Genomic DNA, 259,799 nt, shown 5'->3' with positions numbered 1-259,799 from the left:
AATTTTCCCTATTCCGATTCAATTACATTGAATTTAATTTTTGTCTATTTTTTTGTATTGAAATTTTTCTAAATATATATATAGAATTCTAAATCCTAAAACTAATAAAATTCCTTACTCCTCCAAACAAAATTGTATTAGCTTTTTGTTTGCAAGTGTAGATTTTGAGTTTTTTAATTTTAGTTTGGATAAATTAGACAAAATTTTTATACAAATCCAAATTCAAGACCTCTCATAAACATAGGATAAGTATTTTCAAATTTTACATATATATATATATATATATATATATATACATATATATATAACTATCTAAGGTTCAAATTCGACGTTCTCAAACATGCATAGTGTAAGAATCAGCAAAAATCAATACTGTTATGTCATAAATATATCAGCTTATAAAAGGAAGTCCAATCCTGACAATCATTACCCAAATCAAATGTTCTGGTAGGGGACATTAGCTCTAACCAAATAATGAAGGGAAAGATCTATGCTGGCGCCTTAAACCTTCGGAGTGATCCACGCCCCTCGTGTCATAATGATGGATCACCCAAAGGGTCAAACCTCGCCACTATAAAGAAGGATAATGTCAACAAGCAGAGGTAACTCACTCTGAATCCAACCTTACTATTGCATTCAACCTCTTTGAAGCGTTCCCTTCCCATAGGCATTGGAGTGATCCTTCGGAGTACACCTCAAGTCTTCTAAGTTTATTTTGTTTTCATCCTTTTCAGGTCATCAGAAGTCGGAGAGACAGGTCATCCCCATTTTTATCCCGCAACAAATACGAAGAAGCTCAAACAACATATTATACATTGCCCCTCAATATATATACATATTTTAATTTTATAATTTTTACATCTGCAATGTACTCTTTGCTCTTAATTATTCAACTACCGTACGTAAACTTATTCTCCCATATCTGGTTGACCGATTAATGGTTGACCAATTAAAATGCATGCATCACTCTTAAAAATATAATCACACCAGCAACTCCTCCATGCATTCACTTATGCCATCCACTCACGATGAGTGCCTCACATTCAACTCAACAGTATGTTATCTAATTTTGATTGGAAGCAAACATTTTGAATATTGTATTTAAATATGTATGAGTTTAGGTAAAATTTAATACAATTTTCAACTAAATTTATACATTAAGTTTCCAAATCAATACAAGACGAATTAAAGCCCCAAAAAGGAAGAGGAAGAAGTAGGGTTGGAAGAGTTGAAACCTTAAAAAAAAAATAAAAAAATCAAGAGAAACCCAGCGCGCACAGACATACATAAACATATATATAACGTATATTTGTACACTAAGAGTATATATGTGTATATATACACGCACGTACACGTACAGCGGACTGGCCATGCAGTTGGGATCAGTGACCAACACCGGGGCTTGGAATATCACCATGCGTTTTGTAGAAATCATAATCTTCTCGTGTGCCCACTTTATCTCCATCTCCATCTGAATCCACACCCAAATCATCCGGTGGCTTCCCGGCGCCGGACGGTGCCGTCGACTCTCCAACAAAGTAACCCCCAGCAGAAGCAGTAGTACTGCTACTGCGGTTGTTAAGCCTGCGTGCGCCCAGTGCCGATCTCCATTGAAATGCGAAGGACAAGATCATCACCAGAGTAAGAACAACGCTCACCTTCTTCATCACCCTCATCATCGTCTCTGCAACCGATATTAATTAATATTGAAGCTAGCTGCAGGGATAATCAATTTTAAAGTAAAGTGTGCTTCTGCAACTAATGATAATTGTTGTTCCCATATATAATATATGGATCACAGGCCACGTTAATTGGTAGTCATCATGTAGTAGGGATAAAATAGGATTAATGAATAAAAAAAAACGATGATGGGATGGGGAAGGGCCATGTTTTAGTAATGATAGTAAGTTAAAGTAGATGGCTAGGAATGAACTTTTTGGTCATGGGATGCTATTGTCATTGCCATCACCGCCCCAAACACTTGTGCTGAGTCCCAGTAAGTCTGCTGTCCTTTATATGACTTTCAAGCTCTGGCCACGCTCCCCCTCCAGTCCACACCACAAGATATTACTTAATTTATTTATAGTTAGGGAGCATCTTCTTCAATTCGTGCATTAACAACTATTGGGATTGTGATATGACCTAGCTCCTCTTTTTTTCTTCTTTTTACCATATGCAACATTTGTGTGATATGAGCTATATATTACGTTTATAAAGCGTCACTCAAGTTGCTACAACATGCTAAGATTCTCTCTCTCTCTCTCTATTTTTTACTGTTTGCTTTCAGTTTAACTCATGGTTCTAAAGATATTAATTGTAATACAATTAATATTTTATTTTATTTGGGTTGAAGGATAAAGTTATAATTATAATTAAAAAAAATTGTGCAGAATGAGATTAAAAGCCAAGAAATAATCATAAGAAGCAACACATTATTGGAAATTTTGTGACTTGTATGTTGACTCATGTCAGAAACTACTGAGTGGAGGATGAGTAGTGTATATAAATGGTTGGACTAAATGCCTAATGATTTAAATTTTCTGGGTCACGTTAGTACTCAATCACTTAGGTATATAATGTTGTATGTGGAGTCTAACTGCTAATACATGAAGTATGCATAAATAGTATTCCGAGTGTAACTTTTGTTTACAACTTCAGTGGGGAGTCCGAGGGAGGTGCACAATCCCCTCAGCATTGATCGCTCTATTTTCTATGGAGAGTAATACTTATGTAATTTTGTATTTTATGAAGGTTGTCATATATCCTCATATAAAATGTATTATTCTCGATTTGAGTGAAACTATTAAACACTAGGAGAGTGAGGGAAAGGAGAACTTAGGTCATTTTACTTGTACTTATTGCCAAATAGTGGAATCAATGATCTACATAGGCAAATTACTAGTCGCGCCTCGTAAATCTTGTATTTTTTATGTTGTGTTTTTTTTTTTTTTATTTCTTGTTTTTTTTGGTTTACTGATTTATTACTATTTTTCGCAATTTATTAAGCATATGTGAAAGACTTCCCCATGTTAAGATTAATGGTTCCCACACAAGTTTCTTTCACATCAAAATATTGAATATTAGATCAGGTGGAACGATGTAAATAAAATACTCCAATTTAATTCATAATCATAAAGATGAATATTTTCTTTTAAATCAAAACATCACGTGATCATAAAAATTAATGAGTCCTACAAGGTTGAATGGATTTTTAATTTGCAAGACTCCATGACACTTTTATAACCAAATGATATAGTGATTCAATGAAATATTGCACATTCTTGTTCTATAACAAATATATCCAATAATTTATCTTATAAATTATTAAAACTTGATATACATTATTGGCTCACAATCTAATAGCTTAAACTTTTTGGTAAAATGGTAATCTAACATGGTATCAGAGCTGTGATTATGAGGATGTCTTGGATTCTAATCTTGTCGTCCGCTTTTATTTTGTGTTAAAATTTCATTTTTAGTGTACAAAAGAAGAATCATTCACTTACCTTTTATGTCTATCAAACACAATCTTATAAGTATTGATTGATCAATCGTGAAGAGAAATTATGCAAGAGATCTTCCCTTCCACATATCTATGCGTCTGTTTACCAAATTCTACACAAATTAAAAATTCGTCCCTCTCTTTGCATGTTTGATATTAATGAATATACGACCAATTTGCCACAAGTTTATCATCTAAAATACAGACACTCTGACACGTGAAGGGGAGGTCTTCTGTATAATTTTTGAATGGGTTGAATATGTGAAAAATAGGTAAAATTTTTCGTTTTCTTGCTAGATTTGACTAGCAATTTAGATTTTTTTTTCTTTGAAATACATTATAATTAGATCGTCCATTAATTAATACACTAAATGATTTGATTATAAAGTCATTTTTTTGTTTGAAATATATTATAATTAGATTGTCCATTAATTAATATACTAAATGATTTGATTATATATAAAGTCATTAAGTGGCCTTAACTTCTCTTCCAGGCATGATTATTAGCAAGCCAAGCTGTCCAATGAGCCTACTGGGAAAAAAAGAGAGTTGAGGGAACTAGAAAATGGATCAATCTCATGGTTTCACACACCTTTTTGGATAAAACCAGAATTGTTCAATGATTATGTTTTCCTTTTCCCTCTTAAAATTTTAATTAATAAATTTAAGAGTGATAGTGCCCCGATAAACCTACTCTCTCTGTCTTTTCACCCCTCTTTTGTTTGTTCATAGATCAATCTTGCTTCATTCAATCCAAATGGAATTCATTCTTTATCTGTCAAAGTTAAACTAGTAGGTCAAATGAAATGATCAACCCATTTCATAAAGTCTTACTATATAATAATATACATATAAAATCTCCAACACCTAATCCCTCCTTGTAGCTAAACTACACTGTTTAAGAATGCCGAATCGTTTGGATCGATGCTGAAGTAAGGAGAATGTTGTTTATTAAATTGCTAGTTTTGAAATTCTTTTACGAATGTGCATATTAAGACTTCCATTGATCCCTGCATGTTTATAATGAATGAGAAAAGGAAGTTATTCATGTTGTTGATCGGCTTGTTTTTAATTAAAATAGAATTAGCTTTAAATGTTTGGACATGAAGGATTTCTCCGGTAAGAGTTTCTGATCAATTTAAAAAATGCTATAAATTTGTTGAAATGTGTTAAACAGTAGAAACACGAACAATTTTAAGTTTGGAAACAAAGCAAAAAGAAGAATTAGAGAACTTTTTTAAGGTTTTTGGAGCCTAAGGTTTTGATTAACTTTTGAAAGCTCTCCAAAAGGAAAAAAAAAAAAAAAAAGATTCAAAATCAACTTTTTAAAAGCTCAAAATAATTTCTCTAATGCTTTGAATATGACTGGCTATTGCCTTTTTTAAAATAAGATAAGTTAAAATAGGATAAGTTACATTGAAAAACAAGGTCAGATGCTAAGTAAGCTCAAGTTTATATATATAACACAAGCCACGTGTCATGTAATATATACCTTAAAGAAAAAAACCTTATTTATGTTTCATAATAAAATCATTAAGTTATTGAAAGTGGTCTAATATTAACACTATTATATTTCCATCTAGACCAGGTCAAGCAAATTGGTTTGGATTGAATACATAATACATGCTAGATTAAGCAGATAATTAGATGAACAAAGTACAGTCCACATATGATTTAATAAAATGACAGCTCGGATCAAATATTTCATGTCCTAAGAAGTAATTTATTTTATGACATATAATAATTGAATTTCTGTTTAAATTTTGTAACTTGATAAATTGTAAAACATTTAATACCCAATCACAAAATTTAAAACAATTCTAATACTCTACTCATTTTTTAATTGTGCATACTGCAAGAAAAACCTTAGGAGTAAATTTCTTTTAAAACCCCAAATTTATTTTAAAACCCCAAATTTAAATACAAAAATAAATATTATTAAAACTATTCACAGACACTAAACAACTAACCATCTAAATTAAAATATAAAATACAATTATTATCTAAATGTAATTATCAAAATAATGACAAAAACCCACAATTCAAAACACAATTTTCATATAAATTTAAATATAAAGGCGACACTATTGTAAAAATTGATTCTTAAACAAATTAACCAATGAATCATTCTCAATAACTTTCAAATCATGTGCAAGAAGTCTCTTTAGTCTCGTCATATCATAGCATTGCATCTTACAGGACAAACCAGATTGAATAATTCATGGAAGATCATACACATAATCAAATGTGTGAATTACAATTCATAGCTAACTCGTTTAGCACGTGATCTAATTCGATTTGGTTTGAGTAAACAGAGTTCTATCCACTTTAGCAAATTGTTGGGCTCTGTCAAGCGCAAAATTGACTTTTAAATTACATAACAAGGCCCAAGTTACACATGTAATTGTCTTCGGCGCATCAGTACTAAAACCCCCGAGAAAGTAAATAGAAATTGCAGTAATTAATAATTAAATAAAATAGAAGAAAGTCGTGGGTCCATAGGCAAGACTTTGTCATTCCTTAAAATTCAAGGAACTTCTCTTAATTTGGTGGAGAAATTTGATGAAGATTAAGAGACACACATGTTGGGTTGTCCCCTGGAGAGCTTTGCCCCCCCTCTAGACCTAGAAATTGCTTTTGAATCTTTTGATAGATGCGTCCGAGACATACTGTCGTGTAGATCTTGTACGCTTTCCCAAGTAGTATGCAGTGAAATCATAATTGATCAGGAGAGGGTTTCGTTAACATCAATTTCATTCAGCAACAACAATAATAATAATAATGGACACATGGATGCAGAGACATAGCAGGCAGCAGGGGGTTTAAAGGGAGTGTCCTCTGCTTAATTAATTTATCAGTCTGTTCTGATCGATGGAGAGAGTCAGTGGGGAGGTTTCTTCCTTCTTCTTTCAGAATTTCTCATTCACGAGCCACAGAAAATGAGTGTAGTCGGATAAAATAATTAATGTCAATCCTCTTACTAGATCTTTTTGTTAGGGCTATAATTAAAGTTGAGTCAACAAAGTGGAATCTATGAATTGAGAACTGGGAATTGGTTCACAGTTCAATTTTCTCTTGGCGTTTGGATGTTTAGTTTCTAATTAGAAATGAGGGTTAATCCTCTGACAATATCTTTTTGTTGGAGCTACAATTAAAGTTGAGGGGAATCTATGAATTGAGATTTGGGAATTGGTTTATGCTTCAATTTTCTCTTGGTGTTTGGATGTTTAGTTTTTATTTAGGAACGAGAGTAGCTGGATAAATTATTTAATGTCAACTCTATTATTTGAGTTATGTTGTACTATGTTTAATAATTAAAAGAAAAAAAAAAGAATGAAAATAATTTTTTTTTTTTTAAGAAAAAAGGACGAGTAAAAATAAATTGGTGATGACTATAGACAAAATAGTTTTAAGAAATATATTATGTGTTAGATAATTAATGTTTTTCCATTATGTCACACACATATATATTATATTATGCTATAATTCAACCTATTGGTGATTGGTCCCAATATCGGTCACCAATTTAGGTTTAAATTAGCTGCCAAATGGGCCTTTAGCAGGCTCATCAAACATACACAATCTCATAAATTAAGGCATCTAATAATCTACTTTAAGAAATAACCATTAATCAAACTATGCAACACTTTAGAAACTTTTTCATGTGATTTACTCTGTAAATATTGTTGATTAATTTTAAACATTCAAATCTTGAAATTGGACGTTGAACACCTCGTGATGATGTCGAATTCAACTATAGTATAAAACATATATAATCGATTCTCTTTCAGCCTTTGACTCTATTATTTGATTGTAATTTCTATTTATATTAAATTAATTTGGATTCACATGGTGTTAGTTCTTAAAAATTAATTAATTATAAAAAAAATTATGTTTTTTATCATCAAACAAACAATAAAGCCAGCCTTACCTCTCTAGTACACAAAAAAAAAAAAAAAAAAAAGCAAGCAATAACTCTTCTTGAACATGTCTATATCTTTCATATAACATATTAGATAAATTAATAAATAATATATATAAAATAACTATTACCTTTATTCTCAAATTTGTCATTATATTCAATTTTAAAAAATAAATATTATGCGAAATGTTAGCATAATTAATGTTATGCGAAAATTTCACATCATATGTCTCTAGTTTTAACTACTAAGGGTAGAAGGTAAAATTTTAGCCGTGGTAAGTGACAAGTTTTAAAATGGCTAAACTATACTTCAGTGTTCTTTATTTTAAAAGTTAATTCCTATAATATTTAGATTTTATTTAAATGTGCTTGAACCTTTGTTATCCCAATTGAATATCATGGAACACCTTTCCTTTTCCAATTCGATGTCATGGATTCCCTTTAGTTTTGTCCGGTTGTTACATTATTAATTTTTGAACAGGTTATGTCTCTTCAACTTCATTTTGAAATGATGGATTTGTTTCTTTCAATTATAAATTGATTTGGGCAAGTGACTAATGCATAAACTATTAACATTAACATTATGTTAGAATCAGTAATTAGTACGAAAATGAATCTAATGTTTGTAGTTTATGTGTAATAAGGAAACGAGTAAATGAGTCCACAAATGATAGTCATTTCTTGAGACATGGTGGGCTGGACCGGTCTGCACATAACAATTGCAAAGGCTGAGTATAATGGGCCTGTTTTAAAGGAAAGGGGAGCTGGTGACATTTTGATACGGACACGCTGAACTCTAAAACACAGAGTCTGCAAGAGATGATGATAGGCCATTGGACCGCAGCACACGAGAGACCAACGTGAGGGAAGGGTGTTCAAGTCATCGGTGCCATTGATCCAAGGAGGTTCTTTCACCAATATGTGTTGAAGGAGGAGACAAGATGGTTGCAGGAAAATGGTAAAGACCATCACGGGTTGTACCAGTGAGGAGGGTTCTCCCAGTTGCATTGTCCTTCACACAAAAATGAGTGGAGTGAAATTCAAAAAAGCACGAGTTATCAATGTAGAATTGAAGAACTGAAACTAAATTTTTTGTGATGGAAGGGACATGCAGGATATTTTTGAGAAGGAAAGTACGTAAATGAGTTGAAGGAGAGAGAGGTATCACCAGAGTTTTCAATCGGAAGACCATTGCCATCACCTACTCGAAGAGTCTCACCACCTGCATATGCTTCGGATGATAGATTTAGGTTAGAGAAATCATTGATGAGATGATGTGTGGCAGCAGAATCAGAGTACCAAGATATTTCAGAGGACTGGGTCGGCTGTGTCTGAGCTGTGCAATTGGCCGAGAACTTGCTGGGAGCTTCAAATTGATATGAATGGTTGAATCAATGGCGGCATTGAAGGGCGACATGGCCAGCTCTGTTGCAGGCTTGGCAGGTTGGGCGGAGAGCATTGTAGTGCTGAGAGGAGTTTGAGGGGTAGGACGATTGGCCTCCACGACCAATGAAGGGGTATCGGCCCCTATTACGCCCCTGTCGCCCACCACGATTAGGTACACGACCACGCTGGTCTCGAGCAGATGCTGCATAATGTGCAGATGGTTCCAGAGTGGAATTTGTGGTTCGGTGTGTAAGGGTGAGGCGAGATTCATGAATAAGCAGAAGCTGGTAGAGTTCATGGGAAGAAACAAGGGTGGTCTTGGTGGTAATGGGGGTGACGAATAGCTCGTATGAAGGTCCAAGGGCATTTAACAGATAGGTGACAAGATCCTTATCTGATAAAGGGCTACCTGTTGCAGCAAGAGAATCAGCAAGGAGACGAACCTTGCCGAGATAATCAGAAATGGATAGGTCTTCTCGGGTAAGATTGGTGAGCTGAAAACGAGTTTGAAATTCCTTGGCATGGGATTGAGAGGAGGAGAACATGGACGAGAGGGAGGTCCATAGCTGGTGAGCAGTGGAGGAGGAGAGTACATGACCTCGAATGGAGTCCGAAAGGGAAGAGAAGAGGATACTAAGAACAAGTTGGTCGATGCGCCACCAGGAATGAAAATAAGGGTTGGGTTTTGGGTTCGACTGGGAGGAATCGGGAAGAAATTATAATGGAGGAGTGGAAGCGCCATCGACGAAGGAGAAGAGATCTTGCCCACGTAGATAGGCAGAAATTGGGACCTTCCACAAGAGATAATTGTCAGCGGAGAGCTTTGTGGTTACCATGTGAAAGAAGGAAGGAGCAGCAGACGAGTGAGGAGGAATGGAAGAAAACTGGTTTTCTGCCATTGCTGTAGGATCGGTGGGACTGTTAGATACCATGTTGAAGATACTGAACGGCTGAAATTCTTCTCACTATTCTCATTGAATGATGTACAAATATTTATACAGAAAAAAGGGAATATAAAAACAGAATAAAATTGTTACAGGTTGGTTTTATGAAAACAGAAAAAGGAATAACTGAATACAAATGGAATAACAGATTAGGAGGTTCTAGATTCCTGCATGGAATAACAGATTAGGAGGTTCTATGCACACCAGCCGTTTGTGAAAACGTCTCCCCAAGTGCAACTGGGTAGTGTAGCTTAATATTTGGGGAAAGAAGAGAGAAACAGGTAATTAAGAAAGAGAGTTGACGTGTTTGATAATTTTAATTGTAAATTAACTTTTCTGATAATTTAATATTTTAATAGTCAATTTATTTTTTAAAATAAATATTTTACTGATGGTATGAGGTTGGACTAATGGGCCTAGGCTCGATCTGCTCTACATGGTTTTTGGAAGGAGTGCTCTTGGGCTTTGGAGGGCAAGATATTTAATAAATTTAATTTATTTAAATTAAATAAATTCAGTTAAGTGATTAACCAATTTAATAATTAATTAAATTTAAAATATAAATTAATATATGTTAAATAATTAAGTTTCACCAAAATTCAGTTTTTAATAATTAGTTTTAAATAATTTCGGTTAAATTCGGTTAACCGAATTACCCAAACAGGTAATTTGGTCGGGCGAGATTCGGTTAATACCCCTTATTCGGTCAGTTCAGTTAATGCAAATGATTAACTGAAATTTTTGGTTAATTCGGTTAATAAAATTTCAGTTAATTAATCGAATTTCACCGAGCTGACCGTTTGTTCACCCCTAATTGCCATAGGCAACCTAACCACCTCATATATATTCCAATAATTCACTCCCTAAATGCTTAGTCGGCATGTTTATACTTTTATAATTACACTTACATTGAGATGGCTAATTCTTATTTTTAGTTCGGAGCTCGGTGTTTTTAACTGTATACATTTAAATAAAATGTGATAAAACACATTCCACACATTTATGCTTCTTGTTGACATCTTTTTTGTTCGGAGTCAATTTAACCAACTTTTGGATTAATTCAGAATTAATTAAGAACTCAAGGGTGAGTTTGACTCCAAAATAGTCAATTAGAGTCTTGCTCCCTCTTCCGGTGAAACACTTTGGAGCCTAAATTTCGTCAGTTAAAATTAGGTGCTATCCTGACTTTAATTGGGTTTTCTATTAAGAATAAGGAGATAGGAATGCCCAAATACTCATTTAGGAAAGGCAAGGCAAGGGAGTCTTTGTTACTCCTAAAGGCGTTCTAGGAAAATAGATGTATTGAAGTTCTCGCCTTAACTCCCATTCGAGAGTACTTAAAAAAAAGTATTTAAAGCACTTATCACTTAAAATAAGCACTTTAACAAACAAACAAACAAAAAATGACGTTTGAATTGCACTACAACAAGTACTTATTGCAATAAGTGCTTTTCTAAAATCACTTTTTTTTTTTAGAACCATTTAAGTGAAATTTGAGAAGCAATCCAACATACCTTTCGACCACTTATAAGTGATATAGTTCATGGACGGTGTCAATTTTGTAAATATAAGAAACTTTAGTAACTATTTTGTAATTTAAAAAACACATTATAAGATAATCATATATTATTTTACTATACATTCATAATTAAATTTTTAAATAAATATGAAAAAGCATCTATTAGTTTAAATTAATATTAAAAATTAAAAATAATCATCTAATTAATAATATTATTTTAATATAAAGGAATATGATAATCATATATTATAAGTATATATTAAGAATAAGATTATTATTAATCAAAAAATAATATTTTTTACTTAATAAAAATATTTGAATGTTAATTACAAATAATTTTTAATTAAAAAATAATCATATATTATTTTATCATGCATTATAACCTATTAATTATTAATAAAATATAATTGAATTCTACAATGAATAAAAAGAACCATCTATAAATTTAAACTAATATTAAATAAATTAAATTTATAGTAGAGGAAATTTAAATTTGGAGGGCAAGGACGTGTTTGAGAATATTATATACTGGTAGAGGAGCACACTATTATACAGGATCTACCATTGTAATAATCATAGTAAATCTTCACGTCTCGTAAATTAACTTTTCTGATAATTTAATATTTTAATTTTTAAATAAATATTTTAATATGCATTTGAAATCATTACTGCAAAGAATATGCATGAGTTTATAATTTGTATTGGATTGATATTTCAAGTAATTTTTAATTCTTTGTAGTATGTAATAATTTATTTTTTCAGTGACTAAGATATGTCCCTCATCATTTGTACTAATCTTAGATGTAAAATATCTTGATAATGAGTTTCATGCTTTCATATTTATTAATATTTAATATATAAGAAGTTAACAATAAGGAGGAACCGGGTTTCGTATGCTTTTCCCTTGATTCCGTACAATGCCATCTTGGACTGTGAGGTTAGATTAGGACATTGGACTGGCCCTTGTGTTAAGGCAAGAGTGGGGATGAACTTTACTGATGGTATGAGGTTGGACTAATGGGCCTAGGCTCGATCTGCTCTACATGGTTTTTGGAAGGAGTGCTCTTGGGCTTTGGAGGGCAAAGGCCCCAAGCTGCTCTGCTGGGGGCCTTATAACTAATAATAAATGATTAAACATATTTTAGATGAAATTTTATTTTTATAAATTTGTAAAAGTTTCACATTATTATTTGATTTATAATATCAACGTAATTGTTGCAACGTTCTAGATAAAGGTCTGAAATGGTAAGGAATAATAATATTTAAAGTTTGATGGAGTCGCCACAAACCTATTATTTTTTTAGGTACGGTTAGTCTCTGTCTTAATTACTACTTGTTGATTGGTCTTTAGACAAATCCTAAATTCAATGAATCAATAGTATTTGTCTCTATTTATCAGAGTTGGAATCGGAGGAGTTTAATTATGTGAGAAAAAAATATTAGAACCTACTATACACTCATTTTACGAATGGTACCTAAAACATGCATTTAAAGTAATCACTACAAAAGACAACATAAGATTTATTTTAAAAAATCCAACCTAACCAACAACTAAAAAAAAAATAAAGAATATTTATTTTACAAAACGGACACGAAAACTAAAAGGACAACCAAAAACATCAATAGTTATTGATTTTCCACGTGCACCAACTAGTAATATAAAACAAAGATAGGAAATGAGTTGTGAATTTCTATATAATTTGTTCTCCAATTTAAATTTGAATAATGAATTTATGTAGGGAGGATGTGATGAGTTTAACTAGATGAGTTAACTCTTCAATCTGAAAATTTATATATAAAACCTATTCCTTCATGTGATGTAAAAGATGTCATAAAGAGTTTCATATTTATTAGTATCGGAGAAGTGAAACTGTTGTGCACATATTTTACAGCTAAAAGAATAGGCATGCGCACAATATGGAGGAGGAACCGGTTCCGTATAATTTTCCCTTGATTCCCGGAGAATGTCATCTTTGGACTGTGATTTGATTGGATTAGGAAGTTGGACGGGACCTCATGTGGAGGCTAGAGTGGGGATGAAACTTAACTGATAATATGAGGTTGGACTGAACAATGGGCCGAGGCCCCATCTCCTCTATGCGGCTATTGGGCTTCGGAGGGCAAAGGCCCCAAGCTGCTCTGCTGGGGGCCTCTTTTTTTACAACTAATATTGAATGATTAAATATATTTAAAATAAAATTTAAAAATAATTATATATATATATATATACTTTATTTTTATGAATTTTTAAAAATTTTCACATTATTATTTGATTTATAATATCAACATAATTTTTCGCAAAATTAATCTGTTTTGAAAAATAAATATTTGGCCAACTAATCCTAAATAATCAAACCTGTAGAATTTGAGCATCCTTCCCGGCACCCACCCACAAGACCGTCCGACGACTTCGTGTAGAAATGTGAAAATACGTACCTACTTCATAATACTACTGCCGGACAAGTTGGGGCTCATCTCCTTAGCAGCCCACCTGAGATTTTCAGAGTCACCTACCATGCCACTTCCAAGTTCCACCTTTTCTGCTTAACATCTGCGACCTTAATTTCCGTTTACTTCGCAAGCATTTTGATTCTTTCTTCTTTATATATTAGGGTTTACTTGACCAGCAAAAAGCCCTGGCAGGTTCAAAGCCTGTGGAGGACCGCTACTGCCCCTTCCACCAGGTCAGGCTTCCCCATCGTAAACTTATTTTTTCTTGCCTTTTTTCCCCTAACATTCACATGGATTTGACTAATCCACGCACTGACATCCTAGTCCCAGATGTGAACTCACCTGGGCCCGGTTTGCTACCATTTATTGGCCCTCCCACGCTGACCATTTTGTTTGCGCTCAGCACCACCGCCAACCATAGGTCTCCTTAATTGGGTCAAATTCTCAAATCCACTCTCTTAAATCCATATCAACTTAATTCTCTACTCAACTTCAATTTACTTGAGTTCATTGCAGGTCTAATTAAATCTAATGAAACTTTTTAATCATATTATTATTATTATTATTATTATATTTTGTACGTCTTATCTACCCATTTCAACATCTCCAAAATGTACATATAATTACTCATAAAAATTTCAAAAAAGCTTCTTTAACTATCCATAAATATTCTAAAATATGTCTCTATAAATACCCATAAAATTTTTTTAAAAAAAATCCCTATGCTATACCCATGTATATTTTATAAATATTCCTATAGTTATCCATAAAATAACAATAACAAAACCAAGCCTTAGTCCCACTAAGTGAGATCTGGTATATGAATCATTTTCCGTCAATTTATGTGATCGTAAACCATTTCTTTTTAATAGATTCAAGAATATTAAATTCTTACTCACTATCTCCTCTCAAGTTATTTTAGATCTCTCCCTACCCCTTCTACTGCCCCCTGTAGTAACTAATTAGTCACTCTTCCTCATAGGTGCACTATAAGACCTACGTTGCAAGTGTCCATACCATTTGAGTCGTCTCTCCCTTATCTTATCTTCTATAGGAGTTACACCTAACTTACCACGAATATGTTCGTTCCTTAATTTATCTTTCAATGTTATACCACTCATCCATCTTAGCATTCTCATCTCAGCAACTTTTACTTTTTGGATATTATGTTTCTACGTCGCCCAATATTCTGATTCATATCGCATAATTGGTCTTATAACTTTCCTATAAAACTTTTATTTCAATTTTAAGGGTATTCTATAATCACATAGTACACTATAAGCACTTCTCCATTTCACCCTGTCACGACGTCCCGGACCCTGCCAGAGCCCACTCTGGCAAAAGGATGCGGTTACTGACCGGTGCAAACTGCAAGTGCACAGTATCGTAGTTTTATAATATAATGATTAGGGGTGAGCAAACGGTCGGTTCGGCCATATTCGGTTAATTAACCGAATTAACCGAAATTTTCGGTTAAAGAAAACTGTTAACCGAACCGACCGAACCGTTTGGCTGAACCGAATCGAACCGACCGAATTTATTTTTCGGGTAATTCGGTTAACCGAATTTAACCGAGAAGTGAGGGAAGGGGGGAAGCCGGGAAGGTGTATCCGAGAAGTGAGGGCAGGGGGGAAGCTTCCCGAGAAGTGAAGGAAGGGGACTCGGGGGTGGTTCTCACTTCTCAGTGAACTGGTATGTGCACGAGAGAAGAGAAATGAGAATGAGAGGGAGCTTGTCAGCTTGTGTGCTGGTGACGATGGACGGCAACGACGATGGCAATGGCGGTGCGGAGCAGTGAGCTCGGATGAGTGGGAGAGAGGCAGTGACTCGGTGATGGCCTTCCGATTTCAGAGAGCAATGACTGTGTAGTCTGTGTTGCCGTGTTGGTGACGATGGCGGCGATGGCGAGTCGGCGACGGCGATGGACACATACGACGGCATCGCGTGAAGATGGAGTCTGGTGGACCGGTGGTGTCTGGTGTGGACTGCGAATGAGCGAGCTCAGGTGAGCGAGAGAGAGGCAGTGACTCATTGCCAGTGAGGGAGGGTCTTCTGCGTTCTAGCTGAGTGTGAGACTGAGCCTGAGAGTTTGAGAGAATACCAGAAAAATAATAACCAGATTTTAATGTACTAATTTATATTTAAATTTAATTAATTATTAATTCGGTTAATCGGTTAACCGAATTAACATTCTCCATTAACCGAACCGAAACCCGATTCACCGAAATGTTGGAAAGCATAACCGAACCGACCGAACATAATTTTTTAACCGAACCGAACCGACCAATTTCGGTCGGTTAATTCGGTTAATTCAGTTTTCCCCGAATTATGCTCACCCCTAATAATGATGTGTAGAGTATCGTCCTCAGGGATTGATGTCTTAATTTTACCAAGTACCGAAATTTTACTAACCTTGATTTTATTTAGAAAAATTAACAATTTTAGACTGCAAAATTTAAACAAAGCTACTTTAAATAAACTATTCAGGAGAATTTAAAACTGATTACCGTGTGTCAAATTGATGATGGTGAAAACTTCTAGGAAACCGATTTCACCTAGTTTCTCACTATGCTTTACTCATTTAGCTAATTTAACTTCGTTTTCTTTGTTTGTTAGCAAATCGCCAATTTTTCCAAAAGCCTCTTTCGATAGTCAATCGGAACCTATTCTTGTTTATTATTTAACATAAGAGTATGCAAATTAATAACGCAAGAACGCAGTAAGACCCTCGATTTTTTATGCTACGTAGGTTATACAAGTCTTTCGATCTCTATATTTACCTACGCTGAATTATCCAAGATCTATCCTATAATCCCCCATTTCGGTAGCAAATCACAAGACTAAAATCATTTAATTAATGGCCAGTTAATTAAAAGCATTAGGCACAGAATAACTCAAACAAACATTAATGAAAACTATTTCAGATTAGCATCAAAGAGCAAGCATAGTTCGAAACTGGCTACATCGTTTTCCTAGAATTCAAAAATTTAGTTCATTCCGAAAATAAAATCCAACATAACAGATTTCACCATATTTTCTTCAATTTGGAGCGTACGGAAAAGATCAACACTCGCCGCACCGCCGTCGCGCGTCACGAACACTCCGAACACCGCCGTTGTTCGCCGCTTTTCGATTCTGAAAAGATAGTATTTTTGCGTGCTTCCAACTCTCCTTTGCTAGCTGTGTATGTATCTTCACAGCACCCCCAAAAGAAAACCACAAGAAAGCTCTCCAAAAAATAATTTTTCCAAGAAACCCTATGTGCTTTGGCCTCCCTTCTCTTTCTCCCCAAGAAAAATCCTTTTTTTTCTTCCTATGGTGCGGCCTCTCCTCCAGCCCAGCGCACGCTGCCCCCTCTTCCTTTCCTCTTGCACATGGCTCCCTCATGGAAACCCCTCCTCTTTGACTTTTCCTTACTTTCCTTTTATCCTTTCTTTCTTTGCTTTTCTTTCCTTTCTTTTTCTACTTTCCATTCTTTTGTCTTTCCTTTGTATGTACCCAGCGCACACTCTCCCTTCTGAGATGACCCGGCTGCATGGCTGGGTCACATCTTATTTTTTGATTTTTTGATTTTTTTTTTTTTTCAAAGGTACATGAACTGCCCTCCTCTTTCAAGCCCACTTTGGACCCTCTTACAGCTCGTAACTCTCAAAGCTTAAAACACAAAAGATGTAGAGCTCTTTTTCATATTTTCCTAGAATTTTGAATCATCTCGATCGGAGCTCGTATGAGAAAGTTACTCCAAGATTACGAAGAATTGTCGAAAAAATCCATAAAACAGCGTATGCTAACTTCACGTCTGATTTCGGCCTTGATGCTGCCAGTATTTTGCAAAACACAAAACACGAAAATTGTAGATTGTTTTCTTATCTTTCTACAGCATCTTGAATCATCTGAATCATAGGTTGGATGAGAGAGTTATGCATAGATTGCAAAGTAATAGAACACAATGTTAGAATATTGAGGGTAATTAGGCATTTAAATACAAAATATCATTCGCAATGCATGAATTAAAGCACCTAATTAGGCAATTTAAGCGCGTAATCAGCTACGAACTGGGAAAAATGGATGTGTGATTTTGAAAAAATATTTTTTGTAGAAAAACAATGTGTGATGGAGTCGCCACTAACCTTTTGAAGTGCGGTTAGAACACTAGATTGCTACTCTGTTAGAGGTAGGATCAGTCTGCGTTACCAGAGTCGGGTTTGAAAGTACGGTTACGCAAGAGGAAGGTATTAACACCTCTTACACTCCCGTTCTAATGAACGGTACCAGATTAATCGAAAATTATCCCAAAACAAATTTAATAAGCCTTTCAAAATTACTCCCTTTCAAAAATCAAAAGAATAAAAATATTATATAGGTATTCTCTCATTGTTGGGGCAATCAAATATTCCGAAGAGTCTATGCCCTTTGTTGCAATCATTGAGAAGGAAAATTGAGAAAATAAGGTACAAAATACACTCCCGGAGGGTTTTGAAATCTGTAAGTTTTTCTAAGTAGGAAAATACCATTTCGGGAGGTTTTTGAAATTAGTTCAGGATGAAAACAAATTTCTGAGTCTAACAAACATTTTTGTGATTTTTTCTAAGTCTGAAAATATTTTTTGTGATTTTTCAATATTTTTACCAAACTTCAAAATAGCACAAATAAAAACCATGGAAATCAAAGTATGAAAATATTTTTGGGATTTTTTGAGAATTTTGTGATTTTTTGTAAATTTTATGGAAAATAATAAACAAGTGAGATAAAGAAAACCGAAGTAAACTAGTTTGGGGAAGGGGCCAGTCAAGCACTAACCGGTCTAGGGAAAAACCAGTTTAAGGTCTTGATCGAGATCAATGGGTTCAAAATATGTATATGGACATGAGCATGGATGTTGAGCTCATGGATGTGTGCGCATGTACATGAGATGTGGGCATGTGCGCGAACTATGCGCATGGATGTGAATGTGGGTACATGCGTGGATGAGCACATGCATGAATGCATGGTCATTGGTTTGCGTGAACATAGATGCATGTATGAACTTATGTATGCATGTGCATGAGTATGTGAATGTGTTGTGTACGGATGAATGTATGTATGCATGTAACATGAGTGTGAGTGTGTGAGTTTTGCATTAATGTATGTATGCATGTATCATGAGCATGTGTGTTTAAGAGTGAATGTGTGCGTATGAAGGTGTTTGAGTGTATGCATGTAACATGAGTGTGAGTGAGTGTGTTATGTACATGCATGTATGTATCTGAATGTGTAACTATGTGAGTATATGGATGAAAAGTGTACGTGTGTGGGGGTGTGCGTGCATGTGCATGCATGTGTGATTTAGAATGCATGCATGGACAGAAATGTACCTGTGTGAGTGCATAAATACAAGTGTATGTATGAGGGTGTGAGAGCATGAGGGTGAGAGTGGTTGTAGATGAACATGTGTGAGGGAATTATTTTCAAAATGACTTAAAATATTTTTTTGGGAATTTTCTCTTATTTTTCTAGATTTTTTTGCCATTTTTCCTGAATTTTTATGAGTTAAAGGAGTTTATTTAAAAATTAAAATAAAAGAAAACCGGACTGAACCGATTTAGGGGAGGGGGAGGATCGGTCAGACTTTGATCGGTCTAGAGAGAAATCGGTTTTAAGGCCTAGTCAAGGCCAAAAGCGCCACGTGGCGAGGCTAGATTGGTGCTAGGCACACGGGTGAGACCGATGACATAGTGTCATTGTGGCCATTCATGAGGTGTGAATCCAACGGCGAGTATGTGGCACAATGGGCACGGGTTGTTGAAGTGGCGCCATCCCGAGTGTCCACATAGGCGATGATTCGACAGTTCGTGCCAAGCCATTGTGCATTAATGGGAGAAGGGACAAAGGTGCCACATGGCGATAGGCGAGCAAGCTATGTTGAATGCTTCTGATAGACCTCGAGGAGACGCGTCATGACCGCGCGTGTAGGGAAACAGGTCACCAAGTGGCGTCAGGTGAGAGGAGAAGCGGCTTGACATGAGGAGAATCCTAGCCATAGATGCACTGTCAAGATCCGACGATGGGATTTTGGCCGATGCGGATCTATGTTGTGGCGTGATTTCGTCCACGTGCTAGTTAAACAAAAGTGCTTTAGTTAGCGTCGCACGACCCTTTCACAACAGTGTGGAAATAGTCGGACCGTGACATCGGGTGCTGACATGGCACGTCACTTCGAGGCAACGACGTAGCCCACCCTCGCCCACTTTTTGCTACACTCGGGTGGTTCAAGTGCAACACGTCGCTCGTAAGGGACACCCCAACAAATATTCGGTAAGGATTCATATCATAATGATTTGACAAATTTTACGCTAAATGTCAGTTACCTAACGCAACCTTCTTCCTTAACCTGAGCTTAGGACCGGTTATGTGTAAAAAAAAACTAGAACATTAAGTGCATAATCGGTGGAGTCTATAGCTATCCATTAGCATTTTAAAAAATGCCCCTAATCACCCATAATTTTCCTTAATTACTATTTAATTTATAAGATATTTTTTTTTATAAATATTTTATTATAATTATCACTCAAAACTTAGGAAGCATGCGCATGATGTGTGCCCAACTTGTAGTTTATAAATGTATTTAATATTTATTTATAATTAAGTCAAATTTAATTAAAGTTAACTTGTCTTTTAAAAACTTGCAATCAAATTGAATTTGAAGTTTAACATTTTTAAAATCGTTTTAAACTTCAACACTTTTTAAATCAAGTTCAAACATTTTATTATGTCAAGTCAGCTCAACATAAACATACATGTGAACCTCTTAATCCCGCCCATTTTAGGAACTCCGGCCCAACGGGCCCAATTCCAACAAAGTCCAACCGACTGCAGCCTACAACCGCCCGTCAAGTCGAAGTTGTCAACAGTGTTTCCCTCTCCTTCGCAATTTTCCAGCTAACGTGGCGTGCATAACGTGCGAGACCAGCCTCCTCACCTCGTCGTAACTCGTAAGAGCATTAGGAATCGTTTTTATCGTATTTAGAATTTAGTATTTACCTACGTACGCGGGAAATACGAGGTCAAAGTCTGACGTGTAGTCCTCGCCGGAAAACCTTCCCCCTCCTACTCTCTGCGCTCACCCGTGTCCCCCACCGTCTCCAGCACTCGTCACTTCCCGACAAGGTGGATCCCACACTCCGATCGTGTCAAAGCGACAGCCGAGATGGCCGGACGTGTTGGTCCACCTGATCAGCGGCTGACTCACGCCTATTTGTCAACACACACAACTAACACAACTCGGAGGTCAGCGCCGGAGCAAAGCGCGTGAGTTTTGTCTTGCTCCCCCAGGCAGTTGACTGTCAAACATTTGACAATGTCCGCTGAATCGAACCCCAGCAGCTTCTTGGTCTCTTCTTCCCCCCTCACTGTTCTCTTCTCCACTTTTCTCTATAAAACCCGCTCTAAGCCCCTCCAATCAATGTAAACATAAATCAATTTATCTTGTTCAAACTCCCCAGCACAAAAAGCTTCATCACTTTCTCCGACCTCTCTCATGGCCATACAACGCGAGATTAGCCGTCACCTAGCTACGACGGCGGTTCTCTTCCTGGTGATAATCTTGGGCCTGTTCTCACAGTCAGAGTCTGCTAGAATCTTCGATGACGTTTTTTTCCGGGGCACCTTGGAGGCCGCCGCAGAACCGTCCTTGAACTTAGCGCTTCCGATCGACGGCAGCGAAACGGGAGCTGCTTCTCACAAACGTCGCGCTATGCCGTGCGAAATAGAGTACACTGGTGATAAGATTAATGATAATACAGGCATGGAAATGACGTCGAGGGGTCAGGACCCGACGAGCGGTGGGCATGGGCGGCGCGCCGCCTTGATTCTGCAAATGCTGCCGAAGGGGCCCGTGCCGCCGTCAGGACCCAGCAAAAGAAACAACGGCATCAACAATTAGTTAGCTACCACGGTCTAGCCTGCTGGGTTCGACGTGTCTCTCGATCGCTTCATTAGTATTTTATTCTTTCTTTTTGGATTAAATTTGATACATTATACAATCAATAGAATATAGATTGTTTAATTAAGTACAGCAATAATAATTAAGTAGTCTGGCTATACAAGTGCATATAGCCTCATCAAATTTGTAATTAGGCTGCTTAATACTAAGTCAAGTCAATACACAATATTAATAATTAATTCGTTGTCAGTTTTTTTTTTTTTATAATTTTATCCAGCTTAATTTGGCTAATTTAAGGTTACATAACTGGATTAATGTTTGATCAGCGAGCAATAACAAATTAAATTTATCTGGTTTTGAAAATTTTAATCCAATTGATTTGATCAATATTCTTCGTGCCATTTGAAAGCAAGCATGCATGCATCTTATATTCACTACAGTGTTGGAATGCATTGAATCAATATAATGGAACTTTGATTTCGTTTCTGGATATATATAAGATAATGAATTCTTTATATTGCCTCTGTTTTTTGATAACCAAATCTGTTCATGAATATTTTAAAATCAAATGAAGGATTTGCTCAGCACCTTATGAAAAGTAATTTTAATTTTAAATTTTATGTTTTTAGAAAAATCATTTATCTTTTAATGTCCATGCAATTTATACAATGTAACAATCTTCCATTAAGGGTATGAACTTTGTTTTATTTCTTCTTGAATATGAAATATTATATGAGGGATTTCAATAAAAAAAAAAGACAGTGAATGAACATTTTTTTTTCTTTTTTATCATTCCTTATAAATAAAATTTGAAATCTGAAACTTTCAACATGTAAGTCTCAAGTTTAGTCATTGGATGAATTTTAATTTTGTATTAAAAAATATTTCTTATATTAATTAATAAACTATATATATATATATATATATATATATATATATATATACTCCAATTCATTACAACATATCATTTAGACTGATTGACAAAATTTGAGAAGGATTTAGGAATTTTTATTTAATCGAAAAAAAATTTGACAAAAATTTTGTGACTTATAATTTCATACATTCATGCGTACAAAACTAAATATGGTAATTTTTAAAATAAATAAATAAATAAAACACTTTATTGATTACTACATATGGATTTATATAAAAAAATTATGTGCCTTTAATTTTATTTTGTTAGTTATTATTTGAAAGCATGTGTAATTTAAGAGGTGTTTAGGTTTTTTAATTTGGAGATACCATTAAATAAGAAAGATGATTAAAAACGGCTGCGGATTTATTTAGCTAATGATATAAATAGATATCAGCTTATTCCTTAAATTATTTTTCTTTAAAATTTTCATCTTCACTCAATCCCACAAGTTTGAATGGTGGAAGATTCATTTACCTCTATCGTACTAGACAGACATGACATCTCACGTCTGCTCCTATTCTCCAGTTGACCTAATTCCTCTACCTTTAATGCTTTCCTTACACACCTCCACGAATTAACTTTTTTTTCTTTTTAAAAAAATTTTCTTGTTCTAGAAAACATTCAAGAAAGAAGAGAAAAGTTAAAAGGTCGGTTTTTCAAAAATAAAAGGAATATATATTAAATTAACTGACAAATATTTAATTTTGTATCATTAATATTTATAATAATTTTTTATTTTTAACATTATTTACTATAACTCTATAAACAAAATTCATCATCCAAATATATTTTTAATGATTGCATTTTAACTTTATAAGAAAAATGAATCCTAAATAACACAGTAAGGAAGTTAGGAATTGGTTTTGTGTACTTTCTAAGTACACACATATGTAGAGAAATTAATTAATCTTAACACAATTTAACAAATTGAAGAGATGAAATATTATTAATTTGACTTTTATGTTAAAAAATTTTAGGACTCATTTAATTGTGAATGTAATTTTTAAAATTTTACAAAAAAAATTAATTTATCTTTTATGTTTAGAACATTTAAATGAAAAATATAAACAACAGTAAATAGTTTTGGCACTATTTGCTAATGATAAATAGTTTTATTCCTCATTCCTAAATTTTTAAATAATTACAAAAATGACACCTTGATTTTCAATTTTTCAATTTTATATAGAAAAGTTAGAAAACATGTTTTTATTTTTTTTTCTAAATTTCTAATTCACACTTTTTATATGAGAGAACAAAATTAAGATCTTAAACTTTAATTTATATTAATTTAATATAAACTTTTTTTAAAATTTACAAAAATCCAAATTCAAACTCCAAACTTCCTAATTCAAAACATTGTCTTATTTAAATTTTAAAAAATTGAAAAACAAGTTGTCTCATTGTTTTAAAATCTAAAAATAAAAAAGTGAAAATTTGTTTTACATATTTAAAGATAAAAATTATTTTACATATTTAAAAATACTCTTTATTTTCTATATTTTTAATATGAATTTTGAAGCTAAAATTTATATATATATATATATATTTAAATTAATATTTAAAAAATGAATTATATTTTTCATAACTAAACAGACCCTTAGTATTAAAAATAGAATGTTATTTTAAAAAATTAGAATTATCAAAAAATAAAATAAAAAAGTGAGTATTTTGTGAAGATTTTTTTAACTCGTCACTTATATTATTGTAATAAACTAAATGCGGACATCAAATTAGAATAACACTATTAGGCATTGTTAATTATGTCATAATTAAATAAATGCATTGCTATAAAAACTTGTCATACAATGAGATACTGGTTAGACACCTTCTCGCATTAACTAAACATTTGGGCGGTCTTTTGGTTTTAACATAAAAAATAGGTTTTATTTTAATTCTAAGTTTTTTTAATTTCTGTATAAACTTTAAAAATTTTTTAAATAAGGTGATAATCTTTATAATATTTTAATATGCATAATTAAAGTAAACAATAAAATTCACATAAAATGGAATTATAATTTTTTTAGCAATGTTTAACGTCTCAGAATGTGCAAGTCGAATGGGGTCTTGGCTAAACCTATATATAGACCATAGCCATTAATTTATTTAACTAATCAGAATATTTAAATGTGAATTTTAGAATATTAATCATTTCTATTTTTTGATTCATATATGCATAATTTCTTTGAAAATAAGACCGAAGGTAATTCTAAAGTAAGGGCGGGTGATGGTTCAAGATTTTTTCTCAAATATTTTAATTCAGAATGATCATGAGTTGGAAAATTACTTTAAAATAATTTAAACCAGTTAAAAGAAATTTTCATAAAAGTGTATGTCACGCCCCGAACCCCGAAATGGGACCTAGGGGTGAAAATCTAACCTAACATGTTCCTGTATCATACATATCATCACAGATATAGTACAAAGGATGAGTGTCCAACCCCGTGGGGTTCCCAGACACCCTAAACACATCCAAATACAATCATATATGCAGCGGAAAAACCATACATACATATGCAGTACCATATCAAAGTCTATACAAAAGTAGACAAAATGCTCTATCAAAACATACAAACAGGTGCCCAACACATCCCAAAATGGCAACCCACCAAAATTACAGTCCTAGCACTTACCTAACACTAAACGCGGTACACTAGCCACTACGCTCCCTACACCAAGACGCTAGTTCCGATTACCCGAAGGACCTGTAAAAATGTACGTACAGCAGGGGTGAGACACCTCTTAGTAAGGAAGAACACAGGTTATATTGGTATGTGGCATTTGAGTATTATTATGATACACTAACATGCATGAATCAATGATCAAAACAATCACAATAGTTCCAGTATTTTCACAAACCGAGCAATACAATTTGGTGTTGGCACACCCTTCGGCTCGAAAGTCGGCCAATCTAGTAGTATTGCGCACTCTTCGACAAAAGCCGAATTTTCAACCTAGAACAATTCGGAACCTCGTTCCTATTTCACAAAGTTACAACATATGCATGCTCATATAACCAAATAAACCACACCCATTTGGTAATCTAAATCATAATTTTTCAAACAAATACAGTTTAAACAAGTCAAGGCACGGTCATCCCAATATCACAGTATAAATCAACATATACCCACGATTTTCAACAAAACCCAGGATGCAGCCCGTCGCCCCTTTTTTTCCCAAAATTGTAATAATGAAAAACCCATAGTTTTCCCCTGTTAGATTCCCCCCAAATGAGTAGTCAAAACACACACAAAATCGTGGACCACAATTCCACGTAGTCCGATTTAAAAAATAACCAATATAAACATAGTTCCCCTTACCTTTTCCCCGAATAAAGAATCCCGAACTCCAAGACCCCTAAACAGCGAATTGAGTTCTAAAACGTACAAATCACAGTACGTAATATGTTCACAAGACCATTACCTACAAAACAACGAGATCAAAATTGAAAACCGAGCCTTACCTCGATTTTTCGCCGAAACCCAAAAATCTCCAAAACGAGATTTCGATCCATAGAAATTGTAGAGAATCATTCCACGATCCTCGTGGTAACTTCAGATTTTCAATTCCATCAATAATCGGCGAAGAAATCTAGAGAGAAGGAGTGTAGGGAGAGTTTTAGAGAGAGAGAGATATCTTTGAAGTTACTTAGTGAAGAAGTAATGAAAGTTTCCTTTTATAGCCCTTTGACCCGGGAGAATTCGTCGACGAAATGATGCCTTCGTCGACGAATCTTTCACTGACTTCGTCGACGAATCTAATAAATTAGCACAATATTTATATAATTGATCAATGTACAATGATGATTACTTTGTCTATCCAAAATTATGTTCTTAATTAACAATCTAATGATAAATTGTCTTGGCTTTAGCCTTTAAATAAATTTATTTTGCTTGATTTAATTTAGCTTACTAACGTAGTTTAGGACCTCACACCCACAACATCAGGCTCAACATATATCAGGGCTCTAGCTGGCACCAAATTCTGTAGATTGACCAAATCCAAACTCAAAATTTTTTCTTGACAAACTGACGTGTAGTTGACCAAAGTTTGGCCAAGGCCCTCAAAACTACTGTTTTTTTCAAGCATTTTAATTACTAATCACTTTAAAGAACATTAAATTTTTCTAAAGCCTAGGGATGCCTTAAACTTGAAATTGAGTTAGACATTCCAAATTTTAAGTTTGCTTTTGAAAGGAAATTTTCTATACCTGGCATAGCATCAGCGTTAAACCGATGCAAATCTGGTGTTAGCACACCCTTTGGCTCGAAAGCTGACCAATCTAGTGGTATTGCGCACTCTTCGGCAAAAGCCGGATTTTCAACCTAAAACAATTCGGAACCTCGTTCCTATTTCACAAAGTTACAACATATACATGCTCATATAACCAAACAAATCACACGTATTTGGTAATCTAAATCATGGTTTTTCAAACAAATAAAGTTTAAACAAGTCAAGACACAACCATCCCAATATCACAGTATAAATCAACATATACCCACGATTTTCAACAAAACCCGGGATGCAACCCGTCGCCCCTTTTTTTCCCAAAACTGTAATAATGAAAAACCCATAGCTGTTCCCCGTTAGATTCCCCCCAAATGAGTAGCCAAAACACGCACAAGACCCTGGCCACAGTTCCACGGAGTCCGATTTCAAAAATAACCAATATAAACATAGTTCCCCTTACATTTTCCTCGAATAACAAATCCCGAACTCCAAGGCCCCTAAATAGTGAATTGAGTTCCAAAATGTACAAATCACAGTACATAATATGTACACAAGACCATTACCTACAAAACAACCAGATCAAAATTGAAAACCGAACCTTACCTCGATTTTTTGCCAAAGCTCGAAAATCTCCAAAATGAGATTCCGATTCGTAGAAATTGTAGAGAATCCTTCCACGATCCTCGTGGTAACTTCAGATTTTCGATTCCATCAATGATCGATGAAGAAATCTAGAGAGAAGGAGTGTAGGGAGAGTTTTAGAGAGAAAGAGATATATCTTTAAAGTTACTTAGTGAAGAAGTAATGAAAGTTTTCTTTTATAGACCTTTGACCCAAGAGAATTTGTCGACGAAATGATGCCTTCGTCGACAAATCTGAGACCGCCGATTTTTCCGACACTCATCGGCTTCTCCTCGTCGACGAGTCTCTGAATTTCGTCGACGAGAAGAACAAAGGCCTCGTCGACGAAATCTGGCTTCGTCGACAAAATTCAGAGATTCGTCGACGAGGCCAAATTTCTTCGACGATGCCTATGTTCTTCTCGTCAACGAAATTCAAAGATTCGTTGACGGGGAGAAGCCGAGTGGTCTCGGAAAAACCAGTGATCTTAGATTCTTCGACGAGGCCACCGATTTGTCGACGAAGTTAGTGAAAGATTCGTCAACGAAGGTAGCATTTCGTCAACGAATTCCCCCGGGTCAAGGGGCTATAAAAGGAAATTCTCTTTTCTTCTTCATTAAGTTTCTCAAATATCTCTCCCTCTCTTACTAAACCTCTCCCTACTCTCTCTCTCTCTAGATTTCTTCGCCAATCATTGATAGAATCAGGAAATGGAAGTTACCATAAGAATCGTGGAAAGATTCTCTATAACTTCTACCGATCGGAATCTCGTTTCGGAAGTTTTCGGGTTTTGGCAAAAAATCGAGGTAAGACTCGGTTTTTCATTTCTGATTTGGTAGTTTTGTAGAGGATGGTATTGTGAGTATATTTTGTACTGTGATTTGTAGGTTTTGGAACTCGGTTCGCTGTTTAGGAGCCTTGGAGTTCAGGTTTTGTTATACAGGGTTAAGGTAAGGGGAAGTATGTTTATATTGGTTCTTTTCGAAATCGGACTCGATGGAATTGTGGTCCACGGTCCTGTGTGTGTTTTGGCTACTCATTTGAGGAGATCTAACAGGAAAAACTATGAGTTTTTCATTATTGCAGTTTTGGAAAAAAGTGGGCGACGGGCTGAATCCCGGGTTTTGTTGAAAACCGAGTATATGTGTGATTTATACTATGATATTGGGATAGTCGTGCCTTGACTTTGTTTAAACTGTATTTGCTTGGAAAACCATGATTTAGATTACCAAATGAGTGTGGTTTGTTTGGTTATATGAGCATGCATGTGTGTGTGATATGCGGAATTGCTGATAGGATCGCGATTCCAAAATGAATCCAGGGACTAAGAGTGACCGGATCTATATCCGAGGGTGTGTGTTTATCGCCTGCCACGTAGGCAAGAGTGTTCGACTCTATATCCAAGGGCATGAGCCTATTCCAGCAGATCAGGTCGAAGGGTGTGGATCCACCATTTAGCGCTGGTACGATGCCATCGGAGTCAAGGATTAGCCATGTTCTGGTGGCGCCATGCTTCAGTGGTTGGCTACGGGCCAACGCTGGAATGCCGGACCGGCTTCGGGCCAAAGGGTGTGACGACACCAGGATTGCTGATCATGTGTTGCGTGCGCGTGTATGCACTGTGTAAATTAGTACTGGATTTGCATTTAACTGCGTGTATGTTGCATCACGATAACACTCAAATGCCATACACCGATATAACCTGTGTTCTTCCTTACTGAGAGGTGTCTCACCTCTGCTGTATGTACATTTTTACAGTTCCTTCGAGTAACCGGAACTAGCGTCCTGGTGTAGGGAGGGTAGTGGCCAGTGTATTGCGTTAGCGTTTGGGTAAGTGCTAGGACTATAGTTTTGTTGGTTGCCATTTTGAGTTGTATTTGGGCACCTAGTTTGTACGGTTAGATAAAGCTGTGTTTGGCTCGTATATAGACTTTGGTATGGTACTGCATATATTGATATAGAATGACTTTTTCCACTACGTATATGATTGTAGTTGGATATGTTTAGGGTGCCTGGGAACCCTACGGGTTCAGGCTCTCATCCATTGTACTGTATCTGTGATGATTTGTATGATATATGGACATGTTAAGTTACATTTTCACTCCTAGATCCCATTTCAGGGTTTGGGGGCGTGACAACCAATTTCCCAATTTGCTCATCTCTTATTTATTTAAACCCAGTTTTCACGGTTCGGTTCTTCCGGTGTATGATTCAATTATGTAAAAATAAAAGTGTAATATGTGAATGACAAATATAGATCTTTAATTTTAACTATTTTTATTTGTGATATTTCTAAGACTTACCTTAAACTTTTACAAATATTGCCACGGTGACACAATGATCAGGAGGATTAATTTCATCCACCGATATAAAAGCAGGAAGCAGAACTGCCAACTGATCGACGTATCAAAGACTTTCTGATCCATCACCAGGTAATTTCTCCTCAATTATCGCTCAACGCGCCACACACACAGCTCGAGAGAGATGGGTAATAATTACAGGTTCACGTTATCGGAGATGATGCCTATGGCCTGGTTCTACAAGCTGAAGGAGACCACGCGGACGAGCAGAGCCAAGAATTCCAATTCCAACGCGTCTCCCTCCTCCTCCAACAAGAAAAAATCATCCAGACCCACTCCTATTCCCACTCCCAATTCCAATTACCAGTACTCACCCCCCAATGGATTCCACAATTCCACCGCAAGCCACCGAATCAGAACACCCACTCCCGCAGACCCCCCAAGAAGATCTTCCTACTCCAAAACCCTTCGCAGGACCTCCAGACGCCCCCCTGTCTCTGATCCTGCCTGCTCCATTAGCACTACGAATGCTGACCTTACTCCTGATCAGGATCATCCTCAATGTTCTGAACTGCGTGAATCACAATTCCATCATGGACAGGCCAGCACCTTTAGTTTTACTACTTCTTCAAAACCTGATCACGCACTAATGATCTCAGAAAGCATAGACCTCACCCCAATTTCAGCCAAAATCAGAGAAAACCACAAACTCACTGAGCCAATTATCACGAGTTCCTCAATTCCCAAGGCTCCCCGGAAAAAGAGTTGTCCTGCAAATGCCGGCGCCTCTGTTACTGCTGAAGATGATGAACGGGGCTTCAAGAAGAAGGTTGACGGAGAAAGGAATAAGATCATGGCTGCTTCGGGAGTGAAGCTCCGGCCAAACTCCCCCAGATTTGCCAACAGAAAGATCAATCAGGCCTTGGGTGGGCGCCGGAAGAGTACGAGTACTGCATTAGTGATGACTCCGACCAGTTCGAGACTAGCAATGCAAAGGAAGCACCGGGGGGCTGATGATGAGATGAGATTCATGGCAATTACGAAGGCGTCGGAGGACCCACAAAGAGATTTTATGGAATCAATGGCGGCGATGATTGGGGAGTACAACATAAGGGCGGCCAATGATTTGGAAGAGCTGCTGGCCTGGTACCTCTCTTTGAACTCCGATGAGTTTCATGACCTCATTGTCAAGGCGTTTCAGGGAATCTGGTTCGCTTTGAGTGAAATTCACGATTCACGACAGCAGTAAATTACGTGTTAATCTTAATTAGCTAGTTAAATTAGTCATGTGTTTCAATTTTGAATTTCTCAGAGATGTGTTGAAGCAAATTAAATGAAGCTAGTGTCTCTAAGATTGCAACAGTGATTACATCCATCTCTATGAAATGTTTCGTACTGTATAAATCTCATAGAATCAAATAAATAAATAAGTACATGAGATTTCATGACCGATAATTTTTAGAGACAAATATGACATACAAATTAAGATCTAGTATCATTTCCATGCAATTATTCAAATTGACATGATTTATTACAAGGGTTTATTGTTATTTCTAATGAAGATTGATAGGTATACGTACACACTGTACACTTAAATTAATAATCTCATCTCAATCCCATTAGATTTCACAAATTTTAAGCACAAACTTAATTAATAATAAAACACTCAATTAGAACAATATCATCTCAATGACAATTTTGTTACCCTAAATTGTAAGTTTGAATTTTGAGCTTTGAATTTAAATTTAAGAAATTTGAATAAATCTCAATGCAATTTATATTACATTTTATTTAAATTCAATACAAATTCACATATAAAGACTCTCCAAACATGGATTTAGTATACTAAACATTTCACTATACTAATATTCTGTGCTAACCAAAAATGCATGAAAGTCAAAAAATTAACAAAACATCATTAGAATTAGTTTTTTATTTTTGTTTTTTTGCCTGTTTTATAAGCATTAGAATTCAGCAGTTGCAAAGAAGGCAAATGCCTCACTAGTTAAATCACGTGCATTAAATAAAAACAATAATATGATTTAATTAAATCACATGTAGGTGGAGAAGGGGAGGGGGTGGAAATGAAAATAGTAGAAGTAAGAAGGTAGTTGAGAAAACTTTTTTGGACCCAATTGGAATTAATGCAAAGGAGATTTGTCGGCAGATTTCTACATAATTATTTAGAAATTACTTTGATGTGTTGTTAATTACCAAATTTGCTTTAACGAAGAAAAGGGAACCCACACCACTCGCCATCTCATTAAACATCACTCCTCACTTCAGTCTCTATCTAAGTTATATTTTTCTTTTTGTCTTCATGTGTTTTTTTTTTTTTAAAAGAAAAGAAAAAATAGCCCTCATGGTGCAAGCCTCAAAGCACTATTAATTTGTATATATGTGCTACAGCCAGCTAGGCTAGGGTCTAATTACACTACGCATGGAACCCAGCCCCCTAATATATAAATGTCATCTCATTCATGATTAATTAAATAGGCTTAAAAAAATAATATTATTAATTAGTATTGCATATTAAATATACCCAAGCATCCTCCGTGTGCGCGCACATTATATGAGTATATATTTTTCATTGTATAAATCAATCATAATAATATTATTAAGTCTAACCATATATCGAAGTATAACTCATATTCAAAGGATGATTTGCATATTTAAGTTTTTAAGTATTGATAGGATTTTGTGTAGAGGGTCAAGTCCTTGAAGGGTCTGACAGAAAATGATAATATATGATATTTTGAGTTAAGACATTGTGTCTCAATGTTGCTATGTAATCATATTTTGAAACTATAAATTACAAGAGAATTATGTATATATGTAATGCCCTGAACCTATAGGTAGGTCCCAGGTGTGAATTTAAGTAATCTAATTTGTCTCTGTATTAATTTAAACATACATGATACAATACATAAAGAGGTCCAACCCTGTGGGGTAAACGGGTGCCCACATACATACACGCAATCATCCATACTCATCCATAATACGCAGCGGAATACGATCTGTTATACACAACCAGTATCATACCAGAGTCTATATAAACTAGGATAACATACCCACAATACAAAACATACCCAGGTGTCTACAAAACTATCCCGACAACCTGGATACCAAAACTCGTACCTAAAAGGTACTAGCAGTAGCTACGACACCCCTGCTCTTAGACGCTAGGATGCTACTTACCGCTACCTGAAGGACCTAAAAAACATTGTACGTACATTCGGGGTGAGACACCTCTCAGTAAGGAAGAAAACAGTTTATATCAGTATGTGGCATACCAGTGTCATTTTACATACATAACACTATACATACGATACAGTTTGAAACAATTCGTACAGTTTCATACAATTCCATACAGTTCCAGTATTTTCAGAAAACCATTCAAGTTCATACGATAGCCAACATACATACATACATACGGTCAATGTCGTCACACTAGTTCGCAACTACACCAGGTCACCTCGTCTCACAGCGATTATGTAATGACCTGCTTAGTAAACTGAGTTTTTTTTTTTTTTTCTGCACTAATATTCTACATGCTCTGATACCATGTTGGAGGTAAACACAACCATAAATCTAAGCAGCAAGAAGCAGAAACTAAATAAACATAACCATAAACCATCATATATACAATACAAAACGAATACCAGAGTACTATCATGTTCCTCAAAATATACACATATATATGTTTTTTCCAAAAACTCCTTCAACTATACTGGGATATACAAAAACACTTCCCAAAAATGTACTCACTCTCTGACAGGGCACTACAAACACCCCTCTATTTGCGAGTCTGGTCTGCTCACCTACCTGGATCACCTGAAAAATATTTCAGTACTGGGATAAGCCAACGCTCAATAAGAAGAAATATGCTATTACTAGTGTGTGGCAAATGAGCTACTATATATCATGAAATTTATTTTCATACAAATATGAATAATTGAGTACAAAAGTACAGTACAAATAATAAAACACACCACCCTTTTTCCCTATTGTTTAACATAACAGCATTATGGTTATAATTCAAAGTACTTCTAGTGTACATAAGTATGGTCCCTATTTCTATAAATCCGTACGTATGTAATAGTAACTGAAATTGTTCCCTGTGGCTATCTGTGTGTCATGACTTGCCTCCTTATGACAAGGTTGTGCGGCCTGTAGGCTGGATTTACCCTGGCTGGCCAACTAGGAATAAATCACTGAACTCCGTCAGTCAACCTGTCCACCTCAACCCATATCTGGATGGGGAGCCTAACCTCTTTAAGGGCCTAGGTAGTCAATCTTACCACGTATTATCTGAATAGGTGGTTGCACTCATAAAGTAACATAATATCTGTAACTGCAAGTCCAACAGGGTCTGATATCATATAATATATATATATATATATATATATATATATATATGATTTACCATGATTTTGAAGTACTGAAATAACCATGATGCTACATAAACTGTAACTGTAGTTCATACATAATACCGAGAACTGCATAATCATAATACTGAAGCTGTATAATCATAATACTAATATTCATGTAATCATGGTACTGAGATCTGTATAATCATGGTACTAAAATCCATAAAATCATGGTACTGAAATTCACATAAACATAATACTGAAATTCATTAAATCATGAAACTAAATTCGGAAAACATATCCCCGCACCATATTCATATTCACAAGCCACACCATACTAAATACATAATTTTCGTAATTAAATAAGTTGTATAGTATTTTAAGAAATACTTAACATAACATATTTCCCTTACCTGACTACTGGAAAGCCCCTATCGAATACTAGCCTAACTCCCGCAGGGCCTCCTACAAAATACTCTGAAAACAATATTTGCCAGAACATAATATCAGTATTTTTTTGCCTATATCATTTCCTATAACTATCATAAGGCCAAAAAGGGACTAAAATGTCTTACCCTGAATTTGGGATGAATTCTAACTTTGTTTTCCTGACGATTTGCTCGGCAGACTTGCAGAGAAATCCGTAAAGAGCGTCGTGGTAGCTTCGGATCGTCGATCCAGCGACTGGTGGGGCCGAAATCTAAGAGAGAAGGGAGAGGGAGACATAGAGAGAGAGAGAGGAGAGAGAGAGGTGCGGTGAAAATGATAAAATATCCCGGTTTACCTCTATTTATATTTCCAGATTTGTTGACGAGACATGTCACCTCGTTGACGAGTTTTTTAGTAAATTCGTCGACAAGTCCCTGTATTCGTCGACGAAATTCAGAGCAGCCCGGATTCGTCTCTTGGCATTTTCTCATCAATGAAGTCCTGTATTCGTCAACAAAATTATTTAAACCTTTATCAACGAAACCCTGTGTTCGTTGACGAAACCCTGAAAATTTTCTGAAATTTTTATTTCCCTCAAAATGTAATATCGTCAACGAACACAGATCGTTCGTTGACGAAGCCTATGGCCTCCTTCTATTTCTGTATCTATTTTCTCTTTCCCTTATTATTATTAAAATGCTATTATTCTTCGGGTCACTATAGATTACATTGCTACATACGCAGCTACGTTGCGACGATCAAGACCCAATGGTGAATTCATTGCCTCATACGCAACTACACAAGGTCACCCAGTCTCACAGCGATTACATTACTACGTATGCAACTACGAAGATCTACGACTCAGGCCCAATAGTGAATCCATTGCTACATATACAACTACACAAGGTCACCTAGTCTCACCCCGATTACATTGCCACATGTGCAACTACGCTGCGACGACCTAGGCCCACTGTGAATGCATTGCTACATACGGTGTAGAACACACCCTTCGGTGACCAGCCGAAACATACTGGTGATATTTCACACCCCGGATATAGAGCCGGCCACTCTCGCCCACGGTAGTTAACCAATAAATGACTGTTTTACAAACTCCTGGAATCATTTTGGAACTCACATTCTTTTACATTTCAGCGTACGGTAATTAGCCGCCACATAACTGTTTCACAAATATCTGGAACAAAATACATACATACAAACATAACACACTTATTTGGTTTACGGCAAATCATATCAATTATAATTTCAAGTATACAGTTTATGCAAATATGAATTACAGTCACCTCAATAATACAGTTTCAACGTAACAAACAGTTTTCCAATCAAAGTAGAGATGATACCCGAAATCTCCAATTTTCCTGAAAACTGTAACCTGAAAATCCCGCATTTTTACCCGATAGATTTCCCCAAATAAGTAGCCAAAACATACATATGATCATAACTTACAGACTTACCGATCCTGATTTAAAAAATGGACTGATATAAACAGAATCCTCTTACCTTAACCCGAAATCCAACTACGAACTCTACGGTCCTCAAAACTACGAACCAAGACTCTGAAATCTACAAACCATAGTACAAAACATACTTACAATCCGTACTACTATACATATACTGAATCATAAATGAAAACCGAGCCTTACCTCGATTTTGGCCTGAAACCCGAAATCTTTCGAAACGAGATTCCGATCGAGTAGAAATGTAGAGAAACCTTCACTGATCCTCGCTGTATCATTGGATTTACGAATTCGGCAACAAATGACAAGGAAAACTAGAGAGAGAGAGAGTGTAGGGAGAGTTTTAGAGAGAGAGAGCTTTTGGGAAAACTTAGTCCCAAAGTAATCCGAAAATATCCTTATAAAGACCCTTGACCTGAGAGGCTTCGTCGATAAATTGGTCTCCTCGTCGACGAGATTTTCAGGGATTTCGTTGACGAGGCAGCAATTTTGTCGACGAACCCTGATATTTAAATTTCCCTAAATCCCTCGACTTTTTCTCATCGACGAGAATAACAAAGGCCTCGTCGATGAAATCCAACTTTGCCGACGAACCTGTTCTTTTACCAAAATTTCCCTCTCTTTATATATATTAACCCATTATCAGAGTTTAGGTTCTTACAATATATATATATATATATATATATATATATATATATATATTGTCAATTGTTGAAATTTAAAGTCATTCCATTGATAACATGGTGGAGATATTTATAATAGCTTTGTGAATTAATATGGTCACGATGTAAAACTATATAAAATTATTAGGCTTTCTTTTATTTTATTTATATATGCATAATCTTACAAATTGCATTAATAGTAGTATATGCGTGGTTCATTGAGATGTTGAACATATTTTGAATACTTTTGTGAAAAGTATGAAATTTACATTTATTGCACATTTCATATGCAAAAAAAAAATTTAATTTGTCTATTCAAATTTTCTTTGCTATTACATTCCATTTTGAAAAATCATTATATGGCTTTAGATTTAAAAGAATTGCACGCAAATTTAAATTTTTTAAAAATACATTATTTTTCACTTAAAATTAGGGAAAAACAAAAGAAGATGGGTGGTGGAGATAAAGTGTTTTTATTTTTTTAAAATTTTTTAATAAAAAAGCAGTGAATGAAGAAGCCCGCCAACACTTACGATCAAATCAACCAAAACCCTCTTATTAATTAATATTTTACAAAAGAAAAAAAATAGAAAAATAAAGAAAAAAGTTGATGTGTGTCCCGGAGTAATTGACAACTCAACCAAAATGTAAGTTGGTTTTCACGAAAATTTCAAATCAATCTACTAATTGTTTGTTTTGTTTTGTTTGTTTGGTACCTTTCAATTCGTAATTAAAAAAATAAAGCAAGCAAATAATTTGTTTTTTGAGAAAAAAATAAATAAATAAAGCTCCATGAATAAAATAATTGCCCCAAAAGTCATCAAAAGAGGCACCAAAAAGTAGATGTTTCGAATTTGTTTTATGTTCCCCAAGAAGATATGGTCCATCCTTCATACTTTTCAAACACATGCGCTTATATTTTACATATAATTGGTACAGTGCCTTGTGGTAAATTGGAATTTCCATGCATTCATTAATCATTCCAACCATTGAATATTGACAATTTTTTTCTATCATACATACAACATTGGCTGAGGTAATTCTTTAATTTTTCAAGGTTAAGTGAGATATCCTATCTTGCAAATGAAATGCACAGGCCATTACTTTGACTTAAATACCAATGAAATGTGATATCATTTTTTTATATTAATCGATAGAGTTTCATCGGACTTAACTACTCAATGAAAGATGTATCATTCCAACCATTGTTTGATTGGAATATTGACCATTTTTACAACATTGATTGAGGTAATTCTTTAATTATTCAAGGATTAAGTGAGATATCCCTATCTTGCAAATGAAATGCACGGCTGTTATTTTGACTCAAATACCAATCAAATGTTCTCTCATTTTTTTTTTATATTGATGCTCAATGAGAGATGTATTTTCTCTTGATTTAATGCGATTTTCTACTCCTTATAAATCATAAAATTGACTTATGCAACATTCTCAAGTATGGACTTTAAACCTTAAATTTTAATTTGAGTATGTTTAAATAAATTTTAATATAATTTCATATTACATTTTTTTTTTTCAAATTCAATACAAATTTAAATTCAAATCTCTCCACACAGATATAAAAACCTAGTCACTTAAAAAAGAAATCGCTACATATTACAAGAAATAAAAAACTACTTTAAATATCAAGCTAATTAGAAGGGCAATTAGAAACACGAGCTCAGTATCTCTAGCTCCTTGTTCAATTGGAAATGTTCTTTTTTTATATACTAATCAACATATTAGTTTAATAAGAAACACTCCTATTACGTGTATTACATTAATAAGAATTTTTAGGTAACTAAATGATTAATTCAAAAGTTCCCTATTATATAAGAAAGAGTCATGAAAGAACATTTAATCAATAGAGAAATATAAAATTTAAGTTTGATCATTTTGACTTTGAAAAAAAAATTTTCTTTGCAATTAGGTGTTCAAATAAAGTTAGAAAGTTTGATAGTAATATCTCCTTTTTTTTTTCTATCTCTTTTTTCCTCCTCAAGTGGAGGTGCTTTAGCGGCCAATGCCATTGCCCACGTAGTTACTTTTTAAACCCAATACTCTGCAACAAAATTAATGAAATTTACAAAATTAAAAAAAGAGTTAAAATAACAATTTTAGGTTAAAATAGTATTTTTTAAAATATAATATATAATTTATTTATTGTTAGTATAATAATAATAATAATAATAATAATAATAATAATAATAATAATAAAACTCTTAAATTTGATTCTCATAATCTTTTAAACATTATAACATTTGAGTAAATAAATTTAAAATGTCAAACCAATATGAAAAATGTCATTGATGACAATTACTAACACATGTGATGTATTTAAAAAAAAAGACACAACCTCACCCTGCAATAACATAAGAGAAAAATAAACAATAAAATTAATAGTCAAAATCAAATATATAAAATGATGTTCTGAGATAATTTTTCAATAAAAAAAAAAGTTTATAGGCAATTGACTTGCCACCATATATGCGTTAATACATGAAATTATAGAAAATGAAAAGATAATCACTAAATTTTGAATATATTCCTCCCAAACATTATTTTTACGGGTTACAACTTTTTAAATTTATTTTAATTTTCAAAAAACATATTTTACATATAAATGTTGCAATACAAAATCATTAAAACTACAATAGTTTAAGGTAAATCAAAGCCACCTCATTTGACAATGAGTAAGAAAATTTGCCTCCATCAAAAGAGACAAAGCACTAATACCAATAAAAAAATAATGTGAAAGAGAAAGTAATATTACAAAATCTTTCAATACTCGCAAATTTAAATTGTAAACATATATTGAAGCAAAAACATGCACACCACAGGTAAAAACAAATTAAAAAAAAAAAAAAAGAATTGTGGAAATCACTTGATAATTAAATTATTAGGAAAGGTAAAATAAATGTAGATGTAAAGACCTTCTATGACTACCACAATTAGGGGTGAGCACACGGTCGGTTCGATTAAATTCGGGAATTAACCGAATTAACCGAAAAATTCGGTTAATATCAACCATTAACCGAACAGACCGAATTGACGAAAGACACCGAACCGACCCCGACCGAATTGCCCATTCGGGTAATTCGGTTAACCGATTTTAACCGAAATCATTTAAAATTAATTGTTAGAAATATAATACAATTATAAATTTTTTTTAAAATCAAATCCAACTTAATTAAATACCTTATTTATTAATTTTATTAATGAAAATAATATTTTACCATAGAACAAAGAATCCAAATAGGTTAATTAAACTCCTTAACGTACTTACATAAGCAAAATTTATATTCATAAATTATATTTAAAATCTAATTAATTAGTAATTCGGTTAATTCGGTTAACCGAAATTTTTTTTACCCTTAACCGAACCGAAACCGATTAACCGAAATTTTGTAGAATTATAACTGAACCGACCGAACCGGGATTTTTTCCCAAACCGAACCGACCAATTTCGGCCAGTTAATTTGGTTAATTTGATTTTCACCGAATTTTGCTCACCCCTAACCACAATGGTGAATTATACACAGGAGTGTGCTCGTCTGTCAATATAATCTTATTGAGCACTTGAACTATTTTCTTCATTATCTATTTCTCTCTCATTCCCAAACACCCAAATGACAAATGTTAGGTACATTTCGTACTAACTATTAATTCTGACATAATGTTAATGCTCAATAATTTGTACATTAGTTATTTGATCAAATCAATTTATAGTTGAATGAAACAAATATATTATTTCAGAAATGAAAATGAAGAGATAAAACCTATTCAAAAATTAATAATGTCACGATCAAACAAAACTAAAAGATTTCTTAGCATTTGATTGGAAGAAGAAATGTGTTTTATGTTATTAGATAAAATCTAATATGCTTGGACATACTTAAATTAACTTTTAAAATAAATTTTTTTTTTTAACCATTGTGCAATGCAACATCAATTAGAAGTTTCCAGACTCGCCCGAAAATGAAACAACATCGCGAGAGTGAGGACTAAAGACAAAATTGTTAATCCCTAGTCCAACAAGCGGGCCGAGCAACTAAGCAAGGCCCTCCTATAAAGAAATGGGCCTAAATTTTAGCGAACAGTGAGCCCAGCAAAACTAAGCCCATTAATTTAAACCAGCAGTAGACGATCGATGTGGGGGCATTGCTGTCCGTGAATCATTTGAAATTAATGGTAGGGCAAGCCCTTATTTAATAAAAAAAATAATATTATTTTTATTTTAGCTTCCATGGCAAGTCATGTTGTATTCTCTCATTTCCTTTTTAGTTTTTATTACGTAAAGTTTTGAAGTAAGTCATAGTCATGCCTGAAAGGATTAATGGATAAAGCTGGTTTTGATTTTGCATTTAATCCTTTTGACTGTTCAGCAGAAGCGCCGAGAGACGGAGAGAGTGAGAGAGAGAAGCACGCAAGAACAATGGCGAAGGCGAAGGCGAAGGCGAAGAGCATGCTGTTTACATGTATTTTGATTCTAGCTCCTTTACTGATTGTCGCAGCACCATCGGTGGTATCATCAAGCAACATTTTTGATACTTCCAAGTATGGTTTGCTCCAACTCGACAACGGCTTGGGTCTAACTCCTCAGATGGGGTAAATCCTTTCTTCTTCTCCTTCTTCTCCTCTTCTTCTGAATTTTTTTTAATAATATGCATGTAGATTTCTCTCTTCTTCAATTTCGTTTCTTCTTGCTCTCACTTGAATGATTTTAGTGGGTTAGGTTTTTAATCCCTGAAAATACAAGAATGAAGAAATCATCCCTTGTTATTTGAAAGATCAAACGTTGTTCCTTTCGGGCATTACTAGGTTCTGTTTTAGAAAGAAATGGTTGACTTAAAAATTATATTTAACGAAAAATGTATATTAGCAGTTTTTCAGTTCTCCAATTCCATAGCAACACAGCAATTTATTAACATCAACAACTCAGCAGTCTTGGTTTTAATTTCAGATTACCAGCACGCACAACAGATTATCAACAAGCAGCAGTTATATATTAGTTACAGCAGAATTTTCTTAGTTATAAATTTTATTCTTCCGTTGTACAAATTCAGTTACGATTATATGTATAAAAAGACATTATGTAATGTTTTTCATTAATTGAATCAGAGGAGAATTCTTCATTCCAGTTTTAATATGGTATCAGAGCAATTCTAAACTTCCTCTGTATTCTCTGCAATTTTTTTTCGAAGCTTTATTGTTGTTTTCATGGCATCTTCGTCTACCTCTAATTCATCCATAGTTGATGATTTTACTAATCCATATTTCTTACATCATGGGGATAATCCAGGCATAGCTCTTGTCACTACACCTCTCAATGAAACAAATTATCACACTTGGCATCGTTCCATGATCACTTCCCTTCATGCCAAAAATAAACGTTCCTTTATTGATGGTTCTCTTCCACAGCCAGATGTTAATGATCCTCTTCGATCTGTTTGGGGACGCTGCAACTCCATGGTTGTCACATGGATTACAAACTCATTATCAAAAGACATTGTTTCTAGTGTCTTATTCTCTGACAATGCAAGAAGCATATGGTTGGATCTGCAACAGAGATTTTCAAGAAGCAGTGCTCCGCGTGTCTATCAGTTAAAGAAATCGATATCAATTACTCAATATTTGGAATTGTATAGATTATTCTAGTGATTAAGTTCGCTCTCAAAGTTGCTTTACAAATTTTTTTTCCAGGCAGTCATTTTCCGTCGGAGATTATTTGTTTCTATTTCATTTTTTCTCTCACCAAATTAACAGGGCGGGGCTTTAAATTTGAATATGCTTGTATGGAATTTGATCTTCTCTACCAGTTTACTCAGACAAATTAGCTTGTATTTGCACGGATAAAAAAAGCTTACGGTTGCCTGCAACTGCTTAGGTGCATATGGGTTTCTTTTTACAAATTTCTGTTTGTTCTTTATATGACTTGATCTGTTTTGATTTGAACATAACCCGAGGGCAGATGGAATAGCTGGAATTTCTTCGCTTGCAACATCAATGAAACAGTTATTAAGGAAACTGGTATGCTTTTGTGCAATTGTTCCTTTGTTCATATGGATGTGGCTTGGCCAAGTTGATTTGCTTCGATGTTTAGGCTGTAAATTGCTTGTATTTGGAAACCTTTAGTAATATGGGATGAAACTGAACTGCTAGTCACATAGTGAAGCAGCTGATTGCTGGTCACCAAATTCTCAATAAAGTTAGGAAAAAGAACTACGATTAGGTTCCAATGGTGGAAAATATGTTATTTTCTATTTTGAAGTTTACTATAAATTTTATTTTTTCTATTTTAAAGTTGATTTGAATTTTTTTTTTAATTTTAAAATATTTTGAATGGTTCGGATTGCATGCTTGAGTACAAATTGACAAATTGCTTGATAAATCAAGATCTATTTTAAATTTTGAAAATTGTGTATTAGGTTCAAAAAATTGCCTTGCAGATGATGATTCTTTTGTCATATTTAGTTGGAGTGGGGTGGAATGGAGTAAAATAAAACCTTAAACGGAGAATATTAAGAAATAAAGTGAAAAATTCGATTTCATTCCATGTGATTTTATTCCATTCTTATGTATCAAACATGTACTTAACGGAATGAAATAACAATTTTATAGGGATATAATAATTTATTGAAATGTTACATTTGCAAAGGTTTGTATTATTCCCGTGCTACCTATTGAGTACATTATCCCTGCCTCCTGCGTTAGGTGTAAATTTCCCTACTCGCCCCAACCCATTGCCCTACATTATTTTTATTTATATATTTATTTATTTTTTTATAAAACCTTCGTATTTAATATAACATCAATTCCAATGATAGTAGCTTATAGAAAATTTGGAAAGCATTTTGAAGATACTTGGTATAATCGGAATAGGATTGAGCCGTGATGTAGTTGTACCTGACTTACCGTGATTCACCCTGCTGCTTTGTGCTACCACCTATGGCTGTGTCCTGACCCCTCCTTTTTAGGTGTGGGACAGAGTGGAACTCTTTGCTGGAAATTGACATTCCTAATGTCAGTCTTATATTTTTCCTAATTGACACACACCTCATGTATCCTTTTCTTCCTTTTAAAAATATTTTGCTGAGTAGCTTATATTCACTCCTTTTGCTTGAATGGCCTCCCTCTTAATAAGTGCTAACATATACTCTTTTGATTGACAGCTGATGCACTTATCACAACCGGTTTGGCCAATTTAGGTTATGTTTATGTCAACATAGGTATTCTTTTTCATTACTTATATGCTTGGTTCCATGTTAAATTTTGGTTCTCCTTCAGGCTTATTTTAATTTTGACAAATGCAGATGATTGCTGGTCATCTCACACTCGAGATTCAAAGGTGAATCTGAATCCTATTATTCTGGTCACACTTCTCATCTTGAAGAAAACACCATCACTGTACTACCAAATAATAAGAATAACTATAATTTATTTTAGCTTGTTTAATGGTGTAGTTTGCTAGACCTTAGTTCCATTGTTGAACTTGTTTCTTCTAACGGGTTGGGTTGAAATTGTTTCACCGTGATAAACTTGTGCTTTCATTGTTTTATTGTATATCAGTTGTCTGGCTTTTAAGTAAATGAACAAATTAATTGTATGAATATGTGCATGCATTTTACAGGAGCGCGCGTGTGTGTGTGAATATGGAGAAATATTGTCTTCATGCTTTTAAAAATTGAATATTTTATGTTGGATTTCCTTTTTAACTATGTTGTGCAGGGTCAATTGGTCCCTGATCCTAAAACGTTTCCATTGGGAATTAAAGCTCTTGCTGATTATATACATGGGAAGGGCCTCAAGCTTGGTATTTATTCTGATGCTGGGTACGATAAACTTTCCACTCGCATCAGAAGATAAGTTAGATAATAAGGATTTAATGATTTTCTTTTCCTTGGAGTTTGTATTACTCCTCTCCTGTAACCTTGTTCTCTATTCTGATTCAATCAATTGAAATTTTTTAGGATCTTTACGTGTCAAGTTCGACCTGGGTCGCTTTATCATGAATCTGATGATGCAGAGTTCTTTGCTTCTTGGGTTAGTTTATCATATTGATTATAGATTTCAAAATTTCATTTTTTTTTTGTGTTGTATAATGGTGATCATGTAAGAGGCTTGTTTTGTTTTGTTTTAAAATTTTTGTTTTTATTTTTATTTTTGTTTTGCATTGAACATTTTTTTTTTCCAGAGCATTATACAGTCAAAATTAATCCTTCATAACGTAGTACTAGACATATGAGCAAACATGAAAAAGCAAATGATATCATTCTTCGGAATGATCTTGTACATATTATTAAATAAAATCATCTGAATTTCACTGATCACTGAAAATAAAATGAACACATTTGTAGTGTCAAGTTAAAAAATTTAGATGCTTTCCTTTGGCCCCTTTTGGTACAAAAGGAAAGATATGGTATTCATAGTTTCAAATATAGTTTATCCTTATGTATGCCATGTGTTGTGTTATTCAGGGTGTGGATTACTTGAAGTATGACAACTGTTATAATCTGGGCATCAAACCAAAGCAACGGTTTTTCCTCGTCTCAGTCTCATTTAGGTTGTTTAAGGTGTTGTATAAGTAGATTCAACTTAATTATGTGGCTACATGATTTCCAGATATCCTCCAATGCGTAAAGCTCTTAATGCTACTGGGCGTTCAATTTTCTATTCAATTTGTGAATGGTAATTTAGCTGCTTTTTTCTTTTCCTCAATTTTGTGAATTCATAAGGTTAACCCCAAAGGTCTTTTTTTTTCCTAAATTGATTTCAACAGGGGTATAGATGACCCTGCCCTATGGGCAGGTCAGGTTGGTAATAGTTGGCGAACAACGGATGATATCAATGATTCATGGGCCAGGTTAAGATTCTGGATCTTTGATTCTTAGACCGTATATTTATTTATCAAATATTGTTTCAGTTATGTTTGGAAAGGCAGATTTTATGCCAAACAAGCAAACACAGGTTACTTAAAAGCTATGGGAAATATATTTTTTATTTTTCTTAGAAATTATGAATGCAAGTCCCTTTCTATCTGAGGCCTCAAAGTGATTAACAATTCAAAATAGGTCTATATCTTGAATTATTTTCAAGGTTAGTGGTGGGCGCTTCCTAATTGAAATGCCAGAAATTCAGAAATCAGATGGAATGATCTGGGACAAACACACTTGCACAAGAACTTTTGGGCTGACCAATTAGCTCAAAATGCTTAAGCCAAGTTGCTCAGTAGTAGGCTTTTCCAAATTTATAAACCACACAAACATTCACTTGACAACTAATGTGGGATTGGAAATAGGTTTGCATTAGATGTGTGGAATGAAGTGGAACTTGAAAATTTTGGGTTGAGTGCAGATACTTTTATATCTTTGTTTCCAACTTGATGATTTTTTTGAGGTACATTTTTCTCCAGGAAAATATTGGCATGGAAAAGTATTTGATGGATTTGTTGGCGAGTATCCCTTCCGGTTTTGGTTTTTCTCTGGGTTTTAAGATATATAATGCATGATTTATAATCTTTGCTCCAATGGGATTGTATATGGGAAATTGGGCATTTTTTTTTTGGTTTCTTGCCAGCATGAATATGTGCATGTAGATGTTCATGCGCAGTTTATGTTCACTTTCGGTAAGCTTAAGATCCTTAATGCATAAGATGCCAAACTGATTGTCTCTTGTTTGTTTTTCATTAAGCATGACCACTATTGCTGATCTGAATGACAAATGGGCGGCCTATGCAGGACCAGGTGGATGGAATGGTAAGAACTTTATCTTCTTTGAGTTTTAATGAAGATGTGGCTATCAGCATTCCTGTTACATGTATTTTCACCCTATTGATTTTATTGGCAGATCCCGATATGCTGGAAGTTGGTAATGGGGGCATGACTTACCAGGAGTATCATGCACATTTTAGCATTTGGGCTTTGATGAAGGTACCCTTTCAACTTCTCAATAATCACTTTATTTCCCAGCTTTTCTGCTCTGGAATATTAAGTGGAGTTCGTTTATAATTTTGTATGTTATATTTATATATATATATATATATATATTCTTTGATTTCTGGAAGGAGATTGTGTGATAGAGAATGATTTTATTTGTTCATCTCATCTAAAAAACAGTATTTTTCTAGGGGAAGGTAAGAGAATATTAAGCACAATAGGGAAGAATACAAGGAGGGCTTAGATAGCTAAGAAAATAACATCAAATCAGTTACAAAAGAACCTATTATAAAAAAAATTCCCTTCGCTTCTCTCCTACCCTGCAAACAATCGAGGTATGTCCTTGTTGGCAACATTTAGAGCAGAAAAAACCCATATTTTCATATTTGGCCTCTTGCCAAATACATTGTTTCAAAGATAAAACAAGAGGAAATCCCTTAACCGGCTCCATCGTCAGGTTGACTTCCATGCAAATATGTGCCCCCGAGGCTCTCGTACGGCTAATTGTTGCATTATCGGTCCCGAGATAACGACCAAAACGAGTCGCTATAATTTGAAGAAAATCCGCTCGGTAAAGATGCATTGGTAATCCCGATAAGAAAATCCATTAAGGAGCCAATGAAGATTCTTTTTTGACATCAAAATCCTTCATCCACTTAAATAGTCAAAATGAATTGCCTTCCATCGTTCTACCTTCCCTTGCCCACCCATGCACAAAATCACGTTCATTTTTCATGTGTATAAATACATGGTAATCATCCATAACACTGATCATTGGAATTTCCGTCAAGTCCCATGTCTTCACAATTGATAACCGAATTTTATCAATAGATGGCCGACTCCTCAAAAATTTCATCACTAATGCAAAACGAAACTCTTCCTCAGCCTTAACCATCTCCGCTTCTGAGAAAATAAATCCCAATTCACCATTGATATTAACTGACGTTCTCATAGGAATTTTGAACAAAGGTATCTCCACTTTTTTATTCACGGCTTGCGCATACGATTGCATTCCAGAAGCAACTTGGACGGCCTTGCCCGCCGACGGTGAGGCCATCGGAGGGGGAACAAACCTTCCCAACCACGCAAGTCGCCGGCGAGCCGATGCCGACCAGGTTGGGCTACAATATATGAAGATTAGAATTAGAGTTTTCTAGATAGGAAAGAGGCTGAATTGCATTTGTAAGTGTTGTTTGGTCCTCCTCCTTGGAGGCACGCAAGAACTCGCCATTCGGAGCATGGTTCAAAATCGCGGTCACGGGTAACGTCGCGAAACGGTCGCGGGTGTCACGGGTCGCGGGAGACGTGGGTGTTACGTAACGGGAAGCGGGCGTAACGGTCGTGAATTTTTTTCACGCATGCACAACCATGCCAAAATTAAAAAATAAGCATGAAATCCATTAATACATGATTTTTAATGAATTTTGAAGGCTTTCATTCAACCTACAAATGCTTTTTAATCGGCATTATGATTTTTATATTAATTTTAGTGCGCTGTTTACAAAAAAAAACATATTTTTTTATAGTTTACATTACTTTTATGAGTAAAAATATGTAGAAATGTAAGAATCAATTAATTAAAGTCATAAAGTTACTAAAAATGAATCAATACTCAATAGACTTAATACTCAATATGCACATTACACATACATGAATTTAAAAAGTGATTAATATCTAATATCAATAAATAGTTGAAAATACATGAATACAATATTACAAATTTATAACATAACACATGTCACCACCAAAAAGAATGACGTGGAGGGTCTTCATAATTTGCATCTGTATCTTGAGATTGGGATGGGAAATTATCTCCCCATCCTTGTGGAAATACATAGTTGAATGAACCCAAGTTTGCGTCATTTTGTTGTTGCGCTTGAAAATGTACTGATGATGAAAATTCTCCTGAATAATGTCTATAAGTTGGGGAAGGGGCTGGCTCTGGGTAGTGTGTAGAAGAAGACTCACTAGATCCTGAGATTCCTGATCCATTGGGATAAAAATGTGAGTCATGAGATGCATAATGTGGATATGCTGGATGAGATCCATATGGTTGTGATGATGAACCATCTAAACCAAAGTCGCCAAAATTACGAACTACACCATATGAATCTTCAGTAGAATCGCTAAGGTCACCACGAACACTTCTTCTCCTGGGTTGTGAAGATTGGTTCCCTGGAGGAATACCCAAGTCATAATTTTAGATATGTCATGTAGTCCATAAGGATTAGAAGGATATATATCCCTTCCAAATGATGTTCCTATATCATATCTATAATTATATTCTACACCGCCGCCTCCACCACCACCACTGCCACCCCCCCACCCTAGCTCTAGCACCACTATTACCATCATCATCACTTGGTGGGCTCAAACCAAGATTGTCATCACTTTGTGTACGTTCAGGGCTTGAACTTGAATCATCATGCGCGTTTATTGGTGGTTGATCATCTCCTTCTGTAGTACCACCAACCTCTTTTTTTAACCAATTTGAATTGTCCTGACCGTCGAGTAGTGGTGTCTCTCTCTCCTCTAACCATTGACTTAAAGGATCATCTTCTTCGAAAATGTAGTCCAAATTGATAGGATTGAAACCCTCCTCAATTTCTCGTTGGCTTCTTCTCATTGTACGTCTTAACTTTAACCTCATGTTGTAATGTACGAAAACAAGTTTTTGTAGTCTCATGTACTTCAATCTATTTCTTGTTTTCGTATGGATGAGGCTAAAGGTGCTCCAATTACGCTCACAGTTCGAAGCTGATGTGGTTTGGCTAAGAATTCTAATTGCTATTCTTTGGAGCTCAGGAGCACACAAGCCATAATGAATCCACCATTCAGCTGCATGAATAATTAAAAAGAGTTTTATGTTAGTATAGCGTATTTCAAAAGTCAAATTTGAACACAAAGAGAGAAAATAGAGTCATTCTCCATTATTTAGTTATATAGCCATATTTACCAGGATTTGTTTGTTTCACTGCCCTTTGAGCCAACGGGGTTCCAAAAGTCTCTTGCTTATCTCGATATAGCAACAACTAAAAAAGGATGATTGTGAAATATAATTAATTAATTAGATGTATTAATAATTATTCTTGAAAGTATTACAGAATACTAGAACAATTCATTATTCAATTTAATGGAAACAATACTTACTTGATTAATAGCCCGAATTTAAGTATCTATATCGGGTACCAACTTGGTTATCACTTTTTTAACTCCATCCATGACTTCTCTAGCAACTTCAGGAGAGGGTGAGGCACCATAAAGAAATTGTGGGTTCAAAAAATACCCTACAATTAAATTTAGAAACATATTAATCAATAGTTTTCTAATGCAACTATGCATAATTTAAAAGTTAAAATAATAAGAAATTGTATTTGATTTACACTTACCAGCAGCGTGCAAATCTTGGTGCAACTGAAAACTCTATCGGTTAATAATTTTCCAATAGTCTTTGTAAAACCGGCAATCTTTTTGAATGACCAACTTCGCCCTATCAATTGCCTCGTATATGAAGCCCATGGTTGGTTTTTCATCACCATCAACCAATTTAAGAACTTTCACCAAGGGTTCTCGCACTTTAATTATATCAGAGGCCTTTTGCCAAAACTCTTTACCTAAGATAATTTTCTTTGAATCATATGCTGGGCCTGATTTTGCCATTCCAAACCTTGAGTTTTTCCAAGCATCAGATGTAAACATTTCCCTTAGTGCTTGTTTATGCCTGACAATAGTCTCCAAAGCAATGAAATTTGTGGCAAATCGAGTGATGATAGGGCGAAGTAACTCTCTATTATTTGTGAATTTTTTCATGAAATTCACTGTCCATGTGTGGTTGTAAATAAATGAGGTTATTGTTCTTGCATCTTCTAAGACCTTCTTCACATTACTTTTCTTACCAATATCTTCAAGAATAAGGTCTATGCAATGAGTTGCACATGCTGTCCAATAGAGATTGGGTCTCTTCTGCATTAATAATTTTCCTCTTGCCTTCATTGCAGCTTTATTATCAGTCACTACTTGGACAACATTCTCCTCTCCAATTTCTTCAACCACCTCGTCCATTAATCTGAAATGAATAATTACTACTATTTAATTAAAAACATGCAAGTCCATAATACTATTTGTATATACAATTAAAATTAGAAAATTACCTGAAATAATATTCAACTGTTCTGCTTGGCACATCAGAGGCATCAACTGATTTATGAAACACGGTGCCTCTATCGCAATAACTTAAAAAGTTTATAATGTGTTTTCTAGTTGGTCCTGACCAACCATCACACATAAGTGTTACACCTCTCTCCTTCCAAATTCCAGCAAAAGAAGCTATATAATTTTTCATTTCTTGATACTCTTGCTCCAAATAAATTTCAGATATCTCATAAGGTGATGGACCCTTCACCCCCTTTCCAACGTCTGCAGCAATATCAAGCATAGGTTACATAAATGGAGAGTCGGCTACATAAATGGAGAGTTAGCTACATTCGCTGGAATCCGATTATAAATTAAGAATTTTCCAACCGCTTTTCCTAATTTATTTCTTAAATCTTTCAGTAACTTTGTGTTGATTTTTGGTTGTTTCGCACTATTGCTTCTTTCTAAAATAAGATCCATTGCCTTTAGTCTAACTTCAGGGGCATCAGGATTGATCCATTGTCGTCCACTACCTCTAACTTCTCGACTACTATAAGATCGAGCTCTTGCTCTATTGAAACCACTGGTAGCACCACTGCCAGAACCACCTCTCTCTTCATAAATATTACCCCTTCCAGTTGTTTTTGCTCGAAATCTTTGTTTCTCTTCCCATTGTTGTTGTGATCGCATGCTTTCTTGTCGAACAAATCTCATACTTTCTTCTTCCAAGTCTTCTTCATCGCTCAAATTCTCAAAATCTCCTCTAATTTGGGCTTCTGCTTCTTCTTGCCTTTTTTGTTTATCTCTTTTCTTCTCAGCATACTGTTGTAGATGTTTCATCATTTGTTCTCTTATTTGTGTGGTCACATTTGAGCATCCAGCTAATTGACCCTTTTTATGTGCCAAGTGTTGTTTCAAGCGTGTAATGCCCCATTTGATTATCTTCCCACATAACTTACACATAATAACATGTTTATTACCGTCCACCGCAGTACCAAAATGCCATCCAATATCCTCACTAGGTAAGTTTTCATTTCCTTTATCACGTGACATATTGATAGACTTAATTTGATGATCTCTACACAAAACATAAAGAAAATACAAAGTTACAACCTTCCTACAATGACAGGAATAATATAATTAGTAATTTAGTAAATATTAAATAATAAGTACTAAATAGTCCTAATTTTAAATACTTATTACGTAAAAATAAAGTATAATATTTGATTAAAAATAATAAGTAATGTTTATTATTTTTATATTTAAATAAACAAAATTATAAAATATTAGATATTTTATTGCAAAAAAAATATATTCCTTTATCTTTAAAAAGATATTTTCATTATTTTTTATAACTTGATTTTATTTTCATTTATAACTATAAGAAATTAACATTGTAATTTTAAAGGTGAAAAAGATTTTTGCTCTACTTTCATATACATCACAGCATCACAAATAGAGATCCATACATTACAAATTGACTATTTAATTTTTTAAGCATTTTCTCAGTATATGGATTAAAATTAAATTTTTCTACAAATTCTAGTAGTAATTAGTAAAAATCAGATTTATTAATGTATTAACTATTAGGTTAATTTTTTTATTTATTAAGTTATCAATTTTTACTTTATTTGATAACTAAAAACAAAAAATAGATGTAAACATTTATTTTACTTAATTTTAAATTTAAGGTCAAAATGATGTTTTAAAACTTAAAAAATATTAATAAACAGGGTCACCCTACTCAAGAAATGGCAAGTAGATACACATGTAACATAAAATGGGTGACAGATGTTATTTAATTTTTTTTATTTTATAATATGAATATTATTAAATATTTTTTCAATAGATGGGAGTGAATATGATATCTTCTTTATCAAAATGACCACTTTGTCCTGCTGACATAAATAGTATGTTAGCCAATTGGTGCCATGAATTAATTTTATTTCTATAAGTTTGGCAAATCCTAAGACTAAATATTATAATAATTGTGCAGAGTATTCCTTGGAATTCTTTAAGAATGGTGAAAAATAGAGCTCAATTAAGCCTAGATAATATAAAATGCCATCACATGGATGTCTTGTGTACATACATTATTTTAATGCTTTGTTTAGATGGTGAATGCAGTAGTGGATAATTGGATATTCAAATATTATTATAAAAAAGGCTTCAATTATTATTGGTAAATATTAATTATTTACTAACCTTAAAAAATATTAATTATATACTATTAATAATTGCTTGCTATGTCATGGAATTAATTTTCATAATTATCTTTCAAAAAATATAATACAATTAAAATATTTATAAATTAAGAAAATTTTATTTTACATAATTATAAATGATTTCTAATTTTTAAAAATATAATACAATTAAAATATTTATAAATTAAGAAAATTTTATGATTTCTAATTTTTTACTCTATTAAATTATTTTTTTTATAATTCAATTAACAAACCTATTTTACAACAAAATATAATTTAAAAAAAAATAACATAATGATAAGTGCTGTGGGTGTTGAGTGTTGACTGTTGAGAGTTAGAGTGTCTCATATGCTGGGGCTGGAAGTCGAGACTCGAGTCAGACCGAGAGAGGGGAGGGATTCGAGGGAACTCGGAGGAGCCTTGAAGGAGTGAAGGCTGCGAAGCACAAAGCAGCGATGACTCCAAGCTCTGAAGCTGAAATCGAGAGGCTGGCTGGTGGCGACTGCGACGACTGGCGGGGGAAGGCGCTGACGGACTATCGGCGACTCACAGGGGTGGCGGAGTTGTTGCAGACCTGTCGTCGGTGACTCGCCAAGCTGCTGCAACAGCAAGTTTGCAATTCCTGAGTCCTGGAAGGCTGCGAAGTGCGAAGATGAGTAGATCTGCTCGGTGTGCTCACTCTCAGGCTTCGAAGCCTTCTTATTGCTTCGGCCAACAAATTTTCAAGGTCAGTTTGTAACTTTTCATTTTACCCTTTGAATGGCAGATGGGTGTGGGGACTGGGGAGAGGGGGAAAGCAGCGCTGCTGCCTGCAGCAGAAAGCCTTCAGCGAATCTGCGACCTGTTGGCCATGTAATGGTCCGTAACGGACCATTACGACGGGTAACGTTGGGGTATCGGCCGTAACGGCCGTTACGGAGACCGTGAATTTTTTCCGAATCGCATTATCGGCCCGTATCGGTTTCGGGGCCTCCGATTTCAGTTACGTATCGGCCGTTACGCTACGTAACGGCCGTTATTTAAAACCATGGTTCGGAGATAAGAAAAACTTGTGTGCAGCATGCGGTGGCGTCTGATTAGGACTTGTTGCGATGGCGACGGTCTCCTGATTCAGAACTGCTGCGACGGTGACGGTCTCCTTCTTCGGTGGCGTGCAGCGACGGAGGTGGTCTCCTTTTAGCGTGCGATGATGACAATCTCCGGCGGCATGCACCGAGTCGCGACGACGCTGGTGGGAAGCCCTAAACTTGCTGTCAAGACTACGTATTTGGCTCAACAGAGGCTTAGTGTAAACCCAAATTCTGACTTAGTTCACTTCTAGCGCCAACCTTGTGGAACGACGGCGTATTTAAGGAGGAACCGGTAGGACTCTCCCCGAAGAGGAGCTCCCCGTCCCAGGAGCTGGAGCTAGTGAACTGGCCGTCGGAGGAGAGGATGGTGTGAGTGACGAAGTGGACGACGACGACGACGGTTTCCTTCTGGCGTTCGGCGATGGCAGTCTTCGGCGGCGTGCAGCGAGCTGCGACGATGCTGGAGAGAAGCCCTAGGGAAGCTTTCGATTCTTCTACTTAATCCCCAGATCACTCTACTTAAGATAAGAGGCTTGCAGACATGTTCCCATTTGATTTTTCAATCATTGCCATTCCAAAGAAAAGCTTTAAATGTTTTTTCAACATCTCTAACCACTCTTTGAGGCAAAAGGAGAGCTGAACACCAGTAACTTTGAATACTAAAAGGGACTGGTTTAAGGTGCTGAACTACTGAAGCCTCCTAGCATAAGAAAGATGTGAGCGGAATTCAATTTCAATATTTCTTGAATTCTTAAAATATGTACATCCCAATCTTACAATATATAATACAAACAAAGACTCTAAACAAGGAAACAATCTCCCTACAAAATAATACACAATCTTCTACATTTACTCACTTTCCTAATGTACTCAATATTGTCAAGGATACTCGGGATTTCAACATTCCCTCTCAAGTTGGATCATAGATATTAATCATATCCAACTTGCCAATGAAATCGTCAAAGTTCTGTCGTGCTAACCCTTTAGTAAAGATATCTGTAGTTTGTTCCTTGGAAGGTACATAAGTCATATAGATGATTCCTTCTTCAACATTCTCTTTGATAAAATGTCGGTCCACTTCCACATGTTTAGTCCTATCATGTTGAACTGGATTGAGGGAGATACTGATGGCTGCTTTGTTGTCACAATAGAGTTTGATAGGAAATTTCACCGGAATCTGTAGCTCTTCCAAGAGTTTTCGTAACCATAGTCCTTTACATATCCCCTGTGCAATTGCTTGAATTCAGCTTGAGCACTACTTCGAGCCACCACATTCTGTTTTTTACTTCTCCAAGTTACCAAATTTCCCCATACAAAGGTGCAATATCCAGTGGTTGACCTTCTGCCTTCTGTCGATCCTGCCCAATCCACATTTGTGAAGATTTCCACTTCCTTGCTTTCACATTTTTTAAAGAAGAGTCCCTTGCCTGGAGAACCCTTGAGGTACCCGAGGATCTTATACACAACATCTAGATGAGTCTTTTTTCGGTGAATGCATGTGTTGACTTACAACACTTACTGCAAATGCAATGTCAGGTCTGGTGTGTGATAAGTAAATTAGTTTACCAACTAATCTCTGATACCTTTCTCTTTCAACTGGTATTCCACATTCTTCGACCCTATTTACTGCTTCAATTGGGGTTGCACTAGGTTGCATCCAAGCATGCTAGTTTCGGTTAGAAGATCAATGATATAGTTTCGCTGAGAGACGCTGATACCTTTCTTTAGCAATTTCCATTCCCAAGAAGTATCGCATTTGTCTCAGGTCTTTAACTTCAAATTTAGCAGCTAGGACTTTCTTTAATCTTTCCATCTCCACTGTATTATCTCCAGTTAGAATTATATCATCAATATATACTATCAGAATTGTTTTCTTACCATTTTCAGACTGTTTGAAGAACAGTGTGATTTGATTGCCCTTGTCGATATCCCTGATTTTTAATTACCTTTGCAAATCTGTCAAACCATGCTCTGGGGGATTGCTTGAGTCCATACAAGGACTTCTTGAGTTTGCATACTCTGTTTTCTTCACCTTTCTTACCGAATCTTAGTAGTATAGTCATGTAGACTTCTTCTTCTAGCTTACCATTTTGAAATGCATTCTTAATGTGTGGTGACCAATCTAAGTTAGCTGCTAATGACAGGAGTACCCGAACTGTGTTTAGTTTTGCCACTGGTGCAAATGTCTCCATGTAGTTAATGCCGTAAGTCTGTGTAAATCCTTTTGCAACGAGTCTGGCTTTATATCGTTCAACTGTCCCATTAGTTTTATATTTCACTGTGAAAACCCATTTGCAGCCAACTGGTTTTTTTCTACTCGGCAAGTTCATAACATTCCAAGTTTCATTTTTTTCGAGAGCCCACATTTCTTCCATAACGGCTTCCCTCCATTCAGGACTTTCCAGAGCTTCCTGAATATCTTTTGGAATTTTTATCCTGTCAAGGTTAGAGGTAAAAGTACGATACTCTGTAGACAGAGTTTAATAGGACTTGTATTTTGACCAGGGATATAGAGTACATGACCTAGTTTGTTTTCTGACTGCAATGGGTAAATTTATGTCATCAGGTGTAAACTTATCAGAAGAAAGCTCATGATCATTGATTACCTAATCAGGACTGGGCGTCGACTTAGGTATGAGATTCTCCCTGAGCTTTGTTTTTGGCTTTCTGGAGTAAACAAGTATTTCCTTTTGTTTTTCTGCATCTCCCCTTGAGTTTAAGTGATCATTTGTATATGGTAGGCCAGGACATGCAATGGGAGACGCAATAGATGGGTCAGGGAATGAAGCAATGAGAGACTCATTAGATGGCACAGATTCAGTAGTAAAGAAATCAAAGAGCTGATCTTCACTCCACTTCTCCCCCTGAAGAGAGGGCTTCTAGAAATAAGGAGTGGTTTAAAAAAAAGTGACATCAAGGCTAACAAATATTTTTTTGGAGACTGGATCATAACATTTGTAGCCTTTTTGGGTAGGAGAGTAACCAATAAAGACGCATTTAACGACACGAGGTTCCAATTTATCTTGGTTGTGAGCATGAACATAGAACAAATGCAATACATCCAAAGATTTTTAGAGGAAACCTGGAGTGGAGTTGAGAGGTAGGAAAATATTCCTGGAATTTTTGGAGAGGAGTTGTAAAGGAAAGAAGTCAACTCGGCATTCGATTAATGAGATGTGTAGCTGTTAAGATAGCATCGCCCCAAAAATAGTTCTTCATATTTGTAGTGAGCATCAATGCCCGATCTACTTCAAGTATATGTCTGTTTTTTCGTTCAACGACCCCATTTTGTTTAGGGGTATCCACACAAGAACTCTGATGCACAATTCCATTTTCTTGAAGATAATTTCCCATAATATCATTAAAATATTCTGTACCATTATCAGTATGTAGAATTTGAATGTGAGTTTGAAAATGTGTTTGAATCATGGAGTGAAAACTAACAAAAATAGACTGGACTTCAGTTTTATCTTTCAACAAGTAGACCCAACAAATACGAGTATGATCATCAATAAAGGTAACAAACTATTTTGTATGAGTGCGATTGGCCATTGTCGGGTTTTCCAGAAGAGGTTGACCCTCTGCTAGTGCTACTGGCCATCGTTAGCTAAGGTTAAGAAACCCTAACTCTGATATCATGTGAGCGGAATTCAATTTCAATATTTCTCGAATTCTTAAAATATGTACATGCGAATCTTACAATATATAATACAAAGAAAGACTCTAAACAAGGAAACAATCTCCCTATAGAATAAGACACAATTTTCTACATTTACTCACTTTCCTAATTTAATCAATATCGTCAAGGATACTCGGGATTTCAACAAAAGAAATTTGTGGGAGTCCAACAATGTATCCTAGAAGTTATCTTTTCAGTCAAATGATTTGAGTCTTACTTGTTTACTGTCTTTGTGACTAGGGGCAAGCCAAGATACTTGACAGGTAGATGACCTTCTGGAACACCCAATAATTGCAAAATATCTTGTTTGATGACAATGGGAATATTGGAGCAGAAAATCTCAGATTCTGCGGGGTTAGATTCCAATCCAGATAAGGGAGAAGAGAGTTCAAGAATTTTTTTATTCTTTGGGATGTCTTAGTATCCCCATGCCCAAAAATAAGTATGTCGCCAGAAAAGCAAAGGTCTTCTTCTTCTGATTTTTAGTAAAGTTTCCTTTTGTTCAAAAAAAAAAAAAAGATAAGCAAAGTCTTTATGCCAAGTTTACCAAAATTCTTTTGAAAAGAGAGATCCTCTTGATGAGCCATTTATTGGTGCTGGGTTTTTCTCTTGTCAGGAGCACCGAGCACAACTTATGATAAAATATGTCTTGTTTATCTTGAGGAAATGGGCGGAGTTACTATTCTTGTGCCAATAATATTCATTATGTGCAGGCATGAGTGGTTTTGTTGCATAATTGATCAATACTTTTTGGAATAATTACCCGCCAAAAAAATCTCCTTTTTTTTTTCAGTAAAAATAGTATATATTAAGTGGGCATCAAGGGATGCCAACCTGAAGTACAAGAAATCAATCACCCTAAAGGGTGTCACAAAAATAAAAAATTACATTGAACTCATTTGCTAAAAGTCAACTATGCCAACTAGTAACCACAGTAAGCCACTGCTCTTTGCTGAACTGCAGTGTTGATATTGAATTTTTAAATACTCTTATGTTCATCTCATTCCAAACACACCAGAAATTTGTGAGAGGAATGAGAGACAAAGCTTTCCTCTTTTCTTTTGTTATCTAGAATCCCTCTCCAGGCCTAGAACTCCCCTCCAACTGATCTAGTGGTGACCCACTGTTGTCTGATTAGAGTCAGAGCTAGGGGCAATAAAGAAGAATGTGGTCTACTGATTCTGCCTTAAGCCATGCAAAGGGTGCATCTGTTGGCAATGGAAAACCACCTTCTATGCAAGTTGTCCAGGGTCAAGATCTTACCATAAGCTGCTTCCTAGGAGAAAAAAGGCAGCCTTTGTAGGGGCAGCTGTCCTCCATATTTGAGACCAAGGGGATTGAATGTTGTTTGACTCCTGGAGAAAAAGTTTCCTGTTGAAGAATCTGACAGTGAATACCCCCTTCTTGTCCAAGGATCAAACAGGAAGGTCTAGAGTGTTTTGAAACTGAAACTTGTATAGATAACTGTAGAAATAGGTGAGCTGGCAGAGTTCCCAATCTTCCACATTTCTATGAAAGGGGTTATTCCAGAAAAATCCCTGATTTGATTTTTGAAGGTGTTGACTTATGCAGGCATCTTGATCACAAACCATGTTGTAGATGGCTGGAAATGAGACGCTAAGAGCCTCTAGACTACTCCGCAACCACACAGCATGCGAAAAAAAAAAAAAATGTTGTCACCATTCCCAACTTGGAATCTAATAAAAGAGAAAAAGTCAATCCAGCCTTTTCTAATGTGTTTCCACACCCTTATGCTCTGTGGTCCTCTGCCAGCTTGGGAGATCCACTCATTGTGCTCAAGCCCACATTTCATGGCAATGATTTCCTGCCAAAGGTGATCTTTCTCAATCATGAATCTCCACAACTATTTTCCAAGAAGTGCTTTATTGAAGATGTGAAGGGACTTTAAACCCTAGCCTCCTGAGCTAATTGCCTGTTTCACCAAGCCCCATTTGACCAGGTGGAATTTGAAATCTGCCCCCAAGCCCCCCCATAGGAACCTCCATTGAATCCCTTCCAGTCTTTTGGCAACAGAAATTGGGAACCCAGTCTTTGGCACCAAAAATCTCTTTGAATCCCAAAACACAAACTACTTGTTTAATGGCAATTGGAATGATATTAATTTGATGAATCTTTGACGGAACTATCGTATCCTTGAAAAAACCTTCAATTGTGCCATTAATAGAAACAAGAGAAACAAAAAGTTGTTAGACATTCCCTAACCCCGCTAATAGAGATGTATGGGTGCCAATAACTTCCTAGATAGTAAGAATGAAATTCCAATCTATAGAGTCAAAAACTTTGGTGTGGTCAACTTTCATAGCAAAGCCTAGAGGACCAGAATTTAAGTGGTAGCTATGAAGTGGTTCTTAAGCTAGCAAGACATTGTCTTGAATGCACCCTATCTTGAAAAAGCCGATTGCTTTGGGTTCACAAATAATCCCAAGCAGCATTGGAGAAATTGGAGACTATTAGCTAAAATTTTAGTAATGCACTTGTAAAGGATGTTGCAGCAGGATATTCGTCTAAAATCAGAAGGATAGGATGGGTTCTTTAACTTGGGAACAGAAGTAATGAGTGACATTCACCTGCTTGAGAAGCATGGAGTCTGAAAAGAAAGATAGAAATGGCAACCACCACATCAGATGCAATAATAGGCTGGCAACACTTGAAGAATTTAGCGTTAAAACCCATCCACATCACGAGCTTTATCATCAGAAAATGAGTAAAAAAAGCCTTCTAAGTCTCATCCTTATGTTTTCCTAAAGGAAGCTTTTCGGCATCTGATCAATAGAAGCTCAATAGATATTTTAAGAAATGGGAATTACAAGACAACAGTCTGATGCTTTGAGTGCCAAGAAGACCAGAGTATAAATTGAAGAGTTCCCCTTTAATATCTTCAAAAGAAGTTAAACGTCTGCTCACTACTCAAAAAAGATGTTATTGAGTTTAACTCTCCTTTTATCGATTGCAAAAGAGAAGAATTTTTATTATTGTGATCTCCCAACTGAAGCAGGAGATTCTGGATTTCTGCTTTAAATAATTCTCCTCTAATCTTAAAAGCTTTGTGTAAAACCCTTGCTTTGTTGCTTGGCTTTGCTCTGGGCTTGCAGCATAGGCTTTGTTGATTATATCCCTTTGATTAGAAAATTGTTGTTTGTGGAACATATTAAGCTTTTCAGTCAAGGAATATAAGCTTCTGGCAAAGAATGCCCATGGGAGTGGCTCTGCAAGTGGAGTAATCCCAGGCTTCCTTGATTGTATCCTTGAACTTTGGATGACCAACACAACAATGTAGAACTTTGAACAGGAAAGTTAGAGCCCTTGGAAAAGTCAGGATTCAGATGAAGGACAGCAGCACTATGATCAGAAGTCCTGGGGAAATAAACTCCACCGAGAAAGAAGGGATTGGTGGCTACAAATGGAGGATTGGAGAGTCCTGTTCACTTTCCTTGAAGTAAGCCCAATTGACCTTTATTAGGCCATGTGAATAAGGGACTAGTGTAAGAACAGTCATCTACACAGGAATCCAAGAGGAAGGTTCTAAACATGTCCACTCCAGCAAGGCGAGCATTACTCTCAGAATGATCTTTAATAGTGTGTCAAAGTTTCCAAGAACAAATCAGGCCATATTCTAAATATTACTAGAAAAAGATAAGACTTCAACAAAATCTAATAACTCATCTCTGACACCAATCTCAAGTTCATAAGAGATGAAAGAGGATAATTTAAAGCAGTTTTTTCCTCATTATGGGGTTATGGAACCAATCATATGGTTGAATTGAAAGCGATTATTATAGGGATTAATCTGTGCAAAGATCTCGGATTTGATCAAGTGGAGATTGCCCGTGACTTTGCTTTGTTGGTTCAATGGATTAATTCTGGGAAGTGTTTGGCTCGGAACTTATGGGAATTGTGGGAAGAGCTTGTATTAGCATTGAGAGACATACATTACAAAGTGGAACATGTTTACAAGGAGGCGAATCAAAGTGTGAATTTTTTTGCCAAGCAGGGTGAATCTGGTATATCTCGATCATATAGTTGCTAGGATGAGCTTCCATAGCAAGTCAGGGGAATGATTCGATTGGATTTGTTGGGATTTCCTTCATTGTGCTCGTGATGCTTTGTGTTGGTTTTTGTGAAGGTTGGAGTGGTTGGTTTATTCCTCGAGATCTTCTGGATTTTTGTTTGTTTTCCACTTTTAGTTGTTTAGTTCTTATTTATTAGTTTGGTTGTTGGTCATTGGTTTCTTGGTTTTGAATAAGTTGGTTAAGTCAGTTTTAGATTCTTGGGGTTTGATTTTGTTTTCCCCAAGTCTCAAGGTGAGTTCATCTATTTTGTGTATGAATCAAGTCTTAAAGGAGAACTTACAGCACTAGGTATGCAGCTAAGGGCCTGCAGGAATTCAGTAGACAAAGTGAACATGATGAACTTCTCCCAAATTGGAATTCTTTCTATTTGAATGATTCTTGTTAGCGGGAGGATCCCAGGCAGATAGGAATAGAGCATTTTCCTATTAACTGCAGTCCATTGTCCAAAATCCAGTCTCATTCATTCATATTACTAAATTTGAAAATATAAGCACCATTCAAGAGTGAAAAAAATCTCAATGTTATCTTCCTTTCCAGATTTTATCCACAATGTTCTTAGTGCATGAGTAGGGAGGATATTTGCTGCAGAATCAGCCAACAAATGCATTTCTCACTTAACAGTACCAACTTGAAAAACATCCATTGAAGTTTTAATCAGAACTCCACCATCAAGGCTTTAACTTTATAAGGTTTAGTGAATTTTAATTCATCAGCAATAGAATTCAGGTTGAGCAAATCAGATTAGTTCTTCTTTCCATCCACAAATTTCTTTGAAGAATCTGCAGAAATCTTGTCAATGATGCCATTAGTTTTACGACTAGTTGATGGATCATCCATTGAGAGATTCTTAGAGGACTGAACTTTTGGATGATTCTTGAGAAGAAGGCTGTCAACTTTGCAACCAGTTGTCTGCTCCAGAACTGAAATAGATTTGCTAAACGCTACTTCCAGTGTCAAAGAAGAAATCAAGATAAAAAAATGAGAAATTATCTGAAAAATAATATTAATCTGGCTTGTTCATATTTTTTTCTTACCTGTTACTTTGTTATGTTGTTATTTATAAAGCTTTGCTTGAAATTACAAAATCTAGATGTTAACTTGGTAAATTATTAGATTAAGCAGCTTTCTATTAGGTGCATTGGTCAGTTTTGTACACTTGCACTTGTGGGCATCCGTTCAGCTCTCAGGCCTCAGCTTGAAGGAGTGAGCATCTTTCATTCATTCTAAGCCTGGCAAAGGGGGAAAATATGAAATATATATTTTTTATGACTTAGAGGAGGTAAATTTTAGTGAATTTGAGGAGTTGAAGCTAATGACAGTTTAAATGGGTTAGGCAAGGTGACTGATTCAAAATTTTTCATAGTTTGGTTTCTGGTAGGAGGAGAAATATGCTTACGAAATTGGAATTGAGGGGAGGAGAGGTTACTACTGATCCTTCTTTGATCACTGAGATTGCTGATTTTATTTTGCTAAATTTGTTTATCAAGGAGGATATTTGTAGGCCTATGTTTGAGAGGTCGGAGCAAGTCCTATTTGTAGTGATCAGATGAGGTAGTTGGAACGACCGGTCTTTTGAGTAAATTGAGGTCAAGGCAGTTGTGTTTAAGATGGATGGAGGTAAATTGAAGATAAAACTCTCTCAAAAGTTCTCCAAATCTTTGATACAGTCAACCTACACCTTTGGCTCTCCTCTCTGGAAGGGCTCCATGTCATACTATCAATGGGCCTTGGATAAGGAATTCAAGACATGCACAAGTGGGATTAGAGCTGGTTCAATTTGGACCCCTGTGGTAGTGCACATGTTCTTGCAGATGTTGACTTCGTGGAAGAGGAGTGTTGGATCTTGCAAATGCTAATCCCATAGATGAATTAAATCCCATGGTATCGGCCCCTTCCCATGGTCAACAATGGGAATAATATCCTCCCTGTTTTTATTGGGGGCCTGCGCATGGAGGCAATGGAGTCCCACAGCTTCATCAGCTCGGCCCAGGTGGATTCAACGTACCATTCCTTAGCACCAGCATACTTTTGAACTTATCAATTGTATTGAATCCCTTCTTTGTGAGGGTTCTTCTCATTATATAGCAACGTTTGAGCTAATTACATGGCAGTTACAACTATAATACAAGAATCATGCATAAATAGATAGGCTAATCATAGGCTTATTATGGCTTGATATAATCTGACTGACATTACTCGCAATATGTCCTTAATAACCGTCTATATCCTCTTTTTTTTACCATATTCTAATTTTACTTCTTCATGGTCTAAAAACTTGTGAACTTGAATGTGCAGGCTCCTCTTTTGATTGGTTGTGATGTGAGAAACGTGACTGCAGAAACTATGGAGATTTTAAGCAATAAGGAGGTTATTGCTGTAAATCAAGGTTAAATTTTCTCTTCTCTCTCCCCATGAATCTTCTTCTTCTTATAATAATTATAATAATAATTTTTCATTTTTTTGCGGAAAAGTGTCATAAGTTTTTGACTCCTGAATTCATACCAATAATGGCGACCAAGTAATCATCCTCCACTCAAACATTTTGCAAGCCAGTGGCTGCAGTGTCTTTTAGCTTTAGCTTTTTGTTGTATCCACATTTTTCACTTTAATAGCCACTAAAAGGATTGGAGAAGGTTGATATGATGTTGCCTTCATATTTACTAGTACTCCTAGTGTCCCAGTACCTGATTTTCATCCTCCTCATAGAACATATCCTGGAATTTAACTCCACCTCCTTTTAGGAGGGCGAAGCCCTCTTACAATTATTGCGAACCATGAAAACAAACTGAGAGCCAATCAGAAAGACGAATGCTTAGTAGGACATCAACAGACTCCTGTGATTGAGGTGCAGAGAAAGATAACTAAGATGATTATATCCCAAACTTTTTATATTGGATTCAAAACCAGGCATTCCTTTCTAATCAAATAACCAACTTTACCAAACTTTACGGGTTTTCTCCAAAACCTCATAAAATAATTTCTGAATATAGGAAATCTCCAATGAAACCACTAAGGTAATACAGCCATTGAGAGGCCAATAAATATTTCCCACAAAGAGAACAGAAAACAAGGCTGTCCAAAAAAAATGTTCGTCAATTTGCCGTATTTTTTGACATAGTGCACATCTCTATTTTTGCAATATGTTGTAATTCTTTTTTCCAATGCTGCTTGTGATGCACTTAATGTCCTAATATTTTCACACACAGCCGGTCCTGAGCTCGGGTAAAGGAGAATGATTGTGTTAGGTAGCTGACAGCCAGCGTAAAATTTGTTAAATCACTATGACATGAATCCTTACCGAAAATTTATTGAGGCGTCCCTTGCGCACTTGTACCACCCGGGTGTAGCGAAAAGTTAGTGAGGGTGGGCCAGGTCGTCTCTCCGAAGCTACGTGCCGTGTCGGTGCCCGAGTATGGTGTCATATATGCGAGGGTTGCTACATCACTCTGGATGTGGGCAGGTAAAGAAGTTTGTTCAGGAGATTAGGATTAGATTAGCAACTTGGAATATAGGGACACTAACGGGTAAAAACATGAAAATTGTGGACACAATAATTAGAAAAAAAATTAATATAATTAGCCTTCAAGAAACTAAGTGGGTGGGGGAGAAAGCTAAAGAGATTGATAAATCAAGATTTAAACTTTGGTACACTAGAAAAGAAAAACATAAGAATGGGGTAGGGATTATTATAAATAAAAACTTAATAGATAGCGTTGTAGATGTAAATAGAGTAGAAGATAGAATTATAAAAATCAAGATGGTCTTAGGCTAAGAGTAATAAATATCATTAGTGCTTATGCTCCTCAAGCAAGTTTAGCAGAAAATCTAAAGAGACAATTTTGGGAAGATATGGATAGTATTCTACAAGGAATATCAGGGATTGAGAAAATATTCATAAGAGGAGATCTGAATGGACATGTTGGAAAGGATAATAAAAGTCATGAGAGGATACTTGGAGGATATGGATATGAAGACAAAAATGAGTCTAGGGAGATGATCTTAGACTTCGCTATGTCATATGATTTTATTACAATGAATACTTGCTTTAAGAAGAGAGAAGAACACTTAATAACATTTAAATGTGGACAAAATAAAAGTTAAATAGATTTTTTCTTAACTAGGAGGGTAGATTGTTTATTATGTAAGGATTGTAAAGTTATTCCAGGTGAAAGCTTAAGCGCACAACATAGAGTCTTAGTGTTATTAGATATATGTATTAAAAAAATGGAAGAAAAAAGATAAAATAAACTAGTATAAGAGAACTAGGTAGTGGAACCTAAAAGGAGAAAATATAATAAAATTTAAAGATAAAATGATCAAAATGGTGATTGGACTATAGATGATGAGATAGATACAAATACTCTTTAGAGTAGGACTCTATTAAAAAGATAGCAAAAAAAATTTTAGGTGAATTAAGAGAAATATTCTCGAGTAGCAAAGAAAGTTGGTGGTGAGATAAAGATGTCCAAAAAGTTGTAAAGGCAAAAAGAATGTGGTATAAAACGTGGCAAAAATGTAGAAACATGAATAACTTTGAAAAGTATAAAGAGGCGAAAAAAAATATAAAAAAGGTTGTTAGTGAAGCTAAACATAGTTTATTTAGTAATTTGTATGATAGATTAGATACAAAAGAAGGGGAAAGAAATGTATTTAAACTTGCTAGAGTTAGAGAAAGAAAGAGTAAGACTTAGATGATGTAAAATGTTAAAAAAAATGAGGATGATATTGTCTTGGTTAAGGAAGAAGACATTAAAAAAAGATGGCGAAGTTACTTTAGTAAGCTGTTTAATTAAAACCAAATAGAAGACTTAAACTTGGAATTGGTAAATGAGGAAAAGACTAAAAATATGAGATTTATTGGCAAAATTAGAGTTAACAAAGTTAAGCTTGCACTAAAAAAAATGAAAAATGAAAAAGTTAAAGGACCGGATAACATTCCAATTGAAGTTTGGAAATGCTTAGGTGATAATGGAATTATATGATTAATTAATTTATTTAACACAATTATAAAAACTAAGAAAATTCCAGATAAATGGAGGAAAAATACTTTAATACCTATATACAACAATAAAGGACATATTCAAAATTGTAACTATGGGAAAGGGTTGTTGAACAAAGATTAAAGTTAGAAACAAAGGTATCAGAAAATCAATTTGGTTTTATGCCAAGGAGATCTACTACAAAAGTTATAAACTTGTTGAGAAGATTAATGGAAAAGTCTAGGGAAAAGAAGAGACACTTGCATATGGTATTTATTGACGTATAGAAAATATAAGATAGGGTACCTAGGAAAGTTCTATGGTAGGTTTTTTAAAAAAAATGTGTATGTAGTAGGTATACTGATATCATTAAGAATATGTACGATGGAGTAATGACTAGTGCAAGGACTATAGATGGAGAGATTAGAGAATTTCCAATCACCGTAGGTGTACATCAAGGATATGCTTTGAGCCCTTATCTTTTTGCTTTATTGATGGATCAACTAACTAAGAGTATCCTAAATGAGGTTCCATGGTGTATGTTGTTTGCAGATGATATTGTATTGATTGATGAAATTAGGGGCCAAGTAGAGGCTAAGTTAGAATTATAGAGAGAAGTTTTGGAATCTAGAGGCTTTAGGACAAGTAGAAATAAGACAGAATATATGAAATGTAATTTCAGTAATAGTAGGAGGAATATTGAAGACAAAGTTAAACTTGATGATGAAAAAATAAATTACACTTGTAGATTTCAATACCTTGGATCCATTATGCAAGTTGAAGGAGAAATTGAAGAGGATGTAATGCATAGAGTGAAAGCAGGTTTGTAAAATGGATAAGTGCTTCAAGTGTGCTTTGTGATCGTAGAATATCCTTAAAATTAAAGGAGAAGTTTTATAGGATGACTATAAGATTAGCTATGCTAAATGGATTAGAATGTTGGGCGACAAAGAAACAAAATATCTAAAAAGTAAAAGTTGCCGAGAGGAGAATGCTTAGATGGATGAGTGGTATAATACTGAAAGATAAATTAAGAAATGAACACATTCGCGGTAAGTTAGGTGTAGCTCCTATAGAAGATAAGATAAGGGAGGAAAGACTCAGATGGTTTAGACACTTGCAACGTTGGCCACCTAGTGCGCTAATGAAGAAGAGTGAGTGAGTTACTGTGAGGGGCAGTAGAAGAGGTAGGGGTAGACTTAAAATAACTTGGAATGAGATAGTAAGGATTTAATAATCCCAAATTTGTCAAAAGAAATGGTTTGATTGCATGAATTGACGAAAAATGATTCATATTGACGACCCCACCTAGTGGGACTTAAGGCTTGATTTTGTTGTTATTGTTGTCGTCGTACTTTTTTCCTTGGCATATCCTACTCGGGAAACTAAATCATAATGAATTATTTTATTCATCATCTAATTTTTTAAAATATTTTTATATTTTTTGTGCAGATCCTCTTGGGGTCCAGGGAAGGAAAGTTCATGTTTCAGGAAAAGATGACTGCCGCCAGGTCTTTGTTTCACACCTTAGCATCTTCAAAACAAGTTATGTGAAACAAGCATTTCTTAGGAGAATTAAAATTTCCCATCGAATTATATTTCCCCTGTCAAAGCATGGACGCTAATCCTTCAAGGATGGTTTTAATTGCATTATTTTTTATTAAATTCTTATTCAGAACAAAATTTGTTGAACATGTGAAGAGATGGAGGTACATTCGTTTCATCAAAAATGAAAAAAGGGGGGGTGGGGGGGCCGGGGTTGACTGCCTTGAAATTGCTTAGGAACCTAGAACCCAAGTTTTCTAGATTCCAAACGTTGGAAAGTTAGTGAAGGAGGAGAGGAGAGGAGAGGAGGAGAAGAAGGGAAAAGAGAAAAAAACTGGTCAGTATTTTCCTGGAGTCTACGGGCAGCTCTAGGTCTGCCCTCTATATTATTAATAATATTTATGTCAAGACAATAATACCCCCATTAACACAATCTAAATATTAAAATGACAGATTCTCTTCTAACAATAATAATTATGTGGCTTATTTAATTGGGCAGAACAATTTTTTCGTTTGGTAGAACTGTAGTAATTATGTGCATTCAACATAGATTAATGGGAAGTACTAAATCATCTTGTTTGATTATTGCTCAAATACTTGATTGGGAAGGTTTCTTGAGACTGGTATATATCTGATAGGCTCACTGCCTTTATGTCTACTTACAACGGATATGAAATTCTGTGTTAGGTTTGGGCGGGTCCTTTATCTGGTCATCGTTTAGCTGTTGCTCTCTGGAATAGATGTTCAAAAGCTGTGACCATTACTGCTGGATGGGAATCACTTGGCCTTGAATCCACAATGAGTGTCTCTGTTAGAGATCTGTGGAAGGTAAGGAAATCCACCCGCAATGTCTCCTCTACAAAGTCTTTAAATAGGTGCATTTTTAGGATGAGCTTTGACCCCATGATAGGAATAATACTCTTTAACCTGAAAGCCACAGGTTAAAGTCACAAAACAGCCTCTCTAAATGTGTAGGCGAGGCTGCACCCATCAATGATCAAATCATTAGTAGTCACTAATATGGTGTGGATGTCTTATTCAGTGGGTGCTACATCTTTTTCTTCAACGTTTGAAGTTAAGAATTTCAGCCTCAGCTACATGATAGACCCGTCCATGCACTGATTTAAACTTAAAAACTTCTCCTGTTCTTCCCTAAGTGGTATAAGGTGCCCACCATGTGCGGTAAAACTTGGGGCATATGTTCCTATACAGAATCATTCATCTATTCCGGTTGGAGGCTTCAAATTCTCTCTCCTATTTCATTTTGTTTAAAGAAAATAATATAAGAGATTATACTTCATTCATCACACTTCAAATTTTAAATTCATGCCTCCTATATCCTCTCTTTAGTCAGTTGAATTTTAGTTAGTCTTGTTTATATCAGGCTGGCCTTGCCAAGCTTCAAGTTGGTTGGTCATTCCTGGGTTTGGGACAACATTGCAGTATCAAGTGTGGCTGACGTTTTTATTTTCCCTTTAATGAATTGTAGAAAGTTTTGTGATACATATTGTGTAAGGTTTCTGAGCTAACGCATATGGGCCTTCTTAAGTTTGTGTTTGACATTTTGAACTTTGTTTTGTGCTTATTTTGTTCTCTTTTTAACTCATGGCAGCATAAAGATGTTTCTGAAGATGTAACCGCATCATTTAGTGCCCAAGTCGATTCCCATGCTTGCGAGATGTATATTTTCACGCTGCAGATTACATTCCACTCTGAGATTTAGTTTGTACTATGTCTGGGCTCAGAAGCGGATGGGATGGCGCTATATATACACTCAGTTGGAATCCCTTCAACAGCGGGTTCAGCTCCATATTTGGTAAAAAGAGAAGAAGAGCGCAACATGTGTTATTTTGATGTGCTGGGTGCTGTTATATAGTGTCTATATTGTGGTTCTCTGAATTACCTTTTTTTTTTTTGGGGTAATATTTGTTACTGAACGGCAATTTGTGCTCGACAGCCTTTTATTTAATAAAGTCACCTAGCATGGTAAATCCTGATGAAAAAAAAAAATATTAGAGCTTTTGAAGTATGTTTCCTCCTCCATGTTCCTTCCTAGTCAATTACTTGAAGTAGTTTTGGATATTGTTAAACTTAAAGAAACAACTCTTTGGGGACGCCATTTTAAGCAACTGTTTATTTGTTGTGCCAAAACGATATAGTTTAAAAAGAATCAAAAATAGAATTATATGGAGTTACGGCTTAATCTATAGAGTTTTTTCTCAGTTTATTATTAATTTATAATAATATATTAAATAATATTTTGTCTGGGGAAAATTATTTTCAGAATGACGCTTACGATACTCTGACGCATACGATACTCTCGCTATTGGTTCAACGAGATTTACCACGTGTCAAGATCAGCTTATTTACCAGGCAAATCTGGATCAAGCAGCGAGATTAGCTTGTTACACGTTAACACTCGATTGAGCTATCATTTAAATCTTGCTTGGTCTAGCTAGATTTAAACACCAAACAGCAAGATTTAGCGTGCATTCAAAATTTTTTTTTTTTATTAATAATCATTAGTAATTTATTTTTAAAAATTTTTTTAATTGTAATTTGTAACAATGATTGTTTCAATTTTTTATGTTCTCTTTTTTTATTTATTCATAATTATAATTATAAAAAAAAGTTCAATTTTTGGAGCGAAGAATCATTTATTAATTTAAATTTTCACATAAAATAAAATAAATTTTTTTATTTAATTAAAAATATTATTTTTATCATAAATTAATATAACAGTCATACGTTATATACTAATAACAAGATTATTTTTAATTAAAAAGGGAAATCTTTATTTAGTAGAAAATATTTAATATTAATTAAAAATAATTATTATTGAAATTGTTTACTAAAAATCTTAATAATTCTAATATAAATTATATTTAAAACTAATAATAACACTTATTTAAATATAATCAAACGCTAAAAGTGAGTTTGGTTGGTTGGTGTTAACTTGTAATCACGATATTCCTCCGCCAAAAGTGAGGATTTATTAATAAATAAATGGAGGTACCGCCCTCTTTTACCAAAATAAATAAATAAATAAATAAATATAATCAAATGCCACTTATAATTTTTAGGGTTTCTTCAATCCAACACTTATTATCAATACTCATTAAATTCAATACTTCTACATGAGCATTCCAGACGATTATTTAGTTTATGTTATCTAAAGAGTTGCATTTAGATTGAAGACGATATTTGAAATTTTAGTATACAATACTCTTGAGGTTGAAAATAATTTTCGAATGAGGAGTTGGGGTAGTTGAAGAAGGGAAAAGTAAATTTACAGTTAGAAAAACCTTATAACTCCTTATAATTAAATTAAACGCACTCAACACTGAATCTCAAAAAAGTATTTGTATACTATGCCAAGGTTCTTTGTAAGGCACAAAAGGAATTCCAAGTCATTTATTTATTTTTCTTGATTGTAGTAGATTATACAATTTGTGCAAGAAGAATTCGTGGTACTTATTTGGCGTCACCGCTATGAATTCATGCAAGCATTATTTACACGTAAAGCAGGTTTGTAAAGCGGAGAAGGGCTTCAAGTGTGCTTTGTGATCGTAGAATATCCTTAAATTTAAAGGAAAAGTTTTATAGGATGACTATAAGATTAGTTATGTTATATGGATTAGAATGTTGGGCGATAAAGAAACAAAATATTCAAAAAGTAAAAGTTGCCAAGTGGAGAATGCTTAGATATATGAGTGGTACAACACTGAAAGATAAATTTTGAAATGGACACATTTGCGGTAAGTTAGGTGTAGTTCCTATAGAAGATAAGATAAGGGAGGAAAGACTCAGATGATTTAGACACTTGCAACGTAGGCCACTTAGTGCGTTGATGAGGAAGAATGAATTAGTTACTGTAGAAGAGGTAGGGGTAGACTTAAAATAACTTTGAATGAGATAGTAAGGATTTAATAATCCTGAATTTGTTAAAAGAAATGGTCTGATTGCATGAATTGACGGAAAAGCATTATTAAATTCATGTAAGCATTATTTCTAAAACGCGAGCCTGTAATAGTAGGAGACAACAAATGGATGGATTATTTTGCTTTAATATATTTTGCTTTGGTTGATCTTTAATCAAGTACAATGACTAACCTTCAATAGGAATGAGCCACATAGCAGTCATTATATGCTTTATTACACGAAAAGGCTCCAATCTCACTATCTCAGCTTGAGTGCCAAGAATTTAGAAAGATGTGTGGCCGTACCATCCTTGCAGCCTCACTTTCTTCTTTCATAACTGTCGTTTCCTTTTTCTTCTTCTTCTTCTTTCTTCTGAAGATATAATTAATTAATAGCTAGAGTGTACTAGTGAAAATCATCAGCAGTAGCTTTGATCAGAGCATTTTCTAGGTGCTTGATCCGTCTTGTTCAGGTAATTAAACGTCGACTTTGATCTTATTTTATTTGTCGTTTTTAGCATTTATATATATATGCTTCTCTTCTCCTAATTGTTTAGAAAAGCTGAAAGCTCCAACCTACCTTCAGACTATACACCTTGGAGACTATTTAATCCTAATTCAGTCACTGTGTCATCGTTGGATGTTGTGGTTTAGTGGTTATCGTGTTAAGCAATATCACTTTTCCTTCTTTTTCACCTCAATCTTTCATTTAAACCTTAAGAGGTTTAAATTACAAAAGAGATCTTTACCAAGCATAGGGATTATAATGCTGCACATGTCATATGATACCTAAAACCCCAATGGGACCTTTGTGCAGGGTGCTATGTAACTTTCGATTGATAGATCAGGGGAATTAAGGAAGCTAGCTAGTTGTCATCATATTAGTATGAAGAGCAAGTTGTTGCATCTTGCTTGATATTTCAAATTAACTTTAGGTTGACTATGAACAAATTTCTTTTTAAATTACTTAGATTTAACCCAAAATCAAAAGATTTTGAAGAAATATTTGAAAGTTTTGACCTATAGAGCAAATGGTGAAAATTCATTTGATCAAATTTTGTTTGTACATCTCTGTCCCCAAATAGAATTCATTGGATATTTGAACAGTAGGATGTAACTCCTCTTTTGTTAGGCAATTTTGTATTATGGGTTTGGCTCGATCTCCTCCATCTATTATTTTTTATCATCATAATTAAGAAGTCCAAAATCATCATTTTCTTCAAAGGTGTTGATTATGAGATATGGCAGCTGGGAAATTAGAAGAACTTCTTATTTCCCAGTGATGAGCTTACTGAGGCACTGGTCATTTCTCCACGAAGGTCGAGCACAGAACATTCATGGACCTCCTCATCAACCTCATCCACAAATCATGCATCATCAATCCTACAAAAACTACTCACTCCTCCACTAGCCGTCATCCCGCAGTCCCCTAGCTAAAGCACAGTTACAATTAGCACCCCTCCTGCTCCTACTCCCACCATCATTACTAGTGTTCATGCAATGTTTTAGCAAAACCCTTTACCACTCGCTTCAAATTCACCAGCTAGCTCTCCAAACTTTGACGACTCCTTGAAAAGATCTGATGATGACCGGTTAAGTCCGTTCAAGAGGGCTGTTGATTCAAACTGTAGTTTCCAGCATAGCCTACCGGTAATTACTTCTTCCAAGTTGGACTTGGGGAACTGGAGCAAGGATCTCGCCTATGATGCAGACGCTCAAGTTGTGGAGGAATTGGTGCAAGTTAATCCACAACTAGTCCAAAAACTTAACCAGGGGAGAAGGAGAAGAAATATAACTAATTCGTCAAGGCAGATAGAAGAGAAAGAAGAAGACAAAGAAGAAGAGAAGATGAGCAAAGAAGTAAAAGAAAAATGGATGAAGCACTATAGCGCCCATCACACTATAGCGCCCATCACATGATACTTCTGGTAGGGGAAGGAGATTTCTCATTCTCTGCTAGTTTGGCTCTGGCTTTTGGCTCCGCTACTAACATGGTCGCTGCTTCTCTTGATTCTATAGGTGAGTGAGTAAAAACTTCATATATTTCTCCGATATGATGATCTGTTAGCCCTTCTGCCTTGCCATGCCATGAGGTGTATGTGTGTGTGTGTGTGTGTGTGTGTATGTTGTATAGTGACCAGTTGTTTGCTGGTTGATTCAGAGTCTTTGAGAAGACATTATAAGGATGCATTGGGCAACATCCGCAAATTAAGAAGCAGGGGTTGCAGAGTAATGCACGGGGTTGATGCCACTCAAATGGCAAACAATAATAGGCTGCTGTTTAAAGGCAAGCAGAAGTTCGACCGAATCATCTATAATCATCTATATTTTAAGATTTGAACCTAAAATATACATTTGATTGAAAACTAAAATAAACATAATGATACTACAAAAACTACATAAAAGGCATATTCCAAAATAAAATAGATAATTCCCTTGGACATCTTCTAAAATTATTGTGAAGCAAGTGATATTACTTAATTAGATAAATAAGAATATAAAACTTAAAAAATTAATTTAGATTTGAAATTATCGACCTAGAATTACCAAATAAAATGATAATTATTAAAATTTTAGGTAGCAAGTCATAATTTAAAAATTAAAATAAAAAATTTATTAATACTCCTATAAGAAGAAATCATCTATTGACATTTTTCACAAAATAAAAAATAATGAAAGATGTACATTCATTTTTAAAATTTTAATATATATAATCATATGTAAATATATATGTTTGTACACTCCGTGTAGTAAGTGTAGCTACCAGCCAACTATTAATATATTATATAATACTTTGTTTGGGAAAAAATTTCCTTAGTATTACTATAGTGACCCGAAGGAAATATGAACAGAAGGAAGTCGTAAACTTCGTTGACGACATCACATTTTGGGAGAATATAATAATTCAAGGAATTGCCGGGACTCGTCAATGAATACAGGGTTTCGTCGACGAATAGATGAGGAAATTCGTCGATGAATACAGGGCTTCGTCGACGAGAAAATACCGAGCGAAGGTTTTGGGCTGCTTTGAATTTTGTCGACGAATACAGGGGTTCGTCGACGAATTTAATGAAGGATTCGTCGACGAAATGACGTGTCTCGTTGACGAATCTGGCCCTATAAATAGCTAAAAATCATATTTTTATTCACTTTTAACGCTTCTCTCTCTCTCTCTCTACGTCTCTCTCTCTCTCTCTCTCTCTCTCTACGTCTCTCTCTCTCTCCCTTTTCTCTTCGATTTCGACACCGAAAATAGCCGGATTGACGATCTGAAGCCTCCACGATGCTCCTGGCGAAGTTCTCTGCAAGTCTGCCCGAGCGGATCGTTGGGAAAACGAAGTTGGATTTCATCCCAAATTTAGGGTAAGACCTTTTAGCCTATTTTTGGCCTTATGATAGTTATAAGAAATGATGTAGGCGATGAAATACTGATATTATGTTCTGAAAAATATTATTTTCAGGATGTTTTGTAGGAGGCCCTGCGGGTGTTAGGCTAGTGAACCATAGGGGCTTTCCAGTAGTCAGGTAAGGAAAATATGCTATGCTAGGTATTTTTCAATTATTATACAGTTTATTAAATGATGAAAATTATGTAATAAAGTATCGTGTGGCTTGTGAATATGAATATAGTATGAAAATATGTTTTACGATATTTCAGTATTCTGATTTTACGATGTTTTAGTACCATGATTTTATGAATCTTAGTACCATGCTTATATGAATATCAATATTATGATTATGCAGTTTCAGTGTTATGATTATACAATTCTTAGTATTACGACGTATGAATTACAGTACAGTTTATGCAGCATCATGGTTATTACGATTATTTCAGAATCATGGTAAATCAGATAAGTGTATATAGAAATATATTATATAGTATCAGACCTTGTTGGACTATGCAACTACAGAGCACGGTACCGTTGCTACAGATATTATGTTACTTTATGAGTGCAACCACCTATTTAGATAATACGTGGTAAGGTCGATCACCTAAGCCCTTGAAGAGGATAGGCTCCTCATCCAGATATGGGTTGAGGTGGGCAGATCGACTGATGGAGTATAGTGATTTAACCTGTCCCTATATCATATAAATCATCACAAATACAGTACAATGGATGAGGGTCCGACCTTGTGGGGTTCCCAGACACCCTAAACACATCCACCCACAATCATATATGCAGCGGAAAAAGTCATTCTATATCAACATATGCAGTACCATACCAGAATCTATATAAGAGCAGAACATGGCTCTAACAAAACGTACAAACTGGGTGCCCAAATACAACCCAAAATGGCAACCCAACAAAACTACAGTCCTAGCACTTACCCAAGCGCTAACGCAGTACACCGGCCATTATGCTCCCTACACCAGGACGCTAATTCCAGTTACTCGAAGAACCTGTAAAAAATATACGTACAGCAGGGGTGAGACACCTCTCAGTAAGGAAGAACACATGTTATATCGGTGTGTGGCATTTGGGTGTTATCATGATGCAACATACACGCAGTTAAATGCAAATCTAGTACTAATTTACACAGTGCATACACGCACACACAACACATGATCAACAATCCTGGTGTTATCACACCCTTCGGCTCGAAGCCGGTTCGGCATTCTGGTGTTAGCCTGACAAACCTGTGAAGCACGGTGCCACCGGCGCATGGCTAGTTCCCGACTCCCATGGCATCGTACTGGCGCTAATTGGTGGATCCACACCCTTCGGCTTGATCTGCCAGGATAGGCTCACGCCCTCGGATATAGAGTCGGACACTCTTGCCTACGTGGCAGGCGATAAACACACGCCCTCGGATATAGAGCCGATCACTCTCAGTCCCTAGAATCGTGGTCCCATCAGCAATTCCGCATATCACACACACATGCATGCTCATATAATCAAACAAACCACACTCATTTGGTTCTGAATCATGGTTTTCCAAACAAATACAGTTTAAACAAAGTCAAGGCACGACTATCCCAATATCACAGTATAAATCACACAAATACTCGGCTTTCAACAAAACTTGGGATTCAGCCAGTCGCCCCCCTTTTTCCCAAAATTGCAATAATGAAAAACCCATAGTTTTCCCCCCGTTAGATTCTCCCAAATGAGTAGCCAAAACATACACAGGACCATAGACCACAGTTCCACTGAGTTCGATTTCGAAAAGAACCAATGTAAACACAGTTCCCCTTACCTTAACCCCGTATAACAAAACCCGAACTCCAAGGCTCCTAAACAGCGAACCGAGTTCCAAAACCTACAAATCACAGTTCAGAATATATTCACAAAATCATCCTCTACAAAACCACCAGATCAGAAATGAAAATTGAGCCTTACCTCGATTTTCCGCCAAAACCCGAAAATCTTCGAAACGAGATTTCGATCCATAGAAGTTGTAGAGAATCCTTCCACGATCCTCGTGGTAACTTCCGTTTCCCGATTCTAGCAACGATCGGTGAAGAAATCTAGAGAGAGAGAGAGAGAGAGAGAGAGAGAGAGAGAGAGAGTTTAGAGAGAAAGAGAGAGTTTAGAGAGAGAGAGAGAGATGAAATTGAGTTTACTTAATGAAGAAGTAATAGAAATTTTCTTTTATAGCCCTTTGACCCGGCCCAATTTCGTCAACGAAATGGTACCTTCGTCGACAAATCTTTCACTAAATTCATCAACAAATAGGTGGCCTTGTCGACGAAGTCTGATATTTCCATTTTCCCAGACTTCTCGGCTTCTCCTCATCGACGAGTCTCTGTATTTCGTCGATGAGAAAAGCACACACTTCGTCGACGAAATCTGGCTTTGTCAACGAAGCTTGTTAAATTCTAATTTTGCCCCTCTCTTAATATTTAAACCCAGTTATCACGGTTAGGGTTCTTACATAGTACGAAAATTTGTTTTGCGATATTTCAGTATTATGATTTTACGATATTTCAGTATTTTGATTTTACGATGTTTCAATATCATGATTTTATGAATCTCAGTATCATGATGATACAAATATCAGTATTATGATTATGTAATTTCATAATAAAGTTTTTGTTTTTGTTTCTTGTGTCCATAAGTCATGAGCTTACTTTATCGAAATAATATTTAATTTACCCGAATTATATGCAAAATTTTATAATTTTAATTCCTAGTTGTACCAAAAGTTAAAGGAGTGTATAAATTGTAATTCTTTAACTAAATTCTTTATAACTATTTTTTTGTGTGTATTTAACTATAACAGTTTGTTCTTTTAAAGAAACATAATATTAATTATTTGAAAAGTATTTATTAGATTATTAATTAATTTTTATTATCTATCTTTTAAAAGTTGGATTATTATTCATTTGAACGATATTGATAGTTTACAATTAACTTTTTTTTATTAAAATTCATGGTAATTTTTTTGTATCAATTTTTTCTTTCAATACCAAATACACATACACAATACCAATTATTAATGGAGTGAACTAGATACTCCTATGACATCCAAGTTTTTTTTTTTTACAAAGAAATAATTCTTTTGAATGGGGATTTGAACCAAATTGCTTATTTCATCACCCTCGAATGAAAAAGTTCGACTCCTAAGATTATATTTGCACGGATTCACTATGTAGAGATGGGGGTTTCGAAAAATTTTGATACCGTAGTTCTCTTTTTCTCTTCTCCTCTCACTAAGCAACATTGTCCGTCAAGCCAAAAGTCACAGAGAGAAATTAAAGAAAAATAAACATAATTACATCAAAAGCTAGCCTAGAAATGTTTACATCTAAAGTTATGTAGAAATGTATTAACAATCCAACAAATAACAGCACTACTAAATTACAAAACTGTAACATCATGTTTAGTACATTAAAATGGAATAGATTGAGAGTGGAATGAAATAAAAAAATTATGTTCAATTTATAAAATAGTGAAGTTGGAACCCATTTTATTTTTATCTACCATAGCATAGGTGGAGGAGGAAGAAGTATAAAGAGGAGAACCTTCAAGTTGAGATTAACGGAGATAAAGATATGTTAAAGGAGAAGAAAAGATGAATGAGAGAGGAGGGGCAGGGGAGAGAGAGATGCCATGCTAAAGGAAGAGATGAAAAGTGTTTTCTTTAGGTGCATAGGTGTTAAATAAGTGGAGCGTTGCATGCTATAATTCAAATGATAGGACAATGCTACACTTGGGCTTTTATATAGTAGTTTCCATGGAAATGCTCAATAGGTGAAGGGCATATGATTAAATTCTGAAGGCTCTTCAAGAAAAGCTAAAACGTGTTTTTGTAGTAGTGATGTGCCAATAAAAGGGCATGTGTCTGTACATAGGTTAAAAAGAAAAAACAACATATATGATAATAAAATAGAAAATAAATATAGTTTTATAATATAGTATTGATATAAATATCTTAAAATGGTATCAAATTAAGCTATGAGGCTAGAGTGACTTCAAGGTACGACCACTAACAACACTACTACTAGTCGCATTTCTTCTATAGACCTCTACTAAACAAATCTTAGGACATGTTTGATGGAATGATGGAAAAGGAATAAGAATGAAATGTAAGAGGTCAGATTAGGATCATTTGACTTTAGATATTTTCATTCCCATTTTATCATGCAAGTAAATGCAGCTTCGAGATTAAAATTAAATTTGTTGTGGGACATAAAAGAGGAGACTCTTTATGTTGTGGGTGTGATACAAAATCAGCTGGTCTCTCCCCCCGTCTTGGCTGGCAAAGGCTGAGTTGTAAGCTACTATAAGACCCTTGAGTAGCTTGACATTGCCAAGGCATATGATGTGAAAAAACCATGTGCCAAGGCAATAACTAGAGATGGCCTAGCATAGGTTGTCTTGACAATTATTGATCGGTTAAACTATGTTGTTTTAGGGTGAGTGCATGGTAGAGAAGTTGCCTACTTGACATGGTGACATGGTTGGAGCCAATTTCTTTGACAAGGTTGCTTATGGTAGTTGGTTTTGATTAACATGGTTGGATGCAATTAATATTGTCAAACTGTTAACTTGGTTACATTAAGTGTTTTAATAACATTTGCTGTTGTTGGGGCATAAATAAGTCATGATTCATGGAAACGATGCTAGATATGAGCGTTGACGTATGGGGAGTATGCAGTGTCAATGTCAATTGCTCTTAGGTTGACATGTTGACCAGAGTAGGTAGTGGTAGTTACTTGATATGGTTGGCATATAGGCTTGGTTAGTGAATAAATTCATGGGCGGACACATGACCAATTTTTTAGCCATATACTTGTAAGCAAGCATAACTTGTTTAGCCTTGTTGACAATTGTTGGTTACGTCCATCCAGTTAGGATTGTCAACTTTAGACTCTTGGTAGTTGGGGTGCCAGCTCCGTACCAAATTACTCTATTGGTTACAAGAGACATGGGATGGAGTAGTTATGTGTTTTTTCCTACTCATGTTAAGAGTATATTTTCTTGTCTTTATTGGAGGTGTTCTGTAGTGGTTGTTGTCTTGTGAATGTTTAATTGAATTGCTATACACTTGCAAGAATTAACCAAAATTGTGTGTGATGTTGGCTTAACCAAGTGTCACTTGGTGCCACACTGTCAGGTTTGTATGTTGTGGAGTAAAACGCTATGACAGTTACCCACCTGCACAATTGGTAAAGGCAAACAGAAAACTCCAACCCATCCTTCATTTGATGGATGCATGACTACATGATTGATAAAATGCAAAAACATTCCAGTAGAGAAAAATATAAATTTTTCTATTTTTTGTTTTTTAAAAATTATAAAATTTTAGCTCATTTTTTTTAGTTTGCCAAAATTCCTATTAAAAAGTTTAAAAAAAAAAGTTTGTTTAAATGTTCAATTTTTTATTTTTTATTTCTAAATTTTAAAATAATTACAAAAAATAATATTTTTAAATATTATAAAAATTATATAAAATAATGTTTGAAATCATAGATTTTAAGGATTTATTTTAGACTTATGTGCAAAGAAAATCCATACATAATCCACAATTAAAGTCCAAGATTCAAGTTCCATGCTCACAAACACAAAATAAGAGTTAGAAATCTAGAAAATAGTAACAAAAATTGTCAACTTTTCTATATGAATTTGAAAAATTAAAAATAATGCAACGTTTTTGAAATTATAAAAAAAAAAAAAAAAAAAACATTCTGCAGGTTAATAGTGCAAAATTGTTTATTTTGTTCACTTATTTCATACAAATATTGTAAAAATAAAAAATAACAACCTTTTTCGTAAATTTTTGAAAAATAAAAATAAAAAATAAAAATTATTTTCCACATCTAAATGGGTTCTTGTTGTTTAACCAGTTGCATTATATTGCCATGGTATTAGCATTAAAGAACAATTGCCTTGTTTCTCATCAATGATAAACCAAACATGGAAGGGTAAGTGTTAATATGCCAGTATAATTCAATCCCACTTGCAAAGCCCAATCTGAGAATCTAAAACACATGGTCTGCCAATGTTCATAGCATGTGCATTTGAGGCACTTTCAAGAATTAGTAAAACCAAAGTTGCATGTCCTAACATAGTCTAGCAATAATCGGATCTGTCATTCACATCCCCATTTAAATAACAGCAACTTTCAACCAAGAATGTCTGAAAGGGCAAACAAGACATCCAAAATCAGTCTTTAGAAACGCCTTCATTACAGAGAGAGAGAGAGATACAGAGGCTATAGAAAATTTCTGCTTCAAAACCTCGGAAGGCAGAGGTGTCAACAAGCAAAAAACACCAAGACTCGAGGGAAGTCAACGGGATAAAGGAGGGAAGTCCTCATTATCTTCTAGTTGGTAAACCTGCGCCAGAACACTGCATTGCGAAACCAGAAAATAGTCTATTTAGCACCTTAAAATGCATTGATCAAAGCTAGCTCACTTCTAGAGAAGAAAAATAAAAAATAAAAAAAGAACTTACGTGTCCTTGGCCATGGATAACATTTCTGGCCTCTGCATTGCCACATTTTGGACTCCTGAGACTGTGTCCACATAAACAGAACCTCCAGAAACTGGCTGCTTGCTTGCCTGCTGCAAAGGCAGTCCCACTGCAGACAGCTGAAGCCCAAATGTACCAAATTCAATATCTTCTACAGAGATAGATGTATCTTTCACCTGTGGGGGCTTCAAAGTTGGCTGAGGAGACAAGGGGATTCCTAATGGTGCAGGTTTCTTGCTCTGTGGAAGAAGTGGGAATTCTTCTAGTGACAGGTTAAGGCAGTTGCCATTTCCACCCTTGCGTGTCCCTGAGGGTTCACCCTGGTCATTATTTTGAGGATGTTCTCGCAAGAGACCATGAGATGCAGATTCTGGATTTCTTCTTCTTTGCCTTGGATGCATCTCTGTGTGAGAAAAATTAGCCTGCAAAATTTCATACTCACGAGTAATTGAGGCAAGAAGGTAAGCCACTCTGATAGCTTGTAAAGAAATAAAAGCAGTAGGATTCAAATCAAAGAATCAAGTCATGATGTGCATATTCCTTGTGATTGCAGTTTCTTCAACACTTACATCAGATAAGAGTGTCCCCATTCCTCGTGCTTTCCCTGTTCCTTCAGATCCTGTGGCAGGGATATATGTGCCTGTTCCTCGCGATTTCACCTTTGGGAAATAGGGATTCACTGCATGTGATTTTGCAATGTCTAGCGATTGGGAAATATTTGGGTGGCTGAATGGCAGTTCTGGGACAAAAACACCTGTGTTCCTCTGATAGAAGCCATTACAATCAAAATGCCCTGACTGATACTGGGCATCACATGCATTCCTGTCTCTGAACTGAGGTGATAACAATGAACTAAGATGGGCAGAAGGGGATAAGATATATTCATGATACCATGGACCATTGAGATCAGAGACTTCAAAAACTCCAGATCCAAATGGTGGAACAGGAACTTCTACATCTGCCCGTCGCCCTGTTCCATTCCTTTCCAAAGTGTTGACAAAGAACTTCTTGAGTTCCTCAATCATAGCTTCTCCTGGTAGCACAAGGATTTGCCCAAGCTTTCGAGCCCCAAAGGAAAAAGCACATCTAATTCGATAGAAATTGCCTTTTAGGGGGAGATCAGAAAGGTGAATCATTGTCAGCTAATTAATTGAGCAACAAAACATATGAGCTGAAGAGAGATGTATAGACAAACAATGGACTAATTTCAAGAAAGAAGCAAACATTCCCAACTCCACAAACTTAACAAAACTCTTGGAAATTTCTGGCTAAATTATAGATTTTTCACAAGACACAAAATTTCTCTTATAATTTGATGGGGTAAATTGCAAAGTTAATCAACTATACAATTTTTTGATTGGATCACCAAACTTCAACTTGTTTCAGTTGACGCACTAAACTAACACATTTGTTTCAAGGTCCCTTTCCTGTTGATGAATGTCAAATAAAGTAATGCAAGCACTAACATAGAGCTGACTAAGTTCTGTGGGACCACTTTTTTGCTCTTCTGCATTTCTCCCCCACCCTTTCCTCTTCCTCTTTGCTTTCCCACTACCTGCTTCATCTCTAGTTCTGGCAATCAGCAATTTACTACCCATTGCAGAGAAGGAAAGAAAGCGACCCACTCCAACCACTCTTGATTCCACCATTTTCAGAGGATAAGAAATATTATGAAAGCAGGCTAAACCAAAGAGAGGAAAAAAAAGAGGTTTTTGTAACCCATATGGGTTCTGATACTAACCATCAAGAACACACAATCTTTGCATATTTCTCAAATTTGGTGGATCAAATCAACTGAGGTTTGCAAAATTTCAGAGATTCCTTGAATATGTCATCTTCCCCATGATTTTGTTACCATAAAATCAATGAGGCTATTGGGCTTGTAGAAATTCACAGGGATGGCGGCAAATTGGATGTGGCACTACCTTGGAGGAATGAGACAGCATATTTGGCAGAATATCCAAAAGGGTACAAAAATCCAATTCAACAATAGTGATTGCCTTCTTCATGATGATTGGGCAAGGTAAGGTGATAGGAGTAACATGCAAATAGGAAAACATTAGTTTGGTAGACAGAGACTCACCTGGTTCAAGCTTTTTCCAGATATCTGCTTTTGATTTTCATGATGATTGGGCAAAGTAGGGTGGAGTCATGATGGGTTTCCCTCCTATGTGGAGAGTTGCCCACATGTGAGTGGTCTACTTGGATGTCTCGGTCTATATCCAAGTGAAATAAGATATTTATACTTGGTGGTAGCCCACTTGGTTGCCAACTTGTAATGCAATGGAATTTTTTACATTCATGGTTAGTTATGGTTGCTTGTTGTTTATGGTGGCGCTCTTATACTTAGAGTTTCTTAAACAAAGGAAGAAAAACATAAGGGCTGCACAGTAGGGACTCGTCGACGAGTGCTCTGTCCTTGTCGACTAGGAGATCTCGACCAAAAGTTCAGAGATCCTGAGATACCGAGAGCAGGAAAATGGGCTCGTCAACGAATGCCCTGTTCTCGTCGATGAGTGTCCTTCTTGTTCTCGTCGACGAACCCATCTTCTCGTCGATGAGAACGCCTGGGTTGCGAGAAGAAATTTGAATTTCGAATTTGAACATTGGGGTGGTTGTGTTATTGGAGGGTAAATCTCTGAGGGACTTCTATATATGTACTTCTGAACATATTTGTACATAGAGATCATTGTAAAACTTGTGTATTTTGGTGTTTCACATTATCGTAAATATTGAATGTCATTTGCTTTCATTCTTGTGTTATTGGTTGTTGTTCTCTCATTCATATTGGTTAAGTGTTATTGAGATTTGGAGTTTCTTTTGTTCTACATCTTCCGTTGTGTGTGTGTCCTAGACCTGAATTTTACAACAAATTGGTATCAGAGCGATTGTTGTCATGGCATCGGGATCATCTTCTGCAAGATTTGACATCGTTAAATTCGAAGGAACCGGGAACTTTGGTTTATGGCAGAGGAGAGTGAAGGACATTCTTGTGCAACAAGGAATGACTAAAGCTCTACTTGACACTCAACCGGAAGGAATGGATGAGGCAACATGGGTAGATTTGAAAGCAAATTCTGCTTATACAATACGCTTATGTTTGGCCGATGAAGTACATATTACGTGATGAAGGAGGATTCTCGAACGGCTATATGGCGAAAGTTAGAGAGCCGGTACATGTCCAAATCTCTCAATAATAAACTTTTTCTTAAGCAACGTTTGTATTGACTTAAGATGGTTGAAGGATCAAGCTTGGATCAACACACTAATGCTTTTAATCAAATCATTAGTGATTTGATTAGGGTTGATGACAAGTTTGATGAGAATGATAAGGCTTTGATGTTGTTAAATTCCTTGCCTTCGACTCATACCTATGAAAACCTTGTGAGCACTCTTATATGGGGAAAGGAGACTCTTGATCTTGAAGAGGTGACAAGTGCCTTGTTAAATTTTTCATCAAAGGTTAAAAATATGTGATGAAGGAGAAGGACTTGTGGTAAAGGGTAGTAACGATCGTGGCAAAGGAAAGTTTAAAGGTAGGATTAGTCAGAAATCCCAAAATCAATCCAAGAAGAAGAAGGAAATCCGGTGTTATAAATGCAGTAAAAAGGGGCATGTGAAACCAGAGTGTCCGGATTGGAAGAAGGGAAATTCTGAGAAACATGAAGGTGTTTCAAAATCTGCAAATGTTGTTCAAGAAGGAGATTCATCATGTAGTGATGGTGATGTTCTATCAGTTTCAGCGGGGTCAGATAATCTAACGGACTCTTGGATACTTGACTCGGCATGTTCTTATCACATGACTCTGAATAAGGAGTGGTTCAGCACTTACAGGTTAGCAAATTCTGGATTAGTTCTTATGGGTAATGATGCTTCTTGCAAAATCATTGGCATAGGAAATGTAAAGATAAAAATGTTTGATGGTGCTGTGAGAACGTTGTGTAATGTAAGACATATACCAGAGTTGAAGAAGAGTTTGATAACACTCGGTACCTTGAATTGTAATGGTTTTAATTACAAGTCCAAAGGTGGAGTCCTGAAGGTATTGAAAGGTAATCTGACTGTAATGAAAGGACAGAAATTAGATGGGAATATCTACACGTTGCAGGGAACTACCGTTGTAGGTGGAGTTGTAGCCGTGAATGCTGAATCAGATGAGACCGTCTTGTGGCATATGCGCCTTGGGCACATTGGGAAACACGACATGAAGGAACTACACAAGAAGAAACTCTTGAAGGGCTTGAAATCATGTCAACTGGAATTTTGCAAAATTTGTGTTCTTGGAAAACAAAACAGGGCAAAGTTAAGATCAGCTACTCACACAAAAGGTATACTTGACTATGTGCATTCAGATGTTTGGGGCCCAGCTAGAGTTGCATCAAAGGGTGGACATGTGTATAATGTGAGTTTCATTGATGATTACTCACGAAAAATCTGGGTTTATTTCATGCGTCACAAATTAGATACGTATGCCAAGTTTAAGATTTAGAAGGCTGAAGTGGAGAACCAGACGGGAAGGAGAATCAAATACTTGAGATCGGATAATGGGACCGAGTACGCTGATTTTCGGTTTATGGAGTTTTGTGCGGAGCGGGGCATTAAGAGGCACTTTATAGTTCGCCGGACACCTTAACAAAATGGTGTGGCAGAACGGATGAACCGGACTCTTACTGATAGGGCTTAGTGTCTCAGATTAAATACAGGACTACCGAAGAATTTCTGGGCCAAGGTAGTTAGTATGGCTTGTTTTCTGGTAAACAAATCACCGAGAGCATCACTAGAGGGTAAAATGGCGGAAGAGGTATGGATAGGAAATGCAGTAGACTATTCCGAATTGAAAGTATTCGGGTGTCCAGCCAATGTCCACATGTCTAGTGAGAAGAGGTCTAAACTTGACCCGAAGTCTCGTCGTTGCATCTTTTTGGGGTATCCAATGGGTGTAAAGGGGTACAAGCTATGGGACCCAGTGGCAAACAAGGTGATAATCAGTAGGGATGTAGTCTTTGATGAGAAGGCTATGGTGAAGCGTACTCAAGAATGTGATGAACAGAAACAGGAGCTAGAAAACTGAGGCAATAATGAACATGTCGTGCAGGTGGAGTTGGAAGCTCAGGACAACGAAAATGATTATGGTCCCGTGGTTGTAGGGAGCTCTAGCTCGGGAAACTAGTGAGTTGACGATAATCTTCCCATACGGAGATCTAGACGCACTATTAGGCCTCCGCCAAGGTATGAGTTTGAAAAGTTAGTGTCTTATGCTTTTCTAATTAGTTGTAATGATCCAACTACATTTCAAGAGGCAATACACGGCCAGGAGAAAGGTAGATGGATGGGAGCGATGATTGAGGAGATGGAGTCGCTACATAAAAATCAAACTTGGGAGTTGGTGGAACTTCTAGATGGGAAGAGACCGATTGGGTGCAAATAGGTGTACAAGAAGAAGGAGGCAATATTAGAAAAGGAAGGTGAGAAGTTCAAGGCACAGTTGGTGGCAAAAGGATACTCACATAAGAAGGGGATAGATTATGATGAGATCTTTTCTCTAGTGGTCCGACATACTTCTATCAGAATTGTGTTGGGGTTGGTAACTTATTATGATCTTTACTTGGAAGAAATGGATGTGAAGATGGCGTTTCTTCATTATGACTTGGAGGAACAAATCTATATGGTACAACCGGAGGAATTCATTGAATTGGAAAAAGAAAATTTAGTTTGCAGGTTGAAGAAATCTCTTTATGGGCTGAAACAGTCTCCAAGGCAATGGTATAAACGGTTTGATTCATAAATGATCAAAATTGGCTACAAAAGGTGTGAGTATGACTGCTGCATATATGCGAACAAACTTGATGAAGGCTCACTTATTTTCTTGTTATTGTATGTCGATAATATGTTGATAGCTGCAAAAGATTTAACTGAGGTGAATCAATTAAAAGACCTGTTGCATAAGGAATTTGACATGCACAATCTTGGTTCAACCAAGAAAATACTTGGGATGGAGAATGGAGATTTGCCGAGACAAGACTGCAAGGAGATTATGGCTATCTCAAAACAGTTATGTGCATAAGGTGTTGGAAAGGTTTAGCATGGTTGATGCAAGACCGGTAATTACACCTCTAGTGAATCATTTTAAGTTGTCTATTGCAGATTGCCCAAGTACGGATGCAGAAATCCGGGACATGTCAAAGGTCCCCTATGCTAGTGCTGTGGGGAGTTTGATGTATGTCATGGTATGTACAAAACCAGATTTGGCACATGCTGTAAGTTTGGTAAGCAAGTTTCTTTCTAATCCAGGAAGACAACATTGAGAAGCTGTAAAATGGATACTTAGATACTTGCGGGGTACATCGGATTATGACATCATGTTCGGCAAGCCACAGGGTTGTCCTTCAGTTATGGGGTTTATAGATGCAGATTATGCTGGAGATATGGATGACAGATGGTCTACAATGGGATATGTTTTTACTCTTGTAGGAGGACTAGTATCTTGGAGATTCATGGTTCAGTCTCTGGTAGCATTGTCCACGATTGAAGCGGAGTATATGGTAGTCGCAGAAGCTGCAAAGGAAGCCTTATGGCTTACCAGTTTAGTCAGAGTGCTGGGATTATAACAAGATGGAGTGGTGTTGCATTGTCATAGTCAGAGTGCCATTTACTTGACGAAAAATCAAATATACCATGATAGAACCAAACACATTGATGTGAGGTTCCATAGAGTTCGGGAATTGATTGCTTCAGGTGAACTTGTGCTAGAGAAGGTTCACACTTCTGAAAATGCAGCTGATATTCTGACGAAATCTGTTACTTCTGAAAAGTTCAAGCATTATTTGGACTTACTCCCTATCTCCCAGTGATAGGAGGGAGACAAACTCAACCTAGCGATTTTAAAGTTCGAGGTGGAGCAACTAAACATGTTTTTCGGGATTCTCCTAAGGGGCGTATAATTGCCAAGGTGGAGATTGTTGTTTATGGTGTGGCTCTTATTCTTAGAGTTTCTTAAACAAAGGAAGAAAAACATAAGAAGGGCTACACAGCAGGGACTCGTCGACGAGTGTCGTGTCCTCGTCGATGAGGAGATCCCGAGAGACCCAAAAGTTTAGAGATCTTGAGATACAAAGAGGAGGAAAATGGGCTCGTCGACGAATGCCCTGTTCTTGTTGAAGAGTGTCCTTGTTCTTGTCGACGAACCCATCTTCTCGTCGACAAGAACGCCTGGGCTGCAAGAAGAAATTTGAATTTCAAATTTGAACATTGGGGTGGTTGGGTTATTGGAGGGAAATCTCCGAGGGACTTCTATATATGTACTTCTGAACATATTTGTACATAGAAATCATTGTAAAACTTGTGTATTGTGGTGTTTCACATTGTAGTGAATATTGAATGCTAGTTGCTTTCATTCTTGTGTTATCAGTTGTTGTTCTCTCATTCATATTGGTGAAGTGTTATTGAGATTTGGAGTTTCTTTTGTTTCTACATCTTCCGCTGTGTGGGTGTCCTATACTCGAATTTTACAACGTTGCTTGAGAGGATGAATAGTCATTTTAGGAGAAGCAAAATCAATTAAATGGAAAGCAATTTCTGGCAGAAGGTTTTGGTTCGTGCATACCTTGCAAGCCAAGGAGAGTGAAGGAGAGAAGAAAATACTTTCTGAAAATTCTGGGTGAAAGGGGCCTGTGCAGTTAGCTTGATTAAAAATCAGATGGCAAACATCCGATTGAGCTGAAATTTCAATAACATGTTCATTACTTGTCCTTCTTCATTGTAGATGGGGTGATTCGAAGAGTTCTCCAGAGCTGGTTTCACGGAAGAAATAGCAGCATCAGTTTTTGGGTGAGACTGCTCAATTTTTCACTCTAGTTTGGTTCCACCTTATAGGTGATAACTTGTTTTGTTTTGGGTTTCAAGTTGTTCTTGAAGATTATAGTTGATGATTGAAAGTGGACTTCAGTCCCATGGCTTCTCCCATCACATGTCGAAGGGTTTTCCGTGTAAATATCATTGTGTATGCATGGCTGATTTGTGTTGTTAATTGCTGATTATTTCTGGTTTTTAGTAATTGACTATTTCTACTTATTGTTGATCTGAAAAAAGGGTAAGGATTTCTTGGGCTATTTTGTTTTGGTCCTTACTTGCATACCTCCTTCCCCCAACAGTAGCAAGAAATGGTGATGCCTTATGTGGAGATGATTGGTGTCTTGGTGCCGAGTAAAAGCTTACTGGAATTGGAGCGGAGATGTTAGTATTAAATACGTACAATATCCCTGAATACATTCAACATCAGTATCATTGATGCCCTATTTCCATCGCTGTACGCTACCTTGAGTGCCACCATGATGTAGGACAAGAAGCCAAACCACGGGTGACCCTTGTTAGAGATTAATGGAGAAGAATTGAACAAAGGTTTATTGTGTTTAATTAATTAGTTTATTATGTGCATATTTTGGGACTTGTTTGTAATATTTGTGCATTTAGGGATATGCAATTTCGTGTAGTTTAAGGGACATATGTTTAATTTCATGTGTTAGAGGCTTTCTTATAAGTAGTGTGTTAAAGCCATGTGAGAACGGGTCTTGGATCAACATTAAGGTAGCTCCTTCGTGACCTTGGTCACAGATTCGAATACAAGGAAACAACCTCTTTGTATAAAAGCAAAGGTAAGGCTGTGTAGTGTGTACACTATGACAACCCTCCCCCTATCCTTGCAAAATGGGGAGGCTTGTGGCCCAGGGACACCCTTTAGTGTGTGAAATCCATGTAGAAGTGGGTTCTTGAATTTGAATTTGAAAGTGAGAATGTGATTTCCACTTACATTTCCTCTCTCCTCTCATCCCTCTTCCTTCTTCATCTTCTTACCCTCTCTCTCTCCTACATTCTCCCATGGCTGCAGATTTTTTATGCTTCCCTGCATCATTTGCTATCAGAGCCCAACAATGATGTCCAATTATCCATGTTCAGTCCTCCATTTTTCTTCTAATCATTATTTTTCTTCCTTCTCCCTTCTTCTTCCTCTTTCCTTTCTCCTCTGTTCTGTAACTTCTCTCTCCCTCCCTGCTCTGCTTCTGATATGAACTTTCTCCTCTGTGTTCTGTACCTGCTGCCAGCATCCCAAATGCAGGAGAAGAAGCAAGACCTAGGGAAGATCCAAGCTGGAGACTACTTAAGAATTGGATTGATAATTGTTGGGTTAAGTTAGTAGTTTATTATGTGTGTTTAGTGTTAATTATTATAGGATTATGTGTATTTGGGGGTTGTTTGTAATATTTGTGTAAAACATGGGTTTGTTTGTAATTCATGTAGTTTTAGGGGCATGTGTGTAATTTTATGTGTTTAGGCTTTCTAATAAATAGTGTGTGAAAGCCATGATGTAGGCAGTTTTTGATGAATTTGAATTGAAGTGACTGTGAGTACACATCCCCCCCCCCCCCCCCCCCGCGGGGTATCTCCTCTCTCCCCCATTCCCCTTCCTCCTCTTTTAATTTCTCCATGGCTGCAGAACCTTGATGCTGCCCCTGCATCAATCCCCTTCTCTCTTTTCTTCTGCCCCGTTTTTCTTTCCTCTTCTTCTCTTATTCTAATTCTCACAATTCTCTTTCTATTTCTGATTTCTGAATTCTTTTTGGAACCATTTTGTCCTGCAATTTCTCCTCCTATCTTCTTCTTTGTTCTTTATCTATTTCTTAATTCTTTCCATATCTCTCTCTGTCTGGCTTCCTATCCCTGTCCTTCATCAATTACCAGTCCTATGTTTCATAAAATAAAATAAATAAATAAAAATCTGTAACTTCCAGCCGAAATTACAATCATGCCCCCAATTTCAAAACCCTAATTTCCAGACATTACCTTGCCACATCACCACCACCATCAGAATTGAGCACCACCAAAAGGCCTACCTGAAAAATGTAATCGCTGTCTGACCACGCATGTGGTCCCACGTACCACCACAAGGTTACCCAGCCACTGACCCCTCCAAAATCCAGCCTTGTTGAAGTTGCTTTGACACACCAACACCACCACCACTAGACTCATCAGCCCCTGATCTGCCATCATCTAGATTTTTAAGTCAGAGATGGCTTGGCAGCAGTGCATGCACCCCATGTGCTGGCAACCTGCAAGTGAAGAACTGCTGGAATCTTCTCCTGCTGTTAGAATAGTGAGAAATTGCTCCAGCCATGATATTTTGGGTTTTCACATTGATATTTTGACTTGCAATGATATATTTTGATTGTGGACATGATATTTTGTGAGCAAGTGTGATAATATGATTTGAAAGGCTAGAAATTTAATTGCCAACATAAAAAATCAGACCAAATTGCTGCCATTTGTAGGTTGTTTATGAGGCTTTGTTTTACTTGAAGATTGTTCTTAAGAAATTGAGAGTGAAGTTTGTGGTTTGCATGAACAGGTAGAAGATTGTTACCAAATTGTCTGAGAATCCTTGGTGATGTATAATTACAACATGGTGACCAATGCTGAATGGTCTGCAAAGGTGGAATTATTGTCCAGTAGGGTAAAAAACAAGGAGGATGATTTGGAGACTATGACCAATGCTTTGAATAGGCTAATAACTGAAGTTGCAGCCTTAGGTAAAAGCCAACAGATTTTCCTACCAAACAAGAAGGTAGTATAGCTGCTGTCCCCCATACATTGAGTTGCATGAACGCCAAAAAGACCATTTGAGTAAGGGAATTGAAGTAGGAAGTCTCAGATTTTAATGGTGATGATTCTCGTGAAGAATTCGATGATTTGTGTGAGACTCAAGCACATGAGAAGTTGAGAACACATCTTCCACTACAATGGTAAGATCATTTTGAAGCCTGCTCTACAAACCAACCAAGACAAAGAATCAGTTAGAGTTACTCAACTTGACAACCACTGCAAGCAAAGAAATTTATGTGTTTGAAGACATCTAGTCTCTCAAACATTCCTATTGTTGAGTTTGTCATCCCAAATATGTTCATTGATGCAAAACACCAGATTTCAAAGAGTCCAAGTTTTTACTTCTGATCCTCCAACACTTCAAAGTTTGAGGCTGGATTTTTTTAAATGGGGGAGATTTGACGTAGAACAAGAAGGCAAACCATAGGTTGACCTTTGTTGGATATTTTTTAATGGAGGAAAAAGTGGACAAGGGTTGTTGTGTTTAATTAATTAGTTTATTATGTGTTTAGTCTAATTAGTATAGGATTATGCGTATTTGGAGGCTTGTTTGTAATATTTGTGTATTTAGGGGTATGTTTGTAATTCCATGTGTTAGAGGCTTTCTTATAAATAGTGTGTGAAAGCCATGCAGAAGTGCTTGAATTTGAATTTGAAAGTGAACATGTGATTTCCCCTTGTATTCCCACTTCCCTCTTCCTTCTTCCCATCTGCCTCTCCTACATTCTCCCATGGCCGCAGATCTTTGATGCGCCCTGCATCACACCACTTCCCTGCAACTTCATTTCTCAATTCCATTACAACCAAGAATACATTAAATTCTAACTTAGAATATGAAACATGTTAAAAATGTATACGGTGTGCCTGTTATCCGTATTTTGGGCCATTGACGTTGCAATATGTGTTTGTGAGAGAGAGAGAGAGAGAGAGAGAGAGGCTGGTGTCAACCTTCACCAGCAATGAGTAGATTGGAGAAGGAAATAGTAGAAGCAGCAAGCGAATCACTGTTACTGCTGGTGTTCACCCCTGCAAACTGAAGAAAGAGGAGAGAGGTTGAGTGGTTGTTGCTTCCATCGCGTAGAGAGAGTGCTTTGTGAGTTTTTCCTGCAAATTCTCTGGAAGTAGATTGAAATAAGAAAGAAAGTTGAGAGAAAAAGAAGTGATGGGAGCATAACTGAAAGATTATCCATGTCACCTCTTCAATTGATTTATTGGATTTCTGTTAATGGAAAGGTGACATTCAAACAAATGTGTTAGTTTAGTGCATCTATTGAAGCAAAAATGAAGTTGGATGAGCATATCAGAATAAAGTGCAAAGTTCAGTAACTGGGCAATTTACCCTAATTTGATGAGTAAAACGTTGATGTTCTACCACTTCAAAATATATCATGACTTAATTTCATGCCATGCACCTTCCACAGGAAGTCTCTATGGTTTAAAAAAAAGAAAGCATTTGCCCAGATCTTTCCAGGAAAATTCTAGCCTAAGAGTCTAGCCTTCAAATGATGACTAGAATCAATTTTAGTAGCATTGCCAAATACCTTTGCTGACACTCCTTCCAAGGTTATTATTTAACTTTAGAGGATCTAATATGTTGAGATACTTGAGGGGAACATCATATGCTTTAGTCTCAACTACCATTGTTGGTCCCGAGAACATTTCTCTGCAGTTCTGGATAAATTCCTCACTGAGCAATAATTGATCCCCACCATTTCCTAGTGCCACTGCTGCAAAGAGCAACCAAATTAAAAGTTTCTTCAGTCAACAAGTGAAAAAGAGCAACCAAATTAAAAGTTTCTTCAGTCAACAAGTGAACCCAGATCTCTCTCTCTCTCTCTCTCTCTCTCTCTCTCTCTCTCTCTCTCTCTCTCTCTCTCTCTATTATGTGGGTGTACAAATAAGCGCACGGGTACACACACAGAGAGGTGCACACAAATTAAATGCTGCTTACTCGCAACTTCTGGAAGGGAAGATATGGGGACTGGCCCAACTATACTGGCACAGTAACTGTCCCAATTGAATGTGCTATAGTAGTCCAAGAATCTATAGAGGACCTGTTGAGAAAATGTCACAGTTAGCAACACACTCATGTATACATTTGGGGAGGTTAAAAAATGGAAATGCTGAATAAGCTACTCACAGCTAAAGGACTAAATAGTGATGTGTGAAAGAGATTTATAATAGAAAGGATCATTGTTTCCAAAGCATAAGTGGAAATCAGCCCATAGTATGCACCAAGAATTCGGCTCTCATAATAGCACCAGGCTTTGATCAATATGATACTGCGTTTGAAAAGATGATTTTTCCCAATAAGTTGGTCAACCTACAAAATAAACAGCAACAGAGATGTTAAAAAGTTAAAAGAAGAAAATCACATGGATTTTAATGTTCGTTACACATAAGAGAGAGGAGCCATTTGTTGGGGATGAGAGAAAATAGAGGAAGTAAATGTAACAGGGAAAAATTCAAGCACCTAATAGATCATAAAATGGAAACAGAAAGAATTAGAACCAAACAATTTTGGTTTAAAATACTGAAAACTGAAAAGGTTGATGTCACAAGTTTAGAGGTAAGAACACTTAGTTTAATATACTTGAAAACAAAATAGAATTTCTGTATTTCTTGAATAATTTGTACAAGCCAGTACACAATATTTATAATACAATTGTGAAATCTAAATATGGAAACAATCTCCTAAAGAAATCTCTCTCAATAATATACAATCCTCTACATATATACCTCCCTAAATTACTTCCAAGATTCTCGGGATTTCTACACTCCCCATCAAGTTCGATCATAGATATTGATCATATCCAACTTGTAGATGAAATCATCAAAGCTCTGTCAGGCTAACCCTTTGGCAAAGATGTCTTTTGTTTGTTCCTTGGTAGGTACATAAGTCATACAGATAGTTCCTTCTTCAACCTTCTCTTTGATAAAGTGTCGGTCCACTTCTACAAGCTTAGTCCTGTCATGTTGAACTGGATTGAGAGAGATACTAATGGCTGTTTTTTTGTCACAGTAGAGTTTGATAGGGAATTTCACCGAGATCTATAATTCTTCCAAGAGTTTCCGTAACCACAATCCTTCACGTATCCCTTGTGCAACTGCCCTAAATTCAGCTTCAACACTACTTCGAGCCACTACATTCTATTTTTTACTCCTCCAAGTCACCAAATTTCCCCATACAAAGGTGCAATATTCGGTGGTAGACCTTCTATCTTCCGCTGATCCTGCCCAATCTGCATCTGTGAAAATTTCTACTTCCTTGCTTTCACATTTCTTAAAGAAGAGTCCTTTGCTCGAAGAGCCTTTGAGGTATCTGAGGATCTTGTACACAATATCTAGGTGGGTCTTTTTCTGTGAATGCATGTGTTGACTTACCACACTTACCGCAAATGCAATGTTAGGCTTGGTATGTGATAGATAGATTAGTTTACCAACCAATCTCTGATACCTCTCCTTTTCAACTGGTATTCCGCAGTCTTCAACCCTATTTACTGCTTCAATTGGGGTTTCACTAGGTTTGCATCCAAGCATGCCAGTTTCGGTTAGGAGATCAAGGATATATTTCCGCTGAGAGACACTGATATCCTTTTTTGATCTAGCTACTTCCATTCCCAAGAAGTACCGCATTTGTCCTAGGTCTTTAACTTCAAACTCAGCAACTAGGACTTTCTTCAATCTTTCTATCTCCACTGTATCATATCCAGTTAGGATTATATCATCAACATACACAATCAGAATTGTTTTCTTACCACTTTCAAACTCTTGGAAGAACATAGTGTGATCTAATTGCCCCTGTCGATATCCTTGGTTCTTTATCACCTTCGCAAATCTGTCGAACCATGCTTTAGGAGATTGCTTGAGTCCATACAGGGACTTCTTGAGTTTACATACTCTGTTTTCTTCACCTTTTTTACTGAAACCTGGTGGTATCGTCATTTAGACTTCTTCTTCTAACTTGTCATTTAGAAATGCATTCTTAATGTCAAGTTATTGTAGTGGTCAATCTAAGTTGGCTGCCAAGGATAGGAGGACCCGAACTGTATTCAATATTGCCACTGGTGTAAATGTCTCTGTGTAGTCAATGTTATAGGTCTGTGTAATCCCTTTTGCAAAAGTCGAGCTTTATACCGTTCAACTGTCCCATCAGCATTATATTTCACTGTGAAGACCCATTTGTAGCCTACTAGCTTTTTTCCTCTCGACAAATTCATAACGTCCAAGTTCCTTTTTTTTCTAGGGCCCTCATTTCCTCCATGACAGCTTCCCTCCATTTAGGAATCTCTAGGGCTTATTGGATATTCTTCGTAATTTTTATCCTGTCAAGGTTAGAGGTAAAAGCACAATACCCTGTTGACCAGGGATATAGAGTACATGGCCTAGTTTGTTTTCTGACTGCAATGGCTAAATTGATGTCATCAGGTACAGACTTATCAAAAGGAAGCTCATAGCTATCTATTACCTAATCGGGATTGGGCGTGGACTCATGGCTGCTCGGACCTATCACTGGTTCCAACTCTCTTGGTATCTCAAGTATGAGATTCTCCCTGTTCTTTGTTTTTGGCTTTCTTGAGTAAACAAGTATTTCCTTGCGCATCTCCCCCTGAGTTTAAGTGATCTTTTGCACATGATAGGTCAGGAAATGATGCAATGGGAGACTCGGCACAAACTCATCAGCAGAGAAATTAAAGAACCGATCTTCACTCCACTTCTCCCCCTGAAGAGAGGGCTTCTAGAAGTAAGGAGTGGTTTCAAAGAACGAGACATCAAGGTTAACAAACAATTTTTTTGTAACAGGATCATAACATTTGTAGCCTTTCTGAGTAGGAGAGTAACCAATAAAAATGCACTTAATGGCACGAGGTTCCAATTTATCCCGATTGTGAGCATGAACATGAACAAATGCAATACATCCAAAAATTTTCAGAGAGAGATTGGAGTGGAGCCGAGAGTTGGGAATACATTCTTGGAATTTCTGGAGAGGAGTGGCAAAAGAAAGAACCCGACTAGGCTTTCAATTAATGAGATATGTAGCTGTTAAAATGGCATCGCCCCAAAAATATTTTTTCATATTTGTAGTGAACATCAATGCCCGAGCTACTTCAAGAATATGCCTATTTTTTTGTTCAGCAACCCCATTTTGTTGAGGGGTATTTACATAGGAACTTTGACAAACAATTCCATTTTATTGAAGATAATGTCCCAAGATATTATTGAAATATTTTGTACCATTATTAGTACGTAAAATTTGAATATGAGTTTGGAATTGTGTCTAAATCATGGAGTGGAAACTGAAAAAAACAGAACGGACTTCAGTTTTATGTTTCAACAAGTAAATCCAACAAATACAAGTATGATCATTAATAAAAGTAACAAACCATTCGTGTGAGTGCGATTAAGAGAGCGTGAGGGCCCCCATAAATCACTGTGAATCATAGTAAAAGGTTTAGATGGTTTGTATGAGGACTTTGGAAAGGGATTACGTTGATGTTTTGCAAGTTAACAAATCTCACATTGAAATTCAGAAGACATTTTATTTGAACAAATAGAAGGAAATAAACGTCTTAAGTATTGAAAATTTGGATGACTCATTCTAGAATGCCATAACAAAATTTCACTATTCCTAGAAACAGATGCAAAATCACAAATAGCAGTTTTATATTGTTCACTCATATTTGCCTCCTCAAAGTAGTAGAGTCCCTTGCACGCTTTAGCACTGCCAATAGTCTTCCTTGATGATAGGTCCTGGAAAACACAGTGAGAGGAAACGAATTTAGCAGAGCAATTGGAATCTTTTGTCAATTGGCTAATGGATAACAAATTGCAAGATGGCTTAGGGACATGTAGGACAGATTTTAGAATTATAGAATCATAGATTCGAATACTCCCTTTGCCTGCAACAGATGAGAGTGATCCATCTGCAATTTTAACTTTTAAATTTCTAGCACATGGTGAATAGGATGAGAATAGATGATAAGAATCAGTCATATGATCAAAGGCACCAGAATCAATTATCCATGGTGATTTGTAATGAGATATGGTATTTAAGGCGGTAAAAAAATTACCTCGGTGGGCTAAAGAACTAGAGGGAAGAGTTGTGGAAGACTGACCCGATGCTTGAATGGTAGAGAACATTTTATAGAGTTGCTTCAACTACTGTGGACTGAGTGCACCACTTGGAGTGGAATTGTTATTTTTCTCACCTTGTGGTTTCTTAGCTGAGTTATCAATAGCATCCTGGTAGCCACGATTTTTATGACTCTATCTCGGCTTCCAATCTGCACGCTTCCCATGTATTTCCTAGCAATTGTCTTTGGAATGGCTTGGCATGCGGTAGTGCTCACACCAAGGTCTCCCTTTTTGCGTCTTTTGGCTTGTACCCGCAGGAGTTCTCGAGATTAGGGCCAACATCTCAAGCCCATTAATTTTGGCCGGTGCCTTCAGCATCACCTTTCGACAACTTTCCTCACGCCTCACCTCTCCGAAGACTTCCTGAGTCGAAGGAAGGGGGCATCGGCCGAGAATCCTTCCTCACACATTGTCTAGGTCACGGTTGAGTCCAGCCAAGAATTCAAAGACTCATTCATTCTCGAGTCTCTTCTTGTAGTGGGTACTATCACCAGAGCATTCCCATTCTTCCTCGATGCTCAGGTCAAGCTCTTGCTAGAGATTCGTCATCTCCATGTAGTAGTCAGTGACGTCTCTCTCTCTCTTCTTGCCCCATCTGCCACAATCGAGTCTTTATCTCGAAGATCTGTGAGTAACTTTCAACATCGGAGTACGTCTCGCGAACAACATCCCAGACATCCTTTGCCGTCAGCAAGAACAGGTAGGTCTTGTCGATTGAAGGCTTCATGGAGTTTATGAGCCACACAGTCACCATGGAATTCTCGGACATTGGTTTTTGTATAGCTTCAACGTCGGTTGAGGTGGGCTTCTTCCTCTTGCCGTAAGGTATCCTAACCTTCCTTTGCCTTCAATCATAAGTTTGATGGACTGAGCCCATTCACAGAAATTTTTTTCTCTCCACCGAGAGTGGAAAGCACGAATTGTCTAGCCCATTCGAACCCACGATGGAGGTGGCTTCAGTCTTGCCATCGAGAGCTTCAGAGGTGCTCGACCCTCTGCTGTTGACGGCACCGTCTGCCATTGCTAGCTAAGGTTTAGAAACCCTAGCTCTGATACCATGAAAACAAGATAGAATTTCAGTATTTCTTGAATAATTTGTACAAGCCAATACACAGTATTTATAATACAATTGTGAAATCTAAATATAAAAACAATCTCCTAAAGAAATCTCTCTCAATGATATACAATCCTCTACATATATACCTCCCTAAATTACTTCCAAGATTCTCGGGATTTCTACAATACTAAAGAGGGTTGATGTTGCAAGTTTAGAGGAAAGAACATTGTTTACCTTGTTGAAATTAGGCACCCATCTCAACACGCACACTTTTGGGGTGGGGGGTGGAGAGAGAGAGAGAGAAAGAGAGGGTAATTTAATTGAGTTTAGAGATAGCAAAAGGTGTTGACCCCAAAAAACTTAGATTGAGGTAGTAAAGAAGGATTTGATGGTCCCCAAACTTTCAGGGAGATGTTGCCTCAAAAGCAGATGTACAAAGTTACATTATAGATGATCATATAGAAGTTGTTAAGAAAGCTACTCTGAAATTTCAAATCTAAAAGGAAAAATTAACTCTCTTACCTGCTCAAGAAAGCATAGGGCACAGAGCCCCGCCATTTGATTGAAAGATATATCCACTGCTATATTTTGTACAGTGCATTTCACAATTTTAACCTGCCATTACAAAATCCCATCATCAAACCAGTAAAATCAGACGTATCTCAGCTCCTTTTGTTCAGTGAAAAAATATGTAGCAGTTCCATCATAAATATAATGTGGGATATTGCAAATTTCAACACTATAAACAAAAATAGTTAGGGGATAATTAGAGGTGAGAGAATATTATATTATTTAAGGAGTAGAATTATGGTTTATTTGGAGATTTAAATGGTTTTAACCCATGCTTTATCTCAGAATGATACAATGTTTAAGCAAGGATGCCAAGAGAAAAAGATAAAGAAAGAAAATTCCATGTTTATTACATCTTTCCAAAGTACAAAGATCCATTTGAATCTTTTAGTCAATCCTACAACGTGATCATTTTAGTCTTTCTATAAACTTGTGGAACCTAATATTCTATAAATCTTTGACCTTTTACTAAAATCAGTCACAACCATCAAACGAAAAGGCCCAAGTGAACTCATGATTTGCTGCCTGGACAGCACAGTGTTATGACAGCATAACAACAACACAACAACAACACTTAAGTCGCACTAAGTGGGCTTGACCAGATTTTACAAAAAGCAGTAAAGACAAAAAGAATCTGGTATAAAACTTGGCAAAATTGTAGAAATATAGAAAACTTTTAAAAATAAAAAGAGGCTAGAAGAGAGGCAAAAAAAGCCATTAGTGAAGCTTGTTATAGCTTGGTATACATTGTTGGCACACAACCTAACAACTTAAGCTTTTAGGTAAAGTGGTAACCTAACATGGTATTAGAGTTGATGACCAGGAGGTCCTGGCTTCTAGTCTTGTTCCCCACATTTTTGTGTGGTGTTTAAAAAAAATTTTGTATTCCATGTACTGGGCGGTTTTTTTTTTTTTTTTTTTTTCTAGCTTCGATTCACACCCAAAATTGCATGCTTTATATTTTTTTAAAAATGCATCGTGTTGTTTGTGTGGTTTCTACTGATTGTATGGTGTGATTTAGAAAATTGTCTATATACAATAAGTTTGCATTAAAAAAAAAAACTCAAACGTGCACTTTGCCTGTGTAACACAAATTATCTTTGTACAGATTGCCGATCCCAAACCCAAATAAAGAAGTAAGGTTATGTTAGGTAGCTGACAGCAAGCTTAAAACTTTGTCAGATCTTATTATCATGAATCCTTATCAAATTCACCTAGGTCAAGGGAATAGATCGGGTCAATATAGAAGGGAGAGGACTAATAAGTTGGCACAAGAAACTAATATTAGATTAGGAACTTTGAATATAGGAACACTTACAGGCAAAAGCATGGAAATAGTGAAAATAATGTTTATAAGGAAAATTAATTTAATTAGCCATCAAAAGGCGAAATGGGTAGGAGAGAAAGCTAAAGAAATATAAAAATTAGGATTTAAACTTTGGTATCTTAGAAAAGAGAAACATAAAAACGGGGTAGGAATTATTGCAGAGAAAGACCTAAAAGATAATGTAGTAGATGTTAAAAGAATAGGAGATAGGATCATTAAAATCAAGATAGTTGTAGGCCTGGAAATAGTGAGCGTAATTAGCGCATATGCTCCCCAAATAGGCTTAACAAAAAATCTTAAAGGCAATTTTGGGAAGTTATGGATAGTATTTTACAAGGAATACCAATGTTTGAAAAGACATTCGCAGGAGTTGATTTGAATGGACACATTGGAAAGGATAATATAGGCTATGAGAGGATACATGGAGGCCATGGATATGGAGATAAAAATGAGGCCGGTGATACAATCTTAGATTTTTCATGTCTTATGATTTGGTTGTATTGAATACTTACTATATAAAAAGAGAATGCTTAATAACTTTCAAGAATGAGCATAATAAAAGCCATAGATTTCATCTTAACTAGGAACGGGGATCGTTTATCTTGTGAGAATTGTAAAGTCATCTCAAGTGAAATTTTGGCTACACAACATAGTCTTAATATTAGATATACATATTAAAAAATGGAAGAAAAAGAGTAACATAAATCAACACAAAAGGATTAAATGGTGGAGTTTGAAGGGGGATAATATAGTAAAATTCAAAAAAAAAATGATTAAATAGTGTGATTGGATTGTACGGGATAAGGTAGATGCAAATAATGTTTGGAATAAAATAGCTAATTCTATCGTAAGGATAGGAAAAGAAGCTTTAGGTGAGTCCAAAGGAAGATACTCGAGTAGTAAAGGAAGTTGGTGGTGGGATCAAGAAGTCAAAAAAATTATTAAGACAAGAAGAATTTGGTATAAAATATGGCAAAATTATATAAATATAGAAAATCTTGAAAAATATAAATAGGCGAGAAAAATGCAAAAAAAAAAAAAAACAATTAGTGAAGCTAAACATAGAACTTATGACATTTTATATACTAGACAAGATACAAAAGAAGGAGAAAAAAAAAATTATAAACTCACTAGAGATAGAGAAAGAAAATGCAAAGATTTAAGTGATGTAAAATGTATCAAGGACGAGAATGATAATGTCTTAACTAGAGAAGAAGACATAAAAGAGTAGTGACAAAGATACTTTGATAAGTTGTTTAATGAAAACCAAAACAAAAGATTGAACTTGAAAGTGACAAATTAGGAGAAGACTAAAAATAGGAGATTTATTTGCAAAATTAGAGTTCTTGAAATTAAGATGACATTAAAAAAGATGAAAAGCAATTTGTTTAACTAATCTGTTCAACATTATTATGAAAACCAAGACAATGCTAGAAGAATGAAGGAAAAGTACGTTAGTACCTTTATACAAAAAAGAAGGAAATATTCAAAATTGTAATAAGTAATAACTATCGTGGAATTAAGATTATGAGTCGTACAATGAAATTATAGGAAAAAGTAATTGAACATAGAACAAGACTAGAAATGAGAATTTTAGAAAATTAATTTGGTTTTGTGCCTGGGAGATCAACAACAGAAGCAATTTATCTTTTAAGAAGCTTAATGGAAGAGTTTAGGGAAAAGAAATGGGGCTTACATATGGTTTTTATTGACCTAGAGAAAGCTTATGACAAAGTACATAGGAAAGTTATTTGGTGGGTCTAAAAAAAAAAGGAGGTTTGCAGTAGATATATTGAGGTCATTAAGTATATGTATACTAGAGTAGTGACTAGCGTTAAGATTGTAGAAAAGGAATCTAGAGATTTTCCAATCACAATAGGTGTTCATCAAGGTTCCACTTTGAGTATTTATCTTTTTACTTTAGTGATTGATGAATTACTAGGAATATTCAAAATGAGATCCCTTGGTGTATGTTGTTTGCAGATGATATCGTGTTGATTGATCATTGTAGGAGCGGAGTGGAATCTAAGCTAGAACTTTGGAGAGTCATATTAGAGTCTAAAGGGTTTAGGATAAGTAGAAATTAGACAAAGTATATGAAATGTAATTTCAATCGTGTAAGAAGTAGTAGTGGAGAAAAGATTAAATTGGAAAGTCAAGAGGTCAATAGCACTAATAGATTTAGATATCTTGGATCTATTATGCAATCAGAAGGAGAAATTGAAGAAGATGTAGTACATAGAATTAGGTTGGGTAAAATGGAAGAGTGTGTCAAGTGTGTTATGTGATCATATAATACCCTTAAAATTAAAAAAAGAGTTTTATAAGACGGCTATAAGGCCAGCTACGCTTTATGGTTTAAAATGTTAGGCAACTAGAAACAACATGTACAAAAGTAAAAGTTGCTTAAATGCAAATGTTAAGGTGGATGGGTGATATAACATTAAAAATGAAGTAAAAAATAAGCTTATATACAATGATTTAGGCATAGCCAGGATCGAAGACAAGACAAGGGAGTGGAGGGTTAGATGGTTTAGGCATTTTAAATGTAGGCCTAGTAGAGCACCTATGAGAAGGAACGAGTTAGTTATTTTTTCTGGCATGTAAAGGGGTAGGGGTAGACCTAAAATAACTTGGAATGAGGCAGTGAGGAAGGATTTAATAGCCCTTAATCCAATAGAGGAAAACGCCCTCGATTGAGTAAATTGGCGAAAAAAGATCCTCACCTAGTGGGACTAAAGGCTTGTTGTTGTTGTTGTCGCTATTATTGTTGTTGTTGTCTATAATGGGTGCTATCTATCATGTGTTTCTATCCACATGTTGTCGGGTTGCACCTGTGGGGGAGCGATAAAACTTGATATACATTGTTGGCCCACAACCTAACAACTTAAGCTTTTAAGAAAAGTGGTGATCAAACAAAGCTAAACATAAAGCTTATGATAATTTATATGCTAGACTAGATACAAAAGGTGGGAAAAGAGACATATAAGCTAGCAAGAGCTAGAGATAGAAAGTGCAAAGATTTAGGCAATGTAAAATTTATAAACAATGAGAATGATAATGTATTGGTAAAAGAAGAAGACATAAAAAAGAGGTAGAACAGTGATTTTATAGTAGCATGAATAGGTTTCCCTCCAGTAACTTGAAATATCCTACTTTGATATGAAGAAGCTAAAAATAATTTTAAAAAATTTAAGGCCCAAAAGGAAAGGAAATATTCAGGGGATCTAAATAACTCCCATAAAGGCTCCATCTTTTGACCTAAACTTGATTAGCATCCAGCTGACAACCCTTGAGTTCAGGCTTCTAAAGATAGGATGTGTTCTTAAAATAGGAATGGTTATCACATCATTTTCACCACTTGCTTTGAAAAACTAGGTTGCTTAAGAGTTAAGAATGGAACCTTATGCCATTGGCAAAGGAAGGATCCTACTGCTCCAGAATATCACAGCTTTAAAATCCTTCATCCAAGTATGTTTGGTTTCATGGACTGGCAACAGATGTACAGGTTCCATTTTTATTGTCGTGTTTGTAGGTGTGCGTGCGTTTATTATTTCCAGCTGCAGCTCGACAACTAGCTATAGATTTGTGCCTCCTATGGTCGACTTAGAGAGAGAGAGAGAGAGCATATTTATTATGGGAGGAATCAAACTTTTCATCCAAATAATCAAGGACAATCAGAAAAGAAGGTGATAAACTTTGACTGATATATATATATGGACAGAAAACTTTAATTCATATATTAAAGGGTTTCCGTTAATTTTACAATTTGTAGATTGCCATCATCTACCAGTACCACCACAATTTCAGTTTCTTAATTGTATCTTTAATCTTAAAACATTTATTTATGTACCCAATCAGTTGATCATTGCATTAGGATAAGGCTTTCGTCTTGGCTAAACTGCTAGTTAAAAAATAAGCTTATTTTATTTTCTTTGAAGTAGAACTTGTTCTTCTTCTACCACTAATTTAGGTAACAGTGAAAATTTCTTGCTAGAAATACTTTTAATATTAAAATGATGATCAGCAAATCTAAAGGCCATATGTGGTCTTAAATTTTGTAATATACACCAATCATAATGTCTTTATTACGTGCACAATATGACAAAGTTGGAAAGTTACCCAATATGCTAAATAACTAATTCATCAAAGTTCTCTCCTGTTATAAACAAAATCCTAAAGATAAATTCATTTCTTGTACTTGAGAGGCTGGAAGTGCGACGTAATGGCTTATACAGTCTCGTTCCAAGCCTCAAAAATGCCTTCAATAGTTCAAACCCATTTTCTCTGGAGGAAAGTTTTCACCAATGTCATTCTCATGTTTGGCAGAATAAAAAATTGGTTGCAATAATAAGAAAATGGAAGAAAATAAAGGGGGATAAAATAGTGAGTGCAGGACTACACCTATATTAATCTATGTTACTGCGTAGTCCTTGTTTTCATTCAAAAATGTTCACATGCAAAAGTGATGTGTATATATATAAAAGAAGTGAAGAATATATTTTTTACAAAATGCCAATCTAATCATTTGCAATGATTTTGGAGAAACATTGAATAAACCATTATGTGTATGTGTGCACATGCAAAACACAGTTCTTATGGAGCAGGAAAATGAGAGAGATTATGAATATGTAGATGGAACAAGAGAAGGTAAGTCAATGGAGTCCCTTTATAAGATACATTTTAAGCAATTCACCTGCAATAAATCTAATAGAATGAAAATTTAGAGCAGGTTTTACGATGGATACAACTTAGTTGTACAATTGTCCTTGGACTGAAAATTGTGTTTCAAAATCTTAATAATTTATATTGTGATTTCACAGAATCATAAGATTCAGCAGAAATTCTAAAAAGCTGTTGTTGTATGGTACCTGTGTTATCTAAACAAAGAAAGTACATTGAAAATAAAATATATGATGAAAATTGAATGATCATGTGCCTTAAATGTCAAAACATTAAAATGTCTCCTTATCTTATCACTTCTAGCTTTAAAAAAAAACTATTATGGAGAATCAAACAAAGAGACTATGGGTTTGTCAAACTCTACAGAAAAAAGTTAATGGAACTCAACTTTTTTAAAACAATTCAAAACAGGGATAAAGGTAGAAGAATTTTTCTTATTTCGATTTAAAATGCCCTTGGAAAAGGTTTTAAGAATTTTTTGCGTTAAAAAACAGTGAATTTTTTGGATGTTTAAATAGTTGGGTTTGATGGGGAACTTGGACTTGGATCAGATGTAAATGCTTATTGAATAGTCAAAAGTAACATTTGGATCATGAACATAAGATTCAAATCAAGAATTGTAAGATTCATGGTCAGTTCAGTTACTAGACTCGAATCAATAGGGTGGTTGTGAATCGAATCAAATTGAATTTGTAAGTTCAGAAAAAGAGAACACAGTACTTTAGGTTTTATGTTGCCTCATCAAAACCATTATTCACTTTTGGAGTATCGTATTCTGCCATTGAGAAGGGCAGGACACTCATCGCCTAAGGTGGTACTCACATGTTGACGTGTCTTATGTAGCCTTCACAAAACCATTCTTCACTTTTAATTATTTCTTTTCTTGATTTCTTCCCTTAAACAAAAAAAATTCATATTTTATTAATTTTTCCTGACATCTTACTTTTTATTGTTTAGGGAAAAGCATGCACATAAAATATGATTCTTTTATTGTCCAAATTTAAAGGTATTTTACTATTTGTTAGTTGGTCACATATCAATAAATGCATGTCATTTGGAATCAATTTTGGAAACTTGTGCCGAACCTTACAATCCAGTTTGATTCTCAATTCCCAAAATTAAGATTTTGATTCATGATTAGAATCTTGATTAGTGGATTTCACAACCATGTTACTTATGCTAAAAAAATAGAACCTTTATCTACCAAATAGTCACCATTATCGCCATTATCATCAATTATCACTGTTGTTGTTATTATTATCATTAATTTAAGTTCGTTTAAAAAAAAACAATTATTCCCAAGTATGATTTACTAATGTATCACAACGATTCATTGTAATTTACTTCTTATGTTAAAAAAACATACTTTATTATAAAGAGGAAACATTTTCTATTGATTATTATCATTACCACCCAATTATTAATTAATTTTTATTGTTATTATTTTCATACATTTGAGTTATTTACTATTGAACTAAGAATATATATGTTGAAGTTTGGCACATAATCCACCAAGTGCCAACAGATTAATTTTTTCTATGGCGCATATGATTCAGGATAAGATAGGCTAAGATCAGCTTACTGCTCCACACCATGTCCACATGGTTAAGCCACGACCCAAGCTTGGTCCATGCTTGATCTCATTTCTTCTAAACAAGCTCAGTTTACGACAATACTAAAGACAGGTTGACTTCAAATCAGCCAAATTGGATACCACACAATATGGTTGTCCGATATACTAGAAAATATTTATTAAATCAACAAATTGGATCTAAAGTATGGCAGTTGAACATCTGCATCTTTATTACTAATTTTCATGGATGTGTCATACCAAGGTCAACTATTGTTTCATATAATCTGAAATAAAAGCACTATACATTACTTGTGCGTGTCAGCATGTCTGTAATATTATTTAATTATAAGCCAAGTTTTTACACATAACAAGACTCTTTTCCTCAACAAAATGCCCTAAGTAGCATAAACAACTTTAAAAATATCTTGTTTACAATAATAACAAATAATAATAATAATAATAATAATAATAATAATAATAATAATAATAATAATGTTTTCAGTAAAGTATGACGGAAAGGGGTTGAGATTTCTTCATAAGTCATGATACTTTTTTTCATTTTTTTTATTTTAAAGATTTCTCGTCCTCCTTTTCCTCATAGGTATTTCTTCTTGCTCTTAATAAATAAATTTTGTAAGGTAAAAAAAAAAAAGACTTGGAAATATATCTCCCCCCCTCCAAAAAAGAAACATCAGCATAATTTATTTCTTATCTATTTAATATTTCCAAGTAGACTAAATATTTCATATCATATATTTTTAATACTTCCAAACAGACTAAACGTTGAATATTCATACGTTTCTTTTTCCCTAGTGCAATGGGTGAGATAGCCATTGCATCACCTAATATTTTGAAGGATGTGGAAGAGAGACAAGAAAACATAGGGAATCTCATTATGGCAAGCTACTACAAGATCCAAGATTTCATTGAGAAATTTGCTTTAAAATTTTCAAGTTCTCCAATCCACTTTTTACCACTTCTCATTTCTTGATGACAGAACCTAGGGAAAATCACATTGCCACCTCAAAGCTTTGAACAAATACAGACCACATTTTGTTTTCTAAAATTGAATTACTCTTACTTTGTCTTTTTTGATCAATGAATTTCATAGACAAGGTTCACTTACTATTCTATTTCTTAAACATGCAATAATAGATGAAATAAATTATTGTATCCAGTTTGTGAAACTCACCAATGGTGTAGGATGAATATAGGAATCGCAATTGGATGGACCAATTTGACCTCTTTGGCGGTTCATTCCAAAAAGAAAAGAAAGAAAAAAGGCAAAGGCTTGTTTTGGTCCTAAACCTAAATGTGTAAGGTTTAATTTATTAATTAGGCTTAATTACTGGTTTGGGGGGGGGGGTGGAGGGGTTATTTTTAATTAGCATATCTTATGGGTGTTTTATTTTATTACACGGGGTCTGTTTGGAAATTGGAATAGTAAAGTTAATCCTGTGTGTGTGTGTGTGTGCGCGTGCGTGCACGAGAGAGAGAGAGAGAGAGAGAGAGAGAGAGAGAGAGAGAGAGAGAGAGAGAATGCCAAAAGATCCCCACGCAAGCATGGTTTGATGTATTTATAGGAAAAGACAAACAGATGTGGGTTGTCATCCTCCAATAAGAGAGTGCCATGTCAAGTCTTAAATGAAATGGTAGGTCCAATGGAATAGTGACAGATGGTTAGTGTGAGAGAATAAAAAGAGACACATGTTACAAATGACATTGAAAAACACTTGGGCAGCCAAGGAAAAGGCTAAGAGAGTGGGGACTCCTTAACAAACCTTGATTCCAGCCCACAAAGCCAAGGCTCTTTAGGTCATCCAAGGATTAAGATTGGCAAGGTTTGTCAAGTGTCTCCATGACCAATCTTGGACATGCTTGCAACCACCTCCCACAAGGGTGCAAACAGATGATAGCTTTCACAATTGTTCACATGCACATTCAAGGATTAAAATATCAATTTTGACAACAATTTCGATTTGGGTAGAACTTTGACTTCCATATAAAGCAACACTAAAAAATTTATAGAAATTAAATTGAAACTTTGAGAAATATTAATGTTAGGAGAGAATATGTTATTTTAATAATTAGGTTGTGTTAATGGGAGTGTTTTTTTCCTTAAAACTTTATTATTATAAAAATGGCTGACCCAGAGCTGTGTGTAGTCTCCAGGAAACTGCCGCTCAGTTCTTTCCTCCAGTTTTCTCTCTCCTTTTCTTCTCTTGGCCATCTCTAACTTTAAACACGGTATCAGAGCTGGTTACCAAAAGGTCCTGAGCTTTAGTCTTGTTGCCTGCATTTATTTAGTGGTATTTAAAAATTATTGTTTTCCCTATATGGGTGTTATTTATCATGTGTTTTCTCTCCACGTGCTGTCGGGCTGCACATGCAGGGGAGTGCAAACATATGACAATTAATAGTTAATTCAAAATTGTTCACATGCATGTTCAAGGATTAAAATATCAATTTGGACAAAAATTTTGATTCTGGTAGAATTTTGATTTCCATGTAAAGCAACACTAAAAACTCAATAGAAATTAAGATTGAAACTTTGAGAAATATTAATGTTAGAAGAGAATATATTATTTTAATAATCAGGTTGTGTTAATGAGAGTAATTTTGTCCTTAAGACTTTATCATTATTAATAATATATAAGAGGGGAGACCTGGAGCTGTATGTAGTCTCCAGAAACTGCCGCTCAGTTCTTTCCTCTCTTTCTCTTCTTTTTCCTCTTCTCGTCTTCTCTTCTCCATCTCTAACTTTAAAACATGGTATAAGAGGTGGTTAGCAAGAGGCTTGGGCTCTACTCTTGTTGCTCGCGTTTATTGTGTGGGTGCTTAAAAAATTATTGTGCTGCCTATTATCATGTGTTTATCTCTCCACGTGTTGTCAGGCTGCATGTGCGGGGGAGTGCAAAAATATGATAGTTAATAGTTAATAGTTAATTCATAACTGTTCATTTGTACATTCAAGGATTAAAATACAAATTTTGACAGACGTTTTGATTTGGGTAGAATTTTGATTTCCATATAAAGAAACACTTAAAACTTTTATAGAAATTAAGTTTGATACTTCAAGAAATATCAATGTTAGAAGATAATATGTTATTTTAATAATTAGGCTGTGTTAATGGAGGTATTTTTGTCATTAAGACTTTATTATTATTAATAATACATAGGGCAGACTTGGAGCTGTACATAGTCTCCAGGAAAAAGGCATTCTTTACATCCAACTGGTGTAAGGGACAGTTAGAATGTACAACTAAGGAGAGTAACACTCGGATTGAGTTTATCTTGGCCACTGGAGCAAAAGTTTCTTGATAGTCAATTCCTTATGTTTATGTAAACCCTTTTGCAACAAGTCTTGCCTTATATCTCTCTATATTGCCGTCAGCCTTGCATTTGACTGTAAACACTCACTTGCAACCTACAATTTTCTTTTTCTTTTGTAAATCAACAATTTCCCAAGTACTGTTGTTCCGTTGTGGATTCATCTCTTCAAGAACTACTAACTTCCTTTCTGGATGATCCATAGCTTCCTGAATGGTCCTTGGAACAAATAGGTGAGAAATATTGGATGTAAAGGCCTTATGATTATGAGAGTCTATGGTATGATAAATATTTGGCAATAGGGGGGTTCTAACTCTTTTCCTAATGGCTATAGGTACATCAAAGTCAGTAGATTGATCAACCGGAAGTGTAGTAGAAGGATTACCTGAGATTTCCAAATGACCAATTTTTGGAGGTGATGATTGATTCTAGTCTGAAATTGTGGGATGATCCTTAGTATCAGAACGATACCTGCCTCTAGTATAAACACGAAGCTCAGAAGAGGGATTATTCTGTAGCAATTCTTCCCCTGTTTGTGATTCCCTTATGCTTTGTACATGTAGATTGGGATTTCCATTTTTTTCACTATTTAAAATTTCATTTCATTGAATGCTTTGTAGAGGGATGTCAATGTCAAGGAAAACATTAGGCATTGGTATAGAAGCTTGCCAAAACTAATCTTCACTACTTTCTTTCTCCCCTTGAAGATAAGTTTGGCTAAAGTAAGACTGATTTTCAACAAAAACGACATCCATACTGATGTGAATTTTTTTTGTTTTTGGATTCAAACATTTATACCCTCTCTTATTGGGAGCATATCCAAGAAACACACATTTTTCAGCCCTAGGAACAAGTTTAGATCTAAGGTGAGATGGAATATGAACAAAAACAGTGCATCCATATACTTTTAGAGGCAAATCAGAAATTATCCTATTATCAGGAAAGGATTTTTTTTAGGCATGCCAAAGGAATGATATACTGCAGCACATGGGTAGGAATTCGATTAATAAGGTAACAAGCAGTTAGAATAGCATCCCCCCACAAATATTTTAGAATATGCAGTGAAAACATTATAACCGTGCAACCTCAAGTAAATGACGATTTTTTCTTTCAGCGATGCCATTTTGTTATGGGGTGTCACGACAAGTGGATTGATGTTGAATCCCTATTTCTTTCAAAAAATTTCCCAAAACTTGGTTGAAATATTCTGTACCATTGTCTGTATGAAGTATGCTTATTTTTGTGTGAAATTGATTTTCAATCATACTATAAAAATTCTTGAATAATATTTCAACTTAAGATTTTCCATTCATCAAATATACCCAACAAATCCGAGTACGATCATCTATAAAAGTCACAAACCATTTTTTTCCGAATAAGGTAGTCACCTTAGAGGGACCCCAAACATCATTTTGAAATATAAGGAACTCGATGACTTTTTGATAAATGACACACGTCACAATGAAGAGAAGTACAATTCAAATTTTAAACAGATAAGGCAACAAATATTTTAAATAAGAAAAACTAGGATGTCCTAATCTAAGATGCCAAAGCATTATTTGATCACGCACAGGGATTGAACTAGTACTACCACTTAAGCCCTAAGCTTGTTTATTGCTGAATAGGGTATCATCAAAATAATAAAGGCCATCGATCATCCTAGCACTGCCAATCATGGCCCCAGAGTTCTGGTCCTGAAATTCATAGTGAGAATCAAAGAATATGATATGACGGTTAGAATCACAGAATAATCTACTAACAGACAGAAGATTGCAAGTTTAGGAACATAAAGGACAAATTTTAATTATATTTCTCCGAAAATTCTATTTGAACCTGCTCCTGCAATGGATGAAAGACTCTCATTTGCAATCCTAACATTTTTATTACCCGCACAAGGATAATAAGATTGAAACAATTGAGATATACTAGTCATATGGTGGGATGCACCTGAATCAATAATCCATGGCGCAAAGGCTAAAGAGCTGAAAGAGGCACTCGACATATTACCTATTTGGGCCAAGGAACCAATAGAAGTACCGGATATCAGATTGGATTTCAGCAGTGGAAGAAGCTGATCCATCTGCTCTGAGCTTAGAACAAGGGTTTGGGCTTCATTTGCTCTAGGAATCACTTGGTTGTTTATAGGTCCAAGTTTACTGCTCTTCCAATTTGCTGGTTTTCCATGTAGTTTCCAATAGGTTTCTCGAGTATGGCGTGGCTTATTGGGACATGACTGCTGTACAAAGGCATTAGCAGCAGCCAAAACAGTAGGATTAGCAGCAACCAAAGCCGAGTTCTCAACTGTTCCATCAGCCTCTTTTTTCTTTAGCATAACATTATGACGACAATCTTCACATCTCACTTCAGAAAATACCTCTCCGATTGGAGGCAGAGACTGCCTACCAAGAATCCTCCCCCTGACCTCATCAAACTCATCATTGAGTCCAACCAACAATTTAAAAATTCTTGCATTTTCCACCATCTTCTTGTTGTAGTTGCAATCATCAAGGCTCTTCCATTCATAATCATTGAATAGATCCAAGTCCTACCACAGTCCCTTAAGGACATTGAAATACTTAGTCACACTATCTTCCCCTTGTTGGGTCTTGCCAATTTGTCGCTGCAATTCATAAATCTAGGAATAATTTCCAAGGTCAGAATACATCTGACTAACATTATCCCAGAGTTCTTTTGCAATAGGATAGCACATGTAATTAGCACTAATATCTTCATCCATTGCATTCACAAGCCAAGCCATAATCATGGAATTTTCAGCATCCCATATAGCATATGATGGGTCTGCTCTATTAGGGGCCTTGGTTTCACTAGTAAGGTACCCAATCTTACCTCTCCCGCGAATATACATTCGAACTGACTGCGACCATCTCAAGAAGTTGGTTTCATTGAGATGGACATTTGTGATTTGGACTGAATGGGGTTCGGTATGGGCTACCTTGGTTTCAGTTTTGGTGTTAACCGCTGTTTCAGGTTTGGCCATGGTGGAAGTTTCAGAAATTTCAAACATAATAGAGGCTGAACAGAGTTAAGGCAGTGAAGCCTAGGTTTTAGAGGCTATGACTGCCAAAAGGAAAAGAAAACCAGGCTCTGATACCATATAGAAGTGGCTAAGAATTGAAATAATATTTCTAATTATTTAAAATAAGGTACAATTTGAATGTCTTATAGACTACAAGGATAATCTAAAAGGAAAGAATAGACAAAAGGAAGGAATGACAATTGCTAACAAATCTCCTAGAATATCTCCTAAGAATATATCCTAGAATACCTCCTAAGATTATTTACATAATTACAGAAATTTCTCCTGTAATCAAGGAGAGTAGATTTACATAATTAATTTCTCCTATAATCAAGGAGAGTTGACTGGATAAATTTTGAAACTTTCCAACACAACTGAACATACGAATGCTGCCATGGCTCCAAAAAAAAACTCACAAGGAAATTAACGAAATACCACGAGTGCATGGTCGAAAAAGGTTGAATTTTTTAGCAAAAAACTGGCCTAACTGATTGATAATATAGTCTAAAGAAGGAATCAGAGCATGGCAGAAGGGGAAAAAAAAAATAGTGGCCAAAACTACTCCCATGCACCGGCGCGTGGGGTCAGCCCTTCCAGCATTTGGCCAGTGCGTGGGGGGCCCTCTGGCGATGGGGCTTTGTGGGGTGGGTCGTCGAGGGGGTCTGATTATGGGTATATGGTTGGTTTTGTGATTTAGTATGGGATAGAAGTGGATTAAGGAAGAGCAGCCGAAGGAATAGTGTTTTTCAGCGACGGCTAAGGGAAATAGGGTTTAGATAGGATCATGCTCTAATACCATGTTAAGATTGGATTAAAAATGAATTACCTAACTTGAAGATAGGTCTCTCCCTCTATTCATAGTACAAATTTAAATACATTCTAATGACAATAATACCCTTATGAACTCTCACTAATTAACATACTAACACACTCAATAATAATAATACTAAAAGACATATATAACCTCTAATAGTATCAATATTAGGAAGCAAAATATCATCCTTGGAACAAGCCTTGCTAAAGTCTCTAAAGTTCATGCATACTTGATTTATCAAAGCTTCTTTTTCGGTAGGAAGTATGTTCGCTGGAATTGGATTGGCTTAATGAATCCAACTTTGAGAAGTTTTTCCATTATCTTCTTTCTCTTTCTGTCTTTTTCATCCCTCCCGCTATTCTTGATTCCACATCATCTATATTTTTAATAGATCTTTCTTTTACTACCCCCATTGACATTGTTAAGATTTTGATTAAAATGAATGACCTAAATTCAAGATGGGTCTCTCCTTCTATTTATGATACAAATTAAGTGCATTCTAGTGACAATAATACCTAAATCTCACTAATTAACATAATAACACGCTTAATAATAATAATACTAAAAAACATAAATAACCTCTAACACTCCCCTCAAGTTGGAGCATAAATGTCATATGCTCCTAGCTTCCAAATAAATTTAACAAGAGCAACCCCTCCCCTAATGCTTTGGTAAACAAATCAGCAAGTTGCATATCCAACTTCACATAAGCAGCAGTAATGAGCTTCTGCACAAGTTTCCCCCAAACAAAGCGGCAATCAACTTCAATGTGCTTTGTCTGCTCATGAAAGGCTAGGTTGGAGGCAATATGAAGAGCATCTTGATTGTCACACATCAACTTCATAGGCTAAGAATGAGAAATACCTAATTCTTCCAACATGTTCTTCAACCAAACAAGTTTACAAGTAGTGTGAGTCATAGCTCTATATTCTGATTTAACACTTGACCTGGTCACCACAGTTTGTTCCTTACTCTCCTAAGAAACCAAATAACAACCAACCAAGATATAGTGCCCGGTTGTGGATCTCCAGGCAGAAGGCAACCCAGCCTAATCTGCATCTATAAATCCATGGATATAAGTGTGACCCTGATCATGATATAAAATTCCTTTTATGGGTGCACCTCTGAGATATCTCAAGATGCAAATTATTGTGTCCCAATGACTTATCCTTGAAGAATCTAGAAATTGACTCAACACTTGTTGCAAAAGATATATCCAATTGAGTAACTATGAGATAATTCAACTATCCAACAAGTCTTCGGTATTGTCTAGGATTAGGTAGCAAATCACCCATATTCAACACTAACTTGTTTTTAGGATCCATGGGTGTATCAACCGATTTAGATCCCAACAATCCAGTTTCATCCAACAAATCAAGAATATACTTCCTCTATGACAAAACAGTTCCCCTACAAGATCTAGATACTTCTATACCCAAGTATTTCAACGGTCCCAAATCTTTCGTTTGAAACTTAGTCTGTAGAAAAAGTTTTGAGACTCTAAATACCTTTATCATCATTATCTGTAATAACAATATGATCCACATAAACAATAAGAAGGATCCTACCAGATGAAGTATGATGATAAAACACAAAATGAACCACTACACATTGCCAAAGACCAAACTCAAGTACTACAACACTGAATCGACCAAACCGTACTCTGGGAGATTGTTTTAAACCATATAGAGCCTTTTTGAGTCAACACACTAAACCTGACTCACCTTGAGCAACAAACCCAGGTGGTTGCTCCATATAAACCTCCTTTTCAAGGTCATCATGCAAAAAGACATTTTTCACATCTAATTGATGCAAAGGCCAGTGACAAGTAGTAGCCAAGGAGATGAACAGACGAACTGGTGTAAGTTTGGCAACTAGAGAAAGAGTATCAGAATAATCCAAACCATACACTTGAGTGTATCCCAAAGCAACAAGACGAGCCTTTAAACAAGCCATAGAACCATTAGATTTGACTTTCACAGTGTAAACCCAACAATAACCAACCATAGACTTGTCAAGAGGAAGAGGTACCAAGTCCCCATTGTCATGGAAAGCATTCATCTCTTCAATCATAGCATCCCTTCACCCATAATGGGCTAAGGCTTCCAAAACAGATTTAGAAAGGGTAGTAGATGATAGAGCAGTAACAAAACAATAATAGGAGGGTGATAAGGAGTCATAACAAACATAGTTGGGAATGGGATATAGAGTACATGTGCATTTACCTTTTCGAACAACAATAGGACGATCAACATCATGGGGAGTATGATCATCGGACGAGGAAACCAAAGGCATCATAGTAGGAGCTAGAGGGGACTCTCTTCATTGGAGTTGTCGTCGTCAATACACCTACATATTGGGATGATCAAGACGATGAGAAGAATTCAAACTACATGGAGACTTAGATGGTTGGTTGGGCAATGACAACAAAGTAGAATCTGGAAGATTAGGCAAAGGAAGAGACTCATTGAGCTCAGAAGCGCTCAGTGAATAGGTGAAAGGTAACATTGGCATAAACAAAGAAGCGATGCAGCACAAGACTATAACAACGATATCTCTTTTAAGTATATAAGTAGCCCAAAAAGACACATTTTATAGCACAAGGATCCAACTTATCCACCCGAGGAGTTAGCTAATGAACAAAGGACACACACCAAAATATACAAGGAGGGAGAAAAAATAAAGGTGAATTAGAAAAGAGAATGGAGTAGGGAATTTTACCACTAAGAATAGATGATGGCATCCTATTGATCAAATAACAATCAGTAAGTACAACATCACTCCAAAACACTTTAGGTACATGCATTTGATAAAGTTAGGTGCGATTGATTTCAAGAATATGTCTATTTTTTCTCTGTTGTGGAGTGTGGGCACAAGATGATTGATGAATAATACCAATCTGAGTCATATAAGTAGTGAATTGTAAACTAAAATACTCTTTAGCATTATCACTTCGAAGTATTCAAACTGGAAAACCAAATTGCGTATTTATTTCAGAACAAAAGGCAAAAAATACATGAAATAACTCAAAACTATGTTTTAAATATAACCAAGTCATTGTTGAATAATCATCTATGAAGGTTACAAAGTACCGGAAACCAACTTGGACACAACCCTACTAGGACCCCAAACATCAAAATGAACTAACATAAAAGGGTTTGCAGCCTGTTTATTGACTCAGGAAGCGAAAGGAACATGATGGTGCTTTCCTAATTAACAAGACTCACAATCGAGACTAGACACAGAACTCAAACTAGGAACAAGACATTTTAACTTTTCCAATGAAGGATGACCAAGGCAACAATGAATTTGGAAGGGTGTGGCGGCAACAATGTAGGCAATGGAAAGAGATAGTAGCTCAAACTCATAGAGTCCACCAGCTTCACACTCTCCGCAATCGTCTTCCTCGTCTTCAAATCCTGAATAACCACATAATTAGGGAAGAATGTCACTGAACAATTCATGGATTTAGTAATTTTGCTAACAAACATAAGATTGAAAGAAAATTTGGGAATAAATAAAACCAAAAGAAGAGAAATAGATGAAGTGGGATTTATAGTCTCAATTCCCTTGACTGCAGTAGTGGATCCATCAGCAAGAGTAACATAAGGTCAATTTGCAGGATATTAAAGTGTGGAGAAGAAGCTAGGTATACCTGTGATATGATCAATGGCAGCAAAGTCTATGACCCAAGGACTAGGATGAGAAGTACTAGATGATAGGGATACTGTGGGATTAACTATTTGGGCGAGAGATGCACTAGGAAGAGAAGCTTTTTGTGACACTTGATACTGCTGGAACGTGGAATGTTCTTCCTATGACATGGATATAGCACGCTGCCCCCCACTCGGCCCCAAAGGTGGGGAGTCAATGGTGGCTGAATTGGTTGCCCCAAAGGTGTGAAAGTCGGTGGTGGTTGTATTGGCAACACGTGAAGGTCTACCGTGGAGATCCCAACACTGCTCAATAGTATGATTACTCCATCCACAATGAGTGTACTTGCGAGGAATACCTCTAGCTCGTCCATCTCTACCACCATGATCACTCGAACCACCTTGATAACTTTTGCTGTTATTTGGTAGAGAACTGGAATTACCCTGTGTAACAAAGGCTTTCCTCTCAGATCTAGATGCAAAAGCAGAAGAATGCATGCTAAAGGAAGCACGAAGGACACGAGAAGAAACATCTCAAATGATGGCAGCTCGACACTACTAAGTATTTGGGACCAGACTACCTCAAACTTGGGTCTCAAGCCTACTAGAACACGAAGGACTATTATCTACTCCCTTTGCTACTGCATCTCACGAACGCCGACAATTATAGGTTGCACAACGTTAAGCTCCTCATAATATGCTTTTTCTCTCCAAAATAATCTGCAATACGCTTATCTTCTTGTTGTAACTGAAAGTACTCATGGGATAAAATCATACATGTGTGTAATGTTACTAGAGTATAGAAGTTTGACATAATCCCAAATCTCCTTGCACGTATCTAGATGCATACACGTCCGTGCAATCTGTGACTCCATTGAATTCCATAAAAGGGAAATAATCAAGGCATTTTCTTGAACCACACAACTTTTCTCTTCTTATCAGAAGGATCAAATTTGAGCAAGTGGTTAGATTTTCCTAATCGTGCTAAATAAACCCGAACAGCTTTAGACCATTTAACATAGTTCTTTCCATTCAACTTTTCAGTTGTTATATGTGGTAGTGATGTAGAAAACAAGTTTTTAGGATTCATAGATTCCATCCCAACACTCAAAAATCAGCAGCCACACCAATGTCAAACAAGAAGAACAATTAAAACTAATCAAGACAATCATAAACTATGTGAAGCACCAACACAACCATGGATGAGGTGAACGACTCACTGATGGATATAGAACTACCACAGCCTCACAACTGAACATAAGTCTGCTATTGCTAAAAAAAACTCACAAAGAAGCCTTCACAAACCCTGAATAGAGATTAACGGAGTGCCGCGAGTGCATGGTCGAAAAAGGTTGGATTTTTTAGCAAAAAACAGGCCCAACATCTTGATAATATTGTCTAAAGAAGGAATCGGAAAATGGCAGAGGGGAAAAAAAAAAAGAAAAAAGAAAAATTGACCAGAAACTCATTCACGCTCTGGCGTGTGAGGTCGGCACTGCCGGCATTTGGCCAGCACATGGGGGCTTGTGGGAGCTCCTTTGGTAATGAAGTTTTGTGGGGTTTGGGTTTGGAGGGTTCTATTTTTGGTTATATGGTTAGTTTTGTGAAATAATGACGGGTGGAGGTGGATCTGGGAAAAACATTTGTGGGAATGGCTTTTTCGGCGATGGCTTAGGGGAATAGGGTTTTGGTTGAATCACACTCTGATACCATGCTAATATTTTGATTAAAATGAATGACCTAACTTCAAGATAGATCTCTCTCTCTATTTATAATACAAATTAAATACATTCCAATGACAATAATACCCTTCCTAACTCTCACAACTTAAAATACTAACACACTTAATAATAATAATAATAATAATATTATTATTATTATTATTATTATTATTAACCTCTAACAGTCATGAACATTGGTCATCCTCATATCCATCCCAATCAAATTACTCTTCTCATTTCTGGGATAAGAAACAAAAAATTGACAAATAGGGGACAAGAAGAAATACATCAAAGAGGAAGGAGGACTCCCCATTCAAGAACGATGACAACAAAGTGCAAAACCAGTTCTACTTCTTACCAAGAAATCTAACACACTGCCTGATTTTGACAAATCAATCCGCAGTTTAGCTGATTGTAGGACCCAAGAAAAGCTACAATCAACAGTAAAAGGCAATAATTTGACAAATGCCTGGAATAATTTTAGATTTCTTCTGTTACATTCAACTAATTTACTACTTTTCAAACATGGTAGTGAAATAATTTTGTTCGAACCCTTAATTTAAAAGCATTACGAAGAAATACATCAAAGAGGAAGGAGGACTCCCCATTCAAGAACGATGACAACAAAGTGCAAAACCAGTTCTACTTCTTACCAAGAAATCTAACACACTGCCTGATTTTGACAAATCAATCCGCAGTTTAGCTGATTGTAGGACCCAAGAAAAGCTACAATCAACAGTAAAAGGCAATAATTTGACAAATGCCTGGAATAATTTTAGATTTCTTCTGTTACATTCAACTAATTTACTACTTTTCAAACATGGTAGTGAAATAATTTTGTTCGAACCCTTAATTTAAAAGCATTACGACTAATTGAAAATTTGAGAATGCCCTTTAACCTAAAATATAATTGCTTGTTTATCAAGTGGAGAAATGGATTCTGAAAACAAAGTTTCAGGATGACCGGATATGAATCAAATGTGGAACTGCATTGATACTGCTAAGAAACATACAATGGACATTGGTGAAATACATGTCAATATAAATTAACAATTCTATTATGCCTTGAAAAAGACATCTAGAGAACTTGGAGCAAACAATCCCATTTTTTTCTCTGGATAATCTAGACATAGTCATCCAAAGGATGGGGGTCATGGAAGTTTTTTCAATAAATCAGTGATCATTAGACAATCAAAGACATGGGATCTTATGGGCAGTGGGCAGTGAGTACAGATTTACTAACATACATGGATGGAAAATGTCAAAGGGCAAAGAAGAAGAAGAAGAAGAAAATTTCCATAGCTATGCTCAAACCATGAACTGGGACTCACGTAATTAAATCACAAGAAAAAACAAAAAAGCAATATGTCATGAAGATGGACCATCCATATCATTTCCTTCCTGCAGGCTATTTAAATGGCTTTTCAAACCCTCAATCTCTCATTAATATCTTAAAGCCTAAGTAGAGAACGAGCCATCTGAGACAAGAAACTCCTCTTACCTGCCCGGACACACATATCACATTAATGACGTGGCCATATTTCTAAAAATAAGTTCCTTATCAAATACATGGCTGATGCACTATAAAATATCACACTAGGACATAGCTGTTATAATGTAAGACAGGGAAGAATCACAAAGATGCAAATATGACAAATAGGGCAAAGATTTCAAGGAGCAAGTGCAGCTATCAAGACAGGACATGGCTGTTCAATTTTCATCAACAAGCTCATTGATGGTCATTTCGAATCAGGCGTTTTTCACACCTCTATCGCGCTCTCTCTCTACACTAATTAGCTTTTTGTTTTGCCTTTTCTTTCCTTGGAATGGGGAGAGGAGGAAGGACTCTTATCGTGATTGTTCAGGGCGCACTTCATTTTCCCTCTTGATTGTTTAGTGCCTCTCATCCCATCTGATTTGATTTAGTTTTTTCCATAATTTTATCCAGAGGAACAAATCTTGCTATTTTTCTTCTTTCTACAGTTAGTGTTTCATCCATTGCCAGTAGATTTTTTCCCAAATACAACCACAAACTTAAAGAGTCTAATATCATATCTTAAATAATTTCCTTATTGTATACCTGAAAATAGGTAACAATTATAAATGCATATTCTGAAATGTTTCAAATTTAGAGGTAGTGCCATAATTGCTTTATTCTGGAATTAATAGTTTTTGAATTTAATTCCAATCCACATTTGCCAATGCACTTATATCTTGTCAGCTGTAATACAGCCAAACTCACAACAGAGACATGGTAAAATGAGACATCTGGATACGGAAACTATTCTAGATACACCAAATGTCTCTTGTTAGACCTATGAAAAGCGGAGGAAAATCACTAGTAGAAGGCAATGTTGAACCATGGGGAGGTTTTCAGGGCCTTCAGCATTACAATCGTAACGTTCTATCAAATAGAAAAATAAGATTTAAGCCTCAAAAGAAATGTGTCAAATTAGAATGTCAAAGATTTTAGGTACCAATATTAAGTCAATAGTGACATAAGTTATTCCCCCTGACATTTGATGCGATTAACTACGTAAGGGGGAAAAAAAAAACATAACAGAACTGTTGGCCAAGGTGTGGCGGCAATCAGCCTGCCTACTCGGGGTGATGGTCAACAGTTGAAACATGGCGCTTGGACTTCTGTAGTAGAAAGAATTTGGGAAGCACTCTCACTATCTATAGCTATTAGTGCGGCGAGATGTGATCAATCCTAAGAGAACTTAAGGAAAAATAAAATATTAAGATTTAAGAGAGAGGGTGAGTGGAAGAAGGATTAAGATTTAGAAGAACTAGAAAAAGATAAAAAAATATCAAATCCATACCAAACACTTATCCTTGAGTAGATCAAATCAGAGAGGACTAAGAATAGAGGCATTGACAAATTGAGCTTGGACTAAACTGAGGCTGTAAATTTCTTCCTTTTGTCAATATGAATAAAAAATTTTGCTTCATTTTCTTTTTGGGGCTTATGCTCCATTTTTTTGGTCAGGCAAAAGGTGGCATGTCACGCGGTGAGTAACCAAAACGTGGCACAGTGAACTAAGAAGTTCATTTACGTTGAGACCTAAAATGCTTTAACAAGTGGACAGCATAGGATCACAAAGGCATGATCCTGTGACATGGATCACAATTACACATGAATCCCAGCACAAAAGACCTTCCAGTGCAACTTAAGCCATAAGTTGAATTTTCTGAATTGGAAAATTCTAAGATCCTAAAACTTGGATCAGAATTTCATTAATATTATTAATTTTTTTTTTTATAAATAAAGAAATTTATTAGAAGAGAGAAGCAATAACATTATTAATAGAGGAAGAATTTTTAATCTTTTCTTTTGCCAAAGCAAGGAGGAGGAAGAAGGGTTGCAGGAAAAATTTCTGTTGACCTTTTCACTTGAGAACATGTCAGTAGAGTTGAACTGAATGCAGATGATGCCACTGAACTCAGCTGCGCTGAATAAGATGGATTTAGGGCATCATTCTTAACATTTTAACGAGGGGAAAAACTTGGGGTCAATTATTGTTATCTTAAATTTTTTTTTAGTAGATCACTGGCTTCCTTAATTTTTAGAGACATCAATAGTTTGTATTTGCAACCTTAGTTATCAAAGAAATCACGTATTATTCTAATTTTTTGCTATGTCACCCTTTCACTAATTTGAAGATTTCCATATACTACCTTAACTTTTAAACACTTTAAACATGTCACTGTATCTAAGATTTGAAGGTTAGGCAAGTACACTTGAACAAGGACCCAAAGCCAACATGCATATTCAGGGCTGAGTGTATGTGGGATACAGCCAATGCCCTTTGTATCTAAGAATACATATATAACTACAGAAGCTCTTCTTGAGCCTCTCCTGTAAACTGCCATGTGTCACAGGCCATTCTTTTCTTTTTCTATGTTTAAAATTTTTTTCCTTGTATTCTATACATTAATTTCTTGTTTTCGAAATTAAACTAAAGGAATTTAAAAAAATGGAAATAACACTGTTCCTTGTAAACTGTAATAATTTTTTCTTTCTTATCCTGGAACCAGTGTGCTATTTCCCATAAGCATAATTAACATGTCAATCTATTATTTATTTTTCTCCATTCCTGCACTCATATATAAATAGTTAGTTAACTGATGTCCTATTTCCCACAAACATGACTTCTTAATTCTCAAAATATCAATTTCTTATTTATTTCTCTTAATTTCTGCGCCCATACATAAATACATACAAATATATATATATATATATATATATATATATAAACATATGTATACATAAATAGAGAGACAGAGAGAGAGAGAGACAGGGGGGGGGGGAGTTACTGGTGTCCTATTTCCCGTAAGCCTGACTTTTCAATTCTCAAAGTATAAATTTATTGTTCTTAATTCCAGCACCGATATATATAGTTTGTTAAGCAAGATATTGATTTTTGATATTCAGGCAGATATAGTTGGGAATTGAGTGACTATGAAGATTAAGTCTTTATTCTGCAACTTTGAATGGAAATTCCATGGTGAAAAACCTGAGGCTTTGACAGAGAAGAAAAATCCTAACAAGGATACTGGCAAGAAGATGAATGCGATAACCAAAATCTAAAACAGTGTCACCTAATAAGAAAGAATTCAGAATCAGAGGGCAGCAGAAAAATATGAGGGCAATGTCTTATCAAATCAAAGTTAGTCCAAACTTAAAGGAACGGGTAGGAAGGTCCTTTAAGAAATTATGCATTTGTAATCACCCACATTGTATTTTATCTTAGTTTCTGTTTCACTGCCGTTGTTTAGATGTGCATGATATAGATATTTTTGGTAGATACTCTAAAAGAGAGGTGTTTGTACGGGTAGGTACAAGAACAGAGATTATTTGATCAACTGTGTTTGAAAAACACACAATGTTTTTGATTTCTAGTTAGTATTTGTTATCATGTCATATCATAATTTGTAAAGCCCACATGTCGTGTGGGTTATTTTCTAGTTTATACTTGAATTCTTTGCAGTAAATTCTGTCTCTTGACTATATCATTGATCAAAATTGGAGCTCGAGTTGTACACCATAGATGATAATCTTCAGTAAGGTGTAGTTATAGAGCACATTAGCCATCTATCATGTGGTCAAGCTTAAAGCAGTACACTTGCATCTATCAATTTACCACTTGGTTTTTCACTCCAGAAGTTATTGTCGTTAAACTACAGAAAGTAAAATTTTACAATTTTCCAAATAATTCAGCACACAGCCAAACGTCATGAAATCAAGAAACTTTCATGTTGCATGATGATTGTTTTAAGCCACAAATATGTTTTTAGTGTATAAATCCCTTCACAAATAGCGCCCTGGGGAAAGTAAGAATGGTGGCTGAAATGGTGGTGGCTGGGGCAACAGATGCAGTGGCAGTCCGGAGGGTTGCAGTGCGTGCGCTGGTTACAAGCTGACAATAGAGTCAAACAACCTAGAATGAGCTTCTACGAGTTGCAGTAAAACATTGAAGAGCAGGTATTGTTGTTAGTGATCCATATGCTGGGCACAAAGAGGTGTCAACTACAAACAAAGAGTCTCAGACATGTTGACTTCCCAAATCCAGACATGGAAAAAACAATTTATTTTACATGGTTCATGTTTGAAAATTTACTTAAGAAACTCATTTGCCTGCATTCAAAACTGCATCATAGTTAAAAGTGGACCAATAAGGAAAGTAATATCTATAGTTCTATACAATCATTTCCATATAGATGTCCACATGTTACTGTATGCACTCATGTTGACAAGTGCCTCACACATCAATAGCCAATTTGGAGAACTGACCTGCATATCATAACTCATATATGTCATTCTCATAACCCAAAAATAACCAGGAGTGAAGAATTTCTCTAAAGAGTATGTTATTCAGCAGATGAATAAGAGTACTTGTGAATCAAGATGGTTTAAAGCAAAGCAGGAGATCAGAAGGTAAGACAATATAGCTTTTAGTGTTTGCTTCTCCATCTGGGTTAAGAGGGAGGTAACTAAGTCATATTGGGAGCATAATAAATCAACGAAAATTAGAAAAATGATATAACAGGAAAGGAAAATCCAGTCGTTCGATTTCAAATATCATGCAGTGCAACTTAATAAATTGAAGGTGGAGTCATTAGTTGAAAGAAACAAAATTTATACATAAAGATCGAAATTCACATATAACAAAACCTGTGCACGAATATATTGGACATCCATTACTTGAAACTCTGAATTCTTCTGTGCTTCCTTTTCAAGAACATTGCAGATATCTCGCATCAAATCCTCCTCCACGTTTTCAAAGCTGAGGGTAGTCAGATCAATGTCTCCATCAGGAAGATAGGTTTTCAGAGGCACTGAACCAAATGGCAACACCTAAAATCCAAAGAGAAAAGGATTTTACACTCTTTAAGCTCAACAAAAGACTGCATAAGAGATCTTGAATGATATACACAAATTCCTTTCCAGCACAGCTTCTTCAATGGGAAATGTATAATTATGGTCAAAACTAATAAATTAAATATGCCAAGATTCTAGGTTTTCAGCATCAATTAATGTTTTTTATTTTCAGATCCATTCATCCACCCCAACATAAAAGCAAACAAAGAAATGGCAGTCACAACAAATGTTCTAGTAAAAAAAAAAAAGGCAGCCCAGTGCACAAAGCTCCCACATGTGTAGGGTCCAGGGTAGCTTACATAAAAATAAGACGCTAAGACACTCATCATATAACACCACTGCACATGTCCAAAATAAATATTTGACGGCACTGATACATATTTGAAACAAATATAACACACTTGAGAGATATTTAAGGTGAAAATAGTGTAATATGGAAACTTTAAATTATAGCCATGAGCATACAAAATCCAACAGCTTTATGTCAGATAACCTATCAGCTATCAGCCTATCACAGTGCAGCATAGGACAACAAAAATTGGAATCGACATGATTAAATTGAAAACACAAGCTAAATAAATATACTACTAAAAGGTCATGGCTTTTTTTTTGTGAAAAAAATATGCCCTGATAAAGAGAAGATGTCTAGCAATCACTATGTGGAAAAAAATAAGCCCTCTGCATAAAGAGAACCAAATGTTAAAGTAGGACACTAAGGGTGATCCCAATTCATTCCCATATTACATTCATTCAGATACATATGTTGTATTTGACTGCATGACCTGGTGTAAGATGTCTATCATCCAAATGCTAAAGAAAAAATAGAGCCATATAGTCAAGGTTTTCCGTTCTTCTAACAACTCCTCAGGGTGTAATTGGATGCATGACCTGGTGTAAGATGTCTATCATCCCATTGTTAGAAAAAAGATGGCTATATAGTCAAGGTTTTCTGGTTCTTCTAACAAATCCTCAGGGTGTAATTGGACACAGCAACAGCCTGCATGAGCTTGCACATCCAACAGGGGAATTTGCTTGATCTTATAATATATATTTAAAAAAGCAACATCTAAATATACATCCACAATCTTTCAAAAAGAACATACAAATGATCATCGCAAGCAATGAACATGTTCCTCTCTATTTGCTGCATGCACTAGCAATGTGTGATGCTTCCCATAGAAATTTCAGTCATGATCCTTGATTTATTATCATAATTGCTTTTGTTCTTTAAATAATAAGTAAAAAAATAAACAAGACATTCTCCAGGAAAATATTAAAACTAGAGCAAATATGCAAAACTAGACCCTTTGGCATTAAGGGTGAGTTCACCCCTCCCCCCTTTTTTGGCTCAACTTCTCTTTAAAAGTCACATTTTGGCATAACACATTTCGTAAGCAGATTTTTCAGCTTTTAAAAAGCCAAGTTATTGCCTTTTTTGGTGGGGAATTTTCGCAAGTTACAGATTTGAAGCTTTTAAAAGTTAAAAACTAGCCTTTTTCCCTACAAATTATTTTATTTCATGGGTTTGTCCTTAGTTTTTTTCTGATATTACAAAACTATTAATACATTAATTACATTTCCTAAAAAAACACATCCATTTTAGTCATTTGAAAATATTTTCAAGCACCTTGCAACTTGTTTACCAAACATTCGGAATCAGCTTTTACCTAACAGCACTTTTTTCGCAGGTGGCCAAATAATTTTCACAACAATGCCAATCAGGTCCTTTTCATCAATTCCTTTAAAAATTCCTTTTCGAAAGCAACAGTAGGGCCAAACTAAGCCTAAGTTGATAAAAGAAGTAAGCGTGCTCTTTTGGTAAGATGGTACGTCGTAGAATACCTTCTTCACACACTCCATAAAAAAACAAGCCTAGGAGAAGCAAATTGAATGCTGTAGACCCAGGTAGGAACTGCCAAGAAAAATTCTTCATGTACAAATTGTTGAAATAAAAAAGGGATGAAAAAATCCAGATTGATCTAATTATTGGGGTAAAAGGCAGGAAAACTCCATCAAAAGATCCCCCAAAATAAACTACCATCATATACAATACCACCACTGGACTGAAACAAGAAAATAGGGGGGAAAAGAAGTCTCACCTGAATTCCATAATAATCCTTAATTAGGCTGCAAATATAATCTATAATTTCCTTTCTCCTCTGCTCAGCAACTGCAGTTGGTTGAATAGTGCATAATATCTCTTGGATCCTTTGTTCAGCTAATAGCCAGCATTTCACACCAATGGACAATGGATGTGGGTTGAACGAAGAGGAAGAGGATGAAGAGGAGGAAAATGACACACACGCTTGAAGATCTCCCATAACAACAGGAATTAAACTTTCAGCACTCAAAACAGAAACTCAAGCCATATGCCTGTGCAGACTTCAACAACCAAAGGCAAACAAAACATCTGGAAGTTAGAATTCAATGAATAAAACACCATTTTTGTCAACACTAAAAAGGTCATTGAAGCCAGTCATCAGGACAGCCTATGAACAACTTGAAAAGCAAGATTACAACATATTCATCTAGGAGCACATTCGACCACAAGTAGGGCTTGGAGTTGTAAATAAAATCTAAAACTTAATTTAAAGCTCCAAAAAAAAATTTTTTAAAAGAACAAGTAGAGTTGGTGATTTCGGAAGAAAATCAGCTGCTTGGCTGCATTATAAGTTGTTCAAAATATGTCCACATTTGTTTCAACCTTCAAGACCTGAATACTCTTTGTTTTCTAGAGGCTTTTCACATAATTACAACACACATTCAGACAGCTTCTTCATGCTAGGAACAAGAGCTGTGAATCAATTCTAAAGAAAATAGAGACTGACTTGAAAGAGAAGGAATTATGGTTCCTTGCAGGAAAGTAAATGAGAGCAGATACGCCTTTTTGAGAACAGAAGGAACAAAGCTTCCCACTTAAGTGTAAAAATTGGCAGTAAAATTCCTTGTAACTGCAACATATGGGGCAAAAATATAAAATAAAAAAATAAAAAAAATAAAAAGAAAAAGGACAAAGTTGAGTTCTTTCCCGAACCAGAAGGTGATGCGAAAGAAAATTTTGAGTCAATCACAAGCGAAAAAGGAAATCGAATGGAAGAAATGAACAAGAGCAGGCGGACCGGACCTTGGCATTGAATATAGTCTGGTTAAGTCTAACCACCAAATCAAGAGTCTTTCACTTTTCTCGAAGTGCTGCATTTACTATCCCCACCGAGGATGATTTCTTTTTCATCAATAAGCAAATAGAGACAAAAAGACTAAGGAACTGTCAATTGAATTGTGACACTTGCCATATTTATCACATGACACAGCTAGCATTAATGACATAATTAATGAATTCTAGCTATTTACTCATTTTTTTGCTGCCCTAGTTATTACTCTAATTAATTCAAGTAATGAATATAGCTACAAATTTAATACCCACCCTCATTACTGAATCCCGTATTATCTTCTCAGCTAGTTACCAGTAATTACATTAGATTTAAAAAAAAAAATGTAGACAAACAAAGCCTTGGCTACTTGTCTACCATATTAAAATGTCAAATACAAATTACAGATGCAATTAGGTTATGACACGAACTGTTCAATAAAGTCTAGCTAGGGAGTTTGGACATCCTATAAAATCAACATGCCTTGTTTGCCCTCGGTGGCTGAATGTTGCTTGCACAAACCTGTGATTTGTCATATGAAACTGGCTTCTTATTAGAAAAATCAACAGAAGTTTCTAATAGACTTATTCCATATCCCCTGGTTTTCCTTCAATTCTGCAACAAGTGCATATTTTCTGCCCAAGAAAGCCCTGCTTACTTTGCTCCATCAAATTTATGTACTCAATTTTATTAATATCTGATTTGGGCAATGAATGAATCGCAGAAAGGAAAGGCCCACACCTATATACACTATTATTGTCTGAAAAGTTGAGGAAAATGAGGGTGAAGGCATTTTGCCTAGACGCCATAATAAGCTCAAGTGATCCTGCAAAAACACCAAATGCCTAAATCAATTTACTTCTTCACCAAGAAGTTTCAATGTAGTATAACAGTTTGACTGGATCAGAATACCCCGTGCTTCTGACAGAACCCAATTTTGCAACCAAGATGGAGATGACCAATTGCAGAATCATGCTAATGCTCAATGGGTCAGCTTTTCATGTCTTGACAAGATGGGCATTTGTTTTCCTATAGCTTGTGTAAAAGCAATTTTAGAAAAAACTGGATTGCCTCACAAATTTTAAAACAATACATGAGTAGCTATATGTCAAAAAAAAAAAGTATTAGGTGAAGCTACCATGTAAACACTTAGCAGGTAGACAAATTGTGCACACAGCAACTACAGAATGAATGGCCCTAGCCTAATCAGCTAGAAACTCTTGCTCAGGTACATGTTATATAGATATTCCTGGAAGAATTCATTCTTCTGTGAATTCAATTATTGCGGTCAAATGGGAATATTTAATGATTATTGACAGTATAAGGAGTAAGGATAGAGATTGAGAGAGTGATATGCATTAATTTTTTCCACAGGATTTCCTTATATGAGATTAAAGCAAATGAATAAGGCTATTCCGTCCACAATCCTTGTTGTTCCTGCAATCCATAGTGCAAGTGAAAGGGATTCTTTTTTAAGAGGAGTGCAAATAGCAGGAAAATAATTATTACTAGCCGACTATTTCAACACAGAGAAAAGAAATGCCCATCAACTCAACCATATCAAACCAACTGAACAGATGCTCAAAACACAAACACATTCTCAATCTTATTAATGCTGCAAATGGAACAAGCTGGTTGTCACAGGTCTAAGAGCAGATAAAGGAACTCCCAAGCCATAAGCCACTCATGAAAATGAAAAACAGCATGTACCAGGTTCAGAGGAAAAATGAATTGAAGAAGCACTAAGGTTGTCTAAAAAGTCTGAAGCTAGATCACCTAGTGGCCCTTGTACAACTGTAAATCGACTCATTTTTGTGTTCCAAATTTCCTTAAGCTTGAGATTGGGAGGGGGAGTCACCTGTTGAACTCAATAAAAATTATCAAGACCCCACGTACGCAGGAGCTTTGTGCACCGGCTTGCCCTTTTTATCCTTGACAATAATGTTATTTGTGGCTTTGAATCCATCAGAGGGCCACAATCTCTAGATTGAATATATGTTCATGCTTCAAATGAAGAAAACCCGAATAACTTTACTGGGAGACATGTACCATAATCAGATGAAGCACTTCATCTTATGAAAACTCAGGCATTTTACCCCTCAATTGGAATCACCTTCATCTTTCTAAATTGCTGAAAGGTATTGAACTTAATGATCAAATCTTTTTACCATAATCAGATGAAGCACTTCTTCATATGGAAACTCAGGCATTTTACCCCTCAATTGGAATCACTTCATCTTTCTATATAGCTGAAAGGTATTAAACTTAATGATCAAATCTTTTACACAAGGAATTGGAAACCAATCCTTAATTTGCCAGTTTAAAGCTACTTCCCTGTATCATTCAAAATAAGCAGGTGTATTGCTGTTATGATGAATTTTTCTCTCCATTCTCTGGTAACCATGTGGAAAATGATAGTTAAGATTCCTTACAATAGCAATCAGTTTCATTGATGAGATAAATTATAACACATCACGTTTAGCAAAAACCCAGCTATAAATGTTGGAGAAGTACCATAAGAGAGTGCTGCAACCGTGTGCTTCGCCATCGTTGCAACATTAGCTTCCCTACCTCACTCCAGACAATCTCGAGTTCAGGCACATCATCATCTTTCCCTCACATAGAGATGTTTTGGCAATCAGAACCCTCTGAATGCCCATTCAGACAAATTTGCAATTGAGAGACGGCAAAAATATAAATGTATTTACACGTTTCCATCTCTCTCTCTATCTCTCTGAGGCTCACACAACAGTCACGTGCGGTACCATGTCTTTGCCAATAAACCCAGGCAAGGTCATGGTAGAGCCTCAGCCTGTGTCTCCCGCCATGACATTTCTAGCAAGCAAAACCCTATCCCCCTCCTCACTACCCATAAACCCCAGCCCTAGACCACGCGTATCTCATCCAATCACAATCCTAGCCACCCACACAACCCTCAAATCCAAATACCAGGCTGAAAGAGGCCTCGAGTTCGAAACCGGAGACTCCTTCTTCCGACGCGAGAGCGCCACTGGCCGCGACCTCGGCGTCCTCGCTGCCTCTCTCCATAAGAAATCCAACGGCAGTCTTCGCGTCCTTGACGCAATGTGCGGCTGCGGAGTTCGTTCCCTACGGTACCTCGTCGAGGCAGAGGCAGATTTTGTGTTGGCAAATGACGCGAACGACGATTACAGGAGGGTTGTGCTGTCAAACTTGTCGCGGGTGGGGAGAGGCTCGGGGGACAAGCAGCGGAGATGGGCGGCGACGCATTTCGATGCTAACCGTGTTATGACGGAATGTTATCTTCAGAAAGATTTCTTCGATCTTATTGATATCGATTCGTTCGGGAGTGATTCGTCCTTCTTGAGGTCTGCATATAATGCACTGAAACTGGGTGGGCTAGTCTACATCACCTCCACCGACGGCTACTCCTCCGGCGGCCATCGACCCCAGCAGTAAGTTTTGGCGTCAACTCATTTCGTGCCGGTGTGGTTTCCGCTTCTCCTTCATTTTAAAGTTCGTTTTGATGCTTAAACTGAGTTCGTTTTTTGATTTCTTGAGAACCTGACCTTTTTCTACGAAGAGTTGCATAAATGCTGCTTTCATTTTGGGGGAGAAAACCATTGCATTAATATGAAACATTAATTAAATACAAGAAGGCTAGTAGTTCATCGTCCCCTGATCATAGGCACAGGAGCCCGAAGGATCGTCTTCTAGAACCCATATTTTCTTTTTAAAGGACATCTTATTCGTCAATCTATTTACATATATGAATTAGCTTTTCATTTAAGGACTGTCTTCTAAATTGGAAAAGAAAAAACACCATGTTAATCAAATTATCTATTGCACGAATTCAATTAGCTTCTCATAGAATCAAACTTTCTGGATTTTTGGAAAATGAGTAATTTGTGATTAGTGAAAAACATCTTTCGGGGCAGCAGTGCAGTCCTACTTAAAAAAGAGTGGGAGTTTGTGTTGTGGTGTGTAGTTCTTTAGCATCATACGGAGCCTATGTTCGCCCAATGCCGTATTCGAATGAGGTTGGTTTGCGAATGCTCATAGGGGGAGCTTTGCGAGAAGCTTGGGTGTTGGGTTACCAAGTTTCCCCACTCTTCTCCTGCTACTCTTCCCATGGACCTGTCTTTAGGGTCATGCTCCGACTAAGCCGTGGCAAGCTTCATGAACAGAGCAGGTGATCTTTGATTTTTGATTTTTTTTATTATATATATATATATATATTGAAGTTGAATATTTTATGAGTTAGTGGTGAGAGGCTGGGCGGGCAGCATTTATAGGTTGCTGTTCATGACAGCCATTACGGTTTCATAAGCTACTGCCATCAGTGTGGGCATTCTCAGGCATTTTCATGGGATCAGCTTGGTCGGGTCACCTGTCCCTGCTCCAATTCAAAGGTATGAATTTACACTCATCCATACATATTAGGCAGAAATCAAACTTAATCAGTATATATGGCGATCGTCTTAGACCTCATTGATTGTTGTTGGTATGGGGATTGGGGATCATCCGAAGGGATTTCTATTTTCTTTTTTGGAATCCCATGTATATTAGAATGATGTTCTAATTAAGTTACTGCTATTAATATCATAATGATGTTGTAATTAAGTTACAACCCTTTCTTTTTATAGGTCTCGAGTTCCCTAGTTCTCTCGGGTCCTTTGTGGACGGGGCCTCTGCATGACGCAACCTATGTTGCAGAAATGCTGGATTTGGCTGAACAATGGGGATGGGCAGGCAATGGGAGTACTACTATGAATTTGGAGAAGCTTTTGAAATTGATGATTGATGAAAGTGATCCTAAATTACCATTTGGGTACATAAAAATGGATGAGGTTCTTGTGAAAACTACTCTGTCTCCATGTGTTGTTGATTTTGTTGGATTGGATACATAAGATTTCATGTTTTCAACTAAAGTGTGTGGTTTGACAATTCATATTTTTATATGAATGTCCCAGGTTGCAAGTAGGGCAAAAGTAAACTCTCCACCCCTTCGGACCATGCTTGATGTCATACACAAGGTACTCTCCTAAATTGTGCATTTTACAATTTTTACTACATCAAGATGATTACTTTGCTTGCTATCGAATCTAAATGTGTAACGACCTACTTATTTTAATAATAACCCTGATAACATGTTAGACTGACGTAAACATAATCCAAACTTATGCCTGTAGTGTTCCCAGTTTAATACCCTGAAATTTACATTTTCCTTACAAAATTTCAGTATTATTTCACTTAAAACATTTTCCTCAATCCAGGAATACCAAATACTTTATAAAACTTAAAATAACCAATTTACCTAAATTTTGGGATGGTGCCCAAGTTGGCCTACCCAACGATCTATTCCAACAGACTTGAAGAGAATCTTTCCAAGAGTAACAAGGCAACTTCCGATCGTCGAACCAGTAAAGAACAAAGCCGAAAATCTAGAGAGAAGGTAGAGGAGACGATTTTAGAGAGAGAGAGAGAAAGAAAGAGGGATTTTGCATCAAAAATTTCGCTGAAAACTCGAGTTAAGCTTATTTATAAAATGCTACCTCATCGACGAGTCTAAGAAGGAGGTTCGTCGACGAACACTTAACCCTCATCGACGAATTTCAAGCCCTAGAATCAGCCATCTCGGTAAATTCTTGTCAACGAGATACGCGTCCACATCGACGAGCCCAAGAAGCCTATTCATCGACGAATGTTCTGCACTCGTCGACGAGACCATGCTGAGTCCTCCTTTAAAATTTCTTTTTCTCTCTTTTCTTTTATTATTTAATTACCATAATTCTTCAGGTGTCTACAAAATTTGTCAAAAATATCAATTGACATCTCATTTTTACATTTGCCATCTCTTTTATTTTTTTCCCGTGTCTAAATTTTTTATGTTTTAACATTAGTTTTATATTTTTTAAACTAAATTTAGGAATTAAGAATAGAAACAACACACCTTTTATAAAATGTAATGATTTCTTTCAATTCCCAATTCTTAAACATGATTTTTTAATTCTCAACGTGCTTATTAATATTTATTTTTTATCATGTGTAAGTTGGTGATGGTAATTTAGAAAAAGTAATAATTGTAGTAGGTTATTCCGCAAATAGGACCCACAACGGCTACTAGTTGTCACGACTCAAGAATTCTGCTCTATTTTTTATTTTATTTTTTAATAATATGGTATGTCAGCTCTGATACCAAATATAATAAACACATAATCAACCCGGACCAAAGTGGGCTACCGAGGATATACCGGTCCATAAATGCTTACTATCTGTGCAATGGAAAACATAAAAATATTCAAACCTTATATATACAATACCAAAGTGCTATAAGCTCCATACATATACAAATACATCCCCAATAATCCATGAAATACCCTAGGGATTATACAAAAACATATCTACTAGCTCAAACACTTACCCTGAAACCAAGACAGTACCACAACCTCCTCTACCTTGAAGCTCGCTCCGCCTGTCTACCTGGATCTCTTGAAATTTGGGATGAGACACATTTTAGAAAGTAGGAATAAGTTAATATCAGTATGTGACAGATGAGTTTTATATAATCAAGACATAACTATTAATTCAATTGTAACAATAAAGACATTTCAGTGTATATGCATGTATCATAACTCACACCTATTTCATTTCAAATACACACTTTCTACTTGAACATACTTTTAACTATGATAATTAATTATGCTTTCATAAATCTATGTATATATATAACTGTGAAAACTTTCCTAGATGGATAACTGTAATCATGAATTAACCCCGCATGATCGGGTTGTACAGCTCGTAAGCTGGACTTTACCATGGCTGGCTCACCAGGTTAAGTCAAACTGTATATGTATCTATAATTGTAACTGTAATTGTGAGTACGATTGGCCTACCCAGCCTAATCCAAACTCCAGGGGGATCCTCTACTCTCCTCTGGTCCAATCGACTGCCAACACTTTATCTGAAAGTATGGTTGCACCACTATAACTGTATAGCAACGGTACCGTGCTCCCTGTAAATCTCTGGTCCATCAGGGTTTTGATACTATATAATACTATTTATAAATATTACCGTGTTACCATGAATTTGTATAAACTGTAATACTATGATTCTGTATAAACTGTAATATTATAATTCTATATAAATTGTAATAATATGAATCTGTATAAAATTGTGTATCATGGTTCTGTATAAATCTGTAATATCATAGTTCTATAAAATCTGTAATACTATAGATCTGTATAAAACTATATATATTATGGTTATGTAAAATTTGTAATATCATGGTTCTGTAAAATCTGTAATACTATGAATATGTATAAAACTATAGATCATGGTTCTATATATAGTATATAAACTTTATATTTAAAACTATCATTTCTCATGCCACACAATTTGAGCAAAATTCATAATATAATAATTTGTATGAGAAAAATTGTATTTTCCCTGCTGTATGGGATAAACTATAATTCTCTATTGTAAAATAATAATATACTCATCTCTAGGGTTTATCGGAATCCCAAATACCAGACTTTTCCCAAAATACGTACATATACGTAAAACTATAATTTTCATACCCATAATTTTCATACTTTGTATTATTCAGACATTCATACTCTGTAATCCTGTAATCGCATGTTATACTTTAATTAGTATAATTTTGTAAAATAACTGACGTAACTTATTCCTTTTACTTGTTTCGTAGAGTTATGTCTACAGGGAACCCAAAACTATGTCTGTGGCACTTGCACAAACATGTATCCATATATCCTAACTCAATCAGGTCAACCCCAAAATATTTACCCTTTTAATACTCTAAAGTCCCACATATTTCAATAATTAATTAAACCTAAAAAAAAAAAAACAACCTCTTTATCTTAGGTTTGGAGTGGTGTCTGAGAAGCCTAAATAATAAAATCACTCCGACTAAACAGTGGAGAATCTTAGCAGAGATACCAAAATTAAGTTTATCCTTCCATTTGGCCTGAATCCAGGCAAAAATCGAGGAGAGAGAGTATGGAGGTCACAGCCCTAAGAGAGGGAAAGGAGAGTTTAATTTTTAACCAATAAAATAACTTGAATGTCTTATATAGACTTACTGGCAAAGACCTTTTAATCAAACAACTTCTACTATTTTACCTTTACCTGATCGCGGTAACTCAAAATCGTCGATGATTTTCTTGGACTTGACGAAACCGTCGACAATTTTGCACTTAAAATATTCTTGATAGTTGTAATCGTCAACAGTTTTCTAAGATAGTTTAGAAGTGTCAAACCAACTCCTTCCTTTCCTTTTTTATTTCATTAATTACTATAATTTGGATCTCAACACTGGCAATATTAGTGTTGCTTTAATCATTATTTAATTTGACCACGGGCATTAAATGCTGTCCAACATAAATATTATTTAATGCTCTCATTTTTAACAAATGTGCATTACACCTCAGTAGGTTTCCTCATTATTTTAATTGCTAACAATTAATACTATTGGAACAGAGGTGTTTGACAAAAAAAAAATTATCTCATGTAAGTTTAGGGAAAGTAACTATTGCAAGAAGTCATTAAGCGGACCCCACAACGGCTACTTAGTGTTGCATTAATCGTTAATTTATTTGCTCTGAGCATTAAATGTTAGCCAAGAAAGACAAAAGATAATGTCTTTTTTTCTGTTTTTTATACATGATTATTGTCATTTAATGTTGTCATTATCTGTGCATGCGTGTATATATATATTATTTATTTATTTTCTTTTGTGCTTAGCCACGGTTTATTATCTGTCAATCCAGTAACCATTCCATTTAATGAGTTAACCAAAAAAAAAAAAACATTAATTGAAAAAAGAGTTTGAAATTTTAGTATTTAATCTTGAATAGTTATTAAAAAAGAAAAACAAATTATGAGTGTTTGTTAAAAATATATATATAAAATACATGAAAATAGTTAAAATAATTATTTATTTTTAGAAAATATAATTAATGTACCAATAAATTTTAATATTTAAAAAACTAGTTTGAATTTTTTTTTAAAAAAAAAGTTCAAAAAATATAAAAAAAATGACATTTTTAATGCTCTTTACAAAATGTATATATCTTACTTTTATTTTCAAAAAGGAGAAGCTGAGGGAGAAAGAGAAGAACCTATTCTTCATCACTTTGATTTTTGATTTTTTTTGTTTTTTACTATTATTTTTCTTGTTTTTATTTTTCTAGCTTTTCTTTCAAATTTTCCCTCCAAATTCATATTTCGATTAAAAGAATTTTTTTAAATAAATAAAAAAATGATTCATAGCCACCCGGATTGATGAATTGGATCCAACTAGACGTTATTGGTATTTGGTTAAAGTAACAAATGGAGCTCACGTGCTCTTGCAAAGCAGCTTGTCGCACTCTAACTATTAGGACACTCTCCACCTAATACTCACTCTGGATTGTATTGGACATTAGTTGGAGATGGTGATGTAAGAGGAAGAGTGCGAAGGCAGCTTTGTAAGAGCTGAGCTCCGTTTGTTTTTTTAACCAAATACTAATAAGGTACAGCATGGCTGCTGGGTTGTATCGGGCACATCAATTAATGACAATGTTGTCCGCATTTGGCATTTTAAAAAGGCAGACACCAGTTAATTATTGTGGCTCAAAGCATCTGTCCACAGTTCAAATTCTTCTTACTTTTCTATTGGGGGGAAAAAAAACTCGTTAAATATATATAGTTGCATGTTTTTCGTAGATTCCATTTTATCAGGCCTTTAAATTTTCCACTGCATGTTATTGCGCTCGCAGCAACAAATTCTCAGTTGTAATCCCATAAAAGGTTATTGTGCTATTCTACTTGGATCTAGGAAAAAAAGAAAGAAAGAATGAATAAATTAATACTGTAGAATTAATGGATTCAAAGCAAAGTGGGATTGGAGATTGGTCCAATCCAACAGGTAGATGGTGGTGACGGTGGGGTTAATTTGCAGGAGGGGTATGCAGTGAGTAGGTCTCACATTGCGGCCAATGCAATTAAAACGAACTGCCCAATGTCAGATTGCATTAGGATTGCTAAGGAACTCCGACGCCAACTCTCTGCTCAAATGTAAGCTAAGCTAGCTACCAAATTCATCAACGAAGGCCTGAAGCTGAAGCTGTCTTTTAATTCCACCCTCCACATCAAATGCCAATCAATTGCAGCCTATGCATATGTATATGTATATGTATATGCCGCCGCCTCATTCCTTTTAGGATTTTTCATTCTCTTATTTCGGGATGCACAATGATTTTTGGGTTTGGGTTTGCTACCAGCACTTTCACGGCCAGCTCCGCAGGTGGTCTGTAAAACTTGGCACGTTGATTGCAAAAGAAGTCTGGAAGTATGATTTCCAAGATGAGTTGAATGCATCATAATCCCTCTACTCTGAGTTATAGTTCAACATTAAATAATAAATCAACTACTCATAATCAGACCTCTAGAACTGTGTCAAAGTAAAAAAAGGATTTGCAACATTCTAGTCAAAAAAAGGATTTGCAACATTCTAGTCATTCACATTAATTTAGTACAAGATTAATCATAGCCGCATTGGTGATCATTAAAGGATAAGCATGAAAAATTAGAACTGAAATCTTCCAACACAACAACCCAAAACCCTTCAAAATTCCTACATGTTAGAAATTGATAATAACAAAGCAAAGGTATGAAGTTGATTTTCCAGGGGCAGGTCGTGGAGCCTGACTAGTCTTCCAGTATTCCTCCTACAAAAACAATGTGAATTGGGTTCAATAAAAATTTTGATCAATAAAAGGGTAGAACTTGGATTAATGGTAAGGTTGCTCATTTGTGATTAGTTGAATATGGGTTCAAATTCAAGAAAATAGTTTCTTATAAAAGTATGTTGCTACTTGTGTTCAAGGATGCACTTTTTAAAAAAAGTGTAGAGATAGCAACAATTCAAAAATAATGAAATTGGCATCTCTCATAAAAATTAACGAAGTTGTGTTAATCAAATTGAGAAGCAGTTTTCTATCGACCACTAAAATTGCTGGGCATCGAGGGTTATTATTAGATGAACCCCTTCAAACTTGGTCATTAACTAGCTTCTCCTGAAGTTATAAAATTGATCTTAGTAACTTGAACCTTTTTTTCATATCAAATAGGGTCCTAACAAGATTTTATGTAATAATTTGCCACTTGAGTTTGTTGAATAAGAAAGGGAACTAATGTATCTTCTAATCAGCATATCATATTTTACCCTTGGGTAGTACATGAAATTTTTTGTTTCTTTATTTTCACAATTTTCAACCACAACCCTTTCATCTCAAGTTGTAATAAAAAATGACCCCCTATGTTCCAAATTGTATTCTTAAAAACCAAGTTACAAAGATGAAGAGGCTCTCTCTCCCTCTCAAGCACAGTCTCCAACTATTATTATTGTTGACATGATAAAAGTGATCAATGCATTTCATGTTCATTTAGGGAAATTATATAGGATCCCTCTCCCTATGCGTATCCATGTGTTTTAACATGTGTCAAATGGATCATATATTCATTAATATCAGATACATAAAAAATAAATTCATTTTCAATATATTTAGAATTTAGGAGAGGGAGGATTGTATATAATTTCCGTCATATAGTTGCAATTGAATTTTTAAGATAAAAGAAAATGTAGCTCAATCAAATTTCCATGTGCTTCATGAGTATCAACATCAATGAGGATAAAAGTAAACTATGATAATAAGGCGAGATTAAAGGAGAGAGCAATAAAATTATAAAATAAAAATATACATTCTCATGATTAAATTTAGAAATAATCTATTATTTTATTCAATGTTATGCATTTTTTTCTTTTATGACTATGCTAGGCCTAAAAATAGATATTTCACAAATTAAACTTAAGTTTAAGAAGTATAATTACTTCTTGTAGACACAAGCTTCTTGATTCTTGAGCATCTTTAGTAGCAGCTTGCTCAGCGATCTTCCTCGCAAGAAACCACTTGATGGCCTTATTCTGTTCAGACAAATTCCGACCTGTCGAAGTTTAATAGATTCTATTGGTTACGTTTGATCATCAAACATTTCACACAATCTTTTGTAGGTGGAAACAAATCCAAGATACCTGAGACTACGAAATGTTCATAAACCAAAATTTTCCAGAAATTTTAAAAACGGGGAATTAGAGATCTTGTTGCAGCCACTGATTCACATACTAAACCTAACCAAATTTTGAGATTTTTGATATTTGATATTAAACTGTTCCAATGGAATTTGCTGGCAGGTGGCAACGTCAGAGTGAGTTTGAATTAGTCCATAATTTATTATTTATTTGTTCAATTCAAACTTGACCCACCTTACGTAAAGTTCAAAATGTTGGCTAAATCTCGTACACCTGATGAATTAAATCCAACTCCTGCAATATTGCATAATTGAAGTTAATAAGATATGTGTTATTCTTTTACTTATTTTATATTATTATTTTATAATCAAATTAAATTTAATCAGATGAAGTTTTATATTTGAGATCTCTTCGAATCAAACTTCAACTTTAAATGCGAAGGAAGAATTCAACTGAATCTTTAGAGAAGACTGGTGCCGGGGAGGGGCGGAGTGCCCATGAAGACGCACTGAGTAGGGAGGGATATCACAGCTCCAAATAAATAAATAAAAAAAGGCAATGCTGCGTGGGGGCTGGCGTACTCATCTTTTAAATTTGGATACCAACAAGAGAAAGTTCCTTGCATGCCCTATTCCTTCATAAACACCAAGCGATTTACGTCTAAAGAAAGAATTAATAAAACATGCTTCTATTGAACAACAGAATCAGAAAGAATCCCAAATAAATAAATAAATAAATTCAAGAAAATTCTCCTCCGCGTAGATAAACAGGCACATTAACTGGGTCTCAAGCTGGATGCAGCTAAAAAACTCGAAGCACATTCAGCTCAAACAGGCAATTGTGTATGGGAGAGAACTGTCTTCCGACTCCAATCAAAGAGGTCTACAAGAGGAGAGCAACACAGCTCAAGAGTTTTCCACACAGTTGATTCAACACTCCGTCCAAAACATTTATAAAAACATACACACAAAAAAAAAAAAAGGAAAAGGATACATTACATGGATTTATTCCTCTCTAAAATCCTCTGGAGCTGCTAAGTGGTATCTCCCAAAATACAGGCGCTAGAGGATGCAGAGCTGCTTGCATGGAGGACACACTCTCATGAACTGCACTGGCGAACATGAATTTATTCCCTCTCTTAAAACAACCCAAGCTGCTTAATCAAAACACAGCTTCTTAACTGGATGGACACGCTTTCTCATAAACTTCACTCGCATACTTCCAATTGATGACACTCCATATATTCTTCAGATAATCTGGTCTCACATTCTTGTACTGTGCCGTTGGGGAAATGAAAGAAAGGAAAAAATACAAAAATACCTCAAGTTATTTACATGTGGAACATGGGATACAAAACACAACATGATTTTGAACAAAATTCAGGAAATCTTTGCAGTTAGAAATGATGAAATGCTTTCAGAGGCAATCAAGTCCAAACCTTGAGAATTTGAAATCATATGGATTAGAACAAGATACAGAGACAAGATTATGTTAAACTTTCTTGAGATTCACGACTCCAAATATAAAACTCCAACACCATGCTCCATTGCTTAAAAAGTGTAAATTCTTGGTATGTACTTTCTTTCCCAACCTATTCCTGCAATGGGGTCAATATCCCCCACTTCTCATGTACTACCCTTGAGAAGGAGTAGAGAAATCTAGAGATGCCGACAGGCTACAAGACCATAAGCAGCTTCATCATGATGAATAGAAACAGTGCTCCCTTCTTCATGCTGGCTTTGGCCTAACCAGAGCCATGATAAGCTAAAATAGTACTTGTACTTGAACAAAGGTCACCAACTCACTAGAGTCCTATCTGATTGCCAATAATCACACTTCTGTTTGCACCACATGTACATGCCTGCACGTGTAAGGACACACATTTCTGCTTCGACAACAAAAACACCACAGCTTTGCTGCTTTAAGCACAGGCAGCACATTTGGGAAGGAAGGTCCCAGTTCTAAGGGCTCCAAAATTAAGAACTAACCAATTACTCTGTCAGCAGTATATGTTTTTTAATCTGATTCTTCAGTTCATTTTAAAGGAGAAGAAAAAAACACCCCACTAACCCTGTTGTAGCCTAAAGTAAACATTTTGCAATGGAATGAGCAAATTCTGTGCATGAACAAATGAAATAGACTAGGCCAAAACAGAAAGCGATAAATTCCAATGTCTTGCATCTTTGAAGATTTTGTCAACTCGGTTAAATTTTGAAATTTAGACGCAATAAACTTGTATATAATTCCTGAGAATATAGTACATAAACTTGAGGGACAAACGCAACTTCAATTGCATCCTTCTTTTCCACCAACCTCATAAAATAAAGTCCTATGTGTTGGGCTTTTGTGGAGCCTAGTTGTGTTTTAATTTGGATGACGACCCGACCCCTATTTAATTAGAGATTTCTATCCTAAGGCGTACTCGTGGAGGTCCGTTGCCCCCGGGAAAATTTTTTGGAGCCCATTCGGAACGGAACCCTAGGCGCAACATATAAAAGGGATGCTTTCGGGTGATTAGGGCTGTGTGTGTGGTTGTATCCGCGAGAGAGCGACAGCGAGAGAATTGTATCGCCGCACTCTTTGTGCTTTCTTTCTGATAATATTGAAATCCCTGCAACTCCGTGGACGTAGGCAAAATTACCGAACCACGTAAATATTGTCTTGTGCGTTATTCTTTCTCTATTTGTTTCTCACAGGTTACGGGAATTTGTTCGTTTATTCCCAACACTATGTTCTATTGTTTAAAAAACAAAAGTAACAAACCATTGATGCTAAAAGCAATAATGATCAAATGATGGATCCTCAACAAAACATGCAGAACCATATCAAGCTATCTGCAGCATGCACACATTTATGGGACTGGAAATATTTACCTGCAAGTAGTATGCATGTTCCCAAACATCTATTCCAAGCAAGGGAACCAAATTTGGTCCTTTTGTTACCAGTGGATCCTGTGCCAACATCAATCAGATAGCATTCAATTTAAAAAAAAAAAAAAAGGCAAACAAACAAACAAACAAACAAAACAAATCAAAACACAAAACATAATGAAAGAGAATTCATTTAAGCCTCCAGAAGGTTGATACTTATGAAGATGCACAAGTCTCCAAGTTTGTTTTACAATATACGTCATGAGGATGATTCTAAACAGAGCTTATTATCACAAACCTAGGATTCTTGATTGTCATGGGGCACTAAGAGCTATTACACTTAAATGACACCAGTCTTACTGAGTCAACAAAATATTCATATGAACATTGTGAATTAGGATTTATGTAACCAACCTCATCTAGTGAGACTTAAGGCTTGGTTTGATGTTCCTATTGTTGTTGTTTTAACAAAATCCAAGTCTTTGACAATTAGTTAGAGATAGAAGGCCATAGTTGTCAAATCGAGATTCGAATAGTGAACCGAAATCCCAATTTCATGAATTGAGAATTGAATAGAATCGAATCGAATCTCTAATGACTTGCATAAATGTGAAACAAGTAAAATAGTAAGATACATTGAAATTTCAACAAACATGGATTAACCATGTTGATAATTGGAATGGTGCTTGCCTTTGAAACGAGTTTTGTAGGTCTAAGCCTCCATTTGGAATGTCTTAAAAGTTAGAGCAAAAGATACTAAACTCTCCTAAGGGGGGGAAAAAGACAAGGATATCTCCTGAGATTTCAAAAATCCTAGGGACCTCTCCTAAGACTTCAAAACTCTCTCAAATCTCCCCTAATATTGGATTCTTAGGACACTTGCGCCCCAGAAAAAGTTTGTCTTGTTGCTAAATACAAAGGGAGGTTTATATCTTTTTGCCAAACTTCAGGAGAAATCCGTGAAATTTGTCAAACCTTAGAGGAGGTTCCCAATACTTTCGAAACCTCGGGAAAGATCATTATCTTTTTGCCAAACCTCAAAGGAGGTGTCTTTTATCCTAAAAAATATACGTACTTTTTTTCATAAAGTACTTTTTTACAAGTACTTGTGTCAATAAATAGTGTTTGGTTTACATTTAAATAAGTACTTATTTCGAAAAATACTTTTCCAAACAACTTTTTTTTCTAAGAAAATAGGTATTTTCCAAAAAAATATTTTTCTAAAAAAATTGCTTATAATAAGTAATCTCATACTACTCTTAGACAAGTAATTTTTCAAAAAAGTAAGTACTCTTCTATAAGTGGTTCCAATGAGCCAAAACCTGCCATGATCTATTTAACTCAATGCATATATTGATATAAAAGGAAAACTAGCCATATAAGCAAGATATGCAATTATCTAACCATTCCACCTCCATCAAGTATCAAGTTAAGCTAGTTTCAATGAAACTATAACACTTGTTATGTGACTCAAAACTAAAGCAGTATACTAAGAGTTCAAGATACGCTAAATGACAAAAAGTAAGATAAGGACAAAATTATAAAAACTGAACTTCATGCTTATGGTGTACGTTTACATGTTTTAACTTTTAACAATAAAAAATTCACGTGCATGTTTTCTTTTTAAAAAATAAGGAGAGCAAACAAGAAAAACTTAATGAAAATTTGAACTTTATGGTTTTCAAGGGAATGAATCAATGAAAAAACAATAAAAATTTATATTTTATGGTGTTGAATAAGAAAATTCAATTTTAATGCATGGGCTTGCTCTAATAACTAAAACAAGAAGAGAAAGTAAATAAAAAACATAAACAAACTTACTAAAATATAAAAATGCATGAAAATCACATCTTTAAATCCAGAGGGGTTAAGATGGCAACGTGCCAACCAAAAGCTAGCGCACCTAGTTGACTTTGGTTTTCTTCTTAAGACAGGTTTCCTTCTCTAACTCTGGTTTACTTCTAATCTTATCCAATGGCAGAAGTAAGAACTGCAGAATGAAGTTCACCGACAGACTTTCTTACGATTCTTATGATTTGATTCAATTCACCGATTCACCTCAATTCACTGCCTTCTGCGATTCTCCCATGCAATTCAAACTGATTATGCCATTCTCGATACGAATCGCATGATCCCAATCGAGAATCAAACGATTCTTAACAACTATGCAGAAGGCTTTGATGAGAAAGAATAGTTACCTGATTTGCAGTCGTCTCAATTACAAGCTTCTTCAATTCTTTGTCCAGGCCAAGCCACTGCCAAGAAGGGTATCAGATGAATGGGGCAGAGAAAATCAGAAAAAGCAAAGAAAAACAAAAACAAGTATTGATTTGTGATATGAGAAAATAACAAGTACAATGAAGGGAAAAACGTCAGAACTATAACAAGCAGCATAACATACCACCCATCCAGAGCCCTGTAAAGCAGCACCTTCAGCATTGACTTTCTGCACCAATGCTTCCAAAGAACCAAAATCTGTGTCAATAGCCCAACCCAGGGAACCTTTTGGAGGCTCACCACCTCCTTCCTGTCCCATAGAATTTACCATGTGTTAAAAACCAGGATCAGCACATGAACATAAGAGGGGAAAAAAGTATCATATAAAAGCTAATTATTAGCAAAATAAACTAACATGAACAGGAGTGAGATTCTTCCAAAAAATTGAGTGGTTGACATGACCTGCATGAAGTAGAAGGCATCACATGCATCTTTAAAAAATCAATGACAATAAGTAAAACGAGTAACTATATTGATGATGACATCAATAAAATTATCTTTACTATTGCGAAATATTAGAAAGTCTCACTAAGTACATTACATGCCCAATATCATCAGCGAGATTTGAGAGGGAAATTAGATTAACAAAAAAAGAGTGAGGCAACAAAATAATTTGGTAGGCAAAGGACGCTTAAATAATAATTTTTCCCAACAATATAAAAATTTCAATTCAAATTTATTTTGTATCAATAATAATATGCATGCATTAATTATGCATTTCTTCCACTAATAAAAAAGAAATTAAATGAACAAACTTAATAAGAACAGGATTTGTTCATAAAGAATATATTTTGCTTGATATGTGTTAAAAAAATATGTTTTTTTTTATTTATTTATTGTGGCTTTTATCACAGCCGTTAGATTGTCCCTAAATCCAACAGTTGTGTGGTGTCATATATATGTTTGTAAGCCATGGGAAAAAGTAGGAGTTTGCTTGTCATTTGTGCAAGAAGGGCTAGAGGGGGCTTTCTCTCTAGGAAGAACTTTTCTTCGCAAGGTTGAAGGTGAAGGGGTGTACAGGGGATCAGGGATTAAGGAGAGACTGATCACACCTTGTACTGCCATCGTTTCATAGTGGATTTTTCTCCAGGTGCACACTCCATGAACGTAGGCAACCTTCCCGAACCACATAAAATCTCTCATCTCCATTTTTCTGTGAATGTTCTTTGTGTGATTTATTTTTGTTGATCAGAAGATTAAAATCATTACGCGTCAACAAGTGGTATCAAAGCATGGTTTCGATTAGATGTAGATCTGATAGATCAGATCAAATTGAAAGAAATTTTTTTTTTGTATCTAAAGTCTTTCCGTGGGAGTGCTTAAGATCATAACGGTTCGTTTAGATCGAATTGAGGTACGCGGATTCAAATTAGGTGCCGGAAAATTATTCCGAAATTTTTCAATTGAAAAATCAGATTGAGGTACGCGGATTCTGATCAGGTGCTGGAAAATTATTCCAGAATTTTTTCAATTGAAGGAGGATCATTTTTCAATTGAAGGTGCTAAAAAAAAATTCAGAAGAAAAAATTTTTTTTCACGGATGAAGAACATGATGAACAATGCTTGACATACCCGGATTCAGAATTGGATCGGGTACAGAACGCAACGGGTTGACACACAAGTCAAGAGGCTGGGTTGCGGGTTGGATCCAAGCAGAACCCGCCGAGTCAAGGCGTGAGTCAACATCCAGGTCGGTTAGAACACGTGCGGGTCGCACGTGCAGTGGATCAGCGATCCGGGTCGAGCGGAACAGGTCGGACCCAACAACCGGATCAAGGTGCAGATCCTCTCCATGGAGCGCTCACGTCACGCTGACGCAGAAGTTGACGCTGCTGACGTCATCTTGACAGGTGCCAACATCAGAGGAGAGAAGGAAAAAAGAAGGGAGAAAAAAAAATTTTAATGGCGAGTGCTTCAACGGCCAAGTTCGAGGTGGAGCCCTTTAATGGAAAAAATAATTTCAGTTTGTGGCAGAGCACTGTGAAGGATGTGTTGGTCCAACAAGGACTAATTAAGGCACTGTATGGGAAAAACAAGAAGCCAAAGACCATGTCAGCTGATCAGCGGGAGGAGCTGGAAATGAAAGCGGTAAGTACCATTCGCTTAAGTTTAGCTCCAAAAATTAAATACAGTGTGTTGAATGAAACATCACCAAGTGAGCTTTGGAAAAAATTGGAGAATATTTATATGTCCAAGTCCCTAGTTAATAGACTGTATTTGAAGAAACAGTTGTATCAGTTGAGGATGACTGAGGGCACAGAAGTTAGAGACCACCTCAATTATTCCAATAAAATAATCACGCGGTTGTTGAGTAATTGAGGAGGAAGATAAAACACTGATTTTGTTGTATTCGCTTCCCAATTCACTTGATACTTTGAAAACCACACTACTGCTAGGTAAGGAGACTCTTATAGTTGATGAGGTGACTACTGTCATTCTGGAGGGTGAGAATTCTCACAAACCAGATTATCCAGGACATAGAGAAGGGTTGGTGGTTAAGGGTGAATCTAGCCAACAACGGGTCAGGAGTTCTAGCAGGAGTAATTGGAATCGAGGGAAATCTCAATCCAAGTCTAGGGGTAAGAATGGGAACTGGAAGAGTGGTTGTTTTTATCGTGGGAAAGAAGGGCATATGAAGAAGGACTGTCTAAGAAGGAAAAGAGATTTAGAGGAAAAGAACAGGAAGAAGACTGAGCAGGCTACTGTAGTGGAGAGCAGTTCATCAGTTTTTTATGGGGATCTTTTGGTTGTTACTACAGGTTCCAGTTACTTAGTGCAAGGTGAGTTTCAGAACAGGAAAGCATACGAGCAAGGAGGTGTTGGAGTACATTCATTCAGATGTATGGGGTCCAATACAGGTACAATCTCACAATGGTGCTATTTATTTTGTCTCATTTATTGATGAATTTTCCAAGAAAGTCTGGGTGTATTTTTTGAAGCACAGGAGTGAGGCATTCAGCAAGTTCACGGAATGGAAAATTCAGGTAGAGAAACAAATAGGGAAACAGGTGAAGTTTCTAAGAAAATGGACTAGAGTACAAAAATAACTAGTTAATTGACTTCTGTAAGGAAGAGGAGATCACTATGCACTATACAGTTCCACATAGGCCACAACGGAATGGGGTGGCTGAAAGAATGAATAGAACATTACTAGAGAGGGCAAGGCGTATGAGAATTCAAGCTAATCTGCCTAAGTCATTCTAAGCAGAAGCAGTGAGTATGGCATGCTACCTGATAAACAGGTCTCCTTCTACAACTATTGACGCAAAGGTTCCTAAGAAGGTATGGACAGGTAAGCCAGTAGATTACTCTGTGTTGTAAATATTTGGTTGTCCATCGTATGTGCATGTGCAGGAACAGGACAGATCAAAGTTGGACTCTAAGTCCAAACCGTGCGTATTTCTTAGTTTCTAATAAGGAGTGAAGGGATACTGGTTGTGGGACCCTATAGCACAGAAGGTGGTCATTAGCAGGGATGTGGTCTTCTATGAAGAAGTCATATTGAAGGAGAATGCTGATAAGAAGGTGGAGTCTGATTCAGCGGGAGTACCTATTTAGGTGGAGCTGGACAGTATTCAGAATTCAGGTATGGGTAATACTCAGACTACTGTTGTTGATTCTGTTGCACAAGATACAGTGAGACAGGCTATAGTTCCTCAGGAAATTCCTCAGACAGGTGATAGACATGAGCTTACAGAGCTAACCACAGGCAGAGAAAGGAGGAATGTTAAGCCTCCGATCAGGTACGGGTTTGAGGACTTAAATGCATTTGCTCTGATTACTAGTAGTGGAGATCCTTTTGATTTTTAGGAAGCAGTTCAGAGTTCTGAACGAGATAGTTGGCTTGGAGCCATGGTTGAGGAGATGGAGTTTCTTCATAAGAATGACACTTGGGTGTTGGTTTAGAAGCCCAAGGACAGGAAGTTGATTGGTTGTAAGAGAGTTTTCAGAAAGAAAGAACCTACTTCAAAATCAGAAGGGATAAATTATAAGGTCAAGTTAATAGCAAAATGATATAAACAGAAAGAAGGCATAGATTATAATGAAATATTTTCTCTTGTTGTTAAGCATGCTTCTATTAGATCCTTGTTAGCATTGGTTGTCATAAACGATTTAGATCTGGAACAGATGGATGTAGAGACAGCTTTCATTCATGGTGAGTTGGAGGAAGATATCTTTATGGAGCAACCGGAGGGGTTTGTGAAATAAGGCAAAGAGCACCTGATATGTAAGTTGAATAGGTTTCTTTATGGTTCAAAGCAATCCCCCCTAGGCAATGGTATAAGAGGTTTGATTCTTATATGTTGAGGATTGGGTATGTTAGAAGCAGTTATGACAGTTGTGTTTACTTCAGATTGTTTAACAGTGGTGTAAAAGTGATCCTTATGCTATATGTGGATGACATGTTGATTGCCTCTAACAGTACTGATGAGTTGAATGTGTTGAAAGTCAGGTTACAGGATGAGTTTGAGATGAAGGATTTTGGTGCAGCTAAAAAGATCATTGGCATGGAAATTAGGAGGGACAAACAATAGAAGAAGTTGTGGTTGTCACAGGGTAAGTATATTGAGAAGGTATTGGAAAGGTTTAATATGGACAAGGCTAAACCGGTAAGTACACCTCTAGCTGCTTATTTTCAGTTGTCTGCTAAACTGTGTCCTTCTACTGATGAGGATAAGTTGGATATGGCTAGTGTGCCTTATGCCAGTGCAGTAGGAAGTCTGATGTATGCTATGGTATGTAGTAGACCAGACTTGTCATATGCAGTTAGTTTGGTAAGCAAATATATGGCTAATCCAGGTAGAATGCATTGGACTGCGGTGAAATGGATTTTCAGATATTTGCCTGGCACTTCTGATTATTGTATCCTGTTTGAAAGTACTGATGATTGTAATGTTCAAGGTTATGCGGACTCCAATTATGCAGGTGATTTGGACAAGAGGAGGTCTACTTTTGGCTTCATTTTTACCATGGCTAGTAGTTCCATTAGTTGGAAGGCTATGTTGCAACCTACTACAGCTTTGTCTACTAAAGAAGCTGAATACATAGCTTTGACAGAGACAGGTAAGGAGGCTTTGTGATTAATTGGACTGATTCAAGAACTTGGTGTTATGCAGGATAGGTTACACGTATTCTGTGATAGTCGGAGTGCAATCTACCTAGCAAGGAATTAGGTCTACCACTCTCGCATGAAGCATATTGACGTGCGGTACCATGCAATTAGAGGTTGGGTTGAAAGTGGTAAGTTCCAGTTATTGAAGATCCACACAAATGAAAATGCTGCAGATATGCTCACGAAGTCTGTTACATTAGCTAAGTTCAAGCGCTGTCTGGACTTGGTTAATGTCTCTAGACTTAGTTAATGTAGTCTCTTGTTGATTGTTGACAGAGTATCCCAGAGCGTGGGGATGGAATGTTATGCTTGGCTGTGATTAAAAGCCAAGGTGGAAATTGTTAAAAAAATATGTTTTTATTTATTTATTTATTGTGGTTTTTATCACAGTCATTGGATTATCTCTAAATCCAACGATTGTGTGGTGTCATATATATATTTGTAAGTCATGGAAAAAAGTAGGTATTTGCTTGTCATTTTGTGTAAGGAGGGCTAGAGGGGGCTTTCTCTCTAGGAAGAACTTTTCTTCACAAGATTGAAGGTGAAGGGGTATACAAGGGATCTGGAATCGGGGAGACACTAATCAGATCTTGCACTGCCATCGTTTCACAATATTTTTTTCTCCAAGTGCATGCTCCGTGGGCGTAGGCAACCTTAACCACGTAAAATCTCTCGTCTCCATTTTTTTGTAAATGTTGTTTGTGTGATTTTTTTTTTTTTTTATCGGAAGATTAAAATCGCTGCGCGTCAACAATATGCATTCCAATAGTTCATAATCCATCAGTATCATTTCAAAACTTATCAAAAGTGGAAAGCAGGAAAAATGAAGTAACAAAAGGTAACACAGCGAACCAAAAGTTTTAGTGATCGTTCAAAAAAAGATTTGAAATGTATAAAAAAAGGTATTCTCATACAAGAATCACACGAAATTGATCGGGTAATGACTACACAATGAGGTCGCATTTCTTCTCTACACTTCCAATGTTTTAACTGTCTTTGTTTCTCCCGTTTTGCAGACTATGTGTGTGTGTGTGTGCGTGTATAACAGAGACTAGTATGGTTAGTTCAGCCACGCGACATCGGAGAGAAAACCTCAGACACTCGGCTTTTTCCAACAACAACAACCAACAAATGGGGGGAAAATAACTAGAAAATAAAACAATTGCTATATCAAGAAATTTAACGACCACTAGCGACATAAATTAGAGAGGAGAGGGAAACACAGAGAATCAAACCTCCGCCATTGAACTTGATGGCGCTCTGCAACTGAACAACAGCGGAGGCATCGCCCTTGGTCATGGCTTGCTCGAGCTGCTCGAGGGCTTTGTTGTAGTTGTTGATGTAGGTCTGGTGGTGCTTGGCGTGATGGAGCTGCATGATCTGTCCGCTGATGGCGGGCTCGAGGGCACCATAATCGTAGGGGAGATCGGGGAGGGAGACGGTCTGCACCCCGCGGGCTTGCGGAAACCCTAACCCTAGGAGTCTCGCATCGCTCCGGAGGCCGACGGCGAGCCGTAGACCTCCTACAGCTTTTCTGCTGGCGAGCGTTCGGAGAGCCATTCCAAATTATCCAAAATGAGTACAACCCAACGCTGTGCTCTGACACTTACTAAGTTTTGGCCGATGATGATGATGATGATGATGATGATAAAGAAGGGAATGAGCGGTGATCGAATGACTCAGCCGAAGTTTTTATAATCTCTCAGTGTCACGCAGCTCACGCTAGACTAGACTAGACTAGACTAGACTCGACTAGAGGTTTTGTGAAATCAGGCAGCGGAGTTTCCACGTGCCACCGCTGTTGTGCACTTGTCACTTGCCCCATGTGGACTTTGAAAAGCTTCCAGGTGCAATGAGTTCATCCCCCATCCAACCTATATTCCAAGTGGGTTACAATAAAATGAATTTGTAACGGGATAAAGTGAAAATTATTATAACCAATATGGGTATAAAAAAAAGTTTCGGATTAATTGAGAGTAGGTAATGGATTTGACTTACACAACGGGAGGGGAGGAGGTAGTGGATCATGTTTAATTTTACATTTCTTCCCTTTGCACTCAAGATTGCATGTCTCTTTGTGATATGCATCTATTTATTTTTTTCTTAGTCTTCTTTTCTTGGTATTAGAATTCTTTGTGATATGCATATCCCATTTCTTTGTGATATGCATCTATTTATTTTCTTCGCTTTTGGTGTCTGGATTAATTTTGATAGTTTATTTATAAATCGTTTTTACATATTTATAATCATGGTATTCATCCGCTATAAGAGAAAGTTATCAATAAATTTTGGATTTTGTTAAAAAAAATCAAAAGAAAAATTAAAATAATTAAAAATTTGTTATTAGCTTGTCATATAAAAATTTAACACAAAAAGAGGAAAAGAATATGCGCAAATTATTTGTGTTCTGTGGGGCAATTTAAATTGAACCCTCCTTGAAAATATTTTTCAAAGTCTTTCTCTACCTTTAGGAGAGATCATGAATTTAAATTAATGTAAATTTTGATAAAATATAATATAAAATTATATTAAAATTTATTCAAATCACATAAATTCAAATTAAAGTTTCAAATTCATACTTTCAACACACAATGTTTAAGTAATGGTTGCAATTTTATTTTTAGTCACTTTATAATTTAGCCTATAACTTTTATTGAATTAGTTTTGCAACAGCCAAATTCTCTTCTATGGCTAGAAATTGGATAGTCCAAATCCAAATCCTTAATTCTGGAATTCAGCAAGAATCCATGGAGATCACTTTTTCAAATACACCTATAAAAGAACATGCTCCAGCTCTTTTCACCACATAATGAGTTCTTATTTTTGTACATCCTTTCTCCTTTCCAAGTTTCACCTTTGTGTTATATTATTTTGGTATTCATCCAATAGTTTTGAATGTGCATTTTGTTGCAACTTGTTCCATCAATGCTCTTATAGTAACAGTTGTTAAATTACCACTTTACCTAAAAATTTAAGTTATTAGGTTGTGAACCAACAATGTAAATCAAATTTTAACATTGCCCTGCATGTGCAGCTCGATAGCACGTGAAGAGATCAACACATGATAAACGCGGGCAACAAGACTATAACCCAGGACCTCCTGGAAACCGGCTCTGATACACATTGGTGAATATCAACTTGACCCAAAGGCTTAAACCTATTGAATATTGGGTTCAACCATATATATAAGCACATTTCATCCACTCAATTTTTTCAATGTGGCACAAGCTCACAAATGGAATTCTCAACAATCTCTCCCTCACTTGTGAGTTCCAACAGTTCCCCCTTGAACGAAACTGTCTCCCTTATAGAGTAAGTTCAATTTTCCAACCGTTGTTTAAGTGAACCTTACCACTGTGCCTTACATGCCTTAAATTGCAGTCCACGTGACTCCAAAGTAATCCTACTTTCCACGTCTTGACCCTATTCGGATCCATCTTCCGGGCCTAGATGATCCCAGCAACATAGTTCATATCATGTGTTTATTCACAATGCATTACTTACTTAACTTACATGTCATACATTTAACATATATTTGTACAAAACTTACATTTACTCATGCCACACAATTTAACAATAAAATCCATACACTGCCTGTAAAATAAGTCAACCAACATTTAATATTTATATATTGAAAATACTTTTCATTTCTTATATAATTATCCTGAAAATATTTTCCACTTTGATCAGTTCATTTTCGCATATACATATCTAATAAATAGTCTTAAACTCAAAAAAAATATATAATTTAAACGGCTAGCTTTTTACCCATACCGAAACATATACACGTATATATAACATAATTTATTTTTTCACTAAATTCATAAAAATTCTGATTTAATATATATTTTTCCCTTACCTGGTTTCTTGAACTACGCCAACAGGAATTCCGAAAAATGCCTGCGGCGTTCACCCGGATCCTGAATAAAAAATTCTAGTTCCATGTAATTAATCCTGAATAAAATATTATTTTAATATTTTCTAATCCCATAAATTCTAAGTAAATAAATATACCCTTAAATATAATCAAATTACCAAATTTCCCAAATCTCACTCTCGCTTTGGAGTAGGGCCTAGAAAACCTCAATTGGAACTTTACTTATATCAAAATGACGACGATCACGACTAGGACCCCATGGTGGTGTCTGATCGTTGATTCAACAACAAATTTAACAAGAAATTGAGAAATTAGGGAAAAGTTACCTTATCCCAGAAATGGTGCCTACGCCGCTCCCACGACAAATCCGCTCCAGTAGAAATATTAGTAGCAGAATTAGGAATCCAACTGCACCTTCCGTTTCCCAATCGATCAAATATACGTCGAGAAATGGGGGGAGAGAGAGAGGCGGAGATGGAGAGTGGATGACGAGACAAAGAGAGAACAGAGAGAGCTGCGCACTAGTTATTTCAGGAAGCTAAAAGCTTCCTGAAGATGTTTTTCTTTTTTTTTTTTCTTTACTTACTTAACTTAACTTACATATACTTATTTATATATATCTTATCCTTATATATATATATAATCACCATTTTACTTTACTTAATTAATTCAAATTAATAATGTTTAACTAATTAATTACTAGTAAATAATTTTAATTTAATTTAATTTTTTTCCTTTATTTGTTTATTTAATACATTAATTTAATAATATTTAACTGATTAACTAATCAATAATTACTCTTAATTTTAATTTTTTTTATTTAATTACTTTTTATATTTTTTTGTTATTACACGCAGTATACCGACCACTACGCTCCCAACACAAGGACGCTAGTTCCGGTTACTTGAATAACCTGAAAAACATGTAGATACAATAGGGGTGAGACACATCTCAGTAAGACAGACCCAGGTTATATCCGTGTGTGGCATATGAATGTTAACATGACATAGAAACATGCACAGTTAAAATAGATCCAATATTTTGACAACAAGCAATACAATTTAGTGTCGTCACACCCTTCGGCCGAAGCCAGACTGTTTGGTGATATTTCACACCCTTCGCAAAAGCCGATGATTTGGTGATATCTCACACCCTTCGGCAAAAGCCGGCAGTTTGGTGATATCTCACACCCTTTGGCAAAAGTCGGCAGTCTGATGATATTTCACACCCTTCGACAAAAGCCGGTGCCCTCGGTAACCTGGCACAACATCAGCTTACAGTGTTGAATCGGTGCAGATCTGGTACTTTCACACCCTTCGATAAAAATCGGCCAGTCTAGTGGTATTGCGCACTCTTCGGCAAGAGCCAAATTTCAAACCTGGAACAATTCTGAACTCCGTTCCTATTTTCTTTCAGCAAAACACAACTCATGCATGTTCACATAACAATTCAATCCACACCCATTTGGTAATCTCAACAATCATGATTTTCAAAATACAGTTTATAACAAGTCGAGGCTCGACCATCTCCATAATACAATATATATATCACAATATATTCACGGTTTCCAACAAAACCAGAGATGCAACCCAATGCCCCCTTTTCCCCAAAACTGTAACATGATAAACCCATAATTTTACCCGTTAGATTCTCCCAAATGAGTAACCAAAACACACACAGGACCGTGAACCACAATTCTACCGAGTCTGATTTAAAAAATAACCGACATAAACAGAATCCCCTTACCTTTCCCCGGAATTCCAATCTCGAACTTTACGGCTCCTAAACAGCGAACCGAGTTCTCAAAACCTATAAATCACAGTACAGAAAGTACGTACAATTTCATTACCTACAAAACTACTATAACAGAATTAAAAATCAAGCCTTACCTCGATTTTAAGCTAAAACCCGAAAATGCTCGGAATGAAGATTTGATCCACAAATCTTGAAGAGAATCCTTCCCTGATCCTCGTGGTAACGACAAATTGTCGATTCCAGTAACGTACGGTGAAGAAATCTAGAGAGAGAGTGCTCTTCGAATTTGTAGAGAGAGAGAGAGAGAGAGAGAGAGAGAGAGAGAGGGTTTTAGATTACTTAGCTTGGAAGAAAAGGAAATGGATATTTATAGCCCTTTGACTCGGCCGGCCTCGTTGACAAAATGACGTCTTCGTCGACGAGCCAATGTAGACGGTTCGTCAACAAAATGGTGGCCTCGTCGACGAGCCTGAGATTCTCGATTTTTTGAAACTTCTCGGCTTCTCCTCTTCGACGAGCACCTGAAATTCATCGTCGAATAGTAAAGGCCCTTCGTTGACGAACTCTAGCTTTGTCGACGAAACCTGCTCAATTACCATTTTACCCTTCTCTTTATTAATTTATTCCACATATCACGTTTCGGGTTCTTACAACCTCCCCTTCTTACAAAAATTTCATCCTCAAAATTTGTAATCTCTCACTCACGAACTCATTCATACAATCAAACACACACTTGTCTCTAGAAAGAACCGACGACTACTATAACGCAGTCCCATCACAATACATATACATACCCTCACTTATGGAAGAGAAATACCGTGGTTACATACATAAATCGTCTTAAGAGTTCACAATAACACACACTCCCATAGACTTACCATCTATTCCATACAAGGTAGGGTAATACACATATACTCAAAACAACTGTGGATACTTGCGGTGTGTCTCTACTTTCAGTTCCCAAGAAGCTTCCTCAACCTTATGATTTTGCCACAATACCTTCATTAGTAGTATATCCTTGGTGCGTAACTTCTGAACTTTACGGTCCAGAATCCGAACAAGTACCTCCTCATATGCCAAAGTATCATCAATTTCCTAGTCCTCATAACTAATAATATGCGAACGATCCAGCACATACCTCCTCAACATAGATACGTGAAGCACCTCGTGGATCCTCAAGAGTGCTGGGGGTAGTGCAATCCCATAGGCTACCAAACCCACTCACTCAAGAATCTCGAATGGTCCGATATACTTCGGGCTTAGCTTGCCCTTCTTCCTAAATCTCATCACCTTTTTCATCGGAGCGATTCTCAAGAATATCTTACCCCACCTCGAACTCCAACTCATGGCGGCGAATATCCACGTAACTCTTCTGCCGACTCTGAGCCGATTTAATCCTATCCCAGATCAAACACACCTTCTTAGATGCCTGCTATACGAGTTCAGGTCCTAATACCTCATCCCAATATAGAGGAGATCGACACCTCCGACCATACAGAGTCTCGAACAGTGCCATCCCGATACTAGCTTGGAAGCTATTGTTATAAGCGAATTCTACCAGTGGCATAAACTGCAACTAGCTACCACCGAAGTCTAACACACAAGCCCGTAATATATCCTCCAAGATTTGTATTGTTCTCTCCAACTGTCCATCAATCTAGGGGTGGAACGCAGTACTGAAAGTAAGTTTCGTCCCTAGTGCTTCCTGCAAGCTCTTCCAGAAACGAGAGGTAAACCTCGGGTCTCGATCAGACACAATGGACACTAGTACCCTGTGCATTCTCACTATCTCATGCACGTACAATTCCACTAGCCTACCCAAAGGATAGTTAACCTTCATCAGTAAAAAGTGAGCAGATTTCGTCAACCTGTCCACGATCTGTAACGACCTGCCTAATTTCCATTTTTTTTTATATACTGTGATACTTAACATACTCTGATACCATACGGGGTTAAACCCAATCATTAGCCTAAGCAGTGAGAAGCAGCAATCACATAGACATAACCATATGTAAATATATATACCATACAATACCATACAATACCAGAGTACTACATGTTTCCCAAAATATACACATATCACTGTTCCCAAAATATCCTTAGCTGGTGAGGGCTATACATAAATACTCCCAAAATATATTCACTTTTTACTGACAGGGCAGTACTATGGCCCCTCTATCTGCGAGCCTGGTCTGCTCACCTACCTGGATCACCTGAAAAACGTTAAAGTAATTAGGATGAGCCAACGCTCGGTAAGACGAAATATGCTATTACTAGTGTGTGGCAAATGAGTTACAATATTATGAAAATATGTTTTCATATAATCATGTATAATGGAATATGTAAATACAGTACAAGTGATAAAATCCACCACCCCTTTCCATGTTGCTTAACATAACAATATTGAAGATTACTATTCAAAATACTTCTAGTATAAGTAAGTATGTTCCCTGCTTCTATAAATCTGTACATACGTAATAGTAATTGAAAACTTTCTCTGTGGATAACTGTGTGTCATGATTTAACCCCTCATGACAGGGTTGTGCGGCTTGTAGGCGGGATCTACACTGGTTGGTCGACCAGGGTAAATCACTATACTCCATCGGTCTGATCTACCCACCTCAACTCATATCCGATGGGGAGCCTGTCCACGTCAAGGGCCTAGGTGATCGACCTACTACCACACATTATCTAAATAGGTGGTTGCACTCATAACATAACATAATATCTGTAGCAATGGTACCGTGCTCTGTAACTGCATAGTCCAACAAGGTCTGATACTATATAATATATCTCTATATACAACTATCTGATTTACCACCATGATTCTGAAATAACCATAATAACCATGATACTGCATAAACTATATTGTAATTCATACTTCATAATACTAAGAACTGTATAATCATAACACTGAAACTGCATAATCATAACACTGAAATTCGTATAATCATGGTACTGAGATTCGTATAATCATGGTACTAGAATTCGTATAATCATGGTACTGAAATTCGTAAAGCATATCTCCGCACTATATTCATATTCTCAAGCCACACCATACTTCAATACATAATATTCATAATTTAATAAACCGGATAATATTTTAAAATTACCTAGCATAGCATATTTCCCTCACCTGACTACTAAAAAGCCTCTACGGTTTACTAGCCTAACACCTGCAGGGCCTCCTACATAACACCCTGAAAATAACATTTTTCAGAATAGAATATCAATATTTCTTCGCCTACATCATTTCCTATAACTGTCATAAGGCCAAAAATTGACTAAAATGCCTTATCCTGAATTTGGGATGAAATCCAACTTCGTTTCACCAACGATCTGCTCCAGCAGACTTGTAGAGAACTTCATCCGGAGCATCATGGTGGCTTCGGATCGTCGATCGGACGATTGGCGGGGCCGAAATCAAAGAGAGAAGGGTGAGGGACCGTAGGAGAGAGAGAAGAGAGAGAGAGAGAGAGAGAGAACACTGAAATTTGTGATAAAAATTTGAGTTTTCCCTATTTATAGGGCCAGATTCGTCGACGAGACACGTCACCTCTTTGACAAGTCCTTCAGTAAATTCGTCGACGAACCTTACCCTTCGTCGACGAAATCCAGAGCAGCCCAAAACCTTCGCTCAATATTTTCTCGTCGACAAAACGGGACCTCATCAACGAAATCCTGAAGACCTTCGTAGATGAAATCCTGAAGACCTTCGTCGACGAAATCCTGCATTCATCGACGAAGCCTGGTAGTTTCCTAAAATTTTATTCTCCAAAATGTAACGTTGTCGACGAAGCCTACTGCCTTCTTCTGTTCCTGTTTCCATTTTCCTCCATCTTATTATTAAAATACTATTATTCTTTGGGTCACTACACTATCACCCAAATGGCATTTTATCTGTGAAGCGCTGATGGCAATCCAGTCACAAAGTTTATGGAAATATGCTCCCATTTCTATTCCGGAATAGCCAAAGGTTGTAACGGCCCTACCGGCCTCTGATGTTCAGCTTTCACCTACTGACCCGTCAAACACTGCTCCACAAATTGAGCAATCTGCTTCTTCATACCTATCCACTAGAAGGTCTCTCGCAAGTCTCGATACATCTTCGTGCTACCAAGATGTACTGTATATAAATAACGATGTGCTTCTTCTATTATCGTCCTTCTGATCTCGTCATCATTTGGAACACACAGCCTGGTTCCAAACCTCAACACACCTCCCTAATGTTAAAATCTGCAGCCAACCCCTGTTGCACCTTCTCCATGGTCTCAACTAACTTCGCATCACTAGTCTGCACGACTACATATGCTCCATCAAAGTCGGCTGGATCATCAAGCCAACAATGAAAGCCTAATGATCTCCGGCCATCAACTTAATTCTAAGGCTCTCCAGATCCCGTCTGATATGATGCTAAGCTACTACTACAGATACTGTCGCATTCTTTGACTTCCGACTCAACGCATCAGCCACCACATTGGCTTTCCCCAGGTGATAGTTGATGGTGCAATCGTAGTCCTTGATCAGCTCAAGCCACCGTCTCTGCCTCATATTCAACTCCTTCTATGTAAAAAAGTACTTGAGGCTTTTGTGGTCAGTGAAAATCTCGCATTGCACACCATACAAGTAGTGTGGCCAGATCTTCAGAGCATAAACTACCGCAGCTAATTCCAGATCATGCGTAGGGTAATTCTTCTCATAATCCTTAAGTTGCCAAGAAGCATATGCTATTTGTAGATACCCAAACCTTCTTAAACTAGATTCTTCGATGAAGGAACACATTCGTCGACGAAGTCCTTCAAAGCCTCATCGACGATTTGTGTGGTGGATTCGTCGACGAAGACGCCGCCTTGTCGACGAATTGGACTGGGTCAAAGGCCCTATAAATATCCCATTTGAGTTGCTTAGGAGCTAATCTTCTCCCAAAAGCTCTCTCTCTTTCTCTAACCTACGAATCTCTCTCTCTCTCTCTCTAGGATTCTTCGCCGCCCGTCGTCCATTTCCAAAAATGGAGGGTACTGCGTGGATCAGAAGAGAAAACTCTACAAGTTTAGTAGATCGGATCGTCGTTTCGGAGATTTTTGGGTTTTTCCCAAAAGTCGAGGTAGGGATCTGATCTTAGTTTTGATTAGATATTTGGATAGTAGTCGAAGTTGTAGTAAGATTTTGTTATGTGGTTTTAGGTTTTCGGGATCCCGGGTTGTTGTTTTGAACCGTGTTCGTACGAAGTTTCATTTCGAGTATAAGGTAAGGGGAATTTGATTACAACAGTCATTTTTGGAAAACTAAACCACTAAAAAGCTAGTTTATGTTATTATGTATGATTTAACTGCTTATTTGCTAAATTCTACCAAGTAGAAATGTCGATTTTACGTTTTTATGATTTTTGGTAAAAACGAGGATTTTGGCGTATGATCTCCAAATCTTGCGAAAATCATTTATTTACATTTATACTATAGTAGGAGAGGCTTGAATCTTTTACTTATTCATTTAAATGATGTTTACTTGATTTCTATCATTTAGCGGGTTTTTGGATTAAACTGGTGTGATATATGTTGAAATGGATACGTATGAATTTTATATACTATTGATATAGTTATGGGAACGAAGTTCCAATTTGTTATACTGAGAATGTGAAAACAGAGGCCGGTGATACACCGAGTTGTATTTGTAAAAAGGGGTAAACCGAGTGGATAGGCCGATTTGAACCCAATATGATTATTTGAATTTGTGAAAATACTGGAATTGCACAGGTTACTATATTTTGTTATAAATTGAATATATGTTAAATGGAACCACAAATTGCTACTAAAGGTGAAAGATACTCTAGTTAGAAGTTGAAAAAGCTTCAGTTATGGGGTTGAAATATAACCCCCAATGGCAGGGAATATTCCTCAACTAGAAGGGTACAGTACAACCACTCATGTTTAAAATCAGTGTGGGTACATAGATGGTCGGCTAGCAGGTGTAATGAAACCACTGGTGAAATAATAAACCAGATGGGGGCAGTCAGACTATATATAGATACTTGACATATGCCTGCATGAATAGGGCATTGTTGAAGATATCAGTGCACAACCCATGCCACGGGGTAAATAGGCAATACATGTATGACAAGCTGGTAGTTGTTCTAATATTCATATGCATGATTTAAATACTTGATGTGCAGATAAATGTTATACGATATAGTATTATAAACAAATGTTTCGAATGTATGAGTTCGTATGAAAATGTGAATATATACAGTCACACACTGTTGTAACTCTTTCTTCCTTACTAAGAGGTGTCTCACCCTATCTTACAACCTTTGTTTTCAAGTCCATCAGTGCGTCGGTCCTAGTAGCTAAAGGGACTGGGGAGATTATTTTGGTTAGCTTACGTAAGCATACGAATTTTGTATTAAACTTGGACGAAGTTCTTTTTTGGAGGGTTGTAATACTGAAAATTATTCTAAGTCCGAATTTATGTAAATTATGGATGTATTAGTAAGCTCTGGTATAAATCTAGTAGAAATCCTAATGGATGTTTATGTTTTTCCGCGACATTTACATCATGATTGTGTATGATTTATACCCGTATGCTGCCTGTTTAGGGCGGGTTGTTTCCATATCTTGAACAGGTATAGGTATTATGTATGAGTGAGTGACACCTAGGTCCATATAAAGGTCTGGGTCGTTACAGTTGGTATCAGATCCCGTAGCTAGTCAGAAGTATGATTTGTTTCATGCTGCCTGGTTAGGGATATGTGCTAAACTTAGAAGTTGTTAGTTATGATAGTCTAGAATATACCAGAGTATAGGACAAGGATAAGACCTTGGATTTTGCTTTGTATATCTGAAGACGAAAATTCATTGATAAACTTCTGTGTTTTTCTGGATCAGTCGAAAGGTTCAGAAAATCATGGCAATCCATTGACGATTTTGTTTCCTAGTAGAAGGGTGAAATTCGAGTTAGAATGAGGATGTCAAATCTATGGAGTATGTCGATGTTGAGAATGGGAACTTGGAGAATTGACCTTATATTGTGATAGTAGTAGTGATGGGTAGGTTATTACCTTCTAATGGATTCTCGTAATTGTTTTCAGGATGGAATCCAGGGATATCACTGCCAACAAGGGAGGCAGTAGTAGTGAAGGTGTCGGCCCTGAGGCTGGTAACGACTCTACTAGTGTCTTATGTGACTTCGCACAGTAGCTTATGGCTGAGGTAGTGCATTCGAATAGGGGGCACGATCGTCCTACAACTGAATTGGGTTGCTCCATTGAGCAGTTCACCAGATTGAAGCCCTCTGCTTTTGTGGGCAGTGCAGATCCAGTTCGTGCTGAGAATTGGATCCAGGAGATCAAGAAGGTCTTGGATGTGTTGAACTGTACTGAGAGACAGAAGGTCGCCTTCGCCACATTCAAGTTGGCAGGGGAGGCTAAGAGATGGTGGGGGTCGATAAAGCAGATGGAAGAGCAATGACCGATACCAATAGTGTTGACATGGGCCCGATTCAAAGAACTCTTCTTTGAACGATATTTTTCGGCCATGGTTAGAAACGCAAAGATGGAATAATTTATGAACCTGACACAGGGATCGTTAACAGAGCAACAGTACGCTGCCAAATTCCAGGAGCTGTCTCGATTTGCTCCATTTGTGATTCCTGATGAAGCGAAGAAGGCCTGGAAGTTTCAGAGGGGTCTGAGGAGCGAGATACGTAAGCAGACAGCGATCTTGCAGTTGCAGGACTTTGCTACGTTGGTTGATAAAGCCACGGTAGAAAAGGAGTGTTTACTAGAGGATGCAAAGGTTCAAGTTACGAAGAAGAGGCCAGAGCCTCCTAATTATTCGTCTGGGGCAAAGTAGGGTAAGTGGAAGAAGAATAGTGGTGGTACGTCTCAGAATGCTGCACGAGTTCCACATTGCTCTTTATGTGGTAGGAAACATTCGGGGCAGTGTTGGTTGTCTACTGGGGCGTGTATGCGGTGTGGTAGGCAAGGGCACCAGATGAGAGACTATCCGATGCAGGGAAATAGTGGAGCCTCGTAGTAGATATTCAGAGGGAATGCTCTGACACAGCGTGGCGGTCAGCAGGGGGGTACGGCCCAGGCTAGGGTGTATTCTCTGACTCCTGGTGACGCTAAGAACGCTAGTGACATAGTCACAGGTATCATTTACATGCTTCCTCATAAATCTGTAGTATTATTTGACTCCTAAGCAACACATTATTTTATTTCCCGAGGCTTTGTTAAATTGTGTGGATTAGAAGTGCAATTGCTAGGTGATGAACTAGTGGTGGCTACACCATCTGGATCTATGGTCAGGTGTAGTAAGGTAGTTCGGGACTTCCCGATTGAAATACAAGGGAGGATACTAGCAGTTAATTTTGTGGTGTACGACATTTATGACTTTGATATCATCTTAGGGATGGACTGGTTGTTTTCCAGTTATGCCAGTATTGATTGCCGCAAGAGGGAGGTGTTGTTTAGACTGCCAGGAAAGTAGATATTTCAGTTCCGTGGATCGTGTGTGCGTTCTACACCACGTATCCTTTAGTTATGGAAGCTAGAAGGCTACTTTATAGGGGGTGCCAAGGATATCTGGCAATTGTGAAAGACACACCACTAGGAGAATGGGAATTGAAAATGATTCCTGTGGTATGCGAATTCCCTGACGTGTTTCCAGAGGACTTACCAGGATTACCTCTGGACCGTAAGGTGGAATTTTCGATAGAATTAGCTGTGATACCCCATAGATGAAAGACTTAAAAAGATTAGATGTTACTACCCATATCAACAAGGTGCACATTTCTTTTAGGGAACTTTCCCATAAGAACTCCACGATTAAGCGTGCTTAGCTTGGAGTAATATTGGGATGGATGACCTTTTGGGAAGTTTTCTCAGGAAGTGTGTAAGTGAGAACAAAACACACTAAAAAGGACACGTGTTGATTTGTGGGGCTAGTCATTAGTCCGATAAGGCCCGCCCCTTGTTGTATGGCCTAGGTGGAGGAGGAGAGACGCAGTGCTCCCTAGCAAACCCAGGTTGGGGCGTTACAGATGGTATCAGAGACAACACCCAGCCGGAAGTGTGTTGAGATTCACATCGCCTGGGTTTGGAAATGTGGGTTCGCAATGAGGACGTTGCGTTCTATAAGTGGGGGAGAATGTGATACCCCATAGATGAAAGACTTAAAAAGATTAGATGTTACTACCCATATTAACAAGGTGCACCTTTCTTTTCAGGAGCTTTCCCATAAGAACTCCACGGTTAAGCGTGCTTGGCTTGGAGTAATATTGGGATGGGTGACCTCCTGGGAAGTTTTCTCAGGAAGTGTGTGAGTGAAGACAAAACACACTGAAAAGGACACGTGTTGATCTGTGGGGCTAGTCATTAGTCCGATAAGGCCCGCCCCCTGTTGTCTGGTTCAGGTGGAGGAGGAGAGACGCAGTGCTCCCTAGCAGACCCAGGTTGGGGCGTTACATTAGCTCCAGGTACGGTGCCGATATCGAAAGCTCCGTATCGTATGGCTCTAGTTGACTAAGAGAGTTAAAGGAACAGTTTCAGGAACTGCTTGACAAAAGTTACATTCGACCTAATGTTTCTCCTTGGGGAGCACCTGTAAAGACTCGAAAAATTTAAAATGAATAAAATAATTAGAAAAAATAAATAAATAAAATAACAGATAAATAAATAAAAGGAATGGCGTGGGAAAAGAAAAAAAAATTAAATTAAAATTAAAGAAATTAAATTAAATTAAGATGAATTAAATAATTAGTAATTAAATTAAATATTTTTACATTGGATTTAAAAAAAAATAATTGAAATGAGAGAAAGATACATATATACACTTATATAGTAAGTTAATATAATATATAAGATAAGTATAAGTTAAAATAATATATATATAAAGTAAAGTAAAAGAATGAGATAAGAAGAGAAGAAGAAAGAAGAAGAAGAAGAAGAAAGAAGAAGAACCTGGAGCAGGCAGCACGCCCCCCCCCCCTGAAAAATTTCCTGCGTGCGCGCCAACCACCTCCATCTCTCTCTCTCTTAGTTTCTTGGTGAGTTTGCGACGGATCAGGAAACGGAAGGTACCGTTGGATTCCTGGCTCCGCCATCGACATTTCTACTGGAGCAGATTTGTCATGGGGATGGCTTAGGCACTGCTCCTGGGGAAAGGGTCCGAGTGAGCGCTGTAGGTATTTTTCGGAGTCCCTATTGGCATAGTTCAAGAAACCAGGTAAGGGGGAAAATATATATTAAATCAGAATTTTTATGAATTTAATGGAAAAATAAATTGTGTTATATATGTACGTGTATATGTTTCAGTATGGGTAAAATGCCAACTATTTAAATTATATTTTTTTCGAGTTTAGGGCTGTTTATTAGATATGTATGTGTGAAAATGAACTGATGAAAGTGGAAAAATATTTTCAGAATATTTATGTAAGACATGAAAGATATTTTTAGTATATAAATATTAAATATTGGTTGGCTTATTTTACAGGCAGTGTATGAGTTTTATTGCTAAATTGTGTGACATGAGTAAAATAGAATTTTGTGTGAAATTATATTATATATACGAGAAGCAAGATATACAGAAAATGAAATGAGCATGAAAATGATATATGAAATATGCTTCATGTGAGTGTTAATACAATCATGGAAACAACCACGTCTGAAAAGATGCCAACCACGGCTAAAAGGATGCCGAAGTTAACCAATCACAGCTGAAAAGATGCTGACCACGACTGAAAGGATGCCAAAGCTAACCAATCACGACTGAAAAAATGCCGACCACGGTTGAAAGGATGCCAAAGCTAACCAACCACGACTGGAAAGATGCCGAGTATTTATAAATTAAAATAAAAATGAGTATGAAATGAAAAAGGAAATGAATGGAATGGAAATGAAATGTGAAATGAGAACAATATAAAACGGGAAAGAGTCACTTAAAGTGAAATGTAATGCAATGTTAAGCCATGAATATGAACATATGTGTATGATTGAATAATGATAGAAAGAATGATGTATTATGATATTAGAAGTATGTAGGTACGTAGAACATGTTACGATTGGGCGAGGCGTACCTTTCGCCTAAGGGCTTGCTGAGTAAGGCGAGTACACTAGTAGTTACAGATGTGGTAGTAGCCGCATAACGTACTAGGATAGAGGGAACCTACTTGTATGGGTGGATATATTTCCCTATCCTTAGGGCCTTCGCTGATAAACTTTTGTATGAACTGTGTGAGTACAAGATCAATTTAACACTTGAGGGCTTACTAAGTAAGGTGAGTGCCCTGGTATGCTCAAATTGTGACCTTCGGGTTGCTAAATGTATCAGAGCAGAGGGGTGCTACTTGTATAGGCAGGTAATCACCCCTATCCTCGGAAAATCTCGTGGGTTAAACATTTGCATATGTTTGAATAGGATCAGAGAATGATTTCAAAGATTGTGTTAATTTTGGGGAATGTAAATATTTATGTTTTATGCCTTTATGTTTTAAGGCTATTGAGTAAAGAATGATTGTGAAAATACTGAATTGTTTTGGGAGTTATGTAGATTTATGGAAATGCAGGTGATTGATGATTTATTATGGATTATAGTTAGAATTAGTAAACTCTAGTATTATATTATATGAAGATTATGATTATGTTTTCCGCTGCGTATGTTATGGATTATGATTTATCAGGATATGATCAAGTATAACGCACCGGACCCGAGTTTAAGGGTTCAGGGCATTTCAGCACCGGTATTATTTGTGAAAAAGAAGGATGGTTCAATGAGAATGTGCATCGACTATCGAGAACTGAATAAGGTAACAATAAAGAACAAGTATCCGCTACCTAGGATCGATGATTTGTTTGATCAACTTCAGGGCACGCAGATCTTCTCTAAAATTGACCTATGGTCTAGGTATCACCAGCTGAAGGTGAAAGCGGAGGATATCTCGAAAATTGCATTTCGAACCCGGTATGGCCATTTTGAATTTATGGTTATGCCTTTTGGTTTGACTAATGCACCTATAGCTTTTATGGATTTGATGAACAGGGTCTTCCACGAATATCTAGACCAATTTGTTATGGTATTTATTGATAATATCCTAGTGTATTCTAGGAGTGCTGTAGAACATGAAGTTCATTTGAGGCTAGTATTGCAAATGCTTAGGGATAATAGGTTGTATGCTAAACTGAAGAAGTGCGAGTTGTGGCTTGAACAAATTACATTTCTAGGGCGCGTGGTGTCTAAAAAAGGTGTATTAGTAGACTCGGGTAAGATAGAAGCAGTAGTGGATTGGGCGAGACTGAAAAATATGCATGAGGTTTGAAGTTTTTTGGGTCTTACAGGTTACTACCGTCAGTTTGTTGAAGGATTCTCCAGTATAGTAGGTCTTTTAACGAAACTCACGCAGAAAAACAAAAGATATAATTGGACGGATGAGTGTGAGCTGAGTTTCCAGGATCTCAAACGACGACTGGTCATTGCTCCAATTCTGACTCTTCCATCCAGTGATGGCGGTTTTGTTGTATACAGTGATGCTTCGAAAAAAGGTCTTGGTTGTGTTTTAATGCAGCAGGGCAAAGTAGTGGCTTACGCTTCTCTTCAACTCAAAGAATATGAGAAGAACTACCCGACGCATGATTTAGAATTAGCAGTAGTAGTGTTTGCACTGAAAATTTGGAGGCACTACTTATACGGTGAAAGGTGTGAGATTTTCACCGATCATAAAAGTCTTAAATACTTTTTCACCCAGAATAAGCTCAATATGAGACAGCGTAGGTGGCTTGAATTGATTAAAGACTACAACTGTGTTATTAGCTATCACCCAGGAAAAGCTAATGTGGTATCTGATGCTCTGAGTCAGAAGTCAGTTGACGCAACAGTCTTAGCAGTGCAGGTTCAGCATCAGATCTGCATGGACCTTGAGAGATTGAGTTTGGAGGTAGTGGAAGGAAACCATCAAGCTGTCCTTACTAGCTTGGTGGTACAACCGACTTTGCAGGAGAGGATTCGTGTGGCGCAGAAGGAGGATCCCAAGTTGGTTGAGATTTCGGAAGGAATCCATAAGGGGCTAAAGCCGGATTTCAGTATCTCTGGCGATGGGATATTGAGATTTCGCGGCAGGGTTTGTGTACCGAATGATGTTGTGATAAAATGGGTTATTCTAGAGGAGACACATCATTCACTTTACACTGTACATCTTGGTAGTACGAAAATGCACCGGGATTTGAGGGAATCTTTTTGGTGGTCTAATATGAAAAAATAGATCTCCCGATTTGTAGAATAGTGTTTGACATGTCAGCGGATTAAAGCAGAACATCAGAAGCCAGCAGGACCACTTCAGCCACTCGACGTCCCTAAGTGAAAGTGGGAACGTATCTCGATGGATTTTGTGAAGGGTTTACTTGCGGCGGTGCATGGGCAGAATGTCATATGGGTTATAGTAGATCGGTTGACAAAGACTGCACACTTTATTCCAATCAGAGTCAGCTGCTCTTTGAATAGACTGGCAGAATTGTATGTGCAGGAGGTGGTACGACTCCATGGTGTCCCTATTTCTATTGTTTCAGATCGGGATCCGCGTTTTACATCTCGTTTCTGGAAGAGTTTACAAGATGCCTTGGGATCGCAATTGACGTTCAGTACGTCTTTTCACCTGCAGACGGATGGACAATCAGAGAGGACTATTCAGACGTTAGAGGATATGTTGCGGTCATGTATACTAGATTTTGGTAATAGTTGGATACGATATCTACCGCTTGTTGAATTTGCATATAACAACAGTTACCAGGCGGCATAGAGATGGCACCTTATGAGGCTTTGTACGTTCGTTGGTGTCAATCTCCATTGTACTGGGATCAGGTAGGTGAGTGGCAGATACTAGGTCCAGAAATGGTTCAGCAGACGTCTGCTAAGGTCGCATTAATCAGGGAAAGAATTAAAGCAGCTCAGAGCCGACAGAAGAGTTATGCTGATATTTGTCGGTGAGGATTGAAATTTGAAGTAGGAAATATGGTATTCTTGAGAATCGCTCCGATGAAAGGGGTGATGAGATTCGGGAAGAAGGGGAAGCTAAGTCCTTGGTATGTCAGGCCTTTTGAAATCCTTGAAAGGATAGGTTCAGTGGCTTATCGAGTGGTTTTACCTCCAGCATTATCCAGAGTCCATGATGTATTTCACGTGTCTGTACTGAGGAAGTACGTACTAGATCCATCACAGGTACTGAGTTACGAACCTCTAAAGATCAGTGATACCTTATCGTATGAGGAAGTACGAGTGCATATATTGGATCGGAAAGTACAGCAGTTATGGACTAAGGAAATACCTCTCGTGAAGGTATTATGGCGTAACCATAAAGTAGAAGAAGCTTCATGAGAATTAGAATCTGAAATACGCCAGAAGCACCCACAATTATTTAATAGTACATGAATATGTAGTATATAGTATAGATTAAATGGTAAAATCCTTGGGAGAGTTTTGTCTATGTATCTTCCAATGTATCTTTTGGGTAACCACGGTATTCCTCTGCCATATGTGAGGGTATGTAATGAACTTAGGCCAAAGTCACTTTGTTGGTGACGGTCGACTCTTTTGTAAGCGAAATTATAAGAAAAGATTATGTTAATAATTAGTAGTAAATTTCGAGGACGAAATTCTTATAAGGAGGGGAGATTGTAGAGACCCAAACCTTCTTAAACTGGATTCATCGAAGAAGGATCACATTCATCGACGAAGTCCTTCAGAGCTTTGTCGACAAAATTAAGAGCCTTGTCGACGAGAGAATGCTAAGGGGTTTTGGGAGGTTCTCGGGAAATCCTCGTCGACGAAATTCAGGGCCTCGTCGACGATTTGTGTGGTGGATTCGTCGACGAAGATGCCGCCTCGTTGACGAATTGGACCGGGTCAAAGGCCCTATAAATATCCCATTTGAGTTGCTTAGGAGCTAAGCTTCTCCCAAAAGCTCTCTCTCTTTCTCTCTCTAACCTGGGAATCTCTCTCTCTCTCTAGGATTCTTCGCCGTCTATCGTCCGTTTCCAAAAATGGAGGGTACTGCGCGGATCAGAAGAGAAAACTCTACAAGTTTAGCAGATCGAATTGTCGTTTCGGAGATTTTCGGGTTTTTCTCGAAAGTTGAGGTAGAGATCTGATCTTAGTTTTGATTAGATATTTGGATAGTAGTCAAATTTGGCTTATAAAGTCTTACCTCAACTTAGGGATGATTTCCAACTTGCTTTCACCAACGATCCGCTCCGGCAGATTTGGAGAGAACTTCCCTAAGAGCATCGTGGTGACTTCGGAATGTTGAACCAGCGTAAATCCGAACCAAAATCGATGAGAGAGAGAGAGAGAGAACCGAAGAGGAGAGAGAGAGAAAAAAGTTTACTTAGTTGTGAAGTAAAGAAAATTCGGATTTTTCATATTTATAGAACTGGATTCGTTGACGAGTCATGTCATTCGTCGACGAATCCTTCCATAATTTCGTCAACGAAATTCAGTCGTGTAATAACCCGAAAAAAAAAAATAAAATAAAATAAAAAAATAATTAAAAATATTAATTAATTCATTAAAATTATTAATCAATTAATTAGTTAAACATTATTAAATTAATGTATTAAATAAACAAGTAAAAAAAATAGTATAAAAAAATTAAGAATAATTATTAATTAATTAATTAATTAATTATTAAATAAATAAAAGGAATGATGTGAAAAATAAATTGAAATAAAGATATTTAAATACATATATAAGGTTATTATATAATAAAAGTTAAAGTAGATATATAATATTAGAATAATATATATTAAATATAATAAGATGGATTGGATTTCAATTTGAAATCCATTTCCATTTTTATCTTTCTGCATCCGTTCAATCTCTCCGCATCTCTCTCTCTCTTCAGCTTCTCCCCGTCCACTTCTCCATCATCGTCCTCTCTCTCCTCAATTTCGTCAGTCTAACGAGCGTTGATTGAAAAACGGAAGGTGCCATTGGATTCTTAGTTCCGCCACCAACATTTTTACTGGAGTGGATTTATCGTGGGAATAACTTAGATACTGTTCCTGGGGAAAGGTAATTTTTCTCCATTTTCTCAATTTTGCTTTAAACCTGCTGTTAAATCGACGATCAAGCACCACCACCGGGTCCTAGTCGTCGATATTGTCATTTTGGGGTAAGTAATTTTTCAATTGGGGTTTTCTAGACCCTACTCCAAAGCGAGAGTGAGATTTGAAAATTTTGGTAATTTGACTAAATTTAAGGGTATATTTATTTATTTAGGAATTATGGCCCTAAGAAGTATTAAAATAATATTTTATTCAGAAATAATTTATTAGAGTTAGGAATTTTTAATTCAGGGTCCGGGTGAGCGCTATAGGTATTTTTGGGGATCCCTGTTGGCGTAGTTCAAGAAACCAGGTAAGGGAAAAAATATATATTAAATCAAAATTTTTTTTGAATTTAATGGAAAAATAAATTGTGTTATATATACGTGTATATGTTTCGATATGGGTAAAATGCCAACTGTAAAGATTCAAAAATTTAAAAGGATTAAAATAATTAGAAAAAAAAATAATAAATAAAATAACAAATAAATAAATAAAAGGAATGACTTGGGAAAAAGAAAAAAAATTAAATTAAAAAAATTAAAATTAAAGAAATTAAATTAAATTAAGATAAATTAAATAATTAAATAATTATTTATTAAATTAAATATTTTTACATTGGATTAAAAAAAAAAACTAATTATAATGATATATATAAGTAAGTTATTATAATATATAAAGTTACTAACAGAAGAGGATAAAAAAGAAAGAAGAAAGAAAGAAGAAAGAAGAAGAAGTATGAAGAAGAAAGAAGAAGAAAGGAGAAGATGTCAGTCGGCCACACCCCCCCCTAAAACTTTCCTGCATGCGCGCTAGCCACCTCCGTCTCCGTTTCTCTCCTTCTCTTAATTACTAGGCGAGTTTGCGATGGATCGGGAAATGGAAGGTGCCGTTGGAGTCCTGGTTTCGCCACCGACATTTCTATTAGAGCAGATTTGTCATGGGAACGGTTTAGGTACTGCTCCTGGGGAAAGGTAATTTTTTCCCATTCTCTTAATTTCGCCGTTAATATATGGTTAAATTGACGAACGGACACCACCATGGGGTCCTAGTCGTCATCATCGTCATTTTGAATTAGGTAATTTTTCAATTGGGGTTTCCTAGGCCCTACTCCAAAGCGAGAGTGGGATTTGAGAAATTTGGTAATTTGACTAAATTTAAGGGTATTATTATTTATTTAAGAATTATGGCCCGAGGAAATATTTAAATAATATTTTATTCAAGAATAATTTATTAGAACTAGGAATTTAATTTCAGGGTCCGGGTGAGCGCCGCAGGTATTTTTCGGAGTCTCTGTTGGTGTAGTTCAAGAAATCAGGTAAGGGAAAAAATATATATTAAATCAGAATTTTTATGAATTTAATGGAAAAATAAATTGTGTTATATGTACGTGTATATGTTTCAGTATAGGTAAAATGCCAATTGTTTAAATTATATTTTTTTCGAGTTTAGGGCTATTTATTATATATGTATGTGTGAAAATGAACTGATGAAAGTGGAAACATATTTTCAGAGTATTTATGTAAGAAATAAAAGGTATTTTTAGTATATAAACATTAAATGTTGGTTGACTTATTTTATAGGCAGTGTATGAGTTTAATTGCTAAATTGTGTGGCATGAGTAAAATAGAATTTTGTGTGGAATTATGTTATATATATACGATATGCAAGATATACAGAAAATGAAATGAGCATGAAAATGATATATGAAATATGCTGCATGTGAGTGTTAATATAATCATGGAAACAATCACGACTGAAAAGATGCCGACCATGACTGAAAGGATGCCGAAGCTAACCAATCACGGCTGAAAAGATGCCGACCACGACTGAAAGGATGCCGAAACTAACCAACCACAGCTGAAAAGATGCCAAAGCCAACCAAACATGGCTGAAAAATGCCGACCACGGCTGAAAAGATGCTGAAGCTAACCAATCACGGCTGAAAAGATGCCTACCACGGCTGAAAGGATGTCGAAGCTAACCAACCACGGCTGGAAAGATGCCGAATATTTATGAATTAAAATAAAAATGAGTATGAAATGAAAAGGGAAATGAATGGAATGGAAATGAAATGTGAAATGTGAACAACGTAAAATGGGAAAGAGTCACTTAAAGTGAATTACAATGCAATGTTAAGCCAAGAATATGAACAGATGTGTATGATTGAATAATAATAAAAAAGAATGATGTATTATAATATTAGAAGTATGTATATATGTAGAACATGTTACGATTGGGCGAGACGTACCTTTCACCTGAGGGCTTGTTGAGTAAGGCGAGTGCACTAGTAGCTACAGATATGGCAATAGCCGCATAACGTACTAGGGCAGAGGGAACTTACTTGTATGGGCGGGTAGATTTCCCTATCCTTAGGGCCTTTGCCGGTAAACTTTTGTATGAACTGTGTGAGTATGAGATTAATTTAACACTTGAGGGCTTACTGAGTAAGGTGAGTGCCTTGGTATTCTTAAATTGTGACCTTCGGGTTGTTAAATGTATCAAAGCAGAGGGGTGCTACTTGTATGGGCGGGTAATCACCCCTATCCTCGGGAAATCTCGTGGGTTAAACATTTGCATGTGTTTGAATAGGATCAGGGAATGATTTCGGAAATTATGTTAAGGATTTTTAAATGTTAAATATTATGTTATATATAAACTCATGTTGGCCATACACTGTTTTAATATATGGTTTCTTCCCTTACTGAGATGTGTCTCACCCGAATATGAATTTATCTTTTTTTTTTTTTTCAGGATTTCTTCAAAATCAAGCTTAGAGAGCTCGAGGTTCTATAACATTATTAGGAAATAGTAAAAGAAAATGGTATATTTTTATGTTAATTTTGGGGAATGTAAATATTTAAGTTTTATGCCTTTATATTTTAAGGCTATTAAGTAAGGAATGATTGTAAAATTACTGAAATGTTTTGGAGATATATGTAATTATGGAAATGCAGGTGATGAATGGATAATATGGATTATAGATAGATTTTAGAAAACTCTGGTATTATAATTGGGAGATTATATTTATGTTTTCCGCTGCGTATATGTTAATTATGGATTATAATTATCAGGGATATGATCAGGTATAACGCACCGGGCCCGGGTTTAAGGGTTCGGGGCATTTCACCAATTGTTTAAATTGTATTTTTTTCGACTTTATGGCTATTTATTAGATATGTATATGTGAAAATGAATAAATGAAAGTGGAAAGAATTTTCTGATGAATTAAATAAGAAATGAAGTGTATTTTGAACATATAAATATTAAATGTGGGTTGACTTATTTTATAAGAAATATGTATGAATTTTACTGTTAAATTGTGTGACATGAGATTATGTGCAAATATATGTTAAATGTATGAGATGCAGGCTAAGTAAGTAAAGCAATGAGAATAAAATATGATATGGACAATGTTGCCTGTGTATATTAAATGCAACCATGTAAAGGTACAACAGCTGAAAGCCGGGGTAGCAGATCTAGCTCATTTCTATGTGAACTAACTGATGACAGCTAAAAGGAGCTGTGTTAGATTCTAGCGCATTTTTATGTGGACTAACAAATGACGGCTAAAGAGCGGCTGTAGTACAAATGAATGAAATGAAAATGTTATGAAATGAAAGGATAAGGAATGACAATGCAATGAAATGAAATGTGAAATGTGAATAATACAAATGAAAAAGAGTCGCTTAAAGTGAAACACAAGGAAATGTTAAGTTATGAACATGAAAGAATGTGAATGATTGAATAACGATGGAAAAAATGATGTATTATGATATTAGAAGTATCTATGTACGTAGAACATGTTACGATTGGGCGAGGCATACTCTTCGCCTGAGGGCTTGCTGAGTAAGGCGAGTGCGCTAGTAACTTCAGATATAGCAGTAGCTGCATAACATACTAGGGCAGAGGGAACCTACTTGTATGGGCAGATATATTTCCCTATCTTTAGGGCCTTTGCCCGTAAGCTATTGTTGAACGGTGTGAGTACGATATTAATTCATCACTTGAGGGCTTACTGAGTAAGGTGAGTACCCTGGTATGCTTTAGTTGCGACCTTTGGGTTGCCTAAATATCAGAGCAGATGAGTGCTACTTATATGGGCGGGTAATCACCCCTATCCTCAGGTAATCTCGTAGGTTAAACATTTGCATGTGTTTGATTAGGTTCAGGGAATGATTTCAGAAATTATGTTAACGATTTTTCAAATGTTAAATAATATGTCATATAGAAACTCATGTTGGTCACACACTGTTTTAATATATTGTTTCTTCCCTTATTGAGATGTGTCTCACCCGAATATGAAATTATCTTTTTCAAGAGCTCCTCGAGACCGAGTTTAGAGAGATCGAGATTTTATAATATTTTTGGTAAATAGTAAGAGAAAATGGTATATTTTTATGTTAATTTTGATATATATATTTTATGTTTTATAATTTATGTTTTAAGTTTTATAAGATATGGATGGTTGTGAAACATACTAGTATTAGTGGATAATGTTTTGGAAACATGTATATATTTGAATACTGGTGGATGATTAATTTATTATGGTTAGTAGTTAGAATTAGTAAACTCTGGTATTATGTTATATGGAGATTATGATTATGTTTTCCGTTGCGTATGTTATGGATTATGATTTGTCAGGATATGATCAGGTTTAACGCGCCGGACTCGGTTACAAGTCGGCTCAAAACTCTCTCGGTATCTCTTCCTTGACGAAATTCAGTTTTCGTCGACCAATTTTCTTAAGCCCTCATCGACGAATCCCCTGTATTCGTCAACGAAGTCGACTTCCTCCTTCTGTTACTATTTCCATTTCCTTTCCTCTTTATTACTTAAATCTCATTATTATTCGGGTTGTCACATATGGGGTTGAAATATAACCCCCAATGGCAGGGAATATTCCTCGGCTAGAAGGGTCCAGTGCAACCACTCATGTTGAAAATCGGTGTGGGTACATAGATGGTCGGCTAGTAGGTGTAATGAAACCACTGGTGAAATAATAAACCAGATGGGCGTAGTTGGACTATATATAGATACTTGACATATGCCTGCACGAACAAGGCATTGATGGAGATATCAGTACACAACTCGTGCCACGGGGTAAATAGGCAATACATGTATGACAAGATGGTAGTTGTTCTAATATTCATATGCATGATTTAAATGCTTGATGTGTAGATAAATGTTATACGATATAGTATTATAAACAAATGTTTCGAATGTATGAGTTCGTATGAAAATGTGCATATATGCAGTCACACACTGTTGTAACTCTTTTCTTTTTTACCGAGAGGTGTCTCACCCTATCTTAAAACCTTTGTTTTCAGGTCCATCAGTGCGTTGGTCCTAGTAGCTAAAGGGACTGGGGAGATTATTTTGGTTAGCTTACGTAAGCATACGAATTTTGTATTAAACTTGGACGAAGTTCTTTTTTGGAGGGTTGTAATACTGAAAATTATTCTAAGTCTGAATTTATGTAAATTATGGATGTATTAGTAAGCTCTGGTATAAGTCTAGTAGAAATCCCAATGGATGTTTATGTTTTTTCGCGACATTTACATCATGATTATGTATGATTTATACCCATATGCTGCCTGTTTAGGGCGGGTTGTTTCTATATGTTGAACAGGTATAGGTATTATGTATGAGTGAGTGACACCTGGGTCCGTATAAAGGGTCGGGTCATTACACTATTACCTTACCCTATTGCATAAGCACACATCCCAAACCCTTCAGAGATGCATCGCTATAGATCACAAAACCGCCATCCCTCAAAGGAATGGTCAAAACCGGAGCAGTAACCAGACGGTACTTTAACTCCTGTAAGCACTGCTCACAATCATCTGTCCAATCAAACTTCACCCCTTTCTTGGTCAAACGTGTCAGAGGCCCGAACAACTTAGAGAATCCTTCCACAAATCGACGATAGTAACCTGCCAGTCCTAGAAAACTCCGAACCTCCTACATACTCTTCGGCCTCACCTAGGATAACCACAACTTCAATCTTGCTAGGATAACATGAGATACCACCTTTAGACACCACATGACCTAAAAACGCGACCTGATTCAACCAGAACTCACACTTTTTCAGTTTGGCATACAACTTCCTCTCCCGCTGAATCTGTAGTACCAACCTCAGATGGTTCTCATGCTCTTCTGAACTTCTTGAAAACACCAAAATATCGTCGATGAACACCACTACGAACTGGTCCAAGTACTCATGGAAAACCCTGTTCATTAGATCCATGAACACAGTCAGAGCATTTGTCAACTCAAAAGGCATGACTAAGAACTCATAGTGGCCGTATCTGGTTCGGAAAGCAGTCTTCGCAACATCCTCAAATCTAACCCTTACCTGATGATACCTTGACCATAGGTCGATCTTCGAAAAGACCTGCTTCCCCTGCAACTAGTCAGAGAGATCATCAATACGAGGCAAAGGGTAACGATTCTTCATCGTCACCTTGTTGATCTCATGATAATCAATGCACATACGCATCGACCCGTCCTTCTTCTTCACAAAAAAAATTAGAGCTCCCTAGGGCGAAACACCCAGTCGGATAAAGCCCTTGTCTAGTAATTCCTGCAACTACTCCTTCAACTCCTGAAGTTCCGCTTGAGCCATTCGGTACGGAGCTTTAGGGATCGGTGTCTTGTCAGGTAGCAACTCTATTGCGAACTCCACCTCATGATCCGGAGGTAAACTAGGTAGGTCTTCTGGAAACACATAAGGGAATTCACCAATCACTCGAATATCCTTGAGCCCCAACTCATCCCGCGGTGGTTCCTTCACAAAAGCTAGGTACCCCTGACATCTCTCCAAGAGTAGCCTCCTCACTTGTAATGCTGATAGAACTTGTGGCATCGAACGCACACAAGATCCCACAAACTCGTACTCCTGCTCCCCAGGAGGTCTAAATACAACCACCCTTATACGACAGTCAATTATAGCATAATTGGAGAATAACCAATCCATCCCTAGTATGACGTCAAACCCTGACATATCATTGACCATCATATTCACTAGTAGTAACTTTCCCTGAATTACCACTGGGCAGTCTTCCAACATCCTCCTACAGAATGATACACTCCTAGATGGTGTAACCATAGAAAATTCTTCATTCATGACTTGGGTCTAAACCCCACACAGTTTTACAAAGTTAGCATATATAAAGGAATGTATCGCACCCGAATCAAATAAAACCACAACTCTACTTAAAAGCAACATCAAAGTACCTGTCACCACATTCCCCGAATGCTCAGAATCCGCTGGAGTAAGCGAGTATACCCTTGTCGGAGCTATATTCACCTGATAAGTTCCCCGGGATACCTGATTACTTCCCCGATTCTGACTCAAAGCGGGCGTACCCCTTTTTGGTGCATGATAATCTCGAGCCATGTGACCTGACTGGCCACAGTTGTAGCAGTTACCTCCAAACGGCTGGCACTCACCATCATGCCACTTGTGGCACCTAATACAACGATCACGCAATTGGCTCACCTGCGAACTCTGACGCTTGGTATTCTAGCGGTAACTCGAGCCTTTACTTTTCTTCTTCCATGATCCCTGACGAGATCCCGACTGAGAACTAGAAGGTACTGTCCTCTTTTTCGATTCCTAATCCACCTTATCCTCTCGGATGCCAGTATATCACCATGGCCTTATCCACCAAAATCGAGAACTCGCGGATCTGAAGCATACCCGCTAACCTGTGGATATCCTTCCTTAAACCCTTCTGGAACCTCCGAGTCTTCTTATACTCACTCGAGATCAAACACGGCGCGAAGCGGGATAACTCTATATACCGAGCAGCATACCCCTGCACCGTCATGCTTCCTTGTGTCAGAGTAGAGAGCTTATCTGCCTTAGCATCGCATGTGGAGACCGGGAAGTATCTCTCAAAGAACACCTCTTTGAGATGGCTCTATGTCATCTTTGAAACACCGACTCTCTGCCTCTCTAGCAGACTCACCGCAGTCCACCAACACCCCGCCTCCTCAGGCAACTGGAAGGTAGCGTAGAGAACTCTCTGCTTATCTGTGTAGTGGAGGACTTCCAAAATCCTTTCGGTCTTCTTGACCCAGTCCTCGGCCATCATCGAATCGGGTCCTCTTGAAAAAGTCAAAGGATGCATACGTGTGAACCTCTCGATGGTACACTCCGCAGCAGTAGGAGAGCGTTCGCGTCTCCTAACACTCCTCCTGATTTCCCGTATAACCTGCCTCGTCAATCCTCGAGGTACAAAAAGAGACTTATCGCTTGCAGTCTCCTTGGAGTCGCTTTGCCAATTATTATCCTTGGATTCCATTCTGAAAATACGATAGAAATCTATTAGTACCCCTACAACAAGTACAGTTAACACAATTATTTACAGCTAATTATGTTAACTACTATCTCACAAGTCTAGGTCTGTCCTATCACACCAACGCAAAAGTCATCAATGGTTTACTGTGATTTTACTAAAATCGTCATTCCAGGAAAAACACTAGACACCGCCAACGAATCCCTGTCTAGCAACACAACAACCCTCAACCTACTCTACCCATTTTCCACATCTTATGCTCTGGTTTGTACACATAGCTACTCCTAACCATGTCTACGAGACCTAACAACCTGGTCAGCTCTAATACCAAGCTGTCACACCTCAAACTCGGTAATGGGACCCAGGGGTGAATTAGTAACCTAATCTGTCCCTGTATCATACAAATCACTAATGATACAATACCCAATGAATCAAGGTCCGACCTCGTGGGGTTCCCAAGCACCCTATACACATTCATAAATATGAAAAATAGGCAGCAGAGAATATTCTTCCTATACATACATCATACCATACCAGAGTCTATACAAAAGGAGACTTGGCTCCATTCAATAGAACATAAGCCCGTGTGTTGACCATAACCTCAAAATGACAACCCAAAAACAAAAGCCCTAACACTTACACAAGCGCTATCCGTAGTGCACTGGCCATTGCGCTTCCAACATAAGGACGCTAGTTCCGGTTACTTGAAGGACCTAAAAAACATATAGGTACAATAGGGGTGAGACATATCTCAGTAAAGCAGACCCAGGTTATATTGGTGTGTGGCATATGAGTGTTAACATGACATAGAAACATATACAGTTAAAACAGTTCCAGTATTTTCACAACAAGCAATACAATCTGGTGTCGTCACACCCTTCGGCCGAAGCCGGACTGTCTGGTGATATTTCACACCCTTCGGCAAAAGCCGGTGATCTGGTGATATCTCACACCCTTCGACAAAAGTCGGTAGTCTAGTGATATTTCACACCCATTGGCAAAAGCCGGTACCCTCGGTAACCTAGCATAGCATCAGCCTATAGTGTTGAACCGGTGTAGATTTGGTGCTTTCACACCCTTCAAAAAAAATCGGCCAATCTAGTGGTATTGCGCACTCTTCAGTAAGAGCCGAATTTCAAACTTGGAACAATTCAGAACCCTGTTCCTATTTTCTTTCAGTAAAACATAACTCATGCATGTTCACGTAATAATATAATCCACACCCATTTGGTAATCTTAACAATCACGGTTTTCAAAATATAGTTTATAACAAGTCAAGGCTCGACCATCTCCATAATACAAAATATATTACAATATATTCACGGTTTCTAACAAAACTAGAGATGCAACCCAATGTCCCCTTTTTCCCAAAACTGTAACATGATAAACCCATAATTTTACTCGTTAGATTCCCCTAAGTGAGTAACCAAAACACACACAGGACCGTGAACCACAGTTCTACAAAGCCCGATTTAAAAAATAACCGACATAAACAGAATCTCCTTACCTTTCCCTGAAATTCCAATTTCGAACTCTATGGAAAGTACTCACAATTCCATTCCCTACAAAACTATCGGAACATAATTGAAAACCAAGTCTTATCTCGATTTTAAGCTAAAACCTGAAAATGCTCGGAATGAAGATGCGATCCACAAATCTTGAAGAGAATCCTTCCCTGATCCTCGTGGTAACGTCGAATCGACAATTCTACCAACGTACGATGAAGAAATCTAGAGAGAGAGAGTGCTCTTCGAATTTCTAGAGAGAGAGAGAGAGGGTTTTAGATTACTTAACTTGGAAGAAAAGGAAATGGATATTTATAGTCCTTTGACTCGGCCGACCTCGTCGACGAAATGACGTCTTCGTTGACGAGCTAATGTAGACGGTTCATCAACGAAACGGTGGCCTCGTCGCGAGCTTGAGATTGCCCATTTCTCGAAACCTCTCGGCTTCTCCTTGTCAATGAACACCTAAAATTCGCCGTTGAATAGTAAAGGGCCTTCGTCGACGAACTCTGGTTTCGTTGACGAAGCCTGCTCAATTACCATTTTACCCTTCTCTTTATTAATTTATTCCACATATCACGGTTCGGGTTCTTACAACATAACCTATCATGGAGGTTAAACATGTCGTTTGTCCAATAAGGGGGTTTCTTATACGTATATATGTGAATTTTTGTAAATGGTGTTATTGATGAGGTCCTAAAATACATTATTTTAGACCCTCATTTATCTTTATTTATCCTCATTTTATTATGTATTTACTTAGAATTGGGTTTCATTAAGGGTGCCCCACTCCCCTTAAACCCTTCCTTAACTAGTTTAAGCGACACACATGACATGCGACATTTCCTTATTGTTTTCTTCTTAACTAAATGTTGTAATTAGCTGAAACTCCACATATAACCATGATCCTCCCTCATTAAATAATAATTTCATTATTAATTGACGCTATAAATACCATGCTTCTTACCTAAACTAGGGTTATTTGGCCTCTTATTTCTCACTAGAGGCTTATTTCTCCGTCTAAAACCATTATCATCTCTATGTAATCATCCTTCCACAGGATTGTCCGTTTCTAATCTTTCAGCAACTTCTACTATATTTCATTACTTGTGTTTACAATATTGAAAAAAAATTACATATTATGTTACTATTAGTTGTTAGGAGCCTAGTCTAAGAAAAAAAAAAACCAAAAAACAAAAAACAGAACCAAACAAAACCAGACTCAATAAATTGTAGTCAGAAAGTGATCATGAATTCTCAACTTCAAGCGCATAGTTACAATATAATTAAAAAATTATCTCTCTCTCTCCATGAGGCAGATGGACCTTCATTTTAATTTTTCCAATTTTTTTAGGTGATAACATTAACTAAATGAAATTAATAAGTATGAGTCCTTAATTGTGTTATAAAAAATTTAAAGACTAAAATAAATTTCAATTATTATAATAAGGACTAAACCAAGATTTCATATGATTAAAGTTACTTGAAAAGAAAAAAAATATTAAAAAAAACTAAAATACAACTCATTATTTTTGAAATCATTAAAACTAAATTACATAACAGGTATAACATCACCTTTCGTTTTTACTAATGTATGTATTGGAAAATAACAATGAGCCCATTCAAGCAGATATTTCGATCCTTTTTCCCCGGACCCCCTAAGCAGGAGCTTTGTGCACTGGGTTGCCCTTATTTTTATTTTTTATTTTTATATATTTCTTTTTATACAGACTTATCAACGCAAAATTGAACAATTTTTAAAATTTAATTTTAAAATTCATTTATAAAGAAATTGATTTAAAATAATACGGCCTGTGTAGGCTCATATTATGAGTTCATTTACTTTTTTTTTTTCATTAAGTTTGTTTATAACTTAAACTATTAAGTTATTTTATATGTTATTTTTGTTTTTAAATTTTCCTCGTCCTTTTTCTTTTTTCAGTTATAAATGAATCAGGTTTATTTAAATGCTTGGTTATTTAGGCTCAAACGGTAATTTTAAATATTTAATAAAGTTGGTTAATATATTATTTAAGTTTGAACAGGACTCGAGTAGAGTTCATTTAACCTAAACCAAAATTTCAAATATCGTTTTGCAATTTGAGAATCAAGCTAACGAATTTTGCTGCTTCTGTACTCATCATCTTTTTTCTGGCTTCTGTCAACTTCATAACCGCATGTTGAGATTCGTAGTTTGTTCTCACCGTTCCTCGAAGTTTTAGGGGCACGGCCGCCGAGAAGGTTCGTTCACCTAACACTTCTGCACATTTAGGGTTTCGAATCTGTCGTGTCCGAAGGCCTTTTGCTACAGTTCCGGGATTACGTTTTTTTTTTTTTAATCTTTTTTGGAATAATTGCGCTTTCTGCTGTAACATTATCCAATTCGAGCAGTTTTGAAGTATTACTTTAATTTTTTTTTTAGGTTGAACGAGGCATTCATTTTGGCTTCCATAGGCAGTTGATCAATGGAGAATTCATCAGATCTGTCCAACACGGAGGGCGATGGAGATGGCAGGAAGGATGCTTCTGGCACTTCTTCCACGTCTACAACCTCCAGACACCGATTATTTGATCGGCAAACGCCGATTCACCAGATTATGGTAGGAGGTAAAGGTAAGATTCCACCACCCTTGCCCGTTATTTCCAATTAAATCCAATTCAATGATATCGCTTTTTATTTTTTCCTTCCCAAGTTGATACAATCTGTTCCCGCTATCAAAGAGGCACATGTGTAATATAATTTTGTAATTATTTATGGAATTAATTGGTACTTGGCATTTTTATTTTATTATTATCTTTTTTAATGATTTAATTAAAGCGGCCTTATTTGGAAATTGGATTTGGATAAATTTTAATATAATTTTTGTTACATCTTATTCAAATCTAGCACAAATCTAAATCCAAGCCTTTCCAAATATAGGGTCAATTCTTTTTCTCTCTCATTAATATTTACTCTCCAGCCTACTATGAATTATTGGGAGTCCCTGAGCAAATATGACTAAGTAATAGCAAATTTTTTTTATTGATATTTAAAATTTATCCAGGGACATTTTAGGATGTTAAGAATTAGACAACAACAAAACAGTTATAGGTAGCTAGTTATGAGGGATTTATGTTTCATTGTAAGTGATTACGGGATACCTGATATTTTCCTATATTGTCACTCACTTTATTATTCAACCAATATTTATGCAAGGATGGTTTAGGGAATAAAAAGTGGACATCAAGTGGGAAAATTCTATTTCTATGGAATATACATATATATTAGTTCTTTGGTAACTAGTTGCTACACCCACATGGAGCAAATTTTCACCATTGTCTTGGACGGCAGGGACAAGAGTAAAACTAAAAGCAGCCAGTACTTATTTTAACAAGTGGCATGGGCTTCTTTTGGTACCATTGATAGCTTAGCTCGTCTCTAATGCATGCATACTAGCTAGAATGCAGTTCATGCATCATGGTGCAAAGTTGTCATTTTTTTAAAGGGCTACCATCACTCCATGATAGGAGTTAGCTCTGTCCTGTGCCTTTGCTGGATTGCTGCATGTGATGGTGATGTGCCTGCTTTCATTTTCAAGTCCTAAGATACTTCTTTTAGCTGTTTTCATATGTCATTTTTTTTTTTTATTCCAATTTCTCTTCTGTACATATTTGTACCACGGAGTGTTAGTTTTGATCAAGCAAGGGTGAATGTTTTTGTATTGTAAAACTTGAATTACAATAACAACAACAAACCAAACCTTAAGTCCCACTAGATGGTCTCAGCAACATGAATATTTTTCTACCAATTCACACAATCGAGGGTATTTTCCTCGGACAACTTAAGAGCTATTAATTTTGAATTAAAAACTGATTTTAGTCCCAGGGGGCGCACTCCAATGATTTGCACTTTGGGTTCCATCTTGGTGTTCCCCCAATTTTAAATCCCATTGAGATGGAAAAGTTGCAAATTTTCACAATAATTATACAGTGGAAATAAAGTTAAAGAAAACCAATTTTCTGTGTTGGAATTAATTGTTTTAACTTCTATGCCAGCTTTGATGCTTCCTTGGATTTGCATATATTTGCTGAAACCATCTTTTGAATAACTTGTTTGATTGTTACATTTCAGCAAATTAGAACTGCTATGTGAGCAAATAAAGAATGAATTTCTTTTTATATAATAGCTTGCTAGTTCAGTGGAGTTTGTAATTCTGTTGACTTCCATGTCCTGAGTGCAGCTTATTTGCTTCATTCAACTGATTTTGTTCCTTCCCATGAAGAAAATGGTGGAATCACATTCATTGACGCGAACTGAAAAACCTTACTGATTTTTTTGATAAGATATACACTTCACTGATAAGGTAGAATGGTGTTCTTGTTGTATTTTTTTTGTCTTTGAAGGCTGTTGTCCACCTTTGTCCAGATAAATGCCTCCTCTATTGAGATTGTTGGTAATAGAAAGTTGAAACATGTTCATCTTGCAATATTTAATGGGCCACTGGGCTTTATTAAATAATGGGTATTCCAAAAAATTTCATGCAAGTTCAAAGGTTTTTATAATTAATAGTGGTGTGCCTATTTTCTTTTGTGGATGGATTGGCATTCAATTTGTGATTCATGAAACCAAAGATCGGATAACTGCTCATGGAAGTTGCAATCTATAAATAAGTACATAATGGAAATAAGCAATATTTGCTTCTACCTCACCTTGGGGTAGGCTAAGTGTCACGGGTTGACTATTTCACACCTTTATGAATGGACCGTGCGGCGCTAGTTAAAACACTCTTGCTTAACTAGTCAGCCTATCGTTTACCACAATTCAATCACGAAACACTTTTATTATCATTAAATCAAATATTAGCGGAAGCAGTAAGCAATTATGAAAGCAGTGGCAAGTTAGCAGTAAACATGGAAGCAACACACTTCATTAATAGCAGCTTCGTTAACATTGTCTGTTTAGCGAGGGAGGCAAGTAAGCTAAACATGTTGACAATAGCTAGTGAGTTTTACAAGATTAATGAACACTCACCCTCCCTTAAAGAGCTTTATATGCAATTCTCATCCTGACACTAGGAAACATCAAAGTGACTGAGGAGTCATATTGCCTTATTTGGCTTAGGGAGAAGTTACTACTAGAAAATAAATCTACACTAGTATTTACATGATGGAAACTTATCCCAAACGCATGAGACAAGCGGTCACAGGCAAGCATAATGCCTTGAACAAACTTGGCTCGTGACGCTCCCCCATTTATGCGGTCGACGTTCTTGTAGACTTTGACGCTAGGTACACTTCTACTTTGTCTACGAACGGTTGCATATCTTTTGCAGAAATCTAGCTGATTTCTTCATCACCAAGGCCTTTCCACTTCACTAAGGACTCCCGTTGCTTCTTCCTTGAGGATATGAATTCTCTGTCTTCAAGGATATCTTCAACTTCAAGTCTATCAAGTTGCACTGTCTTCAATTCTGCTCTGGTTGGCTGACTTCTGCTTGAATCTTCAGTGTTGGCGTTGAACGGCTTAAGGCAGATGACGTGAAACACATGATGCACTTTCATCCAAGTCGGAGGGTCGATTCTGTAAGAGGCCTTCCCGACTTTGGCCAAGATGGGGACTGGTCCTTTATATTTGTGAAGTAGTCTCTTATCTTGTCCTCTAGTGACCTGATTTGTTCAGGATTGAGCTTAACAAGCATCAAGTCACCTACGTTGAAGTGCTGCGGTCTTCTCCCCTGATTTGCCCATTTCTTCATCCGCTTAGAAGCTTTCTCTAGGTAGGCTCGGGCAATCTTTGCATTCTTTCTCCATTCTTTGATGAAGATGTATGCCCTGAGACTCTTTCCTTTGTACGACTCATCCACTGTGTGAGGTAATAGCGGTTGCTGACCTGTAACAAGTTAAAAAAGGCTCTTGTTTGTTGTTAAGCTCCTTTGGGCATTGAAACAGAACTGAGCCACATAAAATAGTTGCACCCAATTCTTCTGGTTGACATTGACGAAATGGCACAAGTACTCTTCTAGTAGCCCATTGAATCTGTTCGTCTATTTGTGGATGGTAACTCGAAGAGATTTCAAGTTGTGTACCGAGGATTTTGAAAAATTTTGTCCAGAAGTTGCCGGTGAATCTTGAGTCTTGGTCACTAACAGTGTCTTGGGGAACACCCTAATATTTTACAATATTCTTAAAGAATAATTGTGTCGTCTCCTTTGTCGAACAGTACTTTGGTGCGGGTATAAATGTACCATACTTCGAAAACTTGTCTATAACCACAAGTATAGACACTGCATCTCTCACTCTGCACCAGTTGGTGATAAAGTCTAGTGAGACACTTTCCCATGGTTTCGATGGTATTGGTAGGGGCTCCAGCAGCTCTGCAATCTTCCTTCGCTCCACCTTGTCTTGTTGGCAAGTGAGACAAATTCGGGTTTAGTCAACCATATCATCATGCATGTGTGGTCAATAATACCTTTGCTTCAATAAGGCCAAAGTGCGCTACCATCTTGGATGTCTGACCCACATAGTATCATGAGACTCTCAATAGTGTCTTCCTCAGATCACTAGCTCGTGGCACAAAGAGCCGGCTACCATGGGTCATCAAAAATCCGTCTTCCATCCAGAATTGATGTGCTTTCCCTTCTTTGGTCAGCTTCATTAGGTTTTGCGCAATTGGATCTTTGACTAAGTTCTCTTTTATGCGCTCCCGCATCGTCGTGGTAACAGTACTCACAGTCAAGTGTGCTACCATCTGCAAGGCTGTCAGCTCGGTCTTCCTACTCAGTGCATCCACGACTTGGTTCAAGCGCCCCGTCTTGTGCTCAAAGGAGAAATCAAATTCTGCCAAGAATTCCTGCCATCGCCCTTGCTTTGGTGTCAACTTCAGTTGTGTGAAGAAATGGCTAACACCTGAGTTATTTGTTTTCACCACAAACTTTGACCCAAGTAGGGAATGCCTCCATATGCGGAGACAATGTATCACCGCTAGCATCTCCTTCTCTTGAGCTATGTATTTTCGCTCTACTTCACTAAGCTTACGACTCTTGTACGCAAGAAGATGTCCTTCTTGAAACAAGACTCCTCCAAGGGCGAAGTCTGATGCATCTGTTTGCACCTTGAAAGGTTTCATGACATCCAGAAGAGCAAGTATTGGATCTCTCATCATGACATCAAGTCATCAAAGGCTCCCTGACACTTCTCAGTCTAGTTCCACCCATGACCCTTCTTCAGTAGTTCTGTCATAGGAGCCGTTCTCTGTGAATAACCCTCTTTACGAATTCCTTGTAATAATTGGTAAAGCCAAGAAAGGAACGCAACTCCTTCATTGTTGTTGGGATCTTCCAATCTTGAATCGCCCTTACCTTCTCCAAATCCATCTGGATATGACCTTGCTCAATCACATTACCAAGGAATTTGATGCTCCGCTGAGCGGAAGTGCACTTCTCTTTCTTCACATATAGACAGTTCCCCCTTAGCCTCTTGAACACCTTATGTAGATGCTCTTCATGTTCCTCCATAATGGAACTATATACAACAATATCATCTAGGTATACCACAACAAACTTGTCTAGGTACTCATGAAATACTTGGTTCATCAAGGTGTCGAATGTTGCAGGCGCATTCGTCAACCCGAATGGATTGACCTAGAATTCATATGCCCCATATCGCGTCACACAAGTAGTCTTCAGCTCATCCCCATTTGCAATCCTTACTTGATAGTAGCTTGACCTCAAGTGAAGTTTAGTGAAGTACTTGGCATGACTCAACTGATCTAATAAATCAGCAATCAATGGAATAAGATACTTGTTGTGCACTGTCACCTTGTTGAGCGCGTGGTAGTCTACACGCATCCACTTGCTCCCATCATGTTTCTTTTGAAACAACACTGGTGCTCCGAACGGTGCTTTGGAAGGGCGAACATATCCTGCTTCCAACAGCTCATCAAGTTCTTTCCTTAGCTTTGCTAGCTCTGGAGGCGCCATCCGATATGACCCCTTAGTAGGTGGTTTCAGTCCTGACAACAACTCGATCTTATGCTCCACGTCTCGTTGCGGAGGCAAGTTATGAGGCAGCTTGTTCGGCATCACCTCCTTATACTCATCCAACACAGTTTGGATGGTCGTAGGCACTAGCTCTTAGCATACTTCTTCATCTACCACCATCGTGGCTAGATATGTCTGCTCACCATTTCTCAATTCCTTCTTGAGTTGCATGGCTGAAAGGAACTTCCCATCGTCTCCTTTCGTCGCAAGGACTTGCATCATGCACGAGTGATCTCCCATCAAACCCAGGGAACCAACAGAAGGCATCAACACTGCCTTCGTCCCCCTCAAAACTCCATTCCCAAAATGACTGGAAAGTCATCCAATGGCACTGCTGTGAAATTTGCATGACCTTTCCACCGTCCAAGCTTCACAGTCACTTGCTTGGCTACTCTCAGAGTAGGTTGGGCTACAAAATTCACTGCTTTCATCCGTTCTGTATCCTTATCCAAGGATAAGTTGAGTCTCCATGCTTTTGGTTGCGAAACAAAATAATGAGTAGCCCCGTTATCCACCATAGTGCAGGTACTCTTCCCATTGATCCTTAAGTTCACAATCATCAGTCCTTTTGCTTGTGTAACCTTCGGTGCTTTTGCCTGCTTTTTCAATGTGTTCACCCGCCGCATTGCACCCATCCTCGGGGTATCCTCCTCTTCCCCATCACTTTCCACTACCTGCTCTGCAGTGGAAGCCTATAAGGCATTAAGTGTTGCTTTGTGAGGACACTCAAAAACTCTGTGAGGGCCTTGACATAAGTAACACGAAATTTTACTCTTTCCATTGGGTGTGTTTAACCCTCGAGATAATGAAGCTTCTTTTGAAGTTGATGCTTTGTAGTCGGCTCCCCCACTTTTGGGTTTGCCTTTCTTAAAAGACTTTTCGTTGTTTCCCCCTATGCCAAACTCTTTGGACCACCAGCATAGTCAACCAAGCATTATGCTGCAGCTTGTGTAGTAGACAAGTCTTGAACTCTTTGCCTATGAAGTTCAGTTCTTACGCACGGTTTCAACCGCTTCATAAAATAAAACAACTTGTCCTTCTTCGATATGTCCCTGATATCCAACATCAAAGCAGAAAATTGTTATACGTATTCCCTTTTGACCCAGTATGCTTGAGGTCTCTCAGTTTTTTCCTAGCATTGTACTCAACATTCTCAGAAAAGAATTGGGCCTTGAGCTCTCTCTTCAAGTCTACCAAACTATCCACTACACAATGTCCATTTTCAATTTCATTGTACTTAGTACGCCACCACAGTTTGGCATCACCAACCATGTACATGGTCGCAATATCCAATTTCATCTATTTTGAGGCCTTCCTCATAGCGCGAAAGTATTGCTCCATATCAAACAAGAAGTTCTACAACTCCTTGGCATCATGGCCACTCCTATACATACTGGGTTCTGGTACCTTGGTCTTGCTAAACCCCGGAGTGTTAGTTTCCCATAGCAAGAACCATCAGATTCATCTTTGCATCTAGATCAACTATTTGAGATTGCAAAGTTTCCACAGCATGGTGAAAGTCCTCTGATATTTCACCTATCAAACTTGCTTGATGCTTTTGTGACCCCATCACTTCATCAACAAGTTTCTCAATTGGGCCATCTCCATGGCCACATTGTTGGCTGTTGTCTCAGCTTGTGCTTCCAGCACACTGATTCTCTCAGCATTGGTTAGCGCTATGGTCATTTTTCCAAAGCTTTCCTAATCTCACAACAAAGGCAACTGAATTCACATAGCAACTAACCGAGCTCTAATATCAGGTGTCACGGGCCGACGATTTCACACCTTTGTGAATGGACTGTGCGGCGCTAGCTAAAGCACTTTTGCTTAACTAGCCAACCTATCGTTTACCACAATTCATCTACGAAACACTTTAATTATCATTCAATCAAATATCAGCTGAAGCAGTAAGTAATTATGAAAGCAGTGGCAAGTAAGGAGTAAACATTGAAGCAATGCAATTCATTAACATTGTGTGTTTAGCGAGGGAGGCAAGTAGGCTAAACACGTTGACATAGCTAGTGAGTTTTACAAGATTGATGAACACTCACCCTCCCCTAATGTGCTTTATATGCAATTCTCACCCTGGCACTAGTAAACATCAAAGTGACCGAGGAGTCATTTTGCCTTATTTGACTTAGGGAGAAACCACTACTAGAAAATAAACCTAAACTAGTATTTACATGATGGAAACCCATCCCAAACGCACGAGACAAGTGGTCACAGGCAAGCATAATGCCCTGAACAAGCTCGACTCGTGACGAGGCATGCACAAATAACATGGCTAACCTTCCCTCTCTTGTGCAAAGAGCGTGGTGGCAGAACTAGTGCACAAGTGGATTGAAGGGATTTGGGACCTTGGAGGCATTGTTGGATTATTTGATAGTGTGAGGAAGAGGGAGAGGGATAGGGAAGGAGATGCCTTCTAAGATTGGATAGCTTGGGTTTTGTTTCATTTAGCCCTGTGAAGTCCTGCTTCTTGTGTGTGCATTTAATGGTTACATTCTAGTTACATGATGTCAAAAGGAGCATGAAACATGATAGAAAAATATTTACACTTTCCCCACCCACGATTTTTGGTCTAATTTCACTTGCCCTACTGTGACTTTTTATACAGTCTACCTGCATGTAATTATTCAAATGGATAAAAGAGACTTAATGGTGTTGAACCAAGCTGACCTTGAGCAGTAGTGCAATGCTTTAAAATTTTAAACCACAAGTGGCAAGTGGAGCCAAATTTGAGGTGGGTGAAGTATATTTATCCCTCCCCCCCCCCCCCTCTCCCCCAATACCCCCTTCTCCTAACAAAAAATAGAAGAAAGAAAAAACATAGGCGAACATGTTATGTCTTTAATATTTACAATATTATCTCACTTTTTATGCTCTTTTTTAAGTTTTGATTTCTATAGTCACAGCTATTCTATTACTTATTGAGGATTTCCTTTTTCCTTAGCTGCTGATGTGTTGTTGTGGAAGCGGCGGCATGTTTCATTTGGCGTCATTGTTGTTGCTACTGTTGCATGGCTTGTATTTGAACACTCTGGATTGTCATTCTTGTCAATATGTTCCAATGTCTTGCTGATTTTGATTGTATTGTTGTTTCTTCGAGCCAACTAAGCAGTCTTCAGAAATAAGTACGGCTATTCTACCCTCTATGTGCATTTGGTTGATAATTTTACGTTGTTCCTGTGCTGAACCCATCATCTCTCGTATGAGCAGACAATGGCATACTTTGCCAGAACTGGAATTGTCAGAGGAAATGGTCAATAATGCTGCGGCATGATTTCGTGTTAAAATTAACTATATGCTGCTTATGGCTCATGATATAACTCTTGGCAAAGATTTTAGACTCTTTTTCAAGGTCAGTTTGAATTATTGTTCGGAATGCAATTTTTTCATTCTGATATTTGTAATTTTGTATCAAAACATCATGAATCTATTTAGGCATCAATCAGGCGTTAATATATATTTGCTTTAAAATATATTATTAAATTTTTAGCGTAGAAATTCAAAAATTTTGAGAATGGAAGAACTTCTATATAAGATCAAAATGTCAATGAATTCGCCCCAAAACAAGTTAATTCCATGAGATAGAGAGAGATGATTGGTTTTGAGAAGCCCCTTGCTAATACTTTAAACCTATCGTATACTAAGGGCACACCTGAAACACAAACCCATCTCTCAGTTGAGCCTGTGACAAGGTTTCTAGGAAACCATTGTGAGCTTGCATGTAGGATAGCTGATTTACAATGTGCTTACCATTGAAACCATAATGTTCTTTCTTTGAATTTTGATACTTCTTATCTAACTTATTTTGATGAAGAAAATATATCACCACTTTATTTTCCATTTGACAGGTGGTGGTTTGTCTATGGCTTTTGTCCGTCATTGGTGGCTTCTTCTCTTTCTTCACGCTTACTTATATTGGTATGTTTTTCGTTCTCATCCTGTCAAACTGTTCATCACATGCATTATACTATTATAGGGTAAAACTGTCTCTTGCTTCTCTCTCCTCTCCTCTGGCCCCTAAGGGTTGGCAATCATGATCTTGTCATTCATATTCTCCCTTGGAAATCTATTCACATGGTACTGTAGATTGGGTTGTTTGGACATCTCTGTTTTGGAAATTCGACCTGCTCATTGTATGTATTAAGCATGAAACTCTGTATATTTGTGTGTATGCGCCTCTTCTTCTTTCCCCAAAGATTCTTGGATAGCATTTTAGATTGGGGTCGTTGGGACATTCGTGGGGTATTCAACCAGCCAATCATCTACATTAAAAAATTGAGGGTAAAAACACCCTTGTCCTTGCATAGCCCTGAAGGTAGTTAATATGGAGACGTGATTAATTACCAGATAAAATAGACTTTTAAGTGCTTTTGAAAAAATGCAGTCATTTTGTGTTCATTGTAAAACAAATGCTCCATTCTCTCTGCTTGGGCCCTAAGAGGAACTCTCTGGGGACAAGGAAACCCCAGTAGGATGCTTCAGAAATGAGAAAGCAGAGATGCTTGCACTTTATATATATGCGCACTCGATACCTGTTTCCAAAGCGCAAGCAATATACACTATGATTATTATTGCTATTATTGTCATTATTTTGAGCTAATTTATTAGGGCATTGCTCTCAGGTGCATATTGGTTGAAATTTTTTTATCATCGTCCTGGCTTGCTTTGAAATCTGAATCATGTTATACTAGGTGTGACAAAGAAATCACTTAGGAATGAGCATTTCCTTGCACTTTTGCATGGATTGTGTATGGAAACCACTGTGTCAATCAATGTAATTTTTCTTAACATGTCAATCACTTCCTGCCGTGTACAGCAAATATGGGGAGTATATTGATAGATGCTGTGGATTGATTCATCGAAAATTTTCAAAGCACTACAGAATAGTTGATGAAAGTTTTATTAGCCGGCTTCCGCGGAGCTTATCCAAGGAAAAAGAGACTTGAATTAGACACATCTGACAATGATCTGAAGTTGGTAAACTGCGGATGGCACGGATTGCAGACTTCTCCATTTTGCGTTGACATCAGTACATTCACTGTTTCCGTTTTTATTAGATAACGTTTTGAGTCTTTTGACTTACGGCACGTTTAGGTGAATGGTTGTGATTTGTTTTCTTTCTTTTGTGAGAATGGTAGAGCATGGAATGTCGATGTTTTTTGTACGGATCTTTTTGGAATAACCTTTGTTTACTATTGTAAGCATCAAAGCTAGATGTTCCATGAATTTTTGCAGAAATACTTTGTTGAGGTTGGCATAGATACGAGGGATGAAATAGTTTTCTTTCATAATTTCATCCTTGGTTTAGTAGTGCAGAAGTAATTTGAAGCACAATATTTTTGATGTTTTAAGCCCCAAATCCATTAATTTTTGTGCTTGAAAATTGGCAGTAATTGATGATAAGAGGTTAACTGGGAATGAAAATTTTAGCCGACATCAAATGGCTTGAAATGTTATGTTGCAGATTGGTTTCATTTAACAGATAAAATCGGTAGCACAGTAACATTTCTTTCCAAGACAACTCTTTTGAAGTTCCCTGCGTTTGCTAACGCATTAGTGCTAAGGTTTCCAAAATCTTTTGAACAAAGTATTCCATCAGATGTTGGAATAGCTGAGTAAGGATGTGATGGTTTTCATCTCCATGATATTAATGTGCATGAAATGTAACTAAGAAAAAAAACACTTGATTTAAGCCTCAAATCGCGACCAATGGTTGAAGCTGGCAATAAATGATTATTTGGAAATGAAAAATTAAAGCTGTAATTGTGCAGATTGATACATTACTCAACAGATACAATCCCTAGTACAATACCACTCTTAACAAAACAAGACTCCATACACAGACAATTTCCAGGGTCACACTTTTGTGTTTTTTTTCATTTTTCCCAGAAAACAGATCCCAACTGGAAAAGGATAAAACCCCTGTTCCTTGGTAACTTTATGCATAATTCTGTAGGATATGAGATATCCTGTGCATAATAATATATTATGCATGAGATTGGAGTATCCTGTGCATTCTGCATCTTCAATTCTTCAGTATTTCCTTAGCTTTTTCCACCCAAGCATTGTAAATCTCATCCAAAAACAAAACAAAATGCACCTGCAAAATAACTTTTGACGTAAATGCTGCCAAATTTGCACGAACACTTTACAAACCAAACCCTAAATAGTAATATTGGTTCCATTTAACCTCCCCTTGGGGGAAAAAAAAATTGAAAACAGAAAATGCAAAACTCATTTGCAAAAATTGCAAATGAAAAATGTTTAAAAAATAGGGGCCAAAAATAAAAGAATTAAGTATAGAAATAGAAGTAACATGAACCAGAGCCTACAAATGCAAACCTCGTTGAACTCATTTGCTAACTCAGTAACTGAAGATACGGCTACCCTGGCAGCTTCATCAAAAGGATACCTAATACAACATGACATGAGAAGGGAAAAAAAATTGTCTCATAAAAAACAACAAAAATTTAGATCCACTTTTGGAGTCATTTCTAATTAATTTGTTCTCAGAAAGCTGTCATCGTCCTCGACAAAATTTGAATCAAACAAAAATCAGTAATCATAATCAGTACCAAATGAAAAAGAAATATTACATGAAGGTGCTGTTTGTTTTCTTATGGGGGGAAAAAAACAAAAGCAGAGGAAACCAAGACATTGGTTGATTCATGGTCATATAGAATGGTGAAACTCCTCATTAAGAAGCAATCCTACAAAGCTACATCATTGACAATGCATTTGATAAAAGCTACATTTTGAAGATTTTGCACAGAGCAATATTGAAGAGTTTGCACAACACAAGCCAAATGAAGATTGTAATGCAAAGCTAAAACAAAAACGAAAGCAGTTTTTCTATCTTGAATAAATTATAACTAGGCTGCAGACGAAATGAGCTGCTCAAGAGCTACTTGGCGCTTGGCTTGATAATAGCTCACTCGAACTCATTTATTACGCTAAACAAGTGGAGCTCAAATGCACATTTCGAGATGGTTAGTTGAACAAGCCGAGTTCGAGCCGAGTCATACTTGGCATGATAGGCTCACAAGCTTGTTGAACCAGCTTGCAAGTGAGCTCTTTCGCCAGCTCGTGAATTGGCTTGATATTAGGCTCATTACATAATTTTCTAAAAAAATTTAAATATATTTCACTTCAAATATTGTCAATTATCATGATTCTCTATTTGCAAGCCGGTTCAACAAGCTTGCACACAAGTCTTTTTATTATTTTCTAAGGTGCCTGCTCCTGTGACCATGGTAGTAATGAGTGTTTTGAATTAATTCAAGGATCACTTTTTTTTTTTTTTTTCCTTTTTTTTTCCCTTCAGTCCCATTAAAACGTGTAATGTAGATAGAGTGTCCTTGACCATTTTGATTTTGTAGTGATTATCACTGTCTGGAGTTATAAAACAAAATAAAGATAATATATTTTGTAGTGATTATGGCTGTCTTGATCTAATGAATGTGGACTTATAACATAATAATCAAGTAAAATCCCATAAATTTTTCTTTTGATAATGACAAAGAACAAAATCATTAAAAATAAACTACATTGCAGTGTTTAGCATTAAGAATACTTACCGATGATGACCACAAGAGATGGCAGGAAAAGCAATGTATTGAATATTATTCTCTTTAGCCACCCTTAAGCTGTTCCTGTAACCAATTTGTGTGCAAGACAAAAGTAACAGATTTACTTAGGATGATGAACAGAATTAGTAAGAAAAATAATAGGAAGAAACAACATACCTGTATGCATTTTTCAGAGAAGCTTCAGGGTTACTGTCCATGTCATAAATGGGCCCAACCGTATGAATTACATGGGATGCAGGCAATTTAAAACCACTGCAAATTGTAAACATGTTAGCAAACTGATTATGTGCTTGGTGCTTTTTAAGATATAAAACTGGATGATACAATCCCAATAGTGGAATTAACTATAATAACCCACGGGGTAATCCTTGCTTCTCCGGTAGGGCAGCGAATTCCAGGTTGCTGTTCCGGGACATTGTAGCAAGCAGCATAAAGTTCTGGACCAGCAGCTCTATGTATGGCTGAAAAAAACACAATCAAATTATGATAATTACTCTTTTCTTTCCCTATCTTTGCAACGTAGAATAATTCATTATATAAGCGCACACAAGATCATTCTCAAATCAACAAAAACCTTTATGGTTACCATAATTTCACTTAATAACATTTTTAATAGAGGGTTAAGGTATATTACCCCCATCTGCACCACCACCTCCAAGCATTCGCACATTTGCTGGATTAACCTGCATAAAATATTTTTAATCGGGGATTAAAATGCATCAAACGATCATTTCAGTAGCAATACATATTCAATATCATCCCAACCACGTTGAGTAATTTAAAAAATCCCGTGTTTTAAAATCATGAAATGATGAAATTGTAAAAATTACCCGCGATGCAGTGCATTCAAAAACCCAATTCCGATTTTATTCGCAGATAATTTCACGCAACAAAATCATGATATTAAATCGGGCCATTACATAATTTTCCTCCGCATTAAACAACAAAAAATTCATGGTAAAAGCTAACAAAGCCATCGAAGCTCTTCGTACCAATACGAAATAACCGTGCAATAATGAAATGATTATTCCCATAAGGATTAACAGAGAGAGAGAGAGAGAGAGAGAGAGAGAGAGAGGGAGGCGTACGATAGCATCAGAAGAGCCGTCGACGAACCACTTGGTGATGTCTCCTTTCTGGATTTTGAGAGCAGAGGAGGGAGACAACGCGAAGGAAACGAGTGGAGCGGGATCATCAGGGCAAACAGTAGATAGCGAGGAAACCGTAGTGCCGGCGGCGTCGGCCCTTCTAGAGGAAGAGAAGAGAAGCGATGCGATGGGGATAGGCAAGCGATGAAGTGTGTGATTAGGGTTCGAGCGCGGAAGGAGAGAGATCTTGGAGTTGGGTTCGGGTTGGAGGGAGGTCTAAGAAGTGGAGCCATTCCACCAGCAGCGGCAGCAGCGAGTCGTTTACCCACTTCAAATTTGTTCTTTTGCGGGCAGGGGAAAAAAGAAAGGAATGATCGTTTGGATAATTTGAAGGGTAAAAAATGATTAACATTATTTTATTAAATTATTATTATTTTTTAATGTTTGCAAACTTCTTTAGGAATGTTCTTGCCCTTAGGGTTGCATAGGAGTCAAACCAAGTCGAGCTTCAACATTGTCGACATCCTAATTTTAACTAGGTCACTCAAAGCAAACCTAACAAAATAGGATTTAGCTTTGAAACTTAAAGGACCCGAAATTTGGCAACGTACTGCTGAATTGTCAACTGCCCTTGTTTCAGACTCATAAATTCCTCTATCTTGGCATTTCTGACCGTGGCCGAAAAATACCGTTCAAAGAATAATTCCTTGAACCTATCCCACGTCATAATCATGGGAATAGGTCAATGCTCTTCAAGCATCTTTACAGATTTCCACCATCTCTTCGTTTCGCCTGACAACTTGAATGTTGCAAAGGCTACTCTTTGCTTCTCGGTGCAGTTTAGGACGTCCAGAATCTTTTCAATCTCCCTGATCCAATTTTCTGCTTGAATCGGGTTTTCACTTCCCATGAAAACAGGAGGCTTCAGTCACGTGAACTGATCAATAGAACAACCCAACTCAGTCGCAGGACGATTTTGCCCCCTACTCGTTCGAACCACCTCAGCCATTAACTGCTGAGCGAAGTCCCGTAGAACATTCGTGGAATCACTACCAGCCTCAGGGCCAACTCCCTCACTGCTACTGCCTCCAACATTGACAATATTATCTTTGGATTCCATCTTAAAAAACAATTGAGGAAAGCAATTAGAAGCTTAACCAACTAATACTGCAACACTATAAACTTACTTCCTATAAGAACAGTCCTAATACTGACGTACCCTAATGACATATTCATTTTGACTCGAGTTCTGCCCTTCCACGTAGAAATAAAACCTCCAATAGATTGCCGTGATTTTCTGAACCTTTCGAATGATCTAGAAAAGCACACAAGTCTGTCAATGGATTTCTGTCTCTAGGTATACAAAATTGCACTCGCTAATCTTATTCACATCTTAAACTCTGGTATATTCTAAACTACAAAACCTAGTAACCTAAGCTCTGAGTATACCCCTAACCAATTAGTATGAATCGAATCACACTTCTGGCTGGTTAAGGGCTCAGATACCATGCTGTAACGCCCATGTCCTTTATATGAACCCAGAGTGCTATTACACATACGAAATACCTGTATCTAATAAACATACATAAACAACCCGCCCTAATTAGGGACAAACAGGCGTATCTCATACATATCTGTAATCATGCATAGTGGAAAACATAAACATTCTCATTCGAGGTTCTATTAGACATATACCAGAGTTCTATATGTATTTTTAAATATATAAGATCCATGTTTAAAACATAAACATTGTAACGCCCCGAACCCTTAAACCCGGGTCCCGCGCGTTATACCTGATAAAATCTCTGATAATCCATAATTCATAATATATGCAGCGGAAAACATAACCATAATCTCCATATAACATAATACCAGAGTTTACTAATTCTAACTACCGACCATAATAAATTAATCATCCACCAGTATTTAAATATATACATGTCTCCAAAACATTATCCACAAATACTAGTATGTTTCACAACTATCGTTTCATAATTGAGTTAAAACATAAAGACATAAAACATAAAATATACATATCAAAATTAACATAAAAATACACCATTTTTTTCTTTCTATTTACCAAAAACGCTATAAAATCTCGAGCTCTCTAAGCTCGATCTCAAGGAAATCTTGAAAAAGATAATTTCATATTTTGGTGAGACACATCTCAGTAAGGGAAGAAACAATATATTAAAACAGTGTGTGACCAACATGAGTTTATATATGACATATTATTTAACATTTGAAAATCGTTAACATAATTTCTAAAATCATTCCCTGAACCTAATCAAATACATGCAAATGTTTAACCCACGAGATTACCCGAGGATGGGGTGATTACCCGCCCATACAAGTAACACCCCTCTGCTCTAATACCTAGGCAACCCAAAGGGTGCAATTAAAGTATACCAGGGCACTCACCTTACTTAGTAAGCCCTCAAGTGATAAAGTAATCTCGTACTCACACCGTTCAATAATAGCTCATCGGTAAAGGCTTTAAGGATAAGGAAATCTACCTGCCCATATAAGTAGGTTCTGTAACACCCCGACCCCGAAGTGTCTGGGATATTAACTTTTTACTATTGATTTACAGTGGAAGCAAATAAACTTAATTATTGTTAAACCAGAGCACTAATTATCCATATTACAATCATTTATTTCAAAAAAAAAGAAAAAATACACAAACATAAATATCTGGCATCATACTAATATTTATAATCAATCTTTATTTTTCTATCCCCACCTGCATGTTTGCTAAGCTTGATTTCCGATATGCTCTTCAGAATCATCTAAAATAAAAATATGATTGAAGTGAAACGACGCTCAGTAAGTAAATAAGATTATTATTAGTGTGTGGTCAAATGAGTTTTTTTTAAAAATTTCGTAAAATAATATTTAATACTATAACTTCAATTTTTTAAAAAAAATAAATATAAATCTAAAAATTTCTGTATAAAACTTTTACCATCAACTATTACAGTAAAATTTAATAACCATATATTATGACCGTTAAATTAAACTTTTAACTTTAAAACTATATAAATATTTAACTATTTACATACATATACTTTTTCTTATACGTTTTCCTTAGATCGTCATTAAGTACCAAAATGATCATTTTCACGTAAACTTACACTTTTCCTTCAAATCATCACTAACTTTGTATACATAATTAAATATGTATAAACATATATTATAAAAACCACCCTTAGACCTATTTACCGTAAGTCATGTTTACCCCCATGGTTGGGTTGTGTGGTTTGAAGACTGGACTTAGCTGGCTCGCCGACCAAACTAAATCAACGTACGTAAACTTTATGTGAGATTTTCCTTATTAAGTCCTGGTCCGGAATCAGGTGTGCACTCAGGAGAAATCCACTAACATAAATAATCACTCTGCAAACAGTATGGGTGCACTCTGATCCGTTTAAACTTTAAGTTGCGGTACTGAGTATTTGTAACTTTGAACTTTCGTTGCCATAATAGGTTTTAAAATCATCTTATTATAATTTATGCAATTTAAAATAATATCGTGAAAATCTCATCTTTACTCATATTTTCATAAAAATGCAACGTAAAAATAACTCATGCCACACAATTTTTGTGTTAAAAATATATATAATTTTATTTTTGAATGGAAAGAAATGCTGAAAATTTACCTGAGGGGATTAGAACATTTCTTAACCCAAAAATAAATGCAAGTATATTAAAGATAGAACTGGTCTAATTAAATATGCGTAAAAATAAACTCATGAAAATTTTGTGTAACTAATTAACATAATTGAAATTTACTTATAAAATAAACTCGGGTATGAATTTTAAATAAGAAAAACTAATATAATCAAAATTTACTTACCTTCTTCCTTACTAACACTGTAATTATCTCTAAAAAATGAGATCGGAAAGAGTGGGTGATTGAGAACTTATTCAAAAATTCTCTCTCCACCACAAATTCTTTCACTCACTAATCCATATCTTTCTTGGAAAATTATTGTGAAAAATGAAGGTTAAGAGCTCCCTATTTATAGGAAAATTTTGGGGAAGAAATGAAATTTATAAAAGTGTGGGGAGATGGGTGAAATTATAATTTTTAAAAATTAAAAAATGGGCAAGAGATGGGTAAGGTATGGGTTGAGTATGGGATGGGGATGGAGGCCATGTGGGAGTGCTTGCTACCATTCCCATTAAATAAATTTTTAATTAATCACTTACCTAATTAATTAATCAATTAGTTAATTAATTATTTTATTATTTTATTATCTTTCTTAATCAATATTATCATTATTATTATCATTGTTATTACTTTTAAACTCTTTTTAGTATTTATTTATTTTTGAATAAGAATTAAATTTAAATTTTGAAAACTCATGTGGACCCCACATGGTCTTGTGGGTCCCATACAACTTCGAGACCCAAATGGATCCTATGTAACTCCAATAATTCTCATACGATTTTATGAGCCCTACACAGTTTCGAGACAAGTGTAAATCTCCACACGGCTTCGGGACTCATGTGGGCCCCACACAGTTTTGTGGGCCCCGCATATGATACTTATATTATTATTATTTTATCATATATTTCTACAAATTATGTCAGTCAAAACATTATTTTATGTACTTATTTACGTATATAAACAGTGTCTACTCTGTTTTATCCTATGAAATTCTATTTTGATTAGGCCGACCTCCAGGGAGCGACTGAACTGCAATGGTCTCTAAGCACTTGCTTAGATAAGGTCTTTCTTGAGCATCAAACATGGAATCAAGGATCCTAACAGAAAAATACTTCTGTATTGATATTAACTTAATGACCATTTTTATTATTTTATTATTATTGTACTTTAATCGTATATATATTTTTGGGTCATCATAGGTTCCCTCTGCCCTAGTACGTTATGCGGCTACTGCCACATCTGTAGCTGTTAGTGCACTCGCCTTACTCAGCAAGCCCTCAGGTGAAAGGTACGCCTCGCCCAATCGTAACATGTTCTACGCACATAGATACTTCTAATATCATAATACATCATTCTTTTCTGTCATTATACATTCATGCACATTCATTCATGTTCATAACTTAACTTGACATTTCGTTTCACTTTAAGTGACTCTTTCCCATTTACATCATTTACCTTTGTCATTTCATTTCATTGCATAACATTTCATTTCATTATTTCGTACTACAGCTGGTCTTTAGCCATCACCAGTTAGTCTACGTAGAAACGTGCTAGATTTGCTAACATAACTCCTTTTAGCTGTCATCAGTTAGTCTACACAAAAGTGTGCCACATCTGCTAACATGGGTGTCTTTCAGATGTCTTACATTTACATGGTTGCATTTAACATACACAGGCAACATTGTCCATATCATATTTTATTTTCATTATTTTACTTACTTAACCTGTATCTCATACATTTATATTTGCACACAACATTCTATTTACTCATGCCACACAATTTAATAATAAAATTTATACACTGCCTGTAAAATAAGTCAATCAACATTTAATGTTTATATATTAAAAATACCTTTCATGTCTTACATAAATATTCTGAAAATATTTTTTCACTTTCATCAGTTCATTTTCACATATACATATCTAATAAACAGCCCTAAACTCGAAGGAAATATAATTTAAATGGTTGACATTTTACCCATACTGAAACATATATACGTACATATAACATAATTTATTTTTTCATTAAATTCATAAAAATTCTGATTTAATATATATTTTTCCCCTTACCTGGTTTCTTGAACTACGCTAACAGGGACTCCGAAAAACACCTGCAGCACTAACCCCGACCTTGAATCAAAAATTCCTAATTTCGATAAATTATTCCTGAATAAAATATTATTTAAATATTTCCTAGGGCCATAATTCCCGAATAAATAAATATACTCTTAAATTTAGCCAAATTGTCAAATTTCTCAAATCTCACTCTCGCGTTGGAATAGGGCATAGAAAACCCCAATTGAAAAATTACCTACGCCAAAATGATGACAATGACGATTAGGACCCGGTAGTGGTGCCTGATCGTCGATTTAATAGCAGATTTAACCAGAAATTGAAAAATTAAGAAAAATATACCTTTTCCCAGGAGCGGTGCCTACGCCACTCCCATGACAAATTCGCTCAAGTAGAAATGTTGGTGGCAGAGTTAGGAACCCAATGACACCTTTTGTTTCCTAATCGGTTGAGTATTCGTCGAGAAATGAGGGGAGAGAGAGAGAGGTGGAGACGGAGGAATGGATGGACGAGCAGGAGACAGAGAAGAAGAAAATCAAAGAGTCTGAAATCCTGAGGCGTGAACAGGTAAGGTTTGTAATTGAATTGGATTTCAAATTGAAATTCAATTCATTTAATTTTATCTTTACATTATTTTATATTTTATATATATATATATATATATATATATATATATATATATATACACTTATAACTTCAACAATATATATACCTTATCCTTATATATATATATATATATACTCATCATATAATTTACTTAATTAATTCAATTTAATATTAATTAATTAATTAATTACTAATTATTATTTAATTAATTATTTTATTTTATTTTCACGTTATTTTTTTATTTTTTTATTTAATACCTTAATTTAATAGTGTTTAACCACTTAATTAATAATTTTAATTAATTATTTTTTTTCTGGGTTATTACAAACATATTACATCCACTTACATTCTACTAGGCTAATTGAAATTAGGAATAGCTTCCTAAGAGGGGGGGTGAATTGAACTTTTAAAAATTTCTTTTAATTTCTTTTTAAGATACCTTAAACTTGTTTTATTCTTTTAATCAATTTGTAACTTGTTTGTTTAATTTGTTAAGCACTCAAGAACTTAGTTTCTTTATTTAATCCTTAACCATACAAACATCAAATCATTCAACCAAACAAATCAACTATAATTAGAAAGCAAACAACCAAGCCAATACACAACACTTATGTAATATAAAAACTCAATATGGTTGTTTGTTGATAATAGCCAAATTTGAATCAAGCCCTGTAGTAAATGAGAATTTATGCTCGATGTAAAGCCCTGTATAAATGAATCCAATTACTCTTTCCAATTATTTAGAACTCAAATAAACTCTTGGTAAATATATCTTTGGGATGTTAACCAAGTAACGTACTCTCATATGGTTTCCGCAAGATATGGTGTAACCAACGTACTTCCTTTTAGTTTTCGCAACCCAAATCAAAATTAGACTTTAAGTTTACTTGATTTCCAAATATATGTAGTATATATAAATTAGATATTTAAAACATCCATGCAGTTGTATATGAACTGAAAATAAAGAATAGGGAAAGAGAAAGTGAGACGAGGATTTTTACGACGTTTGGCTTCAACACAGCCTACGTCCTCGCCTTTGGAAAAACCACCAAAGGATTCACTAAACCTGTTCCGTTGATGAGTGGAACAAACCTTCACAACACTCCTTGGTTAAGGCTAGAGCCCGCCTTCTCCAAACGATATCCCCTCGTCCGGTCACTCCTTACATAAGCTAGAGCCCGCCTCTCTAAGTAATATCCCCTTGCTTAGCCAACGATCCAAACAACCCTTGGAATCGTCAATCTACAAGATACAAATCAAATATTTGTGTACAAGAACTTGCTCACACAAAGAACTTATTAGTACAACAATTTAGAAACTAATATACTTCAAAATAAATAACAATATGGAATTTAACTTGAAGCTCAATGAAGTATATCACCAATTAAGTCTTTCAACGATTGAAAGATTTAGAATTTGTAGCACAAAATTGGTGAAAGAAGATTAGTAAAGCTCGGTTGAATTTGTACACAATATGTGAGCTTGAGAGCAAGAGAGAGACTTGAGAGTTTGAGAGCAATTTAAGAGAGATGCTAAATTTTTGCTGAATTTTTAATTCTTGGTGTGTGATTCAATAATATTTGAGGCTTATTATAGACTTTAAAAGGTAGGTAACTCGATTCCCAAGTGTGTTGAAATATCCCCCAAGTTTCCATAAATTTTGAGCCACAAACATCCTCATTTAAAAATTTGATCGTTATGAGAAAAATCAAAACAGCCACATGGCAGTCGTCTGCCCCAATCCTCCAGTTGTCTGCCATATTATTTTTAAAGGAACAGCAGGGGCAGTATCCTGGCAGTCGTTTGCCAAAACTAAGCCAGTCGCCTGGCATGACCAGCCAGGCGCCTGTCCTGGTTTAGGCAATCTACTGGTTGCACACATGTTGCTGTCAGCTTCAAGCACCCTTATGTTTTTTGGTAATAACTTTTTTTGTATAACTCAAAATTTGATGGACTTTGTGTCAAATGAAAGATAAGAGAAAATACTACAACTTTAATGTTGAACACTTTTTAAAACAAAGAGTTTTTAATAGATAAAAATACACCTCAATGCATATGTAGAAAAATTAACAACATTTTGAAAATCCTCTTTTTGGTATTTTTCATTCCAAAAATGATTCTAACATTTTTGAAATAGTTTTTGACCTTATAAAAATATTTTCCAAGTATGTTCAAAGGTATTTAGGTCCAAGACATTAACCTAAGAGTTTCATGTTTTCATATTGAAATTATTTGAAATACTAATTTCAATCCTTGAGTTCCTTGAGGTCTTTATGCTTGCTTTATCTTTCTTTGAGCTTTCCATGTTGATCACTTGGGCTTTTATTCTTGAAGTTTTTTCTTTAATATCAATGCTCTCATGATCTTCAGGCTTTAAACTTTAAATCCATTTTTGAATCCATGCTTTAAGTTTCATATTGAATTCATTCTTTGAAGTACAAGCTTTCATGAATTCTTTAATGCTCTATCCTTGAGTCCTGAAAATATATCACTTAAATAAAATATGTTAAGTTCTACTTGTTTGTTAGCATCAAAATAGGATATTAAGCCTTGTAAGGCCAACACTAACAACCCAGTACTAATACAAAAACTTACGTTTACTAACAAGACTATACACGCCAAAGTTGTGACAACCTGCTTAATTTCCCCATTTTTTTCCATAATATAATAAATTCAATATCACAAATCTCAGCAGATCATAATCCACCAGGATCCATGGGTACCAGGAATACATCAAAACACATAACGGAAGCCTAAGCAGCAGGAAACATACAATCACATTATCATAAATACGAAAACATCCATCGCAATACCATAAATACTAGAGTCACTATATCCACTGTATTTCAGTATATACATCCCAAAAAATAAGATCTAGGGACATTTCCCACAAAATCTAACGGTCCCTACTAAAACTTACCCTTCAAAGAGGGCAGATAAATAGTACTAGATCAGCGGGGCTTTTCCTGCTCTCCTACCTGGGGTTCTTGAAAAGTTTATAAAATTTTGGGGTGAGACGCCTCTCAGTAAGGGAAATAAACTAATACTAGTGTATGACAACATGAGTATTCTTTGTTATACATATACCATACAGAACATATTCAACAACTGTTACGTCAAATTTGGGAAATCATATATATATATATATATATATATATATATATCATCAAAACATGACAGAACATAGTGCATTTTTATAAACATATTTCATCTCATATAATAATAATAATACAAAAACATTCCTGGTAGGTTAGTTGGCTGTTGTCATGTATTACCCCCACATGACTGGGTTGTGTGGCCCGAAGGAGGGACCTGACAATGGTTGGTCGATCACTGCCAAGTCAAAAGTACAGTCTGTAAGTTTGATTGGTCTGCCAGACCTGGTTTGTACACTAGGGGCGCTCACACATTTCTTAAAAACCACATTGACCATCTAATCTCACACCACTCTGTACAACGGCGTTAATACAAATATCATGATCGCGAAGACCATGGACACATAGCAACGGTACCGTGCAAGTGCTAACCTAAACCAAACCAATCAGGTTCTGATATCATATAACATATACTGAAACTATGATACATGAATATCTCATATCATTAATTATTAGATTAATCATATCATTTTGCATATTTACGTATATTATGAAAAATCATCGCCCCGTAAGCTAGTATTACACATTTTACCATAGGTCGGCCCGTACGCCGGCAAATCATATCATAACACAGCCCGTATGCTGGCAAATCACATCCATAGCTCAGCCCGTACGCCGGCAAATCATATCATAGCACAACCCGTATGTTGGCAAATCACATCCATAACTCGGCCCGTACGCCGGCAAATCATATACATAGCACAGCCCGTACGCTGGCAAATTATACACATATCACGACCCGTATGCTGGCAAAACATATAAAAATCTTGATCCATACGCCAATTTTTCATTATAAAAATTCGTATCATAATTATATTTTCAGAAAACAGTATTTCATAACAATTTCTACTTATGCCACACTAATAGGTTTTCCGCATATTCAACATACCATCATTTTCAACAGTGTTTTCACAAATATAAATCATATATATGAACATATTTACTTTCCTAAAATCAAATGTTATATATACATACATTTTCTCAAAAAGAATTAGCTTAGTTTATTCCTTTACCTGATTCATGAAAAACCCTTAAGAAAATCTGTCCCGCACCCGCAGCGTTCCCCGTTCAACACCCTGAAAACAAAATTTCTCAGAACTAAAGTTCAGTATTTCTACGCATATCTCACTTCCTACAACTATCAATTAACCAAATACTGAGTAGAAAGTCTTACCTTGGATTTGGGATGATTTCCAACTCAGCCTCACCGACAATCTGCTCTAGCAGACTTGTAGAGAACTTTTCCAGGAGCGTCATGGTGGCTTCAGATCCTCAAATCAGCGGAAATCCGGCTCGAAATCGAAGAGAGAAGGATGAGGAACCGAAGGGTAAGAGAGAGAAAAGTTTTGCGTAGGAAATTTCAGCCAAAAATGAATTTTAGACCTATTTAAACTGTGGCTTTCATTGACGAGCCACGTCACCTCGTCGACGAGGTCAAAAGATAATTTGTCTACGAATTCTCCCCTTCGTCGACGAAATTCAGAAACCCCAAAGTCATCCCCTCAGTATTTTCTCGTCGACGAGCCACGTTACCTCATCGATGAGTCCTGTAGAAAGTTCGTCGATGAGCTCTTATTATATCCTCGTCGACGAGGAGCTGAAAATTTTCTCGGGATTTATCCTTTCCAAAATGCAATGTCGTCGACAAAGTCGATTGCCTCCTTCTGTTTTTGGTTTCCATTTCCCTTTCTTTTATTATTTAAATACTATTATTACAAAAATCCCTCTAGAAGAACTAGGACTTGAAAAAGGGTTGTAAGATTGGGGTGAGACACTTCTTAGTAAGGTGAAAGATATTACAACAGCATGTGACTACATAAGTTTATTCTAATTAAAAACAGTTGCACAGTATTACATACATATTACAATATTATCAGAGATATATAAACATAATACAATATCATTACAAGCGAGAGTCCCGGAGGTTAGGGTAGGGTACAGGCCTATGCACTATACGATTCCCTCCACATGGTATTCAATCCTGTGACTTTGCCCATTTCAGTTTTTAAATCATGTATATAAAAATATAGGACAATGAACAACTTTGGAACTTTCATAAAATATGCATAATTACCCCGTGGCATGGGTTGTGCACTGATAACTCTGACAGAGCCCTATTCATGCAAGCACTGTCAAGCATCACAGATATAGTTCTGCTACCCCACCTAGTCTATTAGTTCACTAGTGGCCTCATACACTTATGCAAGCTAACTATCTCGATATCCACACTGATTCACATGTGTGGTTGCACTGTACCTCAGTCAGCAACGAAACCACGCCTCTAGCTATTTAAAGCCTCAAATAACCTGGATTATCTTTCAACTCCTTCGGAGTGTCTTTCAACTCCTTTAGTAACAAGTTGTGGTCTCAATCAATCATATATATAATTTACAATAAAATATAATAACCCGTGCAGTTCCAATATTTTCACAACCGTAATCATGCAATCTTTCATGCATTTTTCTTTTCTATGCAGTCAGTGGTGTTAACCAGCACAAACGCTCTCGGATCAACCTTTTTTACATTTAAAATCTCGGTGATTAACCGACACCTATTTTCCACATTTTTAGATAATAGAATGGAATTTCAATTTTCACAGTTCATTCACAAACATAACAGTTCAGTATGTTCCAGTTCATATCACATGTCACGTTCATTTCATCAAAACCGCTTTAATCAGTGTATAATTTGAAAAAATACCATTTCGACACATGGTTATCAAGCAGTTCCTACCTTAGTTTTAAAGCATTTAAAGTAGTTTTGGAAAATTTGGAGTTCATATGCTAAAACCCCTATTTTTGCCAAAAATCATAAAACCGTAAAATTGTAAGAAACGATATTTATACTTGGTAAAATTTTGCAAATAAGCAGTCAAAATGTGTAGTAATATATAAGCTATCTTTCTAGCGGTTTAGTTTTCTAAAAATATTGATGTAAACAAATCCCCTTACCTCAATCCTAAAAATAGAAATACGAACGGATCAGTTCAAAACAAAGACCCGGGATCCCCGAAACCAAAAAACCGAAGAACATTACTTCACTATAATCACGACTACTACATATATACTGAATCAGAAACAGAATCAGATCCTTACCTCGATTTTAGGAAAAAACTCAAAAATCCTCAAATCGAAAATCTGATCCTCTATAATTGTAGAGATTCTCCTCCTAATCCAAGTAGTGATGTCGGATTGTTGATTCCGGTAATAAATGGAACAGAATCCTAGAGAGAGAGAGTGTTGGTTAGTGTTCTAGAGAGAGAGGGAGAGAAAATGGAATAACTTAGTAAAGAAGAAAAGGATATTCTATTATAACTAGGTTGACTCGGCCAACCTTGTCGATGAGTTGGAGTTCTCGTCGACGAGCCGAAGAAGGTTGCTCTCGTCGACAAGCCTGAAATTTTAGAATCTCTAAAAATCCCTCTGTATCTCCTCGTTGACGGGTCTTTGCGTCTCGTCGCTGAGCAACTGAAGAGACTTCGTTGACGAGAAATGGAGCCTCGTCGACGAGCTCTGCTGTTTTATCCTTTTTAATTTTCTTTCTCTTTTCTTTATTTATTTTTTGGATTCAGGTCCCTACATACAGTATATATTCAGAATAGACAATACAAATTATACAGAATAATTATTCTAGTGTTATGACTATTACAGCAGAAACATAATCATGGTAAATAATAAAATACATGCGTATATTAGAGTATTATATATATATATATATATATAGTATCAGACCTTGATGGACCATTACAGATCAAATTACAGAGCATGGTACCGTAACTATACAGTGGAGAGAGTGGAACCACACATCTCAGTTATAGTGTGGCATTTTATGGTCGATTGTGTCGTTGGAGAGATTGTAGACTCCTTGGTAATCTGATCCAAGTGGAGGGGAGTGATTGCAGTGCTCCCTAGACAGACCCAGGTTGAGGGGCCAATCGTACCTTAGTGGAGCTATAGTTGACTAATCCTAGAGCGCCGACCAGGATTAAGTCCCGCCTTCGAGCCACACAACCCTGTCATGAGGGGATTTGAATCATGACATCCAGTTCTCCATCTAGGGAAGTTTTCACAGCTATTATATACGTACAGGAAACTACAAAATTATTTATAGTTATTAAAAGTATAATCAAATGAAAAGTTCAACAACAGATAAATTTTAAGAAACACAAGTGTGAGTTACACGATATATTAATATTACATGTTAATTTAAATTTAGTTAATTACAGTATATGTATATGGTTTAAAGAAACTCATATGCCACACACTGGTAATAGCATATTTCGTCGTACTAAGCGTTATCTCATTTTGGTAATTTAATATTTTTCAGGTGATCCACCTAGACGAGAAGACGAGACTCATAGATAGAAGAGATACCAATTCTGCCCTATTTATAGGGTAAGTAGTTTTTGGGTGAGATGTATTTTTGTATAGATCCTAGGGGACCTGAACTCTTAAACTAGAGCGATGTACATAAGGGGTGAAAATTCTAATATTGTGTTTCTGGTTGCACATTTTATGTTTTCCGCTGCTTGGGTATTATGTTTTGGTTATCAGAGGACATGATATATTTACGAGTCAGTATTATGTTCATTATTATTATTAAAAAAAATGACATGAAAAATCGAGTCGTTACAGCAATGGCATTTTTTGAGGCTCTAATACCATCTTCCTTCTAAAATTTTGTTAAACTAAAAAAAAAAAATGTAAACCTGCTTAATGAATTGGTATTAAATTTGTTAAGAGCATGTGGACTAATGATTTTTACGATTATTATTTTATTTGATGAAAAATAATTTGCCATTTAAACATTTTCATATTTATTATATGATTAATTAATTGGTATAACAAGAAATGCCCTAACTAAAAAGGGAGATGAGATTTTGTTCGAGCATACCTTAACTTGTTAGATGTGCATGCGATTTTATACAAAATCTATTTGTTGATAAAATGTAAGTGCCGGCTTAATATTTTTTTTGAATTTGTGTTTTCGTATTTCTATTTTTTTCAACAAAGATTTGGTATAATTGGTGAAAAAATTTCGAGCAAATAAAAGATAAGAAAAGAAGCATAATTTTAAGTAGCATTTTCAATCTTTAAGTTTAGTTTGAGGATAAAAGATTTTGTACCCCCAAATCTTTGAAGTTGTCCCCTGTGCAGTGGAATCTTATGGGATGGACCGCCCACACTTTGACTAATTTGGCGTAGCCATAATATAGTTGCATATGTACGTGTCAATATTATATTAGAATAGATGATTACAAATATATATATATATATATATATATATATATATATTTTAGTTCATAGTTCTCTTTTTTGACAAAAGAATTAGAATTTTGAAATTAGAACAGCAATTTTAAACGTAGAATTAATTCATAATAAAGAAAAGTAAAATACTGAGAGAAAATATATAATGATTTTATATGTTCTTATGGTGAAAGACGTGCATTTTCTATTACAAGCTAGCTGTTAAGAGAAAGAAATTTTTTTTTTGTTTTATAATTTTTTTTGGGTGTATTTTTCAATTCTAAATACAAATTAATTTAGACTTGAAAAAATGTTAGGCAGTACTCATTTGTGGAATTTTTTTTTTATTTTTTAAAATAATCGCAAAAATATGTCTCGAGGAAGAGTTAAAAAATGAAAATTTATTATAATATGGTTAAAAATTAAGAAAAACTAAATATTAATGATGTGAAATCAAAATTTTGCTCATTGATTTTATTTTTTTATTTTCTTGTTTATTTTCCTTGATAAAAAATATAGGTTCTTAGTATTTTCTTTTCCTTTTTCTTAATATTTACAAATGATACTAAAATGATTCTGATGTAATTCATGACATATTAGAAGTAGCATACACTTTGGATCCAAAAGATTGATCGAGTGACATTCTTTTTTCAGCGAAGAATCATTAGATATGTTATAAAATGAATCTTATTCTACCATTGATTGGAGATTTTTTTTTTTATGAAAAATATAAATCGCAAACTTAATAGATTGAAAAAAAGTAATGTGATCCCTGAGAAACATAGAAAAGATAGTTAAGAATATATTTGTAAAATAATTTACTTTTCATGGCCAAGCTGAGAAATAACTAAAAAAAATGCACAAATTTTGAGAAGCTCAATCCAATTTAATTATTTAAAGCTCTTCCAACCACACGCACAATTGATATATTCCTAAAAATGAGAATACATAAATGTCAAAAAAGAAAGAAAAAGAAAAGGCCTAACTAGCGGGTGCCAATCATTCAGCCACCTCAGCAATAGACGGCCACATGGGCTCAGCCTCAACTCCTCTGCTCTCGATCTAATTAATTAAGAGAGGGATAGATGGATGTATGTAATGTAATGTATGTAAATTGTATGCATGCAGGCAAGGCATGGAGGTAGGTAGGGATGGAGCTAGATAGCTACAACCCTAGAACTGAGCTCCTTCAAAGGTCTTGCCGAACTCCCAACCGGAGGGAACGACGTCGTTGCTGGTGACAGTCCTGCCGTCGCTGGTGGTGACCTGAAAAGACAGGCTCTGGCCGTCAAGAAAGGAATTGCTCTGCCAGTTCTGGCCCCAGTTCCTGGACATGGGTTGCCATTTGCCGGACGACCCCTTTATCGACACCGCCTGCACGTCTCCGGTGCCTCCCACGTTCGACACCAGCACCAGGTTGAAGTATGAGTGGCCGTTTATGGTGAACCTAATCCCTCCTTTCTTCACGCAGGGGACCCTGTCCAACATTAATTAATTAGCGACGATCAATATCAATGTCAGATCTAACAGTTGATTAGTAAGGGAGGGAGGAAGCAGTGCGAATTTGATGGTGAGCAGGGGAATTGAATTGATTAATTACCTTCGGAAGGAAACGGGGACGATTCCGGCGCGGTACTGGGCGATCTGGAGGAAGGCGGGCTCAGCCAAGTCGAAATGCTGGAGAGGGGGGTTGCACCAGCCGCCGTTGTCGTTGGCGAGGGCGTAGTTGGGGGGGCAGAAGTTGGTGGCAGTGACGGTGATGGAGCCGGGGAGGCACCATTTGGCGTCGTCGCCGCATTGGATTTCGTAACAGGCACCGCAGGTGAGGCCGTTGTTGAACAAAGCGGTGCTCAGCGCTGCAGTGTTGGTCCCATACCCTTGACTGTACAAATTCCCGTATCCACACGCACCCCCTGATAGATCATATTCCAAAATCCCATCAATAATTAATTAATATTGCAATGCTCAATTGATTCAATTAAAATTACTCCATTAGATGATTCAACTTCAAGTTTTAAATAACTAATTATATTCTTAAAATTTAAATATTTTTCAAAAAATTAATATTTACTAGTTAAAATCGCCTTGCTAAAATCTAAAATTGTAATAGACTCAAAAAAAGCGAAAGAAAAAGTAGATTGAAAAAAAATCACGGTCATATCCGACCATGTCTAAACATTAAATTTTGTAAAAGGCGAACAACACTAGCTAGTTCGGTATATATAGAATAGTTGACTCACTTTTGTACTAAGTTTAATTCCTACAACAATATGATTCGTATATAGGCTAGGTATAGGCGTACGTGCATAATGGAAGACGTACATATGAAAGTAAAAGGGAAATTAAAGTAAAATGAATACAATACACATATGTATACATACATACACATATATATATATATATATATAGAGAGAGAGAGAGAGAGAAAGAGGTATACCCATGGTGCCGGAAGCATCACCACCGCCGTAGAAGGTGGCATGAGCGCTTTGCCACCCCCCTCCTGCGTCGCCGTTGACAAGGGTGAGGCATTGCGTAGCAGCCACAATGGCCAGTATCATTAGAATACGAAGAGAAGGCAGGAATGCAGCATTACTTGTAGCTCCAGCAGCCATATTTGGTTGTATATTTTGGATGAGAAAGAGAGAGAGGGGATGGATGGAGAAGTGTTGTGGTTTGAGGGGTCTTTATATAGAGGGGGAAGGGAAGGGAAGGGAAGGGAAGGGAAGAGGCGTGGGGGAGTGTTTGGACGCGAAGAGGCAAATTGCAGGGGCGGGGGAGCGCTGACGTGGAACAATATTCGTATAATGTTGGTAGAAAGAGACCACTATTATTATTATTATTATTATTATTATTATTATTATTATTCACATATTTCGATATATATATATATATATATATGGGAAATTAATTATAAAGGTCCAACTGCACATGCAGATGTTCCGGTTGGAAAACCCCAACGGCCGCTGCCACCGGTGGGTCCCCTGGCGCACATGCTTTCCTCAACCGTTTCCACTTCATTTTATCTATCTTGATTGTTGATTTTTAAAAATTTTGGCTTCATATCAGCAGATGTGCCGTAGTGGAGTTGGGGATATGTATGTAGGGTTTGGTGGGTTATAGTCAAATTGGACCGTCGTGGAATTTAGTCTACTCCGGAGCTCCCGTTCGTTGATTGATGGCGTGGTCGCCTGAAATTGCGCTCCCATATGAAAGGCATCTGGAATTTTACACGGCGCGTCAGTCAAATAATCTGCCCATTTCCCAATAAGTTGTTCGGCTGATAAACCTTAATTCAATTGAATTACAAGTAATGAAATGTCATCGTGCCTCTGCCCCACACTGTCGCTCTGCCACTCCCTGCACTCTGGTTTTTATTTCCCCTCTGCTGCGTGTCGACATTTATTGCATTCATGGATCCACCGTTTCCTTTCTTCTCATTTAATTACCTTCCATTTCAGTGCATTTTGGACGGAAAAACACCCACCTCCTTAATTTATTATAAAGTATATTTTTCATGAAAGCAACCATACAATATCATATATAATAAGTATTTTATAATTTTGCATTTTTTCATTCACCACACAATTGGAAGATATTTTTGAGACTCTTTAACTTCTCAAAACTATCATTTTTTTTTTTACAACATTCAAAAGGAGGTTACTGTATTTTTTATAAATTACAAAATAGATATATGATATTTTTGAAACTTTATGTAAAGTTCTTGATTTATTTTAAAACCTTAAAATGAATATTATCATTTTTTCATATTTCAAGAAAGATTAGTATCATTTTACCATTATATTATATTTTTATTTTTATTTTTTTAAAATTAAAACTTAAAACCCCAAATGCAAAATAAATAATTTTATTATTACATCACTAATCATCAAAAGTAAGCAAACTTATGAGAGTTTTACCATAATATATAGAATGCAATAAAATTACTAAGCCAGAATTTGGCATGCCTTTTAATTTTCATTTTAAATTCTCTTATTTATTTGCTTGTTCATCTCCTTCATCCACATCAATTTGGCCGGTGGGACTTCCCAAAAAAACAAAAGTCCACAATATGAACAGATGGGGAGCAAGGAAACTCGTTGGCAAATTATGACAACTGGCAAGAAGCGGTGAACCATATGCTCAACCCCAAACTAACCATCAACCGGCCTTCCAATTTAACTTTGGTTAACTGACTGGTTGGGCAGAAATTTTTATACTAAAATTTAACAATTACTAATTATTATTTATTTTACGTAATGCATTATAAATTTTTCAAATTTTGGGTTAGTTTATGATTATAATATTTTTCTGAATGTCTATTCTCATAAATAAATTAATTTTAAATGGTCAGTTGTACAAGAAATTTTGCTATTACTGTATAGCAAATAATAATGTGAAACATTTTATGCGTTTATATAAGAAATAATTATTCCCAAATTTCATCAGTTTATTCCTTTCTTAATATATGTCAATGAAATAATTTTAAATATTTTAAAAATAACTATTTCCTTGATTTCTAAAATTTAAATTATATTTCACCTTATTTCGATAAATAACTATTCTGTTGAATCAAATGAGCAGTTAGTTTTCGTGTTTGATTATTATTATATGCTCTCACCATAATATAATAATCAATAGTCATTTTTGAATTGATGAGTGAAATGAGGAGTGAATCTCAAAATTTGAATTTTTATAGACCACATACTTTTTAGTATATGAAGAATTCAAATAGATACGGAACTTTTATTTTCAAATATAAAATAGATAATAAACACATACTTTACAAGTTATAACTTGAAAAGTAGATGTATGGAAATTGCATCCATTACAATGATCTACCTACATAAGCTAGATGCTCCTCCACATAAACGTTTTTAAAAATTATTATTTAATTTTTGACTCAATTACGCCTTCATAACTCTGATGAAAAAATAAAACGATATAATTTTATGGCTTGTGATTCATATAGCCTTTTATAGCTAAATGTTTTCCTTAAATGTCACGTTACTCAGTCATTATTTCTTACCATTCAAGATTACAAAAAAATTTATCAAAGAGAGAATTCTTGGACTAAAAATATTGTATCCTTCAATTCTAAATCAAGACGAGAAAGTACCAATCATATTTTGTCCTTATATAAAATGTGCAAGTTTTCTTGACCAATGGCAGAATAACATCGTTGAGAATCATGTGTGATAATAAAAAAATATAAATTAGTAGAATAATATAATTCAACCGCCATTAATACATTACCATTTTTGTATTACCAAATATGCAGATTTTTGAACGTATCATAATTAAATTTTAAAAAGTAAACTAATAAATGCGTGCAAAAGCATACTTAATGAATCAATATTAAATGTATTAGGGGTGTTTTTTATATGTCTAAAAAGTTGTTTATTACTTAATTATTTTGTTAATTAATTAGTAGATGCAGAAACTAGAAAGTCATTGGTAGAGCTTAAGGAGTGAGGAAGAGAGATTTGATTTGTGGGGTGGGGGCTACCATGTGAGGAGCACATGCAAGTCTCCGCTCTTTGCGTAGTGTTCCTTCTATATTCTTAGGTCATTTTCATATTGTCTACTCTCGCAGGTGTCCTTACTATCTCCCCCAAAAAAAATTAAAAATAAAAATGGAGATAAAAATATTACAAAAGAAGTAAATTTTTAGGTATTGTTTGGAGCCACCTATAAAAAATAATTTTTTAAAAATATATATATTTATTTACAAAATACTTATATTTAAGAATTATTTGAAACCACTTATATAAAATATTTTTTTTAGGAAAAATATATATTGAAAAGTTGTTTGGGATTATTTATTATAATATTTTTCAAAAAAAATATTTAAATTATGAACCACTTGTAGAATTTTTAAAAATTCAAGTTTTAATTAATTAAATTATTCTTAATTAATTAATATGCTCACGGCCTGCTTAATTGTGCAAAATATTTTTTATTTTAAATTTTTAAAGAAATATCAAATTTTTAGCTTTTTTTTTTAAAAAAAATTAAGATTCATATAAAGAAGATTTCAATAAATATTTTTCAGAAAAAATATTTTCTCGAAAAATACCCATTTTTCTAACAAAAAATTATTCTTCTTTGAAAAAATAACATATTTTCTTGAAATAAGTACTTATTTAAGTGTAAACCAAACATTTCTTATTGATACAAAAACTTATAAAAATATTTTCTTAAAAAAATACTTATTTTTTTAAGATGTTTCAAACGGAGACCTAGCCTTTTAGAACTAAAAAAATGTATCACACAAAGTGCAATAAAATTGGTATATTGAAAATTTTGAACTTGACTTGATTTAGAAGTTAATTGTAACTTGATTGATATTTAAATTATTAACCACTTGTAGAATTTTTAAAAATTCAAGTTTTAATTAAATTAAATTTATTTGTAAAATAATATAATTTTTATTAAATGTACACTACATTTCTGTTAGGTTGATTAAGCCCAAAGTAGTATTACTAAATTGAAATCAAATCACTGGCGCGCCTACAATTAGAATCTGATAAAATAAAATAAAAACCAAGTCACGGGCAAGTCTAATCCCAATAATTTATGGCTATACTCCCAATCACTAGATAGGATGCTTGAAGAGCATTTTTGGGACGAAGGGAAAATCATTATTTCAATAATTAATTAATGCCTAATTAAATGAAGAATATATTCTACCACGAAATCTTAAAACTTGTCTGTTGTATAGTGTGGTATCTTTGGGATTACATGATGGGTCAAGTTACCAGTATTACAATACAGGCATTTTCTACTTTTAAATTTTTTATTTTCTGATATCCTACTTTCTTGAGATTTATGTTTTGTGGGGGAACTAAATTACACTGCATCTCCTATATCTCTTGTGTTTGTGAGTACTTGTATAAAAAATCGAGTCAACTGAATAATTTTTTTAGATTGTGCGTGCAATGGTTAATACATCGAGAAATGTTATTCGTAGACACAAAATCAGCTTTAAGAACAATCATCTCTCCATGCCTCGGCTTCTAATAAATATCTATATATTATTTAATTTTAAGTTTATTAATAAATATTTTTTCTTTTGTTATATTTCCAAAAATGCTTGAACAAACCTAAGGACGACATAAATGGCTAAAATGACATTTATGGAAAATTCTGAAACTAACAACCCCACAACAATATAAATGACTCACTCTAAAGATGGTATCATAATAAAGAATATTAATGAAAAATTTTAAAAGTAATCCATTAACACAAAAGAGAAGATAATTAGTATGGACATTAATTGATCTATTGCTAATAATGTTTTCTTGGTGTATGTTTTGATTTCAAAAAAGTGGTTTTTAATATACGAATTATATATTATATTTTTATCAAAATTACTTTAAAGTTCAAACTGGAATCAGATTGAGACTAACATTTATGTATAGCCTGGACCCCTCCCTGCTCTGCCTTTAATTAATTTTGTATATAGAGGAGGCTTTTGCTGGCGACTTTTCAGATGAAAAAAATAGAAAAAAGGAAAGAATTTTATATTATTATGTTTGATTATTAATAAAAATGAGAAAAAAAATATAACAAATTAATGAACAAAATTTTAATCTTAGACATCCTTAAAATTTGATCCTTAATTTTTAATGATAACTAAAATAGAGAAAGGATACAATAGAAAATGAATTTTTTTTTCGCAATTAAAATTATTGATTCAAACTGACCCTTAATTAGTAATTGATTCAATCCTATGGATTATATTACCTCATGATGGATCGGCAAATTATTTGGCCGAGCTGGATTTGAACCAACGTAGGCATATTACCAACAATGCTCCATCAAGACTTAATACAAGTGGAGTGAGATGTAAGGGCAACTAAAAAATAGAAAGACAAAAAGAAATATTTCAAAATACCTGAATTTTTGTTTTTGTGGTATAAGGCTTTTCATTTTTGGGGTTGTTTGGGGATGAGCATATTGAAAAAAATCATGTTTACTCTATTCATGTTTTATGAGTGCTTGAAGTTTTATTTTGAAATTTTTACACGTCTAAATCTGCAAAGAGGAGACTAGAAGAAAAGATGTGCTTATGTAGGAAAACAATGATAATACCAATAATGGTAATGCCACAAAAGTAAATTTAATTACTTCCGAACATAATATTTTACTTAATGGTCATTTTTCTAAAAACTCACAATTAAAGCCTAAAATGAAAAATATGAAAAATAATAGTAGATCTCACAAAGTTAATAAAGGTAGCCCTAATCAAAAGGATTGGAACCAAGGACTCCCTTATAATCAAAACAAGTAAAACAATAACGTTTGCTTCGTTTGTGGCAAAAGTGAGCATATTACTCGAATTTATAAATTTTCAAAATGTCGACATAATCCTTAATCCAATATAGTTGAGGAATCGTTTGTGGCAATAATTATAAACATAAATATGATCCATAATATTGAAGGGTGATGGGTAGATTCAAGTGCTAATAAACATGTTTGCTACGATAAAATTCGGTTCAAGGTGTACACTACTTTTAAGGAAACTAAAACTCTTACACTTGGTGATTCTCGTACCACCCAAATACGTGGTAGTGGTGAGGTCGAATTGAAGTTTACATCTAGAAGAGTATTAGTATTAAAAGTTGTGTATTATACTCATTCTATTAGAAAGAATTTGGTGTTGGTTTTTTTTCTTAATAAGGTTGATTTAAACAAATCATGGAATTTGACTAAAATATAATTACTAAGAATATGATATTTGTGGGCAAATGTTATGTTTGTGATGGGATGTTTAAATTAAATATTGAGAATGACAATAAAACATCTTCAAATTCTTTTTTCTTTTTTACAAAAAAAAAAAAAAAAAGGCAGCACCTCCTATCTTTATTAGAAAACCCCTCACTTATGGCGGAGGAAAACCTTGGTTCCAGCAAAGGAAACTACAAACAGATAAATAGAAACGAAACAAGAATGAAACGGAAACAAAACGACACATTAGACTCTTAAAATAGTAAGACCAATTTTGTCAAGACGTATCAAGCCTCAAATAGCAACTCGGTGACGTCTAACTAAATCTTTCAACCTCCTCCTCGATCTTCCCAAGCCTCTTACATTCCACACTAGCATTATGTCAATCATAGATTTAATTTTGAGGAGCGGACAATCACTCACCGAGAATGACACACACCTTTTCCTAACTGGTCCTTCAATGATGCCAAAGAAACTAGTAAATCTGATTTAGAGTCGTAAAGTTTGTTCTTACTCAACGGACGTAGAGGACTATCGGTATCATGGTTTGATGCATAAATAGGCGAAGATGTCCCATCTAATTTAGGGAGATGAACACACTCTGATACTACCTCCACGTTCCCCCCTACACCACCTTGCCCCACCAGGTTCTCATCCACTGCCATTATCTCCTCCTCCACACGTGCACAAATCAAGGCTTGGTCCTCCTCAAAATCCACGTAATTCTCCTCATTCTCCAAAGTAGCTTCCTCCACTTATGTCTCTATTGGAATTGGTGTGATCCTAAGAGGGGGGTGAATTGGGTTTGTAGCGACCCAGGGAAGTTATAGTATTTAAAAAGGGAGAAAAGAAAATAGAAAAGGGGCTCAGCAGGTCTTCGTCGACAAACATGACGCAACATATTGGGCTCATCGACGAGGGTGCTCTTCGTCGACGAGAAAATACCGAGAGGGGGTTTTGGGTGATTCTGAATTTCGTCGACGAGGTGACGTGGCTTGTCAACAAGGGCTAGTGTATAAATAGGCCAAATCTTCATTTTTAGCCTAAAATTCACGCGCAGAATCTTCCTTCTCTCTCCTCTTCAGCTCCCACCCTTTCTCTCTTAATTTCTAGGTCCGTTCTTCGTTGGATCGACGATCCAAGGCCACCACGACACTCCTGAGAAAGTTCTCTGCATATCTGCTAGAGTGGATCATTGGTGGGGCTAGTTCGAAATCCATCTCAGATTCAGGGTAAGGCTTTTATTCAGTATTTGGCTTTCCCTATAGTTGTAGAAAGTGTAGTGCACATATAAATACTGAAGTTTAGTTGTGGGAAATATCATTTTCAGGGTGTTGAACAGGAAACCCCGTGGGTGCAGGGTTGTTTATCTTATGGGCTTTCTAGGAATCAGGTAAGGGGATAAACTAACCTAGTTGTTTTATGAAAATTATGAGTAAAATTGTATAGGAATTGATTTCAGGAAAATATATGTATATAAATATATATATATATATATATGAGTATTATATTAGGAAATACTGCTGAAAATGATAATATGTTCTGGATATATACATAATACCCATTTTGTGTGGCATGAGTAGATTTTATGATGAATTACTGTTTTCTAGGAAAATGATAATATCATGGATTTTTACAATGGAAAATCGGTGTACGAGCTGAGAATTTTATAATTATTTTTCCAGCATACCGGCCGAGCTATGGATATGATTTGCGGGCGTACAGGTTGAGCTATGGTAAAATATGAAATGCCGACGTATGGGCCTTATGATTTTCATGATGTATGTGTGTATATATATATATATATATATATATATATATATATATATGTGTGTGTGTGTGTGTGTGTGTGTGTGTGTGTGAAATGATGTGATGATATTGATTTGACAATTAATAGTATGAAATATCCATGTATCACAGTTTCATTATATGCAATACATTATCAGAATCTGGTTGACTTGGTTTAGGCTAACACTTGTACGGTACCACTGTTATGTATTCGTGATCATCACGATATTGTATTAACGCTACTGTACAGAGTAGCGTGAGGATGGATAGTCGATGTGGTTTTAAGAAGTGTGAGCACCCCTAGTGTACGGACCAGGTCTAGCAGATCCATTGGACTTACAGATTGTACTTTTGACTTGGCAATAGTCGGCCAATCATTATCAGGTTCCGCCTTTGAGTCACACAACCCAGTCATGTGGGTTTAATACATGACAACAGTCAGCTAACTTATCAAGGTTGTTTTCGTATTATTATTATTATTATATGAGAAGGATTATGCTTAAAGAAATTCTGTATGTTTTTCTATGCTGTGATTATATATATTTTTTTTGCCAAAAATGATACATACAGTTTTATTGGTTATGTTTATGCATATGATTATATGTAAAACACTAAAATGCTTATATTGCCACACACTAATATTAGTTTATTTCCCTTACTGAGAGGTGTCTCACCCCGAATTACATGAAATTTTCAGGAGCCCTTGATAGGAGAGCGGATAAAACTTCGCTGGGAAAGATTCAGCCAACCTACCCTTTTTGAAGGATAAGTATTTTGTTAGGACCAAATGGTTTTGGTGAGAAGTGGCTCTAGAATTCTTTTTGGGATGTATATATAAACACAATGTACGTAGTAACTCTGATACTGAAATGAATGGTGTTATGTTTATGACATTAAAATTTTATGTTTCCTACTGCTTAAGCTTCCGTATTGTATTTCTGGTACGTCCCTAGTACCCACGAGTTCAGGTTGATTATGACCTACTGGATTTGATACGCTGATATTGTATTTTATTAATTAAGGAAAAAATATATATATGTGGAAATTAAGCAGGTCATTACAGGGTTTCAAAACTTTTTGGATAATTTAAATTTTGCGCCAATTTACCACATATCATATCCCATTCAAAAGTACAAATGTGTGTGTAAAATAATTGAAGCAGTGAAAACAAGTACACACGTTTGCAGCATCTTATTCAAATTATATAGGTGTATGAAAATAGTTATGACAGTAAATATGAACAGACATACATGTGCGAAAAGTAAATTGCAGGAATTTAAATAAGAGAGAGAGAGAGAGAGAGAGAGAGAGAGAGAGAGAGTGACACAAGATATTTGTTATCGAGATTTGGCCAAATAAGCCTACATCCCCACCTTGGACATACCCCCCAAGGATTACACTATCCCTACTCACTTAAATGGGTGGAGCAGAAGTCGTTACAACCTTTCCTTACGGGATAAGGTAAACCCCAACTCAATTACCAGGTTGAGTCAAATTGGTTTCCCTTACAGGGTGGAGACACCCCAGTTCAATTTACAGACTGAACCAAATCGGTCTCACTTACGAGGCTGAAACTTCCCAGTTCAATTTACAGGATGAACCCGACCGGTCTTACTTACGGAGCTGAGGGTCTTTAATTCAATTTATGGGATGAACCCAACCGATATAATAAAAATATTTTTGTACATAATAATGCTTTTGAAAATACAAGCATGGATGTACACATTAAAAGTTCAAATACATGCACTCTCTTATGATATGATATAAGCTCAATAGAGTGAGGGTGTTTTTCTAAAAATGATTTTCAAAACTTTGAAAAGAATATATATGATAAATATCTTAAAGATTTGGCTCCTAATACAAAATTTCTCCTAAAATATATTTCAATAAAAACGATAGTAGAACTTAGAGTTTTACTCTAAAAATATATTTTTGCAAAAACTACTATATAAGATCTTTAATGTTTGGAGAGATTAAGATTTATGCTCAAAAGCGTTTTTGCAAGAAACACAAAATGAGCCTTTGAATCTCGCAATGGATGTGCAAAGATTCAGAAAGTCACGAAAAGTTTTTCCATAAAATATTTATCAAAGAAATAACATGAAAGACTCAAAACATACTTTCAAAGTTGATTTTCAAAATGACCAAACTCCTCCATGTGAGACGACAAAACTATAAACCCTGCAAAAATTGGATAAACGCATTTCATTACGCATGCTGTTCGCAACTCCACGATCTCTGCTCCCAGTGCTCCAACTGAAGTTGACCCTTCTCAGAATTTGGAGTTTCAGGGCCTTAATTTCATCGTATAAAATTAGATTTAAAATGTAATTTTAAATTTTACCCACATTCATGTAAACATATTCTATTTGTGCTGAGAGTCACAGCCCACGCATATTTTGGAGGCTTTCAGATCTTTCGTTGTGTAATTTGTAAAATTGATATAAAGTTCCATTAAATTTTTTCCGAGTCTGCAGAAATTAGAAAGAGGTAAAAGTAGACCTGAAGGCTGAAGCCCCATTGTTTGGTTTTAGGTACTCTCGGTGAAAATGCGGTGTTACCATTTCTGTAAACACCCTAGCTACTAGAAACATAAGCTGGGGCAGCATTCATGTCTAAATAGAAACATAAGCCATTTAATCTTCTCAAACTCACCAGAAAGGATTTAAAGTTTGAACACGGAACAGACAAAACACAAAGGATGCTTAGCGTACAATAATGCAACTCTCTACACCTTGAGACATTGCGCATTCCCAGTTCCCAAATGACCCCCTGTCGGAATTAAATATGGGACTGCTCATGAATTCATGAGACCTGACCAACCTACATGTTACCCAACCAAAATTTCCAAAACAAATTGCAACCAGAAAAGAGGGGGAAAAACCTCAAAATTAATGACTTGGGTTGTTGATAAGATGTTAGTCTATGAACAATCCAACAAATGAGCTGGGATCGGGTAGATCAGCAGATATTGAATTAAAATGTGCTGCTGCTTTCACTGGCAGAAAGGGAGGGGCCTTCTGACTTCACAAGGTGGGGGCCTCTGTTACTGATATCGAGCCCCTGGAAGCGACCCAGGGGATCCGGCTGCAGCATCTCCGAGAGGGCATTCGAGTGAGATCCTGCAAGAAGATGCGGGTGGTGGGGTGACATGTTGGGCTGGAACGGATGGAACTTTGGCACTTGCATGTTCTGGGAGTCCATCAATCCTGGCTGTGGCTGAAGGGAGAAAACGGAAGATTGGGTATAAGGAATATTATGGTGCATTCCTAGGTTGTATCTGTCTGAAGGGGTCATCATTTCTCCCGTGGCAATCTTGAGCCTTTCTACTTCCTGCTTCAGCGCTTCATTTAGAGCTGTTATAGCACAAATATAAACCTGATTAGAAATTACCTGCGACATGTGATGGCACGGAATAAATGAAATGCAATGAGGATTGTTGGATACGTATGAAAAAAGGTAGTTTTGCTACAATCCCAGAGCACCTTTTATATAAGAAAGATAGCATCACAGCATTGAATGACCAATTGACACCTTGGTATGACACAATTATGTATGTAAGTATATAGAGCGTTTAAAGTCCAATGCATTCTAGGGATGGTGTTTTCTATAGTTTGAGAGAAATCAATCTGAAGAATAAAAGGTGATCAGCTTTTCATCTTCAGATGATCACCACCCACTACAAAGAAAGAGCACAGCATATTTCTTGCTTGCATTATAATTAATAGAGTCAAAATTTACCCAACAAACATAATCAGTTTCTTTAAAAATAAAAGAAGATGCATGAAAAAGAGATTGTAAAATGAAGTGAATTGTTTTAAGAACAGGAATACATTGAACACACCATCACGTAGCTGAGCTTGTTGCTCCATAGCCTGTAACCGAAGCTTCAGCTCTGTGTTTTCAGTACTCAGGCCAGTTGTATCTCTCTAAAAAGGAAGACAATAAGTAAGATGAAACCTTAAGTAACAATCTAAAAAAGTACATACAAGCAGTCTTTGGCCCAAAAAGATTTATAATAATAATAATAATAATAATAACAATAACAATAACAAAATATAAGGCAGCTTCATAACATCAGAGGCTCTTAGTGATACTCTAGGAAGGATATACAAACACAAGAAGATACATGAGGCAAATAAGGAAAGAACAATTTTGAACAGGAAGTTCTCAAGTGAGTAGAATCAGCATATTTTCAGAGTCACCCAATTAAAATAAGAACAAATTACAAAACACCACTCGTACCTTCTTAAGAATGAATTATGAAATGACATGCTTGTTAAAACCACAGCACAATGATCTGAATGAACATGCTCATACAGCCTGCCAATTTCCCCTAATTAAAACTTTGAACATCTCATATAACTAAGTCATCCATACATGCTCACATGATGTGCAAGAGGATGATATTGGCTTCCTTAAGTAACAAAGATATGACTTGATAAAATAGGTAACCGATGAATGTGAGCCTATCACACATAAATGTAACAGAAGCATCAACTCTAAGACTCAATGCAACACTTATGTTCAAAATAAAAATGTAAGAATTCAGTTATTTTGAAGGAGGAGCTACAAAGGGCTAGACTGAATAATTCAAACAAATCTATAAAGGGGTGAGACCTTCCAGCAGTTGTTCAGAAACATTGGCTTAAAAATCTAAGGTTCCATTTGGTACATGGCATATCTATTCCTAGGAATAAGATGGAATACAATTAGAATGTAACAAGAGATTTTAAAAGAAGTTGCACATGCAAAATTTGTCAATTTCCCTAAAGAATTACAAAAATGCCACCATGTTTTTCAGTTTTCAAAAACTTGTATTGAAAGTTGGAAACCATCTTCTTACTACTTTCCAAAAATAAATTTTCATTTTTAATAATACTTGATATAGAGAGAATATAATAGAAAATGAATTTCCTTCTTATTTTCCTTTCCTTTCCTTTCTCCAAACAAAATCTTGATCAAACAATCCCTAGGAGTAGTTGATTTTAATTTGAATAAATTCCAAACATTTTACAACAATGTAATATAACCAACAGCAAAAATCAAGCCGTTATTACAACAATTTGGTGACTAAATCAATTTTTTTCTCTAGTTTGATTTGGGCTATCCTTCTATTAAAATAAATTTAACTAAAAATATAGACAAACAGAATAGCCCTTCATTGATGCCAATGGAACACCAAATAGTTTTTTTTTTTCCCCACTTAAACGGAACGGAAATGCACAAAAACACAACATACAAACAAAGAAGCTATTTCTACAACAATGTAATATAACCACAAGCAGAAATCAAGCGTTTATTACAACAATATGGTGATTGAATCAATTTTTTTTCTCTAGCTTGATTTGGGCTATCCTTCCAATAATATAAAGTTAACTAAAAACATAGACAAACAGAATAGCCCTTTATTGATGAAAATGGAACACCAAATAGCACCCTTTTTTATTTTTTCCTTAGACAACGGAAATGCACAAAAACACAACATACAAACAAATCCTAACATATGGCATTTTTCTTCCAATTTGCATGCTATCTAAAGGAAGACAACATGCCATTCATCTTAAAATAGCTAACAAAACCAAGTAGAAAAACCAATGTTGAGCACCTCACCACTGACAGAAGCACCAAGAAACAAATCACAGGTGACATTGCTCCAACTGAGACACATATTCCTTTTAAGCAATTTCCGAGTACGACAAGGGGACTTTTTGTCAAGAGAACTTTAATTAATCAAAGAAGCTATTTCTTAAGTCAATGACTGGAAGAAAATAAACAAACAAAATAATAGCATTTTAGAAATGTCTTGAAGAATTTTATTTTTTTCAAGAGAAAATATCTCAGAAAGGGAACCTTTTATTTTGGTGTTCCCTACATTGTTCCAAACATATGCTATACATAAAAATCCCAGTCATAAACCCATTCAAAAAATTAACTTCCATTAAGAATTGTCTGACTAAAATAGAGGAAGGATCCTATGAGTTAAGAAACACATGCTGACTTCTCTGGCTATTTTTTATGTCAGAAGTCCACATAATAGGGCAAATAGAAACATATCATAGGCATATACTCCATGAATCCTATTCTTGCCAGATCCTGCTCTCATCAAGTGATTCTTTATGTTTTCCACTTTTTATTTGCTTGTTGGGAAGGTTCAGATTGTTTCCATTATATAGCAGGTTGCTGCTTTTGAATGTGTTTGTGTGTGTGTATGCGATTGTGTGTGACAGTGTGTGTGTGAGAGAGAGAGAGAGAGATTATACAAAACTCCAGTAAAGAAAGGAGTATCAACCAGTAATATACAATTTCACAAGGGCACAAAACAAATCAAAGAATTGTTTTAACAAAAACCTGGAACAATGTGAGTTGTGCAGAAGGTTCAGATTGTTTCCATTATATAGCAGGTTGCTGCTTTTGAATGTGTTTGTGTGTGTGTATGCGTGTGTGTGTGTGACAGTGTGTGTGTGAGAGAGAGAGAGAGAGAGATTATACAAAACTCCAGTAAAGAAAGGAGTATCAACCAGTAATACACAATTTCACAAGGGCACAAAACAAATCAAAGAATTGTTTTAATAAAAACCTGGAACAATGTGAGTTGTGCAGAAAGAGTCGTTGCTTCTGTTTGAAGTGTCTGGACTTTTCTCTCTAGTTCTGAAATATAACGAGCCTTTCTCTCTTTTGAACGAGCAGCAGACTGCCGATTTGCTAAAATCCTGAATAAAATATGTACATGTCATAACTTGTAAGAGGAAACTCGTAGAACATAAGACCAATCCTCTCTCTAAAGGTTACAAGGTTTTTAAAACATTGGAGCAGAATTTCATGCAAAGGAAAGACACAGTCGTTTCTTCTAAGGAGCAGCACCTAACAGGCTCAAAAATATTGTAAGTTATGATAATGCAGTATGGTTAAAAATTTCAGGTGCAATTTGGCAACTTTTACAATGACATGAACTAATCTTGCCAAATAGAACATTTTTTGACAAAGGACAGGCAATAAAGCTGGATAAGAAGAGAAAATTCACAACCGAAAGAAATACTAACATGCAAATATTTATGCACCTAACAACTGACAAAAAATAGATGCTAATAAGATGTATGAAAATTACTTGAGTACGAATCACATAAAGCCCCATCAGAATTAGACTGTTTGCATCAAATGGTGAATCAAATTGCCAAGGATTGCAATGGATGTTTCAGTCTTTCAAGTGCCTAGAATAGGGATCTCCTCAAAAATCAGCTCGGCAAGGATGGAGTCACCCACCCAAGCATTCAAACTAACGCTTTTCTGCAAACTTTTGACATGGCATACACTTCACCACCACACTTGTTAAATTCTAGGTAACCCATTGCAACTCATTACTCATGGAAGAAAACCATGTGTCCACTAAATCTCCCATATACATGATAAAATTAGATAACATAGTGATGGAGAACTTTGGATAGTTATATGGCCGCTAAAATTTTTATGTTAGTTTGAGAAAATTTCTGGTTATTTTAGAAAGTTAGTTAATTTAGGATTATTTTGTGTTTTTTAAGTACTTTGGGGTTATTTTGTAATTTCTTGTTTTGTTGGGGTTTTATGTAAATATATGTTTTATTTGGTTCCGGGTACAAATCTCTCTCTCTCTCTCTATCGTGCAGCCCTCCCTCTCTTTCTTCTTCTTCCTTCTTACTTCTTCTTTCTTCTCCTTCTGTTCTTCTCTGTTTTGTCCCTAACTCTCTGCTGCCCTCTAATTTCTATTCTGTGGAAATTCTGCTTATATTCCAGTCCTGTTCAGTCATTCATTCTCTGTTCTGTTTCTAACCCCTCTTATTCTCCATTTCTCACCCATTCATCTCTTCTTCTCCCTATATCTCTCCCTTAGTTCTCCACCCATCTCTCTCTGACTCTGAAATACTGCCACTACATCACATAGTTATTTTGAATATGCGTTTCCTGGGCTGGAGACTTTTAATATTCACTTTCCTCTTGTGCCACCCAGCTACAATGGAACCGCAAAACAGTCTGGGAACAATGAAAAACATTCAAGTCATAGCTCAAGTGGGCAGGGAGGGGTTTAGAACAAAACTAAGTATCACCCTTTCCGGCAAAAGATTTGTATTATCCTTTTGAGCAAGTAGCATCAACGTTTCCACATAAATAAAAGTGACCCTTCACCAACCCAAAAGGCGACACTAACAGTAACCGACAACCTAATACGTAAGGAAAAGAAGGAGCATTATCACATTAACCGTAAAATCCATTGCACACTCACTTCAACCGAAAACAAGTTGACGAACTTTACTCTAGAAACGCATACACGATCAATTAATTATGAGAATCAACAAACAAAACACACGAATGTATGGAAAATTAACCGTAGAATTAATACTGGGAGAAGATTGAAAGCACCTCTTGGCTCGCTTGGGATCAAGCGACCAAAGCTCGGCGAGCTTGTCAGGTGCCATAGCCTTCTTAGCCTCTATGACGTCCCCGAACAGGCTCTCTCCTCTGGACATAGAAGAGCCATCCATCGAATTGCTGTGGCGATGCCGAGGTCGGCCGCTCTTCTCCGCATCTCCGCCGGAATCCGCCGCCGCCGCTCCTTCCGTTCCCTCTCCTGCACGGGCACCATAGGCATCCGCATTGTCGATCCGGAAATCGTCTGGATTTCCAGCGGCGGCGGCTGCAGCGGCGTCGTCGACTTTGGATCCGAACTTCTCGATGTCCATGTAAGTGCGGAAGAGGTCGTCTTCAGACCCGATCTCTTCGAAGCTGGCGGATGGCACGTCGAATGGATCGGAGAAGATGTCCAAATCGTCGGGGATCCGGAAATTGAGCTCCGAATGGGCTCGGCGATGGTGAGAGCCGCGGATGGAGAAGGACGTCGTCGCGGTGAATGGCTTCTGAGGGGGGTGGGTCTGAGGAGTTGGGTTGGGATTGGGGTTGGGGTGTAATGGATCTTGCATTTCCATGCTTGTTTCTGTTGGCGGGTGTGCGGGTGTCTCTGCCTCTGTCCCTCTCGCACTCTCTGTGCGTGCTGTTCTATGACAGTCTCATGGTGGCGTTGAGCGAGAGAGAGAGAGAGAGAGAGAGAAAAAAAGACGAGGGGAATGAAGAATGCGGAGACGACCACGCAAACCCCAAGTGTCAAGCCCCCAAGACGTTGTTCGTTAATTCTAAAATCGCGTTTGATAAATACGATTTATACCCAACTTCCAAAACTAATTCCCTTTCTTCTGAGAGAGCGCAAAGGGTCTCAACATATATTTTATTTTAGAAAAATTTAAAAAATATTTTCTACTATATTTTTATATATGAAATAAAATTTTTGAATGAAATTTTATTTTAATATATTTTAAAATTTTAAAAAACAAAGTTAATAACGTGTAGATTATTTTTTTCCTCTTCTAAATATTTTTCGAGTCTAAATAAGACCTTAACAATGCTTTTTACAAATAAAAAAAATTGATGGATAAAAATGAAAAGAGTAGAAGGTTAGAGAGATTAAAGCGAACAATAAAAATTTGTGCTATAAATACATGATTTCAATATAATTTATTAGAAGAATAAAAATATTTGATGTTTTGGCTCATTTTATACACGTGTAGAGACATGGAAAAATTATGATGAGAGAACAAAATTTACGCTTTAAATATATAATGACAATATAAACCGTTAGAAGAATAATAATCGACATGAAAAAATTACGACGAGACAAAAATTTATGTTTTAAATATATAATGACAATATAAACCGTTAGAAGAATAATAATTAATCGACATGGAAAAATTATGATGAGACAAAAATGTACACTTCAAATATATAATGACAATATAAACCGTTAGAAGAATAATAATCATTTGATGTTTTGCTCATTTTACACACGTGTAGAGACACGAGTGAATTTTGAGTGTAGGTGACTTTTCATGAAGCGCTTATTTATTTGTGACATTTTTCTATTCTGTGACTACTCTCGAGACTTGATGTTCCACTCATTTTATACACATATAAATTATTAAGAGAGATGCAAATTTGTAGTTTAATATATTAATTACAAAATAAATCATTAAAATAATAGACATTTTATATTTGACGCATTTTACACACTTGTAGAGACATTGACAAGTTATGAGCAGCGATGTCTTTTCATAAGATATCTCTTTATTTGCTACATTTTTCTATTTTGTCGCTACTCTAGAGACCTAAACTTATATGGGATCATAGGATTTCTAAAATACACATAAGAACAAAGCCATCAAATTACATTTAAATAGAGATAACGATTTCCTACATGCACTTTAGTTTTATGTTATCTATATCAAGACCAAAAAAAAGAGTCATTCATTATCCATTCAAAATAGTTGTTATATAAAATCGTTGACTCTAAAATTGTATTTGGACAAAATCTAATATAATTTTGTATTACTTTTTTTTACTAAACCTAAATATTTACTAAAATAAAATTGATTTGAACGGGTGGAATACAATGGGAGCATAGCTAGCCCCTCCAATTGGTTCAAGATTTACATTAATTCCTTACGCCGTAGTTTCTACTTCTTCCTTTTTTTATGTTGTACTTTAGAGACGAAATTATGACAAGGGATGCCAAATAATTACAATAAAAATTATTAGAAGAATAATAATTATTTGATGTTTGGGCATTTACAAGCATGAAGGCATGGATGAATTACGAGGAGAGATGACTTTTCATAATATATTTCTTTATTTACTACACTTCCCCATTCTTTGGCTGCCTTTGAGACTTTAATTCATACGGGATCTTAAGACTTCTAAATTAATCGATGACATCGAGATCATTAAATTACCTTTAAATAGTAATAATTATACCCTGTGTGCACTTTACTTCTATGTTATCTATATCAAGACAAAATATCATTTATTATCCATTTAAAATAGTTGTTTTGTAAAACCACTAACTCTAAAATTATGTGTAAGAGTCCAAATTTGGACTTAAATATTGACTTGCATGCATGTGGCCAAAATTCAATATATTTTTATATTATATTTTAATTATAAAATAACTATATTATATAAAAAGTTACACAAAGCTAGAAAATTGCTCATGAGCTCTCATTAGGCTAGGGCCAATCTAAGCCCCTGACCAAGTTGAATACAAGGAGATGCTAGCCCCTCCAATTGGTTTAAGATTTGCATAAATGGTTTAAGTTTTAATGTTTTCATTAATGTCATATTTGTCTTACAAAATAAAATTAGTTAGGAAAACAATAAGTCATAATTCAATATTATTTCATTCATATGTATCAAATATGTAATATGTGACGACCTGTTTATTTTCCTCATTTTTTTTTCCCATCAATATCATAATTCCTAACTCAGCAGATCATAGTACACCTGGACTCGTGGGTACCAGGGATAAATCAGAACACGGAAGCTTAAGCAGCAGGAAACATATAATCATAGTATTATAAACACAAAACATCCATCTCATTACACAAATACTAGAGTCACTACTTTCACTGTAATCCAGTATATACATCCCACAAATAAAATCTGGGGACATTTCCCACAAAAACCTAACTGTCCCTACACGACTTACCATTCAGAAAGGGTGGGTAACTGCTTTAGATCAGCGGGGCTTTTCCCGCTCTCCTATCTGGGGTTCCTGAAAAGTTTATAAAATTTAGGGATGAGACACCTCTCAGTAAGGGAAATTAACTAATATTAGTGTGTGACAACATGAGTAAACTGTGTTATACATATCCCATACAGAACATATCCAGTAACTGTTTTGTCAAATCTAGAAAAACATATACATATCAAATCATGGTAGAACATATTGTATTTTCATAAACATATCTCATCTCATATAGTAATAATAACATAAAAACATTCCTGGTAAGTTAACTGACTGTTGTCATGTATTACCCCCACATGACTAGGTTGTGTGGCCCAAAGGCGGGACCTGATAATGGTTGGCCGACCATTGCCAAGTCAAACATATAGTCTGTAAGTCCGATAGGTCTACTTGACCTGGTCCGTACACCAAGGGCGATCACACACACTTCTTAATAACCACATCGACCATCCAATTTCACACCACTCCGTACAGCGGCGTTAACACAATATCATGATCACGAAGACCATGGACACATAGCAACGGTACCGTGCAAGTGCTAACCTATATCAAGCCAACCAAGTTCTGATATCATATAACATATACAAAAACTGTGATACATAGATATCTCATATCATTTATTTTCACATTAATCATATCATTTTGCATATAAATGTGTATCATGAGAATCATCGGCCCGTACGCCAGCAAATCATAGCACAGCCCGTACGCCGGCAAATATACCATAACACAACCCGTATGCTGGAAAATCACATCATAGCACGGCCCGTATGCCGGCAAACATACCATAAAATCTCGGCCCATACGCCGATTTTCCATCATAAAAATCCGTATCATAATCACATTTTCAGAAAACAGTATCTCATAGCCATTTCTACTTATGCAACATTGAACAAGTTTTCCATATTCAACAATATTTCCCAAATATAAATCATAAATCATATATAAATATATTTATTTTCCAGGAATCAAATGCTATATATATACATTTTCTCAAAAAAACTAGTTTAGTTTATCCCCTTACTTGACCACTAAGAAAGCCCCCAAAATATTCTAGTCTAACTCCCGTAGGATTTCCTGACCGATACTCTGAACATGAAAACTCCCAGTATTAAACTTTAGTATTTTCATGCATACATCATTTCCTATAACTATCGCAAGACCAAATATGGCTTAAAAAGTCTTACCTCAACTCAGGGATGATTTCCAACTCGCTTTCACCAATGATTCGCTCTGACAGATTTGGAGAGAACTTCCCCAGGAGCGTCGTGGTGACTTTGATTTGTCGATCCAGAGTAAAACTGGCCCAGAATCGAAGAGAGAGAGAGGAGAGCGAGAGGGGCGCTGAAAATGACAAAATATCCCGGTTTTCCACTATTTATACTGCCAGATTCGTCGACGAATCCTTCAGTAAATTCATCGACGACTCCCCGTATTCATCGACGAAATTTAGTCTGCCCCAGAACCTCTCTCGGTATTTTCTCGTCGACAAATCCCTGTATTGGTCGACGAATTTCCTTATGTACTCGTCGACAAAGCCCTGTATTCGTCAACGAGTTTCCTTATGTACTCGTTGACGAAGCCCTGTATTCGTCGACGGGTTCTGGCAATTCCTTGAAATTATTATTATTATTATCCTCAATTATTATTATCTCCAAAATGCGATGTCGTCGACGAAGTCTACCGCCTCCTTCTGTTTTTTTTTTTTCATTTCTCTCTTTCTTAGTATTTAAATATCATTATTTTCCTTATCATTACATTATAATTTTGCATCATATTTTAGAGTATAAAATTAAAAAAATTACATTTAAAATAGTATGCAATTTAATAGAACTTAATATAATTATATACTACATTTTAATTGTATAAACATAACACTAGTTACTAGTTTCAAACCCTCCAAAAGATATATATTTTTTTTAGCCAAATGGATGCAAGTTGACTCCCTACACACACACATATCATCTAGACTCCATTTTCATGAACCATTTTATTTGATGAGATAAAATCGAAAAACAAGAAAGAAATTACCTTTTTTTTCTTTAATATTTTCTATGTTAATGGGTCTTAAATCCGAGTGGAGTGGTTACAACTATTGTCATTGACCTCAAATATACTCGTTCATTTAAGTTTGAAATTATTGCAACCAACTCCAAATTTTAACCTACCCTTTTTCGGTTTTCATTGGCAATAACTTCCTTAGACTTTATGTAACGCCCCGACCCTTTATACGAACCCAGAGTGCTACTACACATACGTTAGACCTGTATCTGATAAAGATACATAAACAACTCACCGTAAATAGGGACAAATAGGTGTATCTCATACATATCTGTATTCATGCACAACGGAAAACATAAACATTCTTGCGGGATTCTATTAGACATGTACCAGAGTTCTATCTGTATTTTTCAGTACATAAGATCCATACTTAAAATATAAACTGTATTACATCCCCTCACATTCAACCAAGCTAATAATCTAGTACTGATACAAAAACTTACATCTACTAACAAGACTCTACGCACCAAAGTCCCTCTAGAAGACTAGGACCGACGTCCTGTAGGATTTGAAACAAAGGTTGTAAGATTAGGGTGAGACACTTCTCAGTAAACATAACTACATGAGTTTATTCCAATTAGAAACAGTTGCACAATATCACATTCACAATATTGTACTATAGGAGATATATAAACATAATTCACCATCATTATAGCGAGAGTTCCCGAGGTTAGGGTAGGATACAAGCCCGTACACTATACGATACTTCCACACGGTACTCAACCCTGTGACTTTACCCATTTTAGTTTTTAAATCATGTATATGAAAATTTAGGACAATGCTCAGGTTTGGAACTTCATAAATATGCCTAATTACCCTGTGGCACGGGTTGTCCCTTGATAAAATCTAACAGGACCCTATTCGTGTAGGCATTGTCAAGCATCACATATATAGTCTGACTGCCCCACCTGATCCATTATTTCACCAGTGGACCCACACTCTTCCAAGCCAACTATCTCGATACCCACACTGATTCACACGTATGGTTGCACTGTACCTCCAATTAGCAACGGAACCACGCCTCAAACTATTTAAAGGTTCATATAATCTGGAGTGTCTTTCAAATCCTTTAGTAACAAGTTGTGGTCCTAATTTATCATATATATACTTTACAATGAAAACATAACAACCTGTGCAATTCAAATAATTTCACAATTGCAATCACGCAATCTTTCATGCATTCTTTCTTTCTTTCAAACTGTGGTGTTAACCAATACAAATACTCTCGGTTCAACCCTTTTTACATATAAAGCTCGGTGATTGACCGGCACCTATTTTTCATATTTTCAGATAACAAAATGGAACTTCGGTTCTCATAGTTCATTTACAAGTATAACAGTTCAATACATTCCACTTCATATCATATGTCGCGCTTGTTTCTTCAAAATCCGTTATATATAGTGTATAACTCAAAAAATACCATATGGACCGCAAACACGGGTATCAAGCAGCTCCTACTTTAGGTTTAAAACAAATAAAGTAGTTTTGGAAAGTTTGAAGTTCATATGCCAAAACCTTTTTTTTTTTTTTTCCAAAAATCATAAAATCGTAAGAAACAACATTTATACCTGGTAAAACTTTACAAATAAGCAATCAAAACGTGCATAAAGACATAAGCTAACTTTCTAGCAGTTTAGTTTTCTAAATATACTGATGTAAACAAATCCACTTACCTTAATCCCAAAAACCAAAACACGAATGAATCGATCCAAAACAACGACACGGGATCTCCGAAACCTAAAAATCGAAGAACAATTCTTCACTATAATCTCGACTACTACATATCTACCAAACCAAAAACAAAATCAGATCCTTACCTCGATTTTAGGGAAAGAACCCGAAAATCCTCAGAACGAAAATCTGATTTGCTATAACTGTAGAGATTCTCCTCCTAATCCACGTAGCGACGTCGGATTGTTGATTCCAAAAACAGAATGCACGAAATCTTAGAGAGAGAGAGAGAGAGAGGGCTGGTTCGAGTTCTAGAGAGAGAAAAAATATTCGAGTTTCTTACTCATTAAGCAAACTAAATGATATTTATAAACAAGGTTGACTCAGCTAGACTCGTCGACGAGTTGGAGTTCTCGTCGGAAGAAGGGCGTTCGTCGCCGAGAGAATTACCTCGTCGATGAGTCTGAGATTTCATAATTTTCAATAATCCCTCGGTCTCTTCTAGTCGACGGGCCTTTGCGTCTCGTTGCCGAGCAACAAAAGAGACTTCGTCGACGAGTAAAGGAGCGTCACCGACGAATTTCCCTACTCTTTTCTTTATTTATTTTCTGGATTCGAGTCCCTACACTTTATCCTTTTATTTATTTTTTCAAATTTGAAGTTATTTTATGTCAGGAATACTCTACTTACCGCTCTATTGCTACCAAAAATCGAACGACTTATGTGGATCGTCCTTCAACTGTGATTACCTGAAAGGAATCAAATAATAATGACTTAAAGGACCCATGGTATACTCTGGGATCACTCCGATGCCTAAGTTAGGAACTATGGAAGGCTTTAGATTGCTACAATAATAGAAAAGTGAGAGAGAATAAGAGGTTTACCTTGTTCTGAAATTTCGTTTTTATAGTGGTGAAGGTATGCTCTCCTTCAGCTTGGGATTTATGAACGTGTCATTATGTATAACAATCTCAAAAATAATATACATGTAAGTGTAAAAAAAATTAAAAATTAAAATTAATTAATTAATTAATTAATAATAATAACTATTAATTAAATAATATAATATAATAATATTTTATATATATATATATATATATACATATAAAAAGTGTAGAGACCCGAACTAAGAAAATAAGGAAATTAAATAAGAAAAGGGAAAATGGGATTTTAGCAGGCTTCGTTGACGAACTCCATGTTCTCATCGACGAAGATTCTTCTAAAGTTCTTCACCGAAATTTAGAGTTTCGTCGACGAAAAGATCCAGAACGTCCAGAAAATATCAAGCTTAGGGTTCATCGATAAGGCCCTTCCTTCGTCGACGAATGACCTTGTGTGGCTCGTCGACGAATTTGACCAGGTCAAGAGACATAAATAGATTTTCAATTGCTTCATGATTAAGAAATCAAAATATCTCTTCATCTCTCTCTATAACATGCGCTCACTCTCTCTCTCTCTCTCTCTCTCTCTCTCTCTTCGATCCTTCGTCATTCATTGCCCGTTTCAATGATCGGAGGTTACCATAAGGATCAGGGAGCGAAAATCTACAAATCTAGTGGAGAGGATTCTCGATTTCGAGAAAAAGTTAGGGTTTGATTTTCGAGCATCTTGGGTGTTTTTTAGGAAATAGGTAAGAGACTTATATTATGTCAGCTATGTTTATGAGTTCTAATGGATTGAAATGTTAAAATGGATTTTAGATAAACAATTAAGACTTTTCTAGGGTTTCCGGGCCTAGGGTTTGGTTAGCCAACTTTATTTTCAAAACCAACTATTTAAATTTAAGTATGATATTTTTAAAAATATAGTATTGTTATTTATGAACGTTTTTATCAGTTGGAAAGTTGTTATTTCAAACCCTAGACTTGTTTTAAAATCAACTAAAGATGGTAGGGTTGATTATCTCCATTTTTCCCGTATTTAACTATATATTTATATTTAGTAAAATAATAATCTGGAGATATTTATAACCCGTTCTAGTAGCAGTATGTATGTTCTCAAGCAGATGAGTTATATATGAGTTACCAGGAGAAAATTGTGTGGCATGAGTATATTTTTAATTGACATTAAATGAGCAGGTTTTGTATAATACTAAACTATAATGACTATAAGCCGAGATGAGAAATATGATGGCTATATGCCAAGAGAAAATAAGAGATGAGATGAAATGAGATGTGACGGCTAAATGCCGAATTTATGATACACCAATTTTTACCGAATCGGTATCTGACAGATATATTTTACAGAGATATGTACAACGTAATAACCCAAAAAAAGATGTAGAATAATCATAATGGTCATTTAGTTAGTATCAAAACGAAAGTGTTTTTCTGTTAAGATTCTTGATTTCATGTTTGATGCCTAAGAAAAATCTTATTTAAGCGAGTGCTCAGAGACCATTGTGACTCAGTCGCTCCCTGGAGGTCGGTTTGGTCAAAATGGAATTTCATAGGATAAATAGGGTAGACACTGTTTGTATACGTAACTAAGTTCATATACATAAAATAATATTTTGACTAACATAATTTGTAGAAATATATGATTAAATAATAATAATAATAATAATAATAATAATAATAATAATAATAATAATATAGGTATCCTATGTGGGGCCCACAAGACCGTGTGGGGCTCATATGAGTTCCGAAGCTATGTGGGGGTCCACATGAGTCTCGAAACTGTGTAGGGCTCATAAAACCGTATGAGGACTATTGGAGTTATGTAGGACTCACTTAAGTCTCAAAGTTGTGTGGGACCCACAAATGAGTTTTTGAAATTCTTACTTAATTCTTTTTAAAAAAAAAAAAAAACTAAAACATAACTTAAAACATACCCCCCCCTCTTGGGAATACACCAAAGTCAATAGTATGTTTTTCGCTGTGTATGTTTATGTAGTTCACTATGGAACACCCGTTTTTCCCTTGTTAGGGCGGGTTGTATACGTTTGGTATCAGAGATATGTGTGTATGTGATGTATGTTCAATGGCACTCCGGGCCCAATGAGAGGGTCGGGGCGCTACAAAAAGTAAAAGGATCAGGATCATATTGTCCTCTCTTTTCTTCTAAAGACCCCCCTTATGTTCTCTCTCCCCTCTCTCTCTCTCCCTTTCATCCCACTTTCTCAAATTCCCTTTCCTTCTCTGCAAAATTTGAAGGACGAGAATTTCATCTTTTGCACGCTGTAGGCAATACTCCAAAACTAGTGTAAGTGGACTAGATTATGTCAGATTTGATTTTAAAATATGTCTGATTTAAATTGATTACATAAATTTAATTATATCTAGGTTATTTAAATATATGCCTGAATTAAATTAAACTGCGGGGATTTGATCATATTTTTATTGTAATTATATCCGATAAATTTGAGTATATGAATATGGTGATATTTGTTTTATTTAGATATATACTTGAGTAAAAACTGAAGTGCGTAGATTTGACCATGTCCGTTTTATTTAAATATATTTGAGTTAAATTAAATAGATGGAATTGATCATACCCTCGTTTTTATTTAAGTCTACCGAATAGATATTTATAAGAATTTCTCAGGTAATTTATGAAATTATAATTATTATACAAATCGAGTGACATGAGTTTATTTTATTTTATTACATAATTGAGCAAGTTTGGGATTTTTGCGGTGGTATGCCTATTACGTGATTTATTGCAAATATTGATGCGATTTTATTACAAATTTTATGTCGAAAAAATGATCATATTATTATACTGGTTAATCGCATAAATTGTAGTTATATGTTTTAAGAACCCTGATGACCCTAATGTGGTGAATGCTCGGTATTGTAGCTATGAAAGAATATTAGTGCAGTCACACTGTTGTGGAAGTGTTGGCAGTGGATAGTGGATTTGTCCAGGGAACACACTTGGTTCCGGACCAGGATGTGATAAGAAAATCGCACTTACAAACATAATGTTTTGATTTAACTTTGATCGGCCAACCAAACTAAGTCCAGTTTTCGAACCATACAACCCGGTCTTGGGGGTTAAACATGACATGCATCGGCCAAAAGAAGTCTTTTATACATATTTGGGTGTTTATGTGATTATGACCATTCAATAAGTTTAAATGATGTTTTGGAGGAAAGTACGTATATTCATTTATAAATGTGATCGACAGTTTACAAATGTAATTTTGATTAAAGTAAAATTATTATTAAATTATTTTGACACTAAACCTTATTTTAGCCACACGCTGATAATAATCTAATCTTTTTTTACTGAGAGGTGTTTCACCCAATTATTATGATATATTTCAGATACCTTGAGAAGCATGGTCGAAATCAGAGTAGCATAGCGGAAGCGTGGGTGGGATTAGAAAGAACTATTTAGGACAGTATTAAATTGTTTGATGTTTTCGAATTTTTAAGGATATATTAAATTTGATATTGCAGACATTGTTGAAAATTATGTAATTAGTACTTTGGTAATAAATGTATTTTAGGTCTTCCACTGTAAAATTAGTTATAGGTCCGAGTTACTACATTATGTCTTTAAGGGTTACAAGTAACTCATGGGTGGTTATGTAAGACACTAAATGCTATTAAAATGGTGGCCTTATAACTGTTCGCCTCTATAAGCACACTTATTGTAACGACCTACTTAATTTATTGGACTTTTTTTTATACTATAATATTCTACATGCTTTGATATCATACTGAGGGTAAACTCAATCATTAGCCTAAGCAGCAAGAAGCAGAAATCACATAACATTCATAACCATAGGTAAATATATACAATACCAAGCCACACTGAAGCCCCTCTATCTGATAGGGCACTACTGAAGCCCCTCTATCTGCAAGCCTGGTCTGCTCGCCTACCTGGATCATCTGAAAAATGATTCAACACTAGGATGAGCCAACACTCAATAAGACGAAATATGCTATTACTAGTGTGTGGCAAATGAGCTACAGTATTATGAAAATTTGTTTTCATATAATCATGTATAATTGGATATGTAAATACAGTACAAGTGATAAAATCCACCCTTTCCATGTTGCTTAACATATCAGTATTAAGGATTACTATTCAAAATACTTCTAGTCTACATAAGTATGTTCCCTGTTTCTGTAAATCTGTGCATACGTAATAATAACTGAAAACTTTCCCTGTGGATAACTGTGTGTCATGATTTAACCCCTCATGACAGGGTTGTGCGGCCCGTAGGCGGGATTTACCCTAACTGGCCAACCAGGAATAAATCACTATACTCCATCGGTCTGATCTGCTCACCTCAACCCATATCTGATGGGGAGCCTGTCCACGTCAAGGGCCTAGGTGATCGACCTACTACCACGTATTATCTAAATAGGTGGTTGCACTCATAACATAACATAATATTTGTAGCAACGGTACCGTGCTCTATAATTGCATAGTCCAACAGGGTCTGATACTATATAAAATATCTCTATATACAACTATCTAATTTACCATGATTCTAAAATAACCGTAATTACCATGATACTGAATAAACTGTACTGTAATTCATATATCATAATATTGAAAACTATATAATCATAATATTGAAGACTGCATAATCATAATACTGAAGTTCATATAATCATGATATTAGAATTCGTATAATCATGGTACTGAAATACGTAAAATCATGGTACTAAAATACATAAAACATATCTCCGTACTACATATTCATATTCTCAAGCCACACCATACTTTAATACATAATTTTTGATAATTTAATAAACTGTATAATATTTCAAAATTTCCTAACATAGCATATTTCCCTTACCTGACTATTAGAAAGCCCCTATGGTTTACTGGCCTAACACTCGCAGGGCCTCCTACATAACACCCTGAAAATAACATTTGCCAGAACATAATATCAGTATTGTAACGACCCAAAATTTATTCATATTCAAATATTAAAGAGAGAGGAAATGGAAACAGAAACAGAAAGAGGCAGTAGGTTTGCTGGTAATAATGATAATAATAATTTCAAGGAATTGCCAGAACTCGTCGACAAATACAAGGCTTCGTCAATGAGTACATAAGGAAACTCGTCGACGAATACAAGGCTTCGTCGATGAGTACGTAAGGAAATTCGTCGACGAATACAAGGCCTCGTCGACGAAAAAATACCGAGAGGGGGTATGGAGCAGCCTGAATTTCGTCAACGAATACAGGGACTCATCAATGAATTTATTGAAAGACTCATCGACGAGGTGACGTGTCTCGTCGATGAATCTGGCAGTATAAATATTTGAAAACCGAGATTTTTATCCATTTACCAGCGCCCCTCTCTCTCTTTACGAATCCTCCCCCTTCTCTCTTCGATTTCGGTCCCACCAGTCGCCGGATCGACGATCCGAAGCTACCACGATACTCCTGGAGGAGTTCTCTACAAGTTTGCCGGAGCGGATCATTGGGAAAACAAAGTTGAATTTCATCCCAAATTCAGGGTAAGGTTTTTTATCTAGATTTTGGCCTTATGACAGTTATAGGAAATTATGTAAGCGGAAAAATACTAATATTTTGTTATGGGATATTGTGTTTTCAGGATGTTGAATTAGGAATCCTGCGGGTATAGAGCCAGCATTATATAGGGGCTTTTCAAAGTTAAGGTAAGTGAAATATGCTATGCTAGGAGTTTTAATAAAGTTAATAGTGATTTTATAGATGTATATTTATGCCAGTTTATTATACAATTTTTATCAAATATGAGTTTAAATGATTGTGTGGCCTAAGTGATTTTCATGAGATGAAGTAATTTATATAGTTTTTATAATATATATATCATACTATACAGAATGCATGGAAGTAAACAGTATGTATAGTTTATATGGTTCTTCTCAGTATATGAAATTATACAGAATATACAGGTGTAAATATAGATATATATTCACAGAAACTATATAGAGAAATTTACATGCATATACAGTATTCTAACGAACAATTTCATGAAACATATAGATACATATATATGTATACACGCATACAGTTCTATTCATATCAATATTTATATTACAATCTTATACAGAACAGTACACACAGAGTTTTGGCATGCCATGTTCCTATTACCATAACATACAGAGTATACAGACAGAATATATAGACTGAATATGCAGACAGAGATACAAAGGTAGCATCAAGATGCTACGGATGCAGTATATAGTTTTACAATATATATACAGTACATAAAGATAGCATTATGGTAATTTTGAAACATGGCAAAAACAGTAAAAGAATATATATATATATATATGTATATATGTATATAATATCAGATCCCTGTGGAAAGATTATAGACAGACACAGTACAAATACAGTTTACAGAGCATGGTACCGTTGCTATATATAGATAGAGTGCAACCACATATCTCAGATAGTATGTGGGTACCGTCTAACCAAGCTCGAAGAGGATGCAGCTCCCCAGTATACTGAGTAGAGGGGGCCAGTTAGATGAGGTAGCAGCCAGTCTCGCGCCTAGGAGAGGATACAGTTTGGTTGGGCTGAGGTAGTGTAGAGTATATTGACTTATCTAGAGGGGGCCGACCAGCTAAAGTCCCGCTTACGGACCGCACAACCCTGTCATGAGGGGTCAAATCATGACGTATAGAGTCCCAGGGATAAAAGTACAGTTATATATATGTATACAGTTTTACAGTATATGATGAGTATAGTATGATATTATTAGTATGAAAAGTAGAAAATACAGACGATACAATATATTTTAAATTAAGAAAGAGAGATATGCTTGAAAGATATGTTTTACAGATTGTTGTATTACAGTTCAATTGCTATATTTAAAAGTACTTTTAACTTAGTTTCCACACACTAGTAATAGCATATTTCCTCTTACTGAGCGTCGACTCGCCCCATTACTCTAACATTTTTCAGGTGAACCAGTTAGGCGAGCAGATTAGGCTCGCGGTTAGAGAGAGTGTTCGATCACCCTGGTTTAGGGTGAGTTTTTGATAGAGTTGGGTATATTTTTGAGTAGATGAGGATAGAAGAGCATTTTGTATGAATATAGTTGTAGATCTTGAATGTAACAACCTGCTTAATTAACTGATTTTTTTTTTTAACACTGTAACAATTAATATACTCTGATACCACAATATTAACCTAAGCAGCGAGAAGCAGAATCATATAAACATAACCATAACTATTATATACAATATATAACCAATATCACTCAATACCAGAGTGCTACATGTTTTCCCCATATACACATATATCTGAATTTCCCAAAATACCCTCAACTAGCTAGGGTAATACAAAAATCCTCCCAAAACATACTCACTTTGCTGACAGGGCACTACAGATGCCCCTCTATTTGCGAGCCTGATCAGCTCGCCTACCTGGATCACCTGAAAAATGTTTCAACACTGGGATGAGCCAATGCTCAGTAAGAAGAAATATGCTATTACTAGTGTGTGGCAAATGAGCTACTATATATCATGAAATCTGTTTTATATAAACATGAATAACTAAGTACAAAAGTACATCACAAATAATAAAGTACACCACAAATAATAAAGTACACCACCCCTTTTTCCCTATTGCTTGACATATCAGTGTTATGGTTATAATTCAAAATACTTCTAGTGTATATAGTAAGATCCCCGTTTCTGTAAATCAATACGTAAGTAATAGTAACTGAAACTGTTCCATGTGGCTATCTGTGTCATGACATGCCCCTCATAACGAGGTTGTGCGGCCCGTAGGCTGGATTTACCCTAACTGGCCAACTAGGAATAAATCACTGAACTCTGTCAGTCGACCTGCCCACCTCAACCCATATCTGGATGGGGTGCCTAACCTCTTCAAGGGCCTAGGTGGTCGATCATACCACGTATTATCTGAATAGGTGGTTGCACTCATAAAGTAACATAGTATCTGTAGCAACGGTACCGTGCTCTGTAGCTGCAAGTCCAATAGGGTCTGATATCATATAATATTTTTCTATACATATATATCTGTTTTACCATGATTCTGAAGTAATCATAATAACCATGATGCTGCATAACGTACTGAAATCTGAATAATCATAACATGGAATTGCATATTCATAATACTGGAATTCGTATAATCATGATACTAAGATTCGTATAATCATGGTACTAAAATCCGTAAAATCATGGTACTAAAGTTCACATAATCATAGTACTTAAATTCATAAAATCATGATACTGAAATTTATAAAAATCATGAAACTACAATTCGTAAAACATATCCCCGTACTACATACATGTTCACAAGCCACACCATAATTTAATATATAATTTTCATAAATAAATACATTGTATAATATTTATAAATTTCCTAACATAGCATATTTCCATTACCTGACTGCTGGAAAGTCCCTAAGAAAAACAAGTGTAAAGACCCGAAAATTTAAAAGGATTAAAATAATTTAGAAAAAATAAATAAATAAAATAATAGATAAATAAATAAAAGGAATGACGTGGGAAAATTAAAAAAAATTAAAGAAATTAAATTAAATTAAGATAAATTAAATAATTAAATAACTAATTATTAAATTAAATATTATTGTATTGGATTTAAAAATAATAATAATTAAAATAAGATATATATATATATATATATATACATATATATATATATATAAGTAAGTTAATATATATATAATATATATATTTATGTAAAGTTAAGAATCTGACAGAAGAAAAGATAAGAAGAGAAGAAGAAAGAAGAAAGAAGAAGAAGAAGGAGAAGTCAGAGCAGCGCACCCCCCCCCCACTCTGCAAGTCCTGTACACGCAGCCGCTCCGTCTTCGTCTCTCTTCTTCTCTCAATTACTCGGCGAATTGGTAGCGGATCGAAAAATGGAAGGTACCGTTAGAATCCTGGTTCCGCTGCCGACATTTCTGCTGGAACAGATTTTTCATGGGAACGGCTTAGGCACTGTTCCTGGGGAAAGGTAGTTTTTTCCCATTTTCTCAATTTCGCCGTTAATATGTGGTTAAATCGACGAACGGACACCACCACGGGGTCCTAGTCATCGTCATCGTCATTGTGACGTATGTAATTTTCCAATTGGGGTTTTTTAGGCCCTACTCCAAAGCGAGAGTGGGATTTGGAAAAATTTGGCAATTTGGCTAAATTTAAGGGTACATTTATTTATTTGGAATTATGACCCTAAGAAATATTAAATAATATTTTATTCAAGAATAATTTATTGGAATTAGGAATTTAATTTCAGGGTCCGGGTGAGCGCCGCAGGTATTTTTCGGAGTCCCTGTTGGCGTAGTTCAAGAAATCAGGTAAGAGGAAAAATATATATTAAATCAGAATTTTTATGAATTTAATAGAAAAATAAATTGTGTTATATGTACGTGTATATGTTTCGATATGGGTAAAATGCCAACTGTTTAAATTATATTTTTTTTTCCAAGTTTAGGGTTGTTTATTAGATATGTATATGTGAAAATGAACTGATGAAAGTGGGAAATATTTTCAGGATAATTAAGTAAGAAATGAAAGATATTTTTAGTATATAAACATTAAATGTTGGTTGGCTTATTTTACAAGCAGTGTATGAATTTTACTGTTAAATTGTGTGGCATGAGAATCTGTGCAAATATATGTTAAACGTATGAGATGCAGGCTAAGTAAGTAAATCCATGAAAATAAAATATGATATGGATAATGTTGCCTGTGTGTGTTAATGCAACCATGTAAACAGCTGAAAGATGTTGGGTAAACAGCTGAAAGATGCTGGGTAAAACAGCTAAAAGTGGCTGGGTAAATGTGTCACAGAGAAAGTGGATGGGTAAATGTAAAACAGCTGAAAGATGTTGGGTAAAACAGCTGAAAGATGCTAGATAAAACAGCTAAAAGATGCTGGGTAAAACAGCTGAAAGATGTTGGGTATGAAATGAAATGAAATGAAAAGGGAAATGAATGGAATGAAAATGAAATGTGAAATGTGAACAATGTAAAATGGGAAAGAGTCACTTAAACTGAAATGTAATGCAATGTTAAGTCATGAATATGAACAGATGTGTATGATGGAATGATGATAAAAAGAATGATGTATTATGATATTAGAAGTATGTATGTACATAAAACATGTTACGATTGGGCGAGGCGTACCTTTTGCCTGAGAGCTTGCTGAGTAAGGCGACTGCACTAGTAGCTTCAGATGTGGCAATAGCTGCATAACGCGCTAGGGCAGAGGGAACCTACTTGTATGGGCGGGTAGAATTCCCTATCCTTAGGGCCTTTGCCGGTAAACTATTGTTGAATGCGTGAGTACGAGATCAATCTAATACTTGAGGGCTTACTGAGTAAGGTGAGTGCCTTGGTATGCTTAAATTGTGACCTTTGGGTTGCCTAAGTATCAGAGCAGAGGGGTGCTACTTGTATGGGCGGGTAATCACCCTTATCCTCGGGTAATCTCGTGGGTTAAATATTTGCATGTGTTTGATTAGGTTCAGGGAATGATTTCCTAAATTATGTTAATCATTTTCAAATGTTAAATAATATGTCATATATAAACTCATGTTGGTCACATACTGTTTTAATATATTGTTTCTTCCCTTACTGAGATGTGTCTCACCCGAATATGAATTCATTTTTTTTCAGGATTTCTCAGGATCGAGCTTTGAGAGCTCGAGATTTTATAACATTTTTGGAAGATATAAGAAAAAGGGTATATTTTTATGTTAATTCTGATATGTATATTTTATGTTTTATATCTTTATGTTTTAACTCAGTTATGAAAGGATAGTTGTGAAACATACTAGTATTAGTGGATAATGTTTTGGAGACAAGTATATATTTGAATACTGGTGGATGATTAATTTATTATGGTTGGTAGTTAGAATTAGTAAACTCTGGTATTATGTTATATGGAGATTATGGTGATATTTTCTGCTGCGTATATTATGAGTTATGAATCATCAGGATATTATCAGGTATAATGCACCGAACCCGGGTTTAAAGGGTCGGGGCGTTACAACAAGCCTAACACCCACAGGGCCTCCTACAAAATACCCTGAAACCAACATTTTCCAAAACAAAACATCAGTATTTTTCTGTCTATATCATTTCCTACAACTGCCGGGAAGTCAAAAACTGGATAAAAGACCTTACCCTGAACTTAGGATGAATTCTAAATCTGTTTTCCCGATGATCCGCTCCAGCAGCTTTGTAGAGAACTCCGCCAGGAGCGTCGTGGTAGCTTTGGATCGTCGATCCGGAGACTGGTGGGGCCGGAATCGAAGAGAGAAGGGAGAGGGAGTCGTAGGAGAGAGAGAGAGAGAGAGAGAGAGAGAGAGAGAGAGGAGAGAGAGAGAGCGGCGAGAGAAATGTAATAAAATCACGGGTTTCCACTATTTATAGGGCCAGGTTCGTTGACGAGCCCTTCACAAAATTCGTCGACGAGGCCCTGTGTTTGTCGACGAAATTTAGAGCAACCCGAACCGTCTCTCTGTATTTTCTCATCAATGAAGCCCTGTGTTCGTCGATGAAATTCTGAAGACCTTCGTTGACGAGTCCCTGTGTTTGTCGACGAAGCTGGGCAATTTCCTGAATTTATGATTATTTAATATTATCTCCAAAATGCAATGTCGTCGACGAAGTCTACGGCCTCCTTCTGTTTCTGGTTCTATTTCTCTCCCTCTTATTATTACTAAAATGCTATTATTCTTCGGGTCACTATATTGAATTCTGGTGTTGTTTTGTATATATGTAAATGGTTATATGATTTGTGTTTCCGCTGCTTAGGTATGGATGTAAATGCACAGATATATTTTTATAGATAAGTGAGAGGATCCGTAGGAGAGAGAGAGAGAGGGGCGCTGAAAATGATAAAAATCTTGGTTTTCCACTATTTATAGGGCTAGATTTGTCGATGAGACACGTCACCTCGTCGACGAGTCCTTCATTAAATTCGTCGACAAAAGTCTGTATTCGTCAACGAAATTCAGAGCAACCCATTCTTCGCTCAGTAGTTTCTCGTCGACGAAATCTTGCCTTTGTCGATGAGGTCCTAAAGACCTTCGTCGACGAAACCCTATATTCGTCGATGAAATTCCTTATGCACTCGTCGACGAACCCCTGTATTCGTCCATGAGTGCAGGCAATTCCTTGAAATTATTATTGTTATCATTATCTCCAAAATGCGATGTCGTCGACAAACGCTACTACCTCCTTCTGTTCCTGTTTCCATTTTCCTCTCTCTTTGTTATTAAAATAATATTATTCTTCGGGTCACTACACTTATCAACTTTGGGGGTTCCAATTTTGGGCGTATCAGTTGCCCCCTCCCCCAAATATTCTCAAATATTTGAAGTAAATTTCTTTTATTTGAAAGTAGTAATTTGAACTGATCCTCAAACGTTTTAGCTCAATTTGAGCCAACTACAGGACTTCCTAGGCTTCTTTAATTACAAAACCTATAAGCTTGATCTGAGCCGAAAACCCAGCGATTTGGATTTACTTGAGCCATTAGTTTAACTACTCAACTCAATTCGAGCTAGATGTTATGCTATTAGGCTCAATCCGAGCTGATTTCTAGATCATTTAGTTCAATAAAAGCAGATGACTATCTCTGAGCCGGATGCTTTGCTATCTAGCTCAATCTGGGTTAGTTAATACATTATTCGGTTTAATCTGAGTCAATATCTTCCTTGCTCGGCCCAACCAAGCCAATGTCTTCTTTACTCTGCTCAATCTGAGTCGATGTCTTTGGTTACTCATGAGCGGTGCTCGTCAGATGGGTCATTGATTGGTGAGTCGTACTCACTCTTTTGTTGCCTCATGAGTTGTACTCATCAAATGACAGGTTTTCAAGGCCTCATGAGTTGTGCTCATCAGATGGGTCATTACAGGTGAGTCATGCTCACTCCTTTATTGTAAGAATTTGACTCTGCTGTTGTGAGTGAGAAGCACTGGTTTGCAATGGATCAAATGCAGGGAGGAGAAGAAGGGAATGCACAACAGAGGAAATAAAAATTGTAGAAGAGTTCTCCCGCGTTCTTTTTCTATATTAAATAAGCAAATATATACTGTATAAAATGGAATCAAAATGGTTAAAGGCTAACTACAGGAATAAAAAGACAATTATTCCTAACAAATCCCTGTAACAGAATGGAGAAAGAATAAAACAAAATAAAATAAAATAAAACAAGAATTCTGCAGGTACGGTTATGAGCAACTACCTACACCCAATTCAAGTTTCTTCATTCTTCAACAGCCCCCCACCAGATGGAGAGTAGATGTCTTCTACTCCCATCTTGGATAAGGATGAATAAAAAGCCTGTGAGCCTAAGCTCTTTGTGAGAATATCCGCCACTCGCAACCTGTTTTCCACATGTTTTTCTGAAATGCAACCTTCTTGAATCTTGTCTCTAATTAAATGACAATCTATTTCTATATGCTTTGTCCTCTCATGAAATATGGGATTTGTGGCAATGTGTATAGCTGATTTGTTATCACAGAACAAGGAAGCAGCCTGTGAATGAGCAATTTGTAGATCGCTAAGTAGATACCTTAGCCAAGTCAATTCACAGCTCATATTTGCCATCGCGTGGTACTCTGCCTCTCCAGAAGACTAGAGACCACACTTTGTTTCTTTGATTTCCAAGACACCAAGGATCTCCCAAGGAACACGCAGTAGCCCGTCACAGACCTTCTGGTGTTTGGACAAGCCCCCCAATCTGAATCACTAAAACCTCTAAGATGGATTTCTGAATCCACTAGATAGAACAAACCCCGCTCTGGTGACCCTTTGATGAACCGCAGTACCTTGTGGGCTGCCTGCAGGTGTGGCACCCTTGGATTCTTCATGAATTGGCTTAGCATTTGGACTGAGTAAGCTAATTCAAGCCTGGTTATGGTCAGACACAATAATCTACCGATCAATCTTCTATAAACCGCAGGCTTAGGAAGTAATTCCCCTTCTTCTTTGGACATTCTCACATTTTGATCCAAGGGAATCCTTGCTGGAGTGGAGCCAATGGTACCCGAATCTCTTAAAATGTCCAAAGCATATTTGCGTTGACATAAATGAATCCCCCTTGCTGTCCTTGCCACTTCAACACCTAGAAAATACTTCAGCTTGCCAAGGTCTTTGATTTTGAATTGGTCATCAAGAGACCCGTCACGCCCCGAACCGCGAAATGGGATGCGGAGATGAGAATGTAACCTAACCTGTCCCTGTATTATACAAATCATCACAGATAGAGTACAATGGATGAGGGTCTGATCCCGTGGGGTTCCCAGGCACCCTAAACACATCCAACCACAATCATATACGCAGCAAAAAAAGTCATTCTATATCAACATATGTAGTACCATACCAGAGTCTATATAAGAGTAGAACATAGCTCTATCAACATGTACAACGGGTGCCCAAATACATCTCAAAATGGCAACCCAACCAAAATTACAGTCCTAACACTTACCCAGCGCTAAACGCAGTACACCGGCCACTACGCTCCGTACACCAGGACGCTAGTTCCGGTTACTCGAAGGACCTATAAAAATGTACATACAGCAGGGGTGAGACACCTCTCAGTAAGGAAGAACACAAGTTATATCGGTGTGTGGCATTTGAGTGTTATCATGATACAACATACACACAGTTAAATGCATTCCAGTACTAATTTACACAGTGCATACACGCACACATACGGTGGCCATTTATACGCAGTCCCGTCACAATACATACACATGATCAGTAATCCTCAGTGTCGTCACACTCTTCGGCCCGAAGCCGGCCCGCAACATACGGCGTTGGCCCATAGCCAACCCGCAAACACGGTGCCACCAGCACATGGCTAGTCCCCGACTCCCATGGCATCGTACCGGTGCTAAACAGGTGGATCCACACCCTTCTGCCTTATCTGCTGGAATAGGTTCACGCCCTCGGATATAGAGCCAGACACTCTTGCCTACATGGCAGGCGATAACACGCCCTCGGATATAGAGCCGGACACTCTTAGTACTTGGAACAATTTCGGAACCGCATTCCTACTAGCATTTCAACATATCACACACACATGCATGCTCATATAACCAAACAAACCACACTCATTTGGTAATCTAAATCATGGTTTTCCAAACAAATACAGTTTAAACAAAGTCAAGGCACGGCCATCCCAATATCACAGTATAAATCACACATATACTCGATTTTCAACAAAACCCGGGATTTAGCCCGTCGCCCCCTTTTTCCCAAAACTGTAATAATGAAAAACCTATACTTTTTTCTGTTAGATCCAACCAAATGAGTAGCCAAAACACACACATAACCGTGGACCACAATTCCACCGAGTCCGATTTCAAAAATAACCAATATAAACATAGTTCCCCTTACCTTAATCCCGTAAGCAAATCCCGAACTCCAAGGTCCCTAAATAACGAACCGAATTCCAAAACCTACAAATCACAGTACAGACTATGTTCACAAGATAGTTACCTACAAATCTACCGGATCAGAATTGAAAATTGAGCCGTACCTCGATTTTATGCCGAAACCCGAAAATCTCCGAAACGAGATTCCGATCCATAGAAGTTGTAGAGAATCCTTCCACGATCCTCGTGGTAGCTTCCTTTTTCCGATTCCATCAACGATCGGTGAAGAATTCTAGAGAGAAGGAGTAGGGAGAGGTTTAGAGAAAGAGAGAGATAAAAATCTAAGTTTGCTTAACTTGGAAGAAATGAGAATTTCCTTTTATAGCCTTTTGACCCGGGCAATTTCCAATTTTGCCCCTCTTTTAATATTTAAACCCATTTTTCATATTTCAGGTTCTTACAATCTCCCCTCCTTACAAAAATTTGTCCTCGAAATTTGCCATCTCTCATTCCCAGATTCATACATACAATCGAACATATAGCCACAACTCAAAAGCCAACTAGTGATCACATCAGCGCAGTCCCATCATACATAAACACATACATACCCTCACTTATGGCGGAGGAATACCGTGGTTACATATACATCAATCTCAGGAGTTCACAATACACACACACTCCTGACGATTAACCACCTATCCCAACCCACAATAGGATCATGTACAAGTGCTCAAAACAACTGTGGATACTTCCGGCGTATTTCCGTTTCTAGTTCCCAAGAAGCTTCCTCAACCTCGTGGTTTTGCCACAATACGTTCACTAATGGTATGTCTCTGGTACGAAGCTTCTGAACTTTACGGTCCAGAACCTAAACAGGTATCTCCTCATACGCTAAAGTATCCCCAATTTCAAACTCATCATAACTAATAACATGTGAAGGATCCAACACGTACCTCCTCAACATGGAGACGTGAAACACATCATGGACCCTCGAAAGTGCTGGAGGTAATGCAACTCTGTAGGCTACTAGACCCACTCGCTAAAGTACCTCAAATGTTCCGATATACCTCGGGCTCAACTTGCCCTCGCTGCCGAATCTCATCACTCCTTTCATTGGAGCAATACACAGAAATACCTTACCTCCCACTTCAAACTCTAACTCACGGCGACGAACATCTACATAACTCTTCTGCCGAATCTGAGCCAATTTAATCCTCTCCCGGATCAAACCCACCTTCTTAGACGCCTGCTGCACAAGTTCAGGTCCTAACACCTAACGTTCACTAACCTCATCCCAACAGAAAGGAGATCGACACCTCCGACCATACAAAGCCTCTAACGGTGCCATCTCGATACTAGATTGGAAGCTGTTGTTATAAGTAAACTCCACAAGTGGCATAAACTGTATCCAGCTACCACCGAAGTCTAACACACAAGCTCGCAACATATCTTTCAATATCTGTATCGTCCTCTCCAACTGTCCATCAGTATGGGGGTGGAACGCTGTACTAAAAGTACGTTTTGTCCCCAATGCCTCCTACAAGCTCATCCAGAATAGGGAAGTAAACCTTAAGTCCCGATCTAATACTATGGACACTAGTATCCCATGCATTCTCACAATCTCATGCACATACAAATCTACTAGTCTACTCAAAAGATAGCTAACTTTCATCAATATGAAATGAGCAGATTTCGTCAATCTATCCACGATCACCCAAATAGGATTCTGCCCATGAAGCACTGGTGGCAAACCGGTCACAAAATCCATGGAAATATGCTCCCATTTCCACATCGGAATAGGCAAAGGCTGCAACGGTCTTGTCAGCCTCTGATGTTTAGCTTTCACCTGCTGACACGTCAGACACTGCTCCACGAACTGAGTAATCTGCCTCTTCATAACAGACCACCAGAAGGTCTCACGCAAGTCCCGATACATCTTTGTACTACCAGGATGTACCGTATACATAGAACGATGCGCCTCCTCTAAAATCGTCCTTCTGATCTCATCATCGTTTGGAACACACAGTCTGGTCCCAAACCTCAACACACCTCCTTCAGAGATGTTAAACTCTATAGCCAATCCCTGTTGTACCTTTTCCATAGCCTCAGCCGACTCTGCATCACTA

The 259,799-nt window shown here is 36.1% G+C and overlaps 8 protein-coding genes and 1 pseudogene across 21 annotated transcripts; 4 read left to right on the top strand and 5 right to left on the bottom strand.

Moving 5' to 3' along the window:
• Positions 1-29,811: 29,811 nt before the first annotated feature.
• LOC131165519 (transcription repressor OFP1-like) lies at positions 29,812-31,164 on the top strand. The gene has a single exon (XM_058123408.1). It carries the CDS (start codon positions 29,894-29,896, stop codon positions 30,956-30,958), a length of 1,065 nt encoding a protein of 354 aa, XP_057979391.1. The 5' UTR covers positions 29,812-29,893; the 3' UTR covers positions 30,959-31,164.
• Positions 31,165-40,888: 9,724 nt separating this feature from the next.
• Positions 40,889-70,308, top strand: LOC131165518 (alpha-galactosidase 3). Its single transcript, XM_058123407.1, has 15 exons — positions 40,889-41,250; positions 42,614-42,672; positions 43,815-43,871; positions 43,956-43,990; positions 44,371-44,474; positions 44,613-44,685; positions 45,120-45,178; positions 45,265-45,330; positions 45,422-45,505; positions 46,333-46,397; positions 46,489-46,571; positions 64,051-64,141; positions 68,187-68,245; positions 68,967-69,107; positions 69,892-70,308. Exons 1-15 carry the CDS (start codon positions 40,979-40,981, stop codon positions 70,000-70,002), a joined length of 1,359 nt encoding a protein of 452 aa, XP_057979390.1. The 5' UTR covers positions 40,889-40,978; the 3' UTR covers positions 70,003-70,308.
• Positions 70,309-81,562: 11,254 nt separating this feature from the next.
• LOC131165515 (uncharacterized) lies at positions 81,563-136,626 on the bottom strand. 10 transcript variants are annotated; one of them, XM_058123396.1, is made up of 10 exons: positions 136,610-136,626; positions 129,157-129,439; positions 126,851-127,033; positions 100,487-100,579; positions 94,913-95,095; positions 94,724-94,826; positions 94,314-94,499; positions 82,689-83,224; positions 82,102-82,541; positions 81,563-81,996 (listed from the first exon to the last, which is right to left on the bottom strand). In XM_058123396.1, exons 2-10 carry the CDS (start codon positions 129,376-129,378, stop codon positions 81,936-81,938), a joined length of 2,007 nt encoding a protein of 668 aa, XP_057979379.1. In that variant the 5' UTR covers positions 129,379-129,439; positions 136,610-136,626; the 3' UTR covers positions 81,563-81,935. The 10 variants fall into 10 exon arrangements, with proteins under 10 accessions (XP_057979379.1, XP_057979373.1, XP_057979378.1 ...); XM_058123390.1 differs by lacking the exon at positions 136,610-136,626 and adding an exon at positions 132,065-133,807; XM_058123395.1 differs by lacking the exon at positions 136,610-136,626 and adding an exon at positions 132,721-132,857.
• LOC131165516 (tRNA (guanine(26)-N(2))-dimethyltransferase) lies at positions 132,859-140,567 on the top strand. 4 transcript variants are annotated; one of them, XM_058123403.1, is made up of 6 exons: positions 132,859-133,640; positions 134,174-134,377; positions 134,498-134,597; positions 134,832-135,035; positions 135,159-135,221; positions 140,147-140,567. In XM_058123403.1, exons 1-6 carry the CDS (start codon positions 132,859-132,861, stop codon positions 140,264-140,266), a joined length of 1,473 nt encoding a protein of 490 aa, XP_057979386.1. In that variant the 3' UTR covers positions 140,267-140,567. The 4 variants fall into 4 exon arrangements, with proteins under 4 accessions (XP_057979386.1, XP_057979384.1, XP_057979388.1 ...); XM_058123401.1 differs by lacking the exon at positions 140,147-140,567 and adding an exon at positions 135,527-137,407; XM_058123405.1 differs by lacking the exon at positions 134,174-134,377.
• Positions 140,568-143,121: 2,554 nt separating this feature from the next.
• Positions 143,122-154,420, bottom strand: LOC131165517 (superoxide dismutase [Mn], mitochondrial-like). Of its 2 annotated transcripts, XR_009139592.1 has the most exons (7): positions 153,772-154,380; positions 147,779-147,825; positions 147,548-147,673; positions 147,345-147,401; positions 145,150-145,227; positions 143,275-143,551; positions 143,122-143,158 (listed from the first exon to the last, which is right to left on the bottom strand). XR_009139592.1 is itself a non-coding variant. In XM_058123406.1 (6 exons), the coding sequence occupies exons 1-6, from the start codon at positions 154,094-154,096 to the stop codon at positions 143,453-143,455; spliced, it is 732 nt and encodes a 243-aa protein (XP_057979389.1). In that variant the 5' UTR covers positions 154,097-154,420; the 3' UTR covers positions 143,122-143,452. The 2 variants fall into 2 exon arrangements, 1 of the variants encoding a protein (XP_057979389.1); XM_058123406.1 differs by having other exon boundaries at positions 143,122-143,551; positions 153,772-154,420.
• Positions 154,421-186,145: 31,725 nt separating this feature from the next.
• Positions 186,146-197,331, top strand: LOC131165514 (reticulon-like protein B16; annotated as a pseudogene).
• Positions 197,332-197,806: 475 nt separating this feature from the next.
• LOC131165893 (uncharacterized) lies at positions 197,807-201,890 on the bottom strand. The gene is made up of 8 exons (XM_058124045.1): positions 201,771-201,890; positions 200,771-201,046; positions 200,317-200,365; positions 200,041-200,143; positions 199,839-199,934; positions 199,671-199,745; positions 198,436-198,505; positions 197,807-198,193 (listed from the first exon to the last, which is right to left on the bottom strand). Exons 1-8 carry the CDS (start codon positions 201,888-201,890, stop codon positions 198,119-198,121), a joined length of 864 nt encoding a protein of 287 aa, XP_057980028.1. The 3' UTR covers positions 197,807-198,118.
• A 14,498-nt stretch (positions 201,891-216,388) lies between these two features.
• LOC131165513 (expansin-A4-like) lies at positions 216,389-218,178 on the bottom strand. The gene is made up of 3 exons (XM_058123389.1): positions 217,961-218,178; positions 217,124-217,436; positions 216,389-217,000 (listed from the first exon to the last, which is right to left on the bottom strand). The coding sequence occupies exons 1-3, from the start codon at positions 218,133-218,135 to the stop codon at positions 216,697-216,699; spliced, it is 792 nt and encodes a 263-aa protein (XP_057979372.1). The 5' UTR covers positions 218,136-218,178; the 3' UTR covers positions 216,389-216,696.
• A 10,475-nt stretch (positions 218,179-228,653) lies between these two features.
• On the bottom strand, positions 228,654-235,198 carry LOC131165511 (transcription factor RF2b). The gene is made up of 4 exons (XM_058123388.1): positions 234,436-235,198; positions 232,622-232,754; positions 229,886-229,970; positions 228,654-229,397 (listed from the first exon to the last, which is right to left on the bottom strand). The coding sequence occupies exons 1-4, from the start codon at positions 234,996-234,998 to the stop codon at positions 229,018-229,020; spliced, it is 1,161 nt and encodes a 386-aa protein (XP_057979371.1). The 5' UTR covers positions 234,999-235,198; the 3' UTR covers positions 228,654-229,017.
• Positions 235,199-259,799: the final 24,601 nt, after the last annotated feature.

Source organism: Malania oleifera, chromosome 10, assembly GCF_029873635.1.
Source record: "Malania oleifera isolate guangnan ecotype guangnan chromosome 10, ASM2987363v1, whole genome shotgun sequence".
NCBI classification, from domain to species: Eukaryota; Viridiplantae; Streptophyta; class Magnoliopsida; order Santalales; family Ximeniaceae; genus Malania; species Malania oleifera.
The sequence above is the reverse complement of the archived record's forward strand: the minus strand, read 5'-3'. Positions and strand labels throughout refer to the sequence as shown.

Excerpts from the sequence above, each read along its gene's own strand:
- LOC131165516 (XM_058123401.1), top strand. The coding sequence starts at position 132,859 with ATGCCCATTCAGACAAATTTGCAATTGAGAGACGGCAAAAATATAAAT. Across the intron at positions 134,378-134,497 it reads AAGCTTCATGAACAGAGCAG|CCATTACGGTTTCATAAGCT; the intron begins GTGATCTTTGAT and ends TGTTCATGACAG. Across the intron at positions 135,222-135,526 it reads TGCTTGATGTCATACACAAG|TTGGCCTACCCAACGATCTA; the intron begins GTACTCTCCTAA and ends ATGGTGCCCAAG.
- LOC131165517 (XM_058123406.1), bottom strand. The coding sequence starts at position 154,096 with ATGGCTCTCCGAACGCTCGCCAGCAGAAAAGCTGTAGGAGGTCTACGG. Across the intron at positions 147,826-153,771 it reads CATCAAGTTCAATGGCGGAG|GTCATGTCAACCACTCAATT; the intron begins GTTTGATTCTCT and ends TACTTCATGCAG. Across the intron at positions 147,674-147,778 it reads AGAATCTCACTCCTGTTCAT|GAAGGAGGTGGTGAGCCTCC; the intron begins GTTAGTTTATTT and ends TCTATGGGACAG.
- LOC131165518 (XM_058123407.1), top strand. The coding sequence starts at position 40,979 with ATGGATAAAGCTGGTTTTGATTTTGCATTTAATCCTTTTGACTGTTCA. Across the intron at positions 43,991-44,370 it reads CTCACACTCGAGATTCAAAG|GGTCAATTGGTCCCTGATCC; the intron begins GTGAATCTGAAT and ends TATGTTGTGCAG. Across the intron at positions 45,506-46,332 it reads ATCAATGATTCATGGGCCAG|CATGACCACTATTGCTGATC; the intron begins GTTAAGATTCTG and ends TTTTTCATTAAG.
- LOC131165511 (XM_058123388.1), bottom strand. The coding sequence starts at position 234,998 with ATGGAAATGCAAGATCCATTACACCCCAACCCCAATCCCAACCCAACT. Across the intron at positions 232,755-234,435 it reads GATCCCAAGCGAGCCAAGAG|GATTTTAGCAAATCGGCAGT; the intron begins GTGCTTTCAATC and ends TATTTTATTCAG. Across the intron at positions 229,398-229,885 it reads ACAAGCTCAGCTACGTGATG|CTCTAAATGAAGCGCTGAAG; the intron begins GTGTGTTCAATG and ends GTGCTATAACAG.
- LOC131165519 (XM_058123408.1), top strand. The coding sequence starts at position 29,894 with ATGGGTAATAATTACAGGTTCACGTTATCGGAGATGATGCCTATGGCC.
- LOC131165515 (XM_058123396.1), bottom strand. The coding sequence starts at position 129,378 with ATGGGAGATCTTCAAGCGTGTGTGTCATTTTCCTCCTCTTCATCCTCT. Across the intron at positions 100,580-126,850 it reads TCCAATATATTCGTGCACAG|GTTAAAATTGTGAAATGCAC; the intron begins GTTTTGTTATAT and ends TTGTAATGGCAG. Across the intron at positions 94,500-94,723 it reads TTCCCTTCCAGAAGTTGCGA|CAGTGGCACTAGGAAATGGT; the intron begins GTAAGCAGCATT and ends TGCTCTTTGCAG.
- LOC131165893 (XM_058124045.1), bottom strand. The coding sequence starts at position 201,890 with ATGGAATCCAAAGATAATATTGTCAATGTTGGAGGCAGTAGCAGTGAG. Across the intron at positions 200,144-200,316 it reads AGGTGGTGGTGCAGATGGGG|CCATACATAGAGCTGCTGGT; the intron begins GTAATATACCTT and ends TGTTTTTTTCAG. Across the intron at positions 198,194-198,435 it reads TAGCAAATGAGTTCAACGAG|GTGCATTTTGTTTTGTTTTT; the intron begins GTTTGCATTTGT and ends GTTATTTTGCAG.
- LOC131165513 (XM_058123389.1), bottom strand. The coding sequence starts at position 218,135 with ATGGCTGCTGGAGCTACAAGTAATGCTGCATTCCTGCCTTCTCTTCGT. Across the intron at positions 217,437-217,960 it reads TGATGCTTCCGGCACCATGG|GGGGTGCGTGTGGATACGGG; the intron begins GTATACCTCTTT and ends ATGATCTATCAG. Across the intron at positions 217,001-217,123 it reads GTCCCCGTTTCCTTCCGAAG|GGTCCCCTGCGTGAAGAAAG; the intron begins GTAATTAATCAA and ends AATGTTGGACAG.